Source organism: Alosa pseudoharengus, unplaced genomic scaffold, assembly GCF_046254945.1.
Source record: "Alosa pseudoharengus isolate Yale_2024_CS ecotype anadromous, Long Island Sound unplaced genomic scaffold, YU_APseudo_1.1 YU_APseudo_1.1_scf_9, whole genome shotgun sequence".
Taxonomy (NCBI): Eukaryota; Metazoa; Chordata; class Actinopteri; order Clupeiformes; family Clupeidae; genus Alosa; species Alosa pseudoharengus.
In genome coordinates this window covers 19,529,842-19,818,199 of record NW_027468881.1, presented here as the reverse complement: position 1 = coordinate 19,818,199, position 288,358 = coordinate 19,529,842, and the positions used below count along the sequence as shown (strand labels likewise).

The following is a 288,358-nucleotide window of genomic DNA, read 5'->3' as shown; positions in this document are numbered from 1 at the left end:
ACTTGGCACAGACGATCTTCAGACTGAGTTTTACATATGTCTTGAGTTTCTGAAGCAATATTCAAAAGCATTCGCCCATCACAGCCAATCGAATTTGTCGGCTAAGCCGCCAAACAGGAACTGACCTTACATCTCATCCAATCTTTGATTGCTAGACATGAATCTTGCTGTGTCTGTTTACAGTCATATGTCTGATGTAACAGCATTGAGTTGCCATGGCAACTCCAGCTTATCTGCTTGGTCCCCTCATTGCTGCTTGCAGCTTTATTCTTTGTTTATCTTTGTTTTAAACAGTTGGATGATGAGAATGGCTGTAACAACTGTACAATGCATACTAACTATTCAGAAATAATGAATTAATCATGGTGGTGGCTGATCCAACCTTGGGAACATCACAGAGGATCAACAAATATACCATACACTATAATAATCATAAGTTATTTACTTATGATATAAATCACAGCTGAACTCAAGTACCTTTGAGAGTGACTATTTGTTAAGTATAGAATAATAATGAAAGTATGGATCTGCAGAAAAGACGTCTGCTTTTATTATGTCAAAGGATTGCTCTTACTGTCCCATGACATTCGCCACTTGCCTATTGTCTCTATTTCCTTTCCTGTGCCACTCGCCTACTGTCTTGTACCACTTGCCTACTGTCCCACACCATTCGCCTATTTCCTCCTATACTGTCCCACGCCACTCGCCTACTGTCCCATGCCATGGGCCTTTCTCCTATACTGTCTTGTGCCACTTTCCTACTGTCCCACGTCACTGTCCCCTGCCACCTGCATATTGTCCCACTTGCCAACTGTTCCATGGGTTAGGGTTAAAGTTATGATTGGTGTCATTTGTGACATTGTTGTTTATTATTACTTACCAACATTTAAAATTGTTCACTGTTAAATGTAACTATTGTATTGTTGTTATTTGTATGTCGCTTTGGACAAAAGTGTCTGCCAAATCCCATAACCATAACCATTGAATTTGCGTGCACACAAGAAACCCTGCTGCGGACTAGAATCTTTTTTTTACACATTGCAGTGTAGCTTCCACTGCATTAATTGCTGCCTAATGCCTACACAATACATGTTTGTTCTTCAAAAAAGCCTAGTTTCACTCTTTCTTGTCGCCCACCTTTGCAATTTTGTCATTCACTGAACCCGCTTGAGTTAATTGCTTTTATTTATTTTTTCAAGGCCCTTGCAAATAACTAAGAAAAAAGTAATGAGATAGCAAGTGACCAACATCCCATTTCTCTTTCACCATTATTTCATTGTTGCTATTCATCTTTAGCCCACTTTAGCCACTGTTTGTCATGTCAATTAGAGAGGACACTCTTCTTTACTCCTGGGCTTGTCACCATTCATTTGAGGAACTAATTTGGACTGAGCCCAGAGTCACAGTTGTCCCCATCACAAACATGTTTCTACAGACCACTGTCACTGTGAAAAATAGGGCCTCTGTGAGGGACTAGTTTTAATCTGTTTTTCTTTGTTATCCTTGCTTTGTCTCATCTCATGTTATATGGTTAGAGTCTAAGAGTATAGGCTCTTTAGACTACTTAGTGACATTCTATCATCCCACCCCACTTTACATTTGCTCATGAACATATACCTCAAATCTAATCCACAAGAGCTTACTGCATGTCATGAAACAAATAAAAATATTTTATTGCAAAACATAAAATTTATATTTTTATTGCCTTCAGTATACATGTTTTGACAGTTTTCTTTGCAAGAAAATATATTCTTATGTCAGTTCTAAGCTTTGTCGTCTTGACCTTGTTCTCAAACCAACTCTCCATTTCTCCCACATTACGAAACAAGCTCAAACCAGTTGTATACACATGTATTCACTCAGTATGCTCTTCTTCAGAAATAAATATTACTTACATTTAGTCAAAAACTGACAGGGAAATTCCTGGCAACAACAACATTCTTTCAGGAAGAGACATCATCTAATAAAGTCCAAAAGTACAATCACAACAACATACCAAAAAGACTATGACAAAATAAAAGACAGGATGAAGGATGAAAAGCAAAAAGTAGAAAATTAGGTACAGAATCATTTCTTTTGGGAGACATGTTTAAGGGATAAGTCGATGATCTCGCATACTGCATGATGCACTACAATAACAAATTCACATGAGGTCCTTTGCAGGAGAGATGCAGTGGAACACTGGCCCTTCTCTTCCGTTCATTAGCCATGAGGAGAATGTGTGTTCACTTAATAATCATCTTTACTGGCCCCCTGGTGCAGGGCCCATGGAGAGGGTTCCTTCCTCCACTATGGTCTCGAGTTCCTCCGTACGTATGGCCTGGGTGATGAGGTTCAACTCCTCACACATGGTCTCGTAGCGGTAGGCCAGGCGGATGTCAGGGACATTGGTGCGACGGATGTCGTTGCCCTCCTGCCCTTCCCTGAAGTAGTCTGGCCCCATCCAGTAACTTTTGACCTGCAGAGGAGGAGATCTGGCTCAGTCAAAGTGAGAGAGAGAGAGAGAGGGAGAGGAGAGGGAGAGGAGAGGGAGAGAGCAAGAGAGAGAGAGAGTATGTGTGTGTGTGTGTGTGTGTGTGTGTGTGTAAGAAAGTGATTCATGGAATAGCGAATAAGTAGACAGAGTGTGTGTGTGTGTGTGTTCGTGTACCCTTGAACCTGTAAAAACTCATGATAGATTGCTGGACTGCTTTAATCTACTGGATTATTCAGAAAATTTGATTCCTAATGAAACTTGACTTGTAAAGTGGAATCAAATTATAAATATATATACATACATACATATATTATACATATACATGGTGTGTGGGTTGAGGAGGGGGAATGTGCACCTGGGGGGTAAAGCCGCTCATCAGTACGCTGTTCCTGGCCAGCTCACACATGTCACATGAGCTCAGCTTCCACACCTGCGCAGCGATGCTGTACTCCTCCATCAGGGGTTCCTGCAGCATGGACCACAGACACAGGCACAGACAGACACAGGCACACGCACACTTAAGTTAAATCTTGTTCAAACCATACTGCTAGTGTACTCTTACAAAACCTTGTTTTTTATTTTCAGCCCAACACGAATGTTCATCTTATTTAAAAGAGATGCTGAGAAGGCGACCTTTGTGAAGTGGAACTGGAGGGGGTCATCGGTGGATAAGGACACCATGAGGCCTCGGGAGAGGTACTCTGGCAGAGGGTTGCGGTGGTAACTGAGGAAGAGGCTGTTGTTGCTGAGAGGGGACATGGCAATGCCAATCTGGGCCAGATAGTACAGATACTGCAGCACTGGAGCCTGGAAATGTCCACAGAACACAGGAGGTCAACATCAAGCCCCAACCATGTGGTCCCGCCGCCCTCACTGAAAACAGTTGGACTCATTCCACTTAGATGCTTGCAAGGGGGTGCTGCAGTATTGCTCTTACCTTTCTCAGCAGGAGACCATGCGAGATGTTCTCAGACAGCATGAAGCCAGAGACCAGGTGATGGATCGGGCCCGCCTCCCCACAGTGGGGGCGGAGCACAAACGTGTTGAAGTTCCGTCTCCTATGAAGGGGAGTTGTCAGATATAGTATTATATAAGTAAAGCTATTGTGTAGAAGTTCTGTGTAGTACTAAATAACAATACATGCATTTAGTATAGTACCATTGGTACATTAAGTCTAGTTTTCTATTTATTTTTCACAGAATGATGCCCAGGGCAGTATTGCTATAAAGTGACGAGGGTGGATTTTTATGGCAACCTTTTGGTCAACTTGTGTGTCATACGGTATGGCTCATACCTGCGTAGGTGGTTGAGCACAGTCATGTTGGCATACATGTAGTAGAGGTAGTAAGAGTAAGGAGGGTTGTCCTCTTCCGTCCAGTTGGCAGGAAGTGGACTGTCCAAGTTAAAGATGTGGTGCTCTGGTTTGGACTCATCATCGACACTGTCAAATCCCACCAACTACAACAAAGATTCACAGTAATGATACACTGGTCTTCAGTAAAACACAGAACTTCCACAGTTCTCTGGGTCCTAACACTTTGTCTTTGTAATACTCACATGCTGAAGGAAAAGGTGTAGCTCAGGGTGGCTGCTGGGGTTGATGGTGGCCTCAAACAGTGGCATGAAGATATTTTCCAACATCTCCTGAAAGTTGGACAGTTGTTTCTTGGTGTGGTACACATCACTGTGGAGACAGAGGTGGAACTGGTCAGACTTATTTTGCTATGGATTGCAATGTCATGCTAACCATTTTTTTTATTACATAATCCTTTTTCAAGGACGTAGGTTCTACAATCATAATGCAAACACAAGCACAACGGAAGAAATTCCATATGTTTGCAACCAACTTTAATCTGCTTTAAAAAACAACAAAAAAACAACTGAGACTTACAAGAGACGAGGCACCTGAACCAGCCAGCGCACATTGTCTGAGTAGACGTCATGTTTGACTGCCCACTTAGCCAGCTTGTCCCACTCATCCCTCGAACGGCCATAGATAGACAGACGCAGCTCTACATTCTGATACTTGCTCTCCTCCAGGTCTGCCATCACTTCCTGTAGTGCAGATATAATGTCTCATCAACAGGAGGAGCAAAATATTCTAGGCCAGAGGTTCTCTTTTTGGGGCACATTGACTGATTATGATGAATGTCACAAACATTATTATAGGCTATAAGGTCTTTATTCTCATATGCCCATAAATTTCCATACATATGAGTGTTTGTGAGCTGAGCAGAAAAGAAAGGCAAGTTATGACATTATTCACAGATTGGGAAAGGAGATTTTATTATATTGCTCAGCAAGGGAAATGGTGCTGGCAAAATTGTGAAAATTGTCACTTCCAAATTGTTGCTAAATCTCTAAATCGGCAAAATTGCAATTGCAACATATGGTAGCCTACTAAAATCCAGATTTTAAAAAAGTTGCATTTCTGACTACCTACAAAACTATTTAAATTAAGAAACTGTCATTAACACATTTGAAAACACCCCTCTACCCCAACAAAAACACATTGGGTTCCTCAAAATTACGAGGCACACCTCACATTCCTTCCTTCACGGCACACCGGTTGAGAACCACAAATTAAAAACGGAAGAACTATGTAACCACACAGCATACTATACAAAGCTGTATATTGTCATTCCTTCACATTTTATTGAGTTTAGTTTTCGGTGGTATAGAAGGTGCTTAAATGTTGTAGTCTTTCCACACAAAGACTTGTGGTTATGACTGTCCATTTTTCCTTTAAATGCACTGAACTTAAATTTGCATTTTTTAGATTATTATTATTTTTTTTTTTTTTACTGTACATATTTTGAAATTACCTTGATGATATGTGCAAAATATTTGCCTTCAACATGGTTGTCAGTTTTGATGAAGATCTCTCGCAGGATTGACTCCCCAATGGGATTGTATTTGGCGTTAAACTTGTCAAAACGATGGAAAGTGTTACGGTCCTGTGAAAAAACAAACAATTATATGTCATGAATGGCACTTGTCTAAATAAACAGTCCTGCTTCATGGTCATAATTGTCTTTTATACAATTCTGTTTACAAATGTAAACCATTAATGTAGTTGAATTAATAAATTCAACTTTAACACTTCTCATTAGTCAAACAACCCTCTCGGCATCGCTCCCTGTTGGCCTCTAGGCAACCACTCACCGCATGCATGTCCAATGTGTCCACACTCAGGTCGAAGGCTGTGAGGTTCATGGTCTCAAACACCTCCATGAGCGTTTGTCCTTTACCCCTCTCCACATGCACAATCTCCCCCGGATACTTCTTCATGGCCCTTTTGATGAAGCGGAGCAGGTGCTTCTGGTTCATGCAGGATGACGCATGGATATGTGTGTCCACCTGGAGAATAAGCACAGCAGACTGATGTCACATTTCATCATAATAGCTAGGGTATTTGTTTATTAAGAGATATCAGATAACAGTGTAATCACCTGACTAGAACTGACACTTAACTGTATAAAAACAGCACTCACTGATGCACTTTTCTTATTGTACTCTACCTTCTAATTGTTTTAAATTGTTCTAGAATTGCTGGGAGAATTGTTTTAAAGCTTTGAACTGTTTACCATGTTGTAAGTTGCTTTGGCTAAAAATGTGTCAGCCAAATGTAATGTAATGCAATGCAATGCAATGCAATGCAATGCAATGCAATGTCTATATTACTGTTTTGTCATTTTGGCCACAGGGTTGACCCCAGACTCACCTTACGGATGTTGTAGAAGTCTCGATGAGGAACTTTCTTCTGAGCCGCCAGTTCCTTCATCTCATTGAGCAAGATGTGCATCTGAAACTTAGAGCTTAAGTACTGCAGGCGGCGATAACAGAAGGACTTCCTGTGTGGACCAAATGTCAGAGACCCAATGCGTAAGTCCAGTCTGAAGTGCTGTTAGCTATAGAGAAATAAGCTTGCTATATTTTGTTATATATACCTTGCTATATAACGTTTTATAATTGGTAGAGAAAGCTATTTTCAAAACAACAGATGCTAATTGTAGGTCACATGTACTTACACTGGTCCATTGATAATGAGGGCCATCATAACATTCATGTCAGCAATGTACTCTTTCAGGTCTGGGTAAGGGAGGTCCAACTCTGTGCTTCTGATGCATGGAGGTAAATGTACACATATATGCTTACCTCATAATTACAACAACGCAGGCACGTATGTATGGCTGCTGATGTAGGCCCTACCGTGTACTGAAATTACTCTAACAACGGTTATGCGTTCACAGTTATGTAGCTGAATGTTACAGAGGAAGATGCTGTAAAAGCCTCTCACATTTCCATAGTGCTCTTCTTTGTGTACACATGAATGACTCCGTTCACCGACTTGCACCCGTAGCCCATGTCAGAGGGCATGCTGGTGGGGTCCATGTTCTCATAAGGGTGGGTCTCAGACACTGGGGAGTCCACAGGGGCATCTGTGGAACACAAACATGTCAGGTCACATCACAGATCAGTACTTATAACCGCTTTCAAGTACAAGTGCAAGTGCTTCATACAGGTGCAACAGAGGCTCACAACTTGTGACCCAAAACTTGTGGTTATTAACTGTCACTTCACGAACACACATCCTGAAAGTCTGTCACGACAGTTACAGAGGCGCTGTTCACAAATGGTTTGCTTAATCCGTGAGCCATGCAAGAGAGCTGTACCTGACGTGAGCGAGGTCTCCGGGATCTCCTCGTACATCGGCAAGTCTAGGGGCCTCTCGGCCAGCTCCTGCAGGTAGCGCGCCGTGGTCCTGCAGAAACTCTGCATGGACAGAGAGATGTACTTCTGCCGGATAAACAGGGCTTTCACCACACACTTGGCAGCATCCAGTAGATCTGTGAAAGGAACCTGCAGAGAGTCATGAGACATTACAGTTCACATCAGAATGAAATAGACCACATTACGTGAAAGTTCGCAAAACGCGTTAGCCACAGCTGCTAGTGTCATTAGTTAATGACCCGTAAACCAGGGCCTGTTTGTCTAATAGTTCTGCGTAATACAATATTAATGTGTGGAAGCTACTGTAATTATCGGTATCCTGGCCGAATACTGACCCCACACTTCTCCTCTCCAGAGATGGCAACCCTTTGGTACTCCCTCTCTGGAGGCATCTCTCTCTCAGTGGGACACGCGTCCATGGGAGCTTGAGTTTGCTCTTTCAGAAGTCTGATGAGGTGACAAAGGGACCAAGTAAGCTTCAACTTCAGCCAATCAATAACAAATCAATGAACAGCCATTAACACATGCTCAAAAGAGTGCAACTCCAATTCTTTCTCTGATCAAGCAAAACTGAATGTGATGATAAAGCAGAGAGAGAGAGAGAGAGAGAACACTTACTCCAGGTCTGTTGCGCTGTCGGTTTTCATGAACTCCTGCTTGGCTCGCAGTAGGATATCGGGCTCATGCCTGATGAGCAAACAAATGGAGAACAGTGATGAACGGGCCGAAAGACATTAGCCCACTGAGAGGTCTGCTCGCTGCGTCAGCTGCTGATGCCTCGCTTCTCTCTCTATTCTCTTTTGCAATATGAACGGCGAAACATTTATGTGAGTCTGATGCAAAAGCAGCCGCATCCCTTTCATTAAAATAACATTTGTAGGCTTTTTTTTTTAATCTTGTGCAAATTTAATTTAATAATCCAAAAATCCTGTACTTGCACAAATCCTCAGCTCTTAAAAGACACCATAATTTGTAATCACCAGGCAAACGAGCACATCAAATAATAGCACTTGTTATGAAAGAGAGGGGGAGAGAGAGAGAAAGAGTGCGAGAGAGAGAGAGAAAGAAAGAGTGCAAGAGAGAGAAAGAGAGAACGAAAGAGTGAGAGAGATGGAGATAGAGAGAGAAAGAAAGAGTGTGAGAAAGAGAGAGAAAGAAAGAAAGTGTGCGAGAGAGAGAGAGAGAGAGAGAGAGAGAGAGAAAGCGAGAGAGTAGGAGCGTGAGTGAGCCTCTCTTACTTGACATCCTGGCTGATCTGTCTCTCTAGTCGTTGGCGCCGTTCCTCTAGCTGCTCGATGGGGCTGTCCTCAGGGAACTCATAGGGAGCGCTGCGCATCTCGTTGTCCGCCAGACTGCGGGAGAATAGCTCCTATGGACACACCAGCACAGGGGCCAGGGCCACAAGCACACGACTGGTCAGGGAATTATCAGACATCATATAACATGCTCATAAATTCAGACAGACAGGTAGTCAAGGAAACCTTGTGTGTTTTGGCTTTGTTGATGATAGGTGCTCACCTCTGCAATTTCTTTATACTTGCCGTCCATGGAGGTGCGCAGGTCGATAGGGCAATGCTTGAGGGCCAGAGGGTTTCCAGGCAACGAGTGCTGCGAAGTGAGTAGGTGACGGCCAGCACGGAGATCTGATCGAGAGACCGAGAAGGAGGGAGGGAGGGAGGAAGAGAGAGGTGGAATAGAGAGAAGGAGAGATCCATCAAAGAACTGTTTCACCAATACCAACCTCTGTCAACCTCAATCCGCACCACCCACCCACCACTTCTGGAAATGAGAGAGTTAAACACCAATCTGCTGAAGATTCAGGGGTTTGTCGCAAGTGTGCTGTGGCAATGTCCAGCCAGCTGGATTGTAAACAGTGGTTCTGGGGACTGGCTGGTAAGCGCAGACCAAGTCGTGGCTGGGGTGGGGTTGCAACGCTAAGTGAGCATGAGTGGTCAGCAGCTGTTTGCGCCTCCGGAGACAATGGGCCATTCAGGTGGAACAGCGAGCTGTGGCCACTCACCGGTAAATGCAGTGCACTGTCTCTCCATTGCACTTGTTGCCACGCTTGTGTCTGCATGCATTGATATCTCACAGCTCTGAGGAATGCTGAAGGCCCACTGCTGTCTCCACCACTGCCCCAGGCACACATGTTGAGCCCGGAGTCTCCGGTGTCAGCGTGTCACGCACAAGGCTGGTCCATGGACAGGATATTAATGTTCCTAAACTGTGGTCCCCTATGAAATATTCACACTGCTGCTGAATATTTCATCACCGCTGCTGCAGAGTCGGAGGGACCGCTGCCCACAATTAACCAGCGGGATCGCTCATTCGGAGAGAGCGCAACTGCGAAGGCCCACAGGCTGGACCCAGCCAGGCTTTAGGGTTTTGAGGCCAGAGCTTGCTCGATTAAAATATGCTAACTGGCAGGCTCAGTCACAAGTAACCAGGTCACTGAGTTGAGGGATGTAGCTATTCTGAACATTCAAACACTTTAGAGACTCTGAAATCACAAGCATTCCAGTCTATGAAGGCACAGTAAATATGTTAATGGTACATTTGAGTTTCAGAGCAAAGTGCCAACTTAGTCGATGCTGCATAGTTCATTTGAACAGTAATTACAATGCATGAGTTGTAATTAGTGAGGCCAAGAGAGCATTTGATTAGTGTCACAGATTTGAATTATTTACAGCTTAGATAGTGATGAGCAAGTCATCCTGATGGGATTACACAAAATGTGCTTTGGGGTTATACCGGCATAAACCTGGCAGACAAATGCACACAATAAGCTGTCAAATTGTGCATTGGTGCTAGACAAAAGCAGGAGATGGACAGGAGGCTTTTATAGGCTGTGCTTCTATGAATGCCATTTATGGGATACCTATAAAACTGCAACTGTTTGGTCATAACAGGGACACAACTCTGAATTCTTCCTCTTGATTCAGAGGTTGAAGTTGTCCATCACTCAATTTCATTATGCCAGATTGTTCAGCGATTCACTGGGCCTGACTTCACAGTCACTGGGCTAGTGCTAATCAACGATCATTATGAGGGCGTCTGCTGGGCCGCCCTGATTGCTCTCCACGAGGACCAAGCGGTGTGCAAACAAGGAGCCGCGTGAGACCATTAGGACTAACTGTGAAGCCTGCATTTCCCCCCAGAGATACACAGACAGCCTCCACGAGGGAAATATGAGTGCAGAACTAAGGGCAGCCACCCCCCCCTCCCTCCCTCTCTCTTTTCTACTACATCTATCCATTTCGTTCTTTCACGCTCTCTCACGCAGTATCACTGTTTGTTTTCCAGGCTCTCTCGCCTCCTCATCACCTCCCACTTCACTATGCTGAATCACTGCTGCTCTGAGAGAGAGAGAGAGAGAGAGAGAGAGAGAGAGAGCACTTACTCTAGGTCTGTGGTGCTGTTGAGAGAGAGAAAGAAAGAGTGTGTGTGTTAGTGGATGGACATTTTAAAGACCCGGAGGGGTGGTGGGTGGGCAAGTGGCCCTGTGTTAAAGCTCTGGCTCATGGCTGCTGTGAGCAAGCTGCGATGGGGACCAACAAAAGAGTCCATTACCACCACCACCCCCCCCCCTCCTCCTGACCCGTGCTCTCAAAGAGGGTCTGATGAGAGAACATCCCACTCGTCCCACTTAAGAGGCCCAGATTCGAGGTCCATTCTGGGACGGACAGAACGTTCCGGATCAGATCCAGAACTGTTTCAGAGCCAGCAGCTGTCACTGAACTGAACAATTACAGAACAGCACACCAGATGCTGCATGAGCACCTCAGCCCAACCACAGAGATGGACAGTGCTGCATGTGCCTTTAACACTGGTGCCGTTTAAGGCCAGTGAGGGTCTGTCCTCTGTCCTCAGCCCTGTTGCCACACTCCTTGACCACTGTCCTCCTCTGAGCGGCCCTCTCATCACTGGAGGCGATACATCAGTCCTTGTGGGGACATGCTTTGTAAATCGTATGTGATGGGCCTGTTGGCGTCTACTGGGCATCTCTGCCGAGTGGATCGGAGAGAGGCGTCTGGCAGCTAAGAGGGCATATTGGTGGCGAGAGCTGCGTCCGGCGGGATAGAGGGCAGGCAGGATGCGGCCAGTGGCAAAGACAGCTGAGGCTGCCGGCGCTGACTCTAATCTCCTAACGGCTGCTATATTTGGCTTAGCCCGACGTTCTGGTTACACAACACAGTTTTCATCCCACTTCAGAGTAAAGCACACCGAAAAGGAAATCCAATGGGGAAACATATTTCACAGATGCGGCTGGCTCAACAAACTTGCAGAGTAACTGCGGTCATGTCCAGCTTATGTGACGTCAGACATCTTAGAATAAGACGCCGAGACTACAGCAGTGCTTTTGTGTTCTGCTCAGTGGGATGCCTCATTAACACGTATCCAGCTTTTTCTGCATTTTAGAGGAAACACGACAAGGCCTGAACTTGTTAGGTAACTGTGATAATGTAATTAGCTGTTAGCAAGGGAACAAATGTAATTGTCAGAGAGTTCCCAAGAAGGCAACCTGGATGGTCAACTGGATGTGAGATTAATATTGCATATGATTGTCATTTTGCATACTGAGAATTACAGAGGGGTATACTGTACATATGTAAAGGGGAGAGGGCAAGAGAGAGATGTCTGATGGCTACCAGCTTTGTCATTTCGATCTCTATTACAGTACTATCTTTTAGTCATAGCCAAACAGATAACCTGTAACTGAGAAGCCGAAGTGCATTTACATGACAGCGGAGATCGACATGTCTCTCAGGGGTTGAAAGCATTATGGAGTAGTTTTATGACCCTCCAGAATATGGCCCCGGCGGCAAGGTTGAGAGGTCACAGGGAGGACTTTCAAAAAGCAAAACACCCACGTTAACAAGGCTATTGAGCGGCTCTCTGTGCGGTATTGTACTTGATAATGCAATCACCGGACACCTGGAAATTAGCCTCACAACGCTCTTTCCTCAGCCATCAGTCCCAATCAGCTTGGATATCAAGTCGCTTGGGTTGTCATCACCTGATATATTGATGTAATTGGATTGTGTTCTCATTTTAGACAAAAAGAGCATTGCAAAGATGGCCATTGTAATCACACACATGCAGAAACACACACACACACACACACACACACATACAAGCCCACATAGTTAACATACACACACACACACACACAGTATACAAACACACATACACACAAGCCCACATAGTTAACATCCTTTGTCCATCCCAGCCCTCTCACCTTCCTCATACAAACAAGACTGCATTGCTCCCATGGGAGGACCAGTGGAAAAACAGCAGGTTAGAGGAGGGGAGGGGAGGGGAGGGGGAGGAATAGGACTAGGGGAAAGGAGGAGATGTCCTCAGAGAAAGAAAGAGAGAAAAGGAGGAGAGAGCAAGGGAGAGCGGCGGATGGAAGTATTAGTTTCTGTTGTTGTTGTTGTTGTTGCGTACCTCTCTTCTCTAGCGCTGCTGCTGCTGAGTGATGTGGCAGCTGGCCGGGCGAGAGCCTGTGCGCGTGTAGAGAGATGGAGCATGCCCAGTAAGCCTGCGGCTGGCTGGATGGATAGATGGCTGCTGCAGCTCTGTCCAGTGAGAGAGGAGCCTCTACCCGCTCACGTATGCACACAAACACACTCTCACACACACAGTCATATATACACACACACACTAGCCCTGACACTGAGGCACGCTTGCCCTCAGTCACTCTTTCTGTTTGTGCAGGAGGTTATGCTGCTGTTGTCTTCCCATGCACTCTCCCTCTTCTGTGACCCCCCTCGGCTTCCTGCTTGGTCCTGGCCAGCTGTCTGTGTGCATACAAGCCTCCCTCCGTCACTGGCTGCCCTGCTCATTTAAATATCTCAGGCAGCCTGTGCGGAGCGTACCACGTGGGCTACTGAGGCAGGGGGGAGGACACTCAGCAGCATCACGGTTGTGCTTGCTTGAGCTGCAAAGCAGAGTGAGTGTTGCATCTCAGAACCCCCCTTCTGTTTTTATCTCTTCCCCTCTCCTCCCCTTCCGTGTTTTGCTATCTGGCACTGCAGTGCTTGTGATGTGAAATAGCTCATGTGAGTGTGTGTATAGGCGTTTCACAGTAGGTCGATATAGAGGGTATTAGAGAGCGGTAAAAGATGAGATTATGCCTTTGAGAGACAGACGGAGCACACAATTGATCTTAGTCATCTCTGTATGTCATTCACCATTATGCTTGGAGATAAACAGAGTAAAGCTTCATATTACAGAGGGCACAGCAGAGGATAGAATAAATGGATGCAGAAAACTGCAGTACTTTCATACCTCAGCCAAAATCCAAACACCAGTTTAAATTTTTCTTGTTTGATTGAAATGAGATGGCATAATTCAGAAATAGCTTTCACTGCAATTTAGGGGACATAGTAAAAGAGAGATGGCCATACTCCTTCATCAGAGATAAAAGCACAGGGATGAATAGTTGTCCCTTGCCTATTGTCTTGCCTTGGCTGATACTCAATGAGCTGGAAGAATCTTTCAAAACGATTTAGACTATCTCTCTTTTACTATCACATAGTCACATATTAAGGTCCAGGGTGGAGCGCCATTCATAAATCAAGTGAGCCACTGATAAGCTGATAGTCTTATCTGAAGAACCAATGCAAGTTCTTTCAGGGTCTGCAGAATGGAGAACAAGCGGTGATATAGAGCTCTGTTCCGTGGAACAAAGGAGCTCATCACATTGATGTGGTTTGGAAACACCTCTGCATAGACGAACATCCGCTATGTGTGAGGCCTCCCTTTGTGTGTGTGTGTGTGTGTGTGTGTGTGTGTGTGTGTGTGTGTGTGTGTGTGTCTGAAAGCATTTCACGTTGGATGCAGTGTTGCATTAGCATAAGAGGAGCACCAGCAGGAAAAACACTTAAAATGGGGATAACACCTAAAACAGCTTTTTTGATGTACAACCCAGCTGTGCTGAACGGCTGAACAGCAAGAAGAGCATTAAAATCATAGGGACGAGCATCACACACTCAAACATACTTGCATATATCCATGCATGCTTAGATGCAGAAGTGTACACACACACACACACACACACACACACACAGCCTAGCGACCCACCACTTGCCCTATGACAACTCCTAATCCCCCTGGACAATTCCATTTCCTACACTTGACTATTTGAACTTTCTGACACTAAATAGGATTAATGCATTATCATACCGGATATGTAACCATATGGGGGCATATTTGGGGGCAGCCGTGGCCTACTGGTTAGCACTTCGGACCTGTAACCGGAGGGTTGCCGGTTCGAACCCCGACCAGTAGGCACAGCTGAAGTGCCCTTGAGCAAGGCACCTAACCCCTCACTGCTCCCCGAGCGCCGCTGTTGATGCAGGCAGCTCACTGCGCTGGGATTAGTGTGTGCTTCACCTCACTGTGTGTACACTGTGTGCTGTGTGTGTTTCACTAATTCACGGATTGGGATAAATGCAGAGACCAAATTTCCCTCACGGGATCAAAAGAGTACATATACTTATACTTATACCACCTCTTGTAACATACACCTCAGGTGGCTTTAAACACCATGTTCTATTCTCTACATCTGACTAACTTATGGATTTATCATGTATACAGGCCTTACTGTTCCGTAACTGACTCTAGGCAGATGGGTCAGGCCCTTGAGTCGTGGATCTGCTCGAGGTTTCTTCCTATATGTATCTCCAATTCTAGGGAGTTTTTCCTCGCCCCTGTTACCCATGGGCCTTCTTTTCTTTTCTCTGATTGTCTAACACTCTGTAAAGCGCCATGAGACATGTGTAATGTTTTGGCGCTCTATAAGCAAAATTAACTTGAAATTGAAATTAAAAATTGACACACACACACACACACACACACACACACACACACATCATATACTCTACTCATGCTGTTTAATTCATGCTATTCATGTTACGCCACACACCAATTTTACTCCTAAAAAAGAATCCAGGAACCTGCTTTTAATCAAGGCAAGCACAGATGTCTTTAACTAAAGCATGGAGTCTAATTTAACCTTCCTCAATCACAATGTAGTATGATTGCTGCTATTATGTTTGGTGCTGCTGCCTTGATTTTCACTGCACCCATTCATCAGCTGTGGTAAACATAGGCCCCTAGACAGGTATATCTCCCCTCTCTCACTCCCTCTACTGGCCATCACTCAGTACTACTCTATTTATGATCCAGTAAACCAACAAACTGAATTACCAATATTCACTCATGAAAAACCGAATAAACTGTAACTGCAAATAATATGTTATAATAGTCCAATTCAACTGAGCTCTGGTGGTTTAAGACGAGAATTGTACCTTCTGTGCAATGGAGTGAGGCAAGAGAGCCAGGGAGGTGCCTCTCACAGAGTCCCTTTCCTTGATGTAGATGGTAATGGCTTTACTGCAGAGGTCAACCAGACAGAGCTACTCTTTCAAAAAGACAGAAGCTTCCCCGTCAGCAGTGACTAAGAGCTGAAGAGCTGACAGAAGGAAACTCCCTGCCCACTCCCATAGTCCAGAGGTCAGCCGCTTGCTCATAACTCAAGGGCTGCCTGGTCTGTCATAACAAAGTGTGGAGGCTACTGAGGAAGGCGGGTCAGGACTCACTTATTTGCAGCACACCTTAGACCAACAAATAATCATGTCATAACCTCTGTCGGTTGAGCAAAACAGATATGGGGGATAACCTGAACAAAGGTGCCTCATTATAAACAGACACGACCAACGAGCAAAAGAGAAAAACTTGCCTGAGATTAATGGTAGTATAAACACATCGCCTGTGTGTCGTGTTAGAGATACTGATGGACCTGGATTACAGAACAGCCCCCCCCCCCCACACACTTTTATCACATCAAGAGCTTAATTGCATCTCCCTTCACCAAACAGATAAAACAGCTCTGATGAGCTTTGGAGACCACTACAGCTCTGATAATTATCATTTCATTAAAAAAGATAATTGTTGACACGAGACAGAACTATTACAGTCACTATTCCGCATAGCATACAGTGTTTGACCACCTGCTGTGAGCAACTGCGCTGGCAATTATTTAATCTTGCCGCTGCAAACGCCGCAGAGCTTGTGTAATTGTGGCTGTGCAGTGAGGTGCTGCTGCTGCGGGCTCTCTGGCTTCAGATGTGCGGCGAAGCACATTTGATCATGGCCGATATGGCACAGAGACGCTTCACAAGGGGCTGAGGACTGATGTCATTCTCTGGGACTGCCACAATGAAAAAAAGGCCAACTGAATAGATCAGCTGGAATTTAATAAAGGAAAATTGGGGGATATTTGTTGTGCCAGGTGCACAGAGTTGGAAAGTATATTTGGCGAGAGCCAATCCTATTGAGAGATTCAATTGGATTCATCTGAAACTCTGGCAACAGCTTGTTGTGGAGAGGAGACCCTGAATTGAGTGCTTTTCAAACCAAACAAAGAATATCTTGTAAAATGAATCCTTACATAAAGCTTATGTAAGAGTGACAAGATACACATCTTAATTGCATGTTGAGATGCTTTGAAATTATTCTTAGTCAGACTTACAACATACTGTCCCTGTACTTCTTTAAGGCAATAAAATTATATTTTCAGATGGAATAAAATAAGAGAAAATGACATCATCATCATGTCCTTAGATTACTTATCAATCTAAGGATATATCATGGGTTTCTTTTTATGAGTAATCATCATATTACAGCCGGGGTGTGTGGGGTAATAGTCTTTTCTGATGTAATATGATAAATGGATTCTTGTAATTAGCCTACACAGTATACAGTCTTAGACAGGTTATACAGATCAATGAAAAGTCTCTGCCTGTACTGAGATGATTAAAGTTGTTGAGAAGTGTCTCTGTTCACTCTCTAATCAACAGGTCCTGAGATTACCAACTCGTACGCAGTAAGTGAGTGGGTAGACCACATTCAGCTCAGCCACTTGAGGGAAGTCACGAAATGTCAGGATAAGTAAAACACAATTTCAGTAATAGCATGGTCTTCATACATCTCCATGTGACTCTTATGTAGATTAAATTACGCAGTCATGGCACATACACACAAATATGCATACATTAAAAAAGCACAACAACAACAAACACATTATCAGTGTCCCCCCTCCCACACACACACACACACATCCCACAGACAAAAACAACCCTAGAGCCCTTATCCAGGAGGGCTTGCCCTTACCAGAGCCGGCGGTGTACTGCAGGCTGCCCCTTTTCCTGAACGGAGACGTGGGCTTCGGTTTGCCTGGAGGCAGCTTGGAGGACATTTTCGTCTTCTGTGGCTCCGTGGCGAGTGAGGTGATGACGGGAGTCAGACGAACCTAGACGAGTGTCGGACGAGAAGATGGAGAGAAGCACGGAGGAGAGGAGTGGAGGAGAGGAGTGGAGGAGAGGAGAGATGGCAGCAAGCAGACTGCGTGTCCTCAGGGGGTTTTATTGCAGTAGGGGATGTTCCAGCATGGGCTGCCCAGAGTCCCCCACTCTTCCACGCTGCAGAGGCATTGGCTCCTCCTCCCTCCATCCATCCATCCCTCCCTCCATTTCTCTCTCTCTCTCATCATGAGGCTGATAGTGCTGCATCTACTACTCTTCCCTCTAAACACGGCGAGCGCCCTCCCACTCTGTTGCCATGGCAACTGTGAAATTAGGTGTCAGCAGCCCATCCAGTCTACATAGATGCATAATTGCCTGAGACAGAAAAAAATATAAAAAGTTATATCTCTGAATCATCACTGTTTCATATGACCATAGATGAGACAGACAGAAGCCAACATCAGAGAAGAGAATTAAGTGAATATCATCTAGGTCACAGGGTACATTTCACATTATTAACTGTGTCAGCATGAGACAAGACAGGTGGTACATTGCTTGGCGTGAACAACAAATTGGGCCAAAGAAAAATCATGTGTGGGCGAACAACTTATCACACTTTCATGTGATAATTCTACATACGTTACAAAATGTCTTGAGAGCGAATAGAGAAATAGAGATAGAGAGAGAGAGACAGAGAAATAGAGAGGAAGAGAAAGAGAGACAGAGGAAGAGAAATGGAGACAGAGTAATAGAGGAAGAGAAATAGAGAAAGAGAGACAGAAAAAAAGAGAGGAAGAGAAAGAGATAGAGAGGAAGAGAAAGAAACACACAGAGAGCAGTGCAGTCCAGTGCAGACAGCCCCATGAAATGCAGATGACAGCACATATGGAATCCCACCAACTATGTGCTGTGAGGCCCTTTTACATAACAAAAGCTCCAGTACCCAGCAGCTCTGACTGGATAGCTAGTGACAGAAGCAGCCCATCTAAAAAACCTGTGGGGTGACGCTGCTAGCAGGATTCAGAGAATGCAGTTCAGTACAACTAGCCAGCACAACGGCAACATATCCTTATAGCATTTCTGTAATCTGTTTCTATAGCATAATGCTTCAGTCTTAAAAGCAAATTATTACGATGGCAAGTTGTATTATGTGTTATAAAGCTGAAAGCAGGGTTTGAGTGAAATGAAATAAAGGCACTCAATCACACCCCTGCCTACTATAGGATGCCTACATCCATATAGTTTTGGGTCTAAAGTCACATCTGTTCAGCATGCACTTAGTTAATTAAGTGTTTCTTATGAGTTATGGTTTGTATATTATATTATATTATTTGTTTATTTTCATTAGGCTATTGATTGCATTGACTTTATTGTTTATTATTGCTATTCTCCTTAATGAAGTCTTACCAACTTTTTAAAACTGTTCACTGTTAATTTAACTATTGTATTGTTTTATTTGTAAGTCACTTTGGACAAAAACCTATAACCAAAACCATTACAGTCCCCTCTGGCATTCTATATTTGCATGTGTGAGACTGACAACGCGGATCTGATTTCTCAGATCAGAATTGAAAGTCTCTAAACTACGGCAAGTGTTCAACTTCCACAATCACATAAAAGCAATGTCTCATTTTGAGCAAACCGCAAATGTTTTAGCACATCCATGCAAAATATTATGGGCATTTGTCTGATATTCATGATATTATAAATTACACAGCAAACGTGTCATAATCTATCATTTCTATTCTTCTATTCACTTTTTGGTAAATGTCTCTTAAATTGAATTGCTCTGAATGTCCTTTTCTTCTAAAGGGGAATGTCTGAATCATAAGATCAACCAGTGATCAACCAGTTCTCTAAACTCAGGTGTATCTCATGAACCTTCAACCGGCAAGCAGAGCATGGCATACTCTATAGTTCTGCTTAAGGGATTTTTCCATGTTGACATTCCTAATTTTTTTCCTTTCTGTAAAAGACTCCGGTCTTTCTATTCTGACAATTTTCTGACATGTTCTGTCAACAAAATGCAGTACAAACAAACCATAGGTCTATACAGTCTATGGTACAAACAGCAAAAGTATACAATATCAATCCTGTCCAATCTCCTGCTGTTGATCCTGTTGTCCAATCTCCTGCTGGTGATGCTACAATGTGTAACTTGTATTGTTGAAATAGATATAACAGAATACTGTATGCTACAGTAATTTCCTGTGTATTAGCCGCATTGTGTATTAACCGCAGGGCAGTGTTTTATGGAAGTAAAGAAACAAACAAACATTAGTACTATATTAACTGCCCCTGTGTATTAACCTCATAGCTGAAGCAATTTTGCAAAATCAATGTATAAACCTCGGCTAATAATTGGGAAATTACGGTACAAACAAAAAGTGCAGTGTTACATATTTTCAATTATTGTCATCAAAACCTTAGCCATAGAAAAAACAGAAAGAGTCCACTATTATATTGACAACATGGCTAAGCATTCTGACTATATATTATAAACAATGTCAAAAGGACTTGTCATTTTGATTGCACTGGCATGTTCAATTTGCCCTTAAGACATAAACAAAACAATTTGTGCAAGTTATGGGGTAGTCCACAGTGTGGTGCTGTTTGAACAAATTGCTTTTGGAAAGGCATTCAGTTTTGCAAATGTATTAGACGTTACAGCACAAAAACATGGAGTATATAGCTCCCTCTTGTGGGTAAGTGTGAGTCAGAGTGGAGCACCATGGACAAATATTCTTTTGACTGCAGTTTTCATCAGGGTACTCTTAATAAACAAAATATCAGGATAAATCTGTAAATGTGTTATTGATGATAAATCAACATAATAATAAGTGTCAAATAAGAATTATGTGAGCTTCACTGACAGCTCTGCAAGCTCCGCAGGGAGGAGTCTTACAAGTACAAGTCCAGCACCTACTCAATGAGGTTTGGACCGGAGATATATATATATAGAGACGTGACCACCTCTCACAGCACATTACATAAAAGAGCTTCAGAATCTCTGAGATGGAGCACATCTGAAATGCTTGAATAGAAAGACAATAGATTGTACATGCATACATTTCAATATGGTGTTAATTTTTATTTTGTTTTAGCCTTCTTGCATCCAGCAGATCTCAATAAAAGCTTAATTCTGATGGACCCTTTGTATATAATCATTGATAGTGCTATTCTGGAACCGATGGTGCAATATGTAATTTTAATATTCATGATTTTGTAATTTAGAAGTCAAAAGGATTTTTAAATTACTCTGCTAAAAGTGTGTCTTTATGGTGTTTAACTGTATCTATCTAAAAATCAATCAATCTATCAATCTATCTATCTCTCTCTCTCTCTCTGAGTCATTGGGTTTGAGTTAAAGAAGAAAGTAATGAACCTCCACCATAAACTGAGCAAACCATTACAACCATTGACATGAAAACACATGTCAAGCCCTGATAGCACATGCCTTTGAAGGAGTTCTTTTTTTAGCAACAGGTAGATTTAACCTTGCGCCTGAGGTGAAATGTAAGCTGGTTGGAATCATCATTTTAGTATCACACTCTACAAGTGCTATTTCCTTACAACGCGACTCCAAGTAGCAGATATGAAAAAAATAATAATGGGGGGAAGTAATTCATGATGAATGGCAAGGTATTGGGGTTGATATAAGGTCATTTGGACTTTGTTAAAAGCACAGTTTGAAGTGCCGATCATGGTAACACTGTTTTTTAAGGTGACTTGTCACCCAATCTCAGCAGGCTGGCTCTTGATCTGTGCTGCATTGGAGACTTGGTTATTGCTGCATGCAGACCTATTTTACCTGTTCTCAGGAGTCATACCACCTCCTTGCTGCAGCCACCCAAGGCAGGAAGCAGCCATCTGCCGCTATAAGCCATCCCCTCCCAAGGTTTATGCAGGACTTATGCCGTGTGTAATCTTGTCAACAGATCAACAGGCCTGATGCTGGACGGGAGGCGGGAGCAGGCAACAGGCCGTAATGAGATTGGAACGGAGGAAAAGTAGGATACCATGATTAGCTTGCTATATTCCTTTTTGAAGCGTTTAGGGATTTGAGACCCCAGCAAACTGCACAGGAAGGGGCTGGTTTTGGCAAATCAGGAGACAGAGGTGATTTGGGAGTGAAGAGAAAGGTCTGAGTTATTGCCAAGAAAGTTGTCATTGAACCATACCCACACTCAAGAGATATATGAGAGTATATCTAGGTAATGTTAAGCACTACTGTACAAGTTGCTATGTGTAATTCGTTGTCCTGTAAAAACTGTAAATTGGAGCCGATCATTTATTTTCCATGGTTTATGTGACAAAATGAAAAATGCATTTGCAAAAAAATAAAATAAAAATAGTTGACAATTTTCTTACCACGAAGAGTGCTGCTGCTGCTGAATTGCAGACAACTGATCACAGAAGCCCAAAGTGTCCTGCTACCCTGTTATGTAAGCTATCAATCCAGCAGAAGGTTAAATGCACAGGACTGAGTCTTGTACAGGGGAGTAATCCTGGTCCTGAACTGAAATTGGCTCTTGAGAGTCTTCATTACAACTGTAATTTAGGTCAGAGGAAATGACACACGTTTACAAGGGAGCTTTGTAATTGCTTCCTCAGACTTCTCCAAAGCACTCTTATGTACAAGTCCCTTATATATTACCATATCAATCCTATAAATGTACTTCTCTGACACCTTCATGGAGAATCTCAAATTAAAGGTTCATGGAAGAGGCCTTACACCTCATTAAGACAATGGAGAAATGGAAGTGGACTGACATTTTTGTGTTTTGTAGCATGTTTAATGATTTTACTAGCATAGCTGAGCATTCATTCAATTTGCAAGTCATTATCTTGCGGATTGATCACGTCAAGTAAATTATAATGTTTGAACCACATCGCATACTGTGGTAGCTATTAAAGCTATGGAATTCTTTTTTTATATATGTATATAAAATATTTATATAAATGCTAATAATATATAGCAAGGCATGCCAGAGAACTAGATAGTGGGATGGGATCACTGTCAATGCCAAGGCAAATAGACTCTAATGGCGTCAACTCCAACATGGCATCTCCCTTCCCTCCACCCATGCAGGGGTAATAGAAAACATTATCTTTATTATTTTTACTACTCTTATAATGTTACTGCTACTACACTGCACCTACCTGTGCATGTTGTTCATACATTGTTCATACTGCATATCCATATCTATTCTGCTCTTATAAGTCTACTGCTAATACATTGCACATATTTATATTTAATTTATATTACTGTAAACCATCCCACTTTTTTAACTGTATACTACTCTCTACACAGCACTATATGTTGTATACTGCTTATACTGCACCACCTGTCTATATATCACATTGCTCTATTCTGCTTTTTTGCACTTCTGGTTAGACGCAAACTGCATTTCGTTGTCTATGTCCTTGTACTTGAATTGTGATGTGTATCAAGAGATCAATCCTACACCTGTGTCCCCCAGATGTCTATAGGACCTTTCTATAGATTAAGCTGAAGGCTCGATGGTCTCCAATTAAAAGCTGTAAGCAGTCATCAGTTTACATTTTGTGAAACATTGACATTGATATTGAGAATTTTTGGGGCCACCATCACAGCCTATTTTCTAGGCTTCAAACTGACCCTGTCAAAGATCAGTCACACCCAAACACCAAAATACTTTCACTAAAGCTTCAACAGGATTTGTTATATCTCAGCTGTAGTACACATTAGAAACCAAGCCTCCTAAGGCCTCGTTTTGCCAAGTTGATGAGCTGTACATTCCGACTAGCCCACTTGTACAGCTTTATCACAACCTTTTTTATGAATCATATTCCCAAGATATCAAATTTATTATGTCGCTATATCGGGGAGCAGAGATCTTGAGAAAACAGGTCTAAAATGTCAACTGATGGCATCTTAGCGCTTCCATAGTCTTCTCTTCTAATATAGCTTCAAAAGTCAAATGACAACAACAGACAAGAAAAAACATCTAACTCAGACAAAATAGCACAAGTTTACATTTGGACTGGGCCAACATGTAGAATGTGCCTTGTAATGCTTTAGGCCTTATGACAAACTCTGAAAAGTAAACTATAATCTTCAGTTCACGTGAGCTAGTCACATTCAGGTATACAGGCAATTGCAGGACATGGCCTTCTTATCAAAGGGGTAGAGAGTCTTTTCCCAGCGGTGCCTATTTCTTGTCACAGGAGAAGAGCAGAAATGTTGATTTCGGCTGTAAGACTTCATATTCTACATTTCTCACCTGTCCACCACCCCAAATTAAATTACTCAGACTGGGTGTTAGTCTTACTTTTTTCTCAACCTTCACTTCTTGTCCTTGTTAGCTGAGCTAATTGGATTGGCTGGTTCACAGAGGAAGATCTAGAAACCCCTCCCCAATCCCAACCTAAGACATTAGGCTTTGACAGAGAGGAATTAGAGTGGTTTGAGCCTCAGACCTGAAAGACACGCCCGTTTGCCCGGGTCCTTGGACAGTCCCGATCCAGTTATCTGCCAAGGAGTGCTGGGAAGCTACTGATCTCTCCACTCTCAGGTCACCCGCCCGTGGCAGATCATTCGTGCAGCACCAAGGTGCGTGCATCCATTTCTCTGTGCTCCACACAGGGAGAAAGCCGGCAACATTTCTTACCTCGGAACTTGTAGGATTATAACGGGGAAGGTGCAAACATGGGAGCTGGAGCAAGTGCCGAGGACAAGCGGTCTAAAGAGCTGGAGAAACAGCTCCAGGAGGAGGCTGACAAGGAGTCCAAGACCGTGAAGCTGCTTCTGCTGGGTAAGAGAGCTGTCTTTAGACTCTGTCAAGAGGCCTTTGGCCAGGGAGCTGAGCTCAGCAGTACTTAGATACTGGCAACAGAATATCAGGGAGAATTGACAACAAGTCAATATGCTATATTCCTTGGGTATATCAATTTATATTACATTAGTGAAGGTTGGAGAGGTTTTAAATCTGAATCAAATATTTCAAATGCTTGGGTAAGGGTTACAAACTACACATACTTAATTTGTCACCGACCTCACTGTGGAGTCAAGCTTCTTTAGAGCTAAAGATTAAGACAACTGTCACTTAGCTGTTGCTTACGTATACAGTATGTTCCCCCTGGCAGAGGATATACAGCTACATATGCCTACATATAGAGGTGATTAAAAACGTCTAGAGAGAGAGAGCTACATATGCCTACATATAGAGGTGATCAAAACACATCTAGAGAGAGCTACATATGCTTACATATAGAGGTGATTAAAAACATCTAGAGAGAGCTACATATGCCTACATATAGAGGTGATCAAAACACATCTAGAGAGAGCTACATATGCTTACATATAGAGGTGATTAAAAGCATCTAGAGAGAGCTATATATGCCTACATATAGAGGTGATCAAAACACATCTAGAGAGAGCTACATATGCCTACATATAGAGGTGATCAAAACACATCTAGAGAGAGCTACATATGCCTACATATAGAGGTGATCAAAACACATCTAGAGAGAGCTATATATATGCCTACGTATAGAGGTGATTAAAACACATCTAGAGAGAACAGCAACTCAGCTACAGCACTAACACGAGAATACATTGTTTACTGCATATGCATATAAATACATTATTTGAAGCTTCATAAAAAAGATGGGCATGCAAGTTATGCATTTTATGCTTGTAAAAATTAGTTGGCAGTTATTGGCATTATTGACTGACTAGTTTTATTGACTCTAAACTGACCGTATGTTTACATCAGTGAGTATAAGTAATGAGAGAATGGATGATTTGTAATGGAGACTGTCATTGTTGAAGCTGACTTTCTAATTGAAGTTATTTAATGTTTGTAGAATTAAAGAACGCCCTGGCTGTGGGATGCAGCACCTATAACTGTAATTGCATTTAGAATGCTGAAGCAGAGAAAACTTTCCCTTTCCATCAGGAGAGCGCTAGGTCTTGTGATTGTCTTCAGATGCTAGATGTCTCTGAATAAAACGTTCATAGCCACCTGAAGCCTATGTTAACGACACCTTACAAAATGCATGGACAAAATGCATCTGCAATCAGCTACTAGCCCTCAACTTAACTATAACTACAAACAACAATCCTCTAGGTCTACAATTATCTGATTGTAAAATAATATAGCATGTGGTTTTCCCCAAGGCACAATATATTGCTTCACAGGGGAAAATATTAATAAATAATACTGATTTTACAAAGTGAAAAAACTCTCATCCTAAGTGCAGCCTTTTTTTCTGTCCACTGGCCATATCTGCTTAAGAGATCATAACCTCAAGGTTCAAATGAATTAGAGTGCACTGACAGTGAAGGGAAAATCCGATTACTCAGATGGGTTAAGTCCAGATCCTCTCACTGAGCTCTTGTTTAGTTTCTCATAGTGTGGTGGTGCAACAGAATATAATATTATTTACATTGACACCCACTAAATTCATGTCCACGTGGCTTCTACTGATGGGTCCAAATAAGAGTTTTGACTTTGACTGTTGCACATCACTTCAAACATGCTTCAGTAAAGAAGGAGTGAAATTTGAGATCTTGACTCCACATCCTTGTCTGGAGCTGATGTCATAATCATAATCCAAGACAGGACAGACACTTCCAAAATTACAATGCAGTTGATAGTCAGGGTTCAGAGGCCAGTATGGCAGATTGTTTTGTAAGGGGGGGGAAGTGTCCGAGCAGGATTTAGACGGCTTTCCTGTAGGCTCTTCGTAACCCTATTATCCCTCGTTTCATGTCCGTTTGACATGTTGTAATCATTTCCCCTTTGACTTTATAAGCACTTGCATGGTTTAAATATCCAGAAGTACAGTATATAGAAGTAGATAGCAGTAGTAGTAGATAGAAGTTAGAAGGGAGTGGGATTGGTCTTGTTTATACTGTATATTGAAACTGCTACACATTGCTGCATTTCACATTTATCTCAAGTTAGCAGAAAGGCTTCCAATGCCTTATCGTGACTGAAAATGATCAAGTAGAATTATTAAGATGATGCAGCAAAGAAAATTTATGGGGCTTTTTTTTTTTGGGACTAGGAACAATAATAAAGCTTCATATTCACTGAGTACCATGTTCTGCATAATAAATAATATCAACATATATACAATAAGCAGTTGGCCCATTAAAATTTTTTCACATTCATCCAGAAAGTTTGTACAGAATTCTGATACTCTCTGGTATTTGCAATGTTTCACGTTTGCACACCCTTAAGATCTCCCAGGGCACTTCTGATCTGTGATGGTACCAGTAAGGCCATTAGCTTCAGTAATTGGTCTATGGGGGAAGTTTACATTAGACCTATCATCGCCCTAATCAGGATGGGGAGTTAAGCTGATGATTAGTCACTGATGTAACCATGATGACGCAAGTCTTGGCTAATTTGCTCATAGGCAGGGGGCATGTCAGCCTCGGGGATGAAGGGAGGGCGAGTCACCGTGGAGACGAGCCACTGCTGGGCAAGGCCCTCTTCTGGTCTGAGCAAGCAATGGGCCCTGCCATACATAAAGGCCACACAAATCCAGCAAAGGCCCTTTTAGACTGAGCACAAATGTCTGCTGCAAGTTCTGCTGTATAAGTCCATTTGTAAACATTTGAACACAACAAGACCATCCTCCCTGCCTGCAGCACATATAAGAAAACACATATGGCTTGCCCTAAGTTTGGAATGTTAAATGTATTAGCTATCAACTACTAACTTGTTGATGTAGAAAAGATTGTTAAAGTGGCATAGTATTACCTACTAAATTAATTTCCCTTTGTCCATCCAAAACAGGTGCTGGTGAGTCTGGGAAGAGCACTATTGTAAAGCAGATGAAGTGAGTATCACCACAGTACGCATAATACACAACCCTTCTCCAGCACATCAACACAAAAGTAGACATCTAAAACACATACCGGAAACACACAAATCTCTGCCCAAAGTTTAAGAACAGCAACGGATCAGCACCTACTATCCAAGCTTATGCTATGGTAATGAATATCCTTTAATCAATCCATGATCCATCCAGTCATCAACCCCTTTTAGAGTTAATGCACTACGAAAACATGCAGTAGCTAGATTTGACCACCAGAGGACGCATTTTTGGAGCAAAGAAACGTAGGCCAACAAAGCCGCCAGTGTAAGCACTACAGTAGGCTACCATTTGTTTTCCTTACAAGCGGTCTTCCAAAGCCATAATCTGCAGTCCACGCAGAATCATGTGCCATTAGGGTCTGGTCTATGTCACTGTCATAGCACCTTACACTGACATAATGATTCCTTCCCTTCTCTCTCACTCAGAATTCTCCATCAGGGTGGTTATACAAAAGAGGAACAATTGGAGTTCAGGGCTGTCATCTATGGCAACATCCTGCAGTCGGTCCTGGCCATTGTCAGAGGAATGGAGATGTTGGATATCAATTTTGGCGCACCAGCAGGACAGGTTAGCAAAGAACCAGTCACAGAGACTCATTACTCTTCACCAGAAAGCCAACTGTTGTCAATAGTATGCTGTTGTCAATTGCCCTATGTTGGCCAGTAATGGGCACGATTGTGTACCTGTATACAGGAGGATGCCCAGAAGTTGCAGAACTTGTCAGACTCCACTGAGGAAGGCACCATGCCCCCTGAGCTGTCAGATGTCATCAAGAGGATTTGGAAGGACTCGGGTGTGCAGGCTGCTTACGAGAGAGCTGCTGAGTTCCAGCTCAACGACTCAGCTGGATAGTGAGTGCCAAACAAACAACCATACTGATATAACAACATCCATCCAACACAAAAAAATAGTCCTTATGAAAGCATCACAAAGAAACTAAGTTCATAACAACTGCCTGAATGTCCAGTGGAGTTGAAGAGAAGTCTGTTGCGAAATGAAGGGGAAATGGAGGATCAAATGGACAAATTTGAACTACTCATTTGGTCTGATTTTTACAGCTACCTCGCAGACTTGGACAGAATTTCCGCCGCTGACTACTTACCCACTGAGCAGGATGTGCTGCGATCTCGAGTCAAGACCACTGGTATCATTGAGGAAAACTTCGCTTGCAAGGAGCTGATCTTCAGGTGAGATCAGCACACTCTCTGTTTAACTGGAAACAAAATAAAAATCTGCCCATCCCACACACTCTGTCAATCTGGGAAAAGGTCTATTCCAATCCACATCTGGGGAAGGATCACATGATAAGGGTGCAAGTAGCGTAGTGGTTAAGGAGTTAGGAGGTTAGCAATGAAGACGTGGGTTCAATTCCCAGCTGCCACCGTTGCGCCCTTGAGCAAGGATCTTAGGCTATTGCTCTGGGGACAGTGGCCTTTGTAATACTGTAATACTGTACTTTGGTACCCAGTATCGCAGGCTTTTTATTGCCTTCCACCCCTTGTGTCTTTGTTGAAAAGTGAAACATGATTTTGGCAGATTCAGAGGGAATCTTTTTGTCGAGGGGTTTTTACTTTCCTTTTTATGATCTTTCTTCTTCCCAACTAGGATGTTCGATGTGGGGGGTCAGAGATCAGAGAGAAAGAAGTGGATTCATTGTTTCGAGGGTGTGACCTGCATCATCTTCTGTGGTGCCCTCAGCGCCTATGACATGGTGCTCGTGGAAGACGATGAAGTGGTGAGTGAGTTGCCAGGGCCGATGCAGCCACTTCCCAAAATAACAGTGGACGCAGTGCCACCATTTGCCCAGAGAGTAAAAAAAAAAAAAAAAAAAACATGTGACGATCAACATGGAAAATAGGCGACCAAAGAGACACCCTGAAAATAGTTAGTCCCCTGACTTGCACACAAAAAGCCTACAGAATTCCTCATGGGCATCATTGATGTCTCCACGGGACTCCCTTTCTTTACTGACGCATTCTCACACCGGTCTCTTTCTCTCTGCTCTTCTCAGAACCGCATGCACGAGTCTCTCCATCTATTCAACAGTATCTGCAACCACAGGTTCTTCGCCACCACATCCATTGTGCTTTTCCTCAACAAGAAAGATCTCTTTGAGGATAAGATCAAGAAAGTTCATCTCAGCATCTGCTTCCCTGATTATGATGGTATGTCAGGAGCATCTCCTCTTCACCCTATGCCTACAGATCTAAGCCCAAGTTGCATGTAATATCATGAATGACTTATATACCAATATATTTCACATTTGCTCCTAATGAAGTGATTGTCAACAACAACAACACATTACATTTTATATAGCGCTTTTCTCGATACTCAAAGCGCGTCACATGGATGGGGGGACCTCACTAGTAACCACCACCAATGTGTAGCACCCACCTGGGTGATGCACGGCAGCCATTATGCGCCAGAACGCTCACCACACACCAGCTTGAGGTGGAGAGTGAGCTCACTACCTCTGGTGATGAATGATGTCATGGGGTAAAGCCTTGCTCTTATGTTCTTTACCAAACCAGGGCCCAACACATTTGATGATGCCAGCAACTACATCAAGCAGCAGTTCCAGGATCTGAATATGAAGAAAGGAGTGAAAGAAATTTATGCTCACTTGACCTGTGCCACAGATACAAAGAACGTGGAAATTGTGTTCAATGCTGTCACAGACATTATCATCAAAGAAAATCTTAAGGACTGCGGTCTGTTCTAGGCAGTGATCATAAAAAAGGGTAAGCTGAACTGCATTCTGTAACAGACACTGACTCCGTGGTAACTAGTTATGCCTCAACTCCCCCCTGACCAGCAGTAATGAGGCCCAGCTTTAGTCAGACCAAGGAAAATAGACCACTGGAAATTAAATTAATTTATGTCCATAGATGACAGAGTATACCTCAAGCAGTTGCATCATAATGTATGACAGTATTCTATTGCTAAGATGACTCCATTGCTAAGAAGCACCAGATTACATTAAACAACATGCTAATTAAGAGGAAGCTGGAGAAGGCACTTTAATAGTGTTCGTATCTCAAATGCATCATTTGGCCATCCTTTTGGAAAAGCATGATGCATTGATCTCCTGTTTGTATTGGTAAAGCAATATCAGTAGGAGAGCACTAAAAGGCGCATCTGAGATCACCTGAATGAACTGACATCTGTATTTGTTGCAATTAAGTTCTTGCATTTGTTGTTGTTTTTTTTAATCTAGGATTTTGCTTCTGGTACTATGCCTCGAGCACAGCTCTGAGAAGACCCACAGGTTGTACTACTGGCTGTGGCTGATGCTCACCCAGAAGGCCCAGGTTTCTGTCACCCCTCCGTCCACACCAGTCCGCATTCATGCTGGATAGTGCAAAACAGACTTGACCCGAGACCCAACTCTCCCGGAAACAACACACACCATTACAGGGGGATGATGAATGTCACTTTGAGAGAAACATTTTATAAGAATGTGGGTACCTCAAAGTAAGACTGCTTGTAGACACAGGTGTAGTTGCTCCCCTCATCTTTAAGTAATAGTATACTTTTGGTGGCTTTATGATGGAGAAGTGGTTTTGATGGTAATGGCACATCAGGGCCTGAAAAAAGAAATCAATTTTTATAGTGATTCTTCCACCTTGTTTTATGTACAGTACCATCCAGTGTCTAGTTTGCAATTTCTTGTAAAATTGTCAGAAATTTACCAGTATCATAACGCAGATTACAGACCAAAACATATGTTTTTGATACATATGTTATGTAATTCAATATGTGAAAAGAACTTTTCTCAGAATCAAACCAAGTAGAGGATGTATTTTGTAAATAAGAGTAGGTAAATATTTATGTCACAAAGGATATCTAATATATATATATATATATATATAATATATATGTATATATACAGTTAAGAACAATATTATTCATCATTATTCACTGGTAAACACTGATTTAATATTGATATTCTCTGGGCCAATATGTTTGTTCTGACTGAAAATGACACTGACATATGCCAAAAGGTTGTAAAATAATGTGGTCATGGAATCATTTTTATTTTTTATTTTTTTTAAAAATGGCATGTCCAAAAGTATTCATTCTTTTTATGAATTGGACCATTAAACCACACAATGATCCAAAACATACAGCCAAACAAGGCAAGAAATGGTTAACAAAGAGCAATTTTAGAGTGGCCCAGCCAGAGTCCAGACCTCAATCCGCCAAAAACGTGAGCACAAGGCCAGAGTGAAGAATAATTTCTGCCTCAAACCCCGGATTGCTGCTAAAAGGTGTGGTCTACAATCATTGTGAAGACATGGAGAGGCTTGGTAGGTATTATAAGAACCATTTTGAGAGCTGTGAATGCAAATAAAGAGGTTTCCATTGATTTACTTAAATTTTGTTTTTCCATTGATTGCCTTAAAAAGGGTATGAATAATTTTGGACATTCCATTTTTCATAAAAATGTTAAAAAAAGATTAACGCCTTTTTTTGATTAAATGTTTCTACCAAATTGTCTTACAACCTTTTGGCATGTGGCAAGGTCATTTTCAGTCAGAACAAACATACTGATTAAGAGAAAATCAACATTAAATCCATATTTGCCAGGGGTATGAATAATTTGGCTCTTAACTGCATATATTTATACATACATATGTATCTATACAACAACAATTTATACATACAATATGTATCTATAACAATCTCTTTAAACCATGGAAATACTAGAGTCCTGTTGTTTGATTTTGAATGGGAGGTTTAATTTCCTGGCTTGTAAATGTAGACACAAAAAATAAAGATTTGACCAAGCTGCAACGTTTGCACATGTCGTTATTAAAACACACAATTCTGTATGCAACTGTCTAATAATAGGCAGTTGTCCATTGCAGGACCTCTGACACCTTCCCAGGTTGTGAATGTTTACAGAATGGACCCCTAATCACTCTTTTCAGTCTTTCTGTTTAGCAGCACATGTCAACAAGGCAACTATGCAAGCGGTCATTTATTTTGCTGTATAGACTATATAAACTATGTTATATATTTTTGCTGGTTTTTAAAATGTCGCTTGTCATCTTCCACTCCTGTTGGATTAAACTAATACATATCAGCCATCTTTAACCCATTTACTCCTAAAATGCCTGCTAAAAACGCCTATAGAATCCTATGGCATTCTAGACTAAATAACCTTATTTCCTGAGGGCTTTCTAAAAACATACTAAAAATTGTCAACGTCTACCAACATTTAATATCTAAGCCTCTGTAGCACCTAGAAACATGAAATAAAAAGCATGCTGCGCTACGCAGCATCCAGCGGGAGGGTCAATGTTGCGTCATGCAGCATCCAGCGCAAATGGGTTAAGAGCAAACTCCAGCAATTTCAGGACTGGACAGAAGTACCTACCCCAGAGTAGGCCCTTATTCCACCTCGAAAACAAGTCTGAAAGAGCTCTGGAGAGGCAGATTCCGCTATCGGAACATAGATAATGGTGCGGGTCTCCCTTAAAAGGCCGCCCGAGTTCCTGCAGTGGAATATGGCCTAAGCATAATCCACAGATTCAACAAGAATGGCATTAATTACAATGATTACTCACCGAGTTTGAGAAGATGCATCACCACAGACACAAAAGATGATAACGAGAAGACGGGCTTGGAACATTCAGTTGAAAATCAATCACACTTGGATATCAAAAACTCAGAAGAAATCATCTATGGCATTACAACACACAACCAGTTTCCGGCTTCAGATGGATGACCACATTTAGCTAGCAAACTGTGGGAGAAAATGTGATCGGTAAGAACAGGCAGAGTCAAAACTGTGATGCAGTGCTTTAATAGATATTAGTGGTCAATTCTCAAAAAGGAATAAAAGCACTCTTCAATCTAATATTTTTAAGCTAAAAAAATAAACAAAATTGAATTCTTAGTGGCATTATCTAACAATGTTAAGACAAAGCGATTTATCTGGACAAAGTTAAATAGTACCAGCCATGTCATGGAACTCCCCTCTGGAATGTTCAGGCTGTTTTAGAGGAGCGGACTAGTCTCAAACCCACAAACTGTCATTAGGTATCTGGCAGAACATCTGTACAAAGAAATAAGGCATGCTAGAGGGCTCAAGGGCATTCAACAATGTAACAGTTCTTCCCATGTAGACTAATGTTTAATTGCAACTTCCATCTTGTTTGGTCAGATATCATTTTTGTATCAACTGAATCCACAGGATTAAAGAAAGAACATCTAAGAAAGAAAGGCCCTCTTTTACAAGTCAACAAATATCAAGCATTTAAATTCCACATGACTAGGTCAAGGTTACTTTCATAAAAAAAGTTATTACAAAGAGTTGTAAGAGCTAAGGAGCCATGTGTGGCAGGACCATCACAAAGACTCTTTGAACTGGTAATAATTCACACTATACAAATGAAACTGTAGTGGCTACCCACAATCAAAAAATATTGTCTAATATAAAATGGTCCATTTTTGGTTAGTGAAATAAAGAAAATTCCAGAACCTGTATCATCCCTGTAGATTATCAAAGCTATTAAATCTACTTTGAAAGTGAAATCGCACAAAACAGGCATCACATTTCATAATCCTTTCATAAGGTAGAGCAATTCTACCGACAATCTCACAGGAGGAGACAGATTCATTTTCCATAATATTACTTTTAAAATCATTAATAATTTATCAAATGTGGAACATTGTGAATCATTGTGAAAAGTAACAGTTACACTGACTGCATTGTACAGGCATGGTATTTATGTCAAAAAGGTTATGCGTTACCTCAACAACTTGACTAAAACATAATTAAAACAACTAAAAAATGTGAAAACTGAGATGAAACCATTTCTTTTGTAGTAATCCCGTGCATAGTATAGCCTGATTCTGCAGAGAGTATAGGACTATGTGACGATTAACTAATGATGACAAGTACCAAAATTCCATACATATTTGTTTGCTGAAATCCTTGATGGCACGATAAATACAAAAAAGGGAATCTTTAAAAAAGAACACTTATATTGCTACAGGTGGAGGGAGAGTACAAAAAGGCAGTCTCACACATGAAAATCAGTTGTACAGCTGTGTCTGAGTGCAGTCTCATAACTGTCTCTACCTAGCTCCACTTCACAAAGACTTGGCTGTCCTTTGAAGAGAACTCTGCTGAAATCCATCTCATTCTCCATGCTGCAGTCGCGCCAACCACTGCAAGAGAGAGGGGGGAGGAGATTAGGACACAACTGAGGGTACGCTCCAGCTAAGTATGGTTATGGTTATATGATTTAGCAGACGCTTTTGTCCAAAGCGACTTACAAATAAAAACAATACAATAGTTAAAAATTAACAGTGAACAGTTTTAAAATGTTGGTAAGACTGCATTAAGGAAAATAACAATAATGAACAATAATATCAATGCAATAAAAATTATCAATAGCCTAATGAAAATAAACAAAGCATTAACTCATAAGAACCACTTAATTAATTAAGTATATGCTGAACAGATATGTCTTTATAAGTAAAATGATAATAATATGTGCCGAACCTGAGTTGTCACTGGTTTAGTAAAGACCACATTCCTTCAGGTTGTGTTTAATAATGACATCTGTGACCGCATCAAACACAAACTGGACATTCTTGGTGTCAGTGGCACAGGTGAAATGTGTGTAGATCTCTTTAGTGTCTTTCCTCCGGTTCAGGTCCTCAAACTGGCACTGGATGTACGCAGCAGCCTCCTCATACGTGTTGGAGCCTGAATGCAGAACGAAGAAACTTTAGCTGTGTTCACACAGTTCGCAATCTAAACAATGTCCAATTGTTTTTTTTTTGTCTGTCGCTTCAGTGATGACCTATTTTCTAAGAGCCAGACTGGATCTCTGTGGTCAGTATTCTCATGTTCACATTTTATGTAGGCATGATAAGGGCATTCCTAAGATGCACTAGAATTTAAGAATGCACTGTTAAAGCAACCCAAACAGATGTCTAGGGGACTCTATCTATGGTAATAAAATCTGGTACAAAGTGACTGCATGCGTTTGCTTAATCTTCTGGTTTTTCTCAAAACTGGTTCTCCAGACAGTAAGAAGTGTGTGCTTAAATCATGACAGTTTACATAGGTGTACAACTACACTTAAACAGATAGGTGGCAGGCTTCCAGTCTGTGAAGGCAGGACTGTGTTATGATTGACAGCAGGCCAACAAAACTAGAGCAGTAGGAAGAGTATCATCAGTTCACACCAGCTGAACCACAGAGGCCCTTCTTTCCAAAGGCCCAGAAAGAAAGTGTAACAATGCTAGTTATCAGCGGGGCAATCACCCAGTTATATAAAACCATGAGACCGTGATAAATTGCTTCAGTCACGGGTTACAGGAAATTATCTATTAAAGGCACTGTTGCTCTAGTGTGCCAATTTCCCCTCACCAGAATACTCAGGGTAGCAGATGGTTAGGGGACTCTTCTGGATTTTCTCCTCAAACAGGTCCTTCTTGTTGAGGAAGAGGATGATTGAGGTCTCTATAAACCACTTGTTGTTGCAGATGCTGTCAAAAAGCTTCATGCTTTCATGCATACGATTCTGTAGAGACAGATCATGGTCACTACTGCAGCATGTACATGGTAGACTTAAAGGTTACCAATATAAAAAAAAATGAAAATCACAAGGGACATTTTCAATCTAATCTCTCTTGTGTGCGCACACACGCACACACACACACACACACACACACACACACAATTCTGCTCACCATCTCCTCATCCTCGGCCAGGACCAGGTCATAATCGCTGAGCGCAACACAGAAGATGATAGCGGTGACGCCCTCGAAGCAGTGGATCCATTTCTTCCGCTCCGAGCGCTGGCCGCCCACATCAAACATCCTGTGTTCAAACAGAAGCACCAGAACTAGTTATCGGGCTGCTGACGTGACGCGCCACACCACTCACAGATGCAGGCCAGCTGGGTGCTCTTATTCCACCAGAACACAGCCGCCCCTGTAATAACATATGGCTTTGTGTGCCATCTGAGGTGCATTTCTGAGTACCACCACACAGCACTTGAAAACTAAACAGAAACTAGAAACTAAATATTCTCTATGTGGCTCCCCTCCTGCTAAAATAAACAGTCAATTTATTATCAAAATAGCAGGGGGAAGGAAAAAGCAATTTGTGGCCAATTGTAATATGTCATGTATCTAAAGCATTTTGAAAAGCTTCAGTGTCAAGAAGTTCCTGTTCGCATGCATATACAGTGGCTTTAAAAAACATTCACCCCCCTTTGATATTTCCCCATTTACTGCTTTTAGAAATGGAATCTTGATCAAGTTAATTTGGCCTTTTACAACAATTTACAAAAATCCCCACTTTAACGTCAAAGTGAAAGCATATTTCTACAAAATGTTAATTAATTAAAAATATATAATGCAAAATAAGCAATTGTATATATAGCAATATTCACCCCCCTTTAAAGTGACTGACCTAAATCAGCGGTGAAACGGAGATCGCCTGAGTGCAGTGAATCTGTATAGTTTAATAATATAAAGACACCTGTGTCTGGAAGGTACAGTCACTGTTCAATCAGTATTCCTGGCTATAATTCCACCATGAAGATAAAAGAACACTCCAAACAACTCAGAGAAAAGGTTATTGATAGAGATGCACGATATTGAATTTTAGCCGATATCCGATATGCCGATATTTACAAGCTCATTTTGGCCGATTGCCGATGCCAATAACGATATACAATTAACCTTTTATTATGATAGTGTAGGCTACTTGCTGTCGATACGGGACATTAAAAACTTTACTTTGATTCAACCCTTTATCATTTTAGAAATAGACATTCACTCATGAAAAATATTTAAATTATTTCAAATATTGCACATTTATTAAGTAGCCTATTTCACATTAACATGTAAATGTCATACTTGAACAGTAGCCTACAAGACAGTTCCCCAAGAACTGTGTTGTTGACAATATGACACATTGTTCTCAAATGAACAGAAATGCAGCTGTAACCCTGTAGGCCCTACACTTAACATTTTACCCCTAACTTATCGTTTTACCCCTCCTCGCATCACTGGTACTTTACAAGCACTGCAAATAGCAATTTGTTAACAGTTTCCGGAATTTGGAAATACTGCCACACAGCCAACATGTTGAAGTATGTTGTTGGTGCGCATAGTAATGTAAACATTTGCTTCGTGTGCGCATAATTAACAAGTCACCTTATCGGCCAGGCACATCGGCAGAAATATCCATATCGGCCGATGCCGATAATCAAGTTATGAAGCTTTTATCTGCAGATACCGATGTCGGGCCGATGTCATCGTGCATCCCTAGTTATTGAAAAGCATAAATGAGGGGGACACAAAAACTATTTCAAGTCACTGAACATCCCCTGGAATGTAAGGAATATGGCAAATGTGCAAATCTGCCTAGAGCAGATCGTCCCCACAAACTGAGTGACCGTTCAAGAAGAATAGTGGTGGGGTAGGCCACCAGGGCACCATATGATCACTCTTTTGCCCAAGTTCTTCACCAGTCACAGCTCTGTGGGTGAGTGGCAAAGCTCTTATTAAATCTTGACTAAAGTTTGCCCTGATGAGACCAAAGTGATTGAGAAGAGAATGTCCAAAGTTTTGGGATCATTTCAAACTTACAAAAGAAGACAAGGTGCAATGTGTCCACTGCAAAGCAGAACTGACATACCACAACAACACGTCAACAATAATTCAACATTTGAGCCGAAAGCATCCAGTTGTTAACACCAGCTCACTTACCAAGCATAGCCGACACAAAGAAACGTCTTAAGTCAAGTCTTAAGTCTTTGAGGGGCAAGTTCAAGTCAACTCTCAAGTCTTTTGTCAAAGTCAAGTCTCAAGTCTCTGGCTATCTGATCTGTCCCTAGCACTGTATTGTTAAATATTATGAATTCAAAGCGTTGTCCTGTAGCTACCATCCATACTGTACAGTATCAAAACCTGTTGTAAGATAAATTATGTGGGCTACTGCAATGCAATCTGAAGAATCACAAATTAAGAACTTTGTTACAATATTTTTTCCCAATAGTTTATTTTGTTTGCTTCAATTGACATAATAGTGTTCTGGGGGGATATATATGGGTTTCCCGTTAACCAACAAAACTAGATGCACACGCAGCCGTGGGGCAGAAGACGCTTGGTGGCCGTCCACAACGTTATAAACTTAACCTAAATAGTCGGCTGCTGTAAGCTACAATCGGATTTTTTTGTATACCCCTGTTGTCTCAATGATAATAACATCTCATTTCAGACTATATTTGCATTGCATGTAAATGCAATGGACTATTATCACTGTTCTTATTATTATCTGTTTTTATTATTATTATTCTTCCGACCAAATTCAACGTTTAATGACACTAAAACCACTGAACCGTTTGACGTCATTCAATTACTCCTACAAAGGTCTTGTAAGGGACAATTGTACAATGTCATTTTTACATTTGTGAACTTTATACTCTTTGAGATATTTATGATAAAAGAGCAATAAATTCCGATTGAGTTAACATTGACCGCTTTGGCGGCAACTTTTAGCATTATGACGTGACCTGCAGCTGAAAGCAATCAGCTGAACGCGAGCTACCACTGGAGCTGTGAATCTGCTAAACGTCTTCGTCTGCTGTGCTGTGGTCACTTTATTTGCTCGTAAAACTGTCCTTCAGAGACACATTTCTCTAATTACAGACAAGGTAAGTGTTCCGGTTTTTGGTATTTGAGTCATTTATGTCGTCAAACATTATGTAATGTTAGCGTTATATGTATGAAATGATGGGTCACAAATAACTAAACTAACTTTATAACGTTAGGTAATGTTAACGTTAGTGAAATAGTTGACGTAAGCACCTTGCTATGTTGATATGTATTATGTAAGGAAACCCATTGTTAATCAACGTAAATATCACGTCAACTTTACAGTGACCGATTAGCTGTAGGTTTCGATAGCGAACGACAATCAAACGTAATGCACTAACGTTACATTCGTTCATTAGGCCTACTAACCAGCAGCGTTTTAACTAGAACGTTAACATAAACCAGAGAAGTAGGCCTACAGATACTAGGCTCTGGTTCTATTCAACATCAGGTCACTTTCCACAGGTGTATAGAATCAAGCACCTAGAATAGATTATGAATGCAGACTGCATGGTGCTTGATTATAGCCTAGGCTACTGTGTGAACCTGGACCTGATGAAACCCATCATGGGTTTCATTCATGGCATGAATAACGTTACTTGTTGATGGTCATAACGTTATAGCTTCTACCGTTGACATTTTAGTTAAGGCTAACAAATATGCTCCTGTGTTTATTTTACCAAATGTTTAACGTTGTACACCGCTTGTTTGTGTATCAAATAGGCCAGGCTACGTTTTCATTCTACACTCCTGATTCTTAAATAGCCTAAGTAAACAGTGTCACGGTATGCTATAGTTAGTCTATTGATGGGTTCATCAGGTCCCTTTCCACAGCTGTATACAATTGAATGAATGAATTGGTGCTTTATTAATACTCCTGTGGAAAGGGACCTTATGAAAGCAATGAATAGGCTACTGTTAGGAAATGGACCATACGACTAAAGTCTTGTTAAAACACACTACAGAAACTGAGCTATAACGCTTGTGTTGTCAACATAGGCTACAATGTTTACTTGGCCTACTCATTTCTGCATTGTTCTGGTGAATCAAGTTTTCCAGTTGTAGTAGCCTACATCTAATCTGTAGGAAAAAATGTGGCTGACAGACCTAGCAAGCTGTTTAAGTTATAGTTGGTTATCAAGTTACTTATCAGAATGATCCGTCCTTACTCATATGATTATCAACAGCAACAACAAACCCTTTGCCTGCAAAGTTTTCTAAGCTGTTATACGTTATACGTGTACGTTTTATATTTAAAAAAAAATATGATTAGCCATCACCTATACTAAAACTGAAAACAATAAAACACAGAATTCAGCTTTGTTTGCAATTTAATATTATAGGCTAGTATGTAACTACCAGTAGCTTGATGGTGCATCAATTGTATTGTAGGCCTACTCTACCTTTTTTTTTAAATTGTCCTAGAATTTAATTGTCCTAGAATTGTTGAGAGAATTGTTTAAAAAGCTTAAACTGTTAACCATGTTAGTCGTTAGGTTATAATGCATCAGCCTAATGTTATGTAACAACTTCACTTAAATACCTTAGTTGTATTGAACAATTGCAGACATTCCTTGTTTTGGTATAACTGTTAAACTTGTTTGCTTTTGCCTTTTAGGTTCCAGACCAGACCAGACCAGTGGTGATGACCGTGTATGACATTACGTGTGTGCCTGTCAACCATACATCTCTGACAATGTTGCTAGCAACATACCTACTAACATACATATTCTTACAAACATGTGACCATATCTCAACATATCTGTGCACATACCATTTAACCATACTGAGACTTATCTGAGATCTACACTGAGACATTCTGAGAACTATATTGTTGTGTGAGGACTATACTCACACAACAACAATACCTGTGAATCATATTTGTCAACCATTCATACCTTTGAATCATATACCTGTGCTGTGACATCTGTGAAACTTAGCTGTGCTGTTAGACCTCTATTTTTAAACCTGAGCTGTGCTGTGTGAAAAATAAGATTCTAACCTAAGTTCTGTCTAAAACTGATCATCTGAAGGGCTGACTCTTTTATTCTTCAGTGATATCACCATCAAATTTGACCTAATACCATTAACTGAGGCTTCTAGCTCTTGCTGCCAGTTCAGAATTACCACTGATAAATAGATCTGTCTTAGGATAATATGATTGGCATTATCAAGTTCTGTAAGAATGCAAATTCAGTAGATTTTTTTTTTACTTCAAGCTTACATTAGTTGATAAGTGTTCATACTGCTGTATTAAAACAAAGAATGTTGATCAATATTGAATTAACAATTTATTTTTACTGTCATATACAGTACTCTAAGCTAACATCTAACCAAGTAAGTGGTTTTCAAGAATACTGTAAGTCTATGTAGTCTGAAAAATTATACTGTAAGTAATATAATTTTATAAACAGCAGCTTTTTGCATTTACATGCAATGGTAATTCCCTGGAATTACATTTTCTAGTTCAAAGTTTGCCGTTCATTTGCATTATTAATATAACATCGTATTTTGTCATTTTTGGCGAAGACATGTATTCCGTTAGGGATATTGAACATATTTAACATCCTCTAACCATCGTGATTTTGAATTGGTGCAGTTTTCAGCACAAAAACTCATTTTATTCTTCTGCTCTTTTGCATTGGTCTATGCCAGTAGTCCCCAAACTACGGCCCGCCACTTCATTTTGGGTGGCCCCCCAAAACATGTAACACATTTAAATGTATTATTTGTAGGAGCAATGAGATATTGATAGTAAATTGAATATAACAGTTCAATTTCATGTTCAAATTTGTCTTATCAATAAAAAAAAAAGCAATTCATGCTTTAGACCATTTTAATTTAAAACATTTTAATAACAAAGTACCGGTTCAGGCACCGGCACCGTTTTAAAAGTATCGATTTAGCACCGGTATCGGTACCGGTATCTCCTACACTCATGCTGGAGTTAGCTTAATTTTTTAACATTGGGTCTCCAATTTAGGACATTGTCTAGACTAATCTTCTGCTACTTAACACATTTAGCCCTCGGACCTGGTGAAATATTAATCTAAGTATGTCATCAAGGATACAAGGATACAAGGAAGTTTATTGTCACATGCATATAGTTACTGGAAGTAAGAAATGCAGTGAAATTATGTCTGGTGTCAGCCTATATGTGCATTAATGGGGGGGGGGGGGGTAAAAAGTGCAGTAGAAGAGGGGTTTAGTAGATTAAGTGGCAAGGGCTGCATAAAAAAGGTGGGGGAGGATTGGGATTGGGTGGGCGGCACCAACAAGGAGCATCATATGGCCGTTCTATCGGTGTGGCGAACTATTTATTTTCTCAGCGGAAGACAAGAAACGGTAGCAAAATCATTTTTAAAGACCCATTGTGTTAGGTTTCTTTTTTCGTTTTGGCAAATAGCCTCCGCTGCGCGTGGGGGTTCTGTTCTCCCTGTCGGGACTTATTTTCTGATAATTACCGGCGGACAATACATTATCCCTTACGTATTTTTGTATTTTAAAAATACTGCAAAATACTCTATGTGATGCCGTCATAAAAGCACAAAATGATGCAAGGAGCCTCTAATTGGTGCTGGTGCTATATATATATATATATATATATATATATATACATACAGTAATGTAGATGTGTGTGGAGTGTGGGTACGCTGTAAAAAAATAGTAGATACTACACACAAGTGTAATGAATAATTGGTAATTAGGCAACAATGGTTTACGCTTATCGTAATCAGCTAATGTGAGAACAGCTGTGTTCAACAAAACTCACAGTATTTCAGTGAAGGCTGAAGCGTCAGCTCTGGTGTGAAGCCCTGGTGTGAAGTTGTACGCAAGTAAAGATGAGCAAGTTTACCTGTGCAAGTTTACAGAGCAAAGGACACCGACAAAGGCAACCAGTCCTATTGCCTCTATGTCAATCTTTAACAGAAAAAATGAACCACAATGACATCAATAGATGGTAAGGTGTAGCCTAGAAATCTAGACGCACCCTAGCAGCAGCAAATGTAATTTGCAGCCAGGGTAGTCTAGCAACTCTCCGTTGGCTTGCGAGCTGAAACAGCGGTCTTTGAATCGCGACTCGAGTTAAGCTTTTTTTAAATTGGCAAAAGTTTGATCAACTAGCTCTGCTGGTGGGAAAATGCATGGGACTCCTGAGTTGTAGCGCTATCCTATTGCGTGCTAAAGAAATTTGAAGGACAACCGTTTATCCCGCCCCTCGGATTGAGCATTGCCAATGGTAAGTTCCCAAACCCTACATCTTGATGTGGGTCTGGCTTGTCAGGCTAGGTAAGGTGTTGAGTGTGTTTGAATTCACAGGTTTTTAATAGGTTAAATGGTTGGAATATTAAAAAAAGCAGGTAACAGGTAAATTGTTACCTGTGATGATATATGCTAAGTTTAACGTATCTTTCATTTGAATATTCACATGAATACATTTTCAATGTCAATGTTGCGCTATGCAGCAACAGGCGGGAGATAGAATGTTGTGTCGTGCAGCATCCAGCACGAATGGGTTAAGTAGTAAACAAATTCATGTAAAATTGTAAGCAATACACCAAAAAAACTCATCTCGTCTCTTTCCTTCTCTCTCTCGTGCGCACATCATGCACACGCACACACATACACACTGTTAGGTTAGGCCAGCGTTTCTCAAACTGTGGGTCGCAGGAGATTTTATTTGGGTCGCCAGCACAATTTATGTTGTGTTATAGGCCAAATCAACCATTTGTCATTTTATACCAGGAAAGCTAACAGTCTTCTATTAGGGTGTAGTTTGTTAACTACCACAGTCACGGCTTTGTCATAAAAGCTCATGAAACTGGCGCATGAAAATGGGGGATGAACGTATCGCAGAGGGGGTGCCAAAGCATGGATATCTACCTCTCAAAATGAAACCGTTCTGTGGGACGCCTGCAATGTAGGCTACCTCGCAGTTGCAAACGGCAAGCGACATGAATCCGCCTATTTGCGCGAACATTAACAGATACCAGCTCCTCAACTTTACCGATTAAAATCTAGTGACCGTGCTGTCAACTAAAGCAGACATCCCGGAAATAAGGCCATTCAATTTGCATGTAGATAGTTTCGATTGTAGATGCAATCTTTAAAGTTAATAGCAACCTCCTCACATTCTTATTTCTGATTTAAAATGCACAACAGTGCATTATATTAGGCTACAATTTAAATGGACATTTTAAACAATATTCCTCTCGTTTTCTACCTCGCTAACTCCAAAGTATAGGCGCATTCTTCCGGCTATTACGCAAAAACCTCTTGTTCTGATATAACGACTATACAATATAATATAATACAACAATACAATATAACGACTTGAGTTATCTGCTGTTTACATCGGAATAGACGTCCACAGTGTTATGGACCCATTTGTCTGCAACGCGACGTAGCCTACAACATTTTTTTTAGAAATACAGGTTACTATGACGAATGATGTAGTAGTCATTTCCATTGTAGTAGGTGCTCAAAATGCAACACAACCGTGTTCAAAGCAGGATCTATCTATCTAGATCCTATAGCAATGTATGGTTGGGGGAGGCATAGAAAAGTTGGAGAACCTGTGGCCTAAAACAATATTGGTGGTTGCAGGGTAGATTTGAAGTGAAATGGGTCGCGATGGTCTGTCATTTTTAAAAAGTGGGTCCCCAGAAAAAAAGTTTGGGAAACACTGCACTACTGGGTCGCGGAGACATGCCAGGTGGAGCGTGAACTGACGTGAAAAACAGGAGTTTTTTTATTTATTTTTTTATCTGTAGCCTGGGCCCAGGTAGCCCCCGATGCGCAATGGACGCACTGTCTTTTTCACAGGGAAGCGCTCGTGTCAAGGCAGCTTAGTTAGTCCCGACCTACATGAGATTTTGAACGTTGTTGTGAGAGTGGTGAATTTCATCAAAACCAGGCCCTTAAAAGCGCGTCTATTCTCCGCACTTTGCGAAGAGATGGTAGCTGACCAAAAGGCTGTACTGTTTCACAGCGAGGCAAGGTAGCTATCCCGAGGTAAAGTGCTGTCGCGCGTGTTTGAGCTCCGAGTCGCCTCTTCTTGGAGGAAGAGCGCATGTTTGAATCTGCAAGCACGTTCACTAATGAACATTTCTTGACGAAGCTGGCCTATCTTTTTTAAGATATATTTGATATATCTTAGCGATACATTTGAGTTAAATGTCCAGTTACAAGGCAAAGACAAGCACCTACCTACCTCACCTAGCAAATAAGATTACTGCATTCACCAAAAAAACTTGAGTAGGCTATGGGACAGGCACCTCGATCGCGACAGTATTATGCCTTTTCCGAAATCGCTGAAACGTCTGATTGGGAGACACTTTTTTTATCCCATGTATTAAACAGTAGGCCTACATCACATCCCTGCAAAGTTTATTTCAAAAATATTTCCCAACCAGCAGTGCTCAGTATGACTGGATTATGGATCCATTTAATGCAGCATGTTGGTATTTCATTGAATATATTGTACAATGCTGTAAAATGGCCTATGCTTCCTAATATGTTGCTGGAAAACAGAAATATGTGTGTTATGTATTTATTTATATTATATCTGCAGCACCAGCTGATTTTAACTCTGTTGAAGAGGATATATTTAGAACTTGTCATTATTTCAATAAATTTGACAATTTTAAGCTTGACCTACCACTTTCTTAGAGCGATGAGGGACAGGTGGGGCTCGAGAATGCCCCCTTGATCAAAGTGGGGAATGAAAGAAAAGGTTTGAGAACCACTGATCTAGTTTGTTAACTACCACAGTCACAGGTTGGGTCGCGATAGTCTGTCATTTTTAAAAAGTGGGTCCCCAGAAAAAAAGTTTGAGAAACACTGGGTTAGTAGCCTGGCGGGCCATCCTATATCATTGAAATGTATAGTCTGGCATCGAATCATTCACCTCGCTTAATCCAAGGGGCGGGCAGAGAATTGTCTTTCAAACTGCCTAGGCATGCAATAGGCCAGCGCTACGACCATATCCGTATCCGGTCGGCAAAACGGCAAATACATCCTTCTTCGAAAGGAATGACTTAAGTGCATTGTGTTGCTCAACTTTCAAAGAAAAGCACAAGTCCAACTCCTCCAAAGTTGACGCCAACGCCGATTCAAACAACCGCTCTTCGTTCGCCATAGCCACCTTCCTTGTTGTTCACCGTCGCAGGATGTCGTTATCCTGTTAAGCCCGCCTTAAGACTCTCTAACGAAATAGAGCGCTGTGATTGGAGAACATCCACGGTGTTAAGCCAATAGAAATCCCTATGGTTCGATACTAGACGTACAGGCTGAGCAAATTAATTTGCCGCCGCTAGGGTGCGTCTAGATTTCTAGGCTACCTCACCAAATAGGCCTACCCCAGACCTAAATATTATAGCCCTTAAAAAAAACAAAAAAAACTGTATTACTTCAAGTATCAAAACTGCAGTTCTTATACTGGAAATACAGTATGACACGAAAGAACTGCATAGTACAGCATAATAGCCTACTGTACTTTACTGCAGAAATGCAGTATTTTGGACATGAAAATACTACTGTAGTATAATTGCATTGTACTACAAAAAAAAAAAACTATTTTTTCTAAGGGAGGTTATTTGGTAGTACCGGTAATGGTAAATGCTGCAGATGCACAAATCTACAAAAAACAGATTATTAATATACTATATTAATTTACTTTGAAATGACTAGGGCTAGTTTACAGCATGACATTAGTTGTGTGCATATTAATAAATTACACTTAATAATGCAAAATAATTTTTTATCCGATTACTCGATGAAATAATCGCTAGAATCGCTCGATTCCAAATTGGTGCTGTTTTGTAACAACAAATTGGAGTAACATTGCAGTATCCAGATGTGCAAGCCTATTTGAGACCTATCCATGCAGGATCCATAATTGCGGCCAAAGGCGTATCCACTAAATGCTGACTTGAAGTTGATGTTTATTCAATGGCTTAGTTTGCATTATATATTAACGGTCATATTCAAATTTCCAGTGGTCTCTTAATTTTGAATATGACTGTCAACTCATTCGAATGTAGGATGACATCAGAAAAATGTGTAGAGGTCTCTTCATTTTTTCTAGATCCGTATTTTGAATTGATTAACTTTACTTTGTAGAAATCTGCTTTCACTTTGACATTAAAGAGGGGATTTTTTTTAATTGATCAAGATTCCATTTATAAAAGCAGTAAAAGGGGAAATATCCAAGGTGGGTGAATACTTTTTATAGGCACTGTATATGGAAATGTAGGACACCACTGTGATGATCCCTGCTGGGTGGCCATGAACAGACCCTTCAGGATTTCCCGCAAGTACAATTACCGGTTGCAATTTTCTGTTATTACTACAATATTATCACAAAAACAATGCCAGGGAATTTCTTCTATCATCCAAATAACTTTTTAAATTAGCCACATTTTTTAGAATTCCCTTAGCATATTCCGTCACTTTTGGCAGCAACAAACCCTAACATGGTCCAGGTGGGATGGCAATTTTTAGACATTTCTCCAGTAACACACTCCAATTCACCACAATTTTAAGCACAATTCTAACAACCAATTCAGTGACTTTTTGCCAAAACAATCACAACAAATCACAACAAACCCTCCAAACCAAGATCCTGGTGCGACCCTTTAAATTGCATAAGCAAACAGGTGCGTTCCTAAGGCATTTCCGGTGGCACAGAATACAACACTGAGCTGATGGTAACTTGGAGACCAACAAACATTTTAAAAACAAGTTTTAGTCAACATTTTGTAGAACATTACGCTAAGTATTTGTGTTGGTGTTGAACGCTTTAACCAGAAACTCTCTAGGAACAGATTGAAACGGTCTATAGTCTATATAAAGCTACGTGGACATAGTTGACAGCGCCAGGCTTATGCACATATTGAGAAGCCCTTTCGAAGTCTACACAAGCTACATGGATGTCTTGCCCTCATCAGAGACATGACATGGCACTCACGTTTAAAACTTGCAAACCCTCCTTGCGTATCTCCATGCATTTGCGTTGGCATAACTTATGTAGACTGAGAATCAGCCCAACCTCTGAGCTCTCTTGAACCAACTGTCAAGAAGAGTCACCCATGTGATCCTAAGGCAGATGCTACTTCTGTATAGATAGTATTTTTTTAAGTCAGAGCAAAGAATCTGTATTTCTGTGAATGGCTGATATGCTTGACTGGTGCTTGAGTGCAGCTGTGAGTGATGTGTGAACAAAGGAGATGTATAGCACTAGTACTGCAGTTCAGCCCAAACCCTTGAGGGACTCAAGATGCGTATGAGGGGGATGCTCACTTGAAGTACAGCTCCTTGAAAGTGAAGTGCGTCTCAACGATGCCGGTGGTCTTCACTCGAGTCCTCAACACATCTTGCTGAGTAGGAATGTAATTCTGCTGAGATATCCTGTCCAGGTCATTCAGGTAACTACAAGAGATAGAGTGTGTTTCAGAACACATAGCCATTAAAGTTATCTAAAATCTACTGGCCAAGCACAGGCATGACCAGCTGGCAAGTAACTGATAAACTAAACAGGTTTTTACAAGCATGGCACAGTGGAATTGGCTAAATCACAATCATGCTCCTCTGAGAGCAGTGTAAAATACAGCAAACTTACCAACAAGAAATCATCTCATTTTACTATTTAATTTAATCTTTAATAACTACTGCTTTTAATCTTTTATCCGTTTAATTTATATTATTTTCCATTTTACAGCCATGGAGTTAACCAGGCTTACATTTCACTACCCGTTGTACACACGTGTGTATGTGACGTATCTGAATCTAAATCTGATTGCCACATTCAATAACCATGATGGTGAAGCCTGAAAAATGACTCTGGGACTGTGATGGAAATATGGGTTGATATTTTTCTATATCTCCCAGGTTGAGTGTAAACATGGCGGGGTGAGCCGCGACTCGTTGGGCCGGCCAAGTGGCAGCCCAGCACGCCTCCTCTGTTTCCTAAATAACAGCCCCCACCTCCCATCTCCACTCACTTGCCTTACCCTGCCCTCTCACACACATTTGCGACAGCAGAGCCCCATCCCCCCCCCCCCCCCCCCATCTTGTCTAAATGCCATGTGGTCACATATGAAAGACTGGGAAAAGGCCATTGACTTTCCCTTTCCCATAAGGCATTGTACAAACAACAAATTTCACTGAATAATCCCACAATGTAAACCAACGAGTCTAATTCTCTGTTGTATACAGGTTTAGAATTTCATCACTCAACAGATGATCCGACTAAAAACAGATATCCTTTTCAGTGACACTCCTCCAAGTGGGGTAAAACATTCTTAACAAGTTTAAGCATGAACTAAGAATGCAAGATCAATCTTGTTCTTCTCCAAAGCCCCACCCCAAAACCATAAACCACAGCACTGGAGCTCTGTCAGCTACCAAGTAAACTACACAGACCAGCCTCCATTGGTTTCCCAGCAGATGACTGCCTCATGGACCCTGCCGACCCACACTGGGGCGTCCTGCCTTGGGTCTTACTAGGACGCTGAGTCGTTAAGCTGGTACTCTCTGGAACGGCCGAAGCAGTTCTGGACGCCACCATCCTTCCACAGCCTGCGGATGACGCCGGCCAGCTCCGCAGTCATCACCCCTTCCTCAGCGGAGCCGGCTAACACAAACAGCTGCCTTGCATCGTCCTGGAAAAACAGGAGAAGTGCAATGATAACAAAGTCAGAGAAACGTGTGACCATGAGAGACACAGAAATATATGATCGGGTAAACGTGTCAGGGCTTCAGACACTTTGCATTATTCAGCTTAAAGGCCTGATGGAGTAGCTCGTCTTCCTTCCTGTAGAAAACTGCTCAGTATGGGGGTAAACATGCCTGTGGTGATTTCTGATTCCGTTTTTTCTGAACATGCTTTCTAAGGTCAAAGGTCAATCTCTGACTGAGACACCTACTGCTCTGGCGGGGTCTCCGAAGTCGATCTTCAGCCGTCCCATGGCCCTGATGATGGCAATGATGGACTGGATGGTATTGCTGTACACAACCACCTTGTACTGCTTACACTCGTCCTCTGAGTAACCGTCTTCATGAATAATCCTTGGAAGACAAAAGGAACAGGATCAGGATAAAAACTCTCATAGTTTGAAGTGTTTTAGCCTAAATACTAATGCAGAAAAAAATGCTTCCTTTTGGATATTTGTAATCACCGAGTACATTTTAAGATAATCTCTGGTTAAAATATTTGAAATTTCACTGATCGACTGAGGCTGGTTGGTTGTGTCTTGAACTCTCATATTGAGATTCTAGAGGTCTTTGAAGTGAAGCAGCTGCTGATGCAGCTGTAAAGCTGTGGTTAGGTCATTGCTCAAAATAACTTACTTCATCTGTTTCACTATTGTGCTCTTCCCTGACTCTCCAGCACCTGAGAAAAGGAAAGAAAAGAGCATTGCCGTCACCTCCGAGGCCAATAATAGAACCAAATCAAGTCGCATCGCTCAACTGACCAATCACAGATCTCGGAGCGGGATCATACACGCTGAATAGAATTTTTCAATTCCTCCCTCAAACATCATGAGCCCGGCATGAACAAAGACAGGAGTCTTTCTATTTGAAGTCCTGATTATCATTATGGGTGATTAAATGCCATGAAGATGAAAGGTTGGCCTGATGTCACCACCTAGGGACTTGCTGCTCTCCAGCAAAGAGCTGAAAGAGCACCAGCCGACTGGCAGACAAGGAGGATGGGTGGCTTATTTATACACAGCATTACTACATAGATTGCATGTAGCTAACAATCCTAAAAAAATGCCCGATATATACATTGCAGTTTGGCCAGACAGCTCACATCACATCCCATCAATGCAGTGCAGTGCGTGCTCCATTATTCAGTGACAGGGACATCCACACAGAGACTCCACCAGCCTGCGATTTAGAGTCGTCAGCAGCAGCTTATATTTTGAAGACTGAGAGAATTCACAGTTTAGTTCTAAAGCCCTGCTGGCTCACTGGCCTATATTTATAGCAATGTGTGGGTTTTACTGATAGACATGGGGATGATCATGCGGAAAATTTCTCTCACTCACACACACACTCTCACACTTACAGACACAGAAACACAGCCTGAAGGAGCACAGTCAAACCCCTCCTCCAGTCAGGTGGGAACCTGGTCAGACTCTAAGCTGAGAGGAACCCACAGAGCATCTGATCAGTCGACTGGTTTCCATTCCACAACAGTGCAGCCACAGACCCTATCGCCATCTACACCAACTTCACTCACCAACTAGGCTACCACACAACAGCTATCCGTCTGTGTCAGCTCTGAAGCCAGTTCCGTGTTTCACACTGAGAACACACAACACATTTCCTCACGTAAAGTAAAAGGGCAGCAATCTTAGTTGAGTGCAATGACACCTCTTACTCAACATTAATGAAACCAGAGTTGGAGACATGGTTGGTAGCCTAAGACTTTACAATCTGCTACACTAGCATCAAACTGACATATTTTCATATGAACAATTAAGACATTTACTTGTCAACAATAGATTAACACAGGATCACTCGCCAGTATCTGAATACAACAGACATAAGATGGCCTTTCAATGGCCATCTATCATAACACAGCTGGTTCCCTAAAACGTCATAAACTGAAACAGGAAGGTGATCTCTGTTGCGAAAGTCATCGTTCCTAGCCAACACCCAGATTACAACCCGATGATCAAGCACTGCTGCTAAAGCACAGTCCACGTTTAGCTTTGTTAACTATTTATTATGACCACCCTAGAACCAGCGTTGGCAGTCCCATGGTGTTTGTCAAAATTTGACTTTCTCTTCGCTCATCCACTGAAAGCGGTGAAAATATGCCTTATGTTACCAAACGAGGGAATCTGAAGTTTCAGGTCAATATCTCAAATGGTTTGCCCGTGGCGTCCATTTGAATTTCGGGTGCCACGGCCGTAATTGACACATTGGAATTTCACATTTCTAATAGTGGTAGAAGGCTGGAAACTGGTGTGGTAGTTCATTGTAGTCTGTACTACACAATTCTGGAGGCAGAATCAACATTCCTTACTGTTTGGGTGAGAGGTGGTTCAAGTCCTAAAAAATGTTGACGGCATGTGTGATTTTTCACTTTTTGGGTGGCCTTAGCACCACAATTAATGATCATATTTATTCTAAACAGGATAATTTGTTATATGTGGGAACCTTGCTCTTGCCAAAATGAATTTGAAGGGTATGGTACCTCTGGCGGGAGTTTTATGGGGGTCCAAAAACCCTCTCCGGCAGAGGTGACTCTTTTAGAACCCCATATTTGGACCCCCAAATGACCATGTGGGCACTTGATGATCCTAATGGGATTTATACCATATAAAGATACATATTTAGATAGATAGATAGATAGATAGATAGATAGATAGATACTTTATTGATCCCCAGGGGAAATTCATTTGTTCTTTCTTTTAATGAAAGAAAATTTTTGACTATGAAGCTCCATAATATGAATTTTATTCTTCATAATGCACCATTTTGGACATTGTTTCCAGAAGTCTGGAATGTAGATCAGAGAGAATTTAGTGATGATAAAGCATGAAAATAGTGGAAATAACTTAGTATTATGCTCAGTGATGGCAAACAATTAAATACTGAGACTGTCACGGATTAACCCCTTATCCCCCATGAAAGAGACCCGCCATCAAACTTTTAAAGAACTAAATAACAAGAATGTTACATAATGTAAGAACACTACAAATAAAAAATTGTTTTTCCTTGCCCCTGTAACTCTCCAAATAAAATGGAAAATTAAATTGAATAGTGTCTTTAACTATTATCCAAGAAATTGTGGAAGCAGTGGCATAATTTTGTCATGGTCCTTTTGATCAAGTTTGTATTGGCGAGCACTGCGTCCATAGATGTCTGGCACACTGACACAACAAATTATATGTTGGAATGGCACTCAACAGGGGATCTGTCTTGGGTCCGATGGCCATGTGAGGATGTTGTTGACACACTTCATGAATTTCACAAATTGTATTTTCCTGGCTGGAAAATTGAGTTTTGTTGCTAAGAACATTTCATTCTTCTTTGTTAGTGCAGAAGATATTAAAAAACATGAGGAAACATTTGAATTGGAGAGTTACGCCTCAGACAAAACGATCAGTGGAACACGATCGCATCATTGCTTGATAACAATTTTCAAAAATAATATACAGATGAAAATATCACAGGATACAATATTCACAGATGTCGATGCCGGACAACGATCGGATTCAGAACACTTGGATACAGAACACCCGGAGGCAGAACACTCGCAGTCAGACCGGCTACAAAACTCAATTTTCCAGCCAGGAAAATACATTGCCTGTATCTATGATGATGACTGGTTCATTGGAAACATTGTTGAACATCCAGATAAACATGGTGACGTTTTTGGTGAAATTCATGAAGTGTGTCAACAACATCCTCACATGACCATAGGACCAAAGACAGATCCCCTGTTGGGTGCCATTCCAACATATCATTTGTTGTGTCAGTGTGCCAGACATCTATGGACGCAGTGCTCGCCAATACAAACTTGACCAAAAGGACCATGACAAAATTATGCCACTGCTTCCACAATTTCTTGGATAATAGTTAAAGACACTATTCAATTTAATTTTCAATTCAATTTTATTTGGAGAGTGACAGCGGCAAGGAAAAACTCTTACACTATGTAACATTCTTGTTATTTAGTTCTTACACTATGTAACATTCTTGTTATTTAGTTCTTTAAAAGTTTGATGGCGGGTCTCTTTCATGGGGGATAAGGGGTTAATCCGTGACAGTCTCAGTATTTAATTGTTTGCCATCACTGAGCATAATACTAAGTTATTTCCACTATTTTCATGCTTTATCATCACTAAATTCTCCCTGATCTACATTCCAGACTTCTGGAAACAATGTCCAAAATGGTGCATTATGAAGAATAAAATTCATATTATGGAGCTTCATAGTCAAAAATGTTATTTCATTAAAAGAAAGAACAAATATGTATCTTTATCTGGTATAAATCCCATTAGGATCATCAAGTTCCCACATGGTCATTTGGGGGTCCAAATATGGGGTTCCAAAAAAATCACCTCTGCCGGAGAGGGTTTTTGGACCCCCATAAAACCCCCGCCAGTGGTACCATACCTTTCAAATTCATTTTGGCAATAGCAAGGTTCCCACATATAACAAATAATCCGGTTTAGAAAAAATATGATCATTAATTGTGGTGCTAAGGCCACCCAAAAAGTGAAAAATCACACATGCCGTCAACATTTCTTAGGACTTTGGTGACCCACCTCTCACCCAAACAGTAAGGAATGTAGATTCTGCCTCCAGAATTGTGTAGTACAGACTACAATGAACTACCACACCAGTTTCCAGCCTTCCACCACTATTAGAACAGACGTTATGGGCTTCCAAAAATGGCAAAAGATGAAATGTGAAATTCCAATGTGTCAATTACGGCCGTGGCACCCGAAATTCAAATGGACGCCACGGGCAAACCGTTTGAGATATTGACCTGAAACTTCAGATTCCCTTGTTTGGTAACATAAGGCATATTTTCATCGCTTTTCAGCAAAATCTGAGAGGTGTCATGTACATGGGTGGCTGAGTTGGCGTGGAATGACCCATATATGGTTTATGTTATCTTTGTGCTAGTACTCTCACAAAACGTATCAATGAAGCTGAAACATTTTGCTGCCAGGTCAGAAAAATAAATTGTATATTGCAGCAATATAACACGAGAAGGGGATTGCTACAAAAATGTATAGAAAAAAAATGCAATGTCAAGATATCTACCCTTTACCATATCTCACGATTGGCATGGGGTACTTTCCATAAGATCATCTCTCAATGCAAATCAAACCAGCTATAAGGCTAACTGAAACAAAACCAAGCCAATCTCTAGGTATGGTGAAAGGTGTGATGATGTGGGTCTATTTTAATTCTAAAGGCTAAGGAAACTTTATCAGGGTGCATAGTATCCCGGATTCATGAAATAACTGGCTTTTAAAAATAAAAATCTGCCTGCCTCTATGGGAATTTAACATAGGGGTATATATACTTATGGCCCCTGTATTTTAAGGAAGAACATTTATTTATTTACGATACATTATTCATTCACAAATTGGTTTCCTTGACGGTTGGATTCTCCTCATTGTTTTAATTAAGGCATTAAAGGAACACGCCACCCAATGTCAGTAGTAATATATGTTCTTACCTTAACTTTCACGAGTTGAGTCATACCTCTCCCGTGTCGGTACGTGCACTCAAACGCTCTGGTGCGCGACCGAATGTGTTAGCATGTTGCTATGCTAGCGGGCTCAGACGTAGCCATAGAGGTAGGAAGATAGCAGTAATCAAAAACATCCACGTTTTCCCTACTTAAATACAGTTGCACGAGTAGTTGATAAAAATGTGTAAGGTCACACAACATGAAACGTGGCGATTTTCCAAGCGAATAAACAGGAGAACTACAATGTGTGGCGCAATAGCACTTGGGAGTACTTCGACCTAGCGTAGTAATATTAATTAACACCTAATTGTAGATCCAGTTCAGCCGACCCCTCAGCCTCTGCCTCCGAGGTACACACAGTCATTTCCGTAAATAGAGACAACCTGCCCTGCTGCCGTTAGTTTGAGCTGACTTAGCAAAGTAGCAGGTATGTATGTAAAGTAGATTGTGAACAATCATGGTTATAACATGCATTGTGAAGGGTTGTGATAACAAGCAGAAGTATTATAGTGATTTCATGTTTCATAGAATTCCGCTTGCTGCAAACGGCAGAAAGCATGGCTGGGATCTACAATTAGGTGTTTATTAATATTACTACGCTAGGTCGAAGTACTCCCAAGTGCTATTGCGCCACACATTGTAGTTCTCCTGTTTATTCGCTTGGAAATTCGCCACGTTTCATGTTGTATGACCTTACACATTTTTATCAACTACTCGTGCAACTGTATTTAAGTAGGGAAAACGTGGATGTTTTTGATTACTGCCATCTTCCTACCTCTATGGCTACGTCTGAGCCCGCTAGCATAGCAACATGCTAACACATTCGGTCGCGCACCAGAGCGTTTGAGTGCACGTACCGACACGGGAGAGGTATGACTCAACTCGTGAAAGTTAAGGTAAGAACATATATTACTACTGACATTGGGTGGCGTGTTCCTTTAAGATCAATTCCCAAAAGATAATTTTTTTATTATTCCTCTTTTTAGTCAACTTTAGCATGTGTATGTACAGGGTATGTAAACTTATGAGCACAACTGTACTAATCCGTTAATATGAAAATAGAAAACGCAATATATGAAAATTGTAAAATAATTATAATTTAAAAACGCAAACATATTCTGACATTATCGCTTTTACGTTAATGTTTTACGATACATTAAGATGATTCATCAGACCTGATGTGTTTTCTCTGAGGTTTCAAGACAACCATGTACTGTTATACCCTCCTGAAAGGCTGCTCTAGAACAAAGAAATTCTAACCAACTGCCCTGCTAGCCCCTCTCATGCACAAGAGACCACAGAGATGGAAAGCTCCTTGATGGTCTTTAAACCACCTTAACAGAATTGTTTCAATGTCTTGACCATGGCAAAACAGTAAAGTCTTCATCCAAGGACCTTGTCTACTAACTGTGGCAGCTGAAATAACTGAAAGCAGAGCCAGGCCAGCATTTTCATGTGAGACCCTCACTGTGGTAATGGGAGAATTGCTGAATTGATGACTTTGTGTGCCAGCACCTACTTTTTTATGTCCTTAACACATCCTTGGTTAGAATCATTTTCATCCCCCTCCAACACGCACTCCAAGCCAGGTCAATTTGCTTTCCAACAATTGTCCCATAGGAGAGCAGATGAGCAAATGATTGTGAGACTTTATGCAAAAAACATAGCAACTTTCCAGTTTATAGACAATTACATGATAAATAATGCATTACTTAACCACTCAAAAAAAATATCAAGGATATTAAACAAGGCACCATTCACACACGACTCGACGTCATAGTGAAACTTGAACAATCCTAACAAAGGTTAGGGCCAGTAATCTTAGAAGACCTCAGTAAAGGCTTTAGACAAGTAAGCATCATAGGTTAAGATCATCCATGACTCACATTCCTAGTATGAACAACCTGTCTAATGTATCGTTAGCTGTAATAGTCATGTGTGCACTGCCAACAGATGGTATTTTTTAGGGAATCCCCTGCTTTAGCCTATACCTACATACAACCCCTCGAACACCTAATACATGATCATAATGTAACATGAAGCTAGCTTCTTCCCCAGTCATACAAGAAGATCTCAAAACCATACAGAGCCTATCCATCCTTCTGATCAAATGTGAAAATAACTCTGGCTATCTTTACACTACTGGTCATGACTATGGCTGCAAAGGGGTGGAACATTTCCAGTACATTTTCTTTTTTTACAATTTGCAATAATAAATAGTCAATGAAATGGTGTTAGCTAGCTTAGCATATCTGATTCACTGACAAACAAGCTACTATATGAACACATTCACATTAGCAAACATAGCCTAGTATTTGCTAGTCAACCTTTAATACCATAGATCAAATATATTTACCCCAGTAATACCAAAACTAAGTTTTAAAATACAGTTGTGTGGCTTCAATTATCCTGCAGTAGTGTGCAGGATTCTTAAAATGATCTGTCATAAAGGAATGCACAGTGCATACGGGTTGTGTGTGTGTGTAGGGCTGAAACGATTCATCGAGTTACTCGAATAACTCGATTACAAAAATTACTCGAGGCAAAAACCCTGCCTCGAAGCCTCGTTAAATTCCTATGACGCGCACTATACGCGCAGGGATCTGATTGTTCCACACGGACCGTTGTTCAGGAAGCACACCACTAGCGCGTGAATTGTGATACATTCTGAATTTAGCTGGCGCGATGGCGGAGTCAAGATATCCATAAATGGCAGAGAATGTCTAAAGTTTTCAAGTAAAGTTTTGGGATCATTACATACTCAAAAAGGAAAAGAACAAGCATCTGAACCTAAATATCCACTCCATGCTGTTTCACCAAGCGTCAATAAAGTAGGCTAGGCTATTTATCAATCTATCTAGCCTGTCTATCATCTATCTATGTAGCCTATAGCCTACATTGATGTTGGCTGATTTTAATCACATACTGTATTTGTAGCGATGTCGTGATGGCTTGTTTAGCTTTGATGTTTTTAAGTAAGTAAACTTATTCACGTTCAATTGCAAGACAGTATGCCTAAAAAAGAACCCCTCACACACATGCATGCACCCTCATCTTTCCTCACGCACCGCACGCGTGCACACACACACACACACACAGGTTGCTAGGTTACCATAGCAAATAGGCTCACCCCAGAAATGATTTTTTAGTAGCCTAATGGTAAAATTATTTGTTAGTAGCCTAATGGTAGGCTATGTTTTAGTAGCCTAATGGTACAATTATTTGTTAGTAGCCTAATGGTAAATGCTGCAGGTGTAGAAATCTACATAAAACAGATATAGATTACAGGTCTAGATTACAGCATGAAACTTGTTGTAGGCTACATATTAATACATTAAATTGCTTTCCCTCTTCTCCCTCCCAGCACTTCACAACATAGTATGGACAGCTTTGTTCGCCCAGCTAAGTCATGCACAAGAGGCTGCAATTTTACAGAGAGCATTTTGAACATTATTTAATTGATGGCACTGGCACTTAAAAACACTAAATGGGTAAATTGCAATAAATGGGCTTAGTTTTGTAGCCTAATCTTGGAGTTAGAATAAATACCTCTGGGCCAATTGCTTGATCATTTTACAGCTATGTCATTTTCGTTATGCATTATGTGTTTTGGTTGTTTAAAAATGCAAAAGAAAAATTATCCGATTAATCGATTAATTGATCGATAAAGTGCTAGATTAATCGATTACAAAAAGAATCGATATCTGCAGCCCTATGTGTGTGTATGTGTTTGTGTGTGTGTGTGTGTGTGTGTGTGTGTGGGGTGTTCCTCAATAGCCCTGTTGCGAGTAGTGTGCTGTTAACTTGGGTGAACACAGATGAACCGGTTAGCTAACTTAAATTTTCACTGCAAGTCCGTCCAGAGACTATTGAAGTTGATCTCCGAATCACCAAAAACCCAGGAACCAATCACAACCACTTATCCGGCATGGGGCGGCCTTTATATGATGACAGTCAGGGGGGTACAGTTAGCAGTGCTGTTCAACATAACCAATGGCTGCGCTAATGGTGCCAGTGGAATATGGACATGCATTTTCTTTGGAATTGAATAAACAACTGCATTTAAAATCTGCATTGGTTTTACCAAGAGTATGCTTCAGCATATTTGTTTTTTAACTACATTTAAGTCCCCTGTTACAGGCCAACCTGCAAATGTGTTAATTTCTATAGAAGGTTTCCCACTTTAAAATTCCCAGAATTGTGCAACCCTAGTCATGACACACTGTAGACTGGAAGCCAGCCCAAAGCTCTGGCTGTGTGGGCTATATACAACGATAGACAGATGAGCAACACTAACATAGTCATTCACGTTACCTAAGCATGCTTGAGTTGATTTTGGTTGACAAAAGGGCTGCTGCTAGAGAAGCAAGAAGTTTAGATTCCGCTGTTATACAAGATATTATAAGCTGCTTTCAGATATAATCTCCAGAGTATATGCAGAGCTTTGTCAAATGGAGGTCCGACCCTTCGGGTGATTCAGATATGATGCTAACCTGCGGACCTTATGCTGACATATGTGTGAACGACACACACGCACATGAATAGAATCTCCGTGTGGTTGACAAGGCCGACTGAGTCCATTAATTCCGTATAACAGGACACACCTCGAAGGCCGTTATCCCGCTTATCACCCGGTTGCCACTGTAAAGCAAAGGAAACACACGGTTCCGTTTAAAAAGAAGCTCACTAGTTCAGCTTGTTGTAGGCTACAACTTTAGCATGGACAGTTAGCTTGTTTACAGTTGATTCCATTGTTGCGAAGCCTGCAACCAAAGATTCTAGAGCGCTGCAACCGTCGTCCTACTATGGTTGTTATAGTTACCATTCATAAGCATTGATGGAACGGTGTCCTGTTATTCAGAATTAATAGCCACCCCACCAGCCAATCAGAAAAGAGTATTTCTTCTCTCCGGGTGATAAATCTGAATAACTGCTGCAACATTCTAATTCCATCAACTATTATTCACCTTATTCAGCCCCGCCCATTTTTTAAAATTCCACATTGTCTTTAAACTTCCGGTCGGTTAGCTACGTCTAGTTAGCTTCATTGGGATAACACAGCAGAAGAGGATAGAGAGGCTATCTTGGGAGGAAAACGACAAATGCCATCAGGAGGTCAGATTTGCAATTGTACTTCGCTACCCAAGGCTATTCACCCCTATGGAGTGGGTAGACGATATGCGGCAGTGGCCGCTGTATCATGGAGAAACTCGCAAATCCGTATCTGTTTGGTAACTATGGTAACTAGTTTAGAAAGTCATTACAGAACAGCCGCTCCAAAGTCTGTGTTTTCCTAACTTCAGATAGGAAAGGTGTATAACAGAAATGTCTTAAGTCACCAAAATCCTAAATAAACGTTCCTAACTTTAGGATGACCCATAACATATGATGCCCGTCATCTCGATAGAGCTCTGCTATCTCAATGTATCGCAATGGATGCTACTGCTCAAACGGAAGTTCGGAGACAATGTGGGCAAAGCTAGCGCCCCCATGTATGCGCGCAGAATAAGGTGAATATTAGAATGTACACAACTTTGGAATATGAAAGGAGCCCAACATACAGAAAAACTACCATACAGAACACTCCTGTCCTTTCTAATAAGTTTTTTTTTTTCATTTGTGGAGAGAAATGGCACTATGCACAGTCACAACAAAGGGTTTTACAGGTTTATGACCAGCCATGCACATATATCAATTTGTGACACTGTCAGATATTTAAAATATCAGTAAGGCTTAAACCAATAGTTGAAGTTCAGGACTAAAACCAATGGGCCAACAACATGAAAGTCGTGCAAAAACCTTCTATATAAAGGATGAAAGAGGACAATCCAGGACTATTAACAGCATCCCATAAACAAGTGGAGAAAAACATTCTTATTAAAACACCAACTTCTGCCCAATAGTTGGGGTGGGACAAAATATTGACACCGCATCGTATCACTTTTTGTTTTGTTTATCTAAAATATGAAATTCTACACTCATCTGTCAATTTGACTTCCCATAATCACTACATAATGTATCCTCGTGGTGGCACTTATCAAATAAATGATGGTAATCTTTTACAAACTGTAGAATGATTTTTATATTTTAACCTAAAACTCTGTTTGAATTCAGCTTGAATTCAGCTGTAAATTGCAGTGAATAAACACATAATTTCAGCTCTTTGCCTTTTTCTTCCTCCTCATTTACGTTGATAATGTGACATATCATAGATTAATCTTTTTTCCATATGTTAAGTATTGCATAAATCACTGTATCATGATCTTGTGGGCAAAGTATTGTTTCGCTTTGTGAGTTACTCTGTGATTCTCACCCTTAACCAATAGTGATATGCACTGGAGTAGCATGATTACCATTTAATCATGGAGTATCATGATTAAATTTAAGTGTGTACTATCAAGCAGATAATTGCATAAGTTATTTTACCTCACCAACCCACCTAATCCCTGCTCTCTGGGTTGTTTTATATTTTACCTTTAAAATTACAAACCATATTATCACATTTATTTCATTAGGCTACACATTTTCTTTTTCATCAGTTTGAAAGAGTGACGTTTTATATCCTTGATAATGACCAGTGCGGGACACTGCGTGAGTGGTTCTTTATACATAGCAAGACATACCACTGTCAACAGCACCTGTACAGAAAATGTTCAGTGTACAAACAGGCTAAAATTGCTGAGTGTAAACAGCCACAAGAACTTAAAGGGTTAGATTGAGTCTGATTGTTGAATTGGGTCACTAGATCCGTCACACATTCATGGTATAAATTTCCCAGCTAGAAATGCCTCTACAGAAAATGTGCGACAGACTACGAGGAAATACACAGAAGCCAGACTAAAAATGTGGAATTCAGAGCGCTTGCTGTTGCATGTTTCTACACGAAGACTACACTTAGGACAATGCTGCTGACAAATACATTCATTTCCATGAACATCTGTGGTTGATTTGACCATAGGAACAGTTCACATAGCACTCAGCCCAGTGTGTCCTCACTTTAGTTAGTTAAGTTAAGTGGTGGAGCACAAGCATGTTGGCAATCTGGTCAAGACCTCAAAAAATGTAAAAGGCATACAGCAGAGACACATCAATAATTTGCTTGATAAGTTTTGACAAATCAAGCATCCTGGTTTCAGCAGAACTTGTGTGCATCATGTAATCTGTTATGAAGGGGAGAAATAGACAGAAATAAAAACCAAAACAGAGTTATCTGTAGAGCCAGTGACATTTCCTGTCGGGGAGAAAAAAAACTACGGAAATCATGAAGCAATAGGTTTACACAATTCAGTCAATTTAATCCAAGCTACCAAGGGCTGAATATGGGAATGGGATGAACATTGTACCAGGGAGAGTTCAGCTGATTCAAATATTCCAGTGAGGTGGAAGCAGTTGTCTAAAAGGCCAGACACACTGCTATCAGTGGTGGATTAACATGCACAAAGGTTGGAGAATCACCAGCCAGCCTGAGATGTGCAACTTCAATGACAGACATCTTGAAGAGAGAGGGAATATATCAGCCAACACCATAACACTGTTGCTACTGACTTCAAGTGGCTCCCTGGACTTCACATACTTTACCACGACTTTCGTAAATGTTCTTCCTGAAACAGACGAGGCAATGCTGTCCAGGCCGACAAAGATGAGCCAGACCTCCAATGAGGAGGGGCCTTTGGCCAGTAGCCTAAAGCCCGAGCTGCTCTCGGCCAGTGTTTGAGGAGCCAGTTATTTGGGAGTCGCATTCATGGTGAAGCAGGGCATGTTTCATTAAGCCTGTTGAAAAGATTTCCTGCCGCCAAAGCACAGTGGTTTTATGCATCCAGAGCAAAAGCCAAACTCCATGGCTTTGCCCAACAAATTCTGTTCCAACGCCAACAAATGGAGGGAACAGTGTCTGGAAAATAGTTTGTATGTACACTTCTCTCCATTTCCCTCAAGTGTCATGCAGAGGTTGTTACACTCGGCCACAGAAAAATGTAATTCGCTGTAGGTGCCACAAATTAGCAAAAGGCAAAAATGGGTGCCTTTCAGTGGCACTGAAAACATAGCATTCTCTCTGACAGAGATAATTAGATACAGATAAGTATGGCAACACTAACATCGATCACCAGGAAGAACATCAGGCACAAGCAGAATATAAACACAAAACATGAAATATAGCGATTGCCCTTTTCCTCGAAGTGGTTTTAACTACCTGGAAAGTAGGCTATTCTCCCAAATGTTTTGACTCAGTATGCCCACATTCCAGAACAACAATGGTTGGCTATAATAACAAAGTGAATAAAGTCATGAGTCCTTTTAACCACAATCTATTTGCCATTATTCACAGAAACAGACTGAATTGTGCAACCAAGACGGCAACTGGTTACATGAAATGCGCAACTAACCAGGAAAACATACACTTACAACAAAGAGTAGCCTACTGAAGTAACCTACGTCTATACTCTGCTTACAAGGAAAATGCCAATATGTGTTAGTTAATCGATTAGTTGGTTTCCTACTAGTTAAAAGTATGCATATCCACAAGGACAAGGCTAAATGGACCGCATTACAGTGGATATCATAGCCAAGTGTAGCCTACTACATAAGATATGGGGAGTCAGCTGTCGTCCCCGTCAAACATGGCCATTACAGACAGCCGAGAATTATTTTTGCTGGAAACACTTAATCCATTCACTTTTAGCAATGTCTGTGTCGATACTCACCGAGAAGAAGCAGTTTAACTTCTCTGGATGCCTTCTTCTCATCCTCCCGGAGATTGCGGTCTATCATTTTACTCCTCTCCATAGCCGCTTTATCTTCGGCGCTTAGTGTGCAACCCATTTTCAAAACCAGTCTACAAAACTATTTGTTGGAACCGGGCAATTGAGTAAATGCTTTGGCTAAACACACGCTTAGTTCTAACGTTTGTTGTCAAAACTTCAACAACTTACACAGCGCAACAAAGAAAACCAGGACTTAACAAAAAAGGCGTTGGCACTTAACGCAATTCTCTAACGTGGGAGAATGGACAATGTATAAGCCATCCGCAAACGCACTTAGAGCAAACACAAAATAAGCAACAACAGAAAATATATAACAGCAGGCTGTTAACGAGCTATTGTCATTCAAACTAGCGTTAGTTGTATGAGTTTGGTCGCAAACCTCCGAGCTACATATAACACTTGGCTAGCAGTTTGACTTGTATGAATACTTACCTAAAAAGTAACGATAGCTATCCTAGCTGGCTAGAAGCTAAGTTACATGAGTTTCATTAGCACTGTTAGCTAGTAATCTTTAACACTTGAAGTACGTTAAGACGAAGTAATTAACAGAACACCAGAGTGTAAAAGAAAACACAAGAAACTCCAAACGTCCATACGTAATTCATGTACATCTGCTTCAAATAGTTCAAAAAGTTTTGTGTTATCCTCGGGCTAACTTACAGCTCCTCGTATACCCCCGCTCTTTCAGACTACTGCTGCTAGTGTAAAAGAAAAATGCAGAACTGCAAAAAAGAGGAAAAACGGAGTGGATACTGGGAAATGTAGTTAAATGGAATGTGGGCTATGTTCAACACAGCCTAATGTTAAAAAGTAAGTTTTTTCTTTTCTTGTCAAGACAATTTACCAGTTATGGTGATAATAATTATAACAACAACAAAAAAAAAAACACTGGGAAGAGCTGTAATAAAACAGGGACACCGAATGACTGTGAGCCTACATGTCTCCTAGCATAGAAATCTAGACGCGCCCCTAGCGGCTACATGTCTCCCACTTCCAGTTTTCCAAAAGATTTAGGCCCTAGAGGGCGCTCGCGCGTGTCTTAAATGAGGTATGTCAAATGTTTTAACAAACTATTACCACTGAGATAACATGCCATTTTATTAGCGTGAATTGGAAAGGACATGTCCGTAAGCTAATCCAAATTGAAATGTTATCTTTCAAGACTCAACTGTGGAATGATAGGTAGCAGGTAGGTCTAATATCTGCCTACAACGTTCTCAGCGCAGTTTTCTCTGATTGTTGATTCGCTGACATTTTTATCAGGCCCGCGACGGTTTCACACCGAGGTGAAGTTAGTTTGATATTTGATATTCGGATATTCGACAGATATTCATTTTTTTTTTTAATGTGGCCGGTTTCACCCCGTGTTTGCAGACAATGTACAAACAGATGACCTGTCTACTTGCTCCCAGCCGACCTACTTAGGGACCGTCTATAAAGTACCTTCTGAATTACCTTCATAGTCTTTTTTGTCAATAGCTTTGACATCATGTGACCTAGTGACTCCAAACCAATGCAGAATAGTTATCCTATATGGGACTCATCAGACACACCTCTTTTTATAGCGACTATGTGCACACTGTATTTTATATTAATTTTTTAAAGAAAATACATTATTTCATATAAGAAACAGACTCCTTTTTTCAATACCTCCATATGACCTAGTGACTCCAAACCAATGCAGAATAGTTATCCTATATGGGACTCATCAGACACACCTCTTTTTATAGCGACTGTATGCACGCTGTATTTTATATGAATTTTTTAAAGAAAATACATTATTTCATATAAGAAACAGACTCCTTTTTTTCAATACCTCCCAAGCCTTATGACCTAGTGACTCTAAACCAATGCAGAATAGTTATCCTATATGGGACTCATCAGACACACCTCTTTTTATAGTCACTGTATGCTATGCACACTGTATTTTATATTATTTTTTAAAGAATATACATTATTTCATATAAGAAACAGTCTCCTTTTTTCAATACCTCCCAAGCCATGTGCCCTAGTGACTCCAAACCAATGCAGAATAGTTATCCTCTATGGGACTCATCAGACACACCTCTTCTTATTGCCACTGTATGCACACTATATTTTATCTGAATATTTTAATAAAAATACATTATTTCCCATAAGAAACAGTCTCCTTTTTTCAATACCTCCCAAGCCATGTGACCTAGTGACTCCAAACCAATGCAGAATAGTTATCCTCTATGGTACTCATCGGACACACCTCCTTTTATAGTCACTCTATGCACACTGTATTTTCTATGAATGTTTTAAAGAATATACATTATTTCCCATAAGGAATGGTCTTTTTTTTCAATACCTCCCAAGCCATGTGACCTAATGACTTTAAAGAAAAAACATTATTTGCCATCATGAATGGTCTCCTTTTTTCAATAAGCTGTGTGACCTAGGGACTCCAAACCAAAATAGAATAATTATCCTATTATTCCAAACCAATGCAGAATAGTTATCATATATGGGACTAATCAGACACACCTCAAATTAATATGATTTGTGCACATACTATTTTATATTAATTTCTTAAAGAAAAACCAATTTGTTTTTTATGGTAGCTGCTTTGTGCTCAATACCTTCAATATACTGGGTCCTAGACATCACAGATCAACATAGAACTGATCTGCTATGTGATACTAATCAGACACACGTCAATGTGAAATAATATTTTGCATGAACTATTATATATATATATTTTAAAGAATCACATTTATTTCCTATGGAAAACAGCTTTTTGCTCAATAGCTGCCATATGAGGGGTCCTAGACAACACAGATCAATACAGAACTGTTCTGCTATGGGGTACTTATCAGACACATCTCAATATGAAAAATGATTTGGCATCTACTATTATATGGAAGGTATTGAGGGAAAAAAAACAGTTTCCATAGGAAACAAATGGGTACTATAAAATAGTATGTGCAAAAATTATATTAATTTGAGGTGTGTCTGATTAGTCCCATAAAGGATATTCTGCATTGGTTTGGTGTCCCTACGTCACTTCCCTTGGGGGGGGGGGGGGTATTGAAAAAGGAGACCATTCCTTATAGGAAACAATGTATTTTCTTTAAAATATTAATATAAAATAGAGTGTGCATTCAACGGTTATAGAAAGAGGTGTGTCTGACGAGTCCCATATACGGTAAGATAACTATTCTGCATTGGTTGGAGTCATTAGGTCACATGGCTTGGGAGGTATTGAAAAAAAGACCATTCCTTATGGGAAATAATGTATTTTCTTTAAAACATTCATAGAAATTACAGTGTGCATAGAGTGACTATAAAAGGAGGTGTGTCTGATGAGTCCCATAGAGGATAACTATTCTGCATTGGTTTGGAGTCACTAGGTCACATGGCTTGGGAGGTATTGAAAAAAGGAGACGGTTTCTTATGGGAAATTATGTATTTTTATTAAAATATTCAGATAAAATATAGTGTGCATACAGTGGCAATAAGAAGAGGTGTGTCTGATGAGTCCCATATAGGATAACTATTCTGCATTGGTTTGGAGTCACTAGGTCACATGACTTGGGAGGTATTGAAAAAAGGAGACCATTCCTTATGGGAAATAATGTATTTTCTTTAAAATATTCGTATAAAATACAGTGTGCATACAGTGACTATAAGAAGAGGTGTGTCTTATTAGTCTCATATAGGATAACTATTCTGCATTGGTTTGGAGTCACTAGGTCACATGGCTTGCTAGGTATTGAAAAAAAGGAGACCATTCGTGATGGCAAATAATGTATTTTCTTTAAAATATTCATATAAAATACAGTGTGCATAAAGTGGCTATACAAATAGGTGTGTCTGATGAGTCCTATATAAGGTAACTATTCTGCATTGGTTTAGAGTCACTAGGTCACATGGCTTGGGAGGTATTGAAAAAAAGGAGACTGTTTCTTATGGGAAATAACGTATTTTTATTAAAATATTCTGATATAATATAGTGTGCATACAGTCGCTATAAAAAGAGGTGTGTCTGATGAGTACCATATGGGATAACTATTCTGCATTGGTTTGAAGTCACTAGGTCACATGACTTGGGAGATATTGAAAAAAGGAGACCATTCCTTATGGGAAATAATGTATTTTCTTTAAAATATTCATATAAAATACAGTGTGCATACAGTGACTATAAGAAGAGGTATGTCTTATTAGTCTCATATAGGATAACTATTCTGCATTGGTTTGGAGTCACTAGGTCACATGGCTTGCGAGGTATTGAAAAAAAGGAGACCATTACTGATGGCAAATAATGTATTTTCTTTAAAATATTAATATAAAATAGAGTGTGCATTCAACGGTTATAGAAAGAGGTGTGTCTGACGAGTCCCATATACGGTAAGATAACTATTCTGCATTGGTTGGAGTCATTAGGTCACATGGCTTGGGAGGTATTGAAAAAAAAGACCATTCCTTATGGGAAATAATGTATTTTCTTTAAAACATTCATAGAAAATACAGTGTGCATAGAGTGACTATAAAAGGAGGTGTGTCTGATGAGTCCCATAGAGGATAACTATTCTGCATTGGTTTGGAGTCACTAGGTCACATGGCTTGGGAGGTATTGAAAAAAGGAGACGGTTTCTTATGGGAAATTATGTATTTTTATTAAAATATTCAGATAAAATATAGTGTGCATACAGTGGCAATAAGAAGAGGTGTGTCTGATGAGTCCCATATAGGATAACTATTCTGCATTGGTTTGGAGTCACTAGGTCACATGACTTGGGAGGTATTGAAAAAAGGAGACCATTCCTTATGGGAAATAATGTATTTTCTTTAAAATATTCGTATAAAATACAGTGTGCATACAGTGACTATAAGAAGAGGTGTGTCTTATTAGTCTCATATAGGATAACTATTCTGCATTGGTTTGGAGTCACTAGGTCACATGGCTTGCGGGGTATTGAAAAAAAGGAGACCATTCGTGATGGCAAATAATGTATTTTCTTTAAAATATTAAAATAAAATACAGTGTGCATGAAGTGGCTATACAAATAGGTGTGTCTGATGAGTCCTTTATAAGGTAACTATTCTGCATTGGTTTAGAGTCACTAGGTCACATGGCTTGGGAGGTATTGAAAAAAAGGAGACTGTTTCTTATGGGAAATAACGTATTTTTATTAAAATATTCTGATATAATATAGTGTGCATACAGTCGCTAAAAAAAGAGATGTGTCTGATGAGTCCCATATGGGATAACTATTCTGCATTGGTTTAAAGTCACTAGGTCACATGACTTGGGAGATATTGAAAAAAGGAGACCATTCCTTATGGGAAATAATGTATTTTCTTTAAAATATTCATATAAAATACAGTGTGCATACAGTGACTATAAGAAGAGGTATGTCTTATTAGTCTCATATAGGATAACTATTCTGCATTGGTTTGGAGTCACTAGGTCACATGGCTTGCGAGGTATTGAAAAAAAGGAGACCATTACTGATGGCAAATAATGTATTTTCTTTCAAATATTCATATAAAATAGAGTGTGCATTCAACGGTTATAGAAAGAGGTGTGTCTGACGAGTCCCATATACGGTAAGATAACTATTCTGCATTGGTTGGAGTCATTAGGTCACATGGCTTGGGAGGTATTGAAAAAAAAGACCATTCCTTATGGGAAATAATGTATTTTCTTTAAAACATTCATAGAAAATACAGTGTGCATAGAGTGACTATAAAAGGAGGTGTGTCTGATGAGTCCCATAGAGGATAACTATTCTGCATTGGTTTGGAGTCACTAGGTCACATGGCTTGGGAGGTATTGAAAAAAGGAGACGGTTTCTTATGGGAAATTATGTATTTTTATTAAAATATTCAGATAAAATATAGTGTGCATACAGTCGCAATAAGAAGAGGTGTGTCTGATGAGTCCCATATAGGATAACTATTCTGCATTGGTTTGGAGTCACTAGGTCCCATGACTTGGGAGATATTGAAAAAAGGAGACTGTTTCTTATGGGAAATAATGTATTTTTATTTAAAATATTCGTATAAAATACAGTGTGCATACAGTGACTATAAGAAGAGGTGTGTCTTATTAGTCTCATATAGGATAACTATTCTGCATTGGTTTGGAGTCACTAGGTCACATGGCTTGCTAGGTATTGAAAAAAAGGAGACCATTCGTGATGGCAAATAATGTATTTTCTTTAAAATATTCATATAAAATACAGTGTGCATAAAGTGGCTATACAAATAGGTGTGTCTGATGAGTCCTATATAAGGTAACTATTCTGCATTGGTTTAGAGTCACTAGGTCACATGGCTTGGGAGGTATTGAAAAAAAGGAGACTGTTTCTTATGGGAAATAACGTATTTTTATTAAAATATTCTGATATAATAAAGTGTGCATACAGTCGCTATAAAAAGAGGTGTGTCTGATGAGTCCCATATGGGATAACTATTCTGCATTGGTTTGAAGTCACTAGGTCACATGACTTGGGAGGTATTGAAAAAAGGAGACCATTCCTTATGGGAAATAATGTATTTTCTTTAAAATATTCCTATAAAATACAGTGTGCATACAGTGACTATAAGAAGAGGTATGTCTTATTAGTCTCATATAGGATAACTATTCTGCATTGGTTTGGAGTCACTAGGTCACATGGCTTGCGAGGTATTGAAAAAAAGGAGACCATTACTGATGGCAAATAATGTATTTTCTTTCAAATATTCATATAAAATAGAGTGTGCATTCAACGGTTATAGAAAGAGGTGTGTCTGACGAGTCCCATATACGGTAAGATAACTATTCTGCATTGGTTGGAGTCATTAGGTCACATGGCTTGGGAGGTATTGAAAAAAAAGACCATTCCTTATGGGAAATAATGTATTTTCTTTAAAACATTCATAGAAAATACAGTGTGCATAGAGTGACTATAAAAGGAGGTGTGTCTGATGAGTCCCATAGAGGATAACTATTCTGCATTGGTTTGGAGTCACTAGGTCACATGGCTTGGGAGGTATTGAAAAAAGGAGACGGTTTCTTATGGGAAATTATGTATTTTTATTAAAATATTCAGATAAAATATAGTGTGCATACAGTGGCAATAAGAAGAGGTGTGTCTGATGAGTCCCATATAGGATAACTATTCTGCATTGGTTTGGAGTCACTAGGTCACATGACTTGGGAGGTATTGAAAAAAGGAGACTGTTTCTTATGGGAAATAATGTATTTTCTTTAAAATATTCGTATAAAATACAGTGTGCATACAGTGACTATAAGAAGAGGTGTGTCTTATTAGTCTCATATAGGATAACTATTCTGCATTGGTTTGGAGTCACTAGGTCACATGGCTTGCTAGGTATTGAAAAAAAGGAGACCATTCGTGATGGCAAATAATGTATTTTCTTTAAAATATTCATATAAAATACAGTGTGCATAAAGTGGCTATACAAATAGGTGTGTCTGATGAGTCCTATATAAGGTAACTATTCTGCATTGGTTTAGAGTCACTAGGTCACATGGCTTGGGAGGTATTGAAAAAAAGGAGACTGTTTCTTATGGGAAATAACGTATTTTTATTAAAATATTCTGATATAATATAGTGTGCATACAGTCGCTATAAAAAGAGGTGTGTCTGATGAGTCCCATATGGGATAACTATTCTGCATTGGTTTGAAGTCACTAGGTCACATGACTTGGGAGGTATTGAAAAAAGGAGACCATTCCTTATGGGAAATAATGTATTTTCTTTAAAATATTCATATAAAATACAGTGTGCATACAGTGACTATAAGAAGAGGTATGTCTTATTAGTCTCATATAGGATAACTATTCTGCATTGGTTTGAAGTCACTAGGTCACATGACTTGGGAGGTATTGAAAAAAGGAGACCATTCCTTATGCAATAATGTATTTTCTTTAAAATATTCATATAAAATACAGTGTGCATACAGTGACTATAAGAAGAGGTATGTCTTATTAGTCTCATATAGGATAACTATTCTGCATTGGTTTGGAGTCACTAGGTCACATGGCTTGCGAGGTATTGAAAAAAAGGAGACCATTACTGATGGCAAATAATGTATTTTCTTTAAAATATTCATATAAAATACAGTGTGCATACAGTGGCTATACAAATAGGTGTGTCTAATTAGTCCTATATAGGGTAACTATTCTGCATTGGTTTGGAGTCACTAGGTCACATGGCTTGGGAGGTATTGAAAAAAAGGAGACCGTTTCTTATGGGAAATAACGTATTTTCATTAAAATATTCAGATAAAATATAGTGTGCATACAGTCGCTATAAAAAGAGGTGTGTCTGATGAGTCCCATATGGGATAACTATTCTGCATTGGTTTGAAGTCACTAGGTCACATGACTTGGGAGGTATTGAAAAAAGGAGACCATTCCTTATGGGAAATAATGTATTTTCTTTAAAATATTCATATAAAATACAGTGTGCATACAGTGACTATAAGAAGAGGTATGTCTTATTAGTCTCATATAGGATAACTATTCTGCATTGGTTTGAAGTCACTAGGTCACATGACTTGGGAGGTATTGAAAAAAGGAGACCATTCCTTATGCAATAATGTATTTTCTTTAAAATATTCATATAAAATACAGTGTGCATACAGTGACTATAAGAAGAGGTATGTCTTATTAGTCTCATATAGGATAACTATTCTGCATTGGTTTGGAGTCACTAGGTCACATGGCTTGCGAGGTATTGAAAAAAAGGAGACCATTACTGATGGCAAATAATGTATTTTCTTTAAAATATTCATATAAAATACAGTGTGCATACAGTGGCTATACAAATAGGTGTGTCTAATTAGTCCTATATAGGGTAACTATTCTGCATTGGTTTGGAGTCACTAGGTCACATGGCTTGGGAGGTATTGAAAAAAAGGAGACCGTTTCTTATGGGAAATAACGTATTTTCATTAAAATATTCAGATAAAATATAGTGTCCATACAGTCGCTATAAAAAGAGGTGTGTCTGATGAGTCCCATATAGGATAACTATTCTGCATTGGTTTGGAGTCACTAGGACATATGGCTTGGGAGGTATTGAAAAAAGGAATCTGTTTCTTATATGAAATAATGTATTTTCTTTAAAAATTTCATATAAAATACAGCGTGCATACAGTCGCTATAAAAAGAGGTGTGTCTGATGAGTCCCATATAGGATAACTATTCTGCATTGGTTTGGAGTCACTAGGTCACATGATGTCACAGCTATTGACAAAAAAGACTATGAAGGTAATTCAGAAGGTACTTTATAGACTAAGTAGGTCGGCTGGGAGCAAGTAGACAGGTCATCTGTTTGTACATTGTCTGCAAACACTGGGTGAAACCGGCTGCATTAAAAAAAAAATTGAATATCTGTCGAATATCCGAATAACAAATATCAAACTAACTTCACCTCGGTCACCTTCACGAACACGCTGCTATTTATGCGGACGGGCAAAGCGGTCGTCCATTCTTCTCTGTTGAACTAGCCTACTCACGGAGTAGCCTAGTCATCACACATATCATATGAAAGAGCGTTTTCTCATCTTTTAAATATTGCTGTGATAAACGGTTCGCGGGGGGAAAAACGTTCAAGAAATAATCATATTACTCTTCATAGCTCTGCGCTCATCTAAATTTCTGGGTGGAATGTCTCACGAGCTCTTTGCTCAATACATGACAACCCATATTATCAGAATAAACAGCAGACCTTAACAAACGCAAAGTTTTAATGCATTCCTCTGTAAGTAGTTCCAGAGTAATCTGGTTTTGAAGTTGTAGCACATGGTCTTCAACTTTAGGCTTAAGTTTCTTAAAACTGAAAGTTGTGCTTAAAATCCAAATCGTACGGAGCGTACGGGGACATGAGCAAAAAAAATCTAAAGTTTAGTTTCATGTGCTCACGTGAAACTTTCATGTGCTCACGTGAAACTTTAATGTGCGCACATGAAAGTTTCGTGTTCGCACACAAAACCTTTTCACATGAAACTTTCATGTGCGCACCTGAAACTTTCACGTGAGCACTTGAAACTTTCATGTGCGCACATGAAAGTTTCACGTGCGCACATGAAAGTTTCACGTGAGCACATAAAAGTTTCAGGTGCGCACATGAAAGTTTCACGTGAGCACATGAAAGTTTCACGTGAGCACATGAAACTAAACTTTAGATTTTTTTTTGCTCAAGTCCCCTTAGGGGCTCCGTAAAATCGCCTATATATCTGTAATATTAAAATATGAGGATATACAGCTCATGACTACGAGTCAATGTAGCCATAATGATTTATTTTCACAAAATGCTAAGCATGCGTGTATTTATTTTTCAAAGTTTTCTTTCAGGTAGCATGCCCCCAGACCCCCTAGCATTGCTAAGCTAACTTTCTGAAGTGGGCAGGGGGGGCCTTTTCATGTCTGTAGGCTACCCAGGGGCTCAGTGCCTCATAATCCATCCATGCTGTTGGGTAAAAGTGGTCTTGTTTTCAAGTGCAATCAATAAATGAATTGTACATTTTCAAGGAACTTTTCCATTCTATTATGTATTTTGTTTTTTACATAAATCAGTAGCCTGTTGTCATACTCAAATTCTAGTCAGAATATGAGTCCCGATATTGCTCCATTGGGACGTAATTATGGGGCGTGTTCCAACCGATAGGGGGGGGGGGGGGTGCCTCTGCACTCACTTGGGTAGACATCAGTGTTGCGCGGTCTGCCCGAAATTAAGCGGTCGCCCGCGGATGACCGCGGTCACCCGCGGTTATGAGTCATAAACAAAATATTTTAATGATATTCGGGTCATTTGCGGGCGGGTCAGTTAAAATTAATTAAATATATATTTTCTACAAATAGGCCTACTTAAAATATCACGACAAAGCTAGCATCAATACAGTAAAGCATCAATACAGTAAAGTCAACAGTAAAGAAGCAAGACGCGAGTTAAAATAATAAAGACACCCCTTCAGGAAAAGCGATATAGGCTATGGTTATGGTCTAGGCCTACTTCTTGCGAAGCCATTTAAAAGTATGACAGCCAAAACGGGCAGCCTGCAGGAATAAATGTTATGGCACAGACTACACAGCCATATCTACCGGTATGTATAGGTTCGCGCATGCATAAAAGTTACCTTAGTTCGTTGTGTTTGTGACTTTAAACAGTGGATGTGCTTTAGTAAAGCTTTGTGTTTCATTCAGCATTATAAACCAGTTCTTACGCTAACGTTTTGACCAGCAATGTATCTCTCTTGCCTACCTCGCCCCACCATTTCTGTTTTCGAAAGAAAGATGTATGTCCATGGCCTTCAAATCTTATCCTAGTGTTCTTATCCTTTGTGCGTTGCGTGCGTGCTTGCGCTCTTATTCTCATTCTTTCTCCTGCGCAAACATTATGTCCTGCATGCTTACTGCGTGTAGTTCTACTGCATCAAGTTTCGTAAATAAATTAGTTTGTTTTTACAGAAATGGCCTACTGTCACACTGCATGCAGCCTATAACCAAAAGCACACATTTTGTAAATAAGCGGGTTGAATTCGCGGGTCGGGTATAATTTTGTCCTAATTAATATTCGCGGTCCGAGTTGCGGTCGGGTTGATTAAAATATCGGGCGACCGCGGGCCGCTTGTGACCAAACCCGCGCAACACTGGTAGACATATCAGAAAAACGAAATAGCTTACCGTGCAGGAAGAACACACGAACCATCCTTCTTCTCCACATACCTTAACATTGTTTTCTGGTCTTTTGTAGCCTAAAAGTTATTGTGCCGTCAATATCTTCTACAACACCCGTTAGCGAAATCTAAGAGATACGTAGGCTGTTAGGAAAAACGGATATTTCCCCTCTGTTTTTAAAAATAATTGCTACAAACATCGTATATGACACTAAACTGTTCTGTCCACATTATGATTGTTTCAGAATACAATTACCCTGACATGGCAAACTCTTCCTGCTGGACATGTGAGCAAGCCAGAGACTAAGATTGAAGAATTTCAGAACTTGAAATGGGTAAGTTGACAGCAAAACATATAGGCCTATATATACAATGGACTTCACTTGCACTTAAAGGCACAATCTGCGATTCCGCCAAAAGTTTGTTGACGTTAAAGCTCAACAGCCAATCATAGTTGGCCTATATCTCTTCCTGAACCCACCAACTGGATTCATAAACTTCCTTTCTGAACCTGAACAGAAGTATTATGTATAGTATATAAGTATATATATACTCTTTTGATCCCGTGAGGGAAATTTGGTCTCTGCATTTATCCCAATCCATGAATTAGTGAAACACACTCAGCACACAGTGAACACACAGTGAGGTGAAGCACTAATCCCAGCGCAGTGAGCTGCCTGCAACAACAGCAGCGCTCGGGGAGCAGTGAGGGGTTAGGTCATGGGCGGATTATGAACTTTCGGGCCCCTGGGCCCAGATGTATTAAGGGCCCTCCACTAATTGTCGTATATGTGGGAGGGGGGGATTGGGGGTCCTCCCCCAGAATTTTTTTTTATTTGTTTGATGTGATTTCCTGTATTCTGGTGCATTTTGGGGATGGCCAATACTAAATTCAATCAGATAGCCTACATCCTGATTTGTTGATATTGAGGCAATGATTCCATGCAAAGGCTTGGGCTTCAGGGCACCCTGACCCCTTGGGCCCCTGGGCCTGGGCCCAGTAGGCCCGTGCAGTGATCCGTCCCTGGGTTAGGTGCCTTGCTCAAGGGCACTTCAGCCGTGCCTACTGGTCGGGGTTCGAACCGGCAACGTCCGAAGCGCTAACCAGTAGGCCACGGCTGCCCAGAAGCAACATGTTGGTTGGAATTGGCTTCTGCGGTCCCACCAGAATCTTGCAAAGGTTGGCGAGCTGACTAGTATGCCTATCTGTAGCTCAGCCACGTCTGTCTATCAGAACCAAAGCTGCTGATAAACCACTTTCCTGACAATCTCTTGTTTTCCTCAGTCAGTTGTTAAACATGTAGCTTAGCTTCAACACAGTTCAAATATCCAATAAGTGATCCCTTTATTACATAGAGAATAATGGACATGTTCAAAGCACCCATTAAAAGACATCTGTAATTTGAATTTATGATGATACAAAAATGAATGCAAACATAACTTTGATTATCTACATGAGGCTTTAGACCAAGCCTAGCCTACTTATCAAGAAGCAATACAAAAATAACTTTCCAGTAGTCAAATATGGCCTCTTGCTACATTTGCCAGTTTTAACATGCTAACATTGCCAAATGTAATCCAAGCTTGTATACCTTTCTAAATATATGCTCAAAGCCTTACTCTCACATTAATAAATCTATTTTTTTACATTATTATGTGGTATGGCATTAATCCGGTAAAATATAACATACCTGAGTATGATTCGGTTCTCTATTCTTCCATATGCATAGGCTACATCTTGCATAGCCATTATCCTGCACCAGTTACATACTTAACAGTGAAAATAGGGAGCAGTAGGTGCAGAAAAAGGGAAACTAAAATGTTTTTTTAGTAAACAAAATCTATTTTAAAAATGAACTTGCTCAATGAAAATATATTTGTGAAAGAAGTAGCCTACCACAGATTTTAGTAAATGAATAGATGATCATAAGATACTGAGCAAGTTAGAGTGCCATCGTAGGGGTTCGGTCCATGCTTATCTTATCTTCTCCCTCCGCCTGTGAATGTCAGTGAGGATAAGTTGCCATGGAAACACCACCTTCAATACTTCTGAATGAAACAGAGCAATTTGGAATAAGCTCACCCCGTGTATGCCACTACACTGGTGTTCTCGTAAAAGGAAATGCAAAGGGACTCAGGGTAACATGTGTATATGTTAAAATCTCAGTGTAGATAATAAAGGTAAAGGAAATACTCATGGTGCTGTGAGGAATAGATAAACCCTCACATGACCGATGGGTTATATATAGCCTAAGCATGTCTTAAATCATTTTATGATATATCATGACATGAATGTAGAATGAATGTCCACCACAAAAAATATACTTAGTAAGACTTTCATCCTTAAAACCTATAGCTGAAAGGTCATGCTGTTTGAACCTTGAACCACACCACCAGGGGCCTCTCTCATACACTCCCATGCTCTCATGGCCAGGACATCAAAGCATATGTGTGTCAGTGTGTGTGTTAATGATATGTGTATGTGTGTGTTTGTGTATGTGTGTATGTGTAAGAGTGTGTGTGTGTGTGTGTGTGTGTGTTGGGGGTGGGGTGGTATGCATCTTTATGTCCTATGGTGCCTCATAAAGGCTTTCCCATTTTAAAATTAAAAAAGAGAAAGAAAAAAACAGCACTATTTTGTGTGTTGTGTGTGTTTTAGAATGTAAATGTTAATTTCACATTTTAAAATGTTATTTTAACATTTCATATAAAAGTCTGTGCCATAGTTCCTGGTGGATTGCCTTAGGTGGGTGAGGGAATATTGTATATTTCATTTTGATGTAAAAAGAAATTTTAAAATGTCAAGCTGACAGAAATAGACATCAAAGAGCACCTGCTGTAAAGGTCATTGGCTAAAATATTTAGCTGGTCTTAAAATAGTAGTGATTCATAATATTTAGAGTTTGTATAGACCTTTTTGAACAGATGATGAACTGAAAACAAAGTGCTTATTGATTTTGTTGTTGGTATTATTTTGAGACAATATGTGTGATGATTCTCTGACCCCCAGACAAAAAGCAGAGAAGCAGACATCTCCAACTCTGTCATATAATTAGACTGTCACTGCTGTCTCCCTTAAATGTCACATCCCTTTTATCTTCTTTCTCTCCCAGCATTTTACTTTTGTGTCCTTTTAGACCTTCATACTAAACCTAAATGTCTAAATACACATGCCGTACGCACACGTGCACACGCATGCACACGCACGCACGTGCACACACACACACGCACAGCAAGGATCATTAGGATCAGTATAGTAGTATTGTGTTGACTTGAATGGACATGAAATGAAACAGAAAGAAATATTGTAAATACCCAGGCTGGTTTAGCCAATGATTTGATGGAATGGCATCAAGATGTGCAAGATGAACATTAGACAGACACACATGCAATTCTTGATGAATTTTAATTAGAATCAACAAAAATAATAAAGACTTGGCAAATGAGAGCAACAATACCAACCAGGACTTTTTCCTGCAAAATACAATATATACAAAGCTAAACAAAAAGAAAATAAATAATTAATTATACATGAACACCAGATGGATGCGTGGCTTTTAGGCACTATCCCCACAAAGATAACTATTCTCAAAGAATGCTGTATCTCACAAAAGACTAACATAAATACTGGTTAGTAAACCTGATGGTCATCTGTTTCTCCACTGACTCGATCTACATTGACTTGCATGTTCAGCAACCAAGACAGAATGGCTGTAGAGCTTCATATGGCAGTGATCATATTAGGTGCAGAGATGTGATATTGATTTGAAGTTGATCCCACAACAACCCTCACAATGTGAAGGGTGTTTGGACTGATTTATGAGATAAGGGATTTTATGGAGTGATTTTATGAGCCAAACAAATCATGTTTGAGTTTGAAATTTCTGGATAATGATCAACTCTGACTTCTTTTACCACCCTGTTGTCTTAATAAAGTAAGTCATCTGTCATAGAAACAACAGAGCATTCACACAATATGAGGGCGGTTCTCCATAGTGGATTGCCACTCCATTGCCTAGCAGTGCAGAGGGTTGCACTTGAATGAGATAATTATGTTTGTTCTGTTTATATGTAATTCAATTTATACAAATTTCCATGTAGCTTCATCAACCCTTTCTATGACGCAAAAGAACCTTTGTCACCTGAATGAAGAATCCAGCTGAAAACACCAGCCTGTACTGAAGTCATTAAACAAGAAAATTAGGAGCGTTATGTCGTGAGCCCTTTTTTGCCCAGTTCCGTAACATACTTTTAACACCAAACCTAAGATGTCCCAAAATACCTTGCTTGACATCATGTGATTTAGTTCGACTGGGTTGGATAATAGAAAGGGAAAGAGAGAGAAAGGCAGAGATAAAACACCAGAAAATGTGAGACTTTGTTTATGTAGCAGTTTTACAAAGCATCTCTGTGTTTTATTTCCTTGAGGTGAGAAGATGGTGATGTCCTCCGGCTCTAGCTAAAGAAAGGGCAAAAGCAGGAGGAACACATGTAAGCACTGCCTCCATTGTATTCTGTGGTCACAACAAGCTCCGGCTGCTTATGGCAAAACACAGTGGTACTTAAAGTATACTGTGGAGAGACGTTTGTTCTGGTTTAACCTGTAAACAATGAGCCATTTGAAAGTGGGTTGGTCCTAATCATTAGAATTTGTCCTCTGTGATGTAGGCCATAACACTGTATTATGAAAGGAAGTTAGCATTTAGATGTTCAGGCTAGGAACCAGCAAGACTGTAATTTTTCTTTAAATATGTCTAATTTGCTGTGCTTACATTTTGTGTTGTAATTAATACTACACAATGATAAACCCTCTTGAATCTCACAAGTTGATGTCTAAGTGCAGTTTTTCCAGAGCAGTGTCGTGTTTCCAGTGTTGACAGATACACCATGTGCTAAACATGGTAGACTGAGTCCATGTGTTTCTCTGTGCAATTTTACTGAATAAATTTTCAGCGCAATCAGTGGGAAGTTAAAAATATTCATCTTTGTCTAACTCGGTCCTATAAATACCCCTGCTATGAAACCATTCAATAAAACCTGTTAACACTATGTACATTTTAATTAGGATATAGTCAAAAAGGCACAGCAATATCGTTTTGGACTCCTGAGAAAAAAATGTGACAGAATTTGCATTCATTTTCTGTCTTGAAACATGAGGGGGTGGAGATTGAGTAAACAGTCTTCTGAATCGGTGACAGCTCTCTCCACGCTGTGCTGTTACGGCACATGATTGCCAGTGACCTGACTATTTTATCCCTTTGTCTGTCCAAACTCGATTTTGTCCCCAGGTTTTCAAAAACAACAGAAGGTCCTTTGGGGAGAGATGGGTTGAGTGGTGGCCTCAAAGGCACTCAAATTGTGCAAGATAACATGGCCAATGTCCACAAAATTATGATGCATTATATGTCAAATCTATTTGCTGTCTAAAGTGGCAGTCTGTTCTAATGTGATATTTGGTATTTGCCTATACCAAATTCAAAACGTGTTAGACTGTCAAAGCGAAATGGTAGAGAACAGCACTTGCATGCACGCTTACATCTTGTTTTGTTAGGACATGTTACGAGTCAGCCTCTCTCATCAAGAGAGAATTGAATGTGAAATAGAGGGCAAAAAATGATGACAAACGGCATTATCATTTACTTTTTTGAACTCCAGGAACATCTTGGTTCATAATATTATCCGGATTTTACTATCTGACAGGATCATGTACAGATCTTAACCTGATGTATCATATTAAAAAGTGTTCCACTTCAAACCCTGAAATTTGAAGCACATGTCGAATGAACAAAAACAAACTATTAAAAAAAATTGAGGGGGACATCAATAGCAACAAAATACAAATTGAAACAAATGTGCGTTTCAATCCTACAGGTCAGGCATTGTCCTGCGGCAGTTCTCTGACAAGTTGAGATCATTGTTCAGGTGGTGTTGCTCCATGAACTCAGATGTCTCCTCCACTATTTGTCCAGGGATGTTTAAGTCAACAGAAGGCCTCTGGAGGCATGGAGAGGTCTGTAGGGGCTCAGGGGGTAGAGCATCGTCCCCCTTCTGTGGCCCAGATATGCTCTGGGAGTTACGAGGCTCCAGATTGCAGCCGGTGCCCTGGAGGAACTGCAGAAAGTTCTCCTCGATGGAAGCCTCGCGGCTGGGCAGCTGCTGCTCCTCGCGTGGCCGGCCCCACGTGAAGAGGCAGGCAAGCTGCCTCGATAGCTCCTCCCGGATCTGGCGGTTGAGGCAGCCGTAGAAGATGGGGTTGGAGGCAAAGCAGAAGTAACCGATCCAGGTGACCACATCTTCCAGATGGGCCAAGGTGGCCGGAGACGTGGGGACCAGTGCTGAGTAGAGGTGGAAGGCGAAGTACGGCAGCCAGCAGCCCAGGAACTGGCCCCCCACCGCCACCAGGACCATGGCCGCCTTCCCCCCGCTGAACGTCCGCTGAGGGGTGATACGCGCGCCCGCCAGGCTGGCCACCATGCTGGAGTGGCTGCTGAGGGACTCGGAGCGCTGCCGTGGTGTGTCCATCCACGTGGGCACCGGGCCCTGCTGCATGGCCGCCACCCTGGCAACCTTGAACATGTTGCAGTAGACCACCAGAATGATAAGGACCGGGCAGAGGAAATACATGAGCGTGAAAAGAACCATGAACACCAGGCGAGATGTCCCGCTGCCGCCTGTCCATTGCAGGGAACAGCGCCTTCGCCCCGGAGTCAGGGAGGGTCCACTCCCCCCTGTGCCCTGCAGCGCCAAGCCTAGCAGAGGGAAGGCCGACATGAGGATGGCTTTGACCCATATGGCCACCAGGACCGTGACCACCAGGCCCACGGTCATCTTCACCTCGTATCGCATGGGGTAGACAATGTAATAGTAGCGCTCCACATTGATGGCGCAGATGGTGAGGATGGTTGCACAGATCAGGCCCACACTCAGGCAGAGGTAGCCGCGGCACAGGGCTTCGCTGAAGAATGCCTGGTCCGAGAGCATGCCCAGCGGCATCAGCACCAGGGCAGCCAGCAGGTCCACCATGCACAGGTGGAACACAAAGACAAACTTGCGCAGCTGCGGCGTGCAGGCGATCACCGTCATGACGGCCAAGTTGCCCATGATTGCCAGCAGGTCCACCAGCAGCATGGCCCCCAGGGCGAGCGACTGCGAAAGAGTGCCGCTCACTTCTGAATCGTTGGACTGGGGCGAGGTCAGCGTCCAGTGGCTGGCATTCGAGGCGTTCCACGGGATGTTGGCGGTGGCAGCAGGCTCCATGAGAGGATGGGTTGAGCTAAGTGAGCAGTGTCACACTCAAGCCCATTACCCATCCTCCTGTGCCTGGGCGGGGGTGGGGGTCTGAGGACAGTGGTTCAGATGCTTCTGGTAGTCCAAGCCCAAGGTAGCACCCCAAAGAACACTCACACACGTTCTCAGTGGTGATCAAGGACAAATCTCACTCCTCTTTGTCCTGAGGGAGACAGGAAAACAGTTTGAGAAAACAAAATTTCAAATGACTTCCAGATAAACTAAAGAAATAGTATGCAACAGTGGCTTTGATTTTTACAGGCTGTGTGATGGGAAAGTTTATAAAGGAGGAGAAATGCATGAGGCATCATCATGGCCTGGGGAGACCAGGAGGCATTGGTTTCCTTGTTTATGGTGCCAACCTCACCTGTCCCCTACCCTGCACTCCATCAAAGAACTAAATCACGTGGACTGACTTTTCGTAGATTTCCATACGAACACACACACACACACACGCACGCAGGCGTGTGCACCTAAAACGCGTCAGTAAGTTTTTTTTTTTTCCAGACACCATTTCAGTCCATACACAGTGGGCAGTAATAACATCGCTGATTTGGAGCTATTTTGAAATAATCATGGGGACCAATAAATAAATTCAGTGAGACTGATGACTCTGGGGCCATTTCAAGCTCCGTGGACTGTGGTGCCGCTGAAACTGAGAGAAGCTCTATAATAACAGCATTAATTGGCAAAGAGCAGGAGGGACTACCTTAGTGAAGAGGTCTCACATATTCTACAACATATTGAACGCAACCCATATATTGTGCAGAACGTAAGATTCAAGGCTAGATACCTAGAAACAAGTTGAAAGGAGTAAGGCTTCGCTTTAACAGTATCTATATTTAACTTTTGTTTGACTTGTGGATGAGAAAGAATAGCCATATGAAATTGTCTCGTATCTTATATATTTATTCTGAATGTGCATGGACCAAACGTTACCCATAATTTTGCCAAATACCTGATCAAATTTAAGACATTTTAGAAATTGTCAATAACATATCTCCCTAAGTTCTATATAATAATTACAATACAAGTGAGAGGGCTAAGAGTATCACCCAGTTGGCTCTGTCTTAGATGTTTCACTGACAGAGTATATGACAGAAACTAAAAGCTACAAAATTTAACTCATGAGATCATTTTTTTACAAATAGTCTAAATATTGCACCAGTAAATAAATGCATTTTTCAATAAGGGGAATCATTTCAGTGAGTGACAAGCAGTTCAGGGCTAAGTTGCTAACATGTAGTCTAATTTTGCCAGACATTTCTTCAGTTAATTTCCATGTTTAAAAATGCATTATTTGCAGTTGCCCAAAAAGCAAGTCATCCTGAGATAAAACAAAGTGCCCAAACTAAATGTATCTTACCCCTCTATATGATCATGTTTGTCAACCTTCCAGTCCACACCCAAACATCTTAGCAAAGAAAAAATATTTTTAAAAAACCCACTCATCTATAGTGGCATCCAAGTTAACTGTTGTAAAGTCAAAGTCTAATGTTCAAAAGAAAAGAGGTTCATCACCGCGTTTGAGCCATGGCCCTCTTCAGTCTAAGAGACTAGAGACTAAGAGGGAGAAAGAATCTTGGCTGCTGCCAACTGCGAAACATATGACCCTATTATATGCACATGACTCAGTATTTACTGTGATAGAAAACAAGCACTGTTGCCCAACAACTGATTTCTTTCTTTCTTCCTTTGGCTTCCTCTCCTTTAAGAAAAAAAATCTCTAAAGACACACAGGCAAACTTTGTAATGTCACAGAAAACTGATCATAATCTGGTGGGTTGTTGCCTACCACAAAATGCACAGTGGTCTCTGAGGTTGTTCCTGGGTTGATGTTCCTGTGCAATGGTTGGAGGTAATTATCAAATGTTAAAAAAAACAAGGAACCCCCTTGGCCGGATCTCATCCCCCTGCTTTGTGTCGCCCACACCGATGTGGCCCCCTGGCCCAACCTCGCAGGTCTCCACAGTCCCTGCCCAGCCTCACCTCACTGTAACTCAGATCCTACCACCTTAACAGAGTGACCTCAGCTCCTACTGCCTGTCGACATGGACACACGGCGCGGCACACATGGCAAAAACAAGACGGCAATATGGAAACAGTGTTTATACAGGGAGGGGGGTGATATTCAGAGGTAAGCCACGTCCATGATGTGTGTTGGACCGAGCATCTGTTTTCTAAGCAAACAAACAGCCGCCTCCATGTGACACTGCTCAGATTGGTGGAAGATGACATACCTTAGGTAAGGGAGCGAGGCTTTTTCTCTGCGGTGCACACACTCCGCCTGGGAACGTGGTCCTCTCCTCTTCTGGCGGTGCATAGAAGTGGGAGAGGAGAGGGGCGTCAGTGTCTCCTCCTCACCTGGCCCTTTCTCCCCCACCCCCCCACATGCACACACACACGTACGTGAACACACAGACACCCGCCCTCAGCCAGCCCAATCACCCCTCACCCCTTCCCCCCTCTACCCACATACACACACACACAGACACACCCGCCCCCTCACATACACACACAATCACACACACACCCCTCCCCCCCCTTGCGCTGCGCTCCAGGCAGCCGCCCGGTCCAGGTGGCCAGGCTGGTGCTGGAGCCGAGATGACAGGCAGATAAACAGAAAAAAGAGCAAGAGAGGGAGAGCTGGAGAGGGAGAGCCTGCAAGAGAGAACGAGAGAAAGGCACTCCCCTCAGCCGCCCGTTTCAGATGCAAAGCGATGCTCACCCGGACACAAGGCACACACTCATGCACACACACGGTGCACATGTTTCCACAAAATCGACGCGCACAAACACACGTATACATGCACACACACACATTCACACATGCACGTGTGATCGCACTCACACACGCACAGGGCAACTGCAGAGCGGAGTGGAGTAGACAGGCAGGCAGGCAGCTCTGCTGCTCTCTGCTGGGTCTTAGTGTCCCACCTCCCCAAGCCTCCCCTTTAACTCTCGCACCTCACTCAGAAACATGGCCATCAGGCAAGGTCACACTGGGTCTCACAGAGATGGGTGAAAATGAACACAAAAAGGCATATCCAATTTGCTCTCCGCAACTCCTTTTAGCCTTATCCCTGCCTCTCCAATAACATGGCATGTCAAGACCTCCCATGATCTGATCCATTCAAAAGCCCTTTCACGAGGGTGGATTATTTATTTGGAGTAACAGAGGCAGCAGGAGAAAATTAAAAAAAAGCAAGTTATGTTAATGTGAGACATTAAAGGGTCCCAAGGGACACACCCATTTATAGCACTGAATCTTTAAGCACAAGGACTATTTATACCTGTTTGGCAGGATCAGCCACTCTGACCTAACTGCAACTTCACCTGTAGTTCAGATAATGTAGACATAACTGATCCTCATTTGCATTCAAATTTACATGTCATGAACATTGACAGTCTGTGCATTTGCATGGCCAAGCATACTAATCCCTTTGGCAAATATTTTCACTGGGACGATCACCTTTCTCCTGGAATAGGGAAAATGGGTGTATAGTTTTTTCTGCTTGGTTATTTTTTTCCCTCTGTTGTTTTATTTTTTTGATTGACATAATGAAAACATGTAACAGCAAAGTGTAGTAGTATTCTATTGTTCTAGGGGTGCTTACATGTAGAGTAATGGTGGTGTTTACATGTAGAGTAATGGTGGTGTTTACATGTGGAGTAATGGTGGTGTTTACATGTAGAGTAATGGTGATGTTTACATGTGGAGTAATGGTGATGTGTACATGTAGAGTAATGGCAACAGGTGAAATTATGATATGGAATAGAATAGAACCTTAAAACAATGGGAAAGGGTGGTCAGTCTTTGAATAATCTGTATGCATTTGATTTTCCCAGTCTACCTTTAGGTAACAGGCTGTGTGAGAGACACATTGTGGTAGAGGTGTGTGTGGGAGGAAAAGGTCCATATTCTACTCTATAACTGTATATAACATTAACATCAGTGTTTTGAACAATCTATGTGTGTGACAAAAAAAATGAAGCAAGCAGTCTAATGGTCTTTGGTTCATTATGATCAACAAAGCTCTGTGCACAACTAGACCATGGTAATAGAATCAGATCTGTACATCTCTAAAACATAGCCTACCTCACTGACATGGCGGTGACCCCATGAATTAAATTTAATGACCCTTTAAAAGTAAAAAATCAATACAAGCCGTAGTGTGTTGACCACTCTTGGCTCCCAGTGCTACACTAGTAAGCTGTTGTAATCACACTGCTATTTCTACCCATCAGCCTACTCAAACATATAGTGTAGAGGGCTATACATACATACATTCAGCGATCTGTAAAAGAGCAAGGCTCGTGTCCAGCCGTTGGCTGACTGCAGCGTGGGCCGTGGCGTGCGGGATGTGGCAGGCGCCGTGCAGATGGAAGGGCCCAGGCTGGGCTCTGGTGCGCCGCCTTGCTGCCTCACCCGAGGGATGTGCAGAAGTGTGCGGATCAGCTGGCTCCTATCGTCCCTCTTTTCTTCCCCATCATTGCTCTGTTCTTCAGGGGATTTATTCATTAGTGATGGTGCTAGTCCAGCGGCAGTAGCAGCAGTCCCACACGACCACGTGACGCCCAGAGAGACATGGGAGCCCTTGCTAAGCGAAGGAGTCTGAATGGTCTTTCCTTATTGATTTTGTTCTCCATGTGCTGATGGGGTGTATTAACTGGATGATACTTGAGGTGAACTTGGCTTTTTTTTTCATATCACCAATCAGATCTTTACATGAATCTGGTACAACATTGTGAACAACATTGTGTAAAATGATATAAAGGGCATTCAGCTGAAGTAATGTCTATGAAGCATGCAATATATCTCTTATCTTATAATATAAAGGTAATAACCTGTCAGTGTTTGCATTATGGTCATATTCTGGTATGTGTTTTTTATTTCTTGGATTATTTTTATCTTGCTGCCACGATGGTGCATGAGTGTGTGTGTGTGTGTGTGTGTAGTTGTGTGTGAGAGAGAGCTGTGTGTTGGACGTGTTGAATAATGACAAAAATAGCCGACACTTGCTCACTCAAGCTGCACCAATCACAGAAGAGGCTAATACAATGGTTTCCATGGCTACCTAGAGCACTTACAACAACCTAGAGTCTAGCTTTCTCCTCAGAAATAATAAAGTGCAACAATGTCCACTACCAAAAGCCAAGAACAGCCTGTTGTTGAAGGGGTATCAAGCTGAAATTATAAACTGTGATTAAAATTCAGAGGCTATCACACATACACATGCACAGAGTCTAGTTTTTATTATTAAGACCATGACAAATGATCTAAACAGTCATACCCACTCAGTTATAAACCATCAAAGGCACTAAATTTGGATAGCTTTAGGCATTCCCTCTCAGATGCTGAAATTCCCCCTGAAAATGGTGACATGCAATGTGAATATTTGTCTTATGTTCAGATAAATCTATTATCTATTTACTTAAAATGTTGAGGCATATATGTGATTACTGATTAATTTTCCATTTATTTGGCTAAAATTCATTTTGAAATAAGATTTTGTATTTAGGTTATTTCATCTTATGACTGACTCTTTGTTCCCCAAAGATGAAAAGGAAATCTGGATGTTTTATAATGTGATTCTCCACCAAAGCAGTAGAGGGAGCTCCTTGATCTCTGAAAATCCTATCAGGATTCATTTCATGCATGATGCTGCTCAAAATAAACTGAAAAGGTCAGGACAGTAATTCACCTGAATCCTTGTATAATTTCAAGTCATTCAGTTTAATAACACCACTGGTTTGCACTCTGTAAGGAATGCTAAATCATAAGAGAACTTTAAATGCACTGTCCTCAGGCCTTCACATACATTTCATAAATATTTTTAACAAATACAGAATTGCGCTAATAGACCTTATATCCTGTCTCCCTAAAAACTACTTTCATCATCTAACCGCATTTTTGTTTCACCAAACAAGTGACAAGATCTCTGTAGCTCACAGCATCAAGCAAATGCCCTCAAGTGCCATTTCACCCAATTAACCTTGCCTCGAAAATGACCATTACATCGTTATAACAATGTCATTGCTGTGCTGCTAATTGCTGTTCAGCTCTGTTTTCATTTGTGCTGTGACAGACTGGATGTGTCCCTCCATTCAAAGGTCTAATCTCTCATGCCCAGCAATCACTGCACGCAGTCAGGCAACCACGCACAATGACCATACAGCATTATAAAACAGAACAGAGCCAACAGTGAGACCACTAGGAGTTTGTGCTAATTTGGACATATTTAAAATATCACATATGTTTCAACAGCAGTTATAAGGGAAAAAGACCAAAGGTTTTGTTCTGACAAACTGTAAGTGGTTTAGGCTATTACCTACATTGAAAATCGACCATGACCTTATGGCTGTGGAAGAGGATAGACAATTCCATTCTGGGTCTGTTCAATCCAAATCTATAAGAAGGAAGTCATATAGAAGCTGAGCAGAAAGTCCCTCTGCAGGGAATGCGCATTTCAGAGATATTAACTTCAAAATTATCTAAACGAATGCATGGCTATTACGCTAACACTTGTGTGCTATTCAATTGAAAGAAAGCTCTGTTCTGTCGAGACAAAGAATCTGTTAACACAAAATAACCCCTAGACACCCCTAGGTGTAAAGCTACAACAAATAGCATCTGATCTATTCCTCCTTCCCTCCACCCCTGCTCTGTCAAGTCCAACTTTTGACCAAAATACTCTAGGCCTAATCTCTAACTTGAAGCTACGGTTAATGAGAAAAGAGACCTGCTTTACAGAAGCAATTGTGACATGTAACGTATGATTTTCTTTACTATAAATACACTGTTAAAACAAATGTGTTGTCCCTATCTGAACACAGAGATGTGTTAAAAAAAAACAATGCAAGTTCATCAATGCACATTCATTTTAAGAGTGTATGAACATGATTTTCCATAGTTTTATTCTTTTGTTGCAATGCTGTCTAATTTATCTGCATTATTTGCTTTTGAAGCATTTCATTTGACAAAAAACATACAGAGTTTTGTAAGAGAGACACAGTGCACTGGCATACCTTGGGATGGGTATGCCATGGATTGTTTTAGCTACGTCTAAATATAGCTTTGAATCAGTAGGGTGAGTCACATTCCGAAGACAGAGGGGCCATAAAACCGTTCTCTAAAGCATGAATTCTAGAGATGTAAACTCATTTTTGCATACATTTTGGAAATGTTTCAATTGTTTATACACGATTATCTTGTAAATGATCTTGGCTGGTCATATGAGCAGTCATAATGTTCCATGGTGACACCGAGAAGCAGAAGTCCTCAAACCCAACCTAGTTTCAGTGTGTGGTATAGATAAATCTGAATCACAGGACATTTTTATCAAAAAAAAACATCACCAGCTCTGAAAGAACAAACAGACTCAGACAAATACACACACACACACACACACACACACAAGCCCAAAATGTGTCAGGAGTCCCGCAGGCCACCACAGAGCTGGTTGGTGAATAATTCCTTGTTTTCTAATCACATCGCTCTGCACCACATCTTCCCTCAACTCACCCCATGATTCATGCCAGTATCTAGAGAGAGGGGATGAAGTCACATGACGGAAAGCTCCACATTTTAGATTCTCCAATATTTTCCTCATTTCTCCTTACAGAAATGGTATGTCCCCCTTTGCACTTAACTGCAGGTATACCTCTGACGTCTTGCACGCAGACGCCATATCAGCCCTTATTTGTCGCACATACCAAAAAAATTACAGCAATGTTCAAAATGTCCACTGATTCCTAATGGGTGTGATTTTTTTTTCTCTCTTTCACTGGACTGAAGCATTGCTAGATGTTCTCCACCCACTGGTAAAGCCCTGGGGAATGTGAGGCTGTTTGATTGCTCATGCTGGTGTGCATTACTGGATGATTTTGCATGAGTCTAGGGGGGTTAAAAGGGGGGCCAGTGTTCAGATCCTCACCCTGTCAGACAGCACTAAGTGCCACAGGGAATGGCTCTCTCTCAGTGTTTTTTTTTTTTTTTTTGTAGTTGTCTAAATCGGCCGTTGTCGTTTTCCTTTCCATTATTCAAAAAAGCTCAGCTTGAGGGAATCGGAAAAGAGCTGATGCTTAAAATAGACTGCAATTTATTGGGGTGGGGGTTGTGAGCTTCTCACGCATTACTAATGCCCCCTCCTCCTTATATCCTCAGTAGATGCACACAGCAATCAAGAGCCAATCCAGCCAGGAAGCATCAATGAGCGAGCAGCCAGTGCCAAGATAATCAGATACAGGACCTGCGTGGCAGGCGAGTGGGTGTTCGTTATATTTGGAGCAGCATGAGACATTTGTTTATTGCCCCTTGGTTTAAAGACAGAAATCCCCCAGAGAGAATGAGAATGGCATCATTGAGAAGAAAATAAAAAAAACAAATGAATTAAGACACCATTGCGGGCAGCAATGTGTTAGACTTCATTGCATGACTGAGAGTATAAAGATCTATTGTGAAAAAAAACATATCTTACTCTGAACATAGCAGAGGTGTTTCAGGAGAGATGAAAGCGCATGAACAGCCAGTGAAGGGAAAAACCTTTCAGGGATGACTGCACTGGGAATATCAAAGTACCTATAAGCAGCGGTCGGCGACACGCCAGACTTATCTGTGACAAAAAGGGCTCAATTTAGCACCAGTTCCTCACCCGATGGCTAAGCTCGGAGTCCTCTGAGCCATATGTAGACGTCTTTATGAAGCAGACATGACTTAATGCATTAGAAGGCCTCTACAGCGTTTAGAGCTGTGTGTCAGAGAGGGTCTGTGGCCAGAGGGAGGCAGTGTAGCGCGCCCTGTGAGGGAACTGAGGCGGATCAAACAGGGGAGCCAGTGCAATGACATGGCAAAACAAGCCAAGGCCTCTGGCAAAGGTTGCACAGTCGGATATCAACTTGTCAAAGGTCTCGCTCTGTCTGCCCAAAGGCAGGAGGAGCATGAATAGAACGACTTCCTGCAGGATGGGGGGAACTAGCCACATGAATTCCCCCAGGATGGAAATTGCACTTAGACAAAAAGTCTGAGGAGCTGTTTGGCTGAGACAGGCAGGCAGAGTGTAGCCACTTAAGGCGCGCTAATGCATAGGAAATTCACTGGGCTTTGATGATTCAATCACTTGAATGCCATTACTGACAGTTAGTAGCACATCCACCCAATACAGACCTTATCCAACTTGCCTCGGGTTCAAACTCTGCTGCTCGACAAGTGCTACAGTTATGGAAGGTATTCAGCTTTTATTTACACTTAAAAGAGCTTTCTTTTGAACTTGTCTGCTGACTGGAAACAGTGATTGTAGCAAGCAACTATGTTTATAATATTTAGTACTGGTTTTAGGGAAGAAGATTTTTATAAGCAGGTCTTGCGATATTTGTACAGTCTAGACAGTCTTGATAGGGTGGACACTAAAAAGTGATGGAGTTACAAGAAATGAGGGGGGCTAACTGGGGATTATGGTTTGAAGAAAGCAGTGCTGGGTAAAACCAGTCACCCTCACCTGGCCATCCAGAAATAAGATAAAAGGAGTTGTCTCAGAACATAAGGATGAAAGTGCTTGGGGAGAGTGAAGGGTCATTATTGCACTCAGAGGCCACGTGATTCAAGAGATTTGGTTGTAATTCAATCCCACCTCCCTCTTCAAAACGTCTGTAAGAAGACTGGACTGAAAAAGGCCCATTCTGCACTGTCAGTGTGTCAGAGAGCCGCATTCTTTTTAATTTATAAAACTCTGGTCATTAAGTTTCTGCAGCATGTGAATATCAACAAAGGCTCTTAATTGGTTCATGTGGACAAGATAATTTTTCTTCACTAATGCATCTGTTAGAGACATCAGTCGTCTCCGTACCTCAGTGACCTAACACCAATGTGGGTGACCTTTTTATGATTCAGGAGCTCTAATGAACACCCAATGGGATATATCTATTAAAAAAAACTCAAGGTCCAAAAGGAGTTGACAGATATTTAACATGGAGCTCAAGGGGGTTAATGGTCATTAAAGACCCAAGCCAATAGCACTCTGCATTGCAGGACATGTGAAATGGCTACATGGTCACTTATCCCTGTGATGTCCTTGGCTGATGTGCAAAAGGCTCCCCCTTGGGTTTCGCATCACGCTGCGGCACGGGTCGACCTTCAGAGGAGGGCTGGTGGGGCACCTGGCTCTTCTGCTCCAGTGGTCTTTGTGATAAATCACCTGCTAGGCACAAAAGTCAGCCCACACAGCCCAGGCATGGAGGGAGCCACAGCTGTGGTACACAGCGCACAGCATCATCAACAAACCAACTGCAAATGAGCTGAGGCAGAATACTGTATTCACAAAAAGGTGATTACTGTCCCTACGGTAAATTGTGTGTTTTTACAGTGTGTCTGTCCCAGACAGTGTCATGACATTATACTTTATTTCACTGATTTGGTTCTGTGCTATCTTGGCAAGTAATGCTCACGAATGACTTTCCAGAAATCACTTCTCACTCAGTGGGGGTCGTTAATAGGAACGGATGCGGCCGCATTAGTGGCCATCTCCGCGGGTCAGGATAGGAAGCATAAGTCACATGGAAATGGACTGCAGTATTGAGTCACTCCACGCCCAGCAATGAATCAGCCGAAGGTGTGGAGAAGGCCCTCGCTCCTGACAGACAGAGGCCTCATAAAAAATGACTCAGGGTCACTGGTTCCTCATAAGCCGTTATGCTAGGAGAGGCTACCCAAATAAATGAGCATGTTGCAGGGAAGTGACTGACAGAGGTATTTAATGTACAATACCTTTTATCTGTCTACTGGCTGAGCAACCCAAATGGAAACTGGTTATCACATTTCACTTTCAGTATAGGGACAAACTGATATATTTCTCAGTGCTAAGAATGACCACAGAGGGCCTCAGGCCTTTGTATGAAGTGGTGATTGGTGAAATGTTTCAGTCAGGTTTTAGACACATTGTTTTTGTCCCTATGTTTGGATGGATTGACAGTGGTTTGATAACCTCTGGGTCATTTGTAGTGGAGTAATCTCCAACTCCAGACTGAGAGAGGATTACTGGTTAAATAAGCATTCTGCTGGTCCCCATCGTGACCCCATCTGTTTAAATTCACGAAGTGATGAACATTACGCAAGAGAGAAATTAGGAAGTCTAACAGACATTACATTCACAAAAGCCTCTTGGGATATTTGATCTCAAATTCATCCTATTCATCCACCATGTCAACACATGTCCAGGAGGTGAAGGAAAGGTCACAGATACACTGTAAAAAATATAAAGGAAATAATTTTTCCAAAGAATAATATTTTTATATTTACTTTTCCCTTTCATATTTCTTTACTATCTATGACAACAATCGAACAATCTAGGAAAACAAATTTAACCAACATTTCAGTGTGAGTCTTAAGATATGGCGAGTAGTTTCTGATGCATGGCCATTGACCAGGAAATCACTGTCGAGGGAGTAGAGGCAGTAGTCTAGAGGAGGGTGAAATGGAAGGAGAACAAAAGGTCATGAGGTCAGCATGTGCTATTCTCAATGTTCACTGGGTGACATTTCCTCAGGGCTGTGGGACAGTTCACTCAGCCCGAAAGGAGGAAGTGCCAGTCCCAGGACAGGATGCACACACACAGGCTCTCCACCCGACAGGAGAGAGACTACACCTAAGCGAGGCGAGGCCAGGGGAGTCTGAAGTCAGTTTTAAATATGCAGTGTGCTTCTATGTAATAACTGTTTGGTGGAAGAGATGTGGTAAAGCTAATAATAACTAACACAGTCACCACTGGGGGGCAGACAGACAGATATTGCCTCTCAAAAGCTTGAAACAGGAACAGGACTAAGCTAATCATGAACCTGTGATGTGTCAGAAAACAGCCCTGTCAAGAATGCTTCTTCAAAGTAACTATAATAATAATAATAATAATAATAATAATAATAGTAATAGTAATACATTTGATTTCTAAGCACTTTTCAAGTCACCCAGGGACACTGTACAATTAAAAGGTTCATGGATGTTATACATTAAATACAGACAGAAATGACAAAGAACTAAAAGTTTAAGACCCAACAGACACAGAGGACACTGCGCACCAGAGAACAAGAAATCACAGACACAGGGCATAGGGGAAAGAAAAGATTGTGAGAACAGTACTGCAAGAGCACTGTATAAGGATTAACTAAGTTTAAAGAAGTTAGGATACTGAGGAGAAAGCTATTCTGAACAGATGTGTTTTTAGCATGGTCTTGAAGGTGGATAGTGTTGTGCATTGCGCAGTGCTAGTGGCAGGGCATTCCTGTTCCCATGGCCAAGTACGGCTGAGAATTTGAAATATATTGCAGGCTGTTTATTAGGGTGGTTCACAATATAATGGTATGACCAAAAGTTTTCCAAATGTTGCCAGATCGCATTTTACCTTGTTCCTATTGACATTTTGAACATCTGTACCAAAAATTGAGCCAATAGGACGCCAGTAAAGGGTGGCACACTTTTTCACAATTGCTCAACCTAAAAATGCATAACTTTCGCAGGAACCAGAAACATGAACAAAATAAAAGATAAGTATGGTCATTAATAATCTCTCCCTGTACTTACACTAAATGAGTAAGAACATTAGAACAGTTAAAACACTATTCGGTGTATGATGACTTTGTTCTTTTTGATACTTTATCTCTGTGTCCTTGCACAACACGGAGCAAAAATTGCTTTTGGTCTTCGTTTCGCACAGATTGTTGACAGCGTTTAATAAGGGCAATGCCTCTCTCTGCACTCTGTTACTTCTGCCATCCATTTGGCCTTAAGTAAGAACCTCAAAGAAGTGGATTGAGCAGCAAGGGACGAGGCCAGAGATGGTAGCTGCACTGCTCTTGTGGAAGAAAGACTTGGCATCAAGTTTTTGAGCATCTTCCCAGGGCGTCTTTCAAGATTTCTCAGCATTGTCTCTTTTTCTTCAACATCAACACAACAACAACAACAACAGGTTACATTTATTTAGCGCTTTTCTAAACACTCAAAGCGCTTCACAGGGAAGGGGGGACCTCACTAACCACCACCAATGGTGGTGAGCTGAGCATCAAAAAACGCCAGGGCGACGAGTTCTTCTGACAGATACCACAAATGTCATCCAATGCTCTTCAATGCAGAATCTGCAATGGTTTTATCCGGATACCAATACATCATGTATTGTTTGTGTGTCAATATTGTGAAAAAGTGTGCCACCCCTAAATGTGCAGCAATTGACTCCATTTTTGGTACAGATGCTTACAATGCCAATTGGAACAAGACAAAACGCGATCTGGCAAAATTCGGTGAAAATTAATTTTGTGAACCACCCTACTGTTTATTCTTTTTGATGAGACGCCAGTGAGTAGGGCGTTGCAGTAATCCAACCTGGAGGTGATTAAAAAGCATGAGTGAGTGTCTCAGTGGCAGATGGGGTGAGAAAGAGACGGAGTTATGCATTTCAGGCGATGTTTTTGATGTGGGAATCAAAGCAGAAGGAAGAGTTGACTATGACACCAGATGTAAACTCAACAGTATCATTCATTTTCACCTGCTATCCATTCACTTCATAATGTGAAATAGTGGAAAGAGCAATGTAATGCAGTTCAACCATATAAAATATTTACAGAATCCCCAAGCACTAGATTTGGCTGTCTCCTGAATGCTAATGCTGGCCGAGAGACTGCCTTACAACCCTAATGTTCAGAAAAACACTTGTTTTTACAGTAGCTTTTAATAATTACCCTGCAAAACACAGCAACAGCCGTTCCAGAGTAAACCGGTTTGAATTTATGGAATTTGCAGCGAATTTCGACATGCATGTCTCCAACTTTGGGCTTTAAGTTTCACAATGTGTTTAAATTGCTCAATACATGATTTCATAACAGGCCATATACAAAATACATTTTAAATATGGCTGTCTAGATATCTGTAAATATTATAATAATTATTATATAAAATGATGATTTAAAGTTCTATGTAATATTTCATGTTTCATGTTTTTATAATGTTTCATACAGCGATGCAGGTCTACTGTGGCTAAATACAACTTTGAGCATTTTTATGTAGCCTATTGTATATAAGTTAACTTTGGCCTTGGTACCCTGACGTGTGGCCTTTGTGCCCCACGCCAAATACAGTATGCCCAACTGAAGGCCAAGTGGCCTTGCCCCTAAAATTATGAAATTCCAAGCCCAAGCATTTAGTATATCACATGTTCTTAGTGTCAGTATATTGTCAGTCTTACTTTCCATTTATGTCGTTACAGTGTGTTCCCCTACTTATTTTAGCACAGTCAGTAATGAAGATTATATACAATTGTTTTGTCTTTTCTGTTTCATTTTCTTTCTACCCTCCTGACCTCTGTTAAAGCATTCGTAAATCCATTAATACTGTATATCGTGGCTGTTTGAACATTGAAATAAAATGTCATGTCTGTATATGATGAATGAACAGTTGTATTTTGGGGGGGGCAAAGCTCTTCCATATATGCCTGTGTTTTGTAATGGAGCGGGGATTAACATTGGTGGCTCAAATTGGAGAGGATGCCTTTAAATCCCTTAAATCTTACCGCAAGGCTCCTCACTGAAAGGAAGATTACCGCCATTGACACAGGCTTTATCTAACACCCTGAAACAAATCTGTGTAATTTATAAAACCACGGTCTCTGAAACAGCCAGTACTGATTTTTAGAAGTAAACATCCCTATGTGCCTTGTTTTTTTTTTGTTTTTTTCCGTAAAATCATTGTCAATCAAATATTGTTAAAACAAAGGACTAAAATCTACTGGCCTCTTAAATTATTCAAGCCTTGTCTCAACGTTGTACAACATAAAAAGTGTTTTAAGGTTTTAATCATTCAATTATGTTGCACAAGATAAATGTTTAAATATTTAAACAGCGCTTTAGAAAAGCAGCTGGTCTGACATCTAAATCTCTGATTTTTTGTTTCCAAAGCTTCAAACTGACGTTATCCCAAATCTGTAAATTAATATGAAACTTGCTGGCTGGAATAATTGTATAGGGTGCACTCTCTAAAAATGTCAATGTCTTTTCGCAATCTGTGGTTTGGTTACATAACCCCCTTGTCTAGCCTTGTATTAGCTTGTGTCCATCTCTTTTGGCGCCTCTTCTATAAACCTCATATTCATATTCAAGAACACCACATTCGTCCTTGTTTTTTTTTTTTGGATTCTCTGTGATATTCTGCACTTGCTACTCTAGCTTCTTTATGTTCCTTACAATGCAACTGGCTACACTTCTATTCTACTACAACAAAAGATAATGTTTTCATGAAGGACAATAAATGCACTGCTTATCTGTCTGCATTGGCATTGCTAAGTATGCTGACAGTGCTCTTCATTAATCAACATATTTTTTCTTCACTGAAGGGTCAATATGCAGATAGGCTGTCACCTTGAAGTCCTGGAGGGTGACGCTAAGCCTTAATAATATATGTCCTGTTCCCTCCCATGAGCATCCGAGTGCATGAAGAGCCAAAGCACTTGCGTAACAGCCAAGGTCCTGCCAAGTCATTAGTTAACGCTGGGCTGGAGATGTGGGGTAGACCGAGCCGGACTCGGAGACTCTACGATGTCCTTATGAACGCATTTAGGGGGAGATGAGTTTTCTCACTGTTGACCAGAATTCATCTTGGCTTAACACCATCTGCCGTGCTCTGCGGCAATGTGGAGTGGCTACAGATTAGACTGGAGATGGGAGGAGGAGGGGGGGGGGGGGTGGCAGAGATGGGCGAGACTGGATGGAGGAGACTGGATGCTTCCTTCCTCGCCAATCCCCTTAAACGCAACCTCATGTCGCATCCTCTTCCTTTTTCATGCCCACTGTATGTGACTTATGCAATCTGTCATCTCCTCTATCTCTATCTCTATCTCTCTCTCCTCTTCTCAGGCAGATGTGGGCAGACTCTGGGGCTGATCGTCCCTGCCGATAGGAGGATGCCATGTCCCGGGCAGGCAGTTCACTCCTTTCCTGTGTCTCACAGAATGGCTTTTCATTATATTATCAGCACTCAAACTAGATTATTTGCTCTCTGTTTAGTGGTATACTCAAATGAGATGCTTGCAACAATGCTCAGAACGGAACGGTCTGAAAGGAACACACACATACACACACGCATTCGCGCACACACACACGCACACAAACAGACCTCTGGCTGTGACAGGTCACATATTCGCAGGCATAAACAAATCTGGCCTCAAGTGACATCTCTGTGCTTCGTGTTCCCTACCCGAGGCCTCATCTTGGCACCTGTTCACCTGTCCTTCATTATTCACAGCGTGGGGATAAATAAATGAAGACAGTAGCTTAAAGAGAAACGCTGCGGTGCAACGGGACACTGTGCCACACGGGTGTGACTCACACGGTAACCCTCCTGGCTGTCGCAGAGCGCTGCCACAAAACGGGGAATGCCGCAGTCCAGGCACTTACATCAGCCTGATGGCCATCTGTGCATGACTGATATGATCTCTCAGCTGCTCACTGGCCCTGGGCAGGTAATAAAGCTGGAGTTATGGGCTCCTTAAATGTCCTCTTCACACAAACCAGCAGTAGACTTCTATTTCGGGTGACTACACTGGTCTCCAACCTATTTGGTCCATATGGAACTTCATGTTCTTTGGCACATATATACTGAAGTGTATATATGTATATATATTTGCACAATCCATTGACTAAAATGTATTATTTACTTGCTAGCATCACTGAGTGACTGCACTCTTCCCTCATTATGTTTCCTATACTGTCAGGCAGGTACTAAAATAGTCCTCTACACCCCACAACAAAAATAAGCCCTTGACAGAGAGAGAGAGAGTGAGAGAGAGAGAAAAGGAGAGAAAGAGAGAGAGGGCGCAGTGCCATTCTAGTTGAAGAGGGGAGGTGAAGGGGCTATTTATTTCCAATATGGCTGAGAGTGCCGTCACTGGGGCAGGACTACGGCTACAGGGTCATGTGAAAAAAATGGGCCAGACCCTGAAGAGTAACAACTGCCTGGGAGCCTGGGAGCTGCCTGCTGGATCTGCCCACTCGCCTGAGTGAATGCCCACTTGCCAACAATAACAAGCGGCGGCCGAGAGCAGGTGTGCTGCTCACTTCAATCACCTGAACAAATATCAGTCATTAGCAGGCAGAGATGGACTCCACTGCCAGGTGGATGGAGGGAACATTGGCTGTTGGCTGCCAGCTGGTGTCTGCTAATGGGCCTTCAACACACTACCGGCGGTCACCATCCATGTGTTTACTCTGGCAAACGGGGAAAGAGAGATAATATTGGCGAGGGGAGCAAAAATATCACATCAGACATGGAACTCTGTACCTACATGAAATGGGAATTCTGTTTATTTCATTCGTCTGACTTTTGTAGAGTTCCATTCATTATCAAAGCAAATACGGAGAGATGCTACAGCTAAAGATATCAAAGTATTGATAAAAGGCCACAACCTGTCAATGGTAAGCAAGTAGAAGAAAGACTTTACCACCTCAACAATTGTGCTGGATATTCCTTTTGAAAATCACTCTCAATATTACAGGGAAGTATACAAACACTGTCTTTTCTATGAAACTATGAAATAACCACATTTTATTTCAAGAAAAGGGTAAGATGGATTTAAAGTGTGCATGAGATGGTATCTCTGTCATTATTACATGTTAAACAACTATATTTGGTTTGCTCGACTACAGTCCCTTTGCATCATTATCTACCAAGAAACAGCATATTTTCCAGTTACCGTCATTGGATTATACCCTTTTAACAGAATGTAAATTAGGCCCATATATGCAACTGTTCTCTTCTGAGATTGCAGCTACATAAACACAACGTGCTAGCCTCTGCTTTCTGTTAAATATTAACTATTGTAACTGGATACAAAACAAAAGCCAACTTCTGGGCTCTGAATGCATTTATAATTGTATTTCAATTTCATGGTTCATCATTTTCCGCCCTCGTCATTGATTTTAAGAATCTGCTGCTGAGACAGTTTCACAGCCTGGGAATTTTCCAATGTGCTCTACCTTCACATGAACATATGACCACAACAGCACAACGTGGGTCACTCCTCAGTATTGCATTCAGTCAGGCCAGACATGGAAAAAAGTCCTGCTGGTTGCTAAGTGATGAGAGGTGAGGGACACAGAAAGACAATGCCGGCTGGTGTTTGTATAGTATCATTAGCCAATGGGGATCCCTGTCTGCCTCCACTGGTAAACCCACACACGCTTCTCACACATGCACATGCACAGACACACACGCGCACTGACAAAAAACGCAAAATAGTTAAAGAGACCATGCAATATAAGCAGCCTAAGAGAGGATTAAAAAAAACATGTCTTCCAAGAAAGCAAAACCCATGATTCAGCATTTTTTCAGTATGACCTCATTGCTCTCTCATGCATTATATCCGCCAGATTTGAGAGACCCTGCAAAGTGAGTCCATCAACTGAGGGAGAGCCTGCATAAATAAATCACCTGCTCTGCTATTGTACCTCAGTGCAATTACACTAAATAACTGTCATTTGTATTATGCATTTAAGGGTCATTCATTATTTATGTTGCCGTTGACTGTGGTTGCATTGTCATCTGTTCAGGGAATCCACTGATCCATTAATTTGTCAGGCTCAGGTGAATATGATTGACAGGGGCATTTAGACCAACAAAATCTAATTACATTCCTAAAGTTAACCCGGAGTGAGGAGTCTAAATTACCTACTCAGACAATTTGTTACAGAAGAGCATGTGAAGTATGACGTGGTCAAGTGAAATCCTGGACACTTACACCAGTGTAAACCATATGATAGCTTGTGTAAGATCCTGTTGAGCTATATTTCTTGTTAATTATGATTGTGTATAATTCCAGGGAATGTATTTACCCAAGAGGCAGAGTGTCCAGGTGGTGCATACGCTAACTAAGCATCATTTTAACCAAACATCTTATTATTCATGGCAGCTGGAGGAGCTATTAAGGAATTGCTGGTATCGGAAGAATGAAGAGACCCTCAGTATGAGGTCATTTCCAGAACATAACCATCTTTGAGATAAAAGCATGCCAGCGTTACCTCAACACCCAACAAATGAAGGCGTCCCACTGGTTTGAGTAGGCAGATAATTGTGGGGGATTGTTATGGTTTCGTTGAAATTCTGGCACTGGCTTGTTTTGTATGTGATCCCTGTGACGCAATAAAAGCACTCTGTAACTGTTTAAATATGAAATTGCAGCTGATGCATAATGAAAAAAAGGAAAATCCTTTTTTAAGGTCAGGGTAGCCTATATTATCTGTGCCCAAGGGAGATGCCTGTCTGGCTCCATAAATTCTTCACAATATGAACAGACTCGGAGCAAGGCACAAGGTAGGGCTTCTGAACCACCACAGTAGATGCCAGGCTACAAATAGTTGCCAGGCAACACTGTCCCTATCACAGCAGGAACCTGAGTCAAACAGAACATTAGTCATTTTGAGCACAAATGCAAACGGCTTGTGTTTAGGACAAATAATTTATAATAGGCTTCAGTAGGCCTGCTATGTCAAAATAAATCCAAGCGTCTGTCAAGGACAATGTGCGAGCCAAATTAGTGCATATAATGGGTATAACCAGAATATGTGAGAACAGCATGTTATGCTATGTAAAAATTAAGATCCTTCTAAAAATTACTTCAGTGAGAAATGATTTGCAATTGCATTTGAGTTGCATTTGCAAGTTCACTTTTCAGCCCTCTCTGACACTTGGTGTAGACAATCATCAACCCCCTTACAGAATCTGCCTTGCTTGGAATTAAAATATTTTCTTTCTATGTAGGCTACATAAGAGGCAATTGGCAACAGTTTCTTTTCACTCATTTGAGTGTGTAATCTGTCCTGTGCTATTAATTTCTAAGAGTGCATGTTCTTTCCACTTGCCCCACAATGCATTTTTGGTCAGGACATGCAGTACTATAGAGACTAATGAGATACAATGAAATCCTTAAGGAGTTTTGTGGCTTTGAAATTAGGCAAACACACACTGTCATTAAACCTCTTGACACCGTTGTGTGAGCCAGATGAGAGATATATCCTTTCACTTCAAAGTCCCCTGAAATGTACAGAGGTTAAGGCTGTAGCCTATTTAAAAAAAAAAGGGGGGGGGGGGGTACATCATCATCATCACAGATTGTTCTTCAGGTGGGTTAGCCAAGGTGATCCCACTTTAATGCTTTCATCTTGACATCCAATCAGTCTCTGTCCAAGACAGTGTAATGTAATGGCTCCCTAAAAATGACCAAATAATCTGTCTTAATGAAAGAAGCAAAGTCAGTTTTCTATAATCCTCGTTAAATAAAAGAGCCAGCAACATTGGTCCTCTTTTGTTCCAGGACAAATGAATAACCCATAAGGCACACATTGGGCAGTCGTGAGCTGATCGTGTCATTTATGCCTCCACTTTTCACACATGTCCACAGACACAGAACTAGGAAACAGTAGGCCTACCATGAAGTAATGCTGTCAGAAGGTCTGTAATTACATTCTCCAGAGGGAAGTCTTACAAGGGCTATTTTCCAAGAGTAGGCCTATTCTGGTGGATTTCCATCGTCGAAGGAGGTTTAATGTCACTGTGTCCTGTGACCAGTTTACCTAGAGGGGGTAAAGAAGGGCAACCCTCAATAGTGTTTCAGGATTGCTGTAATTGTCAATTTATTGATTTGTATCACAACAAATTAGCACGTTATATAGCGTACTGTATGCTTAGGCCATTTGAACAGTAGACTAATCATATTTGTCTCACTAGCCAATTGAGTCTTATGTTGATACTAATGCCTGAAATCCGTATCGTTTGTAGGGTAGGCTACTTATCCCTTGTAACACAAACTGGGGGCAATGCGTCAGACGTGTCCGCTCACATTAACATGGTTTTGTATCGCTGAGCCACTGGCTACCTCCTTCAAGAATTCGCCCCGACACTATGACAGAAATTTGGCGAGGCTACGTGTAGGCTACACTTTCATCCTGAGGTGGAAAATATGTTATTTATTAAGAGGGTGAGACACTGCTGTCTATTCCAGAAATTGTCGAGCTTTTCTACCGAAAGCTCACCTAAGCCAAGTGTTCTGGATCTTTGCTCTGAGACCATCGATGATTGCTCTCCGCACTACTGCTCATGCGTCCAAACGATTCAGTGCGAGGAGATGCTGTTTGGACTTCGGTGATGTGTCTTTGGAAGAGATGGTCTTATACCCCACGTAATTACACTGATTTTCTGCGAAAAGACTGACGATTCCTTGGACAATCGCCTCTTCGTTGTTAAATGCAAAGATTTAAACTATTTTGATGTTACGATGTCTCAAATTGTGGCATGAATCCACTAAAACTTGTAATTTAATGTAATCTTATTTGCGTATGTCTACATCAATCACGTTCATAACATCTGGATCTCGGGATAATTGGATCATCTCTCATCTGCCCCTCCTTCGCTCCTGCATGAGAAGGTGCATGCTTAGATGGACGTCTGGCAGTGATGTGTTGTGGACGAAATAGATTTCGCGCCGTATGTTTTAAGAGGATTCGCTATTGCTTTTAGTCTGGAAATGGCGTGATCCGTATCAGCGCAACCAGGAGGTATGTATGCCACTGCATGTGTAATAATTTTTAAATTGTGGTCCGTTTGGTTCGATTTTTCTACCATCATCTGCCAACTCAACGAAATGGTGCAATGCAACACTTATCTTTGATCTGTCGAGGCCGCACAAGAATTTTCCAGCTGCTGTAACTTTTGATTGCCTACCCGAGGCGTTAGAGCATCTTCTTGCTTTTGTAACGTTCCATGTTGAGTAGGCTAGGCTACTTAGGATTGCCCGTAAGATCTGTGTTTGTTTACAATTCAATCCTTGAGTCAAAATGTTTGTGTCCTCTCGAGGGTGCGTGTGCATGTGAGCGCGCGACTGTATCAGCATTTAGGGCTGACAAATGTCAGTAAATGTACACTCTACTATGTTGTTAAAGGTCTTTTATATTCCCTTTTTCTTGTAGGACACTATAACCATGGATCCCTCCAACTGATGGCCCTTGTTTGGAAAAGCAATAGAGTCTGAGCCAAGCAGAGCACTAATGATGTCTTTTCCACACACGTTAGGCAAGTGCGTGACAGGCATATCATTCTCAATGAGTGCCTGGGTTGGCTGGGTTCTCTGTTTCTCCATGCTTCCGCTGCAGTACCTAGGGACTGAGGGCTCTGCTTTGAACTGCCACACGACCTGCATATGTGCCAGCAATGTTGTCAGTTGCTCCAAGATGAGCTTGACCACGGTCCCTACAGCTCTGCCTCTGTACACAGCAGTATTGGACCTCAGCTACAATAATATCACCAGGTTGCGTGCAGAGTGGACCCCGGTCAAGCTGCCCAAACTGCGCAACCTTTTACTAGGTCACAATGGGCTTCACTTTGTCTCATCTGAAGCATTCATATATGTCACTCAGCTCCGCTATCTGGACCTGTCCTCTAACTATCTGGATCAGCTGTATGAGTTAATGTTTGAACCTCTGGTGCACCTGGAGGTGCTGCTTCTCTACAACAACCGCATCTCACAGATTGACCGCACTGCCTTCAGCAGTCTCAACAGTCTACAGAAACTGTACCTGAGCCAAAACCAAATCTCCCGATTCCCAATGGAGCTGGTCAAAGACAAGACGCGACTCGAGAAGCTCAGCTTGCTGGACGCGTCTTCTAATAAGGTCAAAAGTCTGCCACTCCAAGATCTTCAGAACCTCCCAGGCTGGATAAAGAATGGACTTTACTTCCACAATAATCCACTCCCATGCGACTGTGACCTCTACAGTTTGCTGACTCATTGGTATATTCGAAAGTTTAGCTCAGCCTACGACTTTAGGGATGACTACACTTGTGTGTTACCAGGCTCAGAGAAGAAAAAAATTGTAGCCGCTTTTGAGTTGAATACCCTCCTGAATTGCAGCACATTTAAGGAGGAGGGTCAGGAGACCTATTTGGAGCAGACGGTCTTTCTCAGCTGCGACACGCGGCAGCAAGACACGGTAAAGACCTGGATGCTACCCAACAATGTGCCGGTGATGCCAAATAGCAACCAAAGCGCCGTGGTCCTGCCCGACGGCAGGCTACAGATCAGTCCGGCGCGCGCGGAGGACTCAGGAGTGTACACTTGCTTCGCCGTGAGCGAGGCTCTCAACGAGACCCTGTATGTGGTGGTGAAGGTGCACAACTTCACCATCAGCGGCAATGGCGAGACGCTCAACACGGCCTACACCACCCTGGTGGGCTGCCTGGCCAGTGCGGTGCTCGTGCTCATCTACCTGTACCTCACGCCCTGCCGCTGCTTCTGCTGCCCCAACCACAACAAAGGTAAGATGCACCACGAGGATAGCATCCACTCCTCAATGCTCAGTGCCACACCTACTCATGAGGACTTGGCCACCAAAGCCCATCTTAACAGGCTTGTTGCTTTCATAGACCCCAAGGATCTCCAGGGGCAGAATGGCAAGCTCAACCCCAACGACGACGAGGACGTGGAGGAAGATGGCCTCCAGGGGAAAGCGCACAGGAAGAAATCCGTCGCAGAGTCCATCAGCTCTGTTTTCTCGGACACTCCTATTGTGGTCTGAGAAAGGACAATCCCCACTGGGCTTAGCCTTTCCCAATTAGATAGCTATTTGGAGGGGTCCACCCAGTGTTTGCCGAACTCATACTGTGACCTGTAAAATAAGAGGAATTGACATCCACACAGCCACTAAGCTTTTGGCTGACAGAGGCTGTGTAACCATACCATTAATCTTGTATCATTGTTGACAGGACAATATAGAACGCCTTTCCAGCATTGCAATCTGTAGCACTTAAGTATATACTGTGATAAGGCTGGGCAGCATATATTAATATGTGGCTGTATGGGAAAAAGGTGTTGGAACGATAGGTCATTGGCAGACTAAGACATTGATTAGCATTATTATGATATTGATTAACTGACTGGGAAAAAGCCAGACATCTAGTTCTTTCTCGAGCATTAGCCTTGCAGAGTGGTATATTGAAAAGAAGTAGACTAGAATGAGTTCTCAGTAGATGTTAGTACATATGTATTCCCCCGACTACTAACAGACCAGCCTGACATTGTTTGTAGAGTCCTCGTCAATGAGTCATTTTTAGAGGAGTGGCATGCCATACACAAACATCCCATTAAGTCTTGTGTCTGTCTTGGAGCAGAGGACAGGAAACTGCCCTAATAGTATCGTATTAAGTGAGCTGTCCAGAAATTGTTAAGTCTTGAAGACTGTGTGCTTGTAGAAAGTGCATTAGGGCTCTTTAGGTAGCCTACATTCTGTTGGAACTGCCTGTTCTTGCAAAGCAAAGTGCTCAACCTGAAGGGATTTCAGATTTCCTGATAACTGCAATTGTACAGTTACTTTTAAGTGTTCATGTACGACCTGAAAGAAAACACCATGTCGATCACAGTGTCATCATAAGTCTATGAAACATTTGTTAATGTTGTGGTTACATAATTAGCACATGTGTTTTTCTATCGACATAATAGGAGGGTCAAGCCAATTTGATGACTTTAGATCAGAGTTCTTAGTGCAGTCCATGTGATGAGAGGAGTATTATATGCTGTGAAGAAAATCACCGGCAGTATTATTGTGCCCAGTATTTCTTGCGTGTTGTATTTAAACTGTGAGGACCCGTTTATTGCCCTTCACGAATTATTTGATTCTGAAGGAGGATGTTATTTAAATACAAACAGATTTTTCTTCCCAATTGTTTCTCTATTGTTAGCCATTGGCTGTAAATTATAAACACCCTGGCATTTATAAAGCCTAGAAAAAATATAAATACCTTATATTGAATTCAGGTTTTGTCATAAGAAATAGTTTCTTAAATATTTGCACACAAAATCTAAAGTTGATGCTCAAAGTTGAAGTACAGCAAGTCCCTCCTGAAGTATTTATGGAAATGAACTGTAAAGCGATTTTGTGGTCTTTAGGGATAATTCAGAATTTACATCAACATCTCTGTTAGATGTTGAGGTGATTTTACAGCATTCAAGGTCTTGTTATTTATTTCATGGCAAACACAAGTACTCACTGTATGATCCAGGCAGTAATGAGGAAACATTTGTGACACTCATCCCTCGGCCAAAAAAGAGGAACAATTTCAATAGCATGAGCATGCTTGTCATGACAACAGGAGAGCGGTCAATTACATTACATTACATTTTGGCTGACGCATTTTAGCCAAAGCGACTAACAACATGGTAAACAGTTTAAGTTTAGAGCAATTCTCAACAATATTAGGACAATTTAAAAAAACATTAGAGTACAGTAAGAATAAGTGCATCAGTGAGTGCTGTTTTTAACAGTTACGTGTCAGTTTAAGACGGCTGGTGAGTGCTAGGATCAGCAAGACTTGTTGTAAGTGTTGCTATGAGAGGAGATGTTCTCTAAAGAGCTGGGTCTTCAATTAACAAATGCTAATGACATTTGGACTATAGCAACCATCTCCTTCAGAAACAAGGCTAATTCTATCATGATATAGGTGCCATGGCTAAACTAGAAGCTGTTGATCATGGCATCACATTAATTTGTTTCCACTTCCAGGTTACAGGATGAATTAGTCTGAACATGAGCTACAGAATGCAATGCCCTTTAAATATGCTTGATAATCTCCAATTATTAATAATACACTTGGCAGAGGGATATTTTATTTTCAGAAAAGCACTTAAACCACTGCACTAAAATTCAAATACATGCCTAAGAATATTTACCTTCCCACTCACATTTACACATGGTCTAGTTTGACATGCTGCCACTTGTCCAGGTAGAGTTGATAGTGTGGTAGTGTGGTGTGATTTGCTGAATAATTGTCCCTACACTCTACTTTCCCTCAGTGGACTTAATCAAACAGGATGTGATGGTAATATATGTAAATATCTGTCATTAACAGATTTTACATTATGGCTTTGTTATGTCAGAATAAAAATCAGTTTTACGAGAGTGTCAACACTAGTTGCACACACATCATAATCTTGGAGATTTAGATTTTTCTCTAATGCGCATAGATTTCCCTGGCACTTTTAATATTTCAATTATAAGCCATTATCTGTCACAATCTGCTTGATGTGTTACTCGGAATCATCTAGACTGAAATGTTTTCTAATCTCAGGGAGGTGTTTGAGCAAATATCTAAAAAAAATCTGAGGCAAATCAAAAAGCCATTGGGTTTTATCAAGACCTTCACAGCTGTTGAAGCTCTCCCTGTCTCCCTCATTCTTGACATCACCTCCAGACAGTGGAACTGCAACTCTCCATTCACTGCCTCCTAGCCTCCTAATCCCTAATGTAATGCATATTTCTCAAGAGAAAAAAACATCTGCTAGAGATTTGATAACATGTTGCTGTATTTGTCTATTTTGTATAATTGTAACTGTATTCATGTTCAACACATTGTTGGTTGTGTGTAACATTCATCAAAAAAAACACAAGTTGCTGTCTTTTATCTCTGATTTGTATAGGGATACATTGTTTCTCCATAGATAGACAAGCAGGTTGACAAAACACATCACAATGAATGTAGTGAAGACCTGTTACAGATAGGGCCTCATGGGAGTGTACTATTGGCTCTCACACAACAATTTAAGTTACAATAATTTAAAATAACACCCAATGCCTGATGTCCATGTGACCTAAAGAGAGTGAGACAGATATAAATGTATTGGAGGATGTACTAAGCCATTTCAAAGTGTAGTAATACTAACCAGGTGTTAGATAATGCAAGGCATTATGTCACACCCCGCACGGTCAGGAATAAACTGAGAATTTAGGTGTAAATGACATGCATTTCAATATGAGGTCTCATTGCAGTGGATTTGATTTTCATTCTGTATATTCTCTTCTGCCAAAGGATTTTTAGTACATGTGAATTCTCATCCAGAGAAGTCTAGTATGGCTATTTATATTAGAAATATTAATTATATGATATATTAATTTATATGATATATGGAATTTCAAATAAACGTGAGTAAATCTATCTCAATCTGGAGACATTTGAAAATGTCATCTTTTGCTCTTTGAGAAGGGAACGAAAGATTACTTGCAGTTCTGCTGAATAAAATGAATGTTGAAGTATTTTGATCTTGTCTATGAGCAACCCCACTCCTTGCAATAAGCAAGAGCTTCCCAAAGATAATCAATAGTTGAAAAGCAATTAGAAGTATGGTGCTAGACAACTAAGTCCCAGTAGGTACAAAACAATGTATAAATCTACTAGTCCTGTCTTAAATATTGAATGATCACAGTAAGTTTGCAGAATTGCATGCTAAGGAATGCATCAAAGGTAGGGACTGTGCAAGAAAAGTATATGGTAATGCTAATCCCAGACCTCTAGGGTTTATAACTGTAGACAAGGTAGGCTATTATGAGAAATGCTCTCTGAACAATAAAACCATGACAACACTTTTGGTCTGGCACTTGTTCTTTCGCACTGTTCCGCATAAGACATTTACAAACGTAATTCCTTAAATGTTTCTTCATTGCACCAGAAGAACATTCATGTATCTAATAATTTATTATTGCTTGAGGAATATAGGCCCATATGTGGAATCTAGAAATTAAAATTCAAAAGGCAACAGATGGATATGGTTAAGGGAACGAAGCTTTTAGTTTACCTGCAGACACCATTGACACCAGACCCCTGAATAACCCTTGTTGTTTTGTGAGTGTATCTCATTATGAGTGGCATCAGTTAACACCCACACATTTCCCACCGCCTGCATGCTCCACATGCATTACTGTATCACAGAATGAAACCATGTGAGAGGTCAGATTTGTTTTTGTTGTTCTCCTATTCCGCTCTCATTTCAATTGGCATCTGACGGCAGTGAAATGTCAGCCAAATACAACTACAGTTATCAAGAGACCCAGAGTTTGTATTTGTTGTACATCTACTAAATCTGATGTTTCTGACAGCAGCCCACCTGAGTCTATTTTAAAAACAGTTAGGTAGAGGTAGAAAGGAAGGATATCTGCACCAGGGCATGTGACGCAATAGTGATTTGTGATAGTGATAGTGAATAGTGATTTTGGGAGGGTGGCAGTGTTATGCTGACCTTTTCAACTTGTGTTGAAATACAAGTAATGGAGGAAATAATCTGGTTGGTGGATACGTTTCACATGGTTATGTTTAGACCCTGAGCTAAGTGAGGTGCATAAGTACATTAAACCATTTACTCAGGTCAAGTGAAGTAAGTGAAACCCTGCTGCAAACACACACTGCTTTTTATCTTCATTTGTCCAGTTGTAATTAGTCATTTGTTGGGAGTCTAGCGTGAAATGTCTTGTTCAAGGTAGATTACATCATCCTGCTGACTGTATTTTTCCAGTCTTGTTACTTTAGAGTGGAGCTTGGTACTCTACTAACATCTAGTGGTGATGATAAACAACTACTCCCTCTGACACAAGTAGTGCGGGGATGGAAGTTCTACCATGCACTATCATCTGTATCTAATGACTTCCAGTTTTATTAGGAAGTCACTTATGAATCACAAGAGGAGACAGTTGACCATTAACATGAAAATGTATAGGCTAAAATTATATTTTGCTTTCAGACGTGATGGTAAAAAAATAACATTATTGCAATCTGTATGTTCCTGTATGCCACATACGGCTGAAGGGACAGCCCATGACTATTACACTCATCTAAGAAGATGAAACAGCCTTAGAATGTACATCCCTAAATGGAGAGAGTATCATTAGAAATCTAGAATGTGTCTCTTATCATAGAACAGCTGACCTGAATGGCCATCTATCCACATGCTCAGAAGAGGATGTAAAGGAAAGGTATCAGATTCCAAACAAACTGACTCATTGACATTTTACCAAATGAAACTACTAAAATGCCTATTATGACATTAAGATAAGGACATGCAATGTTTAGAGGGTGAGGTTGGTCTACAGGGCTCTGTTGTGTTCGTTTCATGTTTACTATTTTTTGTGTTCCCGGTCAAAAATGACTGCTGCATTATAACTTGTTATACATCTATAGTAACACATATTATCTAATGTTATGATAGACCTTTGTATCAACTAAGTTATATTGTACATAACCAGTTTTGAACTTCCATTTCCTATTTATGGCCTGCAGGCCTTATTGACCTGAGCTCATGCAAGTCAGAAAGGGTTAGATTCTATTGGGGAAAGGTTCCAGTGGGGGTTGGCATAGAAGCAAAGAGGGGGAGTGAAGGTGTTTTTGTGTGTTTGTTTTAATTTACAGAAGCACACATACAGTCCATTTTATCAATAGGTATGTGCCTGGACTCAAGTTTATACACTGATCATTTTCTCAACCATTCATTTCTAATGGGCAATCTTTTTTGATAGTGAATACACATGGGTGTAATGGGAAGTTAAATAAAACACTCAAATTGTTATGAAAATGATCAACATTTGTTTTGTGTGTTCAGATGACCTGTGTTAACAAAGTCATGGAGCCTCATGGTAGTCAGAATAAACAATATTTTTGAGAGAAAAGAATTATCAATCAGTCACATTTGACCACGAACACAACAGGAGGGTTAAATGTTTTCTTCCTACGAAATAACTTTTGTAGTTTGAATAGGAAACTGTTCTGCACTCTAGGTCCTCTTTTATTTTCACTGTGTATGCTTCCCCTTGGCTCCATCTCTGAGAAATACAACATTCAATGTCATTGTTATGCAGATGACACACAGTTTTAGCTTCCCGTTACACCCGATAATACTTGTTGATTGCACAACCTCTTTAACTGTCTAAATGATACTAAATGCTGGATGTCATTAGTAGTACGATGAGAGACAGCTTTTACCCATTCAGAATCATAGCTAAACTGTGATTTTTACCTCACAAGGACCTGGAAACACTTACTGTAACTCCCCTATATGGAATTGACATGTCAGTCAGATTGCAACTTGTTCAGAATGCTGTCATCAGTTTTTTAACTGGAATAAGAAACTCTCCTGTTCTGGCTAAATTGTATTGGTTACCTGTGAAATATAGATTAGATTTCAAAATATTACTTTTTGTTTTTAAATCCCGGAATGGTTTAGCTCCACAATGTATTATTGATCTGTTAATTAAGTCCATATTCTGCTCCCAGGTCACTTAAGTCATCCTCACAAAACTCTGTTCTGCTTTCACGCCTCAAAACCAACAGGGACCTTTTCTGTTGCTGCCTCCCCGCTCTGGAATAATCATCCTTAAATCCTGCTTTAATTTCTCAATTCTCATTTTTTACTCTTTTCATCTGATACTTATTATTAATTGTTCACTTTTCCCTCCTCTTGTAACCTCATTTTTTAGTTGTAAATCATTTAATTGTAAAGCACTTTAGCTCAACCTGTTTTTTAAAATGTGCTATAATAATAAAATGACCTTGACCTACAAGGCTACTGTGAACTGCAGGTTTTGGTATTAAAATAAATTTAAAGCAACAGTATGTGGCAGTTTGTGTTTGAAGTTTGAGGTACGATTTTTTTTTATAGGCAACTTGTTTTCACATTATCAAATTCTTTTTAATCGATATATAAAGGATAGGACTTGCTACCCAGGCTACGTATGAAGTTCAGTGGTCTGATAGACTACTTGATGAAAATGTAAGAAAAGCCATCACACCAGCCTCAACTAGCACCTACATCACCAGGACACCATTAAGTACACTAGTACACTCTTATCGGTGCCAAAACTGTGCCGTTATTGGTTATGCAGATCTTTTAGGGCAGGGTATATGCAGGAAATTGGAAGTCAAATACGGTATAGAATCCTTTTAAAGGCTTTTACAATATATTTTCGTACCTCAATGCCACTGGTAACCGGAAGGGTTCCCACTCTAAGTGAAATGTAAAATTCCATGACACTTCCCTGACTTTCCCTGACAAAAAAAAGAATTTCCATGACCTACTATAATGAAGGGTACAAGATTTCAGAAGTCGCGTAGCGTTTAAGAATCTTTTACTTATTTTTTGAGCAAATAAATGGGTATTGAATGAACAAAGTTGGGCTAACCACAACTCAACTCTAATAACCAGATATACACCAATTCTGAATTCAAAATTCCCTGATATTCCATAACTTTGCCCTAAAAAAATGATAAAATTCCCTGACTTTCCATGTCTGGAACAGACTTTCCAAAATTCCACGATATTCCAGAAATTCCATGACCCGTGGGAACCCTGAACCGGTTAGATTAGTGGCACCTTTAACTTGCATTGATTTTGTCTTAGTTTGCAATAATGTCTACAGAGCACTATCAATGCAACAGAATTCAGGAGGGAACACTCAACAAATTATTCCTGTTAGTTTACAGGCCGTCAAGGATGAAGAGACATTTGTGTTGCATTGTCAAACTAGCCAACAAAAGACAGTCAGTGGCTTTGTGAGCATGCAATATGAAATGTGTTAAATTTAACAAGATTCTAAAGCTAGAACACTAGAATAATCCCTATGCAACTATACAATATACAATATATAATAAATAAATACATTCATGTATCCTTTTAGCATACAAAGTCTTTGGACAAAGACTGGATTGAAATAAATAAAATTCAGTACTTTGTAAAATGGTGATTAAAACCTTTTAAGGTAGATTACCTTACGTTCCACTGCTCTTTACTAAAAAACATGCAAAAACATTTAAAAACAAATTGTGTCAAATTGTTAACATGTGGGTTTTGATCACCTCTCCTGTTGAGTGCAGGAACACAATTGAAGAACAAGCCAACCCATGTCATTCAAGTGTTAGGGATATTTAATTCATTTTCCATTAATTGACATTTTCTATTTAGCAGCATCTTAGGAAGGTCTTGAGGTATATCTGTACTCATACACGGGGAATCAGCTCTCATTCATATTCACATTTCATAAACACTCACATTTACAAACACTCACACTCTCACTCGCACATACAAAACAGTCAACCCAGCTGTGTTGCGTACAGCCCATCATGTCCTGTGCATAAATTCTGTGGCAATAGATGGCAGTAGGCTTCTTCTCCTAGTGGTTTTAAGGCAGACTGCCTCAGTGATGAAGCTTTGGCTGAGGGGGATAGAAGAAGTGTCATTAGTTTAGCCTCAAAGCACACCATCATCTTTGTTCATGAAAAAAAGTAACTTTTTGAGAGATATTTAAACAGCTCATTTGTACACTTTTGCAAACTGTGTGGACTTTATACTGAACCATTATGTTAAAAACATAAATAAAATCTCTAAAAAAGTTGGTAGCTCATTGGCATGTTCAGTCTGGAATATTGAGCTCACTGTTTTTTTTACACAGCAATATAACCCTGCTCTAGACGCACTGTATCTCTCTCAGCCCTCACCTTCTGTGTGTCAAGTTTCTTCTCCAGCCCAAGGGAGGCTGCCGCCCCTTTGCTGTCCTTTTTCCAAGAGAAGAAGCTGGAATGTGAGGGGGATGACAGGCCCAGAGATTTGGGGGGTTGCGAGGGGGTCACGGGAGGTGAGACACCACTGGCCTTGCGTTTCTTGCCCAAGCCCTTGTGGTCGTATCCGTCGGGCCGCCGGTGTGGTCCTGCGCCGCTGCCCGCTCCCGTTCCTGCGCCTCCTCCTCCTCCTCTGCTGGAGTGCTCCGGGGGTGTGGAGGGAGCGTGGCCGGAGGGAGGCCCCGCGGGCCGCTTGGCCAGCGAGGGCGAGCGTGCCTGGGCTGTGTGCGCCGTCGGCCGCGGCTTGCTCAACAGCGACAGGGCCCCGTTGACAGGCCTCCGAGAAGACGCGGGGCTGGTGGACTTGTCCGGGGAGGCCACAAAGGCGCGTTCCTCTTGCCGCTCGTAGCCCCTGGCGGCGCCGCCGCGGGCGGACGATGGCGGCTGCTCCTCCCTCGCCCCCGTGCCGGGCGAGGCCCCTGCCTCGGCCCGTCGGCTCCGCTCCAGCTCCAGCTCGCGCTGGCGCAGCTGCTGCTTGCTGGGCCGGCCCACGGGGTTCTTGGGTCGGCCGGGCCCCGAGGCCGCGGCCGGCCTGATGCCTTTAGTCTCTGATTGTCCTGAGGTGTTCTCCCTACCCGCGCGCGGAGGGAGCGAGGAGCTGCTAGTCCTGAGGGAGGAGAGGGCGGGCGACGAAGAGGATGAGGAGGAGGAGGAGGCGGCAGACGCACGGGTCGAGGCGCCGCCTGAGGGGTCCTGAGAGCTGGGGACAGATGCCACCGCTGCTGGAGTTCTGCTGGGCCGCGTGTCTGCCACCTGGGGGATTTTCCTGCAGAGAACCCAAAACATTATGGGATGGTTTCCACATGATGGATGACTGAAAACTGACAAAATAGTGCTTCTTCACACTCTCAGACTCTCTGCTCGAATTTGTATTAATCTGTACCTTATGCTAAAGTCTTCATCAAAACCAATACAGAGCAAGACATTCAGACACAGAAGCCTGAACTGCCTCTGAATTGTAACAGCTATTATACAAGGGGCAAATCACCAATCCTACATGAGAGGCTGAAAAAATATACCGGCTTCAATATCAAAGTATACCGTACTTGGTCACAACAGTGCCACTCTAAGCTATATACTGCAAAACATATATCACATAACCTTTTAAAAGCACAATTGTGTATTGTTCTCTCTACATGTATTCAAAGATACCCGATGGTCCACTTGTTGAATACAGTTTGTAGTGAGTATTACGAGTATTAAGTAATCCATGTTCCCAACCCAAAAGCCATGACTGAGGACCTGTAGGATACTGTATTAATTGTAAAACTGATTAACTGGGCAAAATGTAGCAATTGCTCTCCACTAATTTTGTGCTTTGCAAATACCTGGAGAAATAAAGTTAAATATTTTAAGTTGAATGAACTTAGAATGTTGCTCATCAGCCCCTCTAAGCCTTGAAATATCAAAGAATGGGAGTTGCCTTTAACAGGTGTGTATTAGTGAATCTGTAAGTGAAATTGTTCAAGCCACTCACTTCCAGAGATGCGCGCTGATGTGCTGCTCGACCATGGCACTCACGGCTGACCGCAGATGATGCAGCCGCCGGTCGAAGGTGAAGACACTGCAGCTCAGTGCCCGACTGCCAAACGTGCACAACTGTGAAGGAGTGAAGGAGAAAGCTTGTGTTAGGAGAGCTAAACATCAGAGTCCATGAACTTGCAAGCAGCTAACAAGTCCATGGTGTCTAACAAGTCCAGGATTCTACAATGAATAGCGTGAAAATCTGACTGTGTGCTGGCAGGCCGGTCATGTGATGCTACTAAAATAAAATCATTATATAATCAAATATAATCAATAATATCAATACACAAAAATTCACTCAATATAGAAAATTTTAAATTTGTTCTGACAAAACGAAATATCCCAAAACCAAGTGTTTCTTCATGGAGTCATTTGCTAAAAAAAAGCTTATGTGTTAAGTTTTCTCTCTAATGTCGTACCCCAAGAGGTTTGGGATGCCATGGACTGAACGGGAGGTCTAGGGTCTCCTCCTGGCCCTCTCCTTCGCTCTCGTCGCTGGAAAGGCGACTGTGATTGTTGGACTGCGGCGTGGGTTCCTCCACTTCTGCTGGAACTTCCATCTCCTCTTCCACAGCACTCTCCGAGGGAGTCCTGGGCCTGCCAATCAACGGACAGCACAGCACTCGGTCACCTTCCACATCAACCTCACTGTGCCACCAGATAAGCCTTTTATGTGCTCATAAGATTACTGCTGCCAGTATTAAGATGTACCATCACAGAAATTGAAATGTTAATGCTGCCCTCTCGTGTGGAAAGTGACACTTAAACTACTTAGTCATTGTTTGCCCTTTACAAGGATAGAGACAGAGCCAATGGTATGTGAGAATGTTAAGAGACACAGCTCAAGGCTAAAGTGACGGTCAATCTCTGCTACTACAGATATTCATTCATAGCTGTTCAAAAATGACTAGAACAACGTAATGCACTTAGAACTTCAGACTTATTTGTCTCATTGCTCATACCTGAGATTTACATGGTTTGGCTGACGTTTGCAGTGAGGAGGCCCGGTTTGGCTCACGGGGGTCTCAGAACAGGGGGGCTCCGTTTCTAGCGTTTCTCTGAGAACAGGGGCCCGCTCCCGAGCCTTCGAGCCCATTTTCAACTCTGTGACCAGCTGGTCAAAATTCTTGCTCCTTCCAACAACCTGCCTTCGCTGGTGAATGGAGTGAATCTGCAACAAAAATGGGCAAAAACAGACAAAAGGAATATTACGACTGAAAAAGCACAATAACTTTATTTAAATTATTGTTTGGTTCTCTGAACAAATATGAAGCTGCATTAAGATTAGATTAGATTAGACTAGATTCAACTTTATTGTCATTGTGCAGAGTACAAGTTGATACAAGTAAGATGATGGAAATAATAACATAAACATAAAGGTAAAGATAAAAAGGTAAAAATAGATGTGCAGGCAGCAAACCTGAGCACATAGTTTGGGATGCATGCACGGACAATGGAAATAGACACTTACATTACATGTCAGGAGCCTGGTGCAAACTTTCTTCCTCTCTGGATCAAGTACTCCACAGTGCTTGTCCAGGTCTAATTCCTTTCCTGCAGGTACAAAAACATGTACAGGTGTCCATAACAAGCAACAAAATGCAGTCTCAAATGTGAAACCAAACAGCATGATGGGCCTCGACAATGAGGCTACCCACAGTACACCATCATTTAAGGATTTTGATGGCTGATTTTAAAAGATTTGATGGCTGATTTAAAAAGATTGTTGTGACGCCTAGGATGCCCTCAGACTAAGCATCTTTTTCTGACAAAAGAAGTTGTGCAGACCGCTTTTTCAGTTTGAAAAAAATAATAATCTGCCATCGCTTTTGTTCCAAAAAGCAGCCGGAAGCGCCTTTTTGCGATAGACAAAGTGCCTAACATTACGTGTGGATACAAAATGTCGTGGAAGAGAAAATTGGCGTTGGCTATTGCAAGGGCGTAGGTTTGGTCTGAGCTTTGGTGGGGACACCAAACTAAACTAACCCCCCCCCCCCCCCCCCCCAAAAAAAAGCTATATATATATATATATATATATAAAGATATATAAAATGATTAAAATGTGCTACTGTCCAACTTCATCTAACTACACTGTGTAGCCTACATAATCTGATTTTAATATGAAGGCTACAGATATGTAGGCTATATTTAACATTTATTTTCTATTTGGTCTGTTATGAAATCATGCCCATTTAAGCACAGCTCAGTTTTAAGAAACTTAGCATTTTGTGAAAAGAAATCATTAAGGCTACATTGACAAACTCTTAACCGTGAGCTGCCTGTATATTCTCTGATTCTAACATTTACAGATATCTAGGCGATGTAAGCACAGCTCAGTTTTAAGAAATGCAGCCGAAAGACCATGTTGAATTTTGCTATAATTCATTTAAAAACCGGATTACTCTGGAACAGCTAACTATACACGGGAATGCATTACACCTTTGTGTTCGGTAAGGTCTGCTGTTTATTCTGATATATGGTTTGTCCTGTGTTGCGTGAAGAGTGTAGGTCTACGAGATTCCACCGAGACGAATGGATGTGGAAATGTGCGCAGAGAACAATTATTAAATGGACAAAGGAGGGTTCTCCGCGCTTCTGTCAAACAATCCGGTGCAACCAGGCCAGGACAGATATTTCAGAGAGAAGAAGAGACGCCGGTGCAGCTCAGATGTCTTCTTAATTTTCAATTTATTTAGTACAAGGTGCAGAACATACAACTAACGTTTCGATGTAGTCACATCTTCATCAGAGTCCTTGGAAGGAATGGGGGGTAAAGCCCTGATAAGGATTACCTACAGCATAAATGTTCCTGTGGACTGGCAACTTAAAATACGGGTATCTGAACATAAGACCGCCATTCGCACCCAAAACCTAACATATGCCATGGCGCGACATTACAAGGAGGCCAATCATGGTTCTCCGGCATCTTTGAGATTCTGGGGAATAGAGAAAATCACAGCCCCACCCAGAGGTGGTGATATTAAAAAGCTCTTAGGTAGGGAAGCTTATTGGATACATGCACTTGGCACTTTAGAACCTTTAGCCCTTAATGATGAATTAAATCTATCATGCTGTAAATGTTAAACTGTTAATGTTAAATGTTTTTTCCCTATTGTATTGTGAACTATGTATGCTTGTTTATACGGATGCCTGTTCGAACATTTTAATTACTTCTCTGGTTTGTGGGCAATTTGCCTTTAATGACTTAATGTTGTGAGTGTAGCTCCTTGGAAGCTGTGGGTGTATTCAGGTAGCCAACGCCCCCTTTATGCTCAATCAGACCTGTAGGTAATCCTTATCAGGGCTTTACCCCCCATTCCTTCCAAGGACTCTGATGAAGATGTGACTACATCGAAACGTTAGTCGTATGTTCTGCACCTTGTACTAAATAAATTGAAAATTAAGAAGACATCTGAGCTCAACAATTATTAAATCTCTTGAAGTTATTTTTCTCGCGAACTGTATCACAGCAAACAGTGACTAGCTAGCACCGTTTAAAAGCTGAGAAAAGGCTCTTTCATGTGACACATGTGTGATGAGTAGGGTTGGGTATCGTTTGGGTTTTATCCGATACCGGTGCTAAATCGATACTTTTAAAACGGTGCCGGTGCCGAAACAGTGCCTGAACCGGTACTTTGTTTTTAAATTAAAATGGTCTAAAGCATGAATTGTTTTTTTTATTGATTTGATTTAAAAAAATTCATTAAAGCATGAATTGCTTTTTTTTATTGACAAATTTGAACATGAAATTAAACTGTTATTCAATTTACTATCAATATCTCATTGCTCCTACGAATAATACATTTAAATGTTAAAACAGCTTGCCATGCATGCACACACAATGGTAAGCTCTTCTTTCAAGTTTACCCAGTGTAGGCGGTTTGCCATAAGGTATGTTAAAACCGCTTGCCATAAAACTGCCAGGTCATGGACAAGGGCATTTGCAAGCAAGCTAATCTAACAGGGACTCTACTTTCCAGTTAATTCAGTGTGTTCCCAAATACTTCACGAAATTTCACGTCTTAACATGCAGTAGTTTTGAACATGTTAGGCTACATGTCGGTGTTGAAGTGTTTAGATTCCCAGCGCTAGCCTAGTAGGCATTTTAACAGCAACTATGGCTATGCGGTAACACCAGTCAGCTGAGTTTAATTAGCGATAATGTACGGAGATGGCCTCTTTGACAGCTCAGTGACATCAGGTATGTAACCTACATATTTATGTTTTTGCCAGCTAACTTTTAACATGATCTTCATATTCATTGTGATGCTATATGGGCCTCGTGCACATGAAAGATTAATATCATGCCATAACACACCGTGAAATAAAGTTTTCACCGTACAACTTTGCTGATAACATTTCAAATAAATGTCAGTTAGCGCATTAGCAAGGATATTGTGTAACGTATAGGCTAGCCTACTGTTGATGTTGTTTCATAGCCTTTTGCTTGTGTGTAGTTAGGCCCACTGCTAGATTTTGATAGGAGCTCGCGATATCGCTTTAAAGTAAGCTACTTTGGGCTCACGCAAGCTGTCAAACACTGTCCACTAGCCTATGTGGTGCACCCCTCTGGTTTATACATCCAGTGTTTATCATATGTTAGCTAACTGTATCTGGATGTGTTGCTATCAGAGCAAGACGTTAGAGATGGGGCATGACATGCAGTGATGCCTCGTATAAAATGTTTTTTTAAAAAAAAACGCTATTTAAGCACCGAAATGAGGCACCGAAATCCACGTTGTTATTCGATGCAGTTACTACCGTTTGCGTTGGCACCGGTGCCATATTATAACCGTGTTTCGGTGCCCAACCCTAGTGATGAGAGTAGCCTACTTCTCGAGGAGTTCAACAGAGAAGAATGGGTGAATTTGGACACACTTCATGGTTGTAGTGAAGTAAAGCTGAAGCACTGCATGCTGCGCAGGAGACTGCGGCTCACTGGTAGTTATAGGTAACTTCAAATCAGCGTGATTTACCCTTATAGACTACTGCACATTACAAGATCTGTACGAGATGATCCGCAGCACTGAAGTGAGAAATGATTTAACTCTTTGTGTAGCGCATGTGAGCGCTTTTTTCCCCCATTTCAACCTGAATATTGGTGGGGACATTTCAGTCGTAATTTGACATTGGTGTGGACACTTCCTTCGGTCTCCACGCAAATCTACGCCCCTGGGCTATTGCCTTTGGTATGTTATGGTAAAATTGTGAAGCCATGTCAAACTATGCTCTTCTGATATAGTATGCTCAGTCACTAAAACAACAAGTCTCTCGACCGGTGTTGTCACCTTCTCCATTTTTTACTTGTTGTCATGGGAAACCACAGGTCTCGGTAATCTGCTTGTGATTGGTCAGCTGTAAAAAAACAGTGTGACATATGGCGTTTCTCCGCTAGAAGTTGAATATTTCTCAACTTTATAAACAGCTCTGAGCTGCAGAACAAGACGTCGCGTTTTAAAAGAAGCTGAGTACTTGTTTTTAAAACATGGCCTTCTCCATAGGATTATAATGTAAAACGGACGCCGGCAGCTGCAAAAAAGATGCTTAGTCTGAACGTACCCTTACTGTGCACTTTCTTGTAGGTTCGGCTGTAGGTTCTCGGCCCACGCAAGGGGCTGAGGACATCCACAGGTGGTCCTTGCATGCCCTTCTGGAGAGGCTTCTCTCCAGGAGAGGGTGCGCTGGGTTGCACTGCCCCGTGGCGCCATGGAGGGTCTCGAGGACTAGGGGCAGAAGAGTGGGGTGGTGATGGCGGGGTTCCCTGGGACAGCTTATCGCCTGGCAACGCGCTGAAGGTGGAAGACAACATTGTAAGATAAAGCAAATGTGAACATGTACGTGTGCAAACTCAACAAAGTGGTTAACTGATCATCTTTCCATAATACACATGGGTAATTCTCCATGGCATGGAAACTCTAGCTCTGCAGTGAGAATTTCCCTTTCTTCTTGAGGAGCTGACAACCATCTTCCCACATGCCGATGACTAATTTATCTAAATGCTCCACACACAGGATAATAAAGTAAAGACAGAAAGAGTATGCTAACTGCAAGAGAGAGAGAGAACACACAGTAATGACACAATGCCTTACCTGGCACCCTCTTTCTGGGCTTTTGTGGGCCTGTGTGTGGCAGGCGGGGGTGGAGCCCTGGGCGAGCCTGGCTCCTGCCACCTGCCATCCCGCGCTTCCCGAGAGGCACTGTGCGGACCAGGAGGACGACCAGGCCGAGGTCGCTTCAGCGGGCTCGACAGAGAGTGGTCGCCGTAGAGTTTGCCGAGTGGCCCATGTCGCCTCTCGCAGTGTTTCTCAAATGCCTGGGGCTTCACCACCTGTCCACAATGACTGCACACCACCAGGAAAAAGTCGTCGTGCGCTGGGCAGTGGCCATAAATTGACATATCTGCATGAAATTGAGAGGAAAGTGAGAGGAAGAATGTTCTCTATAAAAGCAGCAATGGCATCATGCCTTAATAGTCTTTACATTTCACATGCCAATAAGAGGTGCTTGTTCACAATGGAAGGAACATGTACACACCAGTTTCTTGGTTCAGTTCTCCACATAGCTAACTAGTACTTAAACAGGTGTGCTACAGACACTGTTCATTTGTTCCGTCTTCGTAAGTTCCATAATTACAAATGCAACTAACCTTCTTTCCTGAGTGTCATAGTTTCCATCCTTTTCTTCACATTTTTGCTGCATTCTTCTGTATTAGACGCTATAAAGAAAGGATCATGACATCAATAATGTACACTAACAAGGCTATCAAACAGACAGATCACTAGTGGGTTGACGGTTCGATGGATTCAGGTTTAAGATATGTACACACACACACACACACACACACAATGATGTACAGGGCACTCTTCACTGAAGTTTTGGGGGGGCATACATGCACTTGCAATATGCTGATTGCCTGGTTTAGCTACAAAAGCCAAAATTGCCAATCTCAGCGCATATACATGGGATGGTATCTTTGAAGAATGCTTGCTAGTGAGAAAGTACATGAGGGCGTATACAGAATCTTAGCTAACTGGTTGCCCATCTAGCTAGCGAGTAGCTAACGGTAGCTAAAGCTAAGCAACGTTAATTTGAATGATTTATTCTACGAGGGCTTACGAGACAGCTCAATACTAACAGATCTATACAGACAAGCTAATTAACACCCAAACTTAGGAAGAGGTATTTAGCGCGTTCTCTTATTCGCCAAGTCAACTTTGCTAGAAGAAAGAGCTCCACCTTCACTTCCCGTTGTCTGCAATCCATTTCTCCTAACGTTAGCTTGCTAGCTACCATCCCCATCCACTCCTTTATGCGGTTCCCTATGAAGGCAATGCGTTTGTGTGGCTTGATATACCGTAAACATGTTAAATATAAAAATATCGCCGATTAACTTGGCTTTCTCATCCTATAGGCTGGCGAACCTATCGAGAGTGACACAAGCTAGCTAACAAGCGCTAGCTAGTTAGCGAGCCAACTTAATGGCTGAGAAGCAGGAAAACCCTGAGCATGACCATCTGTGATGGGCACAAGCATATCGATGTGATTCAAATACACAAGGATAATGGATTACTCATATATATCATAATATACATCGGATATGTGCTCACTGAACAATGAGACCTGTGAGATTTCTCAAAGTATCGTTAACAATTGTTAGCTAAAGTTGACTACAAATCTATGCCGCGCTAGGACCCAGTGGGTCTTTTGTTTGGGTTACGGTGAGTGGGTACCGTGCTTTTTTTAAGAATATAAGTCTGTCCAGACTGTCAGCACGATCACAGGTATTTCAGTTTGGAGGACAATCGCATTACTCACCCTCCGATGCGGAAACGTTGGTCTTATCTATCCAGGAGCTCCAACTTTGTCCTACGAACTCAACTGGGATAGAACTCCGCCGATCTGAAGCAGCCATTACTGCTGCTGCGCGTGCACGTACCGCCATCATCACAGCGCGCTCTTACTCAAGACGTCATAGCACGCCTTCGCAATGCGTGAACGTGCACATTTTGGGTCTACTTCCTAAAGATCTGCAGGTGCATATCTGATACCAGCAACAGAGCTTACTTGCATGAGCATTCCACATGTTATTGTAGATTTCTCATACAGTCGTATATGTCCAAGCCGAATCTTCCGTCTTTGGAAGAAAATCCGCCCAACAACACCTTGCAACAACTCATTTGGGCATTTTTTGTTGATGCTCCAGCCTGCATCCTGATATACTCTAGGCCTGTCTGGTGTATATTTAGGACTTCAATAGATGCTATTATCTTGCTCTTTGGTATGACAACTAACGACTTTTAACAAAAAGCAAATTAGTATTGTAGGAACTGTCATATCTGCACACAACCAATGTTAACATTATTTATTATTACATAATAACAATGTCAACAATGCACAATATACAATGTAACTTGATAACAATGTTACAAGACAACATAATATTGCAGTTCTGCAAAGTCTTCACAAGCAAAAAAGCAATGCTTTTATTTTAACGCTTTTATTAGAAATCCATGTTAATTTTCAGCAAAATGTTAATAACAAATAACCAAAACAGATAAAAAACCTAATTAAACACCCCACTGCCTGTCTTCACAAATGAGTGCCGAGAGCATAAACAGTAAAAAAATAAGGCAATCACTGTCTACGTTTTAGAATAACATAACTTTACTTCAGCACAATCAAAATTTATTATTAGTCTACAAACACAATATACTGTATAATGTAGTGTGTTGACAATCTGAGATCATTACAGAGTTTCTATTGAAAATAAAAACCTTTTTTACAGATGACAGATGTGAGATGACAATAACGGACATTTTGCATACACTACAGTTCAGCTTTTTAATATGCCAATTCACCAAAGTGACACAAAATAGCATGTGAAAAAAAAAATTGAGGTGTATATTAGAGTGACTTGTTTTAAAAAAAAAAAATCACCTTAAAGCAAAAACTTTTTTGCTTGAATCTGCTATTTCAACTTTCAATACGTTCATGAAACCAATCCAATAACAATTCCTTCTACAGAACGTTCTCACATCTGACATTCATAAGTAAAATGGATAGGTATTGCCAATATAAGCTATTTTATTTCACCTGACATAGTAAATCTGAAAGCCAACACAGATATTTCTACCGTCCAGGGAAAGGTTGCTCTCCTGCCTCTGGGTTATCAGCAGGGGGAGCTGCAGTTGGCTTGTGGAAGGGTGTTTCTTTGAAGATGAACCAACAGTTTCCAGCCCATAGGATGAGGTTAAGAAAGCCAAAGGTCTGAAATGAACAGATATGAAAGCTTAGTCACCCACAAGGGGGATTCTAGAGAAAAGTACGGTATGGAAGGGTTTACCCTACATTATAAAGTCTCAGGTGCGGCACCTAAGCCAGTGTTTCTTAACTGGTCTGGCCTTGGGAACTTCAATTTCCCATGGTCAATAAGTCGTGACCCATATTTTAGTGTTCAAGCCAACTAATAAAGTGAGGTAGCCTACGTGGTAAGACGTGCAAAGTGCCTGTAGCCTACTTGTTTGGAACATGCTGATGTTAGGCACATTTGTGAAGTCTCAACTCCTGTGTCGCCTTTCAAAGTATTTGACAGGTTTGTATTTGACAGTAGAGTGCTTTGTATCCATGTGGCGTTCTAGTTTCTTTAAAAAAGAATGACACATTTTGATTGGTGTAACTACAGGACGAGAAATGATGAAATCTCAAATGATGTAACTACAGGACAGGAAATTATGAAATCCCAAAATCCTTTGCAATTTCACATGAAAGAGCATTATTCTTACATTGTTTCATTATTTTCCCACACAGGTTTACACAGAGTGATGAATACCTCCACACTTTTACTTCTGAGAGACTCTGCCTCTCTGAAATGCTGTTTTTTTATATATATATATATATATATATATATATATATATATATATATATATATATATATATATAAATCATGGTGCCAGTTTAACTAATTAACTGTGAAATGCTCCTACTTTTGTTTTGTCTTTATCGTTACACAAATTTCAAATTCAAAATGAGCTTAAATTTTCCACAAAATAGTTAAGTTTCAGTCACTTTCAACATCTGATATGTTGTCGATGTCCTTTTTTTTGCAGCTAAATATGGGTTTCCAATATTCAGGAGCAAACTGAAGCTTTCTCTCAAATGGGAAACTACTCTGGCAACAGGAATGACCTGCCAATCAAGATTGGATGAGAGTTTGTGTGATTGGTGTGTGACTAGATAGTATGACAGATGCACAGGTTTTCTGATATTTAAAAACAACTCCTTAAATGATGGCAAGTATTGTGGAAAGAAAGAGACAGATTAAGATATAATATAATAATACATTGTATTTGTATAATACACTAGAATTTAAGCATGGCTGCATCTGACATTTTTTACAGATCAAAATGACATAAGCCTAAAAGCTGTTTTGAGTTAAGGCTATATGTTTAGTCTATTGAAAAGCCTAACTTGATGATAGAGAAGAGAAGCCATTTTGTGGAATGAAGCATCATCATATGAAATTTGCAACGATGTGACTCTGGTTGTCTATAAGTGACATCACGCTCTGTCTACCACTCATTTACTGTAGCTGGTCATGCTTTTCATGTGTGGCATTCTGAAACTTCAAACTTCCTTAGATTCGGGACCACTGACGTGCAGAGACTTCTTGAATGGCAGGGCGAAAAAACAAAAAGGACACCTCACAAGACAGGGGGCCCAACCCCACGGAAAAAGCTACCATGTAACAAGCATGGACAGATTATGAGCCACTGGGCAAAGATATGTTCCTTTCCATTGCAAGGCCACTTAATAGCGACGCAGTGCTATCTGAGAGGGCACTTCATGATTTTCTTTCTTCCATCAGAAAGACACCTGTAGGGAACATCAACTTTATCCCATTGTAAAGGCACCTATTTATCACATATTATCCACTGCAGGGGCATCCACTGGGAAACATCCCTAAATCGATACAACAGTTGGACTTATTTGCACTACCACCGTGACACACACACACCTCATAGAGCACCTTACCACTGCATACTAAAACACAGGGTCAGTCCCTGCCCTGTCACTGCAAGCGCCTCATGCTTATACATCCTTAGTACATTCATGTGAGTCTTTGATTTGGTATATTTTACTGTCACCCTGTTTAAGTTTAGTTTATGTTGTTGTGTGTGATGTCTTAAGCTACAGGGACCTTGAATTTCCCTTGGGGATCAGTAAAGTGTATATATATATATATATATATATATATATATATATATAGTAGGGACACCCTTTACTTCACTGCATCACGTTTTATCCACTAGAGGTGCACCTACGTTGGCATTTCTTTATGTTTTCTCACATGTAGTACAATATACAGGGCTGCATTCCACTGCATTCTCTACTAGAAATGACACCCTTTGGTACACTGGCATGTAGGGGTAGTAAAGAGGGCATTCGATAATGGCACTTTTTCCAATGGAAGGGCACACATACGAAACGTCAAGTATAGGCCATTTTAAGGAGCACCTTATAGGGTCTTGCATTATGTTTACAACACTAGAAGGGCACTCATTAAGACACATTCTTCAAACTTATTGTTTGAGGTGCCACTCTAGCGGGCACTGAAAACATTTTCTCATGAAAATCCGACAATTCTGAGGGCATTTTTAACATGTTTTTTGCAATTATGTTTGGGACGATTATTGCTTGTTTCTATTTGGGACCTTGGAGTCGGAATTGTTGTTTGTTTATTCTAAGTCTAAAGGCAGTCCAAAGTAGCCTGGGCTATTCGAAGTGTCAACATTTTCACATTGTTTTGAGCCACTGCATAGGCTACCCACCGGTTCGCGTTTTATGCAAGCAAACCGCATTCTATATTGTTGAGGTCAGACATGATAATCGTCCAAAGATCTTGCATCTTGACTTTCTACCCATTCTACCCTCTCTGGACCTGCGCTGTGCTGTGAGCGGCAAAAGCCATGTGTGCTTCTTTTAATATATTAGACGATATCTTTTGAATTTCTTATCCAAACAACATCAACTTGGCACTGCACTCACTTCTGCCCGTAGCAAGACACTTGCCAATCAATCGGACGAACGGTCCGACAGATAAACGAATAACAAACACATAGACAGACAGACGTTCCTGTAATTAATAGACAGATATGGTTATGGTAAGGTTATGGTTATAGTACAGTATGAATCATCTCCTCAAAACATTCATTTAATATCTCTTTCAGGATTTACATGGACCAGAGTTCTTATGAAAAGATTACTGTTATCACTGTTTCTAATTCTATGGTAATGGAAGTTGAAATATCTTTGACAATGTGGAACATTGTATATAATGACCATATAATGTTACCATACGAAAACTATCCATTTAGTAATGAGGGAAATACAAACACAAATCTTCCATTCGCAAAGTTAAACACAAACACAAAGTTATAGGAAAATTGTGACTGTGAACCTACCACTGAGGCATTGAGGCGTCCCATGTGCGGGATGGCACCTGGTGTACAGGTGTTCCCTTCCTTGCACACACTGAGGATGGTGACCAGAGTAGACGGACTGGTGGCGAACTTGATATCAGTGAGGCCCTTACCCCAAGCAGAAGAGCACACCAGCCACAGGAAAGCAAATGCACCAGTCACCAGCAGGTCCTGTTGGTAAGAGGACGGATGAATTTAAACACCGCCATCAACTGACAATGTTGACACATAGGATCTCAGAACTGATAGCTTAATATCAGGAGTTATTACAAACATCACCAGAGGCACCCAGGCACACCCAGATACAGGCCACTGAAAAGCTCAAGCTTAATTATGCTTTCCATTGTACAATCTGCTGGGTGACCTTTCACCAGATTCTCCATAATATCTGAAAACAATTCCAAGGATATCTTGGCTAATAAATATTCCTAGCTTTGTTTGGTGAACAAGATATGCTTGACTATATTATTTAAAAGAATAGGGAATATTTGATTATTTTTTACTTACTTATAGTAAGAGACTTTCAGAGTGCACGGAGACTACAGTAGTCACTGGTAGCTTCCTTGACAGGGGTAGTGTTAGACAAGTCTGTACACACTAGAGTACGGGTGTGACTGACTAATTTCACCTCGTGACTGCTTGCTCTTCACTTTTACTTACTAGGCAAAGTAAAAGAATGTTGTACTGAGCCAAAAATAAAACAGACACTAGAGATATGAATAATTGTATTTGTCCCCAAAACAAATGTATATTGCTTGTAAGTAATTATGCAGTTTTTACTAGAATCCTAATACTGTAGTGTAGCACAATGTTTTGTTGGATAATGACAAAGAGAAAGCACATGACATCCAATCAGATAAGTATGACTGCTGTCAATGAAACCGGGAAGGACACTGCATTTAGATCCATTATGTTAAAAAGGTAGTTACACAGTTTGTTTCAAAAGGTGCTAAAAATAACACCCTCTTATGGTCTTATGGTCATCAGGCAACTCTGAAACATACTGGTGTGTTAGCAAGAAACTACATTTGTTTCCGTTTTTTTTATTGTGTACAATATATAATATTTGTACACAGTATTTTTACAGGGAGGCCACACCAGGAAACTGAAGTGTTCCGTTTGCATTGCATCTGCTGTGTGCTCCACTATGATGTGATGGATCAGATGTGGTAGCTGTGCATACGTGTGGAAAAAAAAAAACTGTTTTCTTTTTTGACATCACATTTGAAAGATATTACAGAATGTGCATTCCAATTTTCTGCTAACCATAAGGTCTTAATATGCTGTGTTGAAGTGGTGGATTTAGATTTTGAGGGTGAAAAGGTGCAAACATTTTTTTTTTTATTGTCCAGGCTAATTTTACTTAAAGGTACTCTAAGCGATGTTGGGTAATGTCACTTCTGTTGACATTCAAACAAAGCAGAGAGCTAGCTTGCTACTCCCTCCTCTTCCCTCCCGTGCAATTGAAACTCTCCTAGACGCACATCTTGTTGGTGATTGGCTGGAACAGTTTGTTATGTTTTTATGGTCCAGGATGGACCAAGTTGTTGCTACTTTTTGGAGCCTGGGCCGTCCAGAGATCACATTTTTTTACAGTGTATTCAGGGCACAGGCAGCTAGCGGATGGTGAGGTGATGTTTGCTGTATGTGGCAAAAAATGTTTTAGCTTAGAAATCGCATAACATGAAGCAACCATCGTGATGCCACGCCCCAACAAGCCAGACACGCACTGTTCTAGATCCTGCTTTAACATAGGCTAAAATATAAAAACGTTTCCCTGGAAATTAAATTGAGCCTAGGACTGACTGTCAGCCAGAGAGTGCAAAAATGAAGGACCATTCTCCACCGTGTTAAAAGAAACCATTTCTTTCATTAGAGTTATAGGATCAGAAGACCTCTGTCTTTCACAGTAAGGCTTGTATTTCATGCATTTGGCGAAAGCCCCAGACAGCAGGGGAGTGGTAATCAGGATTCGTTATTTGTAAAAGTTGTTTGCTATGCCCTGCCTCCAGGTAGCCTGGCCCCACCCACCTAGATCTTCTTTCAGGGAGATCTAGTCTGGAACAACATAGTTCATAACCATTTCCCTCAAACAAGAAAAATGTCAGGCCAATCAGCGACGAGTGACGTGATAAACAGAAGCAGCAACACCTGCAAACGTCAAAAAGTGCAGTTGGAAAAATGCAGAAATTTATTTACAGCTAAGGTAGACCCACATACATTGCTGAGACTGTTTATTGTCAGTTTGTAAAGTTTAGGCGAAGTAGGAAGTAACGTTAGGAATCTCTGATCAATGTGATTGGTAAGACTGGATCAATGATTGGAAACGTTTCCCAATCAAGAGTCGCCAGAGTTTGGATTTTTCCAGACTAGCCTCCAGTAGCCTGGACTGTGTGATCGCAGGCGCAGCCTCTAACTTTCACTTTCCGCTACCCCTGCTCACAGTCGGCATGGCCGGTGATAACTGTTTCTGCACTACATTGGTCCTGTTACCACACTGCACATAGCTGTACATATCTGTCTATATGGTTCATACTGAATATCCCTATTCAGTTTTCTGTAATATATTCTGTTAGCTAGCCTGGAAAAATCCAAACTCTGGTGACTCTTGATTGGGAAACGTTTCCAACACTTGCATCGCGACAGGCACTAACTTTGAAATCATTGATCCAGCCTTACCAATCACATTGATCAGAGATTCCTAACATTACTTCCTACTTTGCCTAAACTTCACAAACTGACAATAATTTTTAGAAAAATTGTCTAATTTTGTCAAAAGTACGCGCCACCATCACTTCTTGTGTAGCCAGATCCATTCATTACTGTATAGTGCAGTGGTCCCTAAACTTTTTTTTTAAGAGAGGGCCAGGGACTCTGAGTATATCAATAAACATAAATAGCTTAGCGCTGTGAACAAAGACAGTCTACCTTAGTTGAATATTCCATTACATTTAATCTATAGGCTATTGCAATTTAATACCATTGTTATCTGTGTTTGTATTGCTATCTTGCCATATCAGTGTAAAATGTAGCTCAAATTAAATAATACTAGCATTCTCAAAACTATAAGCAGGGAGTCCCAAAAGTATATTTTGAACTCTGAACTTTGCATACACAGCTCAAGTTGTGAACAAGCAATATCCTACAAATTTAAAGTTCTCAAACTATGAGTTTTATGAAGTGGTGGCAGAAACATCTGAAATGACCACCATTCTAACTTTCACTCACCTGATGAGAACTTTGTGAACTCTGTATGAATATTTGAACGAGTGAATAAAAAATATAAATAATTATACCAGAAAGTTCCAGAATTATGACTTGAATAGAAGTTAGTTAGTTATTAACAATTAATTGAACTTTTAGAATACTTTGAGCACTGATGCAGTCAGCAGAGGCCTCTTATATTGTTTGCAGGTACAGTAGGCCTACTATACATTTCATTCCGTTTTCGATGGCAAACGCGAAACAGCGCCAAAACAACCACCAGTGGACAGAAATAGTATTACATGTGTACTGTTAAGACCCGCCATAGAGAATGAATGAGGGAAATTACGGAGGTTATAGTTTGACGATGTCGTACTCCCGTGCGGGCCGGATCGTATATACCACGGACATGTTTTGGGGGGCCACCAAAAATGAGGTGGCGGGCCGTAGTTTGGGGACCACTGGTATAGTGGAAGCTAATTGTTGCAGCAGACGCTACGCGAACGGAATCCCGGTGTAGCCTCCCTGTAAGAAGAGTCTGTACGTGATGTGCAAATATTGGGTGAGAGTTTTTATCTATGGTGGTGCCAGCAGGAAATATGATAAGAGTAGCATGTGAGTAGTGGATTACTTACACTCCCAGTTTACGCAATGCAGTCATAAATGAATCTATTTCATGTCGTTTTCTCACATGAGGGTTAGCAGCAAGCCACCCTAACAGCATGATTTCAGTATTCAGAATTATGTCTAATATTGCTCATCAATAACTACTTCACAACAGAATACATACTGTATGCAACTAACTGGAAAAAAAACTGTTTACTGCTGCATACACTTCAGATTGAAGATGGCACACTATGCAACTGTTGGTCACATGTGTACGTGGCAACATATAGTTGAGATTCACCTTTCTTTTTTTTTAATGACGAAGCTGGGCTAAAGTACAGTATATTGTAGGCAATATAGTTGTGACAAATGTTATACAAGTGTCCTTCTACAGTGTTGTGTTTATGGTCCAACAGTCCTCCACGGCTTTGCCTTTACGGCCATATACAAACACACACTCCTGTCAACTACTCAGACAAGATTATTTTAACTATAAGTCTTTTACTCCTTCAGAGACAAACTACTGTGTCCATTGGCGGTTGTAAATTAGTTGATGGTGGTGATCAAGTGGCTGGTCATCTGGGAAAGGCCCCTGATATGCCTTTATGCTGGCCTCCCGCCCAAAGGGCCAGAGCAGCTGTTGTTAGCAGGACACACCCTCCAAGAGATTCATTTACACAGTGCTGTGAGGTGACCTTAGACCCACCTCTGCCTCTGGTGTGACAGCAGCTGCTGTAAACCAACATGGTTTGGTCCAAAAACATTCCTCACAGCTTCTCCATGGTACACAAATGAAATGCTTAATGTCAACAAGTCAGTGAAATCGATGGTGTTTTTACCCGAATTAGCTTAGCCCATGCTTGGCTTTCACTACCATACAAAAAGCATTTTGAGCAGAAGATGTTTGCTTAATCAGATTTCGTAGACATGTTTAACTAAGAGGGTAACAAATGCTGACTACTGTTGAAACTATGCAAAGTATTTGATGAGGTCCGACTCGTGAGCCGGTGTATCTTCAGACAGAGCAGATCACTCACTAGAAGGCCAACCTACCCAGTCTAATTTACCCCAAACATCTTCCAAAAGCTTTGAAAACAGATATGCCTTTACTGATGATGACTACCTAGACTTTCTTACTTGATAGGCAAACAAACAGGCATGGGTTTGAACACACTCACCACAATTGGGCCACGGCTTGTCTCTCTATACAGCTGCTGATAGCCAAGGTAGATGACCAGGGAAGCTATGCTGTATAGGAAGGCAAACACTCCAATGCAGACAAAGAACTCAGCAGATGAGGAGTAGTTTCCTGACAGGTAATGTGGAGTAGAGCTGGCGGGGGTGGTGACGGCAGAGGCATTCAAGCAGGTTGGGACTAAGTATGGCTGGCTCATCAGCCTGGGAGATGAACAGGATTTAATTAATATCAGTCATAATGAGGTCATGGCTTAAAATTGAAGTGTATAAACATATCTACACAATTGAATTGCAATTCACCTGAAGGGGTAGGTAAATTTGGCGAGAACCTCGACGGGTGCGGGTAGTCCCTTGCACTGCACATTAAAGCTGGTCTCTCCAGAGTAGCCACCAGTCGTTGCAAATGCAAATATGGAAAAAATCTGCAGGCGCACCCCAATAAGTAAATATTAAATTAAACAAAAGTCAGCCACTGGCAAACGCCCTGGCTGTGAAGAAATAATAAACAGAGTATTAAAGTGCCCATATTATGAAAAAACACCCATGCTGTTTTGAGTGAGATAAGGGTTTCTGGATGTATCCTGCCTTCAGCCTCCAGGGTGAGCTGGTCAAAATCGGCAAGGCTTTTGACGTCACAAGCCAAACCATTTCAATATTCCCACCCACCACCTCCTTTTAGGGCAATTATGTTACGTGAATATAATGGAAACCTATGGAACTGCATCGAAGTGGGCAGGGAAAAGGATTTATACTTACTAAATCGTTGAACAAACGTGAATAAAAGGCACAAAATAAGGTTGGTGTAAGAGTTATCTGTTTGTTCATGGGATTCATTCTAATTCCATCACTTACATATTTCCTACAAGATAGCTAAGCTTATGTTGTAGGCTACTGAAGTTCCACTGTTAGATAGCTAGCTAGCAAGCTAACCGTTTTACATAGAGATTATGGTAGGCTAAGTGTTAGCTACGGGCTATACTATGTAAAACGAAGGTGTAGTAGATGTTAGGGGATTTTGAATTGCCGTGTTTCAGACGTTGCATAATCAACACCCCACCTCTCCACACCAAGCCTACAAGTTCAACTGTTTTTTAAGCCTACATATCTCAGAAAATAATGTAGATACAAGCTTAAACCTTTGCACAGTAGTTGTTGGGTAATATTTAGCATTATTGACATAAAGTATGAAGCAAAGCCAAGATGGTCAGGCTAGGCTGGAGGCATTTGTTGATTTGGCACGAATAATCCTGGTAACAGTTAATTGAGTGGGGCGTAGGTAAGTGAGCAGCAGCTCATTAATATGTAATGAGCAGCAGAAACAGCACACTTTGACAGGGACTGAAAAGGAGTGTAATAGAGGTAGGTAAGAATCTTTTCCTACAAGCTATTTCCAGCAAACAACTTCAGAAACATGTTTTCTGGAACTCATAGACCTATTTTAACTTGTTGAAAAATAGTCATAATATGGGCACTTTAAAGGACAGCTCTGGGATAAGGACAACCTAGGTTCTATTTTTGGAATTTTTGAAGAGTGTAAACTTTCGTTGAGGACAAAAATGACAGTAGTTTTGAGTAAGACAAGAATACTAATTTACAAGGAAATATCACATAGCCATACTAAGCAAGTTCACTACATCAAAGTATGTGGCTACTTTAAGACACTGACAAAGTTCAAACTATTACACTTCTGTGATAATGTAAAAAGGGTCCATGCAGACAAACTGACATAATTCTAACATTGTAAGTGTACAGAAAGGATATAAAAAAGGATGGTTTAATCAGTCAGTGCATTACCTAAATTCTTCTTCTGGTCATGTTGCTAGGAGAAGTCCTTACAAGTGGATAACCGAATGCCAAACTAGTGTCTGGCTGTCAATGGATTCCTCTCAAAATTATATTTTGAGCTTTGTCAGTGGCTTAAAGTTGCTATTTACTCTGACGTAGTGAACTTTCCCTCAAGTCTGTCACAATATGATATTTTGTTATAAATGCATATTAATGTCCAGCCTTACTCAAACTACTCGGATTAACGTTGCTTTGGGCCCCAACAAATGTTTACACTTATTATCATCCAAAAATGGGCCTTAGGTTGTTCTCTCAGAACAGAGTTGTCCTTTAAAATGACCAGTGTAACACAGCTCAGTCTGAAGACAAAAGCTACAAGAGAGGCATTCCTTACATACTGCGGTGTTCAGAAGAAATGAAAGTAAAATAATGACGTTTTAAAATCTCAGCAGTTTGTCTGTAGGTACATGTTTGTAGAACTTTTGCTTTCATAACACTTTCAACAGCAACAGAAGCAAAGAGTTGGTTTCCTCAGCTAAACTGCATTTTTTTTGACAGGAAGTGGAGGGGGTTTTTTTTGCTGATGAAGCTCAACTTATACCGTTACAACTGTGATCACACATAAATACAGGTTCACCACTTTTCATTTTCCAGTCAAGTAAAACAATCTGATGGACCAGCACCGATAATTATCTATAGAAGTCATGGGACAATGAATTTTCCCTTGCTTACAGCAAAAAGTGTGCTTCTGTCAAGTGGGTCAATAGCAGCTGACTGTTCATAGTTTTCAGCAAGAATGTCAAGTGAAAGTCATTTCCTATTTGTTGCAGTTCTTGCTCATCTGTGAAGAATATCGCCTGATAAATGCCTCTGAAACAGCGTTCTGTTCAGCTTCAGTTCTAGAGGGAATGTTTTAATGATATAGCCACCCTCGTGCCCAGTGAGGAGGTAAAAGGCATTGTAACTCCGTCTGTATGTCGATCTGTGTGTGCGCGTCTTAAAAAGTACTGAGCTGGTTATGGTCATCTAAGGGTCACTATCTCGGCCCACCTAAGGGATGATCCAAATCCGGAGCCGGATGTATGATTCTGAACAATCTTTTTTTAAACTCATTAAATATAGGGATAGGTCTGCAGTTGCCTGGCTCTTCTTGATTGCAAAAAGGTGATGGTAAAAGTGTAGATTGGGTAGAAGGCCTGCACTGCAACAGACAATTCAGTTAAGCCAAAGCAAAGGCAAAGTCCTAAACAAGGCGTAAGACAGTCCATGTAGAAAGAAGGCTGCCAGAAGAGAGTGGATAAAATTATTGGCACCATCTCACCGAAGTTAGCGCTACAGTCAATGTTTTCAGGGAGTAGGATAACGTTAGCTAACTGAAGTGGAGAAAGTCACGTTAGCTAACTCACACCATTACACATAAACTTATGCCAAGTTACATGCGGAAATCTAACCTATGTCGACGCAGAGGCGACCTGCTTAATGTAACTTTCCTAAAACGTACTAAAACTAAACCTAAAAACCAAAACTAAACTAAACCTAAAAACTAGACAAGGAGAAGATGTGTCATTTGAAGGTTGTGACAGCTTCAAAGGTCAGCGTTATTTCATACAAGGTATTTGGCCAAGCAACATAATTCATGACAAAAACTCACCGTCTCGAGAACTCGAATAAACCCCAGGGGTTCCTTCAAAGGTCCAATATCAAGACTGAAGGCTGTCATGACTTTCTGCGAGTGGTTACATTAACATAAAAAGTTAGTTAATTCACCACATTAAACGTTTGTCTTCAGTAGACTAAATTTACAGAGTGAACAAGTGAAATCTTTTTAGGCTACTAGCAGAATGCAGTGCTAGCGCCGCGTAGCATACACATCAGGCCAGTTCATGACCAGAGCCTCACTCTGATCTTATCGCTTATCTTTTAACGTTTCTCTCCCTCTCACCTGTGTAATCCCCTCCATTTTGCTGTTGCTGTTGAAGTTCCACAAGGGTAGTAAACGTACTTTTGATTTTACTACTCTTTTCGGGGGTGGTCTTCAACTGTCTGCACTAGACTTGTCAAACTTTTTTTCTTAGAAACTTGTTTCACACGTGATTCTGTAGGCCGAAACCTTAAAGCAACAGTTGGTTATTTTTAAATACTAATTTGATACATTTATGACAGCTGCTGCATTTACTACTGTTGGATCTTGCTTTTTTATGCATTTTTTCTTTTTTGTTTCTTTTTTAATTAATGGCGTAGACTATTTGATAACACTGCAGATAAGGGCCGTCCCTCAAAAATAACCTTTGGAAATTTCTCAGGGTCCCATATTTTGTAGTGGGCATGGCACTTGCATCTGTTTAAAACACTAAACGACGATACACGACGGAAAATTCACATATATTCCTGAATAAAATCAAAAATACGAAGATGATTATTTATTTCAACCGTTTTAGTTTTTTTCTTTTTTGTTATTGCTGGCCCTATAGTCTCAGAGACAGAGTTGATTAATGTTAAATCGTTTATTCATTTTAAGAAAAAAAAAAACAACATTTTGTACAATACGTTAAATTCTTTATGGATTTATTTTGTTCCATTACTATCATAGGTTTACATAGTTGCTTTTCATATTTAGACAAACTCACGTTGTCCATGTTGTTGCAAAGCCCTCACTACCCCATAATAACCACAAGATGTCACTATTTATTCTGTATGACAATGAAGTTATTGCGCAAAACTAAATGAGAATGTTCTCCCCGTGAATCATAGGCAGCCACAGCCCTACACATCTTTTAATGGAATTAAAATGATTAGCATTTTACCATACTGTTCTGGAAGAAACATATTTTTCTCCTGTGATTTACAGTCACAGCATAACTTGTTTTCAACTCAAAACCTCTCAAGTCATTCACTCTTTATGTCAATTCTTAATATATCTTTCTGTAAAAACAGGCCTGTATCACAACAAATGCAGGAAACTGGTCATAAATACACACACAGTATAATGTTTTGGTTGCAAAAGCAATGTCAAAGGCCTATATTCTACATCCTCACAAAGAGTGCATCCATACAGCAGGTTTTTTGTGAGCAAGCGAGAGTATTAGCATACCACCCAGCGGACAGACTAAGAACAGTAAGGTGTTTGGAGAGAGGCCTCCTCTTATCGCTGGTTCATTTCTAAGGAATAAGAGTGCCTTTGTTTTTCTCCTTTAGCAAGTCGCCTGAGCTGCCATGGGGGAGGGGTGCCTCTGCATTGTACTGTATTTGCAGTGGAATGCAGCCTGACAGATCACAGCCAGTGCAACCTGTTCTTCTCCAAACAGAAAATAAACTATTAGGGATATGCTATTTATAACGTGTTCCCAGAGTAACCAGTTCAGTGTGCCATGCCATGTCATAGCATATCAGATTTCACTATATTCTTTTCTAAAATAATCTCCTTTTAAACTGTCAGTGTCCAAGCTGCATGTGCCAGTGCGAGGCAAGTCCCTTACAAAAGCTCCAGAGTCCAGATTAATCTCAGGGTGGAGCGACCGGCACATCTGATAGGGTGAGTCTGAGGGTTCCATTATGCTGGCGGTGTGAAAGTGCTTACAGTCTCCCTCCAGCATTCTCATCAAGGCCATTGCAGGGGAGAAGAATGTGCCTCAGTTAGAGCATAGAAATTCTGAGTGGAATGGCTGCACTAGGCCAGACGCCTCAGAAGGGTGGGGGTGGGGCTTTGAGTGAGGCAGCATGAGTGACACAGAATCCCACTCTCCTCTCCTCACACCACATGATGTACAGTCATGGGATAACCCTTGCTGCAGGACCCTTCATCAAATCACATGCATGGGGACAATTTCATTAGCGGCAGAATTAGACTCACTGCCTTGGATGGGCCTAATTGATAAATATGATTTACCCAATGGGTAATAAATAAGTCTATCAACACAGAAATGATAAAAAGGGTTCAGAGGGGCACATGCCATTGAATGACAGACCTGGTAGAATAAACAGACATCATGCTTACAACAGTATCACCCAGTGATAGTAGCCTGTACAGACAGTGAGTTAATGGACCATAGAGGACCTTCGGTCTACAAAAGATACTGCCTTATATATAATTCTGTATAGGAATAACAAGGCACATGTATCACTCTTGGTATACAATTAATTAAATTAAGGTCATGGGTTACTTGTTAACATCTACACCACATTTGCAATGGCTTTTGTTTAAGATTAACAGTCATATCATTGGTGCTATCGTTTTTAAATGATACATAGTCAGGCGCCAGTCTAGGCTACACTGAATCAGGATTAGGGAGAGAGCACTCTGTTTGGGTTTTAGTAAAGCTCGAGCATTTAATAATCCGTGGAAGCAATACCACGACACTGGCCAGATGCTACAGTGTATCATATAATAGCACTGGCTAGGCCTACCTCTACAGAAGATACATTTATTGTAGTGGATTAATCAATTATGTTTTGGTACAACTGCTGATTTTTTGTGGCGTAGGCTATTAACATGAGTTTGGTAGCCTATTCAATTGTTTTATTCACATGGCAATTATTGTATTAGTTATAAAAGTATGAAATAATATTATTCTTTGTCCCAAAGCATTCTTTGACATGTCAAGAGATGGGCTTACTTTTGCAACAACGCAATTAAAGCTAGTTTCAGTATATTTTAATGATGTAAACGCTTTAACAAGATTTGGTTTTTTACTGTCTATGGATTTGGTCCCTGACAACCAAACTTGAGCGTTGCTTTAACCTGTGCACACAAACCAGATACAGACCAATCAAAATAAGAGCTTCGCGTGTCACATGAAGCAACAGCCAATCATTTACTCTTGCCTCCAAGGTGCAGTCCTGTGTTTTAATATAGGGACTCATATTAAAGGGGCATTTTGGCACACAATGCAACCACAATATTACTTTTTGTAACATTTTCGTCGGTTTATTCGAGGAATACGTTTTGTTGAATCTTAACGCACAGTCGTAAATTCCTGTGAATTAATAGTATATAAGGAAATATCGTTGTGCATCAACGCGCCGCCTCGAAACGTAGCCTACCTTCTGACTGACCCGTCTCTACGATGAGCAGATCAGATAGCCCGCTGTCAGGAAAACTGTGTTTTTGTTGATGACATCTTCGGCCGCGCTGGAGCGACCTACAATTTACTAGCATTACATGGACATTTGATTTATCATCCCATTTGGATTTAGACAGCATTGGAATAATGGGGAGACTGCGGTACTGCCTCTTAGTTTTTTTGTTACCCGTGGTGTTTTGTGTAGATTTCCGAGAGGGATCTACACAATCTTCACAGTCATCTTTTTTCGCGAAGAGTTCCCAAATGGGACAGCACCACATTGCAAGAAGATCACTTGGGCACAAAGTTAATAGGAGAAGCACCGATGAAAGAGAAGACACCTGTAATGCTCTTCAGGGATACCAGACCAAGTTAGCCGACAATACTCACAACGTAAGTCACTGAATTGCTCATGCACCTGTGAAATCTTCACACATAGCCCATTTTTGTCTATTGTTGTCCTCTAGACTTAGCTTAGGCCTATTTCTTTTTCCCAAAGGTAGAAATACGATAGGCTACGATACTTATTATATTGTACAAGTGTATAGGAAGAATTAGCTCAACTTTGTTTCCCCTCTTCTTAAAACAGACAAAGTTTAAATGCCTATATAATGCCTTATAATAGCCTAAATATAGCCTACAGTTCACTAATAAAGAGCCAAAACGTTTGGTCGGGTTTTACATGAGTCAGTGTAAGAAATAAAGTGTTGTTGTTGACATCCTCTTTAGGGGTAGCACAATCCCACACGCAGTCCATGGCTTAAGGGCGACTCAGATGGTTCAAACTCACTGCACTGGATAAACTTGTGTAACAACATACAGAACAGGCCTCCTGTCACGGGGTGGAGAATTGATCTAGAGCTTTCAGCCAGCAGCTAAGTCTGGCTGTCCTCTTGCCTATTATTCCACTATTGCCTTAACTGAATTCTGGAAAATACTTTGGCCTGCACGTTAAAAGTCATTATCCAATGTAGTGAGAATAGGTGTCAGATCATTCTTCATTAATTTAAAGATACTATTTTCTCTGATCCTCCCCTTATGTGGTTTCGAGTGGTTTGAGCATATTCTGCCAGTCATTCCTTATGCAGTGTGTGTATGGTGGTGTGGGACAAATTAGAGCAGACCTGCTTTAGGAGATTAGAGGATTTAAGTGTTTTATTCAGGGTAACAGATGCAGTGAGTGCACAGAGAAATTGAAAGTATTTTGGTCATGTCACGTTTCGGTAAGAAAACACAGAGTCAATGAAATACTTCTCAAGCACATGCATGCCTTAGGAGATCATTAAAAAGCTATATTGTGTGTGGAATGCAAATATTCTTTCTACCAAGATGCTCGTTGGAGTGCAATATATGGACAAAATCTTGTCTTAAAGCCATTTGTAATAATAAGGCATGAAATAGATATAGGGGCCCTTGTTGTGTATACAAATATTTGTCCAGCAAGATTCTCACTTGGACAAACTCAAATTAAAATGTTTTTAAAAATAAGACGTGAATGTAGTGTGTTGCCATATCTTTATATTTTAAAATGACTGTCTCCAATGAGCTGTTGTAATGAGACAGGTTCATGAAAATGTAAATAGCTTTTTTAACACCTACATATACTTCCTCATATTATGTTTTGGCAAAGGTCTCCAGCTAATGTTTTGAAGTATATTTTAGCTCAGTATTAAAGACAGAAATGGAATATAATTATTTTGTTGACTTCCTCATGGGAAGGATTTTAAAAAACAACTTGATACTGGTTGTCATGGACATGACATGACCAGTTTTTCACTCATAAACCATGTTGGAAACTTGAAGGTATGGGAGTTGAGAAGTAGTTTAATTAATGTGAAGTTAAACATTCCCGCCAAATTCTCTTTTCAGTCTAAAATAACAAAGATCATAGCCCACAGCCATTACTCGGCAAGGGATTCACTCAAAAGGGTACTTTGTTGTACTTCGAATGCTGATTTTACTAGTGCCTCCGATGAAAGGTATATTTCTCAAATCTTGCAGTTGTCTAATAAATGACGCATGTAATGTGTGAACACTAAAAATAGCATATTATGACCATTTGCATGTTTTAGTTTGTGCCTGTATTTCAGTATTGAAATTTGCAGAAGTTCCTTTTTGATCTTGTGCCAAATACTGATCAGGGGGCAACATCCGCTGGCATTTCCTGTAAAACCTTCCTGTCATGCATCCAGAAGTGTAAAATAAGTGTCAACATTTCTCAAGTATGCATAAAAATGCTTTATATCCATACTATGTATTAACACTTTTATTTTCATTTTCTGTAGTATTCTTTCAACGATCTGAGTGGCTCTGTGTCCCTTGCTTGGGTTGGCGATGGAACTGGGGTAAGTTCTCACTCTGTGGTTCACACTTTCCTGTTTGTTCATTGCAGCTCTGTCTCACTGAGACACGCACCTGCAGCTTCTATAGCAGTCTACTAAGCTTCCTCAGCTCTGAATTTGACATGGAGCCCACTCTGCCATTCTTTAAGAATGTCTTAGGTCTGCTGTTGGTGAACAGCCCTTATTTGTCCCTTACTTGTCCCTTACATGTGACTGTAATTGGAGCATTTCCTTACAGGCACAGTGTTCTCAAGTGATCCTACACATTTATTCTGTGTCCTGGACTTTTTAGAGTGAAGCATTTACCAGTCTTCGCTAATTGGGCTCTTTGCATGAGAGTCAAGATATTCAGATTTTGCAGTGAAACTACAGTGGGGTGTAAAGTCGACCCTCTCATTCACACCTGCAATCATATTGGCCCCAGTATTGAACAGGTTTGCCAACTCTGTGTCTTGCAGGCCCTCAATGCTCTTAATGCTCTCCCATGTGAAATGTAGCGCCTATGTGTTTTTTCACCAAATAGTGCTTCAAACAGTGACATCATAAGACAGGGTTGGCTTGATTCAATTGGGAAATCACAAGATCACCAAGATGATGTTGGTTGGTGCATCTCATTCAAAGGCTGTATTGTGTTGTGAACAGCCCGTGTTAAAAGATAGCCATAAAAAGCTAGTGGATAAATGGAGGACTGTCACACAGTCAGAATAAGTCAGGTAATAGTGATCTATTACTATATGACACCTATTATCAAAAAGGTGTGGCATGATGGGGAGATATAGTTTTACTTTTTCTTTGAAAAGTCTGACTCCATATCCCAGATGCCCTTGTGCTGTTCTGTGGGAGCACCAAGCATAACAACCTTGGCCTAGCAATGACTCTCAAGGCTCCACTAACTGCTAGTGTGCTCAAAGGCAGTCACTTTGTATGCTAAGTGGGTAATATTTGGTTCTCATTTATTTTTTTTGGGTCAAGCACTGTTTTTCTGAATAACTGTACGACTGATTTTGCCATGGTCATAAATGCGTGCAGTGTGTAACATTGAGGCCACAGGTGAGGAGATGGCAGGGAGTTGTCAACAGACAAGCTGAGGCAGCTAGCCTAGCGCAGCCTTGGAGAGCTGTGTGAGCAGCCTCAGCTCTGACTACTGCCGTTTCCTCCTTTGTGAACTCCTTATTGTAAGGGAACCGGTTTTGTGCCTTCAGTAAAACAAGCGACTTCACTGAACCGAACAAACTCTTGAGGAGCACTACACTAAAACACTAGGACCACTAAAACGTCTGGAAAAATGTGCTCTAGTGACATTACAAGCCAAGCATCCCCTTCCACTGTTTTGCCTTTATGCATTGGTGCTTTTCCTTCCATGTGTTAGTACTGCTAATAGAATACAGTGAATACAAACGTTCACCACTGAAGAGCAGCACACTGAGAGTAGCCCTGAAACAAAGTTTTGGTCAACGTGACCTTCGTCAGGAAGTGAATAAAGACTAGCCATGTTTGGCATAGTTTATACCACTTTGATTATTCCCAAGAGATGGGCTCTACCCCCTGCAGAGTTAGTAAGAGGAAGGCAAGAGAGCCTTTACCACGAAAAATGTCTGTGTTCTCAGGGATATCGAGGGAGTTTTGATCTGTGCAGACAGATGAAGGAAGGGAATGCGTTCCCCTTTACAAATGAAAAAATTATGGTGGCTGCACATGTGGATTTTCTGCTTTCAGAAATGAAGAAATATGAAGGTTCCCCGTGTGGTTTTTCTGCCTTTAGCTTTCCGCTGATTTGATAGGCATTCCACTCTCTTGATGGCTCTGATCAAACCTTGTGTATTGTCCTAAAGATACTCGACCACTACTGTGTAGGATGCTAGACACACTCGTATTTTCTATTTCTTGTAGGGAGTTAGCAGACTGGCTTTAAGCAGTGCCACTACCATAGAGCGCATCCCTAGGGGCAGACATGATTTCACCCACAGGCATCGCACCACTGGGAGAAAATTCATAAACCTTCTACTGAGATGACATCATTGTTTCCGGAAGGTTCTGTAATCCTTGTCTGAATGGTGCTGTTTGTCCTCTCCACTATACAGGTTGTCCTGGCTCTGACAACATTTCAGGTTCCATTATTCATGCTAAGGTTTGGTCAGTCCAAACTATACAGAAGGTAATGAACATTTCTTTTCTGTCTCATTTTAGTGATGAGTGGTTTTATGTTATGCTTATGTTTCAATAATGATACTTTCAACTTGTTTGTTTTAGTCTATTTTGGTTTATGGTATTTGGTTCTTCTGTCTGCTCCTGTACTAGTGAGAACTATGGAAAATCCTTCCAGGATGTCACAGACCTCATCAACAACACCTTCATTCAAACAGAGTTTGGCATCGCTATAGGTCCTGAAAATTGTGGGAAGGTGAGGATGATGTTGTAGGCACATAAACTATGGTGTTTATTTGCAACATTTCAGTTCAAATATTTATACACATTTCAACATTTCACAATAGATTGACATCAGTTATTGGTACATGCAAAAATATGTAGTCAAAAGATTTAATTTGTTTATTCAAACCATATGTAAACCATGATGTGGTCATCTGTGTGAAGCTGAGTTGAAGTTTGTGAATACCTGGTTCATTTTCCCACTGTGTTTGCTCAGGTGATTCTCACTGGGGATGTGTCGGGAACTTCAGGGTCAAGGATTTTCCTCTCATCAGACTCTGGAAACAGCTTCAGTCATGTTGACCTGCCCTTCCATCCCATGGTGCAGATCATGTACAACCCACATGATCCCAATGTTCTAGTTGTCATAAGCAACAAGGTAGCGCTTCACCCACACCTGTCTAAATAGTGGAATTCCCTCATACAGGCATCAGTTGACTCAAACATAACAACATCTGAACTCTGTCAGTTATGTTTAATGATTGTTTAATGGGAGATAATCAGTCACGGTCCCTATCTAAATGATGTTACTGCACATTTTATTGCTAAGTAGTTGACACATGCTAAAGTTGTAGACTTTGTGTAGAAAGCAGTGAAGCTGAATACTAATTTGTAGTTTCTGTGAGTGTGTGTAGGTTTATTAAATCAGTGTGATATGTCATGTAGGTGGCCTAATAACATCATCATGTTTTTCAGCATGACCTGTGGTTGTCAGAAAACTTTGGTTCAAACTGGAGGATGATCCATTCAACTGTCTGCCTCATGAAATGGTAAGATCCAGAAAGCCTGCTGCAGTTGACCATCACTGCTAATTTTCAGTGGTGATACAAGCATGTCACATAAAGCCCAGATCACTCTGTGTCAGCTCTTTACTGGATTAGCCACTGACCAAAATCCTATTCTGAAGAATGCTCAGTGGAACGAACCTTGACAAAATGTGGAAATTGGGTTTGTTCTTGACTGTCAAATAAACCTTCTAGCAGAGCCTGGCCCCATTTCTCTATTTATGTTCTGTGCGGGTTGATATGACTGCAATGTTTTCTCAGGCATATTTATAGACACATAGTGAAACTCGCTCCTTTTGAATGCTTGCTGTATCACACTTAGAACCCTTAGCCTGTGGGAAATTGGGTCAGACAACGCCATAACTAGGGTGGGAGTTCCTGGACCAAACAAAGGTGTGAGTTTCAGTAGGGCAAGGTTGCACAAACACCCATGTGATAAACAGCTCACGTGACAGACAGCGCTCAGGACACAGACTCCAGAGTGAGCCGCTGAAAGTTCCTCTTAGGTTAGAGGGAAGTAAATAGTGAGACATTTGTTTTTACTGCAAGAGGCATTTTTGCGGGAGGGGAAATGCAGCACAAAATTCTAAAATACCCACTTTCGTCTAATTAATGTGTATTTTTGTGTGTGTCCGTACTGACATGAGTGTTTTTACTTACAATGATCAAATTACTGAAAAATTCAGATACTATCAGATTAAGCACATTTCTCATATTTGATAGTCTTCACATTTCTCATATTTGATAGTCTCTCTCTCATCATGTTGATTTATACTGTCAGCTGAACCCAGAGCCATATAGAATTTGTTATTTATGTATATACTCTTTAACACTCTTACATCTTGTTCATTCTTCAAGGGGGATTGACAAGACCCTGTTCTTTACCACAAATCTCAACGGATCTTGCTGTGAGTGAGATGAAAAGTGTAATGAATTCACATATGCGTAGTTTCTTCCATGTTGTTAAAATTACTGCAGTTCTCAGAGGAAAAGTGGTGGTTGGTATATGCCAGTCCTTGAAAGAGCACAGTATTATTTAAATACAAGCAATAGTTCTTGTGGTTGTTACTCAAAGTTGTTTTGCACTGTTGAGATAACTTTGTCTCTCTGTCTCTGTCTGTCTCTCTCTCTCTCTCTCTCTCTCTGTGTGTGTGTGTCTCTCTCTCTCTTTCTCTCCTCAGATGACCGAGGAATGCTTGTGCTGAAAAAGACGTCAGATTACGGGAAAACTAGTAAGACCATTGCCGAGAAGATCTACTCCTTTGGAATTGGTGGACGCTTCCTGTTTGCCTCTGTCATGACTGGAAGTGTAAGTTCCGTATAGTTGTGCCAGTGCATGCATTGTGACTTTGTAACCATGTGTGTCATTAGTATTTAGACAAAATCACATTTACATTTGTCACAGTGTGATTATTATGCCCATAGCTGATTGGTTTGTGTGTGCATTAAGTAGTTGTGGGTTCAATTCCCGGCTGCCACTGTTGTACCCTTGAGCAATGCACTTAAACCCAAGTTGCTCTAGGGAGAATGGCCCTTGTAATAATTGTATATTATCATATGTAATTCGCTTTGGATAAAAGCGTGAGCCAGATAAATAAGTAAAAAAAAAACTAAGGATATGTTTTAATGGTTACTGTATGTCCCACAGACCAACATGCGAATGATCTACGTGTCATTAGACCAAGGAGAGGTGTGGAATATGGCCCAGCTTCCTGCTGTGGGCCATGAACAGTTCTACTCTATTCTGGCGGCAAACAACGACATGGTCTTCATGCACGTGGATGAACCGGGTGGTCAGTCTTCACTTTCCTTCTTCTTCTGGAATATTCTTTTTGTTTCTACATTGTATCATGCGTATCATAAATAAAGTGCTCTCTTTTTTTCCCTCAGACACAGGCTATGGCACCATCTATGTGTCAGATGACCGGGGCACGGTGTACTCCAAATCTCTAGAGCGCCACCTGTACACCACCACAGGGGGCGAGACTGACTTCACCAACGTCACCTCCCTCCGCGGAGTCTTCATCACCAGCGTTCTGGCTGAGGGTAGGACTGCTTATCTTAAGATGGAGGACTAATGATCTGTTTAAGGAAACTCTCAGCCCCACTGCTTGTTTGTACTCAAGGATGACTGTCCATCAGATAAACGGACCTGTGCTTGACGTTGTATGCCTTTTTTCTACCAGTTTCTTTTCACATGACGCAACATTTTTTACGAATGGCAGAATGTTTACCAGGACCCATGTTAGAAGGTCCCATGGTGGCCCTTGTAATGACCTATGCTAGAATGTGACAGAACAAGTATAGCAGAGGGAGTTCTGTTAAGTCATTGCAAGCCAGTGCTGTGTCATATTGTGACATTGAGTGATTATACACAATATAATAATGTTTATCCTCATTATCAACTGTTAATGTGTGTGAGTCAGGCCCAAACAGTTTATATTTTATACAGTTCAGCAGATGTGTTTTGTTTGGTTAAACTTAGGCATGACACTTAAACGTGTAATGTGTAGATGGCGTATTGTCAGATGCATGTAATGCCTGTTTTCCTGTGTCCTGTAGATGGGTCTGTGCAAAGTGTCATGTCCTTTGACCAGGGAGGAGAGTGGGTTCCCATCCAGAAACCTCTAAACAGTCAGTGTGACTCAACTGCTGCAGACAAGGAGAAGGTAAGGCGCCCTACGGTTACGCTCCATTCAGGGTGTTGCTCTTTAAAAGATAGATGTTTGACATATTATGGCAATATTATGGCCAGCACTTGTTCTCCTGTCTGTGTGCTACATAGCACATTTGCGTTCGTACAAGTGATTTGACCCTGAGCGGTATCTCATCCTGCAGTGCAGCCTACACATCCATGCGTCATACAGCACCTCCATGAAGCTGAATGTGCCTATGCTGCCCCTCTCCGAGCCCAATGCAGTGGGACTCATCCTGGCTCACGGTACGAAACTTCACCAAACTGAACACCACACTCACTCTTCCTGTTATACTACTCAGTCAGTTGGCCACTCGTTTTACAAACCTGTTAGTCTACATCGTTAATGTATTACCCAGCTCCAGTCTTATCAAGAGTTTACCTTTTCCTAAACAAACAAGGTGGAATGTATTTGAATTCGTGCTTATCTTTATTACACTGTGTGAGTGTGTGTTAGTTCATCCTGGACAGTTTCATTTCTTCTGACTGGTTGCAGGCAGTGTGGGCGATGCCATCTCCGTGATGACGCCGGATGTGTATGTGTCGGATGACGGCGGGTACTCGTGGCAGAAGGCGCTGAAAGGCCCCCACCACTACTCCATCTTGGACTCGGGGGGCCTGCTGGTGGCTGTTGAGCACAGTAACGAGCCCATCTCCACCGTCAAGTGAGCACCAGCCTAAAAGTTTACTGTGACAGACGATTTCCACAAACAATCAGCCTCTGACACTGAGAACTAGACTGCAGATGGTTGTAATTAATTTGAAGACTACACAAACATTGTGCAGAATTATTAAAGATATAAGAAAAGGACACGCATGAAGTAGGAAAATAAACAGAACTGAACACATCAAAGGATTCAAAGGACACCATACTAAATATAACCTCTTAGATTATCCACGAAAGATATACAAATGTGTCTGTTTATTCTGAAGTCGTTATTCTGTTACGTCTGACTTAACTAACACTATTGTATGAGTGTGTATGTATGTGCATGTGTAACATCCTAACTCGTGTGCATCTGTGTTTTATTTTCTGCAGGTTCTCTACTGATGAAGGTCAATGCTGGCATGTGTACAACTTCACCACTGACCCAATTTACTTCACTGGCTTGGCGTCGGAGCCTGGAGCACGCTCCATGAATGTCAGCATCTGGGGTTACCGAGACTCTTTCCTCAGCCAGTACTGGGTCTCCATCACCATCGACTTCAGGGAGCTTCTGACACGGGACTGTACGTTAGCACTGCCTGATTCCAAGCTAATGCCATATCTCTCTGTCAACTGTGCACACATGTCTATATAAATAAATAAATAAAGCTTCAAATGTTCAATTATATAATGTTTATTTGTAGTATAAATAATATAAAGAAGAGCTTTATTTGTATTATTAGTAATGGTTGCTTTACAGAAGTCTGACTCCTTTTTTGTTTCATCATCCAGGTCAGGATAATGACTATGTGCAGTGGCTGGCTCACTCTGATGACATCAGCGATCCCAATGATGGATGCATGCTGGGGTACAAGGAGAAGTTCCTGAGGCTGCGTAAAGACTCAGTCTGCTGGAATGGACGGGACTACACAGTCAACAAAGAGCACACGCCCTGTCCCTGCACTCTGGATGACTTCCTCTGGTAGGCCCCTTACGCAAACCCACCACCACCCCCACACTGACCTCGAATGTCACCCTGTCCTCATCCTTGGCTAAAATTGTCAATCATGTGTCATTTCTGTTTGATGATTGAATTCTCATTGCCACTGAATTTGGTAACTTGATTATGTATTTTGACAACATTTTAATCTATGTTACCTGTGTTCTCAGTTGTTAATGTGCAGTGTCTCTTTCATAGTGACTTTGGCTACTACCGTGCAGAAAATAGCTCGGAGTGCGTGGAGCAACCTGACCTCAAAGGCCATGTACTGGAGTTCTGCCTCCATGGCAAGAAAGAACAGCTGCAGACCAGTGGGTAAGACTTCCTCCTCTTAACCTTGATGTCTACAAAGCCACAGCTACCGGATCTCCATCTGCTTTATCTACAGGAAATGAGTGGGAGGAGAGTTGCTGGTCAAATCCGACGAATATCACACTTATGTGGGCCTTAGATTCCTGTGCGTAAGACCATTGCAGGCACGGAAAGGGTATCAGAAAGGGTAGCTTAATGTGCTCAAAAGGTTAAATCTTAACTGAAGGTAGGAAATAAAACTTGAGGTCAGATACTGTAGCTCCTATGGTTACCACTGGTGGAACAAGAGTAAGAGTAGATAGCCGATGGAGTGGAGGACTGATTGCCGTATCTTTGTTAGAGAGGAGCCATGTTCTTCTATAACACATATTTGGAATACGGGTTCCATTCATCTTTCCGTATTTGTACTGGTTAATCGTTAACTCCAAATGTTGGATGACCTCCGTGTATCTTTTATTATGTCTCCAGCTACCGGAAAATTCCAGGTGATAAGTGTGAGGGGGGAAAACAGCCGGAGCGAAAGGAGATTGACCTGAGCAAGAACTGTGTCAGTAACCTCATAGACCCAGAGCTGCTGGTGAGTCTATGCAGGCTTCTCGGGCTTTATTATAAAATACAATTTTCAAATTGTAAAAGTTAAGTGTTTTCTGTATTGATCTCATTGCCTGTATTGTCTATATTGTCATTTTATCCCCCTTGCCCAGGGACCACAGATGTAAATTAGCCATATAGCTAACTCTGCAGGACCTGAACTGTACATGGCCCCTGACAAAATTAATGTCAAATAATGGACTTTGTTAAGAGATTAGTGTCTGTCTCCCTCACTTTATCCCGTAACAGAAGGACATCCACCCCTCCAGCTCTGCTCCCATCATCGCCACTGTTATTGTCATTCTGGTGATCAGCATTGCAGCTGGAGTTCTCTTTGTGAAGAAATATGTCTGTGGAGGAAGGTGAGCCTGCCATACCTGATTATAAAGTCACCAATCACCTCATGAGCTATGTGAAACATGCAGACACCTTAGACCCTCAAGTAAAAAGTCTTTAAAGCTTAGAGGCTTTCAGATGAATAAAAGTTCAGATTGCATATCAAATATAGGTTGTGGACATTTTTGAGTATGCAAGTGTGAGTCCTTTCTGTGTGCATAATGCAATAGTTGATCTATTTACTTGATATAAATACAAAATAAAAGTAGGTCGCTATTTCATAATGTTTATGTAAGGTCCCATCAATTAAAGTTGTCTTGGTCAATACATGTTAGGAGTGTGCCATGCGTTTTGACAACAGGAGTTACTTTGTTCCCCACAGGTTCCTGGTACACAGGTACTCTGTCCTGCAACACAATGCAGAGGTCAATGGCATTGAGGGTGTGGATGAGCCATTGGACACCAATGTGGCAGCACCTGCCAAGATTGAGTTCCACGATGACTCAGATGAGGTAGGACTCTTATGAACACATTTAACCTCACTCTCTTTACAGCTGTGACAAAAAATCAACTGTGCTGTAACCATCACAGTTTTGATCAACAGCATTAAACTTAGCCATACATTTAACAGGTCTATAACTTGTGTCTTAATGACCCTGTATCCATCACTATGTATTTGCTTGCCTTTTGTAATGTATATTTATTGATTATTCACTATTGTACTATATGTATTCAGGACCTTCTGGAATGAGGAGATCTCGGTTTGCTGCAGGAATCTGAGAGACGTTTGGTGTCTCATCTCATCACAGTGCAAGGCTACTCTCTCCTCTTCGAGCACACTGTCATTTCTTGCAGATCTAGCCTTCATTAACCCTCATCACCCACTTCCTGCTTTGATGCTGATGGATAGGATGCCTCCATTTGCACGGCGCTCAACAAGACGGTATCCATGTGAACCTTGTAGTGACAGGTGTAGTAACTGTAGGCTGAGCAACAGGAGCATATTTCAGTGGTAAGCGTTCAGCGCGCAAAGTCTTACCTGTCTTATAACATACAATGCTCTGGCCATTAAATAGCCTTAGTTGCTGAAATGGCCTTAAATTAAACAAACAAACAAACTTACCTGTTTTATCTTTATGATCACTTTTTGGACAGCAGTTGTAAAAACATCAATTTGGCATGGGAAGTCATTTGGTCTGGCAAATTGTTAGGTACTATTGCAGATTCATCTTTATACAAAAACGTGTGTTCATGGGTGCAGATAAACTAATTTGTTAGAGGCAGTCTTTCTTTTTACCTTCTTGTCAACCTCAAAAGTAGTTTTCTCTAGGGGTCCTTACATACATATTTACATTTACTTCCTTATAATCCACCAATAATATGGAAAAAAATTATATTTTTTCCTCCTCTGTGAATTGATTTGAATATTTTAAGAGATTTCTTTATTTTGGTTTAATATTTATTTTGGATTAACATCTAGGAACTTCCAACTTCTTACCTAACTACTTACATAGAATAAGTGTTTAGACAGCCATATTTCTAATGTAATAAGCAATACAGTGCTTAGATACAGTGTATCAGCAAAGCAAGCTTACCAAGCTGGATTTGGTCAGTTGTTGTCAAAAGACATAACTGGGAATAATTTGATACTGTTTGTGGCTGCACAAATGTATGTAAGACCCCGTAAGGAGAGTATTTTCAAAGGGTATTGGCTAGAATTTAGGCACTTGATTGGGCCTCATTTTGTAAAATGCAATCTTGTCTTCTATTAGAGAGAATACATTTGAAGGAAACCTGAGTAAAGGAATGTAATGGAATACTTTTAATTGATAGGGTGTGTTTATATTCATAAAGAAGTGTGGCGTTTTTTGTAGAGGGCATCATTGTTTTAAATTCTAACAAAACATTGTCATTAACAGCAATTTTGCACCATAATGGTTGATCAGACAGCACAATAGCTGTTGAGCTGCACAATAGATGTTTGTTAGGTGAGCCATTTCTCATACTTTTTTTTTTCCCCACTTTGTTTCCATTAAAAAAAATGGCAGAAAGTGCATGTACACATTTTGATGTATCTTGTAATGTTCCTTCTACATTTTGAGATATAGTTTAGTATATTGTGTCCCCCAATTGAACTACATGTTAAAGTCTTCCTTACAATTCCTTCCCATGCCTAGTCTATTTTTTCATTGTTTGAAATGGAATCAAACACATGAATAGTCATTTAGGCTAGTGATTAATGTGACTTAGATACTCCAGTAGAGAATTTCCCTGTCAGCTTTTATTAATGTATGTTAAGACCTCCAGTGCAAAAAAAGCTCTGCCTCCACTGCACAGGTTTATACTGCAGATCATATACATTTTCCTGACGAGGGAATACCCACTGCAAGTATGTACACACTACTGTCTGGATATGTTCAAACAAGTGCCTAACATGGAGGTATAGTTTGTGCCTTCACAAGTGGTGTAAAGCTCATGTTAAATAATTGATTATGGGTATCAGGTCTTTGTGCCCATCCCTTGTATTCAGTTTCCAATGGAACTTGTCTTGTTTGTCACACATACTGTAGAGGGCTTTGCGTTTAAAGCTAAGACCAGTACCTCATTTGGTCTGCCTCACTGAGTTTCCTTGTAAATATTGGCCAACCCAACGTCATACGACTACTGCAATTTTAAACAGTTACCTGAGAACTGGGCTTGGCTTTGTAAACCCAAGAAGCAATGGTCATGTCATCAAAGATGGCTTCTCGTCTGCCATTTTAAAAGCAATATTTTCTGACTGCCATTTACCCAATTTATAACAGTGGCAGCCTAGAGATCTGATAAGATGAACATAAGCTAATCGAGTTGTAGCTCCATGGTTTCCTAGTGACAAACCAGTTTATGTCCCATTATTTGCACAATAGGTCCGGTTGAAATGATTGCTGTTGGTGTGTTGAGCTAAAGGGTACATATACAAGATCCTCCTAATTTAACTGGATTCTAAAGTGTGGTGGTTGTATTGCGGTTTCGAATCAATGTACATAGCATTAAATGTGACAGCTCTGTAAATATTCAGCTGCTCCAACTTTGTATCAGCTGCTCTTGTTCTGTATATTGAAAAGAATTTGCTTTGGTTGAAGAAAAAAAATAAATAATGTGTCCCTTTTGTGCTGATTTTGCTTTTGTGTCTCAAAATAATGTTTGTCTTGATCTTTTTCAAAACAAAATTGAGTATAATTGTAGTCACATGAAAGTGTTATTTATTTTTAACTATGCCAAGTCTTTGAGGAGTGTTTAATATTGTTGCGCTCACAAATGTACAATTTACATATTGAAATGCAAACCATTCTTGGTTATCTGTTTTACATAACATGTTACAGTATTCATACTCGGTACAGAAAGTTACCTTCTGCGTCAAAATATTCACTCCCCTTCTGTACTACTGGAATATGTTTTTCAGTCATAGTCTGTGCAACGTCTTGTAATTCTGCATCTGAAAAAGTAACCCTGTCCCAGACCTCTCCATCTTCAGAATAATCATCAACATCATCTTCCTCCTCTAACTCCACTGACTTTACAATAGTTAAAGTCTTATCTTTGTGATGTGTGGGCACCATGCTATTCAAATGGTCTGTTGACTGTTGTGGGGTCCCAAGAGAAATAGCAGTAGAGCTTTTACTGTCCACTTTAATCATTCCTTGGCTTTGACTAGCCACCAGGGCTCCTGTGGTTCCTAAGGGAAGTGTAATCGGGGTGCTGTTCCTGGGCAGTAACCTGGGCTGAACCTTAGTCCCGTCTGCAAGAGATGGTTGCTGTTGTTTAGCCAACACCATGTTATCTTGCTTCAGCTTCCGCTCTAGGCTCGGAGTGAATTTACTGCGGAGTATTCTGGAAATTTCATCTGGAGTGACTGAGAAGCCCTCAGCGAGCCGCTCTATGGTCCACTCCTCTGGAGACTCCCGTTTTAGAAACCTGGTGAAAAAAAGCATAGCATGCAAGTGTTCAGGAGGTCACTAAAATGGTGATGTTTTGTGCAGTACAGAGAACATGGAGAAACATTATGGTATATTTATGTATCCATTTCACATTATTCCTGTAAGTACAAGTGTCGGACCTGATCTGTTCAATTGCTTCCCATGTGAGTGTCCTTATTGGGGCTCCATTTGGCCTCAACTGCCTATGGATCTTGTGGAATTTCAAGGTTTTCATTATTTTCTTCTCCTCTCTGTAAGCAAATACCATACCATCAGACATACTATGGAATTAAAGCATCCACAGCCTATATAAAACAATATTCCTTACAGTTATTAGATTTGACTAATATACTTACTTGATCACTGCCTCAATCTGTGCATCCATATCATCCAGACCAAAATCCTCCTTATTAATCTCCTGCTTTCGTGTATATCTGTGATTTGAGGCATAACTTCTCTGACTCCATACACGCAAATCATGCTGGGCCAGCCTTGAGGTACACACTGGCATTTTAAGTGGGACATTGCCGAGCTTGAAGGCCACAAAGCGAAACACTCTTGTAGGCATGGCCATTGTTGTACATCAGCTGGAACCCCGTGGGCCGGAAGGGTGTGATTTATACCTAACACTGAAATAAATGAAAGTTTGTACACTCTAGCATTCCGTTTTCATCGACACAGGTTTAACAAACACCTGAAGCACTGTCTGGCTTTCAGGTGACAGGATGCTGAACTATTGAACTACTTTGCTATTATAGTAAAAAGCTGTTGTTATAACATTGCCTTAATGTATTTGACGTTATACTTTGCATGGCCTTACTCTGTTTGGCCTAAATTAACGTACGCAACGTACCTGTGTGTTATTATCCATACAACACGCTAAGCGAGGTAACGAGGACGGTAAGGATTGCAAAAAAAAAAAAAAAAGATCAAGACGTTGAAATCTCGTTAGACTAACCAGAACATAAATGATTATCAATTGGCTATTCTGATATCAGGGGAAGTTAAGAGGTAAACCATAGACAGTAAAAGAAACGCATGGGTTAGGAAATACCAAAACTCATTTTTGTTACGTACTTCCGACTTTTGTGGAAATACGTTACACTTCGGGGCGGGGCCTTTACGGTTTATGGGCGGAGCAACTTGGTCAGAAAAAGAAGCAGAAGTATCCTGGAAGAAACCTTTGCCACAGCATCAAATAATTTGTCATTCCTCATGATCTCTGCACATACAAGTGGGCCTTAGGTTATACGTTTATCGCGCAGACTCTACATCCAACATATTCACTGAATGTTTAAAATACACAATGTGAACAATGTTGTCTGACATATTTTTCCGCAAATAGATTAATAATATAACTAATGTTTTTACGTTAGATTATATCTTATTTAACTGGACCAAAGGCTGTAATCTGCGTCTCTAGCAGTTGAACTCAAGTTGACGACAACGAAATGCGTTACATAGTTGCAACAGTTGTGTGGAACATTTTGTATCTGTGTGAACTTGGAACACTGTATCAACTCCCTTGAGGTAGTTTGAGTGTTGTGCATTGTGCCATCCGTCTTCTATTTCAGGTCAGTCTTCGACAGTCACGTGACTGCCAAGCCTGCCCCTTTGTTGGCTGGGTTTCTTATTAGCGCCATTTTCTCTGCACACTCTGATGATTGGGTTTTTGAGATCTACGCTGGAGCCAATCAGAGGATAACCGGACAGTAGAGAAACGGTAAAGGGTGCATGGCTTGAAAGGGATGGTAGCTGACAACACGGATTGGTTTGTCATTGACCAACCAAATTACTAATTCTGCAAAATACAGAAATTGAAACGGTAACGTGAGACGAATACAACCTCGGCGTGCTAGACCAACACAGGCGTTGAAAGTGAAGCCCACTGAAATGCCATGGGTTAGCAAGCAAGTTAGCTGTAAATTACAAGGTAGCTAGCTAGTTAGCTAGACGTGTCGTTGTTCCTTTGTTTGGGGGGGAACGAACGGGTAATGTTGAGCCGTACTAAACTGAGGTCCCATATCGAGCTAACCGTTTATCAGTTGGGTTTAGACAGATCTCCGCGCTGATGTTAGCCAAGCTGACGATAACATACCCATCGTTCTTTTTCTACAGCTAAGTCTAACGATATTCGAAGGTATGGTTGTGTTGTTTCCCAACAAAAAGGCACTAGCAGCTAGTTTTTCATCTAACAGTTACTGGTAGATGTGGCCTTACGCGGCAGCCCCAACATTCCCTCAGTCATACCAAAAGGATAATCTTTGTAACTTCCCAGGAAACATAACGAACGTAATGCTAGATGATGAAGATAGCAATATTACCTAGAACTAACTTACGTGATTTCTTGGAAATAATAAATCGCAAGATTCCAAGTATTGTCAGTGTTGACGTACTTCGTCCAACCATGCTAACTAGCAATGCTATCATTGTATGTTAGCTATTAGCTAGAACTAGCTGCTACTTTCAGCTACACGCCTGAGTTGAAACTGCTATTGTTGGGTTCCTTTGATTCAAGTTTCTTTACAAGTATCTTTATGGGGTGATGGAATTTCCATGGTGACTTGTAATAATTCTCAGCTTGTTAGTAGGCAGTTGCTACCTTAATTGTACCATTTGTGGAGGTAGTTGACTGACGTAAGCTACCAGGTGCAGTGTGGTGGCTTTCTAGTGTTGAGTTGTTGTGATCATCGGGTGAAGTAAAGGCCTTTCATTTGACAGTGACATCAGGTTTCTCTGTCTGTCGGTGTCTGTCTGTTTCTCTCTTTCTCTCTCTCTCTCTCTCTCTCTCTCTCTCTCTCTCTGTCTCTCTCTCAACCGAAAACATTTATTGTACAGAAATGAAATGAGCTCGCATCTTTTGGACTAAATTAAACCTTCAAAAACTTAGTGTTTGGCTTTCTTGATGCTAGAACTCGCCTTTGCAATTGAATTTCACCTTCACACAGGTAGAGGAGAATCCAGACGTGCGGTGACATGGAGCAATACACTACCGCCAACACTGGGGAGCAGATCGTGGTGCAGGCAACTAATGGACAGATTCAGCAGCAGGTATGATAAAAGAAACTTGTTGAAGAGAAAGTAGTGTCAACAGCTACTCAGACAGCAGTATCTACTGAGTGTTTGCATTTTGAGTGTTGCTTGAGATTACTTGAGAGGCAACTGACAAACAGTGCTTTATTACTAGATGTTTCATCTGATTCTGCAAGTGTTTGAATGTGTTGGCGGTGTGATTTTTTTTTTTTTTTTTTTTTTTTTTTTAATTTTTATGGTGGCTCATGTACTCCTGTGGGCTGCACTGAGCTAACGTGCCATTGTCTGCAGGCACAGGGCACAGTGACTGCTGTGCAGCTGCAGACTGAGGCACCTGTGGCCACGGCGACAGGCCAGCAGGTGCAGACACTCCAGGTAGTGGTGTGAACTCTGACCTCCAGCTCTGCCTTTCTGCATGCACTCTCTGTATATGTGCTGTGAGCCAGACCAGCATGCTTCAGTATCCTGTCGTGACCCCACCACGAGGACATGGTCAGACATGCTGCCGAAAGAGAGCTATGTGAGCTTGATGCCATGTGGCTTCTCTTTTCACAAAGAGACTCTGAATTTAAAATTTTAACTCCTGTCACCAGTCCCAGACAATTGTGTAGTGAATTATGCACTCGCAGTGTTTCGGCATGCTTCTCCTCACCCTCTTGTGTGAAGTACATGGTATCCGTTCGACCTGCAGCATGGTCACTCATCTCATGGATCAAAATCTGTGTACGCCGCATCTGAACATGCTGCATGTGTGTGTGCTGTTGGGTCGCCATGTCTTGCACCATGTCTTATCATAGTTTTAGATGTACAGTACCGAATAGTCCTCTCTAAAGACAGGCCATCAAAATTCCGCCTGCCTGCCAGCTACTAGAGAAGCTCATTTAATTTCCAAGTGCTTTGAGACGTAAACATCTTTGGCACATTGAGACTGGATGTTTCCTGTAACAGCTGAAATTAGCCATTTTGAATTAGAATAAGCATCTTTTAAAAAAAGCTGTTTTTACCATCCATTCATGACCTCTAACTCCTACACGCAGGTGACGGGGCCTAGACTGAGCTGGTAACCCTGAGCCATAACGCATTACTCCGCTGTGTGTCTCTCGCTTTCACGTGGTGCCGCTGCTGCATGTGAAGTCAACCCACCACAGTGCACTGTCAGGTCCTCCTAACCTTCGTCAATGTCCCTCCTTGGCAGGTCCAAGCCCAGCCCCTGATGGTGCAGGTGAGTGGCGGGCAGCTCATCACCTCCTCTGGCCAGCCCATCATGGTGCAGGCCATGCCCGGAGGCCAGGGCCAGACCATCATGCAAGTCCCAGTGTCTGGAGCGCAGAGCCTGCAGCAGGTAAGCCAGTGGTCTGCCATTGGGTGCGTTCGTCTTCTGGTAGCTGCTTACAACGCTGCCTTAAAGCAGTGCATGCTGGACTTCATACAGTGCATTTTTCGCGTTGTGTGAATCCCAGGATGCATGGCTTTAAGCCAGCGCTGTCAGCGGCTACCAGAAGACGAGCGCGACCATTTTCTCCAGACCCCCAGCCTCTTGGCTGTCCCTCCTACTTTTCGGTTTCTGTCATTGGTCATCTTCCTCGCCTTGTAGATCCAGCTGGTGCAGCCGGGGCAGATTCAGCTGCAGGGAGGGCAGACGCTGCAGCTGCAGGGCCAGCAGGGTCAGGCACAGCAGATCATCATCCAGCAGCCACAGGCCGCCATCACTGCCGGCCAGAACCAGGTAAGGCTCGTTTTATTGTGTTTTAAGTCCCCAGCGTCGCCTTCCAGGCAGCACTGCATTGAAGGCACTAGGGTTAGGCAATGGTTAGGGTTGAGGTTATGGTTAGGTCCCTTGAAGTCGAAGGTCGCAGTGTTGCCTTGAAGTCGACGGTGGGGGCTTAAAACACCATCGAGCGTAAGGCTCACCCAGTCCTTCTTGGGAAACGCCAACCTGCTGTGATCAATGTTGTTGATCTTTAATGTCCTGTCTGAATCTGTATGTTCTTTCATTTTAAAGGGACAGCAGATCACTGTGCAGGGGCAGCAAGTGGCTCAGACGGCCGAGGGCCAAACCATTGTCTATCAGCCTGTTAACGCAGATGGCACCGTCCTGCAGCAAGGTATTTACATACAACGAGTTTTGTATATATTTTATAGTTTGTTTAATACTCAAATGATTGCTTTTGGTATTGTATTTTTTCTTTCAGAGTTTAGTGAAGGCTTTTAAAATCTTTTTTATTTTTTCTGCAGGGATGATCACCATCCCAGCAGGAACCCTGGCCGGCACACAGATTGTGCAAGCAGGGGGCGCCAACACCTCCACAACCAATAGTGGCCAGGGCACAGTCACAGTCACGCTGCCGGTCTCTGGCAACATGGTCAATGCGGGGGGGATGGTCATGGTAAGACCTTCCCATGAGGTACCTTGAATATTTTTACATATACATTTAGTAGTAATTCACCAAAACTGGGGATGACCTGGAGTGTAGCACAACAATGTAATACATAATCACTTAAAATCTCCTTTCTCTCTTTTCATGGTGTATATCTATCACTACTGGGTTTGGCCTGGGATCTTTAATTTTTAAATCTTTCATTTCCATGCAACATTTTTGTTTCTCATATTAATTATTTAATATCTTCTTCTCGTCACTCTTTTTACTACTTTCTTGTTAATTTCAGTGCTATTTTTAAGCTATCGGATTCTATTCAGTAAAGTAATCTCTTCTTTTCACTTCAAGTAACAGCCTCCTTTCATGACTTCTAGGTGTCACTGTCTCACACTGCCTTGTGACAGTGCCATTCCTTAAAAGCTCTAAACTCTAGAACATCTGATTAAGCATAAGTGAATTAAGCCAAACCTGTCTCTCCCTCTTTCTCTCTTCTGCTCTGTCCCTTGTCAGATGGTGCCTGGTGGTGGCGCAGTGCCAGCCATCCAGAGAATTCCCCTGCCAGGAGCAGAGATGCTAGAAGAGGAGCCTCTCTACGTCAATGCCAAGCAGTACCACCGCATCCTCAAGAGGCGGCAGGCCCGGGCCAAGCTGGAGGCTGAGGGAAAGATCCCCAAGGAGCGGCGGGTGAGTGTGAGTGGGCCTCTTAGGATGTGGGTGGCGACTATTGTCTGCACTGGGTGCTAGCTTAAATGGCTTAAATGGATCCCATTTCAGGATTCTGACTAATTATAAGCTTTGGCGTTCAGGTGTTCAGAATCACTCTTTTTTTTTTTTTTTTTTTTTTTTTTTTTTTTTCCTGGCAGTTTTGTGGAAATGCACTACTGCAGCATGTAGACTTTACACTGCCATATGTCCAAATTATGTATGTAATCACATTTATGCTTTCAATAGGAAACTTAAATTAATAGATCAACTGATGGCCTTTTTAAGCTAGCACTCATTACAATCTAGGTTATTTGAGTAGTCAACAATAAAAAAGAAAGTTGCCTGACCATTTTGATTATTCCTTTATAGTGCTAACTTTGGATGTGCAACTGTATACATCATTGTGTGTTTTCGTTCTCTTCCCCGACAGAAATATCTCCATGAATCACGCCACCGCCACGCCATGCAGCGCAAGCGAGGTGACGGCGGTAGATTCTTTTCGCCCAAGGACAAGGAGGAGATGGCCCTGGCCGCCTTGCAGGTGAGGCACCAGCGCAGGCAGCAGCAGACGAGCGGTGTGAAGCAGGAGCAGGATATACACAGAGCAGTGGAGTTCTGCTCGCAGTGGCTGCCTCAAGGCACCCCACCTCTGGCTTAGCTCTCCACCCCCTCCCTGCCCCCCATCCCCTCCCCCCACTGTGCTTAAGCCATGACATGCTGCCCAGAGTCTTTGCTCAGGCAGCATTCATGGGCGTGCAGCTATTTCTGTGGCTTGGAGAGATTTTTTTTTTTTTGTCTTTTTTTTTGTTTTGTTTCTTTTTTTAATTTACATTTTTTCAAAAGACTGTTTTGAGCACAGCACCACACTGGCATCAGCCGTGGGCCAGTAGGAGGTTCTGGGCGGATCCAGCCCCACGTCTCGTTAAGAACCTCCAACTCACTGCTATGCAGTCTGGCCCAAGGGTTATAACCTGCGTCGTCCAACTGTCTCTGGATCAGCTCCTCTTTACTCCAGGCACTTGAATCTACAGCCCCTGTTCAGAGAAGTCATGTTCACCTTGTAAGGTGACATTTAAATATAAAGTGTTGAATGTATCAGATAACCCATTCATTGTACACATAGTCTAGAGCAAGAATTAAACTGGAGTTTCCATGATTTTCCTGTTTTTAAAAATGATAAAATTGTATGTTAAATTCCTGTAAAATTCTTGTAAGACTCAGACCTTTGTCAGAAATTAGAGGGGTCATATTGTGTACATTCACTATTGAGGTTGTGGTTGATTTCTTAATTTAACTTAAGGTGCCAGCATTCCAGAGATCATAGAATGGCCACAGCCTTAACCACAGGCAGTGTCCGCTGCTTCGACGCTCTGCTGTTTTCACTCTTTGCTGCCAGTGCTGTTTGGGCACAGAGTTCTTTGCTCACGTTTGTTTTATAAAAGTTTTTGCTCTTGCTTTATTGTGTTTTTCCCCCCCAAATTATTGCATGTTCATATGGCGAAGTTGTAGGAAATTTTGATTGAGAATAACTGATTGCCTTCATCTAATCTCGTGCTTGTTTGTCATCTTACTCCTTTCTGTTACCATTCATTGGCACACATTTGCTATTCTGTCATTCCATGTTTTCATTTGACCTGTTTTTTTGTTGTTGTCATTAATTCATTAAATAAATGACAATACAGAACATGCCAACTTTCAACTTTTTTTCAAATCAGTAATTGGTTATTATCATTTAACAAGACTCTTTAAATTTCATATTCATGCTTTGTTGCTTTGCTTTAGCTTGGCTTCATTAATTCTCTCCCTGTCCTATGCCCTTTAGTCTGCAATGCTCACTGTTCTCCTGAGTTACGCTTTTATGTCCAAAAATACTCATATATTTTAAGATGCGACGCTAGTCATTGTCTGATTCAGACTTCAGTTTTTCCAGGATGTTTTGTTGGTGACTTGAAGTCATTGGTAAAAAAAGGACCAAATAGGCTATATTTAAATGCTAGGTTAAAAAAAAAATCTATTTGAGTGACCCATACTCGTTTTTGATTATTTTATCATAAGGACTTCATCAAATGGTGCTTATTTATGAAAACTGTACCTACCTCCCAAGATTGAATTCAACAAAGGGGACCCAAAAAATTAAAGAAAGAACTGAAACTCAAACCTGCATAACCATACGCCTATGTGAGCGTGGGTTAATTGTAATGATCAACTTGCTTCTTCCACCCACAGGAGCAGCAAGACTCGTCTTCCGCTGGAGATGAGACTGTGGCCCAGATGATCCGGGTCTCATAGGGAAACATCCATCAGTACAATACCATGAGTCTGCAAGTCTCTCATTACCTTGATGATCCCTCACCCTTCCTCCTTAAACATCCAATCAACTGAGAGCATCACTGCCACTCAACCAACCAACCAGCAAACAGCTCCTTGCTGATCTGGCTTTCTACATCATCTTCAGTGCGTATCAACAAGTCAGGCGTGTGTATCTTGGCTTCCCCCGTCTTCCTGAAGTGGTGTGGTTGTTACCCTCGACGGAGGGTATGTTACTCAGCCCCACTATGTCAACAGTGTACAGGTTACCCCTCAGGCTATCTCGCCTAAAAAGAGAAATTTCAGTTCTAGAAGGTCAAGAAGATGACCTCCATAAACAAGGTCACATGCTGTGACATGATGAAATCTGTTCCTAATTTAATGAGAACAACTACAGCCTTTAATTTGATGACATATACAGTAGGTTACCCTTTTATGACATGGTCCGCTGTAGACACTTGGCACAAGTTATGTGTTTGATTTGTAGCTTTTAAAAATGATTGACTGTAAAAAGGCTAAAAAAAATATATAATAATTTAGATTTTCCACACCGTTCTTTCACAGAGGTAGTGTCAAATAGCATTTATCGGGGCAACCGATGAACTTTCATGTACTAACTTCAAATAGTCCTTCCTGGCCCTCATCCTGCTTTGTTTGTACAGGTCTTGTTAACCGTAGAAATAAATGAGGTGACGAGGGTACCTCTTGGGATCCAGGTTCAGTACCTCATGGGGAGCAAGGACAGGCTCTCAGCTGTTGTGTGTGTGTGTGTGTACACTATTTCCTAAAACAGGAAAGACTTTTACACAAATATTTTGATTACAATTGTAGATGTGTAGGATATTAAAAATTTTTCTGTTTCATGTTTCTCATCAACTCCCCAGCCCCAACATGTGGCACTACGTGTCTTCCATGTTTTGTTAAAATTGTTTTTTTTATACTTATTTTGCAGGGCATCTATAAAAATATGGATGAGGGCAAATGAATTGATGCATATTTGTTAGGATTATGTTTTATGCTGTCTTTATATAATATATTTTAATTAAACGTCGTGTTCATGAAAGTCTTCTGTGTTGAGTTTTCACTTTTAAATTGAGTGCTCTCTTCTGGGAAATTAATGAGAATTTCACATGGAATATGTTCAAGATAAGATTTTAAGTAGTTCTGGTCCAGGAACTCCTTTTTTTAAGTAGTCTTAAAACTTCAGACAAGTTAAAAACCTCAGAAGTTACACATATAAATGCCTATATTAGGAATTATGTGAAATTGTATCAGTGTACAGTAGCCTACACATTACTTGTAGGCCTACGTGTTCTGTCGTTGGCCGTACAACCTTTGCTAGTGTATCGCAGAGAATGCACCATAGTGTGCATGAACCGTGGTAGGAGTGCACCATTATTAGACAAGCCCCTCCCACTCACTGCCTACATGTTCAGGTACTAGCTGCAACAAACTGCTACGCTTCCTGTCAACTGGACAGTGAAATTGAATCGTCGGTTATTTCTGGTTTGTTGTGGAGTTACGTCGACGACAACTCTGAACCACCGTCCGAACATAATCCGCATTAAAATATTGTTGATGCAGTGTTAACATCATTTAATGCCCACTTGTCAGTTTTCACTAGCAAATTCCGAAGTAAAGGCTACGCAGAAAGGACGGGGAGAAAGGTGACACTCGTGAGAAGGCTCTCCATTGCGTTAACAGCTAAAGGAATCGGACATCATTCATTCAGGTTGCTCAGTAGATTGCAATGACAGATTCAAATGGGGATGGAAAGTTGGAGGTGAAACAGGCCAGTAAAGAAGTGAAGGAGAGCGAGAATGTGGCTGAAAAATACTCCGCGATGACAGTCAAGAACACCGACATGAACGTGGGCGAACTGTCCGCAGCATTTACTGCAGTCCCCACTCACAAATCTGTCAAGAAGGTAAGCCTGGCTATATAGCCTATCATACATGTTGTGGGGTAAACATGATAGCTATGTATTCAAAACTCCGCATTAGGCCTACGTACGTCCATTATTTTGCCTATTTAAGCTGTTGCGAGTCAGTCGTGATCTGCAGGGATCTGTGATAGGTTACCCTGCTGTTAAAGCATCCGATGTGATGCTCCTAGGTATTTCTAATAAACTATTAAAGCAGCTTTTAATTACTGTGTAAAACTGCGTAAAACTATAGACTGATTAACTAAATATATCTGTGGTGAGATGATGCAGTGTCCTTTTACATAAACGGGTCGGTTATCATCAGGCTTCTGTATGGCAGTCTAGGGGACAGTAATGTATTAATTGGTTGGTAGGCTACAGCAAACTCTACGCTACTTGTAACGTTAGGTTGCTTCATTGTACTAAATATAGTAGCCTACACCTAGCTTGGCATGCCAAGTCGCTGACTAAATTGTTATGGACATTTCCTCATAGTGCTGTGGTAATCAAGCAATAAATCAGGTAGAGTGAAACGCTGTCCTCAAATAGTTTGTTATCAAGAGGTATAATATTTCCTGATTTGTAACAGATAAATTGCCAGCTTTTCAGTTTACCCTTCACCAGTCTAGCCATGCTATCATTCTTAGCCATGAGTATCCAGGCATGAAAGGAGCTTACCGATCTCTGTGTAACCAGGAGAACACTCCAACTATTGCTATGTGTAATGGGGAAATGGTTTTAAACAGGCGAGGCTTATCTGGGGGCCCGACAAAGGCTTAACCAAGTCCCCCCCAACCCCGACAGATTTTATCATAGAAATATTGACCACTTGTATGTTTAGTAGGACCAGCCAGGCTCTGGGATGTAATGGGATGTTTAAATAGAAGTGGCATGAGCACACTTCTGGATAGGACAGAGCCATGTTACTCCAGCTTTATATAGATGATTATATTCAGATTGCAAGGCATTTTCTCAATATCTCTGAAATGAAAGCTAAATGGGGATGTATAATTCATCACAGTAGGAATACCCATCAGATTAATAATTTTGAAGGATTTAAGGTAAATGCATCATGCATTTTAAACGTGGCTGATGAACTTCAAATTCAGAACTGAATAACTGTACAAGGATTATCTAAGCATTGCCATTTAGTCATTGCAATGTATATTACTTCATATGCATGGGATGATAAGCTGTATATAAACATTGTACACAAACATGGTACACCAGACCTGGAAGTTATTTTCTGTATTTTAAATATCTTTGTGATACATCTATTCACTGGTGTTAGTTTTAGAGTTAAAAAAATATGTCTTGCTTCCTGGAAAATGTGCCTGGTTTTGAAACAATGACCGGTTTTCTGTTGTGACAAAAATGAACCAAATGAGGAAACTAATATCTTTGACTTTTGAAAGACGCTCTTAAGCATACAGCAGCGTATGTGTTATCAGGAAGAGTATTAATTTGATTTGCTTTGGGAATGATCTTCTCAAACTGGTGAAACTACCATACATTTAGAAATTCTGGTTGTAGCTTTTTATAAACAAACAGTGGCACAGTCACTTCAGAGACTGTTTGTGTTCAGGATGAAATGCACCATGGGAGTTTGGTGGCATAAAAGGTCATGGTGTAAAGTATCTTTGGAGTGTATAGCCATGATTCTCATATGACTCAGAACAAACAAACCTCTTGGGAAGAGACTAGATCACTACCTGATTGTGGGAGATTTTCACCAGCCAACATACCTTGTTTTTCTTAAGGAACTGTTTGTTCCAATAAAGTTAATTTTATTTACCAGCATTATTCTGCTGGTATCATTAAAATACAAATATCCTTTTGACATTTTGTCCCCTTAGAATTATAAGGTCCTATCTACGTTCCGAGCAGTTCTGAGATATTGAGCTTCAAAGTCTTAGAATTCCATAGTTATACTGATAAGCGGAACAAACCTCTTTAGATAATGTCAAAAAATGCAATGCAACTACAAGAAACACCTCACCTCACCTCACCTTAAGTTGCCACCGAATAAGAATACGTCAATAACTCAATTTTGACAAAAATGTCAGATAGAACTTAGGGGACGATTGACATTTCTAAACTGTTTGTCCAGCCTGTGTGAAGTGCATCAGTAGCCTATGCCAGCCTCAGCATAGCCCTCTAGCACAACACATTCTCTTAAAGTTCTCTCTATTGTGGTTATACAATGAAGTGGATTTGTTTCCTTGCATTCTTCAAAGCATATAACTACATAACATTCTTCCAGATGACAGTGTATGGTAGGAATGCAAGGAATTCCATAGATATCAAGCCAGTTTATTGATTCCTCTTGTCTACTCAGTATTTTCCAGCTTTGATGTCAGCTTCACTTGTAAGAATTTAAAGTGTCACAGATTTCTGAACAGATATAAGATAGAGTAACTTGAAATGCAATAATGATGAAAACACATAAATAGATAATGTCAGAAAGTCACTCAATAATTCAGATCTCTGTTCTCACTACTTGTGTGTATTATGCATGTTCTTGTTGCCACGTGACTGTTATGTTCATGTTGCTTCAGGTGGGGAGAGTTAACTTTGTTTGGCTCAGCCAGATGCATTCCTCTCCTAGTGTGGAGGGACAGCGGCCATACCATCCTTTAGCTATGAAAACAAAAACATTGTTGTGTGGGGTGCAATGGCAAATATACCAGGAACACTCTGTCTGTACAGCAAGCATTCAGTTGCAGGCTCTTCATGATGTCTTGTCCACACAGATCCGCAGAAAGCCATCTGATGCTCGCCATTTGTGTTCGCATGCAGGCTTGCGTGGGCAGTGCCTTGGACAACCGATCCTCTGGTGAACGTTATTTTGATAACCTGGGGGAAAAAAGTTGCAATAAGCTGAGAAATTTGACACATCTGGTGTGCCTCGCCTCAGGAGCATTCTCTCTCCTCCTGCGCTCTCTGTCTGAATGTTGGCGTCGCGTAAGGGCTGTGACCTTCCGACCCCTGTGATGCTGGTGTGGTCTTGTCAATGTTTAGGGGAAAAACAGACACTCAGGTCTCACACTGAATGAAAATGGCCAGAAAAGCTTGTCTGTGTCTGAATCATAGTCTTCGCTTCCCTTTGATCATAATGCGAATACCCAGAAATGAATATCTCAAGGACAGAGGAATACTGCTAGATTGTGTGTAATGTTTTGGTTCTGGGAAACCATATTGTTGTTATTTAACCAAAACTAAGACCAAAATATACTGTGCTGCAGTGTGAACATGAGTTGCTAATGTCCGACTCCATTTTACCAGCAGTGGATGAAGTCATGCGTGGGGTTTCGTGCAAACAGATGCTGGTAAGCTAGCCTAACGAATTACTTAGTGTATTTTATCCACAGCTTTTGGTTGGCTTAACCTACTTGTACTTATAGAAAGGTTGAGCAGCCATCGTTCTTGTAATTTTAGCATAGTGGACTTCCCGTGCACTGACTGATATTATGGAGGTGTTGTTGTTGAGGTGAACTTTGGTCTTTCTTTAACTTTTTAAAGTAGCAATTAAAGTAAAAAGACTAAAAGATTTGATAACGGTTCTATATCAGCAAAATACAGCAGTTCAACTCAATTTGTGTTAACTAGATACATTTCCATGTTAAAATGCAATATGACATCATTCATAATCTCCCTCAACTGGCATTTTATAGACCAAGGTCCTGTTAAGATAAACCATGGCATGAATTGACCATTTGTCTTTGCTTGTTTTTCTATTTACTGCCATATATTATGCTACTTCTTTACTCGAAAGTCGGAGAAAGCTCCAAAGGATGCCTGGCATCACTGTGTGTGTGGCCCTGGGCCAGAGTAGTAATTCCCTCACAGGCCCAGGTATTAGCGGAGTCACACTACTCAGCCGGTCGGCCGCTCTGCCATCAACTGCTTGACCACGGTCAGGCCCGAGTCCGTGACCCGGCTGACTCTTTGAGACACTGAGCGAGGAGGAGGGGGGGGGGGGGCAGGGCCGGAATATTTTTAGCCGGGATTCAAGATGGAGCTCCAGTGGCTGTCCGTCAGTGCTCAGGGTTCATGGAAACGGTCCTTAAATCCTCCTGAGTCCTTTTTTATTAGCACTCCCAGACGACGAGCCCTCAGCGGGAAAGTGAAAAGCTGGCTACACTCGGGAACTTGCGCTTTTAGATTAATACAGATCAGAGGCTAAGTCAACATCACTTGTTGTGAGTTGTTGTTTTTTCCCCCTCCTCCTCCTCCTTCTTCTTCAGTGGGGGAAGGCATTCTCAAATCCCTCTCAGGAATCCACAAGCAGGCTGCCCTGTGTGTCTGTCTGTGCCTCCTGGTGCTGCAGAGGGTTAAAGCAGTCAGACATTCATACATAAGAGGTTGGTGTGTGTGTGTGTGTGGGGAGAGGAGAGGGGGGGGGGGGGGTCAGCTTTATGACTGGTGGAGGTTCTGGGTTTGGACTCCGCACCCACCCACCCACTCCTGCCTGAAGTTTGCCATATGAAAATCATGACAATAGGGAACCTCCCCCTGTGTGTGTGAGAGCAAACTGCTGGGAGAGCACACATGGGATGTAATATCAGACTGCTGGGCCGGTGGACAGAGACGCACAGGAAACATGGAGCAGAATGATAGCAGGCACAGGGTGAGTGCTGCTGGCGCATCCTGGCTACCCAGTGATGCCCGCCGGGGGCTTTTATAGGGCAGGTGTAGCACTGTAACTAGAGATGATCGGTTGTTTGCTCTCTTGGGAGGATGTGATAGTCAACATAGGGAAACACTTTAGCCACTGTAGTAATAAAACTGAACAGCTTAAAAATGTGAGGCCCAAAAGTGCCTCTTGATTTGGTAAAGCCAGTGATGCAAAAGTCAACCTTGCCCTTACACCAGGATGAAACACAGAGTTAAATCTGAGTTTCAGGGTTTCATATATTAGTGTTTAAAGAAGCTGGATTCCTGCTTTTAGTGCATGATTGGAAATGCTTGCATATTAATGAGAGTCATGACTTGAGAGTCAAGGTTTGGGTAGAGTATACAACATGATTGTTTCTCATATATATATTTTTTTACATTAAGCTTCTCTTACATCAAGATTTATATATTAGAACAGTCTTCTGCTCAGAATCAAATTATGTTTACATGTATCTGTACAATTTACAATTTTGGTTTAGGCTAGTTGGGCAAAAGGATACAGCTGTACTGTCAAGTATCTCCATTATATAACAATATTACCATACTGTATATTATTTGTTATGCTTTAGCTTCTAAGGGTATGCCATGTTTTGTACTCCATACTGTGAACACACAAGGGCTGCTAGGTCCACCCAGAGGTTCCAGGCATTTGTACCCTAAGTGTCAGAGACTGTAGCTCACATGCAAGTGTGTTTTACTTTCACGTTTCTTTGAATCATCAGTTGTATGTTATGTCAACTTTCTGGACCCATAGAAGAGTTTGCAGTCAAAACAAGGCCCACCTAAATCTCTCCAAATATTTGGTAATATAATAATAATGGGGTGTAGTGGGTTGGTTAAAGAATATAAAGGTAAAGCATTTACTAGCCATACATTATATAACTATTATGCATTTTTATAACTCAACAACTCTACAATTAACAGTATAGAAATCAGATATCGCTCTAATTCTATAAACATTTTTAAAGCTTTTGAACTCTTATTGTTTTCTGACCAGGAAAAATACCACCACTACAATACTGATATATGAAGAGATGGTTATAACCAAATAAAGGAATAGTTATAAGACTACTGTAATATGTGGACACTAACATGCATACAAAGTATGAACATCATAAGAATTACATCATTGATGTATGTCTGGACTCATTTTATAAAATGTACTGTTATTATGTAAGTACAGATGCACAATCATTAATTTATTCATTGAGTAGAAATCATGCACAGGGTTTTGACTGTGTTTTTATTTCATGATGTGTCTGGGCTAAGTTTACTGAGATATTTGGAGCTGATCCAAGGCCAGTCCCCTTCACTGAGTGCTTTGTGAATATACTGTGAGCTCATCTCCTTTTACTTGCAGTGCTTTCATGAAACAGCTTTGAAACATTTGGTGATGCACATCAACAGCTGAGTCCTCAGTATTTGAAAATAAAACATAAACATGTGTGGTGGAATGGGATCTAAAATAGAATTTGGGCCAACGTTTAAAGAGCCCTCTGATTTATCTGTGACGTGCCTGTGTAAATCTCACTGGCCCAGGTGAAACCTCAGCCTCGTGGTGGGCTGCTTCTCCACCCTGCTCTTCTCCGGGACATGTGAGTGAAAGGGGGTTGTTTCTCAGACAGATGCCGAAAACTAAGATTCATGCCCCTGTCCAAGTGAACTAGGCCACGCAGCACCAGCGAGCACTGGCCTCTCCACGGGCGCTCAGTCAGTCAGCCTGGAAATCTGAGGAGCACTGCTGATAAGTGGGCTGTGGGTGCAGCCTGTGCCCTGGTGGGGGGGGGGGCTGATGGGGACATCGCGTGGCACTGAGCTCTTGTCTCCTACCAGCTCACGTGCATCCGGACGTGGTGAGGATTCTGAGGAATCCTTGCCCTGCTCCGCTCTGTGCATGCCTCAGGCTCGTAATGAGAAGACCTCATCAGCTACGTAGTTTGCCACTTGGGCGAATCCAAGCCTTGTCTTAAATTCTCATATTGTTAGTCTTGACAACAAAATGATGCGTCCTTCTAACATATATTTGGAGAGGAACACATAGTGATCTTACTGTGCGCTGCTGAATCCCATAGTGCAGTGGTCCCCAAACTACGGCCCGCCACCTCATTTTGGGTGGCCCCCCAAAACATGTCCAAGGTATATAGCATCTGCCCCGCATGGGAGTATGACATCGTCAAACTATAACCTCCGTAATTCCCCCATTCATTCTCTATAGCGAGTCTTAACAGTACACATGTAATACTCTTTTTGTCCACTAGTGGTTGTTTTGGCGCTGTTTCGCGTTTGCCATCGAAAACGGAATGAAATGTACTGTAGGCCTACTTGCAAACAATGTAAGAGGCCTATGCTGACTGTATCAGTGCTCAAAGTATTCTAAAAGTTTATCAATTAATTGCTAATAACTAACTAACTTCTATTCAAATCATATTTCTGGGACTTTCTGGGATAATTATTTATATTTTGTATCCACTCGTTCAAATGTTCATACAAATTCACAATTCACAGAGTTCTCATCAGGTGAGTGAAAGTAGTCATTTCAGATGTTTTTGCCAGCACTTCATAAAACTCTCATAGTTTGAGAACTTTAAATTATTTGTAGGATATTGCTTGTTCACAATTTGAGCTGTGTATGCAAAGAGTTCACACATTTTGAATATTTCATTTGAGCTACATTTTACACTGATATGGCATGATGGCAATATAAACACAGCTAGCAATGGTATTAAATTACAGTAGCCTATGATTAAATGTAATGGAATATTCAACTAAGGTAGACTGTTCACAGCACTAAGCTATTTATGGTTACTGATATACTCCGAGTCTCTGACCCTCTCTTAGAGCCAGGCATTTTGAGCTGGCCCTCGGAAGAAAAAGTTTGGGGACCACTGCCATAGTGTCTTGTAGTTATAGGTAAATACTGTACATGTGATATATTGCAGTATATGCAGTTGTTGCAAAAACATTGATTAATCCAGTGCCTTCTGATTGACATTGTTTGCATCGATACAATCAACTCAACCATGTAAATGTTACTCTGTCAAAAGATCATAACAAATACATTTACTACGGCACATTAAAATTATAGCAGCATTAAAGCATTAAAACTGTGTTTTGTGTGAAAAGTTCAATAATAATTATGCATTTAAAATATACACTTATATTTCATGTAGTGCATATTCATTCTATTCAGGGAAAAAGTGCAGCAAAAATTGTGCTGACCTAACATTTCTATGGCAGTACAAGTGCATGGTGCAGTGTCAAGGTTGAGGTGGTCATGGGTGAAAACTCTGCTTGTGCGTCACTTTGTCACCATACGCATAGGTCAATCTTAATAATAAAAAACAAACCTGTAAACAAAACACGGAGGCTGTCTGAATGCTAAACAAGTCGGAAGAAAACACCTTGCCTGGGTCGACCTTACCACTCAAAGTGGTGACTCACTTATCTCCCAGACAGACACGGCTGTTGTGGTTTCATGCACAGCCAGCCCTAAGTCAGGCGTCTACAGATCAAGTCAGGTGTCTACAGATCAGCAGCCATGTTGTCTAAACACCAAACACTCAGAGCTGGGCTGAGTGTCAAGGTGATTTAAGGTGAGAGGACATAGACAGGCATTTGGCTGAGTCATGGGGTTTCTGCATCACTATTGGCAACAATGCAAAAACCTAAAAAAAAAATAATAATAATTAAAAAAAACACCTGAGCCAAAATGCATCTTGAGGCTGATGCATGAATGATCCTGTCATCTATTTATGGACAGTCTGATTCACAGCTAATGTGCCCTCTCTCTCTCTCTCTCTGTTTCCACAGCAGATCCAGTTTGCCAACCAGGAGGACAAACAGGAGTTCAGCAAGTTCCCCACCAAGGCAGGCCGGCGCTCGCTGTCCCGCTCCATCTCCCAGTCTTCAACGGACAGCTACAGCTCAGGTCTGTCCAGCCTCTGATCTGCTCTCCACAACATGGCTGGGCCCCAGGGCCCAGTGTCCCTCTCTCTCAGTCATAACCCCACAGCATGAATCTATCAATAATCGCTCAGCACTCATCAAAGTAGAGTGGCCCAGCTGACTGCGTGATAGACTGGCTGTGCTAATGTCATTAAGTGTGAACTGTGTTATGTGTGAACTCCAGCGGCCTCCTACACGGACAGCTCTGATGATGAGTCTTCTCCGCGGGACAAGAACCAGGTCAACTCCAAGGGCAGCAGTGACTTCTGTGTGAAAAACATCAAGCAGGCGGAGTTTGGCCGCCGTGAAATAGAGATCGCAGAGCAAGGTAGGAGTTCTCTTTAGTACACACACACACACACACACACACACACACACAAACAAACAAACATATACACGATTATGGCTTGGTCAGATTACAGGATTTCAGCCCGATTTTTCCATGATTTCTTTTGCAGCCGACACATTTTCAGTGTCATACCCAAATATGAGAGGTTGGGAATGACGCCGAAGGAGGAACGCATCTTGTAATGTGACGTATTCAACGACCAGCGATTTATTGTCTGCGACGTTCCACAACCCCACAACAAAAAGTCTTGTAATGTGGCCAATCTCACGACCAAGATGTGGCAATAATTTATGGTTATATGATTGCATAGTCTGACATAGTCAATCCTAAAAGACCATTGTGGAAGTCAAAAAAAGTTGTGTAATCTGACCAAGTCATTACACTGTCTACTTCCTGTCTCTGGCTGTCTCTCTTTCCTACACACACACACACACACACACACACACACACACACACACACACACACATTCATGGCACCAAAGATGTGTACATACACACACACACACACACACACACACATTCATGCACCAAAGATGTACACACACACACACGCACACACACATTCATGCACCAAAGATGTACATGCACACACACACACACACGCTGGTTTTATTTCAAGTGCTTTTAAGTTGTCAGTGAAGCCAGTGGAATTGTTCCAGATGTATGTGTTGCCTCAGGCAGGATAAAGCCAATGGCAGCAACATTTTCCTTATGTAACTGTACTATAGTCATGCAAATTATTGATCTTCCTCTTCAGCCGGTTTTACAGACCACACACTTAAATTCTGAGCATGTTCAGTCAAACAGTGATGCAAGTATCACAGCACAGTGGCTTGTATTTACATTAGGGCTGTCAGATTTTCAGGAGATGATTACCGTGGCCAAAAACAATTAACAATATCATGATATCTATAGAAAATGTGATATTGCTATCAGTGTAATTCATCTTTTTTTTAATTGTGTACACATGTATAAAAGCATACAATAAGAACACTAAATGTATAATGAAGAGGCAACCAGATGAACTCATAAACAAAATGTATTATTTCTATTATTATTATTCATCAATACCATTATATTTTGAAACCCTTAGTTAACATACAGTATTTCAGATTTTGAATGATTCTTCACATGGTGGGTTTTAAAAGTGCAGTTTTGCAATTCCTACCCCATAAACTTCAGTCGTCAACTTCAAAATAACTTTTGGTAAAACAAAATTGTGGACTGCATCTTTAAGTAAGCATTCTTGTCAGAACACAGGAATGCTTTTTGGAGAGCACCCTCTCTCTCTCTCTCTTTCTCTCTCCCTATTTCTCAGACACTAGCTCACACACACAAAGAGATTCATACAAGCATAGTTGGTAGTAGGTGATGCGCTTTGGGAAGGTACATGTCACTCTGTGAAATAAGCATTGAGAATAGCCGGATGGCTGAAACGTCTGCTCTTGCTCCCAAAATTAAATGGAAAAACTGAAGACTTTGTTTAAGTCATTTCTTTCAGTGTGCGAACTATTCCTCTCTCTCTCTCTTCAACTCTTGGTTCAAACGCACCTGGCTAAACTCTAGATCATCTGAGCGCAACAATACTCCCCTGCACTCTGTGAAATAAGACCACTGTTTTATGAAATCTGCTGAAAATGCTGTAACAAAGAAAACATTACCCAGAGAGGCTTGGAAGACTCTTGGAAGAGACTCTGCGTTTGCAGAACTGAACATCACATGGTTCCCCTTCTGTTGCTCTGGCAGCGTGAGAGTTAACCGTTAACGTTTCCTTCTCTCAGCCATAATGCATGAGCGGGTTAAAGCCTAGTCCCCACTGCTGGTTGTGCTGAGTTGCCCTTGGCAAGCCAGGGTCACAAGATATTACTTCACTCATTTGCACATTATGTCTCTCTGTAAAGATGAATTTTAGGTAGACTTAAACACACGACCAATGCATTTGCACAGTGAAATGCTTTATTGGCAATCGGATGACTGGGCATCGTTACTTATGAGTGGGCAGGATGTGAGCTGTTGGCGTGTTTAATGTGTTGCGGGGGAGCGCTGAGTGCTTTCTGGAGGTGTGCTGCTGATCTTAAGAAGTGGCGTGTTTCGCAGTGCTGGCCTAAGTGACGAGGAAGTGGCTTTATTCCTCCTGCCAGGCCTCACGGCTGTTTGTGGCAGGCTCATCGAGAGACTGTCACATGCGTTTCAGTGCGTTCATTAACCTAAGTTCTTTCCACTCCCAAAACCCCCTAACACCCCCACCATCCCCACCCTGCCCTCAACCCCAGTTCTTTGTATTTCTCTCCACTCCTCAGAACATGCCCTCTTTTCTCCTCTACAGCAAGCTGAGTGCAGTTTGAAGTCCACCATCTCGTTAATCTGTAATTAATGAGCGTTTGTGTTTTTCCCCCGACCCCTATTGTGACCTCCACAGACATGTCTGCCCTGATGGCGCTGAGGAAGCGAGCCCAGGGGGAGAAGCCTCTGGCTGGGGCCAAAATAGTCGGCTGTACCCACATCACAGCTCAGACGGCCGTAAGCATCCCCTCATCTCCATTTCCACTGTTGTACACCACCCCTGGTTGTGGTTAAAACACTGAGCATTACGACTGCTTAAAATATCAATAAAGATGGATCCACTGTGTTTGTCTGACTGAGTAAATAAACAGGCCACGCTTCTGTGGCTTGTACATTTGGGTTTCATTAATGTTGTTGATTACAGTTTAGGATTTGACCGTGTAAAAGCTTAAGTCTTAATCGCTTTCCTTGCCGCCTGCTGCTGCTCTCACTCTGACTGAAGTTGTGCTCCGCACTCTCTCTCCCTAAGGTCCTCGTGGAGACCCTGGTTGCCCTGGGAGCTCAGTGCCGCTGGACCGCGTGTAACATCTACTCCACTCAGAACGAGGTGGCCGCTGCCCTGGCCGAGTCAGGTAAACCACTCAGGGGCCCTCCGGGCTCTCATCGAGAGGGAGAGAGTGATAGAGAGAGTGACAGAGATAGATAGATAGAGAGATAGAGAGAGAAAGTGACAGAGAGAGAGAGAGAGATAGAGAGAGAAAGATAGAGTAATAGAGAGAGAGCTGATAGAGAGAGAGAGAGAATGATAGAGAGTGATAGATAGAGAGAGACATAGAGAGAGATAGAGAGAGAGCAATAGAGAGAGAGCTGATACTTTAGTTTTAGTTTTTGAGTGCATGACTCACCGTAACACCTGACACATCCTGTCTCCCACATTTTCAGCTTGTTAGAGCGCTTGCTTAGGCTCCTCAACAGTAAACACCCATCTGATTTTTGACAAGTGAAATTAATAATTTTATGGAGTGTTAGTCAGAGGCTCTCTCCACTGGGAATCTGTTGCTAAAGTAATTTCAACGTTGCCATATTTGCCCAAAAATCTGGATTATATTTATAAGTAGGTTAACCGTACAACTTCTGCAGAAGTGTTTGGGTCATGTGGGTTGCTCAGGCAAAACTGACAGTGGGCTGGTATATCATTTGGATTGCTGAAGGTGTTGCAGTGTTTGCATGGAAGGGGGAGTCTGAAGATGACTTCTGGTGGTGCATCGATCATTGTGTTAACACCGAGGGCTGGCAAGCAAATATGGTACCTGCACCACAACACCACATGATTAGGGATTCAAATTTATATTGTTTACACCTGATATGTGTTCATTTACAAATACTTTTATGTTATATGGAACAGTCTCTGAATAATTCTCATTAAGAGTGTGTGGTGTGTGCTCTTCTTCTACATTAGATCCTGGATGATGGTGGGGACCTGACCCACTGGGTTTATAAGAAGTACCCAAATGTTTTCAAGAAGACCCAGGGCATTGTGGAGGAGAGCGTCACCGGGGTCCACAGGTAATGTGTTTGGTGTCTGTATGAAGCCTGGAAGCATTGCAGTTGCAATGCAAATGTAAGTGTATGTGGCAGATTGACTCTACGTGTGAGTGTGTTCACTTCCCAGGCTGTACCAGCTGTCCAAGGCAGGGAAACTGTGTGTTCCTGCCATGAATGTGAATGACTCAGTCACCAAGCAAAAATTTGACAACCTCTACTGTTGCCGGGAGTCCATATTGGATGGGTGAGTGAGCCTTTATGAAGCTATGGCGTCCGCCCGGTGAGCTGAATGTGAGTGTAAAAACACTTTGCGGTGAAACCTAATCTCATCATTTATCCATGTTTTCACAATGCCCCGCAGCCTGAAGAGGACCACTGACGTGATGTTCGGTGGAAAACAAGTGGTGGTCTGTGGCTACGGAGAGGTCAGACAATTTTCCCGCTTCAGTGAAGATGGTCCTCTAGAGACCGGGCGAAACCACCACCATGATTAAATGTGCATGGTGCTGTCTGGCTGGCTACTCTCCATTTCACTTTGGGTGTAATTTAGGCTTGTAACTTGACTGTCGGTAGCCTTCTATTCTTAGGCAGTTAGTGTGAAAGCATGTTTACTCGGCTCTGGCTGTTTGTACTGCAGGTGGGGAAGGGATGCTGCATGGCACTGAAAGCCCTTGGAGCCATCGTCTGCATTACAGAGATAGACCCCATATGTGCCTTGCAGGCCTGGTGAGGACCACAATGTGAACTCAGACAACAGCAGTTTTAAAACAGATTCAGCCTCATACCATTGGGGAAATGACATGACAAATGACAATCACATGACAAATGTGCACATAATTTCACACAAAAAAAAAACATATTTAAGCTGTTGATGCATAGAAGCCAGATGGGGTAAAAATATTGTAATTTGTGTTTCATACAGCATGGACGGTTTTCGGGTAGTCAAGCTGAATGAAGTCATTCGCCAAATGGACATGGTCATCACATGCACAGGTATTTTGAAAATGCAGGTGTGAATTTAGTGACACGTCTACACCTTTTGCCCCACGTCTGTGTGTGAGGTACGAGAGGAGATTAGAGGAGTGTTTGTTGTACAAATGAGCTGATACGGTTCGTGATAACAAGTGGCTCCGTAGCTCTAGTGGCGCCAACCCTCTGTCTGACGCTTGTGGGTTCACTGCATGTGCGTCTCAAATGCATGTATCAGGAAGGGTCAAATGCAAACTCAGTAGACATTACTGTCTCAGTAGACAGTAACCTAAAACATTTCACTGGGTCACCTTCAAGCCTTCATGTGAGTTTTTGTTTTTAACTCAATGTCTGTCACCAGGAAATAAGAACGTAGTGACCAGGGAATACCTGGACCGTATGAAGAACGGCTGCATTGTGTGCAACATGGGTCACTCCAACACAGAGATTGACGTGGTGAGTGTGTGGAAATGCTGGAAGCTCTCACACACATCACACAGCATGTTTGCATTATGCTGACACGGTTGAGTTGGTTTCTACACTTAGGCTGTGCATAACGTTTTAGCCATGTTTGCCATAGAGTGCTGGACAAACATATGCCTGAAAGGTTTTTTTTGTAATGGTACATTTCCAACAGCTGGCACCATGTGTGATTTGACAACAGAATGCATAGCCTGTGTTTTTCCATGAGTTTAACGATTCTGTTTGTACAATAAAAGGGGTTGATCTGAGTGTTCCACTAGTTTTATTGATGTGGTGCAATATGTGCATATTTCTAGCATGACTTGATATATATATATTGGCAATGATTATATATGATTAATGATTATAATGAGTATATATTTCACTGTATGAGTTTGTGTGTAATAACGTTTTGAATATGATCATCCCAGGCTAGCTTGAGGACACCTGAACTGACGTGGGAAAGGGTTCGTTCCCAGGTGGACCATGTTATCTGGCCTGATGGCAAGAGGGTCATCCTGCTAGCAGAGGTGTGGTAGCCTTCCTACTCAGTTCCTTCATCCTGTGTCCAGAATAGACTTCCATTTCATGGTTGATTCACGATGCAATTGATCTGTTTTGTGTGCCCACTACAGGGCCGGCTCCTGAACCTCAGTTGTTCCACCGTTCCCTCATTCGTGCTGTCCATCACAGCCACCACTCAGGTAACTGGCAGTGCTGACTGCTCTTTTACAGCTTGGCAAAGCCAACTCAAGGAACTAAGGATCCTAGGCTCCCAGTTACCGTAGTCTAAACTAGTGACAGACAAGAGACTCACCAGTCTCCAGTGAAATGTATGAATGTTGAATGAAAATATCCTTTTATTTAAATAGATAGATACTTTATTGATCCCCAAGGGGAAATTCAAATTATTTAGTTTTAAACTAAATTATTTAGTTTAGTCCGTTCAAACAAGAAAATAAAATCTAATAATATAATATCTCCTTATCATCTCCTTAGTTTCTACCTGACAACAATGAGATTAAATGGAACTAAAATAAGGATTTAGGCTTACATTTCCTGCTTGTATATTTTTACAATTTGAAGACGTTGAATTAGTCTTTGACAAAAGTACTGTTCCAAGCTGTTGTGGAGAGGGATAGTTACGAGATTTTTAGACAGTTATGGCATATATTTAAAGTCACATTTAGCTCCCTTGAGCTATCAAATATTTATCTTTGAGAATTTTCCTATGGGAAAATGCAACAAATGGTGAGTGTTTTTCTGAGATGTATTTTTATCTCATCTGGGTCTCTGAAGGCTTTGGCTCTGATAGAACTGTACAATGCTCCAGAGGGCCGATACAAACAAGATGTCTACCTACTGCCCAAAAAGATGGGTAAGACTTGCTCAAAAATACTTAATTATTTTTTATCAAGTCTCTTGAAAATGTATGTTAGATGAACATAAATTTGTGTTTCTTCCAGATGAATATGTGGCCAGCTTGCATCTTCCTAACTTCGATGCCCACCTGACGGAGTTGTCAGACGAGCAGGCAAAGTACATGGGTCTGAATAAGAACGGCCCATTCAAGCCTAATTACTACCGGTATTAATGCCTGCCACATGTCAGTCTCAACACAGCCTAGCAACATTTAGCCGCCACTCTCCTGTACTACACATTCAAGTACGATAGCTCAGTTACCAGCGACCAAACAACATTTCAACATTAATATCAGTGCACACAGTGAAAAATGAATTCACAAATAAATCACCAAGAAAGGTGTTTACTCCCCCCTACTGGTGATATATGGAACCCATGTGCCCTGATGTTTAACATTCAATTCAGACTTAGGGATGTACATGTAGTATTTCACTAAATATGAAGGACATTTATTTGGATAGCTGACAGAACACTGATGTACTCATGAAGTTTTATTTTCACAATTACAGATATTAACAAGAGGGAATGCCAGAGAGCAAGAGGAAATCAGTAGTCTTCAAAGTTCTAAAGTAACTTTTTTTATTGCTATAATTTTAATCAAGTCTAATCTACTAGTCAACATTTCTATCCTTAAGGTAGGCTACTATTATGTATTCAATTATACCTATAGGTATTGTGACCAATAAAACTTCCTTAATTCCCCAGTCATAAAATATGTCTTAAATTATGTCTTAATGTTTTCTATTGTTGATTACTTTTTTTATTATCAAATAAGTACTTATTGATCATAGTCCATTTACGGAATTATTCAAAACAGTGCCAAATCCTGGCCACATGATTCGAACAGAATGTATCCTGTGTGTGATTTCATTTCTTTTGATGAATGCGTTGCACAAAAACAGTTTTCAAGAATTACTTAGATAATTATCAATTATTAAGGAAATCTCCCAATCAGAAACATTTGGAAGGACCCTCTGTCTATATGTATTAGAATGTTGACCTGTACTTCTGTGTTACATGTGTAAAATGAAAATGTATAGTGGATATAATAATTTCTACTTAGCTTCTATTTTAGAAACAAGTCACGCTATTTGTGTAAGCTTTACTCAGCTCAGGAGTGCATGGAGCACAGATCTAGATGTAATAGTATTCCCTGGACCTGGAAGGTTCTCTCTATAGCTGGATTTAACACTCTCATCATCACTGACCACACATTACACTCTGCCATAAACACTCCATATTTCAGCACTGCATTATAAATTATATTTTTTTCATTCCATAAGTTTTCAATTTGCCTTATTTAGAGGAAATGACACATGGTCATAAGCTTCACTTTTGGTTCCTCTCATAGCAGGTGTGCCTTCCAAGGCACTTTGTGATCAGATCCAAATGCCTCAACTGTTCTGTAAAAACATATGGAAATCAGAGAAGCATACATGGCATGTCACTCACCTGATTATTTATCTATCTAACCAATTTGAATAGCTGTGTGACCTGTAACTTGTTGAGTATATGAAAACTGGCTGATTGCACACATTTTTACATTTTTATTTTCACGTTTCATGTACATTAATAATCCATGGCAGGACCTCTCCATCACTCCTCTTCCTTGACCCTTTAAGAACCTATTTTTTGTGGATGTACACTTGTACAAAAATGCCAGCTGGCTTGAAGGAAATATCACTGTGAATTTCAACATGGGAAAGCATTAACGTACGTGTTGATTTTCTTGATCAGTAAGATATGCATCTGGACACCTCTAGTCTTTCCCATGGCCATTGATTTTGTTCGTCTCACTGTGTAACGTTACCCGCAGCATATGTGTTGTATTTAAAATGTAACGACTTAATTGCTGTTTTAGTGCAAATATTTGCATCACAATAAATAAAGTCACGCCAATCCAGTCACAAGTTTTTTTTTATCCCCCTACATTTTATGCTACATGCAACAAACGGTTGTGATTGTGTGAGTCCGTGTTTACCGGGTATGAGTCTCAACGGTACAGCCAGATAGCCTACTCAAGTAGTGGGCAGTGATCACGGGGTAAAAAAAAAAATAATAATGTGAGGAATGTATGGATTTTCCAATCCATACTTTCCCCTCTAACTAGACCCAGTAAAATCGAGGTAACTAATGTCAACTCACCATCGTCTTCTTGGCTGTTAGTATTCTCCTTAAGGCAACAGCTGCCTGTCATGGCGCCAATGTTGGCGTCAGTGGTAAGTTCAGGAACTATCCACCACCACTAGTAGAAAGTTCAAGTCGTATCCGCCAGCTTCTGAAATTTCACTGTCGTCAGAGTATGGAGTAGTCTAGAACAGACAAAGGCTATATAAATATGTCTAGTTGACTCTGCATGCTCACATATTAAAAAAGCGAAAGCACAAATTCAGTGCGCAACAACGCATTCAGAGGGAAAACATCACTTTATCTGTGAGTAGCTTTACCAGAGATTTTACTGTTTGCATGTCATGTCATGATGGTTGAGGAACTATCAGGTAGCCTAATCCCTGAATGATTGTTGCAATTTGTGCTTTTATCCAAAGTGATTACAATTGAGGAACAACCAAGTTTGACATATAATTGATATATAATATATTTTTTATATTAAATAATAATACATGTGCATACCGTTTATGTGTGGCTTATACAGTGCCTACTAGTTGACAAGCTGGTAAATGAACATGTGAATGAATGTGTTGTTTTCATGGATAGCTCAGTTTTGATTATCTAAATACAATATTAATTCGAATTTTAGGTCTACTAAAATGTATGCTGCTAAAGGAGTATCAATTGGAATTGATCTGGGAACAACCTATTCATGTGTGGGAGTATTTCAGCATGGTAAAATTGAAATAATTGCCAATGACCAGGGAAACAGGACAACACCCAGCTATGTGGCCTTCACAGACACAGAGAGACTTATTGGAGATGCAGCCAAAAACCAAGTTGCCATGAACCCCAACAATACTATATTTGATGCTAAACGGCTTATTGGCAGAAAATTTGATGACCCCATAGTCCAGTCTGACATGAAACTCTGGCCCTTTAAGGTGGTTAATGATAGCGGAAAACCCAAAGTACAAGTTGAATACAAAGGGGAAACTAAAACCTTCTATCCTGAGGAGATCTCCTCCATGGTCCTGGTCAAAATGAGACAGATTTCGGAGGCCTTCTTGGGACAGCAGGTTAACAATGCTGTCATCACAGTCCCAGCCTACTTTAATGACTCACAACGGCAGGCAACCAAGGATGCAGGCGTCATCGCTGGTCTAAATGTCTTGAGAATCATCAATGAACCCACAGCAGCTGCCATTGCCTATGGCCTGGACAAAGGGAACAGAGGGGAGCGCAATGTATTGATCTTTGACCTTGGAGGAGGCACCTTTGATGTGTCAGTCCTGACGATAGAAGATGGAATTTTTGAAGTGAAAGCAACAGCAGGAGACACGCACCTGGGTGGGGAGGACTTTGACAATCGCATGGTCCAACACTTTGTCGATGAATTCAAGAGGAAAAACAAAAAGGACATAAGTCAGAACAAGAGGGCTGTGAGGAGATTGCGTACAGCATGTGAGAGGGCCAAGAGAATCCTGTCGTCCAGCACCCAGGCAAGCCTCGAGATCGACTCGCTCTTTGATGGCATTGACTTCTACACGTCCATCACCAGGGCACGCTTTGAGGAGTTAAACTCTGAACTCTTCAGGGGAACATTAGAACCAGTTGAAAAAGCCCTCAGGGATGCCAAAATGGACAAGAGCCAGGTCCATGACATTGTGCTTGTGGGTGGCTCGACACGCATCCCTAAAATTCAAAAACTCCTGCAGGATTTCTTCAACGGTAGAGATTTGAATAGAAGTATAAATCCGGACGAGGCAGTGGCATACGGAGCAGCTGTTCAGGCTGCCGTCCTCATGGGTGATACTTCAGAAAATGTACAGGACTTACTGTTGCTCGATGTTGCTCCACTTTCTTTAGGTATTGAGACTGCTGGAGGAGTCATGACACCCCTGATTAAACGCAATACCACTATCCCGTCAAAACAGACACAGATATTCTCAACATATTCAGACGACCAGCCCGGTGTGCTGATTCAAGTGTATGAAGGTGAACGAGCCATGACCAAAGATAATAGCCTTCTTGGAAAGTTTGAACTCATTGGTATCCCGCCTGCGCCTCGTGGAGTCCCTCAGATTGAGGTGACCTTTGACATTGACGCGAATGGCATCCTGAATGTTTCAGCAGCTGACAAGAGCACTGGCAAAGAGAACAAGATCACAATCACCAATGATAAGGGACGGTTGAGCAAAGAAGAAATTGACAGGATGGTCCAAGAAGCCGACAAGTACAGGGCAGAGGATGAACTCCAGAGAGAGAGGATTGCTGCCAGGAACTCCCTTGAGTCATATGCCTTCAATATGAAGAGCAGTGTGGAGGACGAGAAGATGAGGGGGAAAATCAGTGAGGAGGAGAAGAACAAAGTCATAGAGAAGTGTAAAGAAGCAATCTCCTGGCTTGACAACAACCAACTGGCTGAAAAGGAAGAGTATGAGCACCACCTGAAGGAACTTGAGAAAGTGTGCAGTCCAGTCATCTCCAAACTATACCAGGGAGGGGTACCACCAGGAGGCTGTAGAGCCCAGGCTCAAGCTGAATCTCAAGGTCCCACCATTGAGGAACTTGATTAAACTGGTAGAATTATGGAGGCAAGACGTTGGTGCTGGAGCTGTGAAAGAAAGAGACTGCTCTTTGTGAAACAGCTCTTATGCAGTATTGTAGCAAAAAGAAGTACGGAATGGTTTATTATCTTAACCGGAAGTCAAACTGGCTAAAACAGGACGGTAAATCCTTTGGAGTGGATTAGTCTGAGCCTTAAGTACTTCCAAAAGGTGTTATGGGAAATCTATTTTCGACTCAAACAGGCACTATTTTTGTCTCAGAGCTATTGGTAACAAAAATAAAAAAGGGGATGTGCATATCCTAATAACAATGATAGAGCAGCTTAAGCTGTAACAGATTGAAATGTGTGTTCTTTTCAAAGAGAGTTATTTTTTCAACCAGTGTGTATAGAATTACATTGTAAAACATATACTGTAACTGCATGTTTTGGGACAGACAAATGTTTCAAACTATGTCAGTATGTTATTTATGTATCTTTTCTGTAATTGATTAAAAAAAAAAATATCACAGTGCTGTTTCTTGTTGTGCATTTTGCAGGATATGTGACAATGACTGAAAAAAAAAACAATACTGTTATTGGCTCTGCCTGATTAGTCAGATTATCTGGATGAATGGCAAGGAGAGAGCAAAATTGCATAATTACTTTATATTGTAAGCCTACATCCATTCTATTTTTTAAAGGATCCAGATGTTACAGTCATGCACAAATCTTCCCATCATCTCACAAGTTTCCTGAAGAAGTTGTAAGTTTCTCTGCATGCACACTAGGTGGCAACGTATGACAAGCTACTAAAATGACCTATATTTTAGCATAATCACTTTATTACTTTATCTTTTTGTATTGACTTTATCACTTAACCTGCATCTCTGTCTCTACAAACTAATCATCTGAGAGAATAAATACAAGCAACAACCTAAAGGTACAGCCAATAAAATGTTATAGGCATCCATAGCTTAGACCAGTGATTCTTAAACTGTGGGTCAGGACCCCCAGAGTGGTCGCCAAAATATTGGAGGGGTCGCGAAATAGATAGATGATAGATAGATAGATACTTTATTGATCCCCAAGGGGAAATTCAAAATGATTTGTAGTCTGGATTAGACATTTTCTAGAGGTTTTTAGTCAGCCTACCTGAGAAGACATTTTCTGCCTCTGCTTCCAATGCCCATCTCGCAACATTTTGAAACCAAATTCTGTCGGTGAGAGAGAAGGGGCTCGCGAGGGGGGTCGCCAGACAAAAAGTTTAAGAACCACTGGCTTAGACAACCATAACACAACAAACACACACACACACATACATATTTCTCACTTACATAAATATCACTCACAGAAATGTAAAGAGTTAACAATTTGTGAAGTGATTACAAAGGTCTGGTATGGACTAAACATATGATGCAATGACCATGATAAGGTGCTATAATGGTAGAGTGTGTGCAATGGTGGTAGTGCCAAAGTGAACAGTGCAATAGCTTTGCTTATTATTAAATATTAACTATGATTATGAAAAGACAAGAATGTAAACATAATAGAATTGCTTGACAAACAAGAAAGAAATAATATACTCTAAGAACAATATATAACAGACAGGGATGGATTACTGCACGGGCCTACCGGGCCCAGGCCCAGGGGCCCAAGGGGTCAGGGGGCCCTGAAGCCCAAGCCTTTACATGGAATCATTGCCTCAGTATCAACAAATCAGGATGTAGGCTATGCATCTGATTGACTGTAGTATTGGCCATCCCCAAAATGCACCAGAATACAGGAAATCACATCAAACAAATTCTTTTTTTTCTGGGGGAGGACCCCCAAACCCCCCCTCCCACATATACAGTATAATTAGTGGGGGGCCCTTAATACATCTGGGCCCAGGGGCCCGAAAGTCCATAATCCGCCCATGATAACAGGGAATAAGTTATAAGATGTAGATGTTATGACCACAGTCCAGATTGTGTAGGAGGGATATAGCCTATAAGACAAGAGTCAACAGTCGACAGATTGCTGAATAGATTATAGAATAGAGAATAGAATATAGGCAGCTGCTTTCAACAATAGTATACTTCACAGCGCGTTTCAGTTGTAGTAATAGCTTTACAGTCGGTGGATTTCTCTATTTGCCTCTTTGTAGCTTTGACATTTAGCTCATAGTCGGTTTTAATGTATTTCGAATGGGATTTCAAGACAGCTCTGGTGTTCCGGACCTCTTTCATACTTGCCATACTCCTGAGACATCGTCTTTTTCATATCCATTATCTACCCTATACAATTTTAATATCAATCGATATGCACTTATGACAAACTTCAGCAGAGTCAATTGCATTTTCATGAGATAATATTTCGTTGCATTACAATCATTTATGATGACAGATATGATCTGTCAATTGCTTTTAAAAACCAAGGGTTCTAGTTGGATAGGAGGTTGAAGCGAAAGTGCTCCCTCACTCTCATTTCCTCCTTCGAGGAGGATGAGCTCTATGTGCACTCCGTCTGTACACACGACGGCAATATCCAAGATGATACACTTCAATGAAATGTTACCATATTTCTTTGCCGTATCTTGTTTCTGCTAAAGAAGACGTTTACAAGCAAGTCTATCAAAATAAGACGATAGGTCTTCCCTCTTGTGATTTGGAAAAACAATATTTAACGCGCTCTCCTATCAATTAGGCTGCCACAGGCGAACAAGGAGTTAATTTGTTTCTGCTGATGCATAAACCATCTCCCTCATTTGGATCGTCTGACCACGGTGAGGGTGGATACTTTTGGTGGAGAAGCAACAGATATTTTGCTGAGCAACAAATGCCTTCTTTCTGTCAACAATACTCGTGCTCAGTAAAATGTGCGAAATATTTTAGATTGAGCTATTCACGGATATTCGCTTTTTACTGTCGACCTTAAGGATCATGAAAGTGCAGGTGAGAGTCTGCCAGCAGTTTTTAAATATATTAATGCTCACTTTTCTTGGACAGAGAGCAAGAACATTAAATCCTAACAACCATTTTTAAATCTGACAAGTGTACCTGATGTTGCTCCACGGCACAACGGATCTGTAAACTACTCCTGTTGATGGTCGTGAAATTTCAAAATGAAGGAATACAACTGTTAAATATCTTTATCTGCTAAGTTTGATGTACAAAGCAACAATTTTACCACGGTCTACTGAGTAATGGATGACTGATTTTTTACGCCGGATTAAACATTGCATTTTTAGTCCTTAGTCTTAGCGGTGTGGCACGGCTGGCGGAGCCCCTCAATAACAGGTGGTTTTCAAGACCAGATCAATGCTGTTGGCTAACATTTAGTATAGGCTATTACGCTGAGCGTCAGCAATGAGAGGGCAAAGAGGAATACAATAGATACGGAATCAGAGGACACTTCTGTGAACTGATTGACTGAAATACTAGTTTTGCCAATACTTTTGAAGACACTTTCCTTGGTAACCCATCCAACGAAATCTATGATTAGCTCAGTGTGTGTTTCGTCTTATCGTGGGCGCAAGTCAGGCAACAAACCTCCGTCTAAAACATGTTTAAAGGAAGAGATGGCCAGGAGGGAAGACTCGGACAAAATCATCATAAACGTTGGTGGCACGCGTCACGAAACCTACAAGAGCACCCTTAGGACCTTGCCAGGCACCCGGCTGGCATGTTTGGCAGACCCAGACTCCCAGGTGAACTCGGACGGTGACACAGGGCCAAGGCATTCTACAAATGAGTTATTTTTTGACCGACATCCAGGCATTTTTTCCTACGTATTGAATTATTATAGGACTGGAAAGCTTCATTGTCCGGCAGATGTATGCGGCCCCTTGTTTGAAGAGGAGTTAGCGTTTTGGGGTATTGATGAAACGGACGTAGAGCCTTGTTGCTGGATGACATATCGTCAGCACAGAGATGCAGAAGAAGCTCTCGAAATATTCGAACCTCCCGAACCAGACGACAACGAGGACGACAGAGAACTGTCCAGACGCTTCGGCATCGAAGACTGTCCTGAGCGGTCCAGAGGATGCTGCGAGGTTTGGCAACCTAGAGTATGGGCACTTTTCGACGACCCATATTCCTCGCGGGCTGCAAGAGTAAGTTTCACCAGCTTATCATAACCCAGAGGATTTATTTAAGAGTAAAATATGACGATTTCACAAAGTGCATGACAAAATTTGTTTCATGCGCAATTACGCACAAGAACAATCTTTCAAGTCACGTGAATGGTGTCCAAACTATTTAAATAGCATGTTTTAATGGTAAACGGGAGTGAGCACTCATATCAGTGTGTGTGTGTGTGAGTGAGAGAGAGAGGTACCTAAAAAGAGTGTTCATGTAACCACTGTGATAAGGTGCTGTGGTGTGGACAATCTACAGGTGTTTTGTAGGTTGGTCACCAGATACCAGCAAAGCCCCCTCCACACAAACACATACAAGGAATGTGGAGCAGATAAATCTCCACTAAGAATAACTTGAGGCCACGAGGTCACCTAGCACACATACTGTATGCCTGCCTCAACTCATTTCAATTTCAAAGAGCATTTGTTTATTCTGTTCTTCGAACAGCCGAATCGTCTATACTGACTTTCTTAGAGAGCAGGTGGCTTTTTTGGCACTCATAAATGTATGTTTCTTTGTATAGGTGTAACTGCAAGTAAAATACATTGCCTGTTTTTTCACTCAGGCAGGCACAGACATTTCCCCTAGGATTGCATCATATCTCTTTGTGCCTGTCTTATCTAATTAATAGTGACATGTGAAAGCATCAATGTTTGCCAGCAAACAATAAAAACATTTTAATATATGAATATCACTACAAGTCATATTACTGTTGGTTATTGTGAAAATGTGACGTCTGTAGTGCTGATTTGCTCCACTACTATTCACTCACTTAAAAAACAAAAGCTAATCACATTTCCAGTTTGGCATGTCAGTCATCATGACTAGGAAAACAGAAATCTTGCTCTCCTGTCTAATATGTCATCTCTAAATCATAGAGCGCTCTTTTCCTCCCTTTCACAATCCCCCACCGCCCCCACCCTCTCTTCAACGTCTGTGCAGACACCGGTTGGGCTAGCTATGTGTTTGTGCTGTAGATCAGTCTCTCGATTTATCAGTGTCCTCACACCATACAGGACTAATTGCACCCCTGCCTCTCAGTCAATCACCTCTTTCTCCCACCAGATGGGTTTGTCTTTCCTTAATTAATTTAGATGGGCATTCAGCGAATTGCTTTGACAGAATGGAGAGGACAGGCCCTCTCCAGAGACTAGGTGGAAGTGCAGCGTGCTCACATGACTCAAGGTATCATTAAAAGACAGTTTTTAGGTAAAGTCGCATCAAAGCCCCAGAGGTCAAATTGAATGGAATGCATATAGAGTAGTGCACATTTGTTTTTCTTTCTGATTATAATTTATTTATATATGTACCATGCAACTGTATCTTGTGGGACATCAGGGGCCATCAGAGCTCATTTTAGCCAATGCATTTTCTTTAACAAGATTACCCACCTTAAAGGTTTTGTAAATACCAACCATTCGCAGCAGCAACAGAAAGAGCATGTAGTAAACAACATCTGGACAAGTCGGATAGCTGTACTGCTGTAGATAACAGTGGAATGGTGGCACATGGCAGGGATGCTAGACGCATGAAAGATGTGTGAAATAAGCAGCACTGCTGGCCTTCATATTACATGTATCTTAGCTTTAGTGAGTGGCAGCCCCCTCATACTGAAATTAGTTGTTTTCTCCGATGATGTTGTTTGACTGGCTGCTGCATGAGCATGAAAGGGTCCAAGGACAACATCTCTCCTTTATTTTTTAAACCTCTCTCCAAATAACAGCGGTGTGACAAATGTCGTGGACTATAATTGTCGTTCACACTGCAGTATTTGGCAGTGTGCTCTACTGTTCCTGGCCAAGGAATGAATAGTAGGCTTCTCCTGGCTAAACTATAATGTATGACATTTTCAGTTTAATGAAATTCATGAAAGGAAGATACATTGTGGTGAGAATAAGATGTTCATAAAATATTCTGTGCATAAATTTATGATCAGCTACCTCTTAAAACTACAGCTACAGATCCTATCCTTGCACTGTACTGGGTCAACAGAACCTGATTTGTGCCCACTGTAATCTTTTCTATTTTAGAAAGCCTGGTATACTATTCTCCAAGGGCTCTTCAGAATAATGTGTTCTGAAGTCCTTCAACTGAACACATCCCTTTTAGCACCTGTGAGATTTTGTTCACAGTGTCTGAATCAACAATCTGGCCTCTGGTTCCTGGCATGTATTATGTGGACATTAGCAGGCTGAGCTGTGTAATGTTCTGACCATTGGATGTGGATCAATCCTGTTAATCATGTTAATTTCTTGTTAGTGGTGAAGCTGCCTTGTTTCATATCAACTGTAATATCCGTCTATTTGTCTTTGATGTATGATTAGCCTGTTCCTCTGCTGCAAGGCTGAAGCCGTTTACAGGAGTTGTTTCTGGCATTGGCATTGCCTCTGAATCTTGTATTGCATCTAAATCTTGTATTGCCTCTGAATCTAGTACTAATGACACAACAACTGTCCAGGGCCATGTCACAGTATGGCAGGGACACAGCGAAAGGTTCTGTCATCATACTTGTGTCTATGAAGTGTCATATTACTTTGCTATTGTTGAATGTTTTTTTTATTTACTGAAGGAGGTGTGTGGAGGATGGACATCACAGATAGAAACATAAACTTAAAAAAATGTATCATGCTTAGGTCTCTGTAATCCAGATGAGCTGAAAGTGTGTACAAATACAAGATAAAACTACATATTTGCTAAGCCTTGGCGAAACAACAGTGGATTCATGTGTAGGTTTTTGTTGACTTTTGGGTCATTCATTAATTGTGCAATAGGCCTTTCCATATCATTCAACTTTTAAGCACTTGACTCAGGTTAGTCCTTAACTTAACTCTAAATTAGTCCTTCAGTTTATGTCTTGCTCTAAGAGGCTCTTGCATTCATAAAATACAGGCTGAACGCTTAATGATCTACTTATCGGACTATAAACAAATGATCCTATCATACTTTACACCAAAAAAATATTATCTTTGTAAGATGTCAGCACTCACAGCAATCTTAACATGTAAAGAAACGGAACACTGACACTGGACACTGAAGCTATGATCATATTTATTATGACCGCCGTGCTAGCGAAGCAGCGGTCATATAGGTTTAGTCATTTTTTTTCCTCCAGATTTTTTTTTTTCTTCAGTGAATTTCTGTCAACGATTCCCGGGACACTGAAAGACCGGGCTGCACGAGGCTTGATGTGCATGTAGCCCCATAAGGGTGACACGGAACCATTGTTTTTCATTTTCTGAATATCTCGAGAACCGTAGGGCCTAGGATGACCAACTTTTTTTTGTATGTTGATCTCAAGAGGCCATGTCAACCCATCCAATATCCACTCATTTGAGGTATAGCCTAGCTCCAACTAGTTAAAAAAAAAAGCTACATCTAGTTATTTATGCTGTCCATCAGTTCCACTAATATCAAAGCATATGACATAGTGACACTCCACAGGCAGATCAACTGTTGTTGTAGGCTGATCAGGTGGGACATGGGATATCAGTAGGGGCCATGGGCAGGGGGCTTCCGTCCCAGTGGGTGCTCTGATCAGGGGGGCGGTGGCGAAGCAGCTGGAGGCGAGGATCTCCAGAAAGACGTTCCAGCTGCCTCAGCAGCTGCCAGCAATACAAGCAGCCAGAGCTCAGCTGTGCTCTCGCACCTCTGGAGAGTGGTACACTGATGTGTGTGCGAGCGAGCGAGCATGTGTGTGTACATGTCTGTGTCTCCATCTTTGTGTGTGTGTGTGTGTGTGTGTGTGTGCGTGCGTGTGTGTGTGTGTTTGCACAACTGCAGTTATACACATGTATGTGTGTGCGTGTGTGTGTTTGTGTATCTGTGTGTGTGTGTTTGTGTGTGCAACTGTATGTGTGTGTGTGTATGTGTGTTGGTAGGTGCGTGTTCTCGCGGGCTGTTGGATCTGAGGGGACCACACAGGGCTCTGAGCCTGGGGCCCCGAGTGCTTGGGGGAGACACACACTGTGGAACTGCAGCATGGCCAGCTGGAGTTGTTGTCATCATTTAAGTTTAGCTGTGTGGCAAACAAATAAACAAACCAAAACAAACAAACAAAGATAATGACTGAATGCATAAGGAAGGTTCATTCTATGTGTTGTCCACGTAAAATTGATTATGAGTTTTGGGATAAAACCCTGCTTGTATAATGGTTGCAAAGCAATGTGCAGAGGCTTGCCTAGTAAAATACAGCATCTGGCAGGCTTGGTGGCAATGTTCAAATTAAACATGGTTTTGTACTTCTTCAGCATTCTTGATTACTGAGGCTGTGAAAAAATGCATACATAAAGGGCCATACACACACACACTCAGACACATACACTCTCTCACACTTTAAGCTGCAGTCACATCCCTTTATGCCGACTGTATCACAGTAAGACCCCTACTTCATCCTTTTATGAGCAATCTGATTCTCACTCCTCTGTATTCAAGCTACAGGCTCCCATCAGTCCCATGGTGCGTTGGAAAAGATTCTCAGCAGATCGCCCGTCTGTTTAGTGCTGAGATAAACCATTTGGCATTTAGATAAACCAGTGGCTTATGGCTCCCGCTATGCCTTCAGCAGACAGTGTGAGGGCAACATTGCAGGGTGATGTTTTCATTGGAGGGTCTTAGGTCAGTTTCCCTTCTAAGACCAAATGCTTCAGGTTGTAGAATAGATTCTATTTGTGGTCTATTATGACTTTTGTAGTTATGCAAGTAAACTATTTTCTGAGGGTGGTAGGACTTTCCTGCAATAGAAGGAAATAAGAGGTGTGTTTTTTTTATCCTATATTTATCTTGAAAGTCCCTTTTAAAATGGATTAAAACTAGATGTACCGCATAGCGGTACAAAACATGACCGCCGCTCAGTCCTGTACATCCATTCCGCGAAAATAAATCATATTAATGAATTTGTCTCCATCTTCTACTCCATCCCCCACTCTTGAAACTTTTGTGTATATTTGTTTGGAATGTGTGTGTGCACACATTCCGCACACAAAGTAGCCTACTGGCGCTGCAAAGGTGAATAGATTTGTTTCTGGGCCAAAAAATTTGCAGCATTGTTATAAAACCTTTAAAATCTCTAAACAATCACAAGTAGGGCAGTTCATCACAGTCCATCCATTGCAACTAGACTGATGAAAGGTACACCTGTAGGCTACATTGTATTTGGGAAAAGCAGAAGGTAGCAGCATAATGTATTTATTTATTTATTATTAAACAAAACAATCCCTGTCAGTTCCATGCAGTTTTCAACAGCTATCAAGAAGAGAGGTCATGTAACGGATTTTTGTGAATGTTTCTTCTTCTACATATGCATAAGTTTAGTCATCTAGTTCATATGATATTCAGCTTTATTGTCAATGCACAAATTAAATACCAGTAGTCTAAAACAAAATGCCGTTTTACCCAGTGGTGCAAATAACTGACATGTCCAAAAGGGCCTTCATGAAATGCGTTGCGAGACTGTTCATACACATTTTAACGGGCAAAGTTGAAGAGCTACTGTCCGTTATTGTTTGTGCAAATAATATGCTGATTCATGTTCCCTTGCATTTTGCAACTATGAGGTCCATGGTTAGTCTGGCTTTCGCCAGACCAAGCTCAATCTTTTGACGCAATCTTTTGATTTTCACCCAGCCTAGTCCATTGTAGGCGCCCGATAGAAATATTGTTTAATTTTGCGATTGAAATATCCACGCACTGGCGCCCCCCCCCCCCCCCCCCCCCCCCCCCCCCCCCCCGCGACGTGTTCGCCCCCCGGTTTCAGAGCTATTGTAAATGCAAAAATGCATAGAGGGAATTATGACAAAACCGTGACTGTTATCAAACTATAAGCTATATAAGGTAGGCCCTATGCTAGGCCTATTACACAACACAAATTGTCACTAGGCTATGCTGGCGACCCAAATAAAATCTCCTTTGGAACCAATGGCTTACACCTTACAGTATCAAGCTGCCACCTCTTTGCGAAAAGTTAATAGTTTTGCATATCAGTAGTAATACATTTCAAGTAGCTGAATCACCGAAAGGGCGAATGAAGTGGACACTTCTAAATGGAACCCAACCCACTGTACAGTATAAGGTCTGTGGCTAAAGCAGCCATAATGAAAGCGTTATCATTGTTTGGATACTTCACACACACGTGTTTTTTAATCGCATAGACTACAACTACCAAGCTGGAATCAAAGCATGCGGCGAGTTGACACAAATTATTCACTTTGACGAATTTATGTAGTTTCAGTTACTTTACTTTGAGCCATGCTCTTCCTTCCTTTAATCACCTTTGAAAATAGAGGATTGAAGTAGCCTATATGGGTGTTTGGGAATGAATGTTGACTCAGATGCTTTTTGAGACCAATAAAATGTCAGAAATGTCCCAGCCCGGTGTTTAGGATGCATCATAGACAGGTTATCTTTCAGGTAGCCTATATATTTTCCATTAAAAAAACCATCACGTAGCGAACGTATTGTGGCTAACTCACTTAGCTCCTGTTAGTAGCCTAGGCTATGGTCATAAGCAAATGAGATGACAGTCGAAAGATACAATTAGTGCTGTTATCAATTTGCTTGGTAGCCTATAAACGCATAGGTTTATCCATCACTCAACCATGCTAATGGTAACATTATTTTACCTACATTCTGCTATTGATAGGATTAACGTAGCCTACCTGCAGTAAAAAACAAGCATGTCCGATAAACATTCTCAGATTTATTTCGGAATTACATGTCATGTAGAAATCATCCTACCCTTAGACGTTCTCTGCGGTAAACTACTGTAGCCTACTGTCTTTGTAGGAAGCATAGTGTCTTTCCAACCCACTTTAGATTAACTTCCAACAAAATTACGTCTCACTGCAACGATGCGCCATCTAGTGGACAAACGACTACGTGACGCCAATACTGGAAATGCAGCCAAATTATTATTATGATGAATATTTGGGTTTCCTTTAATCCTACAGAATTTGTAATTATGTATCGGCCGTTTTAATTGCCGATACTGATGGTATACGTGCCTGTGTGTGTGTGTGCGTGTGTATATGTGTGCACCACCATCTACAGGCCAATGAGTGTACAGTCACTAAATGTACACATAACTTAATTTTTTAGACCCCCCCCCCCCCCATGGATGAAATTCTACGAAACTTGGCATACCCCCAGAGAATGTCAGGTTAATCATACACATACAATTTGGTGCAGTTCTGAACGTCTCAACTGAAGAGAAGGGCGATTAAAGCAGAATGATATTGCATTTTAATTTTTTACCGGGGGGGTGCAAATCACAAATGAGTGATTATGGGCTAGGTTGATGTGGGCCCTTGAGACCAACATACCATAAAAATTTCTTCATCCTCGGTGCCACGGTTCAGGGAGTTATTTTGGAGAAACTGCATTTTTTGGGTTTCGGGGGGCCCAGCGCGGAGGGGGAGTGGCCCCCGGGGACCAAACGAAATTTTTCCGTAAAAGTCTAGTGGGGCTACATACCCACCAAATTTCATGTGCCCCGGTGTTTCGGTGCCCCGGGTATCGTTGACCAAAATTTCAGGAAGTAGATGACGGGGGAAAAAAAAAAAAAAAACTTTGACAATCCCTATATGACCGCTTCGCTAGCTTCGCTAGCGGCGGTCATAATAATATATTTGGTGGAAATCTGGCCAAGATAAATAAAGCTTTTCGAAAAGCTAAAATGAAATAGATATAAACATTACAAACAGGCATCAAGCAGAACCATCCTGCTCATCTTAAAAAAATACAGACATAAAAGCACCGGGTTTAATTATGATAGATTTTTCAAAACTGTCCTATTTCAGACAGAAATCTAAAGCTTCAATTACCCATTCTTATAGAAGAAATAAAAACAGAACATTTTTCAAATGGTGAATGATGGCTCCATTAACACATTTTAAGTCTGTCTTTCTAAACACGTCCAGCTGTTTTCTGTAAAAGTATTGTGTAGCACATAGACTTTTATATTACATCAGTATAAGAAGGGCATCAGCGAACTACTGCAAATTATCCATCACAACCATTTCAGGTGAATTTCTAGTGCCATTAGACTGCAGTTACAAATGTATGGTCTGTGATTCACACAGGGCTGCTGCTGTGCCACCATGTGCCTGTGTAATTGGGGATGAGAATCTGCAGGTGGGAGGGCACATGGGAGTGTGTTTGCAGGCTTTGTGGGACCACCCCAACACATCTTGTCCACAATGCACCTTGGGTCAGTCTGGTGAAGAACTCAGTGCACCTTGTTTCAGTCTGGTGAAGAACAGTGCACCTTGGGTCAGTCTGGTGATGAACTCAGTGGCTTTTGGACTTCCCACTTCAAAGTTGCTTCACAGACAAAGTAATGGTTATCTTTTCATGTGTGTATACATTACAGGCTCATATTCTTTTGGTGTTATTTAGCTAGCACATGTGATAAACATGCACACTGTTATTCTACAAATAGACACGTACACAATGTACATGCTCAATGTCAAGCTACTTTTAAGCGTGCGGCAGCAACACATTTGGGAGTGCACTCTAGAAACAATCCCTCCTGTGCTGGCTTTAGCCTCAGGCTTTGTTAATGTATCTGTTTTCTGTCATAGCTTTGGAGAGGGAGGAGGCCATCTGTCAAACGCAGAGGTAGCCTCAAATCATTCTCTCTGCACGTGCATGTGTCGCCGTGTTCACGTTTACTGCCTAAAACACCCTGGGAAAGAGTCCCACAAATCATTGGGGCAGATGGTGACACCTCCCACAGTCAGCTGGTTATAATGGCGAAGGGATGGAGGTTGTCAGACAGCAGACAGAGCTGACAGGTAGCAGCAGGCTGTGGGAAGAGCATCCAGGCATGCTAGCAAGAGCTCCACAGACTGGAGGGCTCGGGGGGGGGGGGCATGTGGATGCGGCAGGGGGTGCGGGGGTGAGAGACATGGGATGCCAACGGGCTAGCATGGGAGGCAAACGCAGTGGCACCTCACACAGCTGTCCCGCCGAATGCCCTTGTTTGTCAGGGCCTGCCCTCTGCTCTGTTACGCTGATGTGGCTGAGAGCCCTTCTTCCGCCTTGTGTGATTATTCATGAGTGGGCACAGATTAACAACAGCTGCATGTAGGCACACATAGTAGTGTGTGTGTGTGTGTGTGTGTGTGTGTGTGTGTGTGTGAGGGGGGAGAAAGAGGGGGGAATATACTGATCTACTGTGCAAGTCAGTCCATGTTTTTCTTATTGCTATGCAACCTGCCTTGCGAGCTTGTTAAACAGAGTAAACATCGCCCTTTACTTATACATTTCGCACCCTTACAGAGGGTTTTCTCAGTCATGGTAGGAGTTTCCCCAGAGGCTTTATCCAAATGTTATCCATATTTCATAGTTCGTTGGAGAAATGTTTTTTTATTTAAACTTGCTGTAACCTGAAACTCTACTATGTATACAGCTGTACACAAGTGAGTTTTTCCATAGACAATATGTTTATGGAATTATCTCACGGCCAATTTTACCAGGCTATTACAGTATCATCCATAAAAAAGGTTTCATGCATCAATCGCTCTCTCTTTCTCTGCCTAAAATATACAAATTTTAAGAATAATTTGAAACAGACACCCTGCTGTTATCCTCAGACCAAACAGCATTGCCTAGAGCACAGTCTTCATGTTCAAATACAGAGAAAAAAAGCTACCTCTGTTCTAACATTTGAATTTCAATCAGCCAAGGTGTACTAATGAAACGCTCTTCTGAAAGCATGTCTCTCAGAGGGAAATGGACTCATAGGTGTGGGAAATTATAAACACATCTTATGAGCGAAGCAATGGATTTGAATCCTATTACATTGTCATTTGCTTTAATTAAGGTTGTGTGAATAATTAATTCTATTGCCACCCCAATAATTCTGTGGAACAGTAAACACAAAAGCAGAACTGTAATATCATATAATGGGCCACTGGCAATCATCTAAATAATCGATCATTCAGTAAAATAATGATATTTTTGAGGCGGTAATGTGATTATCTGTTTCTAGATGAAGAGAGTGAGATGTAGATAAATCAGCAATAAATGAATGAGCGCTTCACATTTTGTTATGTTTCAGACTCATCTTAAAATGGTTTCAATTAATTTTAAGATGAGTCTGAAACATAACAAAATGTGGAGCGCTGTGAACACTTTCCGTATGCACTGTAATAAATGAAAACAATAGTAAATGAATATCAAACATTCAAACATTGGAAGTACATATAATGTTAAGGCATATAAAGGAACAGCACTCTTATCAGAATTGTGCACCAAGCCTGAATAGACACATCATATGTGTATAAAAATTAGGCCGTTTGTTTTGGGGGAAAAAATAGACTCGACATAAGACAGCATTGCTGGGTCAGATGGTGTTTGTCAAAACCTGTACATGCCAGAGTCTATGTACTGGTGGTGCTTCAAGATCAGCTTTCACTGTGTGAGTAGAGATAGAAAAAGTTGAATGGACAGATATTATATCAGCTGTCTTCTGTCGATCTGTTATGTTAACCAAGGGGCATTCTTCTCCTTAAGCACCTCCCCTATTGGGAATGACCAGTATGGTTGTCATGGCTTTTCTCTCTCTCTTTCTCTCTCTCTCTCTCTCTCTCTCTCTCTCTTTCTCTGTCTCTTTCTTTCTCTCTCACTCCTTATCCCCCTCTCCCCCATGTCACTCCCACCCTTCTCTATTCCCCATGGCAGTTATCCTACAAATGTGCAGAATCCACTTAGTATGAGCTAAATAATGGTAACAATGTTAACAGAACCTGCATACAATATCTGCATGCTAATCTGGTTTGCTGTGCGTCTCCGCATGTATGCTGCTGTCATCTGTTTCCAGTGGGAAAGGGCCAGATCCCCGCTCCCTCGTCAGCCGTTAACATTTCTTGGGGCTTCTCCTTGTCGATTATCTGGCACAATTAGTGTTATTAAGGACCCTAAAAAAGGAGAGGTTTAACTCCTTAGCTCCTAAGAGCCTTTTATTCTTCCTGTGTGTTAGTCATCACTGTTTGCACATACAGCAGTGAAATGTGCAGCTGCTGGAACCATTGGCAAGTATTGTACACAAATGGAACGTTTTTTTTTTTATAATGTTGTTCTTTTATATGTTGTTATCATTATAAATAACAAAGCTAATGACATCCTGAAGAGCACAGTAAAACCTACGCATGTAACTCAGACACAGTAACAATGATCTCATATTTTTCTGCTAAGTAGAATCATGCTATATTTTACTCTTTGAATTCTTAAGACATGACACCAATCGAACATTTAAAAGGCACATTAAAGTATTTGAAAAATGTGCAGGTTGTATTAAAAAGTCTCCTTTTATCTATAATGTATATTTGCTAAGTGTCATTTCAGTGTTACTAAGGCCCCACACAGTGCATACACGCCCATGTCAGTATGAGTATTTCCATTATTTTTTTATCCATTAAGCATTTGTATAGTATTGGGATGTACTATAATACCTTTAATAGAAAATATGCTACAGTTTAGCTAGTTTAGTTTAACATGGTCTTTTCTCATAATACTGTATCATACAGATATTCATTATGATAAATGATATTAAACTAGATGTACCGCAGAGCGGTACAAAATATGACCGCCGCCCAGTCCAGCACATTTTTTCCACAAAAAGAAATCACGCTGAAAGGCCTATATGATTCTAACTCTCACTAAATTGCATTATCCACACTCAATTCTCACTGGTATCTGCTAGACAACAAGTACCAAAACATGATTAGTTCATAGATTTCACATATAAAATAAATTTTATACAACCCCACCTCCATCTTGCCTGTTCATAATTCTGAGAAATTCTTGATTGTTTGTGTTATGTTTATGTTATGTGTGTGGGTGTGTGTGTGTGTGTGAGTGTGTGTGTGTGTGTGGGTGTGTGTGTGTGTGTGTGTGTGTGCGTGCTTGTGTGTGTGCCTGCGTATGTGCCTGTGCATGCAGGCATACATATGTCTACTGTGTGAGTATGTGTCATACGTATGATTACTGTGAATGTATGTGTGTGTGTGTATCTGTTTGTGCACATGTGTGCACATGAAATGGGTTAACATGACCCCTGGAGGCAAACATACGGAAAAAAAATGGTCATCCTAGGCCCTACAGTTCTCAAGATATTCACAGAGAACTGTGTCTGCCCTACCCTCCTTTCGGGGGGTCCAGTCCAGCGGGGGGGCTACAGATCAAAACGAAAAATGACGGTTCCATGATATCCATGTGGGGGTACATGCCCACCAAGTTTTGTGTACCCCGGTCTTTCAGTGTCCCGGGAATCCTTGTTGGTGTACGTCACTAAATGTACACATAAATTATTTTATTGTAAGGCCCCCCATGAACGAAAGTACACAAAACTTGGCATGCATTCGGAGGGTGTCATAATGATCCTACACTTTTAATTTTGTGCAGTTTTGACCTTGTCAGCCAGAGATATTGTGATGAAAACACCTAATTTTTTGCTTTTTAATTTTTAACTAGGTGGCGCTATACATTAAATAAGTGGTAATGGGATGGGTTGACATGCCCCCTTAAGACCAACATACATAAAAAAGGTGGACCTCCTAGGCCCTACGGTTCTCGAGATATTCACAGAAAACTGTCTCCGGCCACCTACAGGCCAGTTGGTGTATAGTAACATAAATTAATTTATTGTGTGGCCCCCCATGAACGGAATTCCACAAAATTTGGCGTGCATACAGAGGGTGTCATAATGATCCTACACTTCCAATTTCGTGCAGTTTTTAATATGTTAGGTCACAGATACCTTCAATTACAACACCTCATTTTTACTTTTTTGTGTTTAACTAGGTGGCGCTATACATGAAATGAGTGGTTATGGAATGGGTTGACATGGCCCCTTGAGATCAACATACAAAAAAAAATGGTCCTCCTAAACCCTACGGTTTTCGAGATATTCACAGAAAACTGTGTCTGCCCTACCCTCCTTTCGGGGGGTCCAGTCAAGCGGGGGGGCTACAGATCAAAACGAAAAACGATGGTTCCATGCTATCCATGTGGGGTTACATGCCCACCAAGTTTCGTGTACCCCGGTCTTTCAGTGTCCCGGGACTCATTGTCGGAAATTTGGGCATGCGAAAAAGAAAAAAAAAAAAAAAAGCTTCGCTGCGCGGCGGTCATAATTATGATTAGGGACTCTTTAGGTCTTAGGCAATAGTTGTTATTAAAGACATCCTATGGATTAGCATAATTAAACTTAATTTATCTGTGTTAAATATGCTGTTTTCTGATAGTTTGACACAGCAATTGTTTGGGAAATGAGAGTTAACTATGCAATATTTCCCTATTACATGTTTAATCTTGAACTCTCTATTGTAAAGCCTATGTTTATTTGATTATTAATAATGCATGGTTATATCTACCAACAAGCTGGTGTGATATTTCAATGGAGCTAATGACTGGCAGGCCTACTGTAGCCATCAGGACCATCGTTAAAGAGACATACAGTATGCTTTGCTCTGTATGGATAATGGTTTGAAAGGCTACAGTATATTAAGGGCCCTGACCAGGGGAACTCAGTCCTTTCCTACCAAGGGATGCTGTCATGTCTCTAATGAGCCATCACTGCCCTTCACTGATAGCCTTAATTAGCTTAAACAAGTAATTGCGAGACTCGCCGGTGAGCAGTTTCCGTCGAACATTAGGTGTTAGCACTCTGGGACTCATCCGCCGCATGATCATTGGGATTTCACACTCTATCTGTTCTGACTTCTGACCTGCTGATTGTGTGCCCCCTGTGTTTTCTAGGTCGTCGCACTCGCCTCCCTCTTCTTCATCCTGGTGTCCATCACCACCTTCTGCCTGGAGACCCATGAGGCCTTCAATATACCCAAGTTCCACCGGGAGAATGTGACAACGGGGAACATCACCGTGGAGGTGGTCACCCAACAGATGGTCACCACGCCAGGGCTGATCATGGTGGAGGGCGTGTGTGTGGTGTGGTTCACCTTCGAATTCCTGGTGCGCGTGGTCTGCTGTCCCAACAAGCTTCTCTTTGTCAAGAACACGCTCAACCTCATTGACTTTGTGGCCATCCTGCCCTTCTACCTGGAGATGAGCCTGAGTGGCATCTCGTCCAAGGCGGCATCCGACGTGCTGGGCTTCCTGCGCGTGGTGCGCTTTGTGCGCATCCTGCGTATCTTCAAGCTCACGCGCCACTTCGTGGGCCTCCGCGTCCTGGCTCACACGCTGCGCGCCAGCATCAACGAGTTCTGCCTGCTCATCATCTTCCTCGCCCTTGGCGTGCTCATCTTCGCCACCATGATCTATTACGCAGAGCGCATTGGGGCACAACCGGGGGACCCACGGGGCACCAACCACACTTGCTTTAAGAACATTCCCATCAGCTTCTGGTGGGCGGTGGTGACCATGACCACCCTGGGCTACGGGGATATGTATCCGAAGACGTGGCTGGGCATGATGGTGGGCGCTCTCTGTGCCCTCGCTGGCGTGCTGACCATCGCCATGCCCGTGCCCGTCATTGTCAACAACTTTGGGATGTACTACTCACTGGCCATGGCCAAGCAGAAGCTGCCCAAGAAGAGGAAGAAGCACAATCCCAACCCGGACGTACCGACAGACTCGGCCTCATTTGGGAAGTCTGACTGTAACTCCCCTCCAGACAGCACACAGAGCGATACGTTCCCTCTGGCTGCTGAGGAAAACAGTGGACGGAGCCGCTCAGGTAGGCAGAACGAAACCTTAAGTAGTAAGATATGACAAGATGGTAAATTGCCACTGAAAGTTAGATTAGATTTGCATTAGCATTGTATTTGTATTGTATTGTATTGTATAAAGACCGATACCGATTTCGATATTTCAAAATTTTCGGATTTCAAAAAATTATATACAATAGATCGGCTAATATTCAGTTTTAAAGGGATATTCCACCATTTGGGGAATTACACTCATTTTCCACCTCCCCTTGAGTTTTTAACCTTTCATCCAGCCTCTGAGTCTGGCTATTCCAGTTTTAGCTCCAGTCTAGCATAGATTCAGGGACCATGATGGAAATAAGTGCTTGCACTTTGTCATGATTGTTTTTTCTATCCCTTGGATATGTCTTTTTTCCAAATAAATCAAATGAAATCATTGAATCTGATTAGGCCATTAGCTTCTCGCTTGCTAGCATCACGTTTAAAAGTGACTACGATTTCCGGTAATTTTCCTATGCGACTACGCTGCATAGGGACCCCGCAAATTAATCAAGGCCCCAAGAGAAAAAAGTCCAAGCGAGTTAACTGTGGGAACAGCAGTTGGGTAAAGTTGTGTTTAGGGATGTAACGATTACCGGTATAATGGTAAACCGTGATAAAAATGTTGACGATAACAATACCATTCAATTCATTTCAAATATCATATTTATTGCAGTTGATTACCACGGTGTGGAAACCGTGTGTTTAATCCTTCCCAGCTTCATCCAAGCTTGCTTTTGACATACAGTAGGCCTGGTACAATGAAAAAAACTGGTACCCTACTGATTCCGTCTAATTGATGTATTTAACGGCAATTCGGATTAGGTTACACCTGATTTTATAAGGCGGAACATTTTCACCGCAAAACTTGTACTGTATCATGTAGCCACTTTGCATCTTTTTATACCGCGATAATACCGAAAACCGTAAAGCGTTAAATTTTCATGTCGTTACATCCCTACTTGTGTTCCTCTTCAGGTTTGATGTCAACAAATAATAATAGCTGATCTGCTGACTTGCATCTCTTAAGTCTGTAACCTAGGCAATTAAATTAAGTTAATTCACCATTGTTTTTTACTGTAAGGACATACAGTAATATGAGTAACAGGCTATGCAACTTTTGGCAAGCTTTTACATATGTAGCCTACAGTATAAATAGCCTAGTTCACTCTAGCTATTAGTTAGCTCAGGCCATGCTTGCTTGGCATTTGTGCAGTGCTCACCAGAAATGAACTGTGCATGACACTCCTCTGCGATCCAAGACGGGTTCTCTTCAAGTTGTTTGCTTTTTCAATATTTAATCTAACTAAGCAAATAGCAAACATTCTGATTACACCCTTATATCCTTATGCACATCTCATTTCCAAATAATAGCCTACAGAGGACACAAGTTACTCTCCTTAAAGTGAAAGGCACCAAAATAGTCTTACACATCACTAATACAATGTAATCATCACATTAATGGTAGGTGTTAAAAAAAGTTTTTAAAAAATCCATTTGAAATATTTAAATAACAATAAAAATAAATGAACAAAATATTACAATGTACAATATATATATATATAATATATATATATATATATATATATATATATATATATATATACACACAGAATATGTGTGTGTGTGTATATATATATATATATATATATATATATATATATACAGTATATATATATATATATATATATATATATATATATATATATATATACATATATATATATATATACCTGGGTCTCCTTGGTTGCCAGTGATGTGAATGATTAAGCATTTACAATATTCAATATTACTAGTGGCGATAAGGTGGTAGGGGGCCCCCAAATCAAATTCTGCGTAGGGCCCCATCAGGGCTTGGGCCGGCTCTGAATTGACCTACCGATTTTTTTGTGTTTGTCAGTTTCTCAATTTCATCCAATTTGTCTGCTTTTCAATGTTGCCCACCTTAACATTTCTACCAGCCCACCCAAATGTAGTAGACTAGAACTGGCCCTGTTGGCCATTATAAACGCTGATACCGATAGATTGGCAAAGCTAATATTGCCACATAGAGCTGTGTATTGGCAAGAATCTGGCGATACATGAGTTACAATTCCATTTATTGCAATATATTTCAATTTTGTGCAAAATGTGATACATTTAATGTCAGTTTTTCTAAAATTAAATGTAAGTAAAAAAGTTTGCTTTTGCAAACAATGCAGTACACTGTACAGCAGTGGTTCTTAACTGGTCTGGCTTTGGGACCCACAATTTCCCATGTTTATCAAGTCTACCCATATTTTATCTTTAGACAACAGATATGGTGAGCTTCATGCTAAGTGCCTGTAGCTCTATTTGTTTGGAACATGCTGATGTTTGGCATTACATTTGTCACCTTTGATGTCACCTTTCAAAGTAGGGTACTCGACAGGTTTGTGTTTGACAGGCGTGCTTGGTTTCCATGTGACATTTTAGTTTTGGTGGTTTCATGCTCTCATTCACCACACACTGGGGTTTCTGTCCAATTTTGTCCACAATTTAAGTGAATGGACTATCTATGTCCATGGCAATGATTGGCATACAAATAAAGTCTATCAAAATAAAGGTCCAATATTAGATCTGATAATGTAATGGCCGACCCACCGTGACCCACGCAGAACGGTTCTGCGACCCACTTTTGGGTCCCGACCCACCAGTTAAGAAACTGCTGTAGAGTATATTATGTATGTGAAAATCGATAATCAGTATTGCCAAATAATATATTGCGATTTTTTCTTACAACCCTATCGGCACACCGATTTATCGGTCAGGCACTAATTTATTTAATGCATTTATTAAAAGTAGGTGCCAGAACAAAAGGCCTGAGCATTTCACGCATGCATTTGTAGCGACGTGCAAATCTCAAGACATGCACAGCGTTTCTCTCAACTTTTTCAATAATTTCATGTATGCCACTCCTCTCTGCACTTTGCACATGTATTTCTATTGGTCTCTTCAGACTCCAAGCAGAATGGGGATGCCAATGTAGCCCTGTCGGAGGAGGAAGACTGCGGTCTGACTCTGCCCCTGTCCCCCAGCGAGAAGTGGACCTTGCGCCGCTCCCGCACCCGTGACAAACCCAAAAAGGAGGCCGCCTGTTTTCTGCTCACCTCCGGCGACTTCACCTGTGCCACTGAAACCACTGTCCGCACAGGTACCGGGAAAGGGGAGAGCAACATGCAGGACAGCTTCCTGTAGCTCCATGACCAATATCACTGGGAGCTGTTCCACAGTCATGGCAGTCATCACTTGCCCTTAGACTCCAAGGCAGATTTCCACCCAGTTCCCTTTCATCACCACCATCCCATCAATATCACTAAGTGTTTTATTGACTTGTATCGACCTTATGAGTAGAAAGAAATGTAAAACTGCACTAGGTTGGAGAAATTGGGTTATTTTTATTTATGGATTCGTTTCAAATTGGGTTAATTTTAATCTTTAATCCCAGTTGGCTTTCTGAAATAAAGACAGTGAAGAGCACCACAGTAATTTAGATTGAGTTGTCACCAAGCAAGAAAACAATACAAAAAAAACCCTCATTTCTCCATGACTTCATCATCAACGCTCAGTGCCTCTGTTTTCTAAATAGCCCAGTCTAGCATTCAATAATGAGCATTTGCATTCTGTAATGAGCTTTGCCATACTATACCTAATTTTCCACCTTGTGTGTCACTCACAATATGATGGGAAGTGATGAGGGAAAAAAGTTGACTCTCTGATGAACATTAGAGTGACAGCGAAGCGCAAAAGTATACGTCACACTGGGAGGCAAGCTGATTTCTCTCATTATCCGCACTCCTCCGTCACAAATCTCTCTTTGCCTCAGCGACTTATGTGCCAGCTCTGAGATTCCCCAAAGCTTTGTTACAGACTGAGAAGGAGAGAGAGAGAGAGAGAGAGAGAGAGAGCAAGAGAGAGAGAGAGAGAGAGAGAGAGAGAGAGAGTCTATTTCTAGGGGTATGTATATCTGACTGTTTGAGCCCACATTCCTCTTTGCAGCATGTTGTGTGCTATTAGCTGATGAATTAATTTTTGTGAATATTGCATATAGTGCATGTAAGATGATAACGCCAGGAGCCCTGATTTGGCTAGAGTTTAATTAGCATCCCGTGGCGAAAGCAATTCATGATAAGATGAAGAAGGAAAGCACTAACCACAAGCCTGGAGCGGCAACATTGTTTTTACAGATGCAGAAGTCACTTCCTGAGAATGTAGTGCAATAAAAATCCATATGTACTGTATTGTCTCTGGGGCCTGTGCCATTCAAACATGCGTGGAGGGTGTGTCACAGGGCAGTTTCTTACCAAGGATTCTCCTTTGTGTGAAACACTGGATGACAACCATGCATGTAATGTCCAGTGTAATGTGATCTACCCTGTAACCAGGGAGACATAAAAACAACATGAAGATGGCCTATTCTGACAGCCCTCTCACCCCCACTCCCCACAAAAACAGGCATTAGGAGCCCGTGTCCTTGACCAGACTTTCATGCCTATTTTCATTTGACTAAGTTGAATGGTGTTGAAACATATCCCTGATATTAATAGCAATTAGAATTAACTGTGAAGTATTTTGAGAGCTGAACAGCAATTGGAATTGGTATATTATACCGACATAATTTGTTGACGTTTTTCATGAAGTCTCAATAAAACATGATTCTTTTGACTTAATGTACACCCTCGCACCATGTCTTTGCTATCATGTCACATTAATATGGCTTCTCCTCATTGCCTTTATGATTTTACCTTTGATAATCAACCCCCAGCTCGTCTTTCTGAACACTGCCTGAGCTCGCCTCTGTGCGACAGACCGTCCCCGCCATGTCATCGCATCAGAGAGACGCCGACAGCCCCTCGCTGGCTCTCTTGTGACGAGCGTGCAATTATGTGGTGGTCCAGTCAGCCACTGTTGCAGCGAGTCAAATGGCAAACGTCAATAGCGGCGGTCTCGCCAGCTCTTCGTCAGCTGTGATGTGCTCTTACTCCCCGAGCGGCAGCTCGGCTTAATTGCCACTAATAGGCTTCCGTTAGCGCTGCGGGCCGAGGCTGAGTTTTTTTTCTCCTCATGCGTGAGCCATGCCTGATCTATGATACTGCCAACCAGGGGCCTGTTTTGTATCAGGGTGGAGCGGGAGGGTAGACACATGCTGGCTCGCCCCTGGGCCTACTGTACATGGAGGAACATGTAGCTGTTTAATACCAACGGGACAACTGGCTGATTTTATGCAAGCACATCCTTGCCATCCACTAAACATTTCCACATCATACATGTGTTTGTGTGTGTGTGTGTGTGTGTGTGTGTGTGTATGTGTGTGTGTGTGCGTGCCTGCGTGTGTATGTGAGTGAGTGAACAAGTTCTTTCTGGCACTCCTAACCCATAGAGCTGCAAAGATGCCCTTGCTACCATCACAAATTATGTCAAAGCTGAGGTGACCACTGTAACTTGAGGGTGAACGGCTATGGTGGGGAAAGATGCCAGACTGGAAAGAGAACACAAGGGTTTTTTTGTGTGTGTGTGTGTGTGTGTGTGTGTGTCCACTTCCACAGAGGGTTTTCTCTGTGAAGACAGCACTTTCATTCCGTAGCAGAACATGTCCCACTTCATCATGTTCACGTCTCCATGTCTCTCAACGCATACCGCATGTTCTGCACGACCCAATGCTGTCCATTGTATCCTGAAAGCAAGTGAACATCAAGTCTAGTATATTTATGGAACCTCGGGTGTGTTTGACTATGTGAAGTAATTTCTCTGATGCTGTTAACGTTGTTAACATGTTTGGTTGATGTTGTTATTGTTGTTGTTGAACACAGTTGTCAGTCTCCCTCTCCATGGGTTTCTCAGCAATATTCAGTCTGCAGTCAGCAGTTTAACACCTTGCATTTGTGAACAATAATGTTGAAAGTGTGCAATATAAGGTCCAGTCTTCATGTTTATTGATGTTTTCAAACACACACACACACACACACACACACACACACACACAAACACACACACACACACACACACACACACACACACACACACACACACATACAAAAAGCTATGTTATCATATAATGTGCAGTAAATGAAATGTGTTTTGATAAATTCCTTGTAAACTTGTGACTTAGATCTAGAACTTGACATCATGGTAATGAATTGACTCTCTGGTTAAGGATTCAAGCATTTGTTTTGACTAATCTGGCATAGTGTTTGAGACATAGCAGCCCAGGGAGGTGTGTCTCTGCTTTATGTCATGCCAGCTCTCTCTGGCAAAGCTCAGACATTCAACAGTAATGTGTCTAAAACAATCTTCTACCTGGGTGACCATTTCACTATAGAGCGAGAATGAGATAAAGAGAAAAATAATGTGCTTGTTGCATATGATTCTAAGACTATTCTAAGACATTCAAAGACTATTTCTATGAACCATTTGATATCACTGGTTGACAGAGGACCAACACTTCTTACATTATTTAGCATATCTTATCACCACTGCTGCAAAACCTTACTTCCAGTTGTGCCTAAAGTAGTTGATCTCAGCTTCCCTGCTCTCTGTTGAAATTATGATTACACTTGCACAGAATTCAGTGAGGACACACCAGAAGTATTCTCCTTTTCCTAATATCTGATAGTCTGCCATGGTTGCCTTATGTTGATTACACCAACAGATAATGAACTGAGATAATTAATTTAACCCAAAACCCACTTTATTTTGAAGTTTGTAAATAAAAGCACAGTCATATGTAGCACAGTATGTTGAATCTTTAAGAGTATATAGGGGAAAAAATACAGTACCTTCTCGTCTACTTTCGCAGAAATTATGCGAAACACTGAAGACATACACACAGTGGTTCCTCATGATGAGTTGTGTAGTGGTGACTGTACAAAATGAAATAGAACTGTAAACTGTTGTATGTCTGATGCTGTGCTGTTATTTTCTTGTATCATGTAGACAGGTATTTCTCTGCTAAAATATACAATTAAAATGTTTCCTATATCAACAAGTCTTGCACTATACTGTCCGTTTTGCCTTTGAAATTCCATCTCTTTGTGAGTGACATTTGAAGATATAGTTTTATGAATATGTGTCATTGAGTGTGACAATTGGGTGATGTCTGACGTCGTCGGCTGAATGTGTAGAGACACTCAGTGGCTCAGTGTTGACTCACATGCCCAGGCTGCACACATGCGCAGCACATAAACATCACCATGGAGATTGAGAAGGAGATGTCACACTAATTATCAAGCTTGTTCACAGAAACAAGCGCACACACATGCGCATGCTCACACAGAAACACACATGTGAACACACACGCCATAAGAAAAGGATTACTGATCAATGTAAGATCATTATAATTTTTCCTCGCTATTTACATGATTTTTGAAGGGCATTTGTTGTATTGTCAGACCAAAAACAAAAACATCAGTAAAAACACATAACTGCCAATATTTTGTTCAGTTAATTCACTGAGACAGACAACTGGACTCATACGCATCATCCCTGAGGCCAATGTTCTATTTTGAACCTAAAAGCTGATACCATGCAACACTTTTCACTGTTGATATAGCATAGACAGCAATAATTAGTGAAACCTGGTCATTTCCCAATGACATGACCACTTTAATGTGTAGTCTTAAAGTGTAAATGCCCCCCCCCCTCTCCCAATCCTATCCTTGAGGCAGATTTGTGGAATAATATAAAATGCACAGTGACTGTGTAGTATTAAAGCAACACCAAAGCACTTGCACGCACGCTATTGTTTATCCAGCACAGGCTTTGGAAATAACAATGTCCACAGACAAGGTAGAGTATGTTGCATGATTTTATGAAAGTATGATGTATCAGAAGCAAGTCAAATTTGTAGTTTCTTATGTCTCATTTCACCAAACTACAGATCCGCTACCCGATCTGGCAAACTTGCATAGTGCGGTTATAGCCGATAGAGGGTCGCAAAGCGAATGCAGAAGTGCCGTTCAGCCTGTTACGAGTTGATGAACCACTGAAACGATTTTGGAAACATTATTTTAAGGTACAAAAAAGTATTTGGTGTTGCTTTAAAATGGTGATGATCCTCTAAATTGAAAATGTAACCAAGATCAGGCCAACTCCTTTTCTGCCTTGTATGAAAAAAATCTATGGATGGTTGGTATGATTAGCTTACATTGACAAATAAGCTATATGCACTTCTTTAATTAATTCATTGACAAGCATATGTTGTGCTATGTAACATTTTTATTTAAGTTACAATTTGTATCAAATTCTAGACAAATATCTTTCCAAACAACTTCTTTCTTCACTGGAAAATAATATTTTTTGAATTTACAACCTCATCTCCGATAGTATCACTGAGCAACCAGACACAAATGACACAATTGATTGCAACAGACTGAGGCATTAGTGTCTGGTACGGCCTTAAAATGGTTATCATCTTATCTTTTGTGTCTTTGTAAACAATAATACATCTTCCTTTATCCTTTTAAGTATGGTGTACCTCAGGGGTCAGTTTTGGGACCAATTTTGTTTTGTCTACATGCTTCCCCTTGGACACATTATTCAGAAACACATTATCACTTTTAATTTCTTAGGTCCTCAGATCCTAGTACGCTGAATTAACTTGATGACTACCTATATGATATCAAACATTAGATGTCGAACATTTTTTTCCAGCTAAGCTCAGAACAATGTTTGTGTCTGGTTTGACAGTGGTTGAAGTTTGTAAGCACATCACAAAGCTTGTACAATCATGTTTTTACCTTCAAAATATTTCTTCTTTCAATAACACAGAAACCATTTGAAATGCATTTATCTCTTTATGCTTGGATGACTGGAATATCCTTTTTACCTTTCTAAGACTTCAGGTTGTTCAGAAATCAGCTGCCAGGCTTCAAACCAAGACCAAGAGATGTGATTGCATTACATTTTTAGCCTGGCTGCACTGGCTCCCAGTGTGTTTTCAAATAGAATTCAAGATTATTTTAATTACTTATAAAACTCTGGTCTCTCACCCAGCTATATCTGACCTCTTAGTGCCTTATACACCTGCACGTACATTGAGATCCTCTGGTAGTGTTTTTCTTTTTCTGAAGCCTGAAGCTAGTCTCAATGGGATAGGGCATTTAGTGTCAGGGCTGCAAGGCTTTCGAATGATCTACCAGTACAAATCAGGTTAGCCAAGTCAGTGTCCTCTTTTTAGTCTCTTTTCAAAACACATGTAATGCATTTATTGACATAATTGTAATGTTCTATTTGCTGTCTTCAAACCTGTATGACTATGTCTTTATATTGTATTGTATTACTTTACACATGTAATTGCTTTGTTTTTTGAGGATGTATTACTTTTATGACTGCCTTTTTACAACACATTGTAAGTAAGTGCTATATATAAGATTATATGATTACAATTATTATTATTATTATTATTATTATTAATATTATTATTATTATAATGAGGATTTTTGTCATTATAATTATAAGTCATTGTCTCCTTATCATGAAAAGTATGAAAATGTAATCAAATTTCTACGTAACAGCATTCAGTGCCATTTTTTTTATTCCAGCATGCCAACATTGCATGTTGTCATCTCTTTTGTCTGTGGCAAAGCTAGTCTTTCAAAGACATAATGATGCCTATCAATCATGTGTCTTTGATGTCACTTTCCTCTGAACTAAATGTCTGTAATCAAAGCAGACTGGCTGTCGTTTCTCCCAGCAGTGATTTCAGATGCTCAGGCGTCAGATGTTTTCTCAGACGCAGGAGCTGTGCCACACTGCAAGCATAGGAAGCACACTTCAATGACTCGGGTTTGGGGAGCCACGTGCATGAAGCGCAATCATTCCTCTCGACCTTTTGTAGTTCAGAGGTTATCGTTATATCTTCCAGAGACATAGAGGGCCATTTTTGATGACAACCCCTCATTGTCCCCCACTCTTATTCACTGTTTCCTGTTGGGTTTTTTAGAACTCCACCAAACATGTTGTCATGGCAATATTGAACACCGTTACCATGGAGAACTGCTCATCCCTTACTCTAGCCAGGTCACATCATACAGTAGATGGTTGGTTTTTATCCCCTTGTGAAAGAATAATCTCTCTATCCCATAGTCAACAGGACATCTTACCGAATGCCATGAGCACACACACAGCTATACTGTGCCTGTGGAGAACAGCTGAGAGGATCACAGTAACAGAGTGTGGTGGTGGAGGATCATAAGCAAATACCGTTTGTCATGTTATGAGGCACTGCTACAGTAAGCATCCCCCCTTAGTAGTCAATAATATTCATTGTATTGGGGTGAAACTGGTTGTGCCTCTAAATGTCAGTAGACTATTATAACCTTTACAGTTCCCTGTGAGTGAAAGCTGCATGAATTTGAAAAAAAAAAAAAAAATTACACATTTTGCTTTGAAAATAATTTATTCTCCTACCAGTGTCTTTTTCCATCACAAAAACACAAACACAATATGAAAGATACTGGGTTGCAATTCAAATACAGAATTATGGAGATAATTGAGAATCATTCAGAAATCACAGGATATTTTGTTACAATTCTTAAAACATTGGGCCAAAATCCTACTTGTGTTGTGTTGAAATTTTGCTTCAGGGTACATAGGTAGCCAGAGGGCAGATTGTTCTTAGTGCCAGAGTGTTGGCATCGATTGATATAAGTAAGCTATGTGCACAAGCTCAATGTGTGACCTGGCACCAGGGTTAAATTGGCTCATCCTACAGCTCTGATGTTCCCTGAGCCTGCTCCCATTCAGAATCTCATCACTCTGTGCTCTATAAAGGACAATGAAGGAGCAGGGGGTGGGGTAAAGAGAAAGAGTGGTGGCATAAAAGGGGGGTTTCCATGGCAACTCTGCCTCAACATGCCTGCCCCTCTCTCCAATCTGAACATCATTCAGATATTGGGAGGCTCAAGAATCCTTCTGCTCAAGCTGTGCACACAGCTTTTATACAATTTTGATTTCATTTTTTTTCTCTCTGATTGTTGATTCTGCCATTAGAAATGACGAGTCACTATATAATTGCCCCTCTGCTCACTTGTGCTTGAGTCACGTGCCACTTAATGCTCTCACCTCACATTGGCTGTCTATCACATTCTAATTATCACCTAGCTGCTTGAGAGCGGTGCTGAATATTTGCAATTCTGATTTTCCCTGGGATAACCAGACAGATACATACAAACACACACACACACACACACACACATGTGGCTGTTTTTCTGTTGAACTTTGACACAAAGGCAGCACATTGATTACTGAGTCTCACTTGTACACTGTCAGCATTGGGAACACTAACACGATTTGGGTTCCGGATGCCATGAAGCTGTGCCTTTCTCGGAGAACCGTGTGTGTCAGTTCGCTCGGTGACAGAAGCAAAGGAACAGTGTGTGAGTCACCCCGGGAAAGGTGGCTGGGTCACAACCTACCGCTGCTATGTTTAGACAGAGTGAAGAACTCTTGCAACAGGGGGGCTGGTGGGCCTATACACAGAGTTAATGTCTATTTAAACTATCTCAGTCAGTTGCTGGACACAATATGCAGCACACTACTAATGGGTGCACTATAGCAGATGACTTGACGATTTTGCAGGCTGTTTGAACATTTGTCAAGCATTTGTTAAGCTCTTTAAATATTAACACAACATGCTGACATCTTGATATGAGGATGAGAGAAATTATTCAGTACAGCTTTTATGACAAAAGGGAGACATGAGCGTTGAGGACTAATGTTGTTTCTTGGCACACACTTGCCATTGCCCATAGATGGAAATTCTCAGCAATAGTCGTATTTGTTCAATGAGCAGAATCAACATCCCTGGGGGCTGGCTAATGGACATCATTTCTTGTTTTTCTCCTGCTGCAAGGCAGAACTCCCTGTGGGAGCAGGATAGAGAGAGGAACAGAGGTGGAGAGAAAGAGAGAGAGAGTCAGAGAGAGAGAGAGAGAGAGAGAGAGACAGAGAGAAAGAGAATCCATTTTTGCAGCATCCATGTTGGCCTTTGAAACAGAGCACCACATTTCCATCAAGACTGGCCTAATGCATTCAGACACCTCAGTACTTCTTCATTATCTGCCACAGCCTGACAATTACATAGACTTCTAGCAGCAGGCCTGGATCAACTGGACAAATGAGGTTTAAAGGAGAGAGAGGGAAGGCTGTGTGGGACGACAGAGGGCTTTGATGGATTAGACCTGCCCTGTTGTTTATCTCCCATGAGTGCATTCATGCACAAAGTGTTGCATATGATCTCAAACAGAAGTACAATCTTAACTTGAAATGTTGTGCTGGCATTTCCCCCTTATGTTTTATGTTTTGCTTTGCTCCTTACCCACTTTCCATTGAAGGTAATCTGTTTAGTTTTTTTTTTATTGTTTCCACACATAATTACTTTTGCTAGTCATTATAACAATGGGTTACAATAAAAGCATAACACCTCTAAATAGCATACAATTAAACTCTTTCATTCTCTAAAGAAGTGTTTGAAACATTACATTCTTTGCATGCCCAGTGACTACACTTACTCAGCTGAAAGCAAAACACAATGAAGCGTCTCATGACATTGTCATCAAACCTGCAGATATGTTCGAGCATTTGAAAACTGGAAAACCTAGAGCGTTGTTGTCAGCGGCAAACAATGAGTAATAGTTTAATAATATAATATAATATAATATAATATAATATAATATAATATAATATAATAAATAATATGTTTATCACTGTGTAATACAGTATACTATAATACAAATCAGCAGCACCAGCAACAAGGTATCTCAACAGTCAGCCACTGTTGCACTACATGACAGCCGGTGGTCCAATTAATAGGAGGGCAGCAGACTCAGGTGTGCAAAGCAGTATAAGTATACTGTATATACTCTTTTGGTCCTGTGAGGGGAAATTTGGTGCATTTATCCCAATCTGTGAATTAGTGAAACACACTCAGCACACAGTGAACACACAGTGAGGTGAAGCACACACTAATCCCGGCGCAGTGAGCTGCCTGCAACAACAGCGGTGCTCTGGGAGCAGTGAAGGGTTAGGTGCCTTGCTCAAGGGCACTTCAGCCATGCCTACTGGTCAGGGTTTGAACCGCAAACCCTCTGATCACAAGTCTGAAGCGCTAACCAGTAGGCCACGGCTGCCCGAAGCGGAGTGTTAAGATGGCGATATGGAGGGACCTGCACTGCCTGGAAAACAACAGCGGTGAGAGAAATCGACAGAAATAAGAAAATATATTTATAAACTCATTTGTTGAGGGAAATGGAAGGTACCAGGTATGGAAAACAGCATGAAGAAACAATTCTGCTTGCTGTTCTGGACACATGCCAAAGTATGAATGCATTGTAATAAGTGAATATAATGTTGAATTGGCAGCAGTTTTAGACAGTGTCACTCTTTTTTTGTAATATTCCAGACAGAGAGTATTCTAGGACTATCTTTGGTTGCTTTGTTATTGTCATAATTGTCACTACTGTATATAGAACTAGGTCAAGCAAGGACTATCAACTGTGTGATGAAAGGTTGTACCGTACTTTTACCATGGTGCAGTTCATTAGCCCCAGAGAAGGTGTCTGGGAGGGGGATGACCTCATCCAGAGTCTCCATAGATCTGCCCCCATGAGAGGGAGAGTAGATGTATCTGAGTAAATCAGAGTCAATCTCAAAACAAGAACATTATTTTGGATGTATGTTACGTTACACACAACTACAACTATAACTACAGCAAACCTGTAGTTATAAAACAAAGTTCAGGCGTTCAGTTTCTTCAGAATATCTATGCACTTTTCACATGCAACAATCCAAGCTGTTTCGAAATGATTGGACAGTGGTAGTGTACTGGCTATGTAGCTGGGTTAGCATGCAGTATCCTGAAAAAAGTTGTGGGTTCAATTCCTGGCTTCCACTGCTGTGCCCTTGACCTGACTTATTCTGGGGAAAATGGTCCTTGTAATGTAATTGACATATGCAAGTTTCTTTGGATAAAAGTGTCTGTTAAATTAATACATGTGACTGTTCAGCTGGATGGGTGTGTGTAGTGTGAAGAGAGATGTCAGTGATGAGGGAAGCTCTATGGACCGTGTTGAGCAGGCCCCTGGAGAGATGAGGGCTCACCTGTTTTCTGCCTCACTGCCAGTGATCAACTCTCTCAGGATCAGTTCTGTCTCCACGAGTCATGGTCATTTCATCACATACACAGTACTAGGAATGTTACTGCAATGGTGATCTGTGTTGAAAACCACTTGCAACTCAAATCTAACAGCATGCAGAGAATTATTATATTTCCCCAGATTTGAAGAATGTTTCAGCTGTCTAGTTTCATAGACAGTAGACAGCATAATAATGGCATTAGGCAATGTGAGTCATCTTCATTTATCAAACATTGTTAATCCACTGAACCTACAGCTTTCAGGCTACTGCACACTAGCCCAGCTCCTTAACCACTACACTACCACCACCCCATTTATTTTAAAGATACACAATTTTCACTTTCTGGTTGCTGCTCACTCACTGTCACACACATTGACCCATGTCATGTTAGTATCTCAAACATGGAGCAAATTATGAACTGAAATAGCAATGGGATGGCTGCATGATGTATTTTTATTGCACCATCCAGATGCACTATTCGTCTTGTGAAATAGCAAGGAATGTTGACATCACTTACAACTTTAAAAGCACTCAGTGTAGGAAGTCAGAAAAAAACGTCTATAATGTTTTCATCAATGTCAATTTTCATTTTGTTCATTTAAGGTCCTTTAACATTAAACATTTATCTGATGTGCACTCATGTTACATAGACCATTTCTATAAGCATCTCTAGTGTCTTAATGGATGATGCTAATGGCAAAGCTACTTATTCAGAATCTTTATTGTAGTCTGAGATTGTGTAGGAGTTGTAAGATAAAGTATTGTCTTTTTGTTTCTTACAGAGAAAGTCGGTCCACTTTTCCAATCAATGAGTGGCTTAGCTCTTAATCATCCAATCAAGACTTACACCTCCGCAGAAACCATCACAGAAAGACACAAAGAATCAACAATGCCTGGTTCATTTTCCTGTGAGTGTTTTGGCAATACAGATGCACAGAAAGAGAGAGAGAGAGAGAGAGAGAGAGAGAGAGAGAGAGAGAGAGAGAGAGAGAGAGAGAGAGAGAGAGAGAGAGAGAGACATCACACAGTCACAGCTGCTTACAGTACACGTGGTAAGATAAAGTGCAGACCTGGGAAATTATGTTATTCATAACAGAGTAATTGCCTTGACTTTGAAGTTCTTTCCTTTGATTTCTGAAGAAAGCACACACACCGAGAAAAAATTGTAGGGTTTAAAAAATATTGGATTGTACTGCTGGGATCTGATTGGATTTCTTTTAATCACAGAGCTTATTCATGTTGATTGAGCAGAAGTGATTGGAGTCTAAATTAAATGAGCCCCAATCATGACAGAGGAACTTAATGTGATATACGAAAAGGAAGGTATAAGTGGGATCTCATGTCTGACCGGTTGGTCTGACCTTATGAATCAGTTTGAACCTTTGTCCTCCTATTGCACTATGTCTTTCCGTGTTGTCATTGAACACTCAAATGTTAGTGTGAGAAGCACAAACATTGTTTGTCCTGGACATTGTTTATATTGTGCTCCTTTTTCCTGTTTACTTGTGATCCTCATAATAACAAAATAAAGGGAAAACTGTTCATTGTTTGTTGTTGGTATTGGATTGTTGTTGTTGGTATTGATTGATTTGTTGATTTGTTAATCTGGCTGTCCTTTGAATTGGGTTATTTCTATGAAGAGCCTTTAATGATACAATGCACTCTCACTGTACACTTGGACAATGTCTTTCCAGGTTGTCTTTTCCTAGTGCCAGTTCCTCTGTTCTCAGAATCCAGAGTCCTCTCTGGGACACCGCTCTGGGAATTTGAAGAGCAGAACACTGACCGAAGGCTGAAATTAACCTTCCTTTCCGCAGGAACATCCTGTATTTGGATGTTCAACCAGGTGGGTTGTAAAGAACCCAGAAGGTGTCATTCTGAGATGTTTTTGTATATCTAGGGAACACTCATTCATTTGACTAAATTGTGCACTTGTTTTACTAGCATGATTTTATGTTTTTGTCATTTGTGGTTTTCGGTGATGTACTGTCAGATATCAGCTGCAAATTGACATATGATGTGGATTAGAATAATAATTCAGTGATGAGCCTCTAGGTTCACATATTCTTATCAGGGCACTGTGAAAATTGTTCCACAACATCACATATAACATACAATACATACAATACAACATATACAACCCTGCTTGGGATTCTGTGAAAATAAATCAATTGCTTTGGTCTGAATGCTCTGATCTAGACATGCCTGGAGAGCCATTCTTTTTATGTACCATTTCATAAAAAGTAAGAGAGAATCTTTTTCCAGCAGTCATGCTGAACTCGAGGAACATTCTATTTAGACCCTGAATGTGACAGTAAATAATGACGGAGTGCTGATGTGAAAGTGTGAAGGGAAGTGGAGCAGGCGAGGCTTGCAGCAGGGGGGCCAGTAGTGTGTGCAGGTGTGAGGAGACAGCGGTCAGGGCACACTCTTGGCCGAGACCCGTCTTCCTGGATGGACCATGCGCATCGGTACCATTAGCCCCCTGGGTCCTTCAGGAAAACAATAGCTGGAGACTTGAGCTTCCCCCCTTCCCACACACACGTAGTCACGCACAAACCCTACTAGGCCTCCACAGGAAAAAACAGATGGGGCTTTGAGGACCTGCGGGCTCTTTGGCTCCACCTGCTCCTGCGGGTGCCCCCTGTGGCCAGTGGCCATTAGCCTCCCCTCTCCGTCCACAAATGGCCCTTTAGTGCAGAGAGTGGAGCAGGAAGTGAGAGCCTGTGTCTGTGTACTGCAAGGGCATTTGTCCATTAAGAGAGAGTGAGAGAGAGAGAGAGTGTGTGTGTGCATGTGTGTGTGTTTGTGTGTGTGTGTGTGCGTGTGTTTGTGTGTGTGGAGGTTTGCATCATTTTCTCTTAATGTGGTACAATTTATCTTGGTTTATATGTATATATATATATGGTGTAAGTGTAAGTGTGTGTGTGTGTGTGTGTGTGTGCGTGTGTGTGTGTGTGTGTGTGTGTGTGTGTGTGTGTGTGTGTGTGTGTGTGTGTGTGTGTGTGTGTGTGCGCACATATATGTTTGAGGACACTGAAGCGAGGGGCTGTTGCTAAATCAAGGGTTCGGCCGGTGGGAAAGCGGAAGTGGCCTCTAGAACCTGGGCCTGGCCTGATAAACATTTGGAGGGCAGCTCCAGCCAAGCCACCCTCCCTCCTCTCTAATCAGGCTGGAGGATGTGAGGCTCATCTGCAGGTCTGTGTGTGCGTGTGTGTGTGTGTGTGTGTGTGTGTGTGTGTGTGTGCGTGTGCGTGTGCGTGTGCGTGTGTGTGTGTGTGTGTGTGTGTGTGTGTGTGTGTGTGTGTGTGTGTGTGTGTCTGTGTGTGCAGGGCCTGCCTGAGAGTGATGTGTTTATGCTGGTGTGTTTACAGGATGCCACAGAGAGGGATGCTGCTCAGCAGAGGACAGGGTTATGTGTGATGAAGACTCCCAACACCAGCAGGGAAACACTGCTGACAAAATGAGGCTGGGGCATTCACTAGGTCCTCCATCATCACGATCAAATCTTTCATGAAAAGCACATTCATCAGTTAATTCCAGGTTTAAAGTGCAGAAGAAATATCTTTGATTTGATACTCTTTATCTCTCTCTCTTAGGGGGCGCCTGATCCACATACTAGCCTGGCATTTTTTTGCCTTTGAGTTCTGTTGAGCTGAGCCATGTGTAAATTGCTTCTTGTATGATGGTGCTCATGCATTTTGGCAAATTGGTCTCAGCAACAGAGATGGCCGCTGATGCGGCCATGTCGCCAGCAGATAATGATCCCCACTTCCCCTGTCTGGGACTGGGATTACCACTTGGGGTCTTTCAGAGGGTCATATATGTCAATGCTGAGGTAATTGAACTGTAGCCCTGCCCAAGTTCCATGCATCTCACTGCTGTCCAAATTGCCCCATGTGACAACAATAATGGCTTCTACATACTCTCCTCGCAAAAGTGTTGCCTCCATTTAGGAAATGATGCGCCATGATTACGTGTCCCTTAAGCAATTTCATTCAATTTGTCGGACGGGATGGGGTTTTAAAAAGCCATGTGCAAAGTGGTCTGAAAGCATATGAGAGGAGTGGGGCAGCTGGACATTGCAATTAGCTGTGACCATGACTCCGACACTGACTGAGTGGGGTTTGGAGCATGTGCAGATTTGGATATATGAGAGAGAGACAGTGAGAGTGAAAAATCGATGAAAAAAGACCTCCCTCTCTCCGCCCTACACATTCTTCTCATGAGGTCCTTCTCCCTTCGGTTCTCCACAGACTTGATGCATGTGATTTCTTTTTTACAATCACACTGTATGCATTTATCAGTACTGATCTCACTCCTCTTGAAGGTACAGTATTCACACAGTTAGGATATCGGTGATGTAAGTGGACCAAACTATATCATTTGTCATTGGTTTGAAAATATTATTCTGATAAAAAATGACATAAATACAGGATTAATACCATAAGTGGACATGTCTACATTGCAAGTTTTCATAGCTATATTTAGTAAAAACAATACTCATGATTAGATTCCTCATGAATAGATTCATTCTCATCAATCTGCATACAATACTGTATGCACTGCATCCTTGACAGAACTGCACAATTGCATGATTTGAAACATGATTTCCTAACAAACAAACAACACAGCGATTTGGGAAGGCGACATGAACACTCTCACACACGACTCACAAACAGAGAAACACTCTCTCACACAAACATTTGTACACTGGCCACATCTTGATGGTAATATTATTTACACATACTATAATAAAAAACTAAAAAAAAATACAGTAATCTTTGACAGACTTCTGCTAATAGCCACTTTACAGTCTAACTCTAGCCACTTGACCCCATCAGCGGGAGATCCCATCACTTCCCACATCTGTTGAATGCATGTGGTGCTTCAACAGTCTCATTTAGACCACATCCCAGCTTCCTCTTGGTTTGGCAGCTTTGTTTCTGCACGTTTGTGCAGTCGATTGGTCATCTATCAGTTCATTACCACTTTACTTTCCTCTACGGGTTCACTAAACAATATCACTGACATACATCAATGCATGTGGAGAGTCCTACAACTGAACACATTGGCCCTGTAATGGCTATGAGTACAATGGGCAATGATTTCAGAGATGAAAATGCCCCTGTTATTGTCACGAGACACCAGAGCTGCCCTTTGGAAGCCGGGCAACTGTCGCATCTGCTCTCTTTTGTAGGCCAGCTCCTGTCTTTTATTGGCGTGAGTGGCAGCCTCTGTGTGGAGAAGCCTTTCAGCTCTGAAAAGGGCCCTCACTTGGCTCTGGTGGGTAGATGACTCAGGCTTGCTGGCTACATTGTACACGCTGAAGAGAGATATGGGAGATTGAAGGAGGCTCCAGTTATGCCGTCTACTGCCTCCGTGTCTAGTCGTTTAGAGTGTAAAGAGCGCTGACATGAAGGGTTAGTCTTTTTTTTTAATAGCGCAGAACACTGACACTGTACCAGAAATGTGTTACACATCATTGCATTTATGTCTATTAAGAGCCACTTTAGAGCGACAATTTTCACACTGTTTTGGCCAGAGTGGTGCACACACACACACAGGCAATGAAGCTGAAAACTCTGAAAACAGAGATGTGAGTAAGAATGTCATCTTTATTGTTCTGGTGAAACTTAAAATTCCATCTCTACATAGTTTTTTTTGTCTCCCACACAAATGTTAAATACTGTACAATATCCATGACACTTCACTATATGACTGTGAAGCATGTGAATGTGTGCTTGTTTTTTTTTTCCTTTTTTTTTTTTTTTGAAGTCCGGTGGGGAACTGTTTGGTCTGGGGCTGTGGGCTGGCAGAGAGGGTGCAGTACAGTTTACCCGTTACAGGAGCACCAATCATCAGAGACTCCCCCAACCCTTGTGGGCCGCCCCACCAGAGACGCGCTTCTCCCCCTGAGGACTCCATTACCCAGCAGCCCTCTCAGCCCCTGTGGTCTCAGCCCCAGTGCAGCTTACAGTTTGATGCAAAACATCAAAAATATTGCTTCCACAGACTATAACAGTGCAAGTGTCAGGTCTTCACTATGCAAAATGACTTTAAGGTTCACAAGAAGCATTATAGGACTAAACCGATTTCAGAACGCAAACACTCTTCCCAGAGGGCTTTAAAAGTGCATTTACATTCACGGTACATACAGCTGCACTTTTTCTATTTCTATTATGACACTGTTGACAAGTGCTGACAGTAGATTGTTTACTTGTTTACTTGCCCCACTGCTATTTTAAATATTAGGAAACAAAGGGTGTGGATCATTTCAGACACTTATTATTATTCTACAGTGACAGGACAATACACTTAACATTTCATTAGCCAGTCAGACTAGGCTGAACCTGGAGAGCAGTGAATAGAACAGTGTTACTGTTATGTACAGGACAGGGTCAAACCGACTGGGATCTTTAACTTAACATGCCCAGCACTGAATACACAACTCTACACAAGTGGGCTAGAGGGACAGGACTGATATATAGTGTTTTTTATACTGCATAACAATAACTACTTTGTACTAGGATGCTTTGCATATAAAGTTAATGGTCCCATGTCAGTTGAGCACAATTGCAACAACATGATTTTCTAACAAACACACAACACAGCAATTTGGGAAGGCGACATGAACACACTCACACACAAATGAACAGAGAAACACTCTCTCACACAAGCATTTGTGCACTGGCACAAATACCCACACACACACACATGAAATGTGAGGTTTACTAGTTAGGACTAGAAATCAGCCAACCCACTTGACACACAACACTTACATACAGTACTGCACAACACTCCAAAAATGTCTTACATTTTTCAAATACTGTACAGAAACATTATATACACAAGACAGGGTGGAATAAGTCACCCCCATATGTTTTTCCTTATATATATATATATATATATTTTCAAGGTTGTTTTGACATAATGTACAGCGACATATACAGTACAGCTTAATTTCACAATTACATAAATATAGATGTTAATTAACCACAAATACAATGGCTTCTAGAATCACTATAAAAATAAATAAATCACAACTGTGCTTTCATCAAATTAATTTGAAAGGGGAGGGGGGGGGGGGGGGTCTGTTTGTTTCACTGATGGGACACCTCATCAACAAATCCCGAGGCCCCAGAGTTGTTTCCAAATGAAATGCCAAATCAAGTGGCACTAACGTGGGCACGCACAGAGTCAGAGTTTCTTAGCTTGTATTATGAGAACACAAAAAGATAGGAGCACCAAATTACGGTCTGGTCCCCGCCAGATTGTCTGACCCGCTATGGGAATGGACACCACTCACGTTCACAGCTGCTCCACAGAGCCGGGAAGAGAGGCTGGAAAAGTGTTCTAACTGGCGACGAGCTAAGCTTCTGGCATGAACATAACAGGATGTGTATTAATCCCTCATGAATAATTTTTCAAGTAATTTCGCTTTGCGTATGCACTATATGTCCACTTGTCTGTGGTGGACGGTAAGTCGGAATGGTACATTAAAGAGTGCATTACAAACTTCAACCTTACATTGTTTAAGTGCGTAATGTATTGTCATTCTGTGCTCATTAAATCAATATGAAGACATAGGCTAACATCAATTAGGAATGGGTATTAACTGCAAGAAACTCTCGATTCACTTTTTCAAAACCTTCAGCCAAGTTCTACCTAGAAGATTGTGCTCTCATGCAATTTCTCAAAAATATAAGTCCCTAGCTACAGGCCAGTATTACAATATTTTGTAAACCTAATGAATGGACCAGTGGTTTGTTCAACTGACTGTCATGCTCCATTGTAACATCACACTACAGTTTCAGTATATTCCAGTACACCTCTACATGGATAACAGAAAAGTCTAGCTGGTCTAGCTGCTGTTTTAACCTTAAAGCTATATGTGCTTCTAGATTGTGAAAAACACTTGTACAGATGCAGCTTGTGCGAGTTAGAGATATTTAGTCAGCTATAGTGTTCTAATGTGCTGTGCTTTCACCTCTAAATTCTAGTTCAGTGTGTCTTTGTGCTTCATGTTGACACAGCTACTGTTACCGTTGTCATACTTAGCAAATATTTGTTGCTGTCTATGCTGATGCGACACTGAGGGAGGCTGTATTTGCCCTGCCTAAGTGGCAATCACAGACATTTTAAAAATGGACCTCACGCTGGTGGCCTGGTTATACATCTGTCTGTCACCATGTACAATTTGGGATTCTGGTAGCAGAGCTGGTGTGCGCGGAAGTGTGTGCTTCTGTGTGTGTATTTGGGCTTATGTGTGTGTGGGAGTGGTGGAGGAGGGTGTGTGTGTGTGTGTGTGTGTGTGTGTGTGGGGGGGGGGGGGGGGGGTTGAGGGGGTTATAATAGCATTAATCTCTGCTTGTTACGCAACTCTGGGGACTCATCACATGGTAAAGTGCACAAGGTGAATGTGTCTGTCTGACGGACTGTCTGTCAAACAGGAATGATGGCTGCATCTAAAGAGGGCACTGGAAAGACCAATAAAACACAGAGGCTGCTGCTATTCACGCTCAGGCACTAACGTGCAGCTGCGCAGAGCCGTTTGGACAAGCAGGTCAGTGCCCTTGGATGCTGTGAAGGTAGGCCACAGACACCGAGACACGCCTTCAAATGCCCTGCTCAGTGGTGAAGGGTGACACCCTGTGGTGGTATGACTACACTGCAGGTCCATACTCTCAGCTCCAGCAAAAAGTCTGTTTTTGAAAAGATGATACCCCAAAGCACACATCCACAATAGAAAGGGAGGATTTCTCTAGTTAGACAAGCATGGACTCAATTAGGCTTCTAATTATGTTTTTTGTTAAGGGAGGGACAGTGGGGGCGGAGGTGGGATTTGTCTTTGATGTGTCTGAGCTGAAGGGTCATTATTTCCATATAGCATTTTGCTGTGAAACACGCCATGGCCTTTACGGTACGGTCTTTGTACGTTTGTGTGTGTGAACTGGAGCTCACCCAGCATCTCTCTCTCTCTCTCTCTCTCATCTCTCTGCCTCTGCCAAGGCTTCATTAACCAGCAGCCTGCCTGCCTGCCTACCTCTGACGCCTCTTCCCCTGGGTAAACCACGTCTATTTTTAATACTGGAGCCATTGTTACTTGTCGCGGGAGCAGACGGGGAGAGATGCTCCTAGCTGCCGGCTGATCAAACACACCAGCGACTGGCTTATCACCCGCTCATTGCAGCTGGTGCCACCACAGAACTTCCCACCCCAGCCCGGCCCCAACCCGCTGCCTTCCCGGCTCATAAACCCATGTCGACCGAGTCTCAGAATGGAGCGGTTTCATTTGGACTCTGCTTTAACGAAGGTGTCGCCTACATGAAGGTGCAATTCTGCTTAAGGCATTGAACTGTTTTTGTGTTTAACACTTTGGAGGGGGTCTACTGTTTCTAAGCTAGTTATTTTCCTTTTTCTTTTCTCAACACAATAAAAGGGCAACAAAAATATACACCCACCCACCCACCCCTTCTACACATACACACACACACACATATACATTTATGTGTCTACAGTACAACAACAGCTAATCAAACTAAAAAAGTTAAAATGGTAACAGCTTGCACGGCACTAAATATTTCTTATTGCACACAGAATAGATGAAATAGAAGAATCTCAGTTTTTAAATACATAACCTTTCACAGACTACATCTTCTATTTCCCTTGAGCTAATTTTACATCTTTTTTCCTGACTGTTCTCCACTATGGAAAACAGCAGTCACATGTTTAGAGTGAGACATTTTAATATTTACCTGTGAATGAATACATGCTCTATACCACACTGTGGGTCTTAAGGTGTGCTGGCAGTGACTTCAGGGCATTTATGTAGTATCAGGAATAGGTATATTATAGTATTTTTATATTCTCACCCTTCTGATGGATGTCTGTGCTTTGGTATGGGAGACAGTGCATTTTCAATCTAAAGTCTCTCTACGAAAACTACTAGATGTCTAAGTTATTGAAGATATACCGGACCTCCAGATTCTGACACTGAAAATTGACAAGATACTGTCAAAAGGGTAGATTGTTTTAACACAGGCTATTGACGTAAATACTTTTAACAACCAATTTTTTTACATTTAAATGTGCTTGTGTAGGTGTGTATGTACTTAAAACATTCCAAAATTTGGGGAACCCTTTCTGATCACATACACTTGCTGTGCTCCAAAGTTCTTTACAAAGGCCCATGTACTTGTTCCATTTGGTAAGGCAACAGAGCAAAGCTATGCTGTGGAAGAGAAGCAGATGAATCTCCATCTTTTCTACAGCATGTTGTGAACTACAATGGCTTACAAATAACAATCCTTGTTGTTTGTTTTTCCTTTCGTTTCAGTTAAGGGGAGAAAAGGCTCAAAAAAGTGAGCTCTGTTACAACACCAAGACAACCTCTGCCAGGAGACTGCATTGTCAGTGCAGCGTGAAAATATATATACGTATATATTGCAGCGTTTGGGACACCTTACCCTGAGCCGATAGATACATAGAGATACATATAGAGGTGGGAGGGTTTGGACCTGGCTGATGTGACATCTCTGTAGGTCTGAATCCAAGTGGCTAACACCTCCACACTGCCTGCAGTGCAGTGCTGAAGCCGACAGGTTGCACACTACAAATCTGGCCTTGAGCGGCGCAGAGTTAGCGTTAGCATTAGCAGCACAGGCCCTCGGGAACAGAGCAGGAGGGACTGAGTTTGGGTGTGTGGGGGTGGACGGGGTTGGCTTGTAGCTCCCTGCTATAGAGGCAGTTTGCTTATTTCTGAGCGCTGGGCTCGTTTAAGGGGTAAGGTGTAAAGAGTGCTGTGACATCTCATTCTCTCTTTCTCCTTTGTCTGTCTGTCTGTTTGTCTGCCTGCCTATCTCATCCTTGTCTTTGTATGGCATTCTGTCTCACTCACTCTTTCTGTCTCTACCCTGTCTGTGCTTGTTTGTGAGTGTGTGTGTGCGTGTGTGTGTGTGTGTGAGTGTGTGTGTGTGTGTGTGTGTGTGTGTGTGTGTGTGTGTGTGTGTGTGTGTGTGTAAGGGGGATAGAGCAATCATAAGTCGGTCTTAGGCCCGGTGGTGGTGGTCTGGCTGCTGGTGCCGTAGCCGTGACTGGAGATGGAGGTGGTGGTGAGTTCGATGGGCGAGGAGTTGCCGGGCCCGAGGTAGGCGCGATGCGTGGGCATGGGCGACGGCGTCTCGCTCGGGTTCTTGCCCAGGATGAAGCGTGACTCATCCTCCAGGTTGGAGATGTCCTTCATCATGCTCTTCTTGTAGGAGACGGACAGTTTGTTGGAGCCGTCTGGGATGAGGTGGAAGTGCCGGGCGATGAAGACCAGAGGGAGGGGCAACATGGCAGCAACGACCAAGGAGATGCACATGATCAGCGCCCATGTGGGGTAGCTCTCGAAACGCTCCATGGCCTGGAGATGATAAAAAGAAGACAGTAGAGAGGAATATTGGCCAGACTGTGCACACAGGGAAGGACTGAATTACATGTGTGTCTGTGGAGTTTCCATTGAACTTTTTAATGTGCATTTTGATCACTCAATAAAAAAATCAAATACAAAGTTGATTCCTAAGAGGGGGGTTGATTAACTCTCAATTCACATAAGGCATGATGCAACTAAGGTAGATGGTAATGAGTTTAAACAACAGTGATCTATTGATATGATCTATTGTAAGATAAGTGACACACTAGCTTGTGGAGTGATTGTAATAATTTTGTAAGTGGAAGATAAAAAAATAAAAAAATTCTCCAAGATGACCTAACAGGACACTGACCAGCTCCTGCACCCAGGCGTTGTAGCCCGGCGGCTTGACGGCCATCTCGATGAGGGTGGCGCTGATGAGGATGATGAGGCAGAACGGGGACACGTACTTCCACATGTAGAAATAGAAGGAGTATGGCCGGAAGCCCAGCATATCCTCCAGATCCTGCATGAACCTGCCCGTCCACCAGGGGGTGTGAGAGAAAAAAATCATGAGCAGTGTGCCAAAAGGTATGAACCATTTCATACCTTCCTTCATCCATTCCCTTTGTTCTTCTGTGTATCTCAAGTTTGGAAACAATGAACAAAACAGATTTGTTCTTTTGTTAAAAATGAATAACTAGTAATGAATTCTCTGCACTTCAACTGTGTCTATAAGTGATGTTGTGTATCTGTAGTTGCCCTGGAGGGGAATCACTAAGCCAGGTCTGCAGCTGAGCCCTTTCTCCTGTGATAGTAAACACCCTCCTCACCTCTTGCTGCCATAGATCCAGGCCACTGATATGTTCTCCAGGATGACCACTATGGTGAGTGGCAGCCCGGCGGAGTAGTCATCAAACATGGTGACAAAGTAATTCCCCGAGCGCTGCACGAACAAGAGGCCACAGAAGAAGGCCACGATGCAACAGCCCACTGGGGAATGGAGGACAGGAGAGGAGAGGAGAGGAGAGGGGGAAGAGAAGAGGAGAGGAGAGAAGAGGAGGGGAATAGAGAGTAGAGGAGAAAAGAGAAGGGGAGGGAACAGGAGGAGAGAGAGCACAGGGGGTCAATACTACAAAGTCTGCAGAGGTGCCAGACATCAATTTATATTAAGAGATGGCCCAGCATCAGAGGGGCTCTGTAGTCAACTACAAAAAACTATATCTAAACATAGAAAACAAACGAGGGGATACGAGGGGATACAAAATACTTGATCAAATACTTCTGAAATTCTCCTAATACTCCAGTTGCAATTGCAATATGAGGAAAACTAATCTAATCTATGTGGTGGGGAGAGTAGACAGATGTGTACCATGAGAAACCAAACAATTAGGTCAAGTCATGTTCATTGGGAATGACATTTTAGTGGGTAAACTGTGTTGTTGACTGCTGACTTCTGAACCCCATAAGGCCAGCCCAAATCACTACCTGTAACAGCGTTTAGACAGAGGAAATGAAGAAAGAGGCGCTCACCTGTCAGGTACTCTTTGCGCACCTTGAACGTGTCGAGCACCGGCGTGGTGATGCCAGTCATGGTGCCAATCATGCTGCCCAGGCCCAGGTTGATGAGCATGAAGAAGAACATCACAGACCAGAAGGGCGAGGCAGGGAAATAAATCATGGCCTCGGTGAAGGCGATGAAGGCCAGGCCAGTGCCCTGTACTGCCTGGAGACAGATATACGGAGAGACGGACAGACAGAAAGACAAACAGACAGACAGACAATAAAGACAGGCAGAATGACAGACAGGCAGAAAGACAAACAGACAGACAGACAGACAATAAAGACAGGCAGAATGTCGGACAGGCAGAAACACAAACAGACAGACAGACAGACAATAAAGACAGGCAGAATGACAGACAGGCAGAAAGACAAACAGACAGACAGACAGACAATAAAGACAGGCAGAATGATAGACAGGCAGAAAGACAGACACAAAGAAGGGGGATTAAAAAGGATTGACGCAATCGACTGAGACAAGCTAGGCTGAGTCACACTTGGACAAAAAGTGGAAAATTTCACTCCTGATAATTAGAGGATGCCATGAGTTATGGCTTCCCACAGTCATCGCCTCTGCGGATTTCACGAGAAGCTCCGTGTACAAAGACTGTGCTAATTAATGATGAATACCAATGGCTGCCACAAACTAAATAAAAGGTGATTTCTAGATGAACGATAAAACACCTTTGCTATTCTGTGCTGTGCAACAGAAAGCGGTGCTCTTTAAAAAAAAAAAAAAAAAAAATGGGCCCCACCTTGTTGAGCTCGTCCTCCAGCAGGCAGGCGTCCAGGCCCAGCTGGTCGAAGCTGTCGCCTCTGACCGTTTTAATGACACCATACATCTCGGCGTAGTCCTCGGTGCTAAGTTGTGAGAAGTTGACGTGTGGAGGTATCAGGTCGTGGCTCAGCACACCTGTGTTCAGGTATCCCAGAATCTTCTCTGCATTGCTACAACACGGATAAAGACCCATTCAGAACCAAACTAAGCCTCAACATTAAGGATATCTATCAGACTAACTTTGTTTTTCTGAAAACTGACTTAATGTTATATATATATATATATATATATATACTTTATTTTCAAAACTGTGTGACTCAAAAAATATATTATTTGAAGGTATACATAAACTTCATAGGAAATGGTTGAGAACACATCTTGACAATAATGATAGTCATGTATAATGCTTTTAATGCCTAATGCCGTTATAATATATAATATATATAATGACGCTAATCTCTCAACATAGAGGCCCAGTAAGCCAGATAATACAGAAATATCAGATTAAGCACTTTGTGAGCTAAGGGTGGATAAACATACAAAACAAAACAAACAAATTCATTCAAAAGACAAAAGAAATATGTTGTGAGATTTTCCATGGCAATTGCTGCGCTTGCTTTTTCCTAAAAGTGGTTATGGCCTGATCCCACTCACTCAACGACGCATTTCTCGTTCATGATGTTGGCCTTGAAGCCGAGCACGGCGAACACCACCAGTGTGGCCAGCACAGAAGTGATGAAGTTGATGACGGACACCAGCACGGCGTCAAAGTGGCAGTTGTTGTCGCGCTTGTTGTAGCTGGAGAAGGCGATGACCCCTCCGAAGCCCAGGCCCAGGGCGAAGAACACCTGGGTGGCCGCCTCACGCCACACTTGCAGCTCTAGCATCTTCTCCAGCTGGACGCGGGGAGCAGAGAGGAGACACGTGATGAGATGCAGCACAGGACAAAGCCCAACATAGCCTTACATAACAACATGCTTATATTTATGTTTATAGTTATAGTAGATGCTTTTGTCCAGAGAGACTTAGGATGGCACCAATAAACACTGCATTAACATTAAAATGAGCAGTTAAGTCATATAGCCTAAATAAAAGAAATACCAATATTAGAAGATAGACTAAATGGAATATGGGCTGTTGATAATTAATTTGTAATGCATCATTCATTCACAATCTCAAGAGAGTTTCATTTTTATAACAAGAAAACAATGTTTCTAATTTCTAGTGCCAAATAGGAAAAACCTGGACCAAGATCAAAAGACACGGTATCCAAAGAGAAGGTATCCATTTCAAGTTTTTAAAGGAGTTCGGGAGACTGAGTATGGCTGTGTGCATTTAAATTCACCACCAGGGGGCAACAAATCCCACATCTTTTCTCCACTGGGGAGGGCAGTGAAGCAAAACCCGTGAAGGCGAATGAATCCCTGGAGCACTGACTACACAGAGGTTGTGTATATGCCACAACACTATGCTCAGAAGAAGAGGGGTGCCACTACAACTGCATCTGTTGTGTAAGTGTACGTTGCACCTGTCTGTAAACATACATGTGTATGTGCGTGCCTGAACATGTGCGTGTTTAATTGAGTGTGTCTCCTCTCTCCATGTGTCCGTGCGGCGCCTCACCTTGGGTGTGAACATATGGGCAATGCCGTCCGTGGCCCCTTTAAGCATGAGCCCGCGCACCAGGAAGCAGAAGAGGACCACGTAGGGGAAGAGCGAGCTGAAGTACATCACCTGACCAGGATGAAAAACACATCACCACCGCGTTACTATGGAGACCGAGGGGCAGTCCATTTGTATTCATGTTCACAAGGTGCGACGTCAATCTATCTCTCAAGAGACACGTTCTTGTGAACACAAGAAGACTAGACTAGACACAAAGAAGGCCATGCAAAGACTGCAGGAGTGTGTAGGAAATAAATTGCAGCTTTTTAACATTTCATTGTTTAGGCTCATGATTTCTAGTGTGCTGATCGTATAAATAATACATAATGGTACCACTTTAAAGTGACTCGGTTGAATACACATTTGACTGTTTTTTTTTTGTGCCCTCACGTGTACTGGGGTTACTGTTGAACTATTTTTGAACAAGGCATTATTTATTGACAAACAAAAATAATGGCGAGAGATGACTTTTTTTTTCTGGATGAAAAACAGTCCAGCAAATTCATCATGCAATGTTGTAATGTTGAGCAGCATTTAAACCAGTTTTATGAGAAAAATGGCATCCTGTGCATTAAGAACAACCGAAATGTCACACATTGCGGAAAGACACAGGATCATTTCCTGGCGTCAAAAAGGGGCCCTTTTAACCAGAGTGCTTTAGTCTCTGATGCTCTATCAGACTAATCTTCTGGCACAGGCATCTGCGGTAATGTCACACCGCGGCCTCTTCACCTTTCCAGAGGACTGGATGCCTCTGATCACAGCCAAGCAGACGATTATCCACGCCGCCAACAGGGACAGCGTCATCCTCCAGTTCAGGCCTCCACTGTCATCGATGGTGCTGGTGATGTTGAGGGTTTGACGGTACCAGAAATATGTCGTCGCCGAACTCCTCTCACACTCTGGTTCCAAATCTACCAAAGGGAAGAGAATGAAAAATAAGGAAACATGGAGGGTAGAACCCTATTTTCTGCACACTTACACCAGTTCTTAAACAAGACTCAAATGTAAAGGGTCAAAGAAATACAAGTTGGGCAAGTCAAAAAGGGTACAGTAGTTCCACCGCGCTTCTGAGTGCCAGTCTGGTGCTTCACGGGAGAGGACCGGTCATGTGGAGAGGGAGAATGTTCATCGGAGCACACAGAGATGGACGTTAGTTGTTTTTATTTTGGTGCAGCAGAAAAAGACTAACATTTTGATGGGTTTCCCTAATATTCATGGTACCCATGGGTATTCATGGACTCTGATGAAAATGGAATACCCCTTCGAAACAACCAACATCCAATTATGTGTTCTCCGGTGATCCCTCTCCCTCTCCAAAAGCCCAAGAGGGGCTTTTAAACCTGTCCCATCAAGGATATTACATGTTATCTGTGAGGAGATTAAAAGTTCCTTATTCAATGTACATCCATTGGTGAGTCCTCACAACACACAGATACCACACTGAGCCATGCTTTAGCACGTGGGTGGATAAACGTACCCTCAGGGGACTGTTATGGCTGCTGCTATTTAATCCAATCAAATAGGAGCACAGCACATATCACTATGTAATCATCTACAGACCCAGGTCAACTGATTAGAGTCAAATATATTCTGTACAAAAATAAAAACTTAATTGGCCTTAAGCAGATAAGGCTGCCCACTCATGGTTTAGTGTTTGAGTAATAGTGTATTTTCTTCCATGTGATTTGTGGCTCAAATACAACATATACAGTATATATAGTACAAAAATATTGTGCATGCAGTATAGAAACAAAGGACATATTTATTTTTATTATCCCTCAATGTATCTTCTCTGAACTCTAACTCTTGCAATATTTCCCTGTGGCCATCACAAGGAGTGTGGGGCAAATATGGCCCAAGGCGTCTGTCTCTGTCCGAGCCAGTGAGCGCATCCGCCAATCACGTCTGCATGCGGCACAAAGCATTCTGGGAATGAGCAATCCTGGATCTCTCTCTCTCTCTCTCCTCTCTCTTTTGACAGCCCAGCGAAAAATAACTTTGAATATCAAAGCTGCAAGGCCTGGCGAAGGCTCTGTGTGTTATCACCACGGCACTGGGCCTCTCTGGGCTGCAGTCAGCAGAAAGACAGCTGCTCTCAGCGGAGAGCATTAGCGCACTGAATACCTAGTATGGAGATACGCACACACACACACACACACACACACACACACACACACACACACACACACACACACACACACACACACACACACACACACTCACAGGGAGGCAGACAAACCAAATGCGAGCGTGTGCTCTTTGCGTCTGTCCACTCCCCCCCACCACACACACACACACACACACACACACTTACAGGCCAGGGTTCCGTTTCTCCGGATGGGGCACTCGCTCCATGGCAGAGGGTACTGGAAGGACTGGAAGAAGTAGAAGATGCTCCAGCCGATGATGACGTTGTAGTAAAGCCCCACGAAAGCACAAACCTGAGGGGGGAGGAAAAACGGAAGGGTGGAGGTCTGGGGTTAACACTACTTAGAGGAAAAGAGTGTCCATTTTCGGTGCATGCATTAGTATGCACATGGGTAAGCCATTTCCACTCTAGGCCACACTGGACTGGAATACTGCAGCCTCAGAGAAAACTGATACTCACAATGTTCACAACCTCACTCCACTCTCGGTATTTAAGCTGAACCCATTTTGACCTACAAAAATGGCAATCACACACACACACACACACACACACACACACACAGTCTTCTACTACCTTTTTCTCTGATCACAGAACTGGGTCAGTAGATAAATGGACACTGACCCAAACACATACAACAGTCACACATGTTGTTGGTAAAACAACAAGACCCTATTCTCTGTTATAAATATAGGACTAACTATATAGAAGCTTCTACACTAAAAATACATCACTACCTACAAAATGTTCCATATGGGCCTAGCAGTCAATAACACCTGTACACCTCTGCCCAGATGTTAGAAATGTCATTCTGGCTCTACATTCCTGTTTAGTCTTACAGGTCAGAGATCTTGGGCAAACCAGGCTATTAAAAATCCTAACTTCAGTCCTCCTGCAGTCTCCCATAGAACCGTAAAATACCATAGAACAGTAAAAATATCTATTTAAATAACAACCACAGTCAGGAATGTCTGACAACTCAACTACAAACAATACACTACATCATCAATCACTGGTACAGCAGTAAAGTCAACTTCAAAGGTAACGGCATCACCCTACATGACACCTGATTAGTGAAATCTCCTCCATGTCACCCTGTCCATGTCCTAACAAGACATCAACTCTGATAAATAAACCATGCTGTGCATTTTATGACTGCTTAACCCCCACCTCTGCCCTACTGTTGATCACTTCTCTGTTTTAAAATTGTTACAATAAAAATGGACCAAAACCATGTAGTAGTAGGTGTATAGTGTGTCAAATTCAAAATAAAACTGATGATGCACAATCTTGATGTAGATGTCAGATCATCAGCACACACCTGAGTAATTATTCTGTCTATGGAACATGCTTGTTTGTCTGAGGACAGGTGTGGTGATGTGTGTCAGTGCAGTGGCAGGGGATGCTGGTGGTGGGTGGGCAGGTGTGCCTCTCCTCCCCTCCCCTCCCCTGCCCTGCCCTGCGCTCTCCCTGGAGGGACGTGCGAGTGAGAGAGGGAGCCAGAGTGTCTGCGTCACACCGCTGCAGTCACAAGCTCTCTAAATTATTAAAGCGTACTCACTCTCCGCCCACTCCGCCATCCCTGCAGGATATTTTTAGCTGCTCTCTCTCTCTCTCTCTCTCTCTCTCTCTCTATCTCTCTCTCGGCTCTCCAGCTCCACGCTCACCTAACCCTGAGCTACACCACCCAGCTGTCAGTCGTAGACTATACTCCTCCGTCTGTCTCACACTCTCTTCCTCTCTCTCTCTAGCTGCCTCTGGCGGGAACTGCCGTCAGATTGACACATCTGAATGTCCATTAGAATGTGTGAATCAATGGTAAGGACTCTGTGAGTGAGTGTGCGGTCAGACTGAGAAAGTGGTGTCCGTCTTTAGACACACAACCCCATCTTCAAGCGCAAAGATCACAAACTTAGCTTGCAGGATGCAACCACATTTCTCCAACCCAATTTGAGGAGTTGGAGGTGACTGGAATAGCTATTGTGCTTATAGTGTAAGAATTCTTCAAAAAACCTTTGTAGCTCTGACCAGACCTGCGGGCAGAGCAAAGCACCATCCACCTGCTTTGAACTCAACTCACAAGATGACATTACTGGACCATAACCTTTCCAGAGAGCCAGTGTGTATCCCTCTAAAAGGTGGCAACGTAGGGTCATGTGACTTTCTGTATTGCCTGATGCAGCGTTCAACATGGCCGCCCTGGCTGGAGGGACAGTTCCCCTCAGGACATAGCGTTGCATAATTCCATAAAGTGGTGTTGCTACTCTGACCCCCTCAAACAACACATTAAAGGCTTTGGCCGCCACGGCAGGCACTGCACAGCGCATCTGTCCCCAGGAACAGCTTTGACACCAGCTAAACACTGCCAGGGGCTTTTGTTTGGCTGCTGGGATGATGTCACAACGACGACTGAGGGGTGTACTCATGACTCATCTCAGCGGCCTGTACCCTCCCCCACATACTGTACACACACACACAAACACACGCACACACACAAACACACACACACACACACACACACACACACACAGACACACACACACACACACACACACACACACACACACACACACACACACACACACACACACGTACACAGTTTTCCGGTGGGGGCTGTGAATGACGCGGTGTGCTGCTTCCTAAAGATCAAAGACAGCCGTCACTGTGTGTCAGCACCTGAGAGCCTGTCGCCGCTCATTAGCTCACCATTAAGCTGGAGACCCCGATGCCCCCCAGGCGTGGGTACACGTAGTTCCACACGCCAATGCTCCCACGTCGGATCCGCTGTCCCACCGCCAGCTCCAGGAAGAAGAGTGGAATTCCGATGAGGAGGAGAAGGATAAAGTACGGCACCAGGTACGCACCTGGGAGAGATGGAAGCTTCAGTTTTTTTTGCCGTGACCATCATTCATTTCAATACAACAACACAAATGAGTTAAACCACAGAAAAGCATTTTTGAAATAATCAACTCAACAAACTATTTTCTTTGAATAACACAACTTCAATTGGGATTTCTTCAAGTTTCATCCCAATGATTTTACATTTACATTTATTCGATTAGCAGATGCTTTCATCCAGAGCAACTTACATATGCATTACAGTATATTACAAGAGCCTTTATCCCTGGAGCAATTTGGGGTTAAGTACCTTGCTCAACAGGCACAATGGAGGAAGGTGGGAATTGAACCACCCACCAACTTTTCTGACTACTATGCTAGTTAGTCAGCCAGCTCCTTAACCACTACAGTATGCTACCACTGCCCCAATGATCACACAACCCACTATGAGCTTCAGTAACCCTTAACCTATTGGCTCCCTAAACTCTTTTATGGCCTCAGCAGCTTACAATTAAGATGTCTGCCGTCATCACCTACTATCCTTTACTAAAAGTGCCCCATTCCATTTTATCTAAACTTCATTTGACCAGATGAAATGTACACCACGTCAAGCGATGCTGCAGCAAGCCAAATCAAGTCACCATGACGTCGGAAGGTACCATGGTAAGTGTTACTTTCATCTAGAGAAAATTGGTCTGCCTTGTACCCTACCACCCCAGACTATGCGGGACATCAATGTTTGATGTCAAATAGCACGTCCAAATATGTGAACTACAAACAATACAAATGAAAGAGGCTTATAAGTGAGGGCTACTGTTTTGATTGTGATAAGGGGTTATTAAAGTCAAGCGGAACCACTAGGATACGAAAACAATATTGATTTGATTGGGGTCTCATTTGATGACTCAGTGTTTCTCTTTGTGTGGCTCCTGTGTTATTTACACAGGCCTGTAATGAAAGGGAAATTGCAGGTATGGTGCTAAAGAGGAGAGCAGGGGAGAGGAGAAAAGGGAGGGGAGGGGTGGGGTGGGGTGGGTGAGGGGATGGGGGCAATTGGGATGTCATTGGATGGCACTGGCTCCATAGTTACCTGATGGGGTAGGGCCTGAGGGAGATGACTATTATGGTGTCATGTTTCATTTATAATCACACACACACACACACACACACACACACACACACACACACACACACAAACACACACAAACACACACACACACACACACACACACACACACACACACATTGAGGTCGTATGCTGTAAAGCCTCATACATAAAGGTGAATGCTGCACATATAGAAATGGAGAGTAAAACAACTGTCTAAAGAAAAAAACATATTAGATATTCTGGTTCTCTGTGAGCCTCTGAGGAACATTTGAGAGAGCTGTGCGATAAATGAAGATCTGGGATAAAGTCTGTCTGTCACTGGTGGACAGCCAGGAAATCACAGGCACAGTTATCAGCTAATGTGCCCCTCCCGCCAAATGTGATCCATCTTATGAGCCAGAAAATGGGCAGAGAGAGGACAGGAGTTGATAACACCCACACACCTATTAATTCCTGCACTGAGAGGTGACAGCAGCAATATTAGCAAGTGACATACACCTTGCTGTACTCACTGGCATGAGAGCCCAGTCTATGTACATACAAGATCTTGAGGAATACATCAATTTATCTTAGTCAGGTCATGTTAAGGTTGCCTTTTATTGCCTTAAATAAGAATTGATGGGTCATTTTCTCACAAGCCATTTTTTTTCTCACAAGCCGATGTCACAATGACATGTTCCCAAAGCGACTGTTCTTCCTAAACAATGCAAGTTATATTTCTGAGCCTTCGAACGTGGCCGACAGGTATTTACAGAGGCTATGTTGGGACACTGCACCATATATCACAAAGGCAGCCCTCTGATCTAGAGAGCCTGACAAACCAGCCAGAGGCCGTGCCAGAACGTAAAGAGTTGTAGCCGAACAAGAATGAATAGTGTTGCCCATGGCCCTGTGTCTTGCGTACAAATAGCCATGGGGCTGGAACAGCTTTATATTTCAGATGGTCACAGAACAAAAATAGCCACGCTTCCGGCACAGCGAGCCGCCCACACCACGGTTTGTAACATAAATCTCCTGGCCTATCTCCAGGCCAGGTCATCAGGGCCAGCAGTTCAATACTCAGGCTTAGTAGGGAGATGAATACAGCATCCCCGTTGCATGCAGTAAAAAAAAAACAACAACAACAGTGACTCACCTCCACCGTTCTTTTGGCACAGGTAAGGGAAGCGCCACACGTTGCCCAGACCCACAGAGAAGCCCACCTGGGCTAGAATGTACTCGATCTTGTTGTTCCAGGCGGGGCGTCCGTCCTCCTCGTCGTCCGGCGAGGGCTCAGGCTTGGTCTTAGGCGCAGCGCCTCCGGGGGGCACGTTCATGCTCATCTGACTGCTCTTGTAGTCCAGGGGGGCCTCCAGGGCCAGGAGGTCGGCCACCGACTCGGTCACATTGTCTTTGCTCTGCTGCCGCAGGGCCACTTTGCTGTGCTTCCTCATTGTGGAGGGGTCACCACGTCGCCACGTCAATAGAGAATGTGTTTAAGACCAAACTGGCTGGTGTCCCGTTGTATCTTCTGTCTTGTGTGCTAAAGGTTGTGCTTGCCTGGTTCTGTTGATAAAAGACACAGGAAATATGTCTTTAAAAAGAGAAGCAAAAGTATGGTAGCTAAAAGCTAGACTTTTGACAGTTTGTAAAAACATCTGGTGCTCATCACTGTAACTTATGGTGTCCAACAGCCATATACTTCGAATGAAATACTGAGAGAAAGTGGATAAGAGCATTATGTCCAATATTCCAATATGTGGTTTAATGTTCTGCATTATGTCCAATATTCCAATATGTGGAATTACTGCCACTGTTACTCTATGATTACGTTTCTATCCTTTGCTGTCGTGTACTTAAAACCCTAAATATTTCCTTGTCTAGTTAGAGCAGCTGATGGATCGATCTTTAGGTGAAGTCACGCTGTCTCTCCCTTGATGCACATCATTGTGAATAAAACTCTGTTCCTGATTTTTCCTACCATTGGCCTGACTGGGTCTTCATTCATCTGTGGTATCAAAATTACTATCAATGCATACCAATAAAAAACATAAAAGATTTTTTAGGACCCTATACTTCAAGAATAATCTGCAGACAGGAGTTTATTTGTAGTGTCAAACGTTATACCTCACCTTGTGTTTCTGTGATTGATAAAACACAGTCAGTGATGGTGGACCTGACATTTAAAGAAGGCAGTCAGCCAGCTTTGTGAGTGATTAAGGGGCCTGTTTCACTACTACTGCCACACTCACCACTATTGCCACACCACCATTAATAGTATATTAAAGAAGCATAATCTAGTTTTGTATAAAACTAATAAGCTACATTATCTCATAGGCAACAGACCAACAACTGAGCTTGCTAACATTATGCATCAAAAAGGCTGTTTTTACATTTTGCAGGGTTTTCTACCTAGACCACAAAACTACACGATGAACAGTCTCGTTGGCTTGTGGGAATGACAGGTGTGTTTACATACTCTGCACATGTCCACTTGCCATCAAAATGAATCTGAGGATGTTATTAAAGCCGCCTACAACCTCCATGATGTTACCTCACACTGAGGTTAAATGTGGTCGTGTTTGTAAGGTTAAGACAGGGGTTCTGTGCTTTTAAAATGGTCAGGTTAAAAAAGAAAGACCCCTTGCTTTGGCTGGCTTGAGCTTATAGATGAATTATAAATGAATATTAATAGTTAAATGAAAGAACCCATAAGGACTTTATTATCTCAAAATAATGCTGTTGGATTACTAAAAGGAAAGCTGAGTCCCATGGTCTGTGCACAAACTGGCTGCATTATGGCAACTACTGGAAGGTGAGGGGATTTGTCACAAGTGTTCAGACTTTCTAATGCCTGAATTCATCATCCTGTGAAATTGTGCATGTTTAACTTGGTGGAGGCATTCGGCAAATCCATAAATCCCAGTGGGTAATCAGTAGCCATTTCCAGCGGACTGTTCGTTTAGTTAAAAGAAACACGTCTGTGCAAAGCGCTGTCTAAGCAGCCACGTATCTCGACACTGACTTACAATCAATCGAAAATCACGTGTTCCCAAGCACAAAGAGGGCCTTTACTTCAGCTAAACAAAAGCAAAAGGAGGTAGGTGTTATTTTTGAATGCCCTACTTTATGCCACACTGGTATTCTGCATATTTGTCAAGCAGGCCACTTAGCATACAACTGAACCAGGTAGATAATGAACTGATTACACTAGTACTGTACATCTACCTGTCAGTCACTTGGATGTGATGAGTGAAAGTGGAGGCTGTTGTAGAAGGTGATGATATTTGAGAGCAGAGGCAGGCCCAGTGGAGATTAGCAGGATCACTGGGACCTCGTGTGAACAGACTTCTTAAGGAGGTGCCTGGCCCACCCGGATCCCAGCCCAGCTGCACGCACAGTACATTCCATGACAACTCCAATCGCGCTTTGATCACGATATGGTCAGGCCAGCTTGTCACATTCACACAATCACTCAGCTAGATTTATGCCTTTGCCTCAATGGCAAAAATGTAAGTACCTCCTTGTATGTGCCATAGTTTGCAGTTTTGGAATGTAGTTCCCAAGATAAAATTTGGGTAAGTGGGTCTTCTAACACATGAAGTGCCATAAAATAAAATGCAATACACTGTAGAGAACATGTTTGGAATCGTTTTACTTTAACATTAAGTTCTCAGGTTGCGTTTGCAACGAATCCCTCCGAAGTTTGCATTATATGTTCTAATGCAGCACACCTCAGAAAGGCCTTCAAGAGCCATACATTAGAGAAGCAACTCAAGCAATAGGAGTCACCTGAAGGACTCAAAGATTACCTTAGAGCTGACTGACATTTGGTGAACTCATATCCAACTACTTCAAATGCTTAGCTATAACATAGACCTGCCTCATGCAGGACATCTAGAATATTTTGTTATTGGTGAAGCCTCACTAAATATTGTTCTCAATAAAACCGACCCCATAACCCTGCAATCATTACTCCTCTCAGCAAACTACAGTAAGTTGTTTTTATGTTGAAAATAGCAGATCAGGTTTCATCAAGTGCCATCAGAGAGGGATGTGGTCTAGCTTTATGTCACGGTTGCTAGGAAATGGTAGTACAGCACAAACTCTCCTCTCCTGCATGCTTTATCTAAGTCCAGAGAACTCAGGAGCCACGGTCATTGTTCTAAACTGACGGTTTCTGAAAGATTGACACATACCATTAACTCTTCAAGGAGAGATAACAGAAACAATCTATGCAGTGGAGGGGAAAGTGCAGTCGACCAGTCAGAGCACAGAAATCAGTTCATGAAAGAAAGGAATAGGTAGCTACATCAGTGGAGACCCAAGTGATAATGTCAGAGTTGGGAGAATAATATTGTTGAATCCAGGTTGCCCCTTCAAACTGACTACATACTTGTTTGTCATATAAATTAAAGTGAAGTCCCATTTTGCTTAATCTTTTTGCATATGAGAATTTTCACCTCATGACCTGCATAGGCTACTACAAGCAGGTGTTTAATCTACCATTGGCAAGTAACTGCATTGGCTTTAAACGAGGCTACCTGCAAGCCTGGCTTTGGAGTAGGCCTAATACCTTGCATTGCAATATTTTGTTGACGTGACAGCAACAAGTCACTGTTAGTATGCACACCAGCAGTTCTTTCCATAGACTAAAGGGGGCCCTACTCTCATTAATTATGTGTTATCTATGATCGTTTTTTATTAATTTAGGTCTAAAATCTGACCATCACGTTCTCTCTACAGATTACGTATTAAATATTACTCTCTTTTTAATATGAACAACATTACAAATTGAATGCTAATAGTTTAGTAATAGGGGTACAGGCCTCGATGAAAACATGAATGAATAGGCTACCAGACAAGCGCGTCACGCGCTTCGTTAGCACCAATGTGCGCTCGGATTTTAAAACCAATTAAGCAGTATTTTGTATTTTGTTAATTTAATTGTAGTCTCAGACTAACCAGAGAAGTTGAAATGATGTTAAGATGCATATCTTAACAGCCTTAGCCTACTCCTAAAACATAAAACGTAATGCGCAGGTGTGTTATTTGAAAAATATATGTAATGTCCCATTTAGAGCTACATTTGTTCCTTACGTTGTTGCTGTGGAGATTTTGTTATCCTGAAGCATTTTGGTTAAAGCAGAAATGTTACGGTCGTCACGAGCATCATTGTCAAGGTCAAATTACGATGCATTTCGACTGCTCATAAGATGTAAATTCAATAACCGGAAACAATTCACGCAGGCCCGCGGGCAGTTACAATGACAGTGTTAACATGTCGTACTATTTCAGTAAAGTTACCATTTTAAAGGCGTGACAGCAGGTGCTGTCATACACTTCAGAAGCAATGTAGGACAACATCGGTCACGCCAAATTTTCCAAAGCACAGAGCTCAAAGCCAAAGTAACTGACACCCGTACAATAGTTCATTCGAATTATAGCTACGCATCGATACATTTTAATGGATGCCATTTCCATCCATGGCATGTATAATCATTTGTCATTTACAAAAATCCCACTTGAATTTGGTGGCTTTTACGTAGGTTATCTTCATTTAGTGTCAATGGCAACATATCTTACCTTGTCGGTCTTGATAGGTGTCAATCAACACTTCGGTGTCAGCCCCTATAAAAACTTAACCCACAACGGCTGCATCCTCGAAGATAAGTGATGAGTAATTTTCCTAAGAAAGCTGCTGGCTTCATTCAATCGCCGTGCCTTTCTTCTGGGCGCGCAGCGGTGCGTGCCAAAGCCAGAGTGAAACGTAAAGTCTGACGCAGACACCTCAAGGGACTGGACAGATAGTTCAAAACAGTAGACTTTTGTCTTCTGTATGCACAAAAAACGTCACAGATCTGGTCTTGCAGTGCAGTTCTCACCCGATATTACGTCCAGTTAGACAGTGCACCATTTTATATTTTCCTCACGAATCTGAAGAAGGTAGGCTGATGGATAGTCAGTGTACGCTGGTACTGACGCGTGAATCACCATGCGCATCTACGTCAGCAGCTGTTGGATAGGATTTATTCTCATCTGCAGTAGTATTCTCTGGAAATGCAAATAAAGCGAAGGCAGCGAAAGAGCAGGACAAACATACTCATCACCATTCCAATTACAATCACAAGTGGACAGGTGCAAAGTGAGGCGGGTGTGCTGCCAGTTTGGTTCATTAAAGATGTAATACACCTGATATAGAGTCAACCACAGTCATTAAGTTGGCTGGTGACCACGTCTTACCAGAGAGGCGATGTAAACAGTGACTTTGAGCATACCTTGTGAATGCCTAGTCATTTTCTTGTGCCCTTGACAGCTTCTCTGCAATCATTAACTTTTTGGTCAAGTATGCCCATTATTGCTGAAGCAAAGGAATGTATCAGAATTAAGTGCTAATGTTACTCTGTGAGGAGATCTGAGAAAAGATAAATATTTTAAAATTTGGCTATATTATTCAGTGACCATGAAAATGCAAAATGAATGTGATGTATGACTTCATAGCCTATTGCAGTCACTGTGTCATATTAGTATCCTTGAGGATTTTGCTTCAGAGTGTGTCATTGGGCACCTCACAAACAGGCGCCTGAATCACTGGGCTATCTATCATATCAAACTCTGTGCACAGTCACATAGCACATTGTGGATTGGACGATGAAAGATAAACAGCCTTTGTTATTTGTGTTGTCATCAAGCAATGGTAATCAAATATCACCATTTACTATCAGCTGAGGGCTCAAATGTCCATCTCAGATAAGGAGTGTCAGAGGCGGCCAAAGAAAACAGAGGATTTGAGTCACTGCTGAGCAACGGTGACGGAGGGATCCCGGAGGTCTTTGAAGCCTCTGGAGTAGGCCGGGAGTGTAAATAGAGCCGGCTTTAGATGTGACCTAAACCCCCCCCCCCACCCCCACCCCCACCACCACCACCACACACACACCCTAGGTGCAGCCACAGCTGTGTGCAGGGTGAGACAGCTGCCTGCCTCCCAGACCCCTCTTTATCAACAAACAGGTAGGCTACAGTCAGTCCGCAGCAGTGAGCGGAAGTTAAGGACGCATGTGGGAGAGAGGCTCACCTTAAAACTCCCCCTCTCTCCCTCAGTCACTCCCTCCCTCCTTCCCTATCCAACCCGCAGCAGATGTTGTGGAGCACACTGCAAATACTGCAGAGAGGATTTGGAGGTCCTTCTTGAAAACTCGGGAGGAGAGAGAGGAGCCTTGCAAGCCTGCTGGTGTTTGCTTGTTGAGCTAATGGAGGAATGCACTAATGCTCATGTGGTGTGGGGTTACAGGGGAGGCTTTGCAGGAGTGTTCACACATCGGAGTGCTCGTGAGTGCAAGAAGGTTTGGCTGAAACACTGAGGGGAGAACTCCCCCCCACCCCCTCACAATGAAAGAGGATTTGGGTCTGTGACGGGCGAGGGTGTCGCAGTGATTTCAAGGCTGCTCTGAAAATAGGTTTTAACTGAGTCATACAGCAATCCATGTGCTGCATTATATCACAGCCGTCAGTGATATGGAGCATCCTCAACACAAGAGGTTTGTGGCTGCCTTTGCCCCCCTCCCTGGAATCACAAGGCTGTGTGTTTGGACAAGTACAGCAAGCTCCCCATTCGCCTCCGGTTTCTCATGTGACTCACCTTGTAAGGGCCAACTGCTAGGATCTGTTGCTATGGCAACCAAAGATCATATGATTATTACTCACGCCGAGTGTCCCCCCCCCCCTTCCACAGCACCATCTTGTTTTCTATGGCTATATGCACCACCGCTGTGAATGAATGGAGCATTGAATGATTCTGAGTAGTGCAGGATATTACACATGCTAATGCTAGTTTGCCTACTGCTTGCAGGATCTAGAGAACGAGTGAACTGCTCCTTTAGACTGTGTATAATCTCTGGCACTCATTGATTTGTCACTAATAACCTGGGCACCCGTTGTCTTTATGATGTCAATGGATGCAACAAAAACAATTAACATACATTTGGTGCTCTTTTTTGCCATGACTGATCTGATAGCTGAAAGCAAATAGTTAAAAGTGCAGAATGATTTTTAACCACAGTCTGATAAGAACTAGGCTAAATCATAATTTTTGACTTAGCTGCTGTATTGTTTTTTGATTTAATGCAGTCAGAGATTACTGATATTTAATTATTAAGTGATCACTTTTGCAATCCCGACCTTGAGGATGATAAATTTCTGTTGATGGGCTCTATTGGTGCAGGAGTAATAAAAAACAATCCATTACATCAGACCTCTCAGGTAAAGCTGTTCCTACCCTTGTTTCAAAATCCTGACAGGCAGAGTAGCTACACCATATACTGAGACAGTTCAGCGACACAAGATGTCAACCGAAATGCTTTGAAAATATTTACATTTATTAATTTAGCAAATGCTTTTATTGACTTACGCCAATTATGTTACAAGGCCCGTCATCTTCAGAGCAACTCAGGGTTAAGTGCCTTGCTGAAGGACACAACGGCGGGTATTGAACCCACAACTTTACAGGTTATTACATGCTAGCCCCCTTCCTTAACCACTACGCTATGACATATGACTTCTGTTATTGATAACGATAGAAATCGTCCGTGGTGGCATGACAAGTTTTTGCATTAATTTATCATTGCATTATTAAATTTTTACATAATTAATGTCTTGTTAAACATATTAACCTTGGGCATAGTTTTAACATCAGATGGAATTATGCCTAATACAATTCTGCCAGTCCAGTATGACTTTGTCAAGCACATACAGTGAGTAAATATGCTGACACGTGGATATTAGGTAAAATGGTAGATTACACTGCAATTTCATACATTTCTCCTAAATTCTAAGATCTTTGCGAGAGCTCCGATGGTTTGCTCTGCTCTCTAGTCTGCCATGTGTACTGAGCAGTCTCAAGAGCAGCAGGGGCAGTAGGATGCCTACAGGAGAGTGATGTCCGAGGGTCCTGACCTGTAAAAGTGTGCTATGGGCTCCGTCACTAAGGAGGTCAGGCTGGATGAGTTTGGGGTACCTGAGCTAATGGACTCTGTAATGGGGATTACTGAAGCTTGGTTGTAGTTGTCCAATCATGTGAATTTACGGCAGATAAGCCTAAGCCAATAATTTGATAATATACAACCGCTGTCTTACGGCTGTAATGAATGACCAGAGGACAGTGCAGCCATGTGTGCACCCCTAATAGAGCCGTTAGGAATGCAGTGTCTGACTCTGACTGTCTTTGTTGTTGATAAAATGTCAATGGTATGAGAGTAGAGCAAGTTGTTTCTCCTAGACTGCTGTAATTCATGTTTTAAATAAACAAGTGAAGTAGTGACTCAATTGTATAAATCAGATAAGCAGCAAGTCACTCACATAATCTTCTGAATAGCGTTCCAGATGAGGAAGACTTGTCTAACTTGCCACATGCAGTCTGTTCACTGTTGGGATTTAGAAATAAAATGCTTCTGATAAAATCCAGTTTTAGGTTTGAGTAAAATTTGATGGGATATAAAGCTTGTCTAGGCTATCTATAAGAACTGTATGAATAAATAAAAAACAGTGCTGCATTACTGTGCTGACTGACTAGCCTGCATTTTGATAATGAGTGCAGTAGTGTGTACTATGTCCATCACCCGTGATGCAGAGTGACAGGTTACATCTAGAGGCTCACAAAACTAGGTGAGGCAGGCCCATTGATGACAACTGTCTTGAACAGTTAGCTTTTACTGTTTGTAAGTCATGAAAAATTATTAAGGATTATTGATAACTTCTAAGGGCTAAGACAACCAACTGTATCAGATAGGCTATAACAGTGCACATTCCTGGTGACTCCTGATAGTGGACGTTATGAAAATTAACATTGCATATATATTTAAAACAAGGGTCTATAACTATGTGGATAACTTCTAATGTTATACAAATGAGTGTACTGGAATGTAGGCTACTTGAACTACGCATTGAAAATGGTTGAGCAGACTTTGGCCCATTTAAATCAGCAGTATGGGAGAGTCAGTGAGTGTAGAAGTCATGTACAGAATGGCATTAATGTTCTGAAGAAATTAAGCCAAAATCAGTTGGCTATTTTGGCAAAATTGGAGACAGAGTCTGCACAGAAACTGCCTTTTGGAGCCAGCACATGCATAACAGACAATCACGTTTTTTGTTCCACCTGGTGGCCCCAGTTTCACTAAGCGTATACAGTCCATCGATTTTATAGTCATTGGGGTGAATGGTTGAGCACAGATGAGTTGTAGAAAGGTCCAGTTCCCACTTGTTAAGTGTAAATCAATTGAAGTCCATGAAAACTATCAGTTAATGCAAATTGTGACAGAGATAAAATTTGATAAAGATGTTGAGATTTTCATTTGCGCTTTTTAGTTAACATGTTCTTGAACTTATCTATGAGCAGATGGTCAGCCCCAGTGAGACCAGATTGGCCCGGCCACATCCTTTATGGGCTAACAACTCAGCATGAGAAGAGAACAGCAAGAGAATGGCAAAATAGCCATGCCATAATTCTACTGTGAGTCCAAACTTTGCTTGGTGTGCATGTTTGGTTCAGTCAGTCAGTCTTTAGTATGTACAAAGGGTGACCTATTGAAAGTTTCTTCAACAACATGAAATACTTCTCAGCATCACACTCTGTTGTTTTCAGTCCAGACAGGACACTCAAATAATGAAATGCATTTGAAGGCTATAATTGACTAGATTATAGAAAAAGATAATAGAAAAAGATATGGAAATATTTTTAAAGTATAACAATTCTTACTGTTTAACATGCTTGAACATATCTTACATAGTTATCTGAAGTGGTTTTGTGGCATACAAGACAGCTAACCAGGACAGACGTGTCCATTTTAGTATTCAGTGTCTCTCCTATGCCAATAATATTGTCAGGCAGCTGCCTGCACACGAGAAGCCTCATTAGTTCCCTGACAAAGACTCTCCCCTCTCCCTACCCAGGAGAATGCGTACAAGCCACCATCACAGTCTGACAGATGGCCAACGACCTTCCAAACGGGGATGAGTCGAAGAGACACAATCAATTGTCGTATCAGAATTAAGGTGCTTATGCTACAAAGAAAAAGAGGTGGTGTGATGTCTTATTGCCTGTAACAGGCAATGTGCTGTGCAAATGATTTGTCTACAATCACGTTGCTTTCTTAAGACAACTTATAGATTGGCAAACAGAGACAGTACAAATGCACTGAAGCATACATGTAAAGAACATACTGTATGCACAGAGCACTAGAAAGATGCATAAAACACTACAATGCCCATCTTTCTCAAACTAAAAAGGGATGAACCATAATGTTGTTTCATTCTAACCAATGGGGCTAACTAGGCCATTCACTTAAAAATACAGCACTCATCTGTATCCTGTACCTGCAACAAAAGTATCCAAGCTTAACCAACAAACTTACAAAAATTACCAATGTAAATTTAGCCATCTAAAATTACAAATCTGATCAAATGTATGTATATGTCTTATATAAAGGAACCAATGCTAGAAAAGAAGAACAACATCAGTAAGGACTGGTAAGAACTACCCCTTGTAGTGCCACACTCCAGAGAATGTGAGAACCCTCCACTGAGTTGCTTGTTTCACATGATGAGTCATCACTGATCTAATTTGACCCTTTTTTTATTTTCCTGTAGTGATATAAGTGCTTTAAAAAATGGATTAAGTTGGATTAACGTAGTTTATGGTTACTTGCCAGGCCTCAAATGTAAGATTTATTTCTCAGGGACAGTAAATCTGGATACTGCTCAGCCCACAATTGGACATTGTCTTCATTTGCATGTTTGTGTGTGTGTGTGTGTGTGTGTGTGTGGGTGTGTGTGTGTGTGTGTGTGAGAGAGAGAGAGAGCATTTGTATTTCTGTCGGCATATCTCTTTGATGGAGGTGGCAAAATGTATAGCTTGTCATCACTTGTCATTTTAACCGGATTATGTGCATCTCATGAATATGCATAAAACACTGTTCCCTTTCCAGCAGGATGAAAGATTTGTGTTTTGTGTGTGAGAGCTGCCTGTGCTGGTTTTGTATATTTATTGCTGGTCACAGGGAACAGATGGGCTTTTTGCCCACCTCAAACAGCTTCTGACCAGTTTACTAGCTGGCCACCATGCTCTGAGAGAGTGCTGATCAGCATTTCTGAGCTTGGCAGTGGTTGCAAATGGAAACCATATTACGGTAACTGCCACCAGCAACTGACTCTGGATTGCTTAGGTTTGTCAACCCAGTAGAAAGAGCAGGACTGATCAATCTCTCTGCAGTTGGCCCGGGACACCCAGGATCCTCTGACAGAGCTGAGATACTGATGTTCATAAACATATCCTTGTCTTACGTAACACCTCATAATGTACACGATTGATGGCGGGGTGGAAAGGGTTAAATCAGCATTAATCTCTTGTTAGTGCTGGGAGGTGTGATGATTTAGCAGATGGCCTCTCGCAGACATGCGGAGGGTCTTTGCGGATGGAGTGAGCGTGATGGTTACGCAACCCTCTGAGATGTCAGGCCGTGCTGTCTGTCTGAAGTCCGCCGCATTAACTCTGCTCATTTAATGAGGAAGCAGTTGTGAGTCACTACCATTAACAATGAAATGAAATTAAATGCCTTGGGCTCAGTCCACTGGAATGCATAGAGTATGCTTGTTGATTACAGGTCATGCTGTACACTATTGCTGCTCAAACTGTAATTTTCAGTCTGTTGATTTCTGTTCAGCTTTCATGATCACAGTCATGCTTACTGACCTGTCTGTGTTGGTGATCAGGCTTTGTTGTTATTTTTATGTGTCTGCTTTGTGGAACGGATTGGATTACTCATGATAAATAGAAGTAAGGTGTATGGGCAACCTAGGGAACAGTGGCTGTGCAAGCGTCCATATATGACAAAGGTTGCTAAGAAGAGCTTAATCCTGGACCATGTTGTCCCCTCAGTAATCCTGCATGACATTTCTCCCATGAATCTGGTAACATCTTCTTTTACTTAATCCTTTGGTCAGTTCCATGTGCATGCAGTTCTCCCTCTGTGTGGGTTTGTGTGTGTGTGTGTATGTGTGGGTGCAAATACGCATGAGTGTACATGTACTGTATGTGCGTGTGTCTGTGTGTGTGTGTGTGTGTGTGTGTGTGTGTGTGTGTGTGTGTGTTTGTGTGTGTATGTGTGGGTGCAAATACGCATGAGTGTACATGTACTGTATGTGCGTGTGTCTGTGTGTGTTTGTGTGTGTGTGTGTGTGTGTGTGTGTGTGTGTGTGTTTGTGTGTGTATGTGTGTGTGATTCACATGTGACTCCACATGTGTTGTTATAATATTGTTTATGGACAGTGCTGCTACTGTACGTACACAAAGGTTTACATAACATTCAGCAGCCACTATAAACCAACGGAATTCTGTATGGTTTCATGACTGCATTAAAATAGGATTGGTAAAGAAATCCCACATTACATCCTACAATCATATCAACAAATATATATAAATGTAAATACCTCAAGTTAAATACCTACATTTAAAACCTCATAATTATGACCGCCGCACAGCGACGGTTTAGTCAGAGTTTTTTTCTTCTTTTTTCTTTTTTTCAGTTATTTTGTGTCAACGATTCCCAGGACACTGAAAGACCAGGTTTTTGTATGTTGGTCTCAAGGGGCCATGTCAACCCATCCTGTATCCACTCATTTGATGTATAGTGCCACCTAGTTAAAAATGAAAAAGCTAAATCGAGGCATTGTATTGCAGGTATCATTGGCTGACAGGTTCAAAACAGGTTCAAAACACAGAATTTTAAGCATTATGACACTCTCTGAATGCATGCCATGCTGCTAGCTCAATGACCGGTAACAGGCTCAGATTCCATTTCTGTCCATTTTGTCTGAACAGTCATGTATTTATGGAGCTCAAAGTGACCTGATAAATTCTCAAATCACTGCTATTTTTAGCATCAAGAGCTTTTAAATGTCATTAATGATAAGAGCCAGTGCCCTCGATCATTTCATTGTTTAACTCCTCAGATCATTATTCTGGCTGCCTGTTTTTCCCTTCCTGCAGTATCAACAGTAAGTGTAAACTAAAATGCATTCGTGATCCATTTGCATAGTGTACGTGTTATTGATAGCTAAAGCACATTTGCTCACATTTGCACTGACACCCACACAAGCCATCAGTATGTAAACACTTTAGCAGGATGTACATATAGAGCTCACTCTATACCAAAACATCCAACAACCGCACATGTTCATAGTAGGTTACATGTTTCAGTGTTTTCCTCTCCTCTCTTCCCACTCCTGTTTCCTCTCTTCTCTCTCCTCCTCCAAGCCATCAGTATGTAAACACTTATGTAGGCATGTAAATATAGAGCTCACTCTATACCAAAACATCCAATAACCTCATGTTACACACTCAAAGAATAAATGGTTCTATAGAACCTAAAAGGCCCTAGAGCAGGGGTTCCCAACCTTTTTTGGCAGGTGACCCTATGTCACAAAACGTTGGCGACCCCAATCATTCACATGTTATGCCAGAGAGCGCAACTCATCTCTGCTGTAACATTCAGACGAGAGCGGTTTTTTAATTTTCCCCCAATGTCCTTGCACGCCTGGTTGTTTTGCTACTTTGTTTCGAACATTGATCAAGCATAATTCTGTCAATCAAACATCTCATGCAAAATGGGTCTAATAAGGTTATTTTTACTTATCTAGATTATAATGAAGGATCTGTCACTTAACTTGGATATCATGGGGTTTTAAATATTTTTTTATTTAATGTATGTATATTTGAATGAAATGTAGCGGTCAATTGTGGATTTTCTTTGAAGCCAAACCAAATGGTTCTATAGACATGCATGTTTCAGTGACACTGTCTGGTGTTTAGGTTCCCTTAACCATTTAAACTCCTAAAAGTCCTAAAAGCACAGCTGAAAGCTGGCAAAAGTGTAACATAAGATCTATGAATCTTTTTTACACTCAAATTGTGGCTGTTGTTACTCCACGTTCACAAAACCCAGCCAAGGGACACATTCATCTAGTTTGGTATGGACACACTTATACTTTGTTACACTTTAGCTGGGGTAATCATATACACAGGACTGTGATTAAGCCTTATCTTTGATTAGAAAAGAGTAGGTATCAAACAAGAATAACCCTATCTATGAAAACACTGCTGTGACATGACAAATCAAAATGGAATTCAATCATAGATCTGATACACAGAGAGTTATGGACCAAAAATATTAGCCAGGTTTGTCATTTTGCCTACTTGAGTTTTAGAGGTGGATTTTATTGGATTAGTGTCACAGCCAAAAGTAAAATGGCTACCAGACAGACACCATGAACCATGCCAACACCATCCCTCATGCAGTGAGAGCAGAGGAAGAGCAACATAACATTACAGTGTCCTCTAGTGGTAATAAACTTCACTGCACCAGGATAATGGTATACGATGACTCTGCAGTATATTGTAATGTACAAAATATGATTGTTCAAGCTCTCTCACATCAGCAGCTTATATATGGATTTCGGACCTTTTTAATATTGCTGACACAGTGTAACCCTGCAAATGCTTCTGCAGGGAGTATTTGGTGACGTTTAGGGATCATTGTGGAGGTCTGCTACTCAGTAACATTACATACTCTACTCTTCTCCAGAATGTGCATCCATGTGTATGTTTTGCATGTATGAATACACAACCAATTGTGTTGGTAAATGCAAATGTTTGTTTGTGTGTGTGTGTGTGTGTGTGTGTGTGTGTTTGTTTGTTTGTTTATCTGAGCACACTACCATCTGTCCTGCAGGGAGTGCAGACATGCAGAAGGTCACCTCTGAGATGAACTACGGTAGTGAGGAGAGAAGTAGCTCCTCTGATATCTGATACATCTCAGTTTTACTGACGTCCCAGATCCTTTAGAATCATAAACAAAGATTATCTCATGTGATATTTCATGGCTTTGAAGTTACAGTATGTCCATCTTTAATTGCCACAGTTTTTTTCAGGTCCTAACAGCTAAACCACGACTAAGAAGATAGTTATGTTACCACCTGAACACACAATGCAGAATGATGTATTTGCTCATTACAGCAGAGATTCCTGCTATAGCATTCACACACACACACACACACACACACACACACACACACACACACACAGGCAGAATAAGGCAGAGGGAGAGGAAAAGCGTGACAGATAGAGGGAGAGGCTGACAGAGATGTATGAACGCGATGTGAAAAATGATCCTGTGCCTGCCACAGCGGTGTGGTCGCCATCGCTTATCATGTGCTCCTCCACCCTGCTGTCCCCACACCCCATTAGTCTATTGATCTGTCTCCGAAAATAAAGACACTATGGGCCTCAGCAGATGCTGGCCACTCATCTACAGCCTCCCTTAACACAGCTATATTAGTGATGAATATGTATTTCATATGACTGATGCCATTCTGTCTGGCTTATGCTAAAGCAATGCATTTTAATGAGCTGTACTAAGATGCCTATGAACTAGCTTTATCTTTCAGGAGCTCTGAGGAAAGCTTAGCCAGCTATAATCACTAGAGCTAATATAATCACTTCTCTCCCAGGTTCCTCAAAGCTCACGACTGTGTGGTCAACGTTGAGCTTCGGCCAATGCACCAAAAGAAGGGAAAAAGGGCATCTTTTTTTGATTAGAATCTGCCAGTGGGCATATACACGAAAACTGGCGATATTGCCCCATTTTGCCCATAAACAACTCAGTCTTGGCCACAGGATGAAGTGGTGGTGGTGGGGGAGGAGGGGACATAAAGAACTCCGCAGTCACGGCGATTGATATACCGCCGTGGGGTCCATAAAGTCTCGGGCAGCGCCTTCACTTAAAACGGCGGGACCATTAGAGGGAATGATTATGGCTGTATATCTCCCGACGCCATGCTCTGCTGCTGCTCATTGAAGTTTTGTGCAGAACAGTAACTCCTGAGCTCTTGCCCTCCTCGGCCCAGAGAAATGCATGATTACTCAAAGGGAGCCGGGGTAATGGGCCATACATCACGGCCTACATTACAGCACTGTGCTCCTGAAACATGACTAGGCTCCCAGCTTTAGAGGCTGAGTGAATGGAAAGCATTTGACAAGCCATGCATCAAGCCAGGTAACATTAAGATGTACCTTTGTTCACAGACGTTCGCTGCTAATGAATGCATAGTTTACTCAAACTGTACGAAATTTTTTCTAATATTTTACATTTTAGAGCTTCTCAAAGTGTGGAATGTTATTGCAATGTGGTGCTTTGTTTAGTTGAAGCACAGACAAATTCAGTTTTTTTGTGTCATTCTATCCTAGAGACCATGTGATCAGTCAAGGTATGCAACCTGACACTTCCTGGGCCAATGTGTAGAAACATTTATGGGTCTGGGAAGACAGACAGATAGGGTGTGCTCTGGTGTCTAATAAACGCCCTGTCGTTAAATGTGCCACTAGATGGTGCTACAGAAGCTTCCCAGCACACCTTTGGATTGCCTCTGTACAATTCCAAGATGAAACTGCAAAAAGTCACCTTTTCATCACAACATTAAACTCAAATGATAATAGACTGACAGCTTCTTCAAGTAAACCTGATGAAAGAACATACAGTAGCAATGGGATATGATGAAAAAGAGGGACATTTTATCTTCCCCTCCTATCTCTCGCAGACACACACACACGCGCGCGCGCGAAATCCACTTTCACCGTATCTCCAGTTATGGCTGACAACACCCTGTTTATCTTGTAAGAAAGCGTGTGAATGCTAGAGAGCTGTTGTCATCATTTGGCAGCATCCGTCCGTGTGCCTCGCTGCAAACAGGGCCGAGGGGATGGAGCTGCCCGCCGAGCCCTAAACGAGCCTCCAAGGCGTGAGGCCCAGTTGAGTCGGGCTCCCGGTGGCGCTCGCTTGTCATGAGCGTGCATCGCTGGACGCACACGGTTCCATCTTGCTAGGTTCCCCTTCCAGGTCACACAGAGGCCTGACCCGGCAAGCTTGACATGCCCTTATTAATAAAACAATAAACAAGGCTCTGCAATGCTTGCCCTCCAGCCTCCAGCAGATCCAACCTGCCCTCCCCCCAAGCCCCAAATGCCTTCGCTTTCATCCTCTGATCCTCATACTAGGTCTGTACTACCACACACAGACAAAACACACAGACACACACAGGGACCCACACATGGACACACACGCACACACACACACATTCTCCTTTACAAACACATATACATGTGCATGCATTGCATACATTCACAGAAGAACTTGCACATGAATGCACATTTTGGGTCTTGCACACGCAACTACATGCACACACATATAAACACATGTAAAATGGCCTGCTCATATAAACACATGCAAAATGGCCTTAAGAGCCACAGAGGCAGCCACACAAAGCCACTCTCACTCCCCCATTTATTTATCCAATCCAGTGACTGCAATAACTGAGACATGCCCTCAGTATTGTGCCTGTGCATGCAAACTTTTTTGTTTTGTTTTAACTTTGCAATAACTGTATTTACTCCTCACCCACCATATGTGATGTCCCTGAGTGTTTGAAATCTAAGATCCGTCACAGAGGGGGGATGGTGGGGGTGGGGGGACCCCAGAGTCCCAGGACACCCAATACTCTGCGCGCTCCAGGGCTGTCTTGAAGAAAAAGAGCACAATTGGATTAGATACCAAAATACGGCCTGTGTTTGTTTTAATCAGTCTGGTGACACAGGGAGCTTTTGAAAGCACGGGGGAAAGGCCATTTGGAGAGGGAGAGTGGAGCGAGTGGAGCTTTCTCCCCTCGGGGGCAAAACTCCAGCCTTTGGAGACTGAGGCCTGAGGGGCGACTGTCTGGGGGGTGGCTGGCCACAGAGAGTTCACAGCCGGACCGCGGGGACAGCGGACTGACGCCTTGTGTGTGGGTTTGTGTGCGTGTCACTTCCTCTGCGCTCTCCTTTAGATGTATGTCGGCGTTATCTCTCAGCTCACAAAAGTCAAAATAAAAAGCTTTGACAGTTCATTGACACATATGTATAAAAAATGCCTTATTTGTCCCATCTGAATAGCAGTTTTATCAGACCTGAGATCACTAGAACATTCCAGTGCAAAGTGAGTCAATACAGTAGTTGAAACCTAAAGCTGAGGATCTCTGTTGTCTAGTCTTCGATTCCATATCCAGTTCCCTCTACTGTTTTTCTTGCCTCTCTGGCAGGATTTAGTGTGAAGACAGTAATTGGACTGGAATACCTTAAGACAGCTTAGAAGCCTAAAGCCGACAAAACAGATAACTCACAGGCTCATCTCCAGAGCCACGGCTGCAGCTTTTCGGTTTCCTTGTCCGTCATACAAAATTTTCCTTAATTCCCTGTGGCCAGGTTGTCAGTCAGGATACAGGTGTGTTGAGGCCTTTCTGTCGCAGTGCTTAGTGGGCGTTTGGGCCTGAAAAAGCCATTCTGAGCTTGACCTGCAGGAAAGTCTCTCTTCTGTTTTCTAGGGGCTGGTTGGGCAGAGTGAGTGACAGCCAGTGCTGTGCAGTGCAGTGGTGGGGGGAGAGGAGGGCCACTGGAGCGCTAACGTTAGCCTGCTGGAGCTGCACCGGCACTGAACTCCGCGGGGCTGCCACGGGCCGTTCCCCCAGACAGGTTCCGCTCACTGTAACGGAATCCCCCTCTCGGAAGTGCAAATCCAGCTGCTGCCGAGCGGCCATAAATTTCATTATCCGCGCTCCAGTGAGCCCCCCGGCCTCTGGTGTGTCGTTAGGTAAAGCGCAGAGGTTTAGCTTTACCTTGCCCTAAACCAGTCAAATGCTGCATCATGAATACTGCTTCCCCGCTCTGGCTTTAGGTGTGGAGGTCTATAAGGACGAGCTGGATGTCTTCTTGAGGAGTGTGTGTGTGTGTCCCTGTTTGACACTGCTCTGTCTAATGACTTAGCCTCTTCTCCATTTCACCGTCTGACACGCATGCATGCAGAGAGCCTCCTTTTGCCGCTGGAGGAATCGAAATAGCACCAGCGAACCATTTGCATCTGCTTTCCATTGCACCGAGTGCAAAGTATTTCCAAACAGTTTATGTTTGATTTCTACCACTGTCTCTGTCAAGGTCAGCCACAGCCTTTGGAAGAGAGCTGCGCCGAACCACGCACAACATGGAAGCAATGTTCCTCTTGTTGTGGAGAAACCAGTGTGTCTGATCCTGCGTTTACCGTCTTCAGTCACGCAGCCTACCCCTGCTCGGCTGGGCTTTTGGTGCGGCCATCTCAGCATACATTCCTGCGAGTGGAGTGGGGGGGGTGGGTGGGAGGGAGGGAGAGAAAGGCTTTCCCTTTCGGTTGTCTGATAGGGATCTCCCAGGTCCCGGCAGACTCGGGACGAGGCCTGCTCCAGCTGTTGGTCTCAGCCTGTGGTCAGAGGAGTCCATCACAAATTGCCAGAGAGTGCCCGGCTGCCAAAGGGCCCCGCTAATGTTGTTTTTTCTGTTTTTTTCTCCCGAGCTGTTTTTTTTTTTTTTTAAGGCTTTTTAGTTAAGGAAAGACACACCATGGTCACATTTTAGTGTGTGTGTGTGTGTGTGAGAGAGAGAGAGAGAGAGAGAGTGTGTGTGTGTGTGAGAGAGAGAGAGAGAGAGAGAGAGAGAGAGAGAGAGAGAGAGTGTGTGTGGTGTGTCTGTCTGTTTGCGCGCATGCATTTGTATGAGTATGTGAAGGATGAAAACTGATGTGTGGTGAAAGAAGTTGCTGTCTTCAGGGCAAAAAAAGGACCAAATTAAGCAAAAATAAACTCAGAGTGTTTGCAGACAATGGGTGAGTAAGGGAGTGCTTCTGATAAAGACCCGGTGAGCGTTGAGAGTGGGGGCAACATAGCAGCATCTGGGTGGTGAGGCTGGAGGGTCACTGAACATGCCTCAGGCTATGGACTGAGGATGAGCTCCAGGGACAGGATGGGTGACCCCACGTATAGTCCTGTTGGATATGGCTTATACAGCTGCCTCAAATCCAACTGGAACAACGGTCCAGAGTCCACCGGCGCTGGCATTCATGTGGGCCAGTCCTAACCTCTGCCAAAGGCCACTGGGCATGTCAAAAATAAAACCACCTGAATATGTGCTGCTCTCTGCTTCAAATTGTCTCTGTTTAACCAAGAGTGGGAATGATTTTGAAATCTCACCGTGTTGCCAAGACCGGGAGAGATTTCAAAAAGTCCTTAGTTCTCCCATCTGGTTTTTTAATAGTTCACACAAACACACACACACACACACACACACACACACACACACACACACAAGAGTCAAAATCAACTGCCACTGTAATGGAAGAGCGACCACAGCTTCATCCCACTGATCACATCTCCATCGGTGTGTGGACAGAAAGTCAGGTCCCTGCTGTAGACTGCAACCGGGGATTACAGTACTCTGTAGCCCTATATTCAGTTTCACTACTGCGAAGAAGGTAACCTGAGAGGACACTGTCTCAACTCTTGATAAGTCCCAGGAGGACCTCTATTTAATAAGGCACTTACATCACCACATTTCCTTTTCATACTTCTAATCTCGTCATTGTGAAAAATTACACAAGAGAAGGATGTTATGAACAATTCAGCAATCATTTATCTGTTATTATTCCCTCGATTCAAATCCAAAGTTAATTTGTAAAATATGTAACTCTTTTCGTTCCGTGAAATGGTACCTATTATGATGTGGCCTACTGGCTAAGAGCTGAGACTTTATATATAAACGTCTAAATGCACTCTAATGTCTCTCTGTCACAGCTGGGAGATATACGTACTTCAACAATGACCACTTCGAGTGCAGGCTGTTGGAAAGAGTAGTTGGACGGGCCTTCGAGTTGTAGCTCATTTTAGGCTTCTTAAACCCATGAGTAGAATAACTTATGACACTACTGTTCTTTCCTTCACGCAGAGCTACATGCGATGCTATTATTTCCTTATTCCTCCTCGTATTCTGTCTAGTGACAGAAAGGTAATACTATTTTATATCTGAATTTCCTGAATGTTAAACTCGACAAAACACAAATACTCCATGTTTGGAAACTTCATTAAATGTCACGTGGTTAAATCACAATTATCAGCGCTGTCGACTGTTATTTTACTATTTCACTTTTTACATCTATGTAATTCAAGAGAACTAGACGTAGCCTACGCTAATGTGAAGTATGTGTTTTCTTCTTTCTCCTTTTTGCTAACAGTGTATTGAAAGCAAGCCAACATATTTTGGTTAATTTCCACAATTAACCCGAATTCGTAGACACATTTGTCATTAATTATTTCCCAACCAAAAAATATAAAAAGAAAACTTCTAGATAATAAGAATCATTTATCGAATTATTTGTAAAGAAGAAATATTACAGGGTTGGACATAGCCTGCACATGTTGGCATACAATAATGGGGAATGTAGTGTTGCTAAACACGAGGCATAAAATAAAATAGGCAAAACAGAGCTTAATAGATAGCTAAAAATATCTCCCTACTATTTTTATCCACAACACAATGCTCTATCGTGTTATATATTTTCCCAAAATTATTGGTGTCCTGCTCGGTAGTGGCAGAATATTGGCATGCATACTGCAAAGCGCTTTGAAGCTACTTGACCGCTCATTCGTCCTTCAGTGACAGGCTAAATGAACCTCTTTCTGTTCTGCTCAAACATGACTCATGACATAGTTGAGCGAGTCGGCTGAAAATAATGGTCTATTCTGTATTTGAATGTTAACTTTCGGGAACAAATGACACTGGGGCCATGGAAGAGAGGTTGTACATTAATGCTTTTCTTATTTAACCAGGCTTTTCATGGTGTTATTTTTAATAGGGGACATTTTCTCTTCATGAAATCAGATGACCCCAAAATGAATGCTTTTTTGCTCTGCTCTCATATGATAACAAAAGAGTTATCTTAAAAATTGACACAATATGTTTATTCATCATGAAAACAACATGACATTTTCTTTAATCATTATGAATTAATTAAAGTCCTTGGGGTGGGCCCAAAGTGGGGGATCTCTGAACCATTCCATAGACAATGTAGTATTACAGATCTCATCCCATTGACATGTACAGTGTGTTTAACCTGTGCAGGTTGTCAGGCTGAAAAACAAACAAAAAGAAATCTTGGAATATGTATCAATTTATGCAAGATTTGCTAAGTGTCTCTTGCTGAGTTTCTCTTGCGGATGCTTGCAGGGTAAACTTCCTAATAACTGTGTGTTTTATAAATTTGTATCTTTCACTCATCTCCTAGAAGGAGTGAGCCTACTTGTCCTGTACTGTAACACTTCATATTACTGCTGTTCAAGCTGCACAAAGAGCATAAAAACAGTGTAGTTTACAGTCAGCTTTTACTGCAGGCGATGGCTGGGATATAAGTATACTCTTTTGATCCCGTGAGGGAAATTTGGGATGGCCATGATCAGGGTCTTGGATCACAGGCGAGGATGATGTAGCCTTTGGAGTCGGCCTGCTAAAGGTTAGCTGTATCTGCAGAGAGGTTCCCGTCCTCAGGCGCTGGCTAATGAAAAGCCCATGGTCGCGCATCCGTGTTCAAGAGCTGCTTCATGGTCATTGTGCGCCTGCTCCTAATTGAATCAGGGACGCAGGTCACAGGGACGCTCTGCCTCTGGTTCCCTGTCCACTATAAACACATTTAGGGATTATTTATTTTTAGCACTTGTGTGCATCCAGACCATCTTGGTCAACTGATATCCAGATGGGTCTACGGAGGTGCCTGTTTACGGATTCCAGGGGATTGTGAGGTAGGAGGCAAGAGTCCATTGGGCTGTCCTTTATTAGACACAGTCAGGCTCACAGAGGGCCCAGCATGATAAAACTTACTCTCCTTTAAACTCCTTTAATGTAATGTTTTAATGCTGATGAATTTGAATGAATGAATGAATTTGAACATAATAGACAAGTTACAATATCACAGGGCTGTGGTGATGAGCAGACAATATTGTGTTTATAGATAACCATGTGCTATCTTTCAAAAGTCCTGCGTTCTCCTTAGATTCTACACTGGGGGGTAGAACAGAACCGAACCATCCTTTTAGCATGTGATTAACACATCTTCAAGCTGATAATCATGGCTTCATAAACAGAGAGTGGATATATGAGGTGTTAAGCCAGTGGTAGTTGATCAGTACACAGAGAGGATCTATTTGATTGTGTTTCATGAGCCTGGCCAAAGGGTCATCGAGAGGACAGTCACCCTGCTTTACTTTTACCCCCTAACCCCCGCCCCCCCCAAACACACACACAATCACACACACACTGCACCCTGCGTGAGGGCTTTCTGCAGCAACCCCCCGTTTCCCAGACTGCCTCTGTCCTGTCTGATGACCCTGGGGTCAGCAGCTGTCAGTCAGTCCCTCAGCTGGCCGTCAGGCCGTCGGACACAGAGCTGGCCTCTGTCTTCCGCCAAGGCGAAAGCCGGTCCCGTTCATCTGGGATCGTCTCTCTCCGCATTCATGGCGCATAATTCAATTACCTCCTCACCCTCGCCCTCACCCTCCTCTCCTCTCATTCTAATGCAAACCTCAGGTTGGCTGGCGATGCTCTTTCACTTAGCGGGTGCTCGGGAGAGAGAGCGGACCCGCGTTTTGTCGCCGAGCGTCGAGACAAAGACGCCCACACATGGACGCGGAGAGCACGTGAGGCCAGGCCAGAAAAAAAAAAAAACACACCCGCACAGAGATCCCCCTGTTTGGACCCTCCTGGACAACACTGGGGGTCTCCTGTGGACAAGCACCTCATGTACACTTCATCCTCATCCGGGGCAGGGATCACCCAAGTGGTCTGCAGATGGGGTCAGGACTTCTCTTTTGTGTTGTGTCAATCACAGATCCTGGTGTCTTTGGCATACTGTCTATATGGTCAATGGGAGGCATGGGGGTTAATTAACATGTCATGGAATCAGATGCATAGCCCAGTCATAGGGTGCTGCTGTAGTGTTGTCACCTGATTAAGCTGAGGCCTCACCGCAACATAGTTTGAGTGCATTTGTGCCAAATGAATGCAGACTGGCCACCCATCAGTGCTTAAGGGTCAGCCGCTGTGGGCATGATGTGTGGGGACTGAGCAGGACGGAGAGGATGTGAGAGAGTTAGCATCCAGGGGCTCGGAGGGGTCAGCCTGCTCGAGGCCCGTCTGTGCCCAGGGCCGTGAGGCGGTGGGGAGGCCTGCGACTCGCCGCAGACTGGACTGATTTCCTGTATGGGGTCATGCCAAGGACAGGTTCAGAAGCCCCAGGTTCAGGAAACACGGAGTGGCCACAGAGCCCCTATACCCCCCCCCCCCCACCCACCCTCACCCTCCTTCTGATGATTTACTGGAAATCCATAGATTCAGCTGCGGTTTTTATCGGGGTGAATTATGAATCCCCCTAAATCCTGACTCACATTATATATTCCTGGGTGAAACATTACCATGCGCTGAGGTCCCTGTGCCAGCTGCTTCACAAGCAGAGTAGGGCTTCAGTAGTGAGCTTGTCTTTTCCATAAATCTCTTTCTGGAGAATGCAACTCGGATATTCTGTGCTTTCCTTCACTTTTTTAGTGTTGATGCTCATTTCGGAAAAGCAATGCATCACAACAGGTGTGCATTGGCTCATTGGTTGTGTCAGCGTGGTCAGTGCTTCAAGGTGTTCTGTACAAGTCAACTCCATATACACGCAGCTCATTAAAAATGGCTCTACCTAAGGCAGCCTAAATATCGGAGTGCTGACATTTCCCCTCCTACCCATATTCTGGAAGGAATTTACCCTGCTAGGTTTTTGATTTCAAGGGAGTGCCTTTGCTTTGCTTGAGGCAAGGGTAGAAATTCTCTTTACGGAACTTTAGCTAGTTAACCCTGTCTAGCAACCGGGTCACAACTGGTGCCATGCATCTTCAAATGGTGCTTCTTGTCTCATATGATCTGTTTAGGCTTTCTGTGAATGGGAATGTTTTCTTGTGCAATTCAATTCTGCCACTATTTACCAGAGAGAAGCATGAAGATACAGGGTTTTCGGTATGAGACCAACACGACACACCAGAGTGATAGCATTAGTGTAATGTGAATACTACTGTTGGACTACTTTTTGCATGATACTCACTCTCTTGAGCACCTTACCATGCACACAGAACTACAGGCCAGTCCCAGCCCTGTCACTGCAAGCGTCTCATGCTTGATCATCCTCAAGCACACTGTGGATTTTTTTTATTTAATTGATATAGTATATTTAGTATTTAGTTTTGTTAGTTTTTCTTATCTTCTACTGTCTCTATTGTAGTTTTGTTATATGTATATACTTATATTTACCCTTTCTGCTGTACGTGCATGTTGTGTGTGATGTCTGTATGCTACTGAGACCTTGAATTTCCCCTTACATATCTGGTGTTCATCCCCAGTCTGTGAACTGTAAATAGTCACCGACTGTTACACCCTCTGTCAAAAATAACAGACACATGTTTGGGCATGTTTATTTACTAATGTTGTGTTCATAAGGTGCATAAAAGCAACAGTCAAGCTTAGGAGAATGAATTGGATAATGTCGTTTGTAGGTAAATTTGTCACAAAGATGCTGAATCAAACTGTCAGATACCTGACACATAGAGAGAGCAGCAGCACACTCTCTGTGACTCCCATGTTCTCTGTGGTCCCAGGACAGACTAATTGAAGTCATGTTGCTCATTAATTGAGTTATGTGTCAGGAAGCATGCCACCACAATCTTCCAGCGGCCTGACTATTTCAACTTTGTGCCGCAGTCATGTCTTTTTAATTAGAGAGCCACGCTGAAAAGGTACCGCATGTCTCATTAGAGGCGAGCATGCTCCTGACGGTCCCATTCTGGGCCACTGGGTAATGAACGTCAGGATTTATTCTCTCCGATGCGAGATGCTGGTTTGGACCTTCACTAATAGACTGTGGCCTCAGCGTTGAAACATGTGGGGATGTAGCTGTGTCACTGGCCAAGCAATCTAGAGCCCTGAAAATTTACTAACAAGCATAAAACTAAATGTTTTTTTTGTTGCTTTTAACCATAAGTGGTTGGGATTGTTTTCTCTTTTTTTGTAGTTCACAGATGTTTAGTGGTTTAAATCTGCCTCATGAACAATAAGTAGAAAAATAAGTTTTGAATTTGGGTAGGTACAGTTGTTCGTTTTAGCCTGTTTATAGAGAGTTTGTTTATTTAAGTTATACAAATGCAAATGTGTTTATGAAATGATGCAATTCAGAGGTTTCTAAATTATACAGTCATGTTTTTTTCTGCTGAGTAAATAAAGTACAACTGCCCTATAATCTTTGTCCTTTAAAATGATGAGGTAAATCAATCATTTTCGCTCGAACTTAAGAAACATATTGCTTCGAGTAGGGATCAGGTTTCAATTACATAAAGTGCTGCAGGAGTTGGTGCTTAACTTTGGAAGCATTTAGAAGCCTTAATTACAGTCTTCAACTTGAGTGACACAGGGCTAAAATAATGACTTTTGAGTTCCTCCTTCATAATGTATGTCATGTAATTTACAAGTTGAAGTTGAGAGGACTCCCTTCCCCCATATTCGTGAGAGTCTGTGCTTTAGGAACACATCCCTGAATAAAATGGTGCTTATGTCCTCCCCCTACTGCAAATGGACCGTATGTTTACACACTTGTCCATCAGTTTGGCTCCATGTGGCCTTGTAGGTAACCAAGAAGACTATGAGACATCCTCAAAAACCAACGTTAGCATATATGAAGTCTGTAAGTGCTTTATGTTTAGAGATGGCTCACAGAGATTGGAGTTGCCATGTAAATATCAACAATTTGCAGTTTTCTTTAATGTCAAAGCTATATGCTGAGGTTTAGTTTTTTTTCTTTCTCTTTGTAAACCATCGAGGGTGAGTAACATGTGTTTTTATGTGTTGTAAGTCACTATTTCAGGCCAAAAGGCCTGTTAACTGTGGTCCCTGTGTCAACATTAGGCATTTACAACCTGTAATTCCAGTGTTGTGCATGCATTTTGCTTTATTTACAAGTTATGTGTTTGAATTTATATTCCCACGATGTGTACACAATTTATCATAGCTCAGTGATTGCACACTCTGGAAGTTGAAGGTTAGTTTGGTGTTTGTATAACCTGCTGGACAGGACACTCCTATATGCTACACTGATGTGCATGTGATTGTGTCCCATGATTTAAATTGAAGACAGGGTCAGGGTGGTCGGGGGTGGTTAACGCCGTGCTTTAATGGGGTTTGCGTCGCGAGATGATGGAGGAGGTATCGTCGTGAATAGATTGATAGAAAAGATAGAAAAGTTTCCGAATTAAATCCATGCGAATTCGATGCTGAGATGCATGCAATGATGACAGAAGTCTTTTTCCAGACCTATGTTATAGTGGCACGCACATCTGTCATACAAATCTTACTGGCTATTTTAGTTGGTTAACATTTCTTTTTTGTCCAGAATCAATGCTGAACTGAAGAGGTTTTTAGCGTAGAAATCATAGTTTTTGGACTGAATTTTGACCCACATGCTGGTAAACATTTCATTTAAAAATGGCTAATAACTAGCAATTCTCCAAAAATGAAATATCCATAACATAAACCGACAAGTTATAGCTAAACTGTATTTAGCCTACTCTCTTTATTATTATTATAGACGTCATACGTAGTGTTCAATATGTTTATATGGTAAACTTTGATTGAATTACTGTTCAACTTTGATATCGTCACCTTCCTAAAATAGCCTAATGGCATAAGTCGGTTTTTTCAGGTTTTTAAGAAAACACAAAAAAGTTAAACAAAAATGTAATGATGATGATTTAGGCAAAAACAATGGGAAAAAATTGCTTATGCCATTATTTTAGGAAAGTGACGATATTAAACTGAATGTTTCTAAACGAAACTTTGAAATTGCAGGTGGCTGTTTGTGTCATCTGTCAGGGCTCCAACCTACGAATGTTAGGTTAAAATAATATGCCTAATAATAATAATAATAATAATAATAATAATAATAGGTTTATGATGCTTTTGGGCCTCATAATACAGTCTTATAATCTAATAAAACAGGATACAAAATTACACATTTTCATTATCAATACCTATAGGATAAATAATGTATTCTCGTCCTTTATATATAAGGTAGGCTGTCAAACTTTACAAACACATTTTACGCTTTACACTTTGGACCTTAGGCCATAATATTGCTCTGGTTTACCCCAAATCCTATTTTGTTCCACACACAACAAATCATAAAGAGCATTCAACATGAGGAGAAAGTCTTTGATTAGGTTAAAACCGATTTTATTCGTGAAGCATTGTGGTTGAACAAGAAATGCGGTGCGTTTATTTTATTTCGAAACGCAGGCTGGGTGGACCTACCTATTTATCCTTAAATTAGACCAAGACGACGTTGTGTTGTGATTAGCACTACAATTATAAAATTGATTATTGAGGCCCGAATTTAATCTGAGCAGTGTGTTCATTTTTAGAAGTTAGGTCTACAAGGATAAGCTCAGTGTGTTTGAATGGCAAAAGCCCATAGTCAACTTACTCGTCTGAGCCTGTAGACTCCTGAAGTCTGTGGAGGCCGTACTGTATCTCTGCGCTGAATGACAGTCTGATCGATTCTGGATTTACAATGAAATTAGTAGGGTTTACACGCATAAGATAAGGCATGATCAACAGGCTATAGTTTATGATTAGGCTATATTTTATTTATCCTTCTAATTGTTTATTTGGGTGGCTTTGGTTATTGTAATATTTTCCTCTGGTTTTAACACGTTTTTAAGCCAGACCTATTCGATTTTCGAATTGTAACACATTCTCAAGAAAAAGAATGTGTTGTGATGCATTTGGATGTAGGCTACAATTCTTGAAGGCCAGACCAGACAATTTTGTGTTGAAAATGAATACTGACCCCTTTATAACCTGCAGCTATATTCAGGACTGCCACTATTTACTTCCCACAAGTCAGAAAGACTTTCTGAATGTTCTTTCGAACATTTATGCCTACTTAATCATATTTCTCAGATTTATTTGAACATTTATTGAACCCATCACTATTAGTATAGTGTAATATTGGTATTAAAAAGATCAAAAATAGTCTGCACCCAATCACCCATCAACCCCCTTTTTTCTCTTTGCGTATTTGGCTTCATTTATGTACCACTGCGTTTTACCCACCAGGCTTAATCGATCAAATGTCCCGTTTGGAAATATTCAAAAGACATCCAGTTGGTTGTGTAAATGATGTTGTGACATACTTAACACTTGGCTGTCTCTGGGACACCGCCCCTTGCGCCGTTTTGTTTTAGTTTCAAAACCAAAGAAGGAATTAAATGGTTAATTGGAATGACAGGAACCACACGTGATTGAATTCTTGGCGGATTAAATCAGACTGCTGTCTTGGTCCCCCCTGTTTCACGGGTCTTTGTTTCTGATCTTCTAAATCCCACCCACTTGAAATGGAGAAGAGAAAAAAATCTCTCTCTCTCTCTCTCTCTGTCCATTCACACACAAACGTTTTCACTGTTGATAGTGCCCTGGTCCTCTAAAGGCTCTCTGGACAGGGCGATGGAGACGGAGGGTTGTTTGTCTTTTTCCTCTCAGCCAAACAGGACAACGCCAGAAAATTCACCTAGTTTGGAGCATAGTTCCGGATCTTTCTTTCCCTGCGATGAGCTCCAAAAAGTTCCGCACCTTCCTCACCCGCATCGGCTCGGTTTGCGGGGCGACTTTTACAACTCACCGAATGTCGGACGTTTTCCAGACGACTCCACGGACTTTACGCACGGCGTCCCAGGCTCGAACGCCCGGGCATCGCCGGGAAAGCACAACAAATATCTGGAAAATATTCAGGATCAAAAAAACCTATCTTTAAGTGGAAAGGCGTCATTTTATGAAAATAACCCAGAAGGTAAGATGTAAATGAATTGGCAAATTAGATTAGACGTAGTACAGTGACTGCCATTAATTGCAGTGATTTGCTGAAGTTATGGTCATAGATAGTAAAAGTGGAAATTATAGTAGCAATAGGTAATACTACTACTACTACTACTAATAATAATAATAATAATAATAATATTGCCTATGTATATGACATTTAAAAAAAAAAATCTGTGCCTACCATACTTGTATTGAATGACAAATCGGACCACTTATTATGTTTGGTTGACCTTAGAGAAGGTCAAAACATAAATGGCTACATATTATCTAGTCTGTCAAGCATAATAATTCTTCAATATTGTGTATGCTGTTTTTTAAGTTAATACTTTAACCTTTCACTTTAGCAATGCTCTGGGCCCATGGTACATTGCTTCAGTAATTTATATATTTCTTAATAACCTATGCTCTGTAAACTCTGACCAGATATAACCTGCTACAGTATTATGTTCAATTTTATTTCTTTTTTATATAAAATTATCTAATTTAAAACCACTATATATCCATTCACTTATTAAATCACACCACAACCAAACGATTCATAGATTCTAGATTATGTTTCTGTGCCATGTATTACTACATGCTTTTTAATCTATCTTTTTTCCTCAAAAGATCTTACATTTTGCATGAGTATAGACAGAAGACGCTACAGAAAATTCAAATATTATGAGTACAAATTCTAGATGTAGCACATAGATAAGTTCATTAAACCTTATTAAATTACACAGATGGCAGCACAACTATTGCATCTTAGTATGAATAAGTCATCTGAGAAACTGACAATCATTAAAATCAGTAAATAAAAATGTAATAGACAACAGGAACAAACATATTTTGTGGCTTAGAGTTTAAACAGAATAACCAAGCCACCAACAACTCCAAAGGGAATATATTTAATGTTATTTAAGTCCAGATAATGCATCGATAAAATTGACTTAAACTGATTATGAATGGGTTTCAGACATTATGAAGTTGGATGGCCTCAGGGGCTGTAGCATCAGATGAATGGTTAGAGTCTACACTTTATTTATTGCTGTATATAAACCTACATTAAACCTAATAGACATTTTGATAAGAACTTTGTGATAACAGTATCCTTCATAATATACAATGGAGTGTTTCATGTTACTGCCAAGGATGGCTTTCCTTCATCTCTCTAGTTCATCAGCATTGAAAAATGTCTTTCACTGTTTTGAAAAAGAACTTATGACATGGCCTTACTACAAACAAGAACTTCCTGTGGTCTTGGATTACAGAGTCTCAAAGAAGAATTCAGGCTGTCTACAAAAACCAAGAGTCATTTTCATTTAGGCCTATTGTGGTGGAACAGTTTTGTATATTATATCACAAATTAACGCATTAAATGACAAAGAAAAAGAAAAAACAGAACATTTACAAAGAGGCACAGTGAAAAAATGTACATTCAAAATTGCTGTTTGTAATGGGGGGGGGGTGTCAACAAACCCCAGCTGGCTAATTGAAAGACAAGCAAAGTTGTTATATGCTTTATAGTATGGCATTATTTTGTTAAATAGACATTCTGTGGAACAACAGTCTCCACATCCTCCAACAAGATATGAATAAAAGGGTTCCACCATTATCAGGTCACAGCCATGCAGACATTTTCTCTTGGTATTAGCGATGCCATGGTATTAAAATGTTCTGTAGAAACATCTTATATTCTACGCATTTAAGCAGGCAGGAGAAAGAGAGAGCAGAATTGAACACTTTGATATCTTGTAAACATGGAGGGGCATCACAGCTTCTTGCACCTTCAAAGACAGACTCCCCTTCCTGTTTTGACTGTTGGTGGCTGGTGGGAGAGGACCTTTGAAATGAAAGGGAAACTGCAGCTTTGGCTTTATGAGTGGGGGTCCAAGTATGTGTTTGACACTTAGCCTATTAGCTGTCATTTGAAAGCCTTTAGACATATTACCCAAATTGTGATGAAGTTATTTATAATTGTACTTAGGACTATAAAAATATATAGGCCTATAGGCCATAGATTTGCTGTATTCCAGTGCAGAATGCAACCACATGTTCACGCCTATATATGTACAGCATTTTCAGTGGTTAACAGTAGGTTGTTTATGGTTGGATAATTCTTGAAACAGTTCTGCCCTAACAGTCCCTGCAAGTTCAAATATGTGTGATTGCATTAATGTTGAAAGTGCCCTAATGTCGTAGGGGTACTGCACAGAGCTTATATTTGAGTACACTGCTTAGCCTACTGTGCACTAAAAAGGCACAGTCAACCAAGAGAAAATGCATTCAGAAACTACGCTGTTTTACAGTTTACAACATTTTCTTCTAATTGAGTTTAGTATTTTTAGACAGAGAATAATCTCAAAAGGCTTTCAGCTTGAACTGTAGCAAAGGGTCATTCCTAATTGTGAATGTCTTGCTGTGTTGAATATGTCCCTCTGTGTGATGGAAGATTCGATTAAGCTCTGCATACTGTTTCTGTTAGACTGATGCTGAAGGTTTTTTTTATGACCTTGGGGTTAAAAATTTGATTTGTTAACCTAGACTCATCATCTATCTCACAACTGATTTCGGAGGAATCATAGTCCAAATCCCACTTTTTTTAGGCGCAAATACCCATCGGCTATAGTGGGCGAGTTTCATCACACGTCTCTCTTTACATTATTGAATATGTTAAATGCAGGCATTCTATCTCTTTTAAATCAAACTGTTGTTAATTTAGATATGGCTATATGGTGAACATGTCAATAGGCCCACGCATGATGGGCGATCGACAACTGCTAGTTGTTTGGAACATTAATTATGTTCCGTAATATAGTTAATTTATTTTGTTCATATAAGACCACACCAATGAATCCTACTACGTGCTTTTATCACATTTGACACTCCTTGGGGTCATAGGTTAATAAAGAGGTCAGATAAGGGAAAGTTTCTGACGGCATTGCATTGCTTCAACTGTTCATCGGAGAAACGATTTCTTGATTCAATTAACTGTTATTTTGTTATGCTGGCTTCAGAAACGAAACCCCATTCAATATCACAGCATCTAATTTTAAGTAGCCTACTTTATCAACGTAGACCCAGACCCCCCCCCCCCCCCACACACACACACACACACACACACACACACACAATCACTCACTGAACTTGACCAATATTGTCTGACAGTTAACTCGTTGTTCTTCGTGTAGCCTAGTTAAATAGCATGGCTAAATATAAAGGTGCCCGCAGAAGCTGCACGTCACGTCCAAACAATTATTCTTCGGTGATATCTGAGAACGGGCACGCCATCACTACACTGTTACTTATAACGTGTTTACTTTTCCCGTGTGTGTGGCGGGAATATATCTGAAGGGGCTGACGTTAGAGGCGCTTTCGGTGGCTCAGTTAAATCAGCGCATCTATTCTCACTTCCACTGTCTCGCTGTCCAGAGACAACATGGGAAAGTTCATTGCTGTTGAACCCCCGCTTCCTCTCCCAGATCTCCTTTATACCTCCTGAGTAAATTGCTGGTCATATCCTTTCAGCTCATTACATCAATCTTAACAGTTTTTACTCACAGTTTTTTGTCACGATTATGGTCAGATTGTATAGGTACTTAGGCCTATGCCGACCAGCAGGAATTATTTAGATGTGGTTATCAGTGGTAGTGCTACTTTATATGGAGATTATACAGCGAGTGTTTTATCATTATGAAAACTTCATCCATTCAAACATCCGTTCATTTGACTGTCATTTTAGACATTTTACACGTAATGATATTCATTTCAACAAACTATAAACTGCACGGAAAAAGCCTATAGCATAGCCTATAAACTGCACACAGAAATGTCTATTACAATTGAAATAATTGTTCAATTTATCAGAAAGAAATTGCATTTCATCTTGACATTCTGAATTCTAGATGAGGGGCCTCCATTCTCTGTGATTTGAATGTCAAGAATTATTCTTCATACTTCAGTGTTTTGCAATTGAGTTTGCTTCTCAGGTATTTACCATATTTGGAAGACCAATGATATCTACAGCTATTGGAGGATTACTGAAATGAAAACATTCATGCTACACACATCATGAATGTGTGTCAATAATATAAGAAAATAGCAAGCAACATATTTACCTCTCTTCCTTTGGTTTCAAGGAAAAGCAGACAGGATGTTCTCAAACCAATCACTATTGCCAAACCATTTTTATGAGCCATTTATCCCTAAATTAAATATAATCTTTGAAATTCATGTTTAAATAAAATTACGTTCATTTGCACATTATGAGGATATTATATTGCAAATAGGTCAAACCTATAGGTTGATAATCTCACCCACACTCTTAAAACGAATATGTATCTCTGTATCCAGATAGGGACACCACAGTTCGTGTTGTTTCCTTTTTTAATTTGTTACACATATGTGTTGAAAATAACACAACTTGCATTTTTTTTTAACACATCTCTCTGTCGAGATAGGGACAACACATTCGTTTTGAGATTGCACTACCCCTCAAACATTTACACAGACTACACCATTACCTGTGATTTCTCTGACACTCCTCTCATGATCTCCTTAGGAGAGAAATCTCTGGCCAAGCCACTGGGTTACCCTGCACTGGACTCAGACTGCTGTGGCAAACTCAAAGAGCAGCCCAACGGGGGACTCCATCCGGGGGACTCCATCGCTGACTCCATCGACCTGTCGAGCAAGAACAAGAAGCGACGCAACCGCACCACCTTCAGCACCTTCCAGCTGGAGGAGCTGGAGAAGGTCTTCCAGAAGACCCACTACCCAGACGTGTATGCCCGCGAGCAACTCGCTCTGCGAACCGAACTCACCGAGGCGAGAGTGCAGGTGAGGCCTTACTGACACATCACATGTTTTTTTTTAATAATATTAATTTGATTTTATACATGTAAAAGAAATTGCTTATACCAGTACAGAACCTTAAAATGTACAGTCCTACTAACTCAGGCTATAGGTATTTCCATTCTGTTACTCACAAGCATTCATACTCATTTACATTCACCCACATCTACATAGGACACCCACACTATGACCCATCCCATGTTGAGGGTCAAGGGTCTCTTCATGGGTCATGTTCTAAAAAAATATGTAATGTATCCAGCACTGTATAGGAAAATGGCCATTACTTAAAGTTTAACAATGCCATATTGTACAATGATGAATTTGACTGTAGTTTAATTTGGGGAACTGTAGAGAAAGCGCAGTATCATCAGTGACTCACCTGATGTGTGGCGTGCCAGCCAGTTCTGGCAGCCTTGTATGATTCTGCTTCAGGCGCTCTCTTGCTCACAGAGTTCTCTTTCTCTGCAGGTTTGGTTCCAGAACCGGCGAGCCAAGTGGAGAAAGCGGGAGCGCTACGGGAAGATCCAGGAGGTGCGGAATCATTTTGCTGCCACTTATGATATCTCCCTCTTACCTCGTTCCGATACATACCAGGTACACACTTATGATCCCCCCCCCCCCCACCTTGCTTCGATACATACCAGGTACACACTTTTGATATCTCCCTCCTACCTCGTTCCGATACATACCAGGTACACACTTATGATCCCCCCCCCCCCCCCCACCTTGCTTCGATACATACCAGGTACACACTTTTGATATCTCCCTCCTACCTCGTTCCGGTACATATTAGGTACACACTGACGTATAGGTGGTGTGTCTGAGCAATATACCACTGCCAGCACACTACTGCTAAATCCTAGTGTGGAACACACACACTCACACACACACACACACATACACACACACACACACACACACACACACACACTTTGGTCAATAATCTGTAACTGTAACTGTAAACATGTGGCAGTGGAATACCAATGTTAGCTGGATGGATTTTTGTTTATAGCCTAAATATATAAAAGATTAATATTCATTTACTTCAGCCATGTTACATAGCACTACATGATCCTTCCCAAATCACTATAACAGAGTCCAACCTGGTATTATACATTATGTCCACATTGGTCCTCAGTGTTTGTTTAATTACATATTGTTCTGAAGATAGTAACACTAATCACTGTATGTATTCATCATTATCACCATTATCACATACCTACACTCACATGCTTTGGCAGTTATTATTACTCAAGCCTCGCGAACAGGCGCGTCGGACTGGGGGTAAAACCAGTACTTAGGGCCCCAAGGGGAGGGAGGGCCCTTGAAAAGTCTGGAATATATGCATGGGGGGGGGGGGGGGGGCATGGGTGCCCAGGACGGCTTATGCATAGGACCCAGGATCTTGTGCTACGCCCCTGCTACCGAATCAATGAAATTGAATTGGTGATGATGGTTTACACACTGTAAGGCTTGCATTAGCTGTAGTTAGAAAATATTTCAATTATTTGCAACAGTCAAATTTGTTTTCATTATTATTGTTCATTGTGTTAGCTTTAGGAATTTTTAGAATGAAAGTTAAGTGTAAATAATTTTAAGTAACTTACAATTCTTCTCAGTTGAGCATCACAGCGTCTGTACTTTGAAATCTTCACCATCTGAGCCTTTGGTCTCACTTCATCTATGGTCACATATTTGTCTGTCTCCATACCTGCAGTTGGCAGTGATATTTACAAGCAAGATAGATAGATACAAAGTATTGGACTTGGATTAGGGTAAATTGATATGGGCAAGAATTTAGGATTGTTTGAGATAAAGGGCAGATTGTTGTTAGGGTTAGTTCTAAATTCTATACCACAACCCGCATTGCTGCCTCTCCTTTTCTAACTCCTCATAACTGTTCTTTTTCCTTGTTGCTCTACTTAATCAGTTTAGTTGTTCACTTATTGGTTGATAAGACACTGTTGCACTTTAGTTTTGAGATAGTCAGATACATTCACAGACAGTACCTGCCTTAGCTTCCATAATATTTTAAATCTGAAATCATCATCATGGATCTCGTTGTCAGTTCAATGTAGAAATCTTAAACAGTAACAGTGAGATATGTCAATTACTTGAGTTTGGAGCCCTGGTTTTGCCAGGCAGCTGTTCTCTCTTTCCAGTAGCCTACCGTTATTGAATTCTAGAGGTACGCAGTAGCCTACATATTATTTTGGACGACAGTCAACTGAATTTGAAACTATTCTGACTACATGCTATACTTTGTTAGACCTTTTTGTCTAAACAATAACTACATGAATAGGCTGACCTTAATTATCCCCTTTGAAAGACTCAGTCATTGCATTCCCAATGTCCAAAGTGGGCAGCCCCATGATGTGTCTCTCTGTGCTTAGATGCAGGGCAACCTGTGGCCGGGAGGAGCAGGTACAGGAGGGGCCGGTGCGCCCGGCGCAGGGTGCGTCCTGGGGCCGGACAACATGTCGTCGTCCTGCATGACGCCCTACTCCCATCCTCACGGCAACCTCCCGGGCTTCATGGGCATGTCTGCGTCTCCCAGCCACCCGCACCACCACCACCCGCACCACCCGGGTATCAATGGCCTCTACTCACTGCACAGCTTTCCAGGGGGCCTGGGGGCCCACTCCTTCGAGGCCAGTCCCGAGTCTGAATACAAGCCTTCAGGCCTGGTGGCGCTGCGTATGAAAGCCAAGGAGCCCGGCAGCCTTCTGTCCTGGCCAACATGACCGCAGGGCTGATCCTCGTCTCCGTTCGGACTGAGCCGCCGTGGACCCATGCATACCAACATTCCAGCGCACATAGAGCACACACAAGTGTGTGCCCCTTAGACGCAATCTATGCTCATCCCTCCTACACATAGGACACTCTCAGTACGTGTGCACGCACAGACTCACTCCTTTTCACACACACATACACACACACGCACACACATACACACACACACACACACACACACACACACACACACACACACACACACAGGAGTGATTTTTGGACCACAGACCTACCCCAGAATAGAAAAAATTGTATCATTTTGCAGTCTTTTCTAGTTTTTACAATTCTTATATGTTGGTCTGCATTATGGAGCTACTAGGTGTAAAGATTTGTTATCACTTCCCAACAGCGTCTAGTTTTCTGGTTTGAACATCTGAAAAGCTTCAGTTTTCTGCGATCAAGTGAGCCATTGTAAATCTTGCACAAAACATGCCTTATTGTCTAAAATGATGCTGATTCCTTCAATATTGAAACTCTTTGCAAGCATTGTTAAGACCAAAGTATTAAAAACATTTGCTATTTAATGATATAAATGTTAACTGCATATTGTCAATGTAGATTGGGCTTTAGTATGACCATTAATAAAATGTCTTTGTGTTTCAATTCCATCTCTATCAGAGAAAAAAATTATGAAGCTTTGCAGGATGTTTAGTGTTGCTCAGATACACATAAAAACTCAGTCCCTGCACTCAACAGAGCTTGATCCTTAGTTGTGCTCTGTGCTGCCCCCATGTTGTCACCAGAATTAATGCAGTGTGATCAAAATTGGCTAAAATTAATTCTTTTGTTGCAGCTTGATGAATCACCTTCTCAGAGTGTAACTAAATTATGACTCACATTTAATTCTTCACTTCAAAATTAAAATTGATTTAGGAGAATAAATTGCTTTTATCACACGGTAGCATTCATTTTTACTGCACACAATTTATTTAGATCATAATTATGGAATATACTAAAACAATAATAATGCAATTTTACCTATCTATTCAGACTAAACACCTGGAAATATTTTGCATATCTTGAAGTCTTGAGCTTGAGGTTTGTACAGACAATAACCTCCACTGGCATAAGAGCAGTGAGTCTATTTCTGAAACCCATATAACCACTTCTCCCCCCATAGCACCTCATGCATCAATAGCAAGTGGCAGGGCTATTGATGGAAAACTAACTGAGTGACCAGGCTACCACAGAGGGTTGACAAAGCAGGTCAGCTACCTCAATTCTACCCAAAGACATACCTCCCCATGTGGCAGCAGGGATAAACCACAAGACCAAGTAATGAGTGATGAGATACCTTTCTAGATCCTAGGCTAAATGTAACATTAGAATTATATTATATATATATATATATATATAGTTGGACAAACACTTAAAAATATATCTGACATAAGCAATAAGAGCTTTCTTGAATAATTTTAATGTTGCATGTGCCTTTATGTGCACAGAATATATGTCAAATGTCTGTTGTCAAACATGTAAGCTTTTGAGTGTCTTTTATCTCACATATCAATGTGAGTTAGACCCTGTGTGGCTTTAAAAGCGAAAGGAAATCCAATCTGTTCAAAGCATTTCCCCAGCAGCCGAATCTCGAGTACTGAAGGAGCACAGCACAGAGAGCCCTTGATATGGACTGTTGCATGGGGATGGCTCCATCTGGAACTAAAAGGCTGCTTTTATTTCTCAGACAAACAGAGCAGCCAGCGCGGTGCTCTCGGCAAGTATTCGTTACTGCTCCTCTCCTTCGTATGTTCAGCATGACAGCAACTCTGGAACACATTAGCTGCCAGTCTCGAGACTGTACCGTGTTTTTGTGTGAGCCAACATGTGGTTCCAATAGAGAGAGCTGGCCCGTCAGAAACACTTTCCACACCCACAGCTTCGAATTCCAGCCAGGCCCTTGGAGACAGAGGGACTCACTCCGGCTATACAGGCACACTGATTATACACCAGATAAAGTGGACGAGATAAAATGGTGAACTAGTATGGAGCGAATTTGGTGTGTGTGTGTGTGTGTGTGTGTGTGTGTGTGGGTGGATGGAAGGTGGGAGGGGTTGACTGGTGGAAACCACAGGAGGCAAACAGGAAGAGGTACAGGTTCGTTGTTCAGACATGGTCTACGGCTTGTCTCCCAGAGATGTGTGCAGTGATTTGAAAATGCAGAGCAAAAATGCAAATGGACTACTCAACTGGCCTCTGAGACAAAGAATTGACCAAAAGTAATTTTGAGAATTACTGCTAGGTGACCCGTAGTACTAATATCATATTTTCTAATTTATTAGTTATTAGTCATGTTTTTTTCCTGACATTTCCTCATTAAGTCAAAATGTAAAGACTATAGGACACTCTGCCAAGAAAACAGAAATACTCAGTCCTCAGACTTATGCTATCATTGGTTAAAGATAACACTGAAAAAAATCTGGTAAATTGCTTTAAGCACAAGAATTTTAAAATACCAACAAAAACATGCAAATAGTACATAATTGTTATATAATGACTCCACAACAATACAAAATCAATACAATTTAATGCACATGTATTACGCATGAAAGGCACATACTTTCAAGGAAATGTGATTTTTTCTTTACATAATTACAGATGAACTAGAAATACTCAAATTCAACAAAGCTATTTCAGTCAAACTATGACACTATCACAACTTTCATCAAATGTCGCCATCTACTGCAAAATGACTGGAAATACAGATTGCAGAGTTTCTTGGGGTGTGACTGTGAATTACAGTAAAATGCGCACAGATCATGGCACTTAGTGATAAGATCCACATGCGCTCAAGCTATGTTATCATTAGAGTTCACTTATCTTTTGACTCATCGTCAAACCTCCGATCATCACTGGCCTTATGTGCTCCCCATTTTCCTCTAAACCTGCGACTCAGACAAGTTTGTCTCGGTGATTTGACTGAGACTAGTGAGATAATGTGCTACTTCAAGTGACAGGGTGAAACATCTTCTTGCTGGAGCTACAGTGGCTCTGGGTTTAGTCTTATTTTGCCTATAAATAATATATATATATATATATATATATATATATATATATATATATATATATATATATATATATATTATGTCTATAATACGGGTGGACCAAGCTTTTTTAGGGTGTCGTCCTGAAGATGCCTGATGGAATATGAAGCTAGTGACATCTGGTGGACAGACACTAAAAGTGTGCCTATGCATTCCAAGAGGACCTCCCCTTTTGTCCTCAGTTTAAAGGCGTAGTCAGCGGTTGCACAGGAAAGCACATTTGTTTATGTGTATGTTTATATTTAAATTTCTTAGCAGATGATTGTGTACAAAGCAATGTACATTATATTTTAACCAATGACCAAACAAAGCACACCAGGGAGGTAGCTCATTCCTCCGTCCAGTATTCCCAGTGAAATTCCACACAGGGTTTTGATTTTGTTTGGGGGAGCTTGGGCTGCCTACAGAGACTGGGTTTTTATACAGTGTACTCACGGGATGAGCAGCTAGCGGATCGTGAGGGGCTTGAAATCAAGTACAATCGCTGACTGCACCTTAAATATGCTCCATAATGTGAACCCTCGGATTATGTATTTCAAATATACAAAATAGTCATCCTGTTGAGACAAAAGATGTATCTGAAATTAAAAGCCTAAATGGTGCGCTCACTTTTCCAGTCAAACCAAGTGTGTTGTTGATGTTGCCAGATGTGTCTGATAAGGAAGTTAGCCTATTAGCCATTTACCTATCACTGTAAACAATGCAGGAAAACATCAGTCTCTACAGTGGTCATGTGGAATAGGAAGAGACAGCAGACAGATTGTATGTCTCCTGAGCATATGGCAGGGCAGAATTGGCCTTCTCAGTGATCATGGATGCCCACAGTGGCTCACCCTGCATATGAAAAGCCTGACAACACGCAGAAGATGCTCTACTTGTAACAGGACATTTAAGTGGATCAGATTTTGAGGGCAAGAACCCGGTCTAAAGATTTGTGGACCAGTTTGTCACGTTCATCAGTGTAATGGAAATATACTGCTTGGTAGGCATCCATATTCATTGAAACATGGACAAAGCGAGTGACGGGCTATGTTCACAGGCAAAGATTTTTTGCCAATGTGATTTAATTCAATCCAGCCCCAGATTATGTTGTTTATATATACATCCTGAACGCCACAATCCATACAAAATGTCCTTTTAAATTAACATACATTTAATCCAAACAGAATGTTTGCACATGCCGGGAAGTAAAAACTTTTTGGCTGATCGATAAGTGTTACCATAGAGAGGACTCATTTCCTGTTTTGCTTTCTTGGTGACAGACTGAGCATTCTCATGAAGAGCTTGCCTTTAGTTCTCCCTTTCTCATTTCACTATTTTGAAAGAAAGCACAGAGACCAGTAAACAGAAGAAGTCAATTCTACTCATGAAAGATTCTGTTGAGGTAACATTGTCATTGGGTATGGGGAGGATATTTGTGCAGCAAACCTTCAGTCCATTCTGTATAACTGAGTTGGATCCAGACATTACCATGCAGTGGCTTATATTCCATTTGTCCCGAAGACTGAGACTCAGTTCAGGAGGTTTTCAGTTATCCTCATGTTTAGTGGGTGGGGGCTCTAAGGTTGACATGTGTCAATCAAGATTAGGCATGAAATCTGAAGTGTAGGAGAAAACGCGGTGACGCAGCATGCAGAGATATTCCGGCACACACACACGCACGCACACGTGTACACACACACACACACATGCACACACACACACACACACACACACACACAACCAAATAACAGACCACCACAAAATGGACAGTCACAAATGGTGGTTCTTTGGGCCTGAATTCCAAGCTGAATATGTCACTTCCAGTAGACAATTCAGTTGGCAATAAGTCAAAATCCAAACTGCTTTGTAAGTGTAGATGTCCTGGAGCGTACTAGATTCATACATGCAGCAAGATGCCACTTCCAGGGGGCAAAATTAGCAAACTGAATGAGCTACAAAATACTTTGTAGTCAAGACAGCTTCTGTTTCCATTGCCACATCTCACACTGAGCATTACAAATGGTTCAATGGCATCTTAGAGCTGGGAAGTAACAAAGTACAAATACTTACTCTAAGTAGCATTTTAAGGTATCTGCTGTACTTTACTTAACTACATTTTCACATAAATATCTGTACTTTCTACTCCGTACATTTTCAAAACTCTCTTCAAATATCTTGTTACTTTTGTGTTGATGCATTTGAGGCGAGTTGTCATTTATTTGAGTTCATGGGCCTATCTCACGTTAAAATGCGTCTTTCCGGTTTCGAGTCTACTAGGCGTATCTTTACTTCCGGTACTTCCGGGCTGCCATTAAAAGTGAACGAGAATGGTGCAGGCGAGAAGCTAGAAGTGGTGTTGTGTTCCTTTGTGTACCAACAACAAACAAAACAGCCATATGAACCACTTTGCCTCTGCTGGACTCCTCTTCAAGCAGGAGCTAGAACATCTTTCATCTCCAGGGTTATCTCACCCCAATGTTTGGGGCTCGGACCTCTTTACTTTTGAGCCAATCTCAAGGGAGAAAGTTTTGTTTGCGCTGCAAAACATAAATTGTAAAAAGTCAGCAGGTCCTCATGGGCTTGACCCTTTCCTTCTAAAACGTGTGGCTTATATTATTGCTGAACCATTAACTTATATTTTTAATATCTCATTGGAACAAAACATTATACCCCAATGTTGGAAGACAGCTCATGTAACACCACTTTTTAAAAATGGGGACCCAGCTATGATGGACAACTATCGTCCTATCTCAAAACTTTCAGTATTAGCTAAAATTTTTGATTTATAGTTAGTGATCAGTTAAAAGACTTCTTAACAGTGAATAATATTATGTCCTTTTCAATCAGGCTTTAGGAAAAGGTATAGTACCATCACAGCGACCACAAAGATAGTTGATGATGTCAGTGCAATTGACAATAAAGAGTCACGTGCCGCATTATTCGTTGATCTCTCAAAAGCATTTGATACAGTTGATCACACTATTTTGTTACAATGTCTGTCAAAATGTGGGATGTCTGTTAATGTTATTGAATGGTTTAAAATCTATCTATCTAACAGATACCAGTGTGTCACATGTGAAGGCATTATGTCAGGAGAGGCAGAACTAATAGTTGGAGTTCCTCAAGGCTCCATACTAGGGCCTCTGTTGTTTACAATTTACATAAATGAAATTTGTACAAATGTAGATGCAGCTGTACACCTCTACGCAGATGATACCATCATATACAGTACTGCCAGATCTCCTGGTGCTAAATTCTAAAAAGACAAAATATATGTTGTTTACTCACTCTAGTACGGAGCCTGGGAGAGGTCACTTTAAGTGATATTTTTCTGGTTGTGATAATTTGTGAGCACGTTTTCCTTTAATTGAGCCCTCGAATTAATAAAACGTGAGCACGTTTTCCTTTAAATGAGCCCTCGAATTAATAAAATGTGACCCCGTTGTAGACCTAAATTGAGCTCTCGAAATATGTATTTCGTGCTCACATTTAGTAGGCTAATTTCCGACATTTTCTCACCGCTCGCTGTGCTGTGGTGGCAACTTCGTGTTACCTATCAAGCTATTGGCATGGACTAGGCCTACTATCAGGCTGTCTGTTACATTACAGTTCATATTGGTAATGTGAGGCAGTTAATTAAAGCCTTTTTAGTTTTCACCATTAGGTGGTCAGGATGGTTTATAGCGGACTTCTACTCTTTGTAGCAGGGTCACCTGCGGTGTCAACCGCCAGCTACTGTATGGAGACCCATAATGGGTAAATGTAACTATAGGCTACATGTAATGACCGGTTTCCACTACCTCCTGGATTGTTGACTAAAGCCTAGGTTTTTGTGCACACAATTTAATTTCTTCGAGCCCACGTTTTAATTATTCGTGGGTGAGTTTTAGTAGATCGAGATCTCGAATATACTATGATGTGCTCATGTTTACATGTGTCAAGACAATATTGAGTGCACATTTTACAAATTGTGGCCACGTTTAAGTAGATCGTGCACACAATGTTCTATAACCATGTTCACTAAATTGTGCTCTCGTTTTAATAAATCGTGTCCTCGTTTTAGTAAATTGTGCAATCGTTTTAGTAAATAGTGCACTCGTTTTATAAATTGTGCGCTCGTTTTAAGCCCTCGTTTTACTATGCTTAAAATGAGAGCTCAATTTAGTAAAATGAGCGCACACTATAGTAAAAGGAAAGCACAATATAGTAAATTGTGCACACAATTTAGTAAACCGAGCGCACAATTTAGTAAAACGAACGTACGATTTAGTAAAACGAGTGCACAATACAGTAAATTGTGCGCACAATACAGTAAATTGTGAGCACAATTTAGTAAAACGAGTGCGCAATTTAGTAAAACGAGCACACATTCTCTCAACATGCAAAACATTTTGCGATGACACCTCTAGGGCTCAGTACTACGGTAATGTACAGGATCTGCCTCAAATTGTCACTCTAAATGGCCAAGAAATTGAATAAGTGGCATGTTATAAATATCTGGGTTTTTTATTAGATGAAAAGCTCTCATTTAACCCTTAGAACCCGATTGACGCAAAGTGCCAAAACACAAACAAAAACACAGTCAAAAAACACACCCTTTCTTCTCTGTTACATTGCTCCAGAACGGTTCATCGCAGCGAGATGAAACCTTTATTACACGACAGAGCAGAAGTGGGGCTTTCCAACGAGACTACACACTTGTCTGTACGATCAAGTATGAAAAAAAAAAAAAATCATGAAATTAAATCAAATTGCATCATATTTACAGTCTATACTTCACTGCATTCACCTGCACACACATTACTCTAGTTTGAATTACTCGCGAACCCGTGATCACATCGATATGGCAAGCATATCAGATGAAAGAGGGGGCACAGGGCTATCATTTGATACCAAGTACATCCTTCTGGGTTATAAAACAGACGAAGTGACAGCAAAATAATAACTTCATATAGCTGGACTTACCCCACGTTTTTGTCTGTTCTTGTGGCAAAGCATGTTTATAATCCAATGCTATCATGTGTTTCTCTATGGCAAAGCATGTTCATATTCCGGTTTTGAGATCCTAGCAAATTCCTGCATGGCATCCAATTCAAGGCTCACGTTGCATCCCAATTTGTTCAACAAATAAACACATTTTTTGTCTTTACTTTGTTCATGGCAATGCAGTAAAGAGTTGAGAATTATTATGACTGCATACACACAGGCACGCAGGCTAACACGCAACCTCGGGTCAAGTCAGGTCAGATCAGTTCGTGTCACAGATATGGAGCGCAGAAAGGTAATTTTTCATCACTAAATAAAATATGGCATTTATTTCCGTAAATCACACAGCAAATATTTCTGTAAATTGCTCAG

General features: G+C 41.5%; 15 protein-coding genes across 37 annotated transcripts; 8 read left to right on the top strand and 7 right to left on the bottom strand.

Moving 5' to 3' along the window:
• Positions 1 to 1,711: 1,711 nt before the first annotated feature.
• On the bottom strand, positions 1,712 to 33,171 carry ampd2b (adenosine monophosphate deaminase 2b). Its single transcript, XM_076275525.1, has 20 exons — positions 32,973 to 33,171; positions 30,868 to 30,986; positions 17,393 to 17,898; positions 8,729 to 8,853; positions 8,449 to 8,579; positions 7,829 to 7,897; positions 7,546 to 7,657; positions 7,153 to 7,339; positions 6,777 to 6,918; positions 6,508 to 6,597; positions 6,201 to 6,330; positions 5,642 to 5,836; positions 5,302 to 5,433; positions 4,368 to 4,531; positions 4,034 to 4,160; positions 3,771 to 3,934; positions 3,414 to 3,534; positions 3,110 to 3,283; positions 2,832 to 2,942; positions 1,712 to 2,458 (listed from the first exon to the last, which is right to left on the bottom strand). The coding sequence occupies exons 3-20, from the start codon at positions 17,475 to 17,477 to the stop codon at positions 2,243 to 2,245; spliced, it is 2,475 nt and encodes an 824-aa protein (XP_076131640.1). The 5' UTR covers positions 17,478 to 17,898; positions 30,868 to 30,986; positions 32,973 to 33,171; the 3' UTR covers positions 1,712 to 2,242.
• On the top strand, positions 24,215 to 30,121 carry gnat2 (guanine nucleotide binding protein (G protein), alpha transducing activity polypeptide 2). The gene is made up of 8 exons (XM_076277393.1): positions 24,215 to 24,320; positions 27,318 to 27,360; positions 27,825 to 27,966; positions 28,093 to 28,250; positions 28,458 to 28,586; positions 29,005 to 29,134; positions 29,411 to 29,564; positions 29,931 to 30,121. Exons 1-8 carry the CDS (start codon positions 24,215 to 24,217, stop codon positions 30,119 to 30,121), a joined length of 1,053 nt encoding a protein of 350 aa, XP_076133508.1.
• Positions 33,172 to 33,195: 24 nt separating the features above from the next.
• Positions 33,196 to 64,862, bottom strand: gnai3 (guanine nucleotide binding protein (G protein), alpha inhibiting activity polypeptide 3). Its single transcript, XM_076275527.1, has 9 exons — positions 63,973 to 64,862; positions 50,389 to 50,431; positions 49,965 to 50,106; positions 49,543 to 49,700; positions 48,340 to 48,468; positions 36,118 to 36,247; positions 35,795 to 35,948; positions 34,919 to 35,125; positions 33,196 to 34,581 (listed from the first exon to the last, which is right to left on the bottom strand). The coding sequence occupies exons 1-8, from the start codon at positions 64,088 to 64,090 to the stop codon at positions 34,935 to 34,937; spliced, it is 1,065 nt and encodes a 354-aa protein (XP_076131642.1). The 5' UTR covers positions 64,091 to 64,862; the 3' UTR covers positions 33,196 to 34,581; positions 34,919 to 34,934.
• A 14,217-nt stretch (positions 64,863 to 79,079) lies between these two features.
• gpr61 (G protein-coupled receptor 61) lies at positions 79,080 to 85,377 on the bottom strand. 3 transcript variants are annotated; one of them, XM_076276503.1, is made up of 2 exons: positions 85,218 to 85,377; positions 79,080 to 83,140 (listed from the first exon to the last, which is right to left on the bottom strand). In XM_076276503.1, exon 2 carries the CDS (start codon positions 82,945 to 82,947, stop codon positions 81,556 to 81,558), a length of 1,392 nt encoding a protein of 463 aa, XP_076132618.1. In that variant the 5' UTR covers positions 82,948 to 83,140; positions 85,218 to 85,377; the 3' UTR covers positions 79,080 to 81,555. The 3 variants fall into 3 exon arrangements, with proteins under 3 accessions (XP_076132618.1, XP_076132619.1, XP_076132620.1); XM_076276504.1 differs by lacking the exon at positions 85,218 to 85,377 and adding an exon at positions 84,773 to 85,115; XM_076276505.1 differs by lacking the exon at positions 85,218 to 85,377 and adding an exon at positions 84,344 to 84,563.
• Positions 85,378 to 103,983: 18,606 nt separating this feature from the next.
• On the top strand, positions 103,984 to 108,143 carry amigo1 (adhesion molecule with Ig-like domain 1). Its single transcript, XM_076276946.1, has 3 exons — positions 103,984 to 104,553; positions 104,965 to 106,309; positions 106,418 to 108,143. The coding sequence occupies exons 2-3, from the start codon at positions 105,043 to 105,045 to the stop codon at positions 106,567 to 106,569; spliced, it is 1,419 nt and encodes a 472-aa protein (XP_076133061.1). The 5' UTR covers positions 103,984 to 104,553; positions 104,965 to 105,042; the 3' UTR covers positions 106,570 to 108,143.
• Positions 108,144 to 114,709: 6,566 nt separating this feature from the next.
• Positions 114,710 to 124,886, bottom strand: atxn7l2b (ataxin 7-like 2b). Of its 2 annotated transcripts, none has more exons than XM_076276461.1 (10): positions 124,757 to 124,886; positions 123,588 to 123,656; positions 123,031 to 123,340; positions 122,501 to 122,730; positions 118,413 to 118,495; positions 117,904 to 118,112; positions 117,361 to 117,538; positions 116,895 to 117,016; positions 115,298 to 116,183; positions 114,710 to 115,014 (listed from the first exon to the last, which is right to left on the bottom strand). In XM_076276461.1, exons 1-10 carry the CDS (start codon positions 124,884 to 124,886, stop codon positions 114,997 to 114,999), a joined length of 2,235 nt encoding a protein of 744 aa, XP_076132576.1. In that variant the 3' UTR covers positions 114,710 to 114,996. The 2 variants fall into 2 exon arrangements, with proteins under 2 accessions (XP_076132576.1, XP_076132577.1); XM_076276462.1 differs by lacking the exon at positions 124,757 to 124,886 and adding an exon at positions 124,178 to 124,740.
• Positions 124,887 to 125,288: 402 nt separating this feature from the next.
• On the bottom strand, positions 125,289 to 138,310 carry sypl2b (synaptophysin-like 2b). The gene is made up of 6 exons (XM_076277211.1): positions 138,156 to 138,310; positions 137,865 to 137,939; positions 134,729 to 134,850; positions 134,410 to 134,629; positions 129,404 to 129,592; positions 125,289 to 126,208 (listed from the first exon to the last, which is right to left on the bottom strand). The coding sequence occupies exons 1-6, from the start codon at positions 138,171 to 138,173 to the stop codon at positions 126,071 to 126,073; spliced, it is 762 nt and encodes a 253-aa protein (XP_076133326.1). The 5' UTR covers positions 138,174 to 138,310; the 3' UTR covers positions 125,289 to 126,070.
• A 2,758-nt stretch (positions 138,311 to 141,068) lies between these two features.
• Positions 141,069 to 155,555, top strand: sort1b (sortilin 1b). The gene is made up of 20 exons (XM_076276933.1): positions 141,069 to 141,666; positions 143,559 to 143,618; positions 145,697 to 145,770; positions 145,914 to 146,016; positions 146,260 to 146,421; positions 146,739 to 146,812; positions 147,686 to 147,735; positions 148,009 to 148,136; positions 148,476 to 148,620; positions 148,718 to 148,873; positions 149,390 to 149,496; positions 149,666 to 149,768; positions 150,019 to 150,187; positions 150,562 to 150,752; positions 150,961 to 151,150; positions 151,367 to 151,483; positions 151,949 to 152,057; positions 152,321 to 152,433; positions 152,790 to 152,919; positions 153,144 to 155,555. The coding sequence occupies exons 1-20, from the start codon at positions 141,421 to 141,423 to the stop codon at positions 153,156 to 153,158; spliced, it is 2,442 nt and encodes an 813-aa protein (XP_076133048.1). The 5' UTR covers positions 141,069 to 141,420; the 3' UTR covers positions 153,159 to 155,555.
• A 71-nt stretch (positions 155,556 to 155,626) lies between these two features.
• ngrn (neugrin, neurite outgrowth associated) lies at positions 155,627 to 157,428 on the bottom strand. Its single transcript, XM_076276934.1, has 4 exons — positions 157,217 to 157,428; positions 156,720 to 156,992; positions 156,504 to 156,614; positions 155,627 to 156,361 (listed from the first exon to the last, which is right to left on the bottom strand). Exons 2-4 carry the CDS (start codon positions 156,935 to 156,937, stop codon positions 155,773 to 155,775), a joined length of 918 nt encoding a protein of 305 aa, XP_076133049.1. The 5' UTR covers positions 156,938 to 156,992; positions 157,217 to 157,428; the 3' UTR covers positions 155,627 to 155,772.
• Positions 157,429 to 157,954: 526 nt separating this feature from the next.
• On the top strand, positions 157,955 to 165,849 carry nfyal (nuclear transcription factor Y, alpha, like). Of its 14 annotated transcripts, none has more exons than XM_076275683.1 (10): positions 157,955 to 158,086; positions 159,312 to 159,414; positions 159,688 to 159,771; positions 160,592 to 160,738; positions 160,991 to 161,122; positions 161,399 to 161,501; positions 161,632 to 161,783; positions 162,285 to 162,458; positions 162,910 to 163,020; positions 164,706 to 165,849. In XM_076275683.1, the coding sequence occupies exons 2-10, from the start codon at positions 159,340 to 159,342 to the stop codon at positions 164,766 to 164,768; spliced, it is 1,041 nt and encodes a 346-aa protein (XP_076131798.1). In that variant the 5' UTR covers positions 157,955 to 158,086; positions 159,312 to 159,339; the 3' UTR covers positions 164,769 to 165,849. The 14 variants fall into 14 exon arrangements, with proteins under 14 accessions (XP_076131798.1, XP_076131794.1, XP_076131797.1 ...); XM_076275679.1 differs by having other exon boundaries at positions 161,632 to 161,801; positions 162,285 to 162,464; XM_076275682.1 differs by having other exon boundaries at positions 159,688 to 159,774.
• Positions 165,850 to 166,222: 373 nt separating this feature from the next.
• On the top strand, positions 166,223 to 184,266 carry ahcyl1 (adenosylhomocysteinase-like 1). 6 transcript variants are annotated; one of them, XM_076277214.1, is made up of 17 exons: positions 166,223 to 166,713; positions 175,201 to 175,315; positions 175,517 to 175,660; positions 178,101 to 178,201; positions 178,494 to 178,596; positions 179,176 to 179,270; positions 179,424 to 179,530; positions 179,637 to 179,753; positions 179,871 to 179,934; positions 180,147 to 180,235; positions 180,432 to 180,502; positions 180,840 to 180,934; positions 181,372 to 181,470; positions 181,576 to 181,644; positions 182,240 to 182,318; positions 182,407 to 182,527; positions 182,872 to 184,266. In XM_076277214.1, exons 1-17 carry the CDS (start codon positions 166,537 to 166,539, stop codon positions 182,876 to 182,878), a joined length of 1,653 nt encoding a protein of 550 aa, XP_076133329.1. In that variant the 5' UTR covers positions 166,223 to 166,536; the 3' UTR covers positions 182,879 to 184,266. The 6 variants fall into 6 exon arrangements, with proteins under 6 accessions (XP_076133329.1, XP_076133327.1, XP_076133330.1 ...); XM_076277212.1 differs by having other exon boundaries at positions 175,198 to 175,315; XM_076277218.1 differs by lacking the exon at positions 166,223 to 166,713 and adding an exon at positions 171,254 to 171,340 and having other exon boundaries at positions 175,198 to 175,315.
• A 740-nt stretch (positions 184,267 to 185,006) lies between these two features.
• hspa1b (heat shock protein family A (Hsp70) member 1B) lies at positions 185,007 to 187,392 on the top strand. Its single transcript, XM_076275706.1, has one exon. The coding sequence runs from the start codon at positions 185,131 to 185,133 to the stop codon at positions 187,048 to 187,050; it is 1,920 nt and encodes a 639-aa protein (XP_076131821.1). The 5' UTR covers positions 185,007 to 185,130; the 3' UTR covers positions 187,051 to 187,392.
• A 2,829-nt stretch (positions 187,393 to 190,221) lies between these two features.
• Positions 190,222 to 211,730, top strand: kcnc4 (potassium voltage-gated channel, Shaw-related subfamily, member 4). 2 transcript variants are annotated; one of them, XM_076276749.1, is made up of 5 exons: positions 190,222 to 191,115; positions 204,899 to 205,835; positions 208,823 to 209,017; positions 210,057 to 210,058; positions 211,244 to 211,730. In XM_076276749.1, exons 1-5 carry the CDS (start codon positions 190,498 to 190,500, stop codon positions 211,307 to 211,309), a joined length of 1,818 nt encoding a protein of 605 aa, XP_076132864.1. In that variant the 5' UTR covers positions 190,222 to 190,497; the 3' UTR covers positions 211,310 to 211,730. The 2 variants fall into 2 exon arrangements, with proteins under 2 accessions (XP_076132864.1, XP_076132863.1); XM_076276748.1 differs by lacking the exon at positions 211,244 to 211,730 and having other exon boundaries at positions 208,823 to 210,958.
• A 19,304-nt stretch (positions 211,731 to 231,034) lies between these two features.
• slc6a17 (solute carrier family 6 member 17) lies at positions 231,035 to 242,922 on the bottom strand. Its single transcript, XM_076276872.1, has 11 exons — positions 242,625 to 242,922; positions 240,250 to 240,407; positions 237,712 to 237,838; positions 236,127 to 236,308; positions 235,353 to 235,463; positions 234,384 to 234,625; positions 233,707 to 233,899; positions 232,925 to 233,117; positions 232,225 to 232,384; positions 231,765 to 231,927; positions 231,035 to 231,403 (listed from the first exon to the last, which is right to left on the bottom strand). The coding sequence occupies exons 1-11, from the start codon at positions 242,920 to 242,922 to the stop codon at positions 231,035 to 231,037; spliced, it is 2,196 nt and encodes a 731-aa protein (XP_076132987.1).
• A 29,054-nt stretch (positions 242,923 to 271,976) lies between these two features.
• Positions 271,977 to 279,928, top strand: alx3 (ALX homeobox 3). Its single transcript, XM_076276930.1, has 4 exons — positions 271,977 to 272,319; positions 276,892 to 277,169; positions 277,653 to 277,778; positions 279,578 to 279,928. Exons 1-4 carry the CDS (start codon positions 271,977 to 271,979, stop codon positions 279,926 to 279,928), a joined length of 1,098 nt encoding a protein of 365 aa, XP_076133045.1.
• Positions 279,929 to 288,358: the final 8,430 nt, after the last annotated feature.

Excerpts from the sequence above, each read along its gene's own strand:
- alx3 (XM_076276930.1), top strand. The coding sequence starts at position 271,977 with ATGGAGACGGAGGGTTGTTTGTCTTTTTCCTCTCAGCCAAACAGGACA. Across the intron at positions 272,320-276,891 it reads TTATGAAAATAACCCAGAAG|GAGAGAAATCTCTGGCCAAG; the intron begins GTAAGATGTAAA and ends TGATCTCCTTAG. Across the intron at positions 277,779-279,577 it reads CTCGTTCCGATACATACCAG|ATGCAGGGCAACCTGTGGCC; the intron begins GTACACACTTAT and ends CTCTGTGCTTAG.
- gnat2 (XM_076277393.1), top strand. The coding sequence starts at position 24,215 with ATGGGAGCTGGAGCAAGTGCCGAGGACAAGCGGTCTAAAGAGCTGGAG. Across the intron at positions 27,967-28,092 it reads TTGGCGCACCAGCAGGACAG|GAGGATGCCCAGAAGTTGCA; the intron begins GTTAGCAAAGAA and ends ACCTGTATACAG. Across the intron at positions 28,251-28,457 it reads CTCAACGACTCAGCTGGATA|CTACCTCGCAGACTTGGACA; the intron begins GTGAGTGCCAAA and ends TGATTTTTACAG.
- ngrn (XM_076276934.1), bottom strand. The coding sequence starts at position 156,937 with ATGGCCATGCCTACAAGAGTGTTTCGCTTTGTGGCCTTCAAGCTCGGC. Across the intron at positions 156,615-156,719 it reads CAGATTGAGGCAGTGATCAA|AGAGGAGAAGAAAATAATGA; the intron begins GTAAGTATATTA and ends ATTTGCTTACAG. Across the intron at positions 156,362-156,503 it reads GAAGCAATTGAACAGATCAG|GTTTCTAAAACGGGAGTCTC; the intron begins GTCCGACACTTG and ends TTTTTTCACCAG.
- amigo1 (XM_076276946.1), top strand. The coding sequence starts at position 105,043 with ATGATGTCTTTTCCACACACGTTAGGCAAGTGCGTGACAGGCATATCA. Across the intron at positions 106,310-106,417 it reads CTGCCCCAACCACAACAAAG|ACCCCAAGGATCTCCAGGGG; the intron begins GTAAGATGCACC and ends TTGCTTTCATAG.
- sypl2b (XM_076277211.1), bottom strand. Across the intron at positions 134,630-134,728 it reads AAATTTACCTACCCCTTCAG|GCTGATGAGCCAGCCATACT; the intron begins GTGAATTGCAAT and ends TTCATCTCCCAG. Across the intron at positions 129,593-134,409 it reads CAAGCCGTGGCCCAATTGTG|GACCTGCTGGTGACTGGTGC; the intron begins GTGAGTGTGTTC and ends TCTTACCAACAG.
- gnai3 (XM_076275527.1), bottom strand. The coding sequence starts at position 64,090 with ATGGGTTGCACACTAAGCGCCGAAGATAAAGCGGCTATGGAGAGGAGT. Across the intron at positions 49,701-49,964 it reads TCGGAGACCCCGCCAGAGCA|GACGATGCAAGGCAGCTGTT; the intron begins GTAGGTGTCTCA and ends CTGTTTTTCCAG. Across the intron at positions 48,469-49,542 it reads CTTAACGACTCAGCGTCCTA|TTACCTGAATGACCTGGACA; the intron begins GTAAGACCCAAG and ends TATCTCTTGTAG.
- hspa1b (XM_076275706.1), top strand. The coding sequence starts at position 185,131 with ATGTATGCTGCTAAAGGAGTATCAATTGGAATTGATCTGGGAACAACC.
- gpr61 (XM_076276503.1), bottom strand. The coding sequence starts at position 82,947 with ATGGAGCCTGCTGCCACCGCCAACATCCCGTGGAACGCCTCGAATGCC.
- kcnc4 (XM_076276749.1), top strand. The coding sequence starts at position 190,498 with ATGATTAGCTCAGTGTGTGTTTCGTCTTATCGTGGGCGCAAGTCAGGC. Across the intron at positions 191,116-204,898 it reads ATTCCTCGCGGGCTGCAAGA|GTCGTCGCACTCGCCTCCCT; the intron begins GTAAGTTTCACC and ends TGTGTTTTCTAG. Across the intron at positions 205,836-208,822 it reads CAGTGGACGGAGCCGCTCAG|ACTCCAAGCAGAATGGGGAT; the intron begins GTAGGCAGAACG and ends TGGTCTCTTCAG.
- slc6a17 (XM_076276872.1), bottom strand. The coding sequence starts at position 242,922 with ATGAGGAAGCACAGCAAAGTGGCCCTGCGGCAGCAGAGCAAAGACAAT. Across the intron at positions 234,626-235,352 it reads CCCATATGTTCACACCCAAG|CTGGAGAAGATGCTAGAGCT; the intron begins GTGAGGCGCCGC and ends CCCCGCGTCCAG. Across the intron at positions 233,900-234,383 it reads AACGAGAAATGCGTCGTTGA|CAATGCAGAGAAGATTCTGG; the intron begins GTGAGTGGGATC and ends TCCGTGTTGTAG.
- atxn7l2b (XM_076276461.1), bottom strand. The coding sequence starts at position 124,886 with ATGATGGCGGTACGTGCACGCGCAGCAGCAGTAATGGCTGCTTCAGAT. Across the intron at positions 123,657-124,756 it reads CAACGTTTCCGCATCGGAGG|CGTCTAATACAGAAGAATGC; the intron begins GTGAGTAATGCG and ends CTTTCTTTATAG. Across the intron at positions 118,113-118,412 it reads CCAGGCTCCTGACATGTAAT|ATTCACTCCATTCACCAGCG; the intron begins GTAAGTGTCTAT and ends TTTTTGTTGCAG.
- nfyal (XM_076275675.1), top strand. The coding sequence starts at position 159,340 with ATGGAGCAATACACTACCGCCAACACTGGGGAGCAGATCGTGGTGCAG. Across the intron at positions 161,123-161,398 it reads TCACTGCCGGCCAGAACCAG|GGACAGCAGATCACTGTGCA; the intron begins GTAAGGCTCGTT and ends TTCATTTTAAAG. Across the intron at positions 162,465-162,909 it reads CCAAGGAGCGGCGGGTGAGT|AAATATCTCCATGAATCACG; the intron begins GTGAGTGGGCCT and ends CTTCCCCGACAG.
- ahcyl1 (XM_076277212.1), top strand. The coding sequence starts at position 166,537 with ATGACAGATTCAAATGGGGATGGAAAGTTGGAGGTGAAACAGGCCAGT. Across the intron at positions 181,471-181,575 it reads GGGTCATCCTGCTAGCAGAG|GGCCGGCTCCTGAACCTCAG; the intron begins GTGTGGTAGCCT and ends TGCCCACTACAG. Across the intron at positions 181,645-182,239 it reads CCATCACAGCCACCACTCAG|GCTTTGGCTCTGATAGAACT; the intron begins GTAACTGGCAGT and ends GGGTCTCTGAAG.
- ampd2b (XM_076275525.1), bottom strand. The coding sequence starts at position 17,477 with ATGTCCTCCAAGCTGCCTCCAGGCAAACCGAAGCCCACGTCTCCGTTC. Across the intron at positions 8,854-17,392 it reads GCAGTACACCGCCGGCTCTG|ATCTCCGTGCTGGCCGTCAC; the intron begins GTAAGGGCAAGC and ends TCTCTCGATCAG. Across the intron at positions 8,580-8,728 it reads AGTATAAAGAAATTGCAGAG|GAGCTATTCTCCCGCAGTCT; the intron begins GTGAGCACCTAT and ends GTGTGTCCATAG.
- sort1b (XM_076276933.1), top strand. The coding sequence starts at position 141,421 with ATGGGGAGACTGCGGTACTGCCTCTTAGTTTTTTTGTTACCCGTGGTG. Across the intron at positions 145,771-145,913 it reads CAGTCCAAACTATACAGAAG|TGAGAACTATGGAAAATCCT; the intron begins GTAATGAACATT and ends CTCCTGTACTAG. Across the intron at positions 147,736-148,008 it reads AAATCTCAACGGATCTTGCT|ATGACCGAGGAATGCTTGTG; the intron begins GTGAGTGAGATG and ends TTCTCTCCTCAG.